Source organism: Hyperolius riggenbachi, chromosome 4 (genome assembly GCF_040937935.1).
Source record: "Hyperolius riggenbachi isolate aHypRig1 chromosome 4, aHypRig1.pri, whole genome shotgun sequence".
NCBI classification, from domain to species: Eukaryota; Metazoa; Chordata; class Amphibia; order Anura; family Hyperoliidae; genus Hyperolius; species Hyperolius riggenbachi.
Window position 1 is genome coordinate 64,751,337 of NC_090649.1, and position 278,887 is coordinate 65,030,223.

Consider the following 278,887-nt stretch of genomic DNA (forward strand, 5'->3'; position numbering starts at 1 on the left):
TATTTGAATCTACAATATATGAAAGTCTAATGTTTATCAGTACATTACAGAAAATAATGAACTTTGTCACAATATGCTAATTTTTTGAGAAGATCTTGTATAACCAAAATGTTATATAACTGTAAAATAATACTGGTGCACCGTAATTATACAGGCGGCACCTACGACTACTTTGTTTTCCATTCTTTTCTTGTGTGACTTTCCACTTTGCCTTACTAACACTATTGATACCTTCAATGAGTATCAATGGTAATCTTACTACAAATAGAGTTGCAAAAAAGTACAAATTTTATTATTCCATAAAACACAAATATACATTTAAAGTAAGTTAAAAGTTCCCCAAATACTGATTATAATCAGAAATCCTGACTAAGTTTCCCTTCGTACATACAAATATCAAATCCAATATGGTTAACAGTACAATCGCGGGTTTGTCATCAGTGCAAAAAAAGGGGGAGAAAAAAAGGGGTGTATTGATGAAGTTGAGGTTTGCTTACACATGAAAAAAAGTGCTAATTACTATTTGCCTGGATAGGATCGAACAATGTTTTCCCTAAAAAATAAACACAAACATATGATCATCCTTAACAATAGGGACAAAACTACCCATTCTGTCGAAAAAGTGCTCAGAAAATGTACTGCTAGTAACTTCTATGTGAAAATACCCTCCAGGCTTTTACAGTCAATGATTATTGTGACAAGACAATTCATGAAATACCGTTATATATGCCAAAAAATCCCAATAGGCTTTATAGTGCAACGATCAATACCTGCAAAACAAGAAAATGGTGCTTCAAACGTGTCAGAGCTTACCAGTGAATGGAGGGAATCAGGAACGGGGAGCTGCGCCCCTATTTTCCACTTTGCCTGTTGCCATGGTTTTAGGATACTGGGAGTGCATGAGTATGTAATTAGTCAGATATTAGCTGAATACAGGAAGCTGAACATTTGTTTGCCAGGGTCATTTTTTTTTAATTGCTCAAAACATTTAAGTACAATTATGCTTTGGTCATGCTTTACACATTTTTGTAACACCTGGAAACTCCCCGTCCTTCTGCATGAGTAATTAACCCACACAGAGCAGTACTCATTGTTCACACCTGGACTAATCCGGTGACTGGCAGAAAGCCTGGACACACCCATATCGCTTTCTCTGGTAAGAGGCTTGATGAGGAATTATTGTTTCACAGGCGTATATTTTGCTTGCTTAAATGTAAACAGCTGAAATAAGGTTCCCCATTAATCCTTGCAGTGGCGTAGCTAGGGTGTTTGACACCCGGTGCAGATAATTTACCAACACCCCCCCTCCCCAAAAAAGGGAAGCGCACAGCGGCAAAAAAATGGGTGTGGACATGACATCACATGGGTGGCGGTAACTGTAATAGTAAGGCAGTGGGCTAATATAGGTAGCCAGAATCGTTGCCCCCAGCATAGGTTAGATAGGTAGGTGCCCCCAGTATAGGTTAGTTAGGTAGGCGCCTCCAATATAGGTAGCCAGTATAGCTTCCACCAGTATAGGCTAGCTAGGTAGGTGCCCCCAATACAGGTTAGATAGGTAGGTGCCCCAGTATAGATTACATAGGTAGCTGCCCCCAGTATAGGTTAGATTGGTAGGTGCCTCCAGTGTAGGTTAGATAGGTAGCTGCCCCCCAGTATAGGTTAGATAGGTAGGTGCCCCCCAGCAAAGGTTAGATAGGTAGCTGCCCCCCAGTATAGGTTAGATAGGTAGCTGCCCCCCAGTATAGGTTAGATAGGTAGCTGCGTAGCTGCTGCCCAGTATAGGTTAGATTAGGTAGGTGCCTCCAGTATAGGTTAGATTAGGTAGGTGCCCCCCATTATTGGTTAGATTAGGTAGGTTTCCCCAGTATAGGTTAGATTAGGTAGGTGCCCCCCAGTATAGGTTAGATTAGGTAGGTGCCCCCCATTATAGGTTAGATTAGGTAGGTTCCCCCAGTATAGGTTAGATAGGTAGCTGCCCCCCAGTATAGGTTAGATAGGTAGCTGCCCTCCAGTATAGGTTAGATAGGTAGCTGCCCCCCAGTATAGGTTAGATAGGTAGCTGCCCCCCAAAATAGGTTAGATTAGGTAGGTTCCCCCAGTATAGGTTAGATAGGTAGCTGCCCCCCAGTATTAGGTAGGTGCCCCCCCCCTAATGGAGGGGAGAGCCGCAGCCGCGAGGAGGGCAGCCCGACCTCTCCCTCCCTTCCTCTCTTAGGGCTGCCCTCCGTGCTTCCCCCTCCAGACTGCAGACAGCAATGTGCAGGGAAGCCTGTACTAAGCTACTCACCTACCTGGTTCCAATCGCCGCTCACTAGCCGCCGGTCTCCTCTCTGCATACGCTGATATACATGCTGCTTCCTGTTTAGCGGGAAGCTTCCGGCTAAACAGGAAGCAGCGTGTATATCAGCGTATGCAGAGAGGAGAAGACCAGTGGCTAGTGAGCGGCGATTGTAACCAGGTAGGTGAGTAGTTTAGTACAGGCTTCCCTGCACATTGCTGTCTGCAGTCTATTATCACTCCTGCATTTACAGTCATGTGAAAAAAATGGGAACCTCTGGCCCTTATTCAAAACTTTTTCTCCTAAGTTTTCTCCTAGGAGAGGATTTTTCATCTTCTGTTTAAAATAACTTTTCAGCATTTCTGCCAGCAAAAGGTACTAAAAAGTAGTTAAAACAGTATGACGAAAATTATTCAGAGTATTTTCTTGCTTGCTGGTGGCTTAAAAGGCATTTTATTGATAAGGGCTTGATTCACTAAACCGTGATAACTCATAGCACGGCCGCTCTAGCGTTTTTGCACGCAATCGCGAGTGAAAATTCCAGAATGCACGCAAAAACGTGTACAAAAACACTAGCGCGGCCGTGCTATGAGTTATCACGGTTTAGTGAATCAAGCCCAATGTGTGAAGATTACACCTTAGAGAAAACAGAACAGAAAAAGAGAATTGAATGAGTCCATAGTGTTCTTGAAACTTTCTTGAATATGAATATTTAATCAAAAATCATAATAATAATAATAATGATACTACTACTACTACTACTTATTATTATTATTATTATTATTCATATATAAAAATAATTAAAAAAGAAAAGGAGATTATTTATACTCCCCCAATCAATGAATCAACCAATTTACATAATAACTTTATTGTGAATTTGTCCTCACATATTTAAGAACAAGTAAAAACCATTTAAAACAGTGGTGGAGGGGGGGGAGGGGTTCTCAATGATTTACAGGGGGGGGGGGGGCAGCTTGCCCCAGTGTAGCACCGCCTCTGGTGCAGAGAAGCAGACCCTGCAGCAGAGCTTACAAAGTGAAAAAAGCAAGTAGATGAGCAGAAGGAGAATGACTGAACCCCCTAGCTGGCCTCACACCTAAAATGCTTGGAGTCTTATCAGCCTGGTGTCATTTGATAAGTGTGGCCACAAAAAGGACTAATCTGGAAAATGGACATTTGTATCAATAGGAGGGAGGAGAAGAAGTTTAGTCCCCACAGGCCCGGGCATCCTGCAGTTGCAGTTTGCTCTCCCTATTGTTACACCTCTACTTACTCTTATTTATGAGAAGTAACCTAAATACACTTTGATATGCATTTGAAAATACCATTATCAATTCACCAAACCATTATTATCTCCTCCATTCACACTACAATGTAAAACTGACATTTTTGGGCCATTTTGCCACTCTGGGGCCAATACAGAAACTCAACAGAGCCTGTTAAATATAAGATTGTTCTCCGATTAACCATTCAATTGTACAGTATTGGGTCAGGGATGCGCAGCCTTTTACCTATATTTTGTATCCACAGTTCTGTAACTACCAGGCTAGCAGCACCCATTTGCTATCCTGTTTTGCATGGTAAGTATTTAGTTTAGTTTTGCATATGTTTTGCATCTGTCTGATTGCTGAGTGTGTATTTGAGCTATTTAAGCGGTGCATATGAGGTGGTGAGTCATTCAGATGCGGCCCATATTGGTGAGCGCTTGCTTTGTTTCCTGCTGTCTGTATTGAATGTAAGTTACACATTTTAGCATAGCAGCTGCCAGGGTAAAGACATTTGCTTTTAACTTAGGTCAGTTTAGTGTTAGGACATCTGCTCTGGAGATTTACCTCAACGTTGGTGCAGATGTCCAGTATATCTATATTTTTGCATGCAAAACTATGATGAAAGCTAAAATTTCTCCATAGACCAGTATTGCATTGTTTGGATGCGGGCGTACATTTTAGTCCAGGGGGGGCGGTGTGCGCCACAGCGATTAACCATTCAATTGTACAGTATTGGGTCAGGGATGCGCAGCCTTTTACCTATATTTTGTATCCATTGTTCTCCAATTACTGTTTTTTTCCAACAAAAAGGGAGTTTATTGAAGCACAATAAAGGCATAATAAACATATCCATGTACGATTTAAAATCAGTTTTAAACATACATGTATAACTTGGAGAGCAATATTAATTCAGTACATACACTCACCTAAAGGAATATTAGGAACACCTGTTCCTTTGATCGTGCGCCTGTTGCCGGGCACTCTCTGCGCATGAGCATGACGTCACTCATGACGCCACGCACATGTGCAGAAAGTGCCCGGCAACAGGCGCGCGATCAAGGACACGCACCGCCGGCCCAGCGCAGCCGTACTACTATGAGTCATAGCGACCTAGAAGAAGTACAGGGTGAGGGGTTCGCCGGCAAACGGTTTGCAAACCATTCAACGACAACTCTAAGGCTACTTACACACCAAGACGTTGCATTTAGGGGACGTTATGGTCGCATAACGTGCCCCTAACGCAACGCATGGTGGTGTTGAAGGTGGACATCAGATTGAGCTGCATTATGCAGCTCTCAAAGCAGCCGCTCCAGGTTAGTGATAGGAAGTCCGGATCTTTTTAAGGATTCGGATCATTTGAATCGGATCATTGAAAGGATCCGGATCTTTGAACCGAATAATTTTGAATCATTTTACTAGGGAAGCAGACTGGGTGAAATGACTAGCAGGACAGGACTTTCCCTGCACTGTACATTCTGTATGTTCCTGCTTCTTCCAGACAGACATCCACTGTGAACCGAATCTTTCAATGTGATAATCCGGATGATTCGACTCACAAAAAAGATCCGGATCAAATGAACGATTCATTCATGATCCGGACAACACTACAGTACCACCATGAGTCACCACAGTGCAGTGAATATTAATTAGCCATGTGGCTGGCCGCGGAGGAGGCATGTGCAAACAGTCTAACGTGGCTTAGCCCAGTATAATGCACAGCATGCTGCACTTTCCCAGAACGTGCAGCGTTACTATGTAACGCAACGTGGGCACTGTGAACAGCACAATTGCTTTTACAGTGCTGTGAGTTAGGCTGCGTTACTGGCTGCTGTAACGTGGGACTTTAACGTCTTACTGTGAAACCAGCCTAAATACAAAATTACAAGCAATGGTAGTCAGACACAGTAAGAGCAACATCATATCTGGTACTTGCGAAACCAGGAGGTAGTACACTGCAAGACCTATTAGCATCACGTAGATAGTGGGTGCGGATTCTCAGTTTTGTATTACAGAGAGATACTCAAATATCTAGCAGCAATCCAACAGCTACACTTGATCATCTTCAATCCACACACCTCAGGCAGACTAACAATATTTAACGCCTGGGCCATTTATCCCAGATTTTATGGACCTTAGAAGACATATTTCTATGTGCACATATTAGCTTTTTATAGGGTAGGAGGGATTTATCAATTATTTTTAACCATTCGGCCCTCGTAGGTGGGTTTATGCCATTTTAGTACAACTTCCTGTCTTGCTGCGAATAAGGCTTTGGGCATAAACTTTTTGGTGCCTGCCTGGATGCTGTCATTCAAGAACACGCCCAAGACATACGGGCCCATATGCAATTAACTTTTTCTCCTTATTTTTATCCTAGGTGATATTTTTAAACTTGTCAATTAAATGCCTTTTAAGCCACCAGAAAGCAAGAAAATACTTAAAATAATTTTGTTAGTACTTTTTCAACTACTTTTTGGTACTTTTTTAGTTGAAAAGTGCTGAAAAGTTATTTAAAATTGAAGATTAAAAATTATCTCCTAGGTGAAAACTCAGGTGAAAAAGAGAATTGCATATGGCCCACTGAATCAAGTCCTTAGATACAGGATAGCCTACTTTGTCATAGAGAAATTTGACCACATGTCACCAGAATTCATCAATCGGTGGACACTCCCATAGTAGGTGGATGAAAGGAGGGGCAGATGCTTGACACTTAGGACACACGTCAGGGACTGCTCTATTGATTTTATGTAGCCTAGAGGGGATCAGGTATGTTTGATGTAGAATATATAACTGTGCAAGCCTTTCATGCAAATTGAGCATGGCACGCTTAGCCACTGAGGGAGCCACATCCCAATCTTTTTCATCAAGATCATCAATCAAAGGGAACCATGGTGATTTGAATTGATTTGTGCTGTCTCCAATAAGGTGCTTAGTGGGGCCATCTTTAATAAAATCTAGAGCTATAAAGTGTGACAGGGAGGCTGCCAAATTGGGCATACATAGCAAAGCGAAGCTGCAGGCACCAACATTTTTGTAAATTCGGGATTTTAAAATTGTCGAATGTCATAATCAGTTTCCCTTGCTGTACAATGTGCCCAAGGAATACAATCCCTCTATTGAACCAGAAGTGTGCATTGGGAAGTGCTAGCACCTTAGGCCCCTCAGCCAGACCCCCTGCCCAGTGCAAGTTACAATAGCACTGGCTGGAGGGTCCCCAAAATTCCCCTTAGAGCACAGCTGTTGAACTCCAGTCCTGGAGGGCCAGATCCAGGCCAGTGTTTAGGAAGGACTGAGAAAGAGAGTAATGTGTTCTACCTGATGGACCACACCTTAGAGTATACTCAATTTTAGACCAGGGCAGAAGGGAGCGCCCTCCTGTCCCCTCCCCCACCCCTTTCTCACTGAGAGCAGCCAAACCGCTAAGGAGAGCGAAAAAAAAAAAGAACTACAGACCACTGCACCAGGCTGAGGCTCAGTCATGCCAACGTTGCCAGTAGTGTCTATCCAGGACCAGGAGGAAGCAGGGAGACACAACAAGTGCATGCCATGGCCAGCAAGCCAACTCCTCCTAGGGTGCACTTATGGCTGCTGTAGTACCACTCTAAAGAATAGGAGGTCAGTGTCACCAAGCAGTGGTCACGTGGTAATTACTTTTTGTCAGTAGCCAAGGCAATGGGACATCCAGGAGGAATCAGACAGTTGTGATTGTGATGCTGAACGTCTTTCTTCTCTGCAGTGACCATACAACACTGTCTCTCTGTCACTCGGTTCCATCCTTCTGCCTGTGCCCCCCTACCCCCCTTTTCCTCAGTGACGCACAGCGCCTTGGGTGGTCACCCGCACTGCCCGCTGCAAAAAATGGCTCTGTACCAACAGCTCCACTGTGCCCCCAAGCAAGGTTATCGTGGGGCCCCCTGCAACTTCCCCACCAATGTGCAATGGCCTTTCAAACATCTACTAGCCTTAGTGGCTAGGCAAATTTCAACTTCTTCTAATCTCTTTATGCTGCATAGCCAACTTCCGATCATAAGACATGCATCAGGAGTCAGAACATGGAGCGTGTGGCTCCCTGCTCTGCATTAATTTGCTTTTCATCAACCGCTGCTATGTTCTGATGTAAAGCAAATCTGCAAATCTGCAATCTTTTGCCAATGAAACAGATTTTCACATAAATACATCTCTGGTCTGTAGAATCATTTATATTTTTTGGTGATTCGTTCCAGGGGAATCTTTAAATCAGGGTGGTATATTATGAATAATTATGAATCCTTTTTGCTTCGAGACAAAACTCACAAAACTGGATCCAAAGGCAATCATGGTTCACTATAAAGAATTTAAAATGGTCAAGACCTCAAAACCAATCTAGTGAAGTATGCTTGAGAATTGAAATCTATTGCTTTAAAAGTGGGGTTCATACAAATGAGTGTACACACATAGGCAACCAACTTTACAGAGAATCTGTAAAGTTAAAATGTCCCCCGGGGGGTACTTACCTCGGGAGGGGGAAGCCTTTGGATCCTATTGAGGCACCCGCTGTCCTTGTCCAGCCCATGGTGGCAGCGCTAGATGTAAATATTTACTGTGAGAAAACGCAGGAAAAGCCGCTGTGGGTGCTCAGAGCAAGGCGGCTGATTCCGCGTCCAACACGGCAGGTTGCGTGCGGGGGCCTGCATCTGCTAGCATGATTGAACGTGGAGAAACCGCCGCATGTCCTGAGAACAAGGCGGCGGATTCCGCGTCTGACGCGGGGGTTTGCAAGCATGGGCCTACATCTGGCAGTATGGCTGAACACGGAGGAACCGCCGCATGCTCTGATAGCAGGGCGGCTGGTTCCGCGCTCAGCACAGTGGATGGTTTGCAGCACAGGTCTGGTGTGGCTGGGACTGATAGTCCACACAGGTTCAGAAGGACGCGCGCGCACGCTGAGAGGCAGAGCTTTTATGACAGCCAGAAAGGAGTCAGCTGACCAAGCTGGTCAGCTGACAATTCCACCACTTCCCATTGGTCCAGCACTTAGGGGAGGCGCTGGAGAGCACCTTGCTATATATACTGGGTGCGGGTCATTCTCTAGTTGTCTGCTGTTGCGATCACTACGTGGAAGCACTCAGACCTTTTTGTCAGATTCTGTGTTATTCTTTAGACCAGTTCCTGGGTGTTGATGACCAAGGACCTCACACCTCAGATTAGAAATACTGTATATTATCTGTGTTATTCTTCAGACTAGTTCCAGGGTGTTGATGACTATGGAGCTCACACCCAAGACTAGGAATTAGCTTTACCATCCTGTTATATCTTCAGACTAGTTCCAGGGTGTTGATGATCAAGGAGCTCACACCTTTAGACTAGACAATTGTTGATTATTTGTTATGACCTTCTGCTTTTCCTGACCTCTCTTCTGATCTCTGATTTGCTACTTCGCTATATCTGATACTCCGTTGCCAAACCTTGCTTGCCTTAGGATTCCGTATCAGTCTCTTTCCTCTGTATCTGATCTGTCTGTCTGTTGCCGACCTGGCTTGTCCGACCTCGAGAACTATCTCCTCTGTTTAGAGATAGTTCACAGATCTGTCAGTGACACTTCACCATTGGTGTCACTCACACTCTGGTCCTTCCCACTCTCAGCCTGACTCCTCCCCTTGGGGAACCTCAGGCCTTGGAAGGAACCTGTTCTTTGGGCAGTACCTCTTACTGCCTTGCACCCTCTATACGGATGCTCTCCTCAAAGTATTACTGTTGCACCAAACACTCATATTACTCAGTTGTCCAGAGGTTAGAGATATATCTGATTATCGGTGATACTGCAGATCATCAATAATCGGGTATAAATCTGTATTCTCGGTGATACTGCAGATCACCGGTAATCAGATCCTCTCTGTGTTACACCGATCGTTACATTTACCTTCCTGGTTCCAGCGCAGATGCAGTAGCGGCTCTTTGCTCTTGCTCTTAACGTCTCATAAATCACATCACCTAATTGATAAAAATAACCCTTCAGCACATTTATAAGCAAAATAATCAATAGAGGTGGGAAGATGAATCCATGAAATCCACAAATCCCACAAATAGTTGTAAAAGATTTGAGATTCGTGGATTTGAATCCCAACGCCATTTACTGCTTTAGAAATCCACCGAATCCCAACGCTGCATCTGCCGCTCCCCCCACCCTGCTCCGCTCGCCCTCGTCCTCCTCCGCTCGCCCCTGCATTGATTAAAGCATCGGCTCACCTGTCCAGCATGGAGCACAGAGCTGCAGACCCCTTTCTTACTCCTCTGTTCCCCCTAGTGACCGGCCTTTGGAAATTGCATCATCACCAAAAACTGGTCACTAAGGGGAACAGAGAAGAGGTCTGCGGCTCTGTGCTCCATGCTGGATTTGCTGGATAGGTGAGCCAATGATTTTATCTATGCAGGGGCGATCGGAGGAGGCGTGCAGAGGGAGGGGGCTATCTATACTAAAGGCACCTTTACCTAGCAACTTATACAGTGGGCACCTATGCCTGGCTACCTATACTGCAGGCAGCTCTACCATGGATCACACAATTCTTACAGTATGTGCAGGATTTGAGAAATTCAAGATTTGAATGGTTCAAGGTATTCAAGAACCATTTTAGATTCGGGTTCAAAGAAATTGTGGATTTGTCCCATCTTTAAAGTTTAGGGTCAATTAAACACATTTTTCGATACAAAAATAAATATATTTACATAGATCTATACATGAGCCCTGGAAGAGGGACAAATGAGGGGCAAAGAGGACAGAGGGACAGGGTTCCCGAAGAGGGACTGTCCCTCCAAAAGAGGGAAAGTTGGGATCTGTGCTTTCCTCAGTCCATCCTAGTTCACCGGATTTTTCAGTTGGAGGGAGGGTGAAGGTGTTACAGATTATGGTAAAATATAGGGCAAGGGGAGAGATCTGCTGCTGATACTTATTTTTACAGAGCAGCAATAGACCTAGCCTAACAAATTAATCACAACACAATAAAAACAAAATTCACTAATCATTTTGCGAGGCATCTGCTTCCGTGAGTACAATCATGCACAAGCAGCTTCAGTGTACTCGCTCATGCACGAGCAGCTTCATGCCACTGCATAGGTGTGTTCATGCTACTGCATAGGTGTGGACTGTACTCGCTCATGCACAAGCAGCTTCATGCCACTGCATAGGTGCGGACTGTACTCGCTCATGCACGAGCAGCTTCATGCTACTGCATAGGTGTGTTCATGCCACTGTATAGATGCGGACTGTACTCGCTCATGCACGAGCAGCTTCATGCTGCTGCATAGGTGCGGATTGTACTCGCTCATGCACGAGCAGCTTCATGCTACTGGATACAAGTGTTTGTGAAATTGGTTACATTGCGCCACATGTGTTATTTGTGGGAAAACTCATAAAATGAGAAACATCCCTCCTTCATTTGGATCCATTGGATGCTGTGTCATTTGGATGCTGTGCTCCTTCCCTGCTGGAAATGGGCTAGAAAGAAGAAAAGACAAGTGACCTGCAGCAAAACAGTAAAATCTTCCCCTTTACTTTTTTTTTCTTTAAATTAATTGTACACCAATCACCAGCCAGGACACTGGCTTGGGGGATCTCTAAATACATTTTATCTCATGCTTGGAACTCAAGTGGCATGTACCTGGTTGGCTTGTAGGTCTAAGAACTGCATAGCATGATGAATGTATTTAAAGGACAGGTGTGAGGTGGGAAAAAAAACAAGATGTACTTACCTGGGGCTCTCTCCAGCCCCTGGCAACCTATCTGTCCCTCGCTGCAGCTTTGTCCCGGGATCCCCTACGCTGCAAATCTTCTGCGCCTGTGCCAGTGCGTGGCCTGTAGCCTTCTGGGCAGGCGCAGTACTTCTGCGACTGCGCAGAATGCTCAAGGCCACGTAAACGTGAGCGTGTTCATGAGCGGCGTGGCTGCACACTCCTGCAGGCGAAGAAGATGCCGACCTGGCTAGGTCAGCATCTGCAATGGAGGGGATACTGGGATACCGGATCTGTGGCATGGGACAGATAGGTTGCCAGGCACTGGAGGAAACCCCAGGTAAGTAGTGTCACGGAACAGCCGTGAGAAACACTGGCAAAGCGGGGACCAATGACTCCATCACGGTACCATGTGCTGGAGTCATCGGGGAAGCACTGCAGGCATCGAGCTCTCCGTTTTGAGTTACAGTGTCCAGCAATCCGGATAGCATATTGCAAACAGCCGCTCACGCTGATAATAGAGCAGCTTCCTGGTTGCAGGCCACCTGATCATGACCAGTGACATGTGCGCTCCACAATAATGTGTTCCGCTGGCAACCTCTTCCGGCATGAGCACACATGTCACCAGTGGAGCGCACACGTCACCGGTCAGGTGACCCCCGAACCAGGAAGCTGCTCTATTATCAGCGTGAGCGGCTGTTCGCAATATGCTATCTGGATGGTTGGACACTTTCACTCAAAACAGAGAGCTCGATGCCTGCAGCGATTCCCCGATGACTCCAGCACGCGGTACAGCGATGGAGTCATCGGTCAGGGACGGAGCAAGACCAAGTTGCGCCTGGGGCAAGGTCAGGTTTTGGCGCCTAAAGGTCAGGTTTTGGCGCCTAAACTGCCATTCATTTTGCTGCCTTTTTAAGAATTCAACAAACTGCACCTGGGGCAAGATACCCGCTCGCCCCCCCCTAGATCCGTCCCTGTCATCGGTTCCCACTTTGCCAGCACAGCGCGATCTCTGTTCCCTCACGGTACAGCAATTTAAAGGTCAGCCAGACACCCGGCGGCCTGACACCCGGCGTATAAGACGAGACGACCCCCAACTTTTCAGAAGATTTTCAGGGGTTAAAAGGTCATTTTATACGCCAGAATGTACAGGATCTTCTCAAAAAATTAACATATTGTAATAAAGTTCATTATTTTCAGTAATGTACTGATAAACATTAGATTTTTATATATTTTAGATTCAAATACACACAACTGAAGTAGTTCAAGCCTTTTAATGTTTGAATATTTATGATTTTGGCATACAGCTCATGAGAACCCAAATTTGCTATCTCAAAAAATTAGCATATTTTATCCGACCAATAAAAGAAAAGTGTTTTTAAAACAAAAAAAAGTCAACCTTCAAATAATTATGTTCAGTTATGCACTCAATACTTGGTCGGGAATCCTTTTGCAGAAATGACTGCTTCAATGCGGCGTGGGATGGAGGCAATCAGCCTTTGGCACTGCTCAGGTGTTATGGAGGCCCAGGATGCTTCAAAAGCGGCCTTAAGCTCATCCAGAGTGTTGGGTCTTGCGTATCTCAACTTTCTCTTCACAATATCCCACAGATTCTCTATGGGGTTCAGGTCAGGAGAGTTGGCAGGCCAATTGAGCACAGTAATACCATGGTCAGTAAACCATTTACCAGTGGTTTTGGCACTGTGAGCAGGTGCCAGGTTGTGCTGAAAAATGAAATCTTCATCTCCATAAAGCTTTTCAGCAGATGGAAGCATGAACCAACTTTTTAACCAGAAAGAGCGACAGAAGCGCCTGACCTGGGCTACAGAGAAGCAGCACTTAACTGTTGCTCAGTGGTCCAAAGTACTTTTTTCGGATGAAAGCAACTTTTGCATGTCATTCGGAAATCAAGGTGCTAGAGTCTGGAGGAAGACTGGGTAGAGGGAAATGCCAAAATGCCTGAAGTCCAGTGTCAAGTACCCACAGTCAGTGATGGTCTGTGGTGCCTTGTCAGCTGCTGGTGTTGGTCCACTGTGTTTTATCAAGGGCAGGGTCAATGCAGCTAGCTATCAGGAGATTTTGGAGCACTTCATGCTTCCATCTGCTGAAAAGCTTTATGGAGATGAAGATTTCATTTTTCAGCACGACCTGGCACCTGCTCACAGTGCCAAAACCCCTGGTGAATGGTTTATTGACCATGGTATTACTGTGCTCAATTGGCCTGCCAACTCTCCTGACCTGAACCCCATAGAGAATCTGTGGGATATTGTGAAGAGAAAGTTGAGAGATGCAAGACCCAACACTCTGGATGAGCTTAAAACTGCTATCGAAGCATCCTGGGCCTCCATAACACCTGAGCAGTGCCACAGGCTGATTGCCTCCATGCCACGCCGCATTAAAGCAGTCATTTCTGCAAAAGGATTCCTGACCAAGTATTGAGTGCATAACTGAACATAATTATTTGAAGGTTGACTTTTTTTGTTTTAAAAACACTTTTCTTTTATTGGTCGGATGAAATATACTAATTTTTTGAGATAGGAAATTTGGGTTTTCATGAGCTGTATGCCAAAATCATCAATATTAAAACAATAAAAGGCTTGAACTACTTCAGTTGTGTGTATTTGAATCTAAAATATATGAAAGTCTAATGTTTATCAGTACATTACAGAAAATAATAAACTTTATCACAATATGCTAATTTTTTGAGAAGATCCTGTACTGTATGGTATATCTGAAGATTATAGATATGCTAAATGGTGGAGGTTTTGTTTTTTTTTTTCCTTTTTTTCTCCCATGTAATCTTCTATGCACAATACAGAGTACAGGTTCTGTTATCCTGACTGAGCACATACCAGGGAGATTATGCAACTCCAGTAGGGAGAAGGTGAGACTGTTACTATCACTAGAGGAAAGGTGGACAATGAATGTCATTAGTGGAGGGGTGGAGTTGAATGTTATCAGATACAGTAACCTCATGCTTGTAGAATAAAGGTAAGAAGCAGGATTTGTTTACATGGTAATACAGAGAGTTCACTCTGTGTTTGTTTTCAATTACAGTGAAACCTTATATTGAGAGTAAAGGCTCCTACACACGTAGAACAAAGTGCATGGGGGGCATGGCTTGTGATGGCCGAGTGAGGAAGCAAAGTTTCGGAGCTTCGGCCATGGATCCATCTGAAAATGGCGCCTGCAAATAATGGAGCACGGTGTTGCCGCTAATCTGTTTGTTGCTTATTGCTATTTAATGTTAAAGCCTTATCGTTATTTAACTCTGTACCTAACCCCTAGACACCCCCCCCCCCCAGTGGTGCCTAACCCTAACGACTTCCCTGGTGGTGCCTAACCCTAACCAACCCCCTGGTGGTGCCTAACCCTACCAACCCCCTGGTGGTGCCTAACCCTAAATCTCCCCTGGTAGTGCCTAACCCTAACCTTGACAGTGTTACATTAAATCCATTCACCGTTTTGCAGTTAAATAACATCTGCAGTTTGGCTTATGTAGGTTAGCTATTGTTAAATAACGTTACTGTGTGCAATAATGTCTGCTGTTTGGCATATGAATGGCGCTGTTGATAAATAATGTTACTGTGTGCCGTTTTTCCTCTTTTTTTCCTGTGCGCCATTATTATGCAGTACTATTGATAAATAGCGATAAGCGTATCTTTTTAATGCGGCACCATTTTTATGCATAGGCGCTGTGCGCCATTATTCACTGATCCGTTGGCCATTCCCTAGAGACCTCGCTGTTTTGCAGGTGGCCAGCTGAGACCCGGGACGCATATGACCCACAAGAAGAAGCTCTCACCCTCAGGGCACCCTCCGATGGAGAAGCAGGGCAGGATCCAGGCGTACTTTGATACCGCTCCGAGAGCAGGCCAGTCCAGTTTTCCAAGATGGTGGTGTGTACCAGAGCGCGCAACAAGGAGCAGCTTCCGACCCTGAGCAAGGCTTCCCACCATGAAACTGACCTCTCCGATCATGGGGGCAGACACAATAAAGGTAGCTCCCGAACATCAGAAAGCTTTACTTCAAGAGCCCCTTTAAGCACTCCCATGGCCTCCAAAGCCATGACAGAGGTGAAGGGCCTCACAGTAAATGTAGCTCCTCTGGCCTACCGACTCCAGCTAGGTCCGCGGACCCCCGCCAACCAGATGCGGATAGGCGACAAGACTCCACCAGGGCTCGCTAGACAGGGGCTCTGATACCTATACAGGGAACATCCCTAAAGCCCTTCACCGCTTTCATCCTCATGGCTCCTCCAGCTCTTCCCCAGCCCGATCTCCCAGCACTCAGAGGCAGCTTTCAGTCCTCCAAATCTCGTCGCCACCATAGTGAACTGTGGCAGTCCAGCTCTATCACCTATCTGGGGGTGCAGATCCCTGCTGCCTCTCCTTTTTGTACTCCCTCAATTTCTTGCCAATTATAGATAAAACAAGGAAGAATATGCGGGAATGGTCGACACTCCCCCTGTCCTGGTTTGGCAAAATTAACATTCTGAAAATGGATATTCTCCCCAAATTTTTATATATTTTCCAGATCACACCAGTCCAGTTACCTACCTCTTACTAGAAATCTCTCAGAACTTTGAATATCCACTTAATTTGGAGCTCTAAACACCCTAGACTGAGTCAGTGGCGTACCTACTGGGGATGCAACCCCATCGGCTGCAGGGGGGCCCGGGGCCGCTCTGGGGCCCACCAGTCGTGTGTGGGGGAAGCGCTGTCCCTCGATTGTGGGACCCCCCAGCTAGGTGTGGAACTGGCTGCGGCGTCTAATAGACGCCGGGCCAGTTCATTGCCCGCAGCCCCGCAGTCTCCCAGGAGGCAGAGCAGGGCTACGGCAAGATGGCTGCCGAAGCCCTGCACTGGAGACTATTTATGTAGGGCTGCACTCTGCCTGTCAGCATGGGAGATGTGCTGCAGCATAGAGATGGTAAGTTCGGATCTTTTCAATGATCCGGATGATTCGAATCGGATCATTGAAAAGATCCGGATCTTTGATCCGAATCTCGGAACATTTTACTACCGAAGCATTCGGGGATGAAATGAATAGCAGGACAGGTCTTTCCCTGCTGTGGACAGGAGAAGGGGAGGGGGGGGGGGGGGTGGACACACAGAGAAAGGGAGAAGATGGACAGAGGGCAGGGAGTGGACAGAGAAGGGAGGAGGGACGAGCAGAGAGCAGAAATGTTTGCTTGCACACAATACCCACATGCTGCAATCATATGATTTACATATATTTTACCTATATGCTCATCTGTGTACTTTGAATGCAAACGTCGCACAGTGAAAGAAAGCATTCCCCAAAGCATTCCCAGAAGTGAAGTGCAGCTGTTTAGAGCAGTGCAGGAGGATCATATTGCCCTGCAATCACAGTGCCTGCAAAGTTACTGAGCTGTGCTGAGCTGAGCCAAAAGCTTTCAATGTGTTCACTGTGCACAACTACGGAACAGACAGCCTATAATGAGCAGCACATTGCAGCCAGTATGTGTGCTCTACACATACCTGGCAGTGGCACCCATGTACCCTCTCTCTCATCTACCTGTCTCCCTGCAAGGCTGGCTCCCATCCAACAGAGCGATCCATCTCAGCTCTGCTTCCAGGACCCCGCTGCCCGCTGAGAGAGGGCGTGTCGCTCCTGGCCCCGCCCCTTTTGCGATATGAATCACTCATTTTGATGATTCGCATGATTCGACTCACAAAATAGATTCGGATCAAAGATCCGAATCGTTCATGATCTGGACAACACTACTGCAGTAGGATCGTCGGGGAGCTGTGAGCCAGATGCCGGGAGAGGAGACTTCTGTCAGGTGAGTGAATTGTTTTTTTTTCACAGGTGAAATTGTTTTTTGTTTTTTTTTGGTAACTGCTGCCCACATTTCTATTTTCTGGTGCCTGCTGCCCACATTACAATTTTCTGGTAACTGCTGCCCACATTGTGATTTTCTGGTGCCTGCTGCCCATATTTCTATTTTCTGGTGTCTGCTGCCCACATTGCGATTTTCTGGTGCCTGCTGCCCACATTGCTATTTTCTGGTGTCTGCTGCCCACATTACGATTTTCTGGTGACTGCTGCCCACATTGTGATTTTCTGGTGCCTGCTGCCCATCTTTCTATTTTCTGGTGTCTACTGCCCACATTGCGATTTTCTGGTGCCTGCTGCCCACATTGCTATTTTCTGGTGTCTGCTGCCCACATTGCTATTTTCTGGTGCCTGCTGCCCACATTGCTATTTTCTGGTGTCTGCTGCCCACATTACGATTTTCTGGTGACTGCTGCCCACATTGCAATTTTCTGGTGACTGCTGCCCACATTGCGATTTTCTGGTGACTGCTGCCCACTTTACGATTATTTTCTGGTGACTGCTGCCCACATTGCGATTTTCTGGTGACTGCTGCCCACTTTACGATTATTTTCTGGTGACTGCTGCCCACATTGCGATTTTCTGGTGACTGCTGCCCACTTTACGATTATTTTCTGGTGACTGCTGCCCACATTATGATTATTTTCTGATGACTGCTGCCCACATTATGATTATTTTATGGTGACTGCTTCCCATTTTACGATTATTTTATGGTAAAATGCTGCCCACTTTACGATTATTTTATGGGGAAATGCTGCTCACTTTACGATTATTTTATAGGGAAATGCTGCCAAATTTGCAATTAATTTCTGGTGAAATGCTACCCAATTTACGATTAATTTCTGATGAAATGCTGCCCAATTTATGATTAATTTCTGGTGAAATGCTGCCCAATTTATGATTAATTTTTGGTGAAATGCTGCCCACTTTACGATTATTTTATGGTGAAATGCTGCCCATTTTACGATTAATTTCTTGTAAAACATTGCTGCATTAGGATCATTTCATAGTGAAACGCTGCCCCATTACGATTTTTTGGCGCCTATGGGGGGGCCCCATCCTCATTTTCGCAGGGGGGCCCAGTGATTTCTAGTTACGCCCCTGGACTGAGTCATTCTATACTGACCCGCAGAGCTGGGCTGAGGTCCTCCTACACCCAAGGCTGAGACATCAAAGTGCGCCCCTTTATCCCTCCCATCCCAGCCATCACACACTGATTGTTATTAGACTAAGAGCCCCCCCCCCCCCCCCCCCCCCCAACACCTTAATCTCTAGTTATCTGGCTTGCAGTTACTGCCCTGAAGTTTTAAATCAGGATGATACCATTTATTGGCTAACTAAAAATGAATAAAAATAAGCAAGCTTTCGGCCTTGCAGCCTTCGTCGGGCTTATATCCTGTTATACTGCCCTGTATCCCCTTTTATTATTTCTATTTGCATTCAAACACAATATGGGAATGATAGCTGAGTGAGTTGTGCGCCCCATCCTACACTGCGCCCTGAAGCTGCAGCCTCTCTCGCCTCTGCCTCAGCCCTCTTTCCCTGCATGGCACTCCCATTTCTCCATGTTATGCTTTTGTTGTTAATGACTTCCGTGCTCGTTTTCTGGTGTTATATCCGTTAAACTGTGATGCCTTTAGTTTATCAGTGTCAGCTGTTTCTTTACTTGAGGATCCATTTCTTCTCTCTTTTTGGTTCTGTCCCGTTCTATTTTCCTTTCCTACCTCCCTCTTTCTGGGATTTTTTTGTGGGTGGTTCTTTCTCTCCTTCTCGTTTCTTTTTCTTTTTACTTTCTCTGCTCTCCTTTCTCCTTTTCTTCTACATTGAAGGTAGACTCAAGGTCTATGGTTTGGTGTTTTTGACATGGCGGCATATCGTTGTGCTATTTAAAACCTACTGCTCTTAACTATAGACTTTTTCTGACTATGTTTACCTTGTATTTGTTGTTAATTTCTTTAACAAACTCAAATTTAACAAGAACAAAGTGCATGACGAATTGCTGCTGATCCCAGAGGAATACACATTGCTGCATGTGAGTGTCCAGAGGAACCTGACTCCCACTTCCTCTACAAGAATTTCTAAAAAGCAGCATACAGATTGTTGCCTCCGAGTAGGGACGGATCTAGACAAAGTTGCACCTGGGGCAAGGTCAAGTTTTGGCGCCTAAAGGTCAGGTTTTGGCACCTAAATTGCAATTCCCCATCCAAATGTTGCCGCCTTTTTAAGAATTCAACAAACTGCGCCTGGGGCAAGAGACCTGCCTGCCCCCCCCCCCCCCCCCGACTAGATCCGTCCCTGCCTCCGAGCAAACATTGCCTTGATAAAGGGGCCCTACATTAGTGATGATCGTAATCTCCTAACTACGATTATGTGAAATTACGTGTACATGTTTGCAATTACACCTGTATGTAATTACAAATTCATAATGCAATTGACTTTGCAGAATCACTCGTAATTACTCATGAATTTGCACGTAATTTACATGTATTTTTGTGCCGACCTTGGCGGTGAATTGAAAGGCCCCATACATGCTATTGCTACCAAAATTGCGACATATGTTAAAGTGGGTACAAGTAAAAAAAATTTTTTTTCCAAAAGACCTTATTTATAGTTTTTGCCAGCTTCTTTTGGGACTGACTTGAAGCCTGCATGTAAACCCCTAAAGTGACCAGGGGGTAGGGAGTGGGACTGGAAATGGCACGTTAAGTGTCATCTAGGGCCTAGGTTCTCAATGTGTGGTACGCGTACCCCAGGGGGTACTTCTCATGGTTCCAGGGGGTACTCAGGCTTGATATAATGAACCTTAGAATAACAAATTTGTAGTTTTATAATATAATAAATCTTATTTAAACAGTACCAAATTAGTGTTTTAGCTAATTGAAAGCAATAGCAAATGCTTGGAAATTTAGATTAGAACCAATTATCATGTACTAGGATTAAATATATACAGTATTTGTCAAGGGGTATAAAAAGAACCTGCCTGTTGCTAGTGATAGTTCCGCTGAGACCCGGGCAGAATCCGTCGATTCTGAGTCTCGGCGCTTGTTCCCCGCTGATGACGCTGCTGCTCAGACACAAGCCACACATTCTGATAGGTGGAGGGCATGTTCCCAGTATGCCCTCCGCAGATGTAAACACTAGTCAGCTGACTCTGGTCAGCTGACAGCGTGGTGTCAGCTGACGTTACAGCTGACACCTAGGTAGGTGTACTGCTGTATGATTGGATGTGCGGTGAGTGGCCAGCCACTGATTGGATGAAAGCTGTAGTTAAACCTGCAGAGTGCTCCCAGTCATCGCCCATAATAAGCATAGCTGTGGCTAGTTGCTGGGTGCGCACTCACTAGTTAGATTACTGGATCTTGACTCTTGGCTTGTATTTGACTATCCTTGTTTGCTGTTATTATTAACCCTTGCTTTGCTTCCTGGAAACTCTTGCCTGCTGCCTGGACTGACCTCTGCCGGTTTACTGGATACCCTTGCCTGCCGTCTGGACCGACCTTTGCCTGTTTCTGGATACTCTTGTCTGCTGCCTGGAACGACCTCTGCCTGTGACTGGATACTCTTGTCTGCCGCCTGGACCGACCATTGCCTGTTTACTGGATATTCTTGCATGCTACCTGGTCTGGACGTTAAGTATACCTGAACTAATCCTTGCCAGGAATGAATAACCTTGCATGCATATTTCATATGAACTCCCTCATATATTACCTGGTTCATCCATTACCTGTTGAATAACCTTGCATGTGGATCTTGCATGAACTCTCTCAAAACCTGGATCATATATTACCTATGAAATAACCTTGCATGTGGACTTTGCATGAACTCTCTCTTAATATCTGGAACCTTCACTGCTTGTTCCTGATACATCTGTCATTACTGACAATCGACGCTGAGAGCCTCATCCTCCAGAACCAAGGTAATAACCCTGTGTAATGCTAATGAACTATTGAACTGTTACTAACCTCATTGGGGTTCTGGTGGGTTATTATCCTCTCTACTTCAGTCTGTATGCCTTGCACGTTAAGACCTGGATGTAACCGTAGTCAGGAGACAAATAACGTGTCCTGTTCATGCGGGGGCTTGTCTATAGGTGAAGACGTGGGCCGGGCTCAAAGCCACAGTAATAGATTGGGGCATACAGACTGATTGGAGACATAACCTGTCAAGCCTTACAGGGTACTTGTGATAATGTTTACTATGTTAGGGGGTACTTGGTGAGTACAGGGTTTTAAAAGGGGTACATACCAATAAAATGTTGAGAAACACTGATCTAGGGGACCCCTTTTTTTTTTTTTTTTTTTTTTTTTGCCCCAGGGCTCCATTTCACCTAGAACCAGACCTGACTGTTTATATCTGAAAATTATAGATATAGTATATATGGATGGTGAATATTTTTTTTTTTCTTTCCTTCTTAGATTTTTCCCATGTTATCTTCTACGCTGCACAGTACAGGCTGTGTTATCCTGACTCAGCGCATACCAGGGAGATTATGCAACTCCTGTAGGGAGAAGGTGACACGTTAAACCACTAGAGGAAAGGTGGACAGTAACTGTCATTAGTGGAGAGGTGGAGTAATATGTTATCAGATACAGTAACCTCATGCTTGTAGAATAAAGGTAAGAAGCAGGATTTGTTTACATGGTAATACAGCGAGTTCACTCTGCGTTTTTCACATGTAAAACAGATTTAGCCTATGTTGTTGTTTGTTTTCTAAAGATCTGTAATGCATTTTTCAATTACAGTAAAACCTTGTATTGAGAGTAAAGGCTCATATACACTTCAAACAAAGTGCGCGACCAACTCCATGACATGACCGACCGCATGATCAAGCGATTGCACTATTTTCCACGCACCAACCAACTGAACAACCAACTCATTTGCATACTGTGCTTGCAAGAAGGATGACTGACTGCATGATATGGACCAATCAGAGAATGTGGAGGAAAATAGGAATAGCACAAAAATGTTAGACCAATCACAGAGCTCGGATGTTACAGAGTTTTACCAAGTTTACCAATGTATGCAGTATTCAAATTTCCCAGGAAAAATTCTACAGCCTGTGATTTGTGATTGCCCCAATGCTTCTGATTAGGAAGTTTTTTGGCTAATCAGAGAAATCGGTAGTGTATCAAGGAAGTTCGCACAATAGTGGACATAAAAAAAAAAAATAGCGTATTGCACAAATCCAATTTTTTTAAAAAATGACATAACTTTATTAACAAAAATTAGAATAGAAAACCCTTTCCACAGAAATCGGTATCAGAAATTCCAAACACTGCAGAATTGGTAATTTTTTGTGGCAATTGGAATTTCTCTAGAATTGGAAATCAACATTTCCGTCCATCCCTACGTATAAGTACTGTCAGGTGTTCAGTATTTTCTTGCTTGTTGTTGCCTTAAAAGGCATTTCGTTTATTATGTAAAAATATCACCTAGAAGAAAACTTAAAGGAAACCTAAAGTGGAAGAAATATGGAGGCTGCCATCTTTGTTTTCTTTTAAAGAGAACCAGAGATGAAGCACCCTCATGTACCTAATCTGCTCTTTGTTTCATTGTTCTCTGTTTAATCTGACTGTTATCGCCTCTGATAAGAATCCCTGACTGAGCACTCAGTCTAGCTTTGCTACAGAAAGATTATAGCTGAGTCTGTCTTCTCTGGTGTCTTTTCAAGCCCAAGCCTGCCCCCTTGTGGCTCTGCTATAATGACTCAGCTATAATTATTCCCTGCAAAGCCAGACTGAATGCTCAGTCCGGGATTCTTATCACAGCTGATAACAGACACTTTTAGCAGCCAGGATGAAACAGAGAGCATGGTAAGTGTTTTCTCTAATTTTCTTACTGATATATATGGTAAGCTACACAAGGGTGCTTCGTCTCTGGTTCCCTTTAAACAATGCCGTGCCTGGCAGCCCGGCTGATCTATTTGGCTGCTGTAGCGTCTAAATCAGATCCAGAAACAAGCATGCGGCTAATCTTGTCAGATCTGACAATAATGTCAGAAACACCAGATCTGCTGCATGCTTGTTCAGGGTCTACGGCTAAAAGTATTAGAGGCAGAGGATCATCAGGAGGATAGCCAGGCAACTGGTATTGCTTAAAGTGAACCTGAACTCTTGCACAATGCAGAAGGAAACATAGAGAAATGCACTCTGTATGCATTTAGAGAGTTTAACCTGTCTAATTCCCCCTTATTTGTGTCTAATCACAAGTTGTAATTTGATATCCCCACTGTATCACCTGACTGCCATGGAAGAGATGGCAGATACACTTAGATGACAAAGGATGTTAGCAATATGTCTGCTTCAATGATAGCAGGAAGTAGAAACACTGGGGATTTTTGTTTTAGGATTTGTATCAGCTGTAATAAATAATTATTTTTTTTTTAGGTTATTATGCTGTTGAGTATCGTTTAGAGCAGAGAGGATGTTCTGAGTTTAGGCATCTGCCATATAACTCTCACTCCAGGTTTCCTTTAAAGGACGTGTCCAAGCAAATTAAAAAAAGAGATGTACTTACCTTGGGGCTTCCTCCAGCCTCTGGCAGCCTACCTGTCCCTTGCTGCAGCTCCGGTGTCCCTAGATCACCTCCGTAGCAGATGCCAACCTCACCAGGTCGGCATCTACTGTGCCTGCGTGAACACGTGGCCGCGTTGCTCGTGATTGCACTCGTAGCCTGGAGCGTTCTGCGCAGGCACACAAGTACTGCACCTGCGCAGAATGCCCTCGACTACGGGAGAGCGGTCACGAGCGGCACAGCCGTGTGTTCTGTTTGCGGAGGCCCAGTAGATGCCGACCTACGAGGTTGGCATCTGCTACAGAGGGGATCCAGGGACTCCGGAGCTGCGGTCAGGGACAGGTAGGCTGCCGGGGGCTGGAGGAATCCCCATGTAAATAGATCTTATTTTTTATATTTGCTCGGATGTGTCCTTTAAGAGAAGACGTGAATTGGATCAGGCACAATGCCTCTTCGGATTGACCAATTTCCAGGCTACATATGTTTTGGATTACATTTATAGCCAGACACAATAGTATATTTTGGTGAAAGGCAGTGGAGTTCTGCTTTATAATAGTCCCAAGCCAGTTCTGAATACAATTAACTATGTTTTTGATTAGCAAGATTTTAAAAGCACATCCTCAATTTGTTGTTAAGCGCTATGCCCATTGCTGGCAGACATGACCGTCCTTAGTTTGGTGTGGTGCTGCTGGTAATAAAAGAGCAAGGCATTATATATATATATATATATATATATATATATATATATATATATATATATATATATATATATATATAGGCATTATTTTCTGTTGTACACAAAACAACACAAAATAGGGTTTCCAAAACGCGTGACATAGGGACGTTACTCCTCCTGGACCAGCAGCAATGGTTGGGGGTCATAGATAGTAAATAGATTCACAAAAACAAGCACAAAAGAAAAGAAAATGAGATGAAAAAAGGCATTTAAAGTACAGGCCCAATGAGTGGACGTGCCCTAAAAGTATACATTTGGTTGAGCCACCCATTTGCCTACATATTATACTTAATCAGAAGCAGGATTCAAAAACTTGAAAGTTGAGTTGTCATTGTAAAGCAGTCTGTATTATTTTCTCATGTATTACTGGGCGGTGCAATGGTTATACATTGAAAAGTTTCAAGGCCATTATTTGTGCAAGCAGATAAAAGCAATTGATGTATAGCAGAAGCACAGAAGAGATAAGCCTCTGGTTTGCTTTCAGTTCAGCCCTAGCAGTGTGACACAGTAAGTACCTTCTTCATCTCACTTTGCTGTAAGTACAGTATGTAGGAATGTCTTTGCTATGCAGGTATGTGTGGGAAGCAGGAAATTTGGACGCAGGAGGCAAGTGGAAAATTTGGGTGCCGCCATTGACTTTCATGCTAAATACCATTTGACGGGCGCCCGGTGAATAGTAACGTTTACAAACATTCTTAAGTTACCATCGTTATTGTGTTTATCTACGTAAAGTTTAAAAAGAAATTTAAAAAATATCAAGATAAACGATATGGGAGTCTTAGGGTTAACCTCCACCAGGGGAATCTCGTTAGGCACCACCAGGTCTTAGGGTTAGGCAGCACCAGGTGGGTCCTAGGGTTAGGCACCATCGGGGAGTCTTAGGGTTAGGCACCACCAGGGGAGTCTTAGGGTTAAGCACCACCAGGGGGGTCCTAGTGTTAGGCACCACCAGGGGAGTCTTAGGGTTATGCACCACCAGGGGCAGTAGCATAGCTAAGAAGCTGTGGGCCCCAGTGCAAGGTTTACACTGGGGCCCTTCAAGCACTCTATACATAACAGTTCATATAACACACCAAAACCAGCCAAGTACAACCACAGTGTCAGAGGTGCAAGAAGGGGATGGATAACAGTGTGCTAATCATCACTACTATTCAAAGCATCTATAGAAGTGATTATTATCAGCACAGGACCAATGAAGAGCTAACACTATGGTTGAGGGTGGGCCCCTCTAGCCCAAGGGCCCCGATGTGGTTGCAACCTATGTACCCCCTATTGCTATGCCACTGACCAGGAGGGTATTAGGGTTAGGCACCACAAGGGGGGTATTAAGGTTAGGCGTCACCAGGGCCGGACCGAGGCAGAGGCTGGAGAGGCTCCAGCCTCGGGGCGCAGTGTAGGAGGGGGGCGCACAATTCATTCAGCTGTCATTCCCAATTGTGTTTGAAGCAGAAAGAAATAAGAAAAGGGGACACATAGCAGTGACTGCAAGCCAGATAACTAGATATTAAGGTGTTGGGGATGTTGGGGGCCCTGTGGCACCTATTAGTCTAATAGCAATCAGTGTGTGAAGGCTGGGGTGGGAGGGATGGAGGGGCGCATTTTAGTGTCTCAGCCTTGGGTGCTGAAGGACCTTGTCCCGCCTCTGGGCGTCACCAGGGGTTTCTTATGGTTAGGGTTAGGTAGAGGGAGGATTCTGTGTTAGAGTAGGGTTAGGCTTAGCTGTAGTAAAATATTGTTACTATTTACCAATGTTTTACTATAGTTACTACGAATGTACATATATTTTCATTTTCAATGTTATAAATGATATTTTCAGATTGTATTACATGAAGAAAATAAAAAATATGATTTTAGACAATATTATAAAATGATTACGATTGTACATATATTTTTGTTTTCATTGTTATAAACAATATTCTCTGATTATATTACATGAAGAAAAAAGATAAAATACGGTTATAGACAATAATATGACATTTCTAAAACAATACTAGTTGCCTGCAGCCCTGACAGTAATGTCAGAAACACCTGATCTGCTGCATGCTTGTTCTGGGTCTATGGCAAAAAGTATTAGAGGCAGAGGATCAGCAGGACAGCCAGGCAACTGGTATTGCTTAAAAGGAAATACAGTAAATATGGCAGCCTCCACATACCTCTCAGTACAGTTGTCCTTTAAGCACCTCTGTACTTACCTCAGGTAGCTTTGCTCGGGTCAGGTGGCCTATAATCATAGTTTTACTTTTTACTTGACTTCAACCATCTAATTTTATTTATAATATTTTTTTCTGTAGATACTACAGAAGATATGTTGGCCATTGATCCGGTGACTATTCTTCTATCTGTTATTGTCATCCTTTTCTTGGCCAATGTATACAGCAGTCAGAAGAAAGACAAGTACAAGAATTTCCCACCTGGACCCCGACCATTGCCCATAATCGGAAACATACATCAGATCGACATGAATAAACCTCACAAAACATTCATTGAGGTAACATATCACTTTTCCAAAAGCATCTGGCCTTAAAACCATTACTGTATTTTTACAAAATCAATTAATTAAAGTATAAGGGTCGGTTCACACTAGACCTAGTTGCAGAACATGGTCTGTGGTCCGGGCTCCGTTTTTCAGAAACCAGAACGCAAACAGATCCGCGCTGCCCTTTTTCAGCATACGTTTCTGATCCGTTTGCGTTTTTTGCCCCCCCCCCCCAAAAAAAAAAAAAATAAAATGGATGCCTGAGGGGGTAGCTGCCAGCGAGCAGCAGCGAGCGATAGGGAAGTAATTACCTTTCTTCCTTGGCTCACTGTGTCTTCCTGCAGTGCCGCCCTCTAGAAGGCGGAATTGCCAGAAGTCATGCGAGGAGCAAAGGAAGAAAGGTAATTATACTTCCCTCTTGCTCGCTCTTTAATTTTGCCGCACATAGCTGAAGGGGGAGCAGGGCGACCCCACCACTGGGCCCGTTACTTCCCGTCCTGGCCGCTACTCCCTCAGGCTACCTGGGGGACATCTATTTATGTGATGTGAAGGGCAGTAGGCAATGCGGATTTCCCTCCGTTTCTGTGTGCAAGAATAGCCTGTGTAGAGGGTGATCCGTTTTTTCATTGCCCTTCACTAACCCCCCGTGTATCCGGGAGCGATCAGGGTCCGTGGAAACCCTGCAAATCCGAATCCTGCATTCAGTTTTTCAGCACGGATCCCCCAGATTGCCCTCAGATCCGTTTTTTAACCCCTTATCACACAGTAACTTTCTACTGATTACTTATTCAGCGGCCCTACGGACGGGGTCCACCTCCCCTCCTCTTAGACTGTAAGCCCTTGGCAGGGTCCTCCCTTCCCTAGTGTATTCTACATGATCGTGTGCCCCAATCATTGTGCTCCTTTCCTATGACCGCTTCATACTTGTATTACTGGGCCTACCTAACCAGCCCAAAATCGCATGATCATGTACATTGTACCATCTTCCTTGTACAGCTTTGTCCTATGTTGTTACGTCCGTCATCTTTTGTACCATTGTATGTATTTATTGTCTATTAACAATCGTCCCCATCTGTTTTTCCCCGAACTAGGTCCAATTGTCCTTCTTTCGCGTCCATGCAAAAAGGGCGTCTGGAAAAAAGGGTGCGGGATATAGCCGAAATTTATGTAAAACAATATTTTTTGTTTCTATGTTATAATTGAAAATCTAGTGCTAAATATGTTGAATTAACGCTAATAAAATGGCAAAATACCGTCTATATGAAAAAACAATATTTACACTTGTAATAAGCATACTAATAAGATTGTAGATATTACAGGTATTTTATTGCAATTATACCTAACTGTACTCTCACACAGAACGCTCCCTATAACTATTCCTAACCCCTAGACCCCCCTTGGTGTTAATAAGCATAGTTTAATAAAGTTTTAAAAATCACTCATGCGCCTATATATACCATCACATATACAGTTTTATTCAATTCATAAATTCAAATTCATATATTACATTAATATGCAAGCAAACACTAGCCAACTTTCTCAGTCCCACCTCCCTATGGTAAACAGTCTGGCACACGCCACAACATATACCTATAGATTGATTCGCTGAGTAAACTTCGTTTTCTAGCATAAAATTACACCAATCCCTATAGCACCTTTCCAATGTTAAAAAGTGTTTTTGCACCTTAAAAATGGCAATAATAGCCTTTCTTGTTCAAAAATCAATAAAATAAAAATAAACATAACGTCCTGTGAGCTCACAAAGGTATAATTCATAAATCCAACAGGAAAAAGTTCATGTTAAATAGCTTGGATCTCGTCTTGCAAAGCTTTAGGCATACAATTTCATATACATCCACCAGGAGTAAAGTGGCTAATTCCGCATTCCTTGGTATGCAAATTAGATCTTGCAGGATTTTGTATAAGCAGATTGCATTTGCACAGACCTCTAGAAACAAATAGCGTCCTGCAGAACTTTACAAAAGCAGAACTTTTCAAAAACAGATAATGTCCTGGCTAATTCCGCATTCCTTGGTATGCAAATTAGATCTTGCAGGATTTTATATAGGCAGATTGCATTTGCACAGACCTCTAGAAACAAATAGCGTCCTGCAGAACTTTACAAAAGCAGAACTTTTCAAAACTTTTCAAAAACAGATAACGTCCTGCAGACTTTTCAATCCATTTCTTTGCATAACATTCAAGCAAAATAGCGTGCTGCGGGTCCAAAGGACAGTTCAAATAACTCACGCAGCTTAAGGGGTAGATAACTGATTCCTTTATGCTTACGGTTCCGCTATGTCTTCTGGCAGCATGAGCCCCGGCCGGTGGCTCCCGTGTTAACCTGACGTCTGCCGCGGATGTTAAGCACTTTGCTGAAAAATCGTTCCTCAGATTCAATCTGGAACTGTAGAGGTGACGTCACCACTCTGACAACCCAATGCCGACTAGTTTCGGTAGGATACGCCTACCTTCCTCAGGGCGTGTTCTCGTTTGCTTCTCAGCTCTTTTTATATCATAGCTCCACCCCTGTCTCTATGCTATTGCTACAAATGCCTGCAGTGTGTTTTTCTCCATAGATCTGCATGAAAACATATAAGAACATTCCTTATGTAAAAGCGAACAGTTCCACATCTAAATTCAATCCCAGCGGAGCCAAACTGTTCAATATATAAATCCAATTGGTTTCTTTTCTTGACATGTTTTGAATAAAGTCTCCTCCCCTCCAATCTTTCTCGACAGTTTGAATTGCATAGAATCTAAAAGTCTGCAGGCTTCCCCCATGACATTCCCAGAAATGTTTGCTTAGTGGCAATTTTTTATTTCTTTTTTTAATACTGTTCACATGCTCTCCAATTCTAGATGAGAGTTTCCTTTTTGTTCTTCCCACGTATTGCTTATTGCAACCGCATTCTATGATATATATTACACCTTTGCTGTTACAGTTTAAATTACCATAAATATCAAATTCTTCCTGGGTCACTGCTGATCTAAATTGTTTTATTGGTGCATTGTACTTGGTGCTTTTGCATGGAACACAAAAACCACACCTCCTAAAAGACCCTTTCTGTTTCTTTACTCTCTTGGTTTCAACAACAGTTGGTGCAATCATATTTTTCAGATTATTTGCTTTACAAAATGTAAACCTTGGTTTTTCGGTTAAAATCCCATTTAGGGTCCTATCCTGTTGGAGAATACCCCAATATTTATCCACCACCCTCTTGATATCTCTAGACTGTTGGTTATATTGCATTTTAATGCTTAATGGTGGAGTGAAATCTTCTTTCCTTCTGCTTTCTAGTACCCTTTCTCTAGGACAATTTCTTACTTCCTTTAAGGCATGTGCAACTAGTTCTTCCTCATACTTTTTTTCTAAAAACCTATCCTTTAAGATGTCTGCCTGCAAATCGAAGTCCTCTAGGTCAGTACAATTCCGCCTAATACGAGTGAATTGATTCTTTGGAATGTTCGTTAGCCATTTCAACATGTGACAGCTGTCCATAAAAATATAACTATTAGTATCCACCTTCTTAAAAAATGTCTTTGTTTTGATTCCCCCTTCTTGAATAAAAATAGTTAAATCTAAAAAATTAACCTGGTTGGTACTAAATTCACTCGTAAAGACCAAATTGTACTCACTCTTTACGTTTAACCAATCTAAAAATATACGCAACTTGTCCTCACCTCCCCTCCAAATAAAAAACATATCGTCTATGAACCTCCGCCACAGGACGAGGTCCGCACCGGGGCCCCCCGGGCCCCTCAGGACAAACTCCTCCCAATAGGCCATATACAGATTGGCGAACCCCGGTGCGAACCTCGTCCCCATAGCTGTCCCGACCCTCTGTAGATAATAATCAGACCCATAAATAAAATAATTGTGAGTCAAAATGTATAAAATTGATTCCTTAATAAAATCCACCTGGTCCTCAGGGACATTCCCATATCTTTCCAAAAAATAGGAAACCGCCTCAACCCCTTTCTCATGATCTATTATCGTGTATAATGAACTAATGTCCGCTACACACAATATGTCTCCTTCTTGCCACTCTATTTCCTTTAGTATTTGCAGGATGTGTCCCGTATCCTTGACATAGGACTGTGTTTGAACCACAACTTTTTGCAAAAATGTATCAATATATTCAGATAAATTTGCAGTCAAGGATCCAATCCCGGAGATAATCGGTCTCCCGGGTGGATCCCTGACATTTTTGTGTATTTTTGGAAGGTGATAATACACCGGTAGTCTGGGATTCTTTTGTAGAATATAAAGAGATTCTTTTTTGTTAACAATCCCTCTCTCTTCTCCTTTTCTTACCAATATCTCTAACTCTTTTTGAAATTGTATACAGGGATCTTTTTTCAGCCTCAAATAGGTTCTTTCATCTTTCAGTTGACGTTCTGCTTCCTTATTATAATCATTGATATTCTGGATAACCACCCCCCCTCCTTTGTCAGCTGGTCGGACAATAATATTGGGATCTTCTCGTAGACTTTTTATGGCTCTGCGTTCTTGTGCGGACAAGTTAGAATGTTTTTTTATTTTTATCTTTCTAATATCATTTAATACCATTGTTTCAAATGTGGTCATTGAGTCGCTCATCTCATGGACTGGATTAAATTTTGATTTGTTTTGTAGTTTAGTATGAAGAAAGGGGTCATCTCTTTCTACTATTTGGGCTGGGGGTTTTTTAATAAAGTATTTTTTCAAACATAATTGTCTCATATATTTTTTTATACCAATAAAGGCATCAAATTTATTAAATTTATTCGTTGGAGCAAATTTTAAACCTTTTTTAAGAACTGACACTTCTGCACAGGTAAGCTTCTTCTCACTTATATTAAATATCCCCTCGTTTATTTCTCCTGGATTCATACCAGTTTCTAAACTTTTTTCTTTCTTACGGGAATGACCTTTTCCCCTACTTCCCCTATACTTCTTCTTCCCTCTTTGACTAAAAAATGATTGGTGATTTTATTATTATTACTTATATTCTTTTGATTCCTATCTTTCTTCTGATGTGATCGTAATCTCATCCTATCCCTCTCTCTTTCGTCCTCAATTCTCTCATTTCTCTTTTGGTCCAACACAGTCCTATAATCAATAAATTTCTTAGGACGTCGTGGCGCATCAGACAACCTCGTTAATGGATCAAATCGATTATGTGTTGGGATTTGAATAACAACTTCTGCCTCTATTGGTATTGGCACCTTTTTTAGTGTCTTTTTTGGTGTCTCAAAATCTGGTGCGGAAGTGATTTCATTCTCTCTTTCCTCCTCCAAAATGAATTCATCTTTCCCCTCTATCTTCTCCCCTTCCTGTTCCTTCCCACCTTTCCCTAACTTCAAATCACATCCCCCTCCCTCCTCCCTCTCCTCTATCACCTCCCACCCCTCTCCTCCATCTTTCTTACCCTCTGATACACATTCTTGTGGTACCACATACTCATCCAGGGTAGCAAGACTAATCACATCTAAGTCACTTTCTTCTACCCCAACCCCTTCCTCCACTACATCATTACTAACCATATCCCCTAAAACTTTTAAATCATCACAATTGACCTCATCTCTATTAAATTTCTTTAATTTTCTATACATAATATCCTCCTCCATCTTCACCAGACGTGCTTGTATACTTTTTTCCAATTCTTTAAACATTTCATTTTCAGCAAAAGGTTCAAGTTTACTGTATAAATTTCTCACTTCCTCACTCTGATTAATAATTTGCATTTTTCTTACTTCTGTTATAAACTCCATAACCTGCATTGAAAAAGATCTAAACATTCTCTCCCAGTTTGCTTGAACCTCCTCTGACTGAAGATCAAATGCCAATATTTTTGAAACCACCAATCCAGGGGGACATTTCCCTTGTTCCTTATACTTTTCTAATGCAAAAATCTCCCACATATTTTTCGTTTCTTGAGTCAATAATTTCTCTAATCTACGGCTGTTAAATTTAATAAAATCATGATCTCTAAAAGCAGTTTTCTGTTTTGTCTCATGCTGTTGAAAAAATGTCTCGATTCTATTTAATCGATCTTCTCGATATTTCCACAAATCAGTACTTATTTCAAATCTGTTCATAATATTATCCATTGCTTTATTTTTAGTAGGCAGCAAATCCACTCCTGAGTAAATGTAAATAAAACTAAAAAATGTAAACAGGTAGATTTGCGCCCACTCAATATAAAATGAATTCAATTGGCTGCAGTCAGTGATAAATGGGGTTACTCACACCCCCACCATTCAAGCATTCATAAAGTTTTAAAAATCACTCATGCGCCTATATATACCATCACATATACAGTTTTATTCAATTCATAAATTCAAATTCATATATATTACATTAATATGCAAGCAAACACTAGCCAACTTTCTCAGTCCCACCTCCCTATGGTAAACAGTCTGGCACACGCCACAACATATACCTATAGATTGATTCGCTGAGTAAACTTCGTTTTCTAGCATAAAATTGCACCAATCCCTATAGCACCTTTCCAATGTTAAAAAGTGTTTTTGCACCTTAAAAATGGCAATAATAGCCTTTCTTGTTCAAAAATCAATAAAATAAAAATAAAAATAACGTCCTGTGAGCTCACAAAGGTATAATTCATTAATCCAACAGGAAAAAGTTCATGTTAAATAGCTTGGATCTCGTCTTGCAAAGCTTTAGGCATACAATTTCATATACATCCACCAGGAGTAAAGTGGCTAATTCCGCATTCCTTGGTATGCAAATTAGATCTTGCAGGATTTTGTATAAGCAGATTGCATTTGCACAGACCTCTAGAAACAAATAGCGTCCTGCAGAACTTTACAAAAGCAGAACTTTTCAAAAACAGATAATGTCCTGGCTAATTCCGCATTCCTTGGTATGCAAATTAGATCTTGCAGGATTTTATATAGGCAGATTGCATTTGCACAGACCTCTAGAAACAAATAGCGTCCTGCAGAACTTTACAAAAGCAGAACTTTTCAAAACTTTTCAAAAACAGATAACGTCCTGCAGACTTTTCAAACTTCCATTTCTTTGCATAACATTCAAGCAAAATAGCGTGCTGCGGGTCCAAAGGACAGTTCAAATAACTCACGCAGCTTAAGGGGTAGATAACTGATTCCTTTATGCTTACGGTTCCGCTATGTCTTCTGGCAGCATGAGCCCCGGCCGGTGGCTCCCGTGTTAACCTGACGTCTGCCGCGGATGTTAAGCACTTTGCTGAAAAATCGTTCCTCAGATTCAATCTGGAACTGTAGAGGTGACGTCACCACTCTGACAACCCAATGCCGACTAGTTTCGGTAGGATACGCCTACCTTCCTCAGGGCGTGTTCTCGTTTGCTTCTCAGCTCTTTTTATATCATAGCTCCACCCCTGTCTCTATGCTATTGCTACAAATGCCTGCAGTGTGTTTTTCTCCATAGATCTGCATGAAAACATATAAGAACATTCCTTATGTAAAAGCGAACAGTTCCACATCTAAATTCAATCCCAGCGGAGCCAAACTGTTCAATATATAAATCCAATTGGTTTCTTTTCTTGACATGTTTTGAATAAAGTCTCCTCCCCTCCAATCTTTCTCGACAGTTTGAATTGCATAGAATCTAAAAGTCTGCAGGCTTCCCCCATGACATTCCCAGAAATGTTTGCTTAGTGGCAATTTTTTATTTCTTTTTTTAATACTGTTCACATGCTCTCCAATTCTAGATGAGAGTTTCCTTTTTGTTCTTCCCACATATTGCTTATTGCAACCGCATTCTATGATATATATTACACCTTTGCTGTTACAGTTTAAATTACCATAAATATCAAATTCTTCCTGGGTCACTGCTGATCTAAATTGTTTTATTGGTGCATTGTACTTGGTGCTTTTGCATGGAACACAAAAACCACACCTCCTAAAAGACCCTTTCTGTTTCTTTACTCTCTTGGTTTCAACAACAGTTGGTGCAATCATATTTTTCAGATTATTTGCTTTACAAAATGTAAACCTTGGTTTTTCGGTTAAAATCCCATTAAGGGCCCTTTTCCACTAGCAGTCGCTAGCGTTCGCGCTGAACGCTAGCGATTGCTGAATCGCAATTCCGCCGTTTTCCCGACGTTTGCGGGGGCGATTTTGCTATGCTATGCAATGCATAGCAAAATCGCGGCAAAAGTCGCTCCGCGGCGCGATCGCGATCAAGTAAAAAACGAATCGCGGTAGTGGAAATGACCTACCGCGATTCCTATGTTAAAAAGCAAACCGTAGCGATTGTAAAATCGCTAGCGGTTTGCGGTTTTGCGATTCAGCTAGCGCAAACGCGCTAGTGGAAAAGGGCCCTTAGGGTCCTATCCTGTTGGAGAATACCCCAATATTTATCCACCACCCTCTTGATATCTCTAGACTGTTGTCTCTAGACTGTTGTCTAGAGATATCAAGAGGGTGGTGGATAAATATTGGGGTATTCTCCAACAGGATAGGACCCTAAATGGGATTTTAACCGAAAAACCAAGGTTTACATTTTGTAAAGCAAATAATCTGAAAAATATGATTGCACCAACTGTTGTTGAAACCAAGAGAGTAAAGAAACAGAAAGGGTCTTTTAGGAGGTGTGGTTTTTGTGTTCCATGCAAAAGCACCAAGTACAATGCACCAATAAAACAATTTAGATCAGCAGTGACCCAGGAAGAATTTGATATTTATGGTAATTTAAACTGTAACAGCAAAGGTGTAATATATATCATAGAATGCGGTTGCAATAAGCAATATGTGGGAAGAACAAAAAGGAAACTCTCATCTAGAATTGGAGAGCATGTGAACAGTATTAAAAAAAGAAATAAAAAATTGCCACTAAGCAAACATTTCTGGGAATGTCATGGGGGAAGCCTGCAGACTTTTAGATTCTATGCAATTCAAACTGTCGAGAAAGATTGGAGGGGAGGAGACTTTATTCAAAACATGTCAAGAAAAGAAACCAATTGGATTTATATATTGAACAGTTTGGCTCCGCTGGGATTGAATTTAGATGTGGAACTGTTCGCTTTTACATAAGGAATGTTCTTATATGTTTTCATGCAGATCTATGGAGAAAAACAAACTGCAGGCATTTGTAGCAATAGCATAGAGACAGGGGTGGAGGTATGATATAAAAAGAGCTGAGAAGCAAACGAGAACACGCCCTGAGGAAGGTAGGCGTATCCTACCGAAACTAGTCGGCATTGGGTTGTCAGAGTGGTGACGTCACCTCTACAGTTCCAGATTGAATCTGAGGAACGATTTTTCAGCAAAGTGCTTAACATCCGCGGCAGACGTCAGGTTAACACGGGAGCCACCGGCCGGGGCTCATGCTGCCAGAAGACATAGCGGAACCGTAAGCATAAAGGAATCAGTTATCTACCCCTTAAGCTGCGTGAGTTATTTGAACTGTCCTTTGGACCCGCAGCACGCTATTTTGCTTGAATGTTATGCAAAGAAATGGAAGTTTGAAAAGTCTGCAGGACGTTATCTGTTTTTGAAAAGTTTTGAAAAGTTCTGCTTTTGTAAAGTTCTGCAGGACGCTATTTGTTTCTAGAGGTCTGTGCAAATGCAATCTGCCTATATAAAATCCTGCAAGATCTAATTTGCATACCAAGGAATGCGGAATTAGCCAGGACATTATCTGTTTTTGAAAAGTTCTGCTTTTGTAAAGTTCTGCAGGACGCTATTTGTTTCTAGAGGTCTGTGCAAATGCAATCTGCTTATACAAAATCCTGCAAGATCTAATTTGCATACCAAGGAATGCGGAATTAGCCACTTTACTCCTGGTGGATGTATATGAAATTGTATGCCTAAAGCTTTGCAAGACGAGATCCAAGCTATTTAACATGAACTTTTTCCTGTTGGATTTATGAATTATACCTTTGTGAGCTCACAGGACGTTATTTTTATTTTTATTTTATTGATTTTTGAACAAGAAAGGCTATTATTGCCATTTTTAAGGTGCAAAAACACTTTTTAACATTGGAAAGGTGCTATAGGGATTGGTGTAATTTTATGCTAGAAAACGAAGTTTACTCAGCGAATCAATCTATAGGTATATGTTGTGGCGTGTGCCAGACTGTTTACCATAGGGAGGTGGGACTGAGAAAGTTGGCTAGTGTTTGCTTGCATATTAATGTAATATATATGAATTTGAATTTATGAATTGAATAAAACTGTATATGTGATGGTATATATAGGCGCATGAGTGATTTTTAAAACTTTATTAAACTATGCTTATTAACACCAAGGGGGGTCTAGGGGTTAGGAATAGTTATAGGGAGCGTTCTGTGTGAGAGTACAGTTAGGTATAATTGCAATAAAATACCTGTAATATCTACAATCTTATTAGTATGCTTATTACAAGTGTAAATATTGTTTTTTCATATAGACGGTATTTTGCCATTTTATTAGCGTTAATTCAACATATTTAGCACTAGATTTTCAATTATAACATAGAAACAAAAAATATTGTTTTACATAAATTTCGGCTATATCCCGCACCCTTTTTTCCAGACGCCCTTTTTGCATGGACGCGAAAGAAGGACAATTGGACCTAGTTCGGGGAAAAACAGATGGGGACGATTGTTAATAGACAATAAATACATACAATGGTACAAAAGATGACGGACGTAACAACATAGGACAAAGCTGTACAAGGAAGATGGTACAATGTACATGATCATGCGATTTTGGGCTGGTTAGGTAGGCCCAATAATACAAGTATGAAGCGGTCATAGGAAAGGAGCACAATGATTGGGGCACACGATCATGTAGAATACACTAGGGAAGGGAGGACCCTGCCAAGGGCTTACAGTCTAAGGGGAGGGGAGGTGGACCCCGTCCGTAGGGCCGCTGAATAAGTAATCAGTAGAAAGTTACTGTGTGATAAGGGGTTAAAAAACGGATCTGAGGGCAATCTGGGGGATCCGTGCTGAAAAACTGAATGCAGGATTCGGATTTGCAGGGTTTCCACGGACCTTGATCGCTCCCGGATACACGGGGGGTTAGTGAAGGGCAATGCTTGAATGGTGGGGGTGTGAGTAACCCCATTTATCACTGACTGCAGCCAATTGAATTCATTTTATATTGAGTGGGCGCAAATCTACCTGTTTACATTTTTTAGCATAGTTTAATACATTTTATATGTTACAAATATTGTACTGGAACTATATCTAAACCTACTCTCACACAGAACCCTTCCTGTACTTATCCCTAATTCCTAGACCTCCCCTGGTGGTGCCTAACCCTAAAACCCCCCTAGTGGTGCCTAACCCTAACCGTCCCCCCGGTAGTGCCTAACCCTAACTACCACTCTGGTGGTGCCTAAACCTAACCATCCCCCTGGAGGTGCCTAACCCTAACCACCACCCCTTGGTGGTGCCTAACCCTCACCATCCCCACTGCAGAAACACGCTTACACACATAGAAACAATAATATATTTGATACAGTAAAATACTTCACTACAAATAACATGAATAGTAAAACATAATAATGTAAATATTTTTAATACAGTAAATAGCCTAACAATCATGTAAACATGTAAAATATTATAAATAGAAAAAGTTATATATTTATAATAGAATAAATAGCTTTACAATCATGTACACATAAAACATCTTAAAATAACGGTAATGTTAAAAGCGATATATTAGATAAGATAATAAATCTGAAAGCTATAATTTACGTATTATAATTCTGGAAACAAAGTTAATACCAAAAATGATATATTTGTAATACAATAAGCTTGAAAACGATATTTAAGAATTATACCTATGAAAATGAAAGTGTACTTATTACACTTCTGAAAGCAAAATTTAAAAATGATAAAATAAGTTAAACTGAAAGTAAAAACTAATTTGTAAACGATATTTGTAATAAACCTTATTCTGTAAACAAAAACTTTTGTTAACACAAATCCCTGCAACCGCTATTTCTTGGGCGCCAAAATGTACTCTCTGGCGCTCAATAGCCGATATTTTGCATTGCAGTGTATGGGTGCGCCCTTTTTGTCCACCTGCCATATGCGCCCTTTTTTCCTGCTTCCCTTCCTTCTGTATCCCCTTCTACTAACCTATGATGAGCTAAAATGCCAATATTCTCTTTGCGCAGTGGCATATCTAAGGAGCTAAGGGCCCTGATGCAAGTTTTACAAAGGGGTCCCCCAAGCACTCTATACATAACAATTTATACAGCACACCAAAACCTGCCAATGGCAACTACAGTGTCAGAGGTGCAAGAAGGGGATGGGGAACAGTTTGTTAATGATTACCACTATTCAAAGTATCTATAGAAGTGATTATTATGAGCACAGGACCAATACAGAGCTTATACTGCAGTTGAGGGAGGACCCCGATGTGGTCGCAACCTCTGCAACCCCTATTGCTATGCTCCTGTCTTTGCGTTATTTTTGTGAAAATAAGTACTATTTTATTTTTGATACGTGAAAATACGCTTGCATAATTTACCATTTTTTCGCTTTAATTTTCGCTTAAAAAGACAAAATTTTGTTTAGCGTTTTTTTTTCTTTGATTTTTCAATTACTGTAAGGCCTAATATGGGGATAGAAGAAATTACTTCCTCTGAATGTTTTTATTTTTGCGCAAAGCACATTTCAAACACAGCAGATATTTTAGAAAAATTGCTATTTGGTCAAAAATATGGCATTTGGTTTTTTAATTTGCTATTTGGGCGAAAACACACAAAAAAATTGTGTATTTTGTGGAAAAAACGCAAAAACGAAAATGACTTTGGTGAAAATTTGCCAGCAACACTGCTGCTAACTACCCTCCTAGCTGTTATTTAGCTTGTTTCTGGCCTGACATACTATCATCCGAAGCTGAGGTTAGAAGGTGGTTCATCCTCTTATTTTTTTCCTTTTTCAGTTGTCTAAGACGTATGGTCCAGTGCTCGGCATACAACTAGCGATGGAGAAGATGGTGGTCCTGTGCGGATACGACACAGTGAAAGATGCCCTAATCAATCACGCGGAGGAGTTTTCAGACAGGCCAGTTTTCCCAATGTTTCCAAAAATTACAAGAGAAAATGGTAATTATTCATAAATTCTATGAAGCAATTAAAGTGGATACGAGATGAACTTTTACTCATTGCATAATTGTATTCCATTCCTATTGTTTATACGGCATTCCTCGAGCCAAATACTTTTTTTGTTTTTGTTTTAATGCTCTAATTTGCTATAAACTAAACAAGCCACGCACACAGGTTTTAAGAAAGCCAAGGCACTTTCAGACAGTAGCAAGGGCTCATGGGAGCTCAGTCTGGGCAGGAGGAGGGGGAGGTATTACTAGCCAGAGATTTCAGAGGCAGAGGGGAGGAGGGAGGAGAAGGGGGCTGAATGCTCAAGATGCAGATAAGCCTGCCTCTGTGGTATGTTTCCAAACAACATGGCTGCTGTCATTGTATTACAGGAAGAAATAAACATATTCTATTAAAGCTGTTTGCAGCTAGATTTGCTGTGTAAACTATCTAAACTTTAGATAAGATATAAAGACAAGTTACTTGTTATAGTTAGTGTTTCATCTCGGATCCACTTCAACCACTTAAGGACCGGGCTTGCTTCTTCACATCTGTGCTGCGTGGGCTCTCCAGCCCAAAGCACAGATCGTGTGGCAGCCGGGGTGACCAGACTTCCCCCTTTTTTTCCCACTAGGGGGATGTCCTGCTGGGGGGAGGGCTGTGGTTAGGGGGGGGGGGGGCTTCTCAAAGCCCCCCTCCACAGCGATTCCCAGCCTCGTTCCCTTTCCCTCCCTCCTCTCCTTCCCCTGGGCGGCACAGGACGGCGATGCGTCCTGCGCCGCTTCTGATAGGTTTCAGCCTATCAGATGCTGGCGATCCCCGGGCAAATCAGAGGCCGGGGATCGCCGATCTGCTTTACGGCGCTGCTGCGCTGCAGCACAATACAGTGTATACACTGGGGATTTCTTCCCCGCGTGTCTACATTTAGCCTGCGAGCCGCGATCGGAGGCTCGCAGGCAGTTCACGGAGCCACGGAGTTTGAGCGGCCGTTTCTATGGGAAACCACTTACGACCTATCGACGTTAGGTGGTCATTAAGTGGAGAAACCGTGACCAAGAATTGAAATGTATCCCAATCAGTAGCTGATGCCCCCTTTCCCATGAGAAATCTATTCCTTTGCTCAAACGGATCATCAGTGGGCTCTGTATGGCTGATATTGTGGTGAAACCCCTCCCACAGTGTGATGTCAGCGCCTCACAGCACTGAGGTCCTGACATCACACTGTGGGAGCCTTGTTGCATTGTGGGAAATAACAGCTGTTTCCAACTGCCACAAATGCAAGCAGCATCTCTTTACAGTGACATCACCTGCCAGCAGTAAAAATGTCACCATGTGATACATGTCAGAATGTAAATTAGGGAGAGGAAAGATTTTACAATGAGCAAACACTGACTAAACCATTTATACATAATTATTGTAAAAATTAAGCACTTTTTTATTACATTATTTGCACTGGAGTTCCTCTTTAAATAATTTTCTTAAATATGCAGTACTGGTGGGCAGAAATGATGCCTATGCGTAATTCCGCATTGTAATTTGCAATTACGCGTCGTGATCATAACCCAAAATGTGCAGATTACGGATAAACAATTTTGCATGTAAATGTAATCACTATCCATAATTATGCATAAAAGCATCATTTATGCGTACTTTTGTTTGCAAATGGTATTATGCATACAAACAGATTTTTCACATTATACTGGCTGATGATGGCAAATTTTTTTCCTTTGCATACAAACTCCTTTTTTTGCATAGAATTTTTTAACAAATAGTCGCTTGTGTGCAGTATACTGGCTGATGAACACAATTTTTTTTTCTTTGCATACATGTGCATTTTTCGCATTGAATATTTAACTTATTTATGTGCGGCTATGCACATGCGCAGAACACCTGCAAATAGATGCAAATATTTCTATGCACTGAATGCGAATTACACATAATTGCATAATTACTAATGTAATTACGATTCACAAACGTAGTATACTGTATGTAACGTTATCACAATTACACATTGTGTAAATTGCGTGAAATTTGGCATAATCATAATTGACCCATTATGAGCACCACTAATATGCTGATGATAAACAATTAAAAACAAAACAAAATAAAACATGACAATTAGAACTGGAAAGTTTTATTGAAGATGAAAGTGATAGAAAATCCAGTGTTTTGGGACCAGAACGGTCCCTTTGTCAAGGTAATATGTACAAATATATGGACAACCCCCACCCCGAATAAATAAATAAATGAATAACCAACATGTGGTCAAGAATCCCTAGAATATCCCAGATAGTTGTGCACGACCTGTATGTGCAAAAATAACCAAGACAAGATAAATAACATTTATATCATTCTTTTCTCCTGGCGGACTCAAAGTGCCAGAGCTGCAGCCACTAGGACACGCTCTATATACAGTAGCAGTGTTAGGGACTCTTGCCCAAGGTCTCCAACTGAATAGGTGCCGGCTTACCGAACAGGCAGAGCCGAGATTCAAACTCTAGTATCCTGTGTCAGAGGCAGAGCCCTTAAAGAGTAAAGGTGGGTACACACGTCAGATAAAAGTCTTTGGAAAATGAAAGATCACAGACCAATTTTACCCCCTTTCATGTAGTATGAGAGCCATACTCTACACAGTCTATTCTATGGAGCTGCACTCCCCATCACATAAAAATCTTTGCAAGATGCTGCACACAAAGATGCTGTACAGACACAAAAGATCAGTATCTGCAAAAGATCAATCCCTGCAAAAGATCCATTCCTGCAAAATGCATTCAGAGTCTATGACATCTGCAGATCATCATACACACCTTGTTTAATGGACATTCATCTGCAGATCAGACAATTATCTGCCGATCTGAAAATCCATCCTGGTGGATCTGATCTACAGATAATTGTCCGTTAAACAAGGTGTGTATGATGATCTGCAGATCTCATAGACTATGAATGCATTTTGCAGGAATGGATCTTTTGCAGGAACAGATCTTTTGCAGATACTGATCTGTTGCATGTGTACAGCATCTTTGTGTGCAGCGTCTTGCAAAGATTTCTATCTGATGGGGAGTTCAGCTCAATAGAATAGACTGTGTAGAGCATGGCTCTCATACTACATGGAAGGGGGTAACATTGGTATGTGATCTTTCATTTTCCAAAGAAATATAGTAAGAATGCTGTACATGCAATGGACAAAACTCTCTGCACTGCAAATTATGTTAAGCAGCTCGGGGTGACCCAAACCACTAGGAATGTATAGGGTGATAAAAGAGACCAAAAAGCCCTCCCACTAAAAAGCAATGCTTGGAGTGATTTGCCTTCTTAAAACAGAAGGAAATTAGCAATAATTCAGGTACAAGTGAACATTTGTGGTTACCCACAATGCACCACTACTGAATATGAAAATTATCTATTTTCGCCCCAGTAAGCTAAGCTCCCATCCAGAACCACTGTTGTACAGGATCTTCTCAAAAAATTAGCATATTGTGATAAAGTTCATTATCTTCTGTAATGTACTGATAAACATTAGACTTTCATATATTGTAGATTCATTACACACAACTGAAGTAGTTCAAGCCTTTTTATTGTTTTAATATTGATGATTTTGGCATACAGCTCATGAAAACCCAGAATTCCTATCTCAAAAAATTAGCATATTTCATCCGATCAATAAAAGAAAAGTGTTTTTAAAACAAAAAAAGGCAACCTTCAAATAATTATGTTCAGTTATGCACTCAATACTTGGTCGGGAATCCTTTTGCAGAAATGACTGCTTCAATGCAGCATGGCATGGAGGCAATCAGCCTGTGGCACTGCTCAGGTGTTATGGAGGCCCAGGATGCTTCGATAGCGGCCTTAAGCTCATCCAGAGTGTTGGGTCTTGCGTCTCAACTTTCTATTCACAATATCCCACAGATTCTCTATGGGGTTCAGGTCAGGAGAGTTGGCAGGCCAATTGAGCACAGTAATACCATGGCCAGTAAACCATTTACCAGTGGTTTTGGCACTGTGAGCAGGTGCCAGGTCGTGCTGAAAAATGAAATCTTCATCTCCATAAAGCTTTTCAGCAGATGGAAGCATGAAGTGCTCCAAAATCTCCTGATAGCTAGCTGCATTGACCCTGCCCTTGATAGAACACAGTGGACCAACACCAGCAGCTGACATGGCACCCCAGACCATCACTGACTGTGGGTACTTGACACTGGACTTCAGGCATTTTGGCATTTCCCTCTCCCCAGTCTTCCTCCACACTATGGCACCTTGATTTCAAAATGACATGCAAAAGTTGCTTTCATCTGAAAAAAGTACTTTGGACCACTGAGCAACAGTCCAGTGCTGCTTCTCTGTAGCCCAGGTCAAGCGCCTCTGCCGCTGTTTCTGGTTCAAAAGTGGGTTCATGCTTCCATCTGCTGAAAAGCTTTATGGAGATGAAGATTTCATTTTTCAGCACGACCTGGCACCTGCTCACAGTGCCAAAACCACTGGTAAATGGTTTACTGACCATGGTATTACTGTGCTCAATTGGCCTGCCAACTCTCCTGACCTGAACCCCATAGAGAATCTGTGGGATATTGTGAAGAGAAAGTTGAGAGATGCAAGAACCAACACTCTGAATGAGCTTAAGGCCGCTATCGAAGCATCCTGGGCCTCCATAACACCTGAGCAGTGCCACAGGCTGATTGCCTCCATGCCACGCCGCATTGAAGCAGTCATTTCTGCAAAAGGATTCCTGACCAAGTATTGAGTACATAACTGAACATAATTATTTGAAGGTTGACTTTTTTTGTTTTAAAAACACTTTTCTTTTATTGGTCGGATGCAATATGCTAATTTTTTGAGATAGTAATTTTGGGTTTTCATGAGCTGTATCCCAAAATCATCAATATTAAAACAATAAAAGGCTTGAACTACTTCAGTTGTGTGTAATGAATCTAAAATATATGAAAGTCTAATGTGTATCCGTACATTACAGAAAAGAATGAACATTATCACAATATGCTAATTTTTTTTTGAAGATCCTGTATAGCAAGCCTATAGCTAAATCCCATGAGTACCAAGAATGGAAAACCAGAATATTTTAGTCATAGCACTGACAAAATACAATATAAACTATTGAAGTATTGCTGGAAGCAGAAATACAGTATTTTACAATGACCGGTATATATGGCCATTATTTCCAGGTGTTATCTTTACTAACGGAGAGAACTGGAAGGTGATGAGAAGATTCTCCCTTTCCACACTACGAGATTATGGAGTTGGGAAAAGAACTATAGAAGAAAAGATCATTGAGGAAGCTGGCTGCTTAGTGAAAGAAATTCAGTCCCATGGAGGTGAGTACTGACCATCAGTGATATTGGAACATGCCAGTATTCTTTTCACATTCATTTTCACAAAAATAATTTTAAAGTGAACCTCTAGACTAAAAATCTACTCAGCAGCACTGAAAAGGTTTGGTGTTTCTTTAACAGTTTCACAGCATCAGAACATTTTCTTACATAAGCCTTATTTTTAGCTGCACAAAAGCTAAGCTCCGCCCCATCAAATAAAACGGCTCAGGCTTTTTTACTCTGATGCTGTGCAAAGCATGGTGAGATTTCCTATGTTGTTGTTCATGTTGCCTAGCAACTGGGAGGGGTGCTCAGGACACAGGACAGTTGGAACTGTGTCTCATGCTGTCACCTCCTTTCAACCAAAAAGATGGCTGCCCCCATGAAATCAAACATTTGCCTGTTCTTTTAAAACAGGGTGGGTAAGAGATTACATTACCTGTCTATTTTAATTAACAAACTGTAACTAATGTAACTTAATGACAGTATGTTTGTTTAGGCTGAAGTTCCTCTTGGGCGGTGGCAAAGTGGACGCCGAAAGGACCGCAATACGCCCATTGGCGTTGCGTCCTTTCGGCATGCCCGGGGAGCGATTGCGTCACTGGTGACGCGCGCTTCCCTGGCAACTGGCTCCGCCCACCCGCAACGACAACCCGCTGGCCGTTCGGAAGCGCCGGCGGTTTGTTAACCCCACGATTGCCGCATGCAAAGCGTATTATAATACATATTGTAATGTATACAAAGCGTATTATACAGGCTGCCTCCTGCCCTGGTGGTCCCAGTGTCCGAGGGACCACCAGGGCAGGCTGCAGCCACCCTAGTCTGCACCCAAACACACTGATCTGCCCCCCCCTGCCCCCTGATCGCCCACAGCACCCCTCAGACCCCCCTGCCCACCCCCCAGACCACTGTTTGCACCCAATCACCCCCCTAATCACCCATCACTCACTCCCTGTCACTATCTGTCAACGCCATTTTTTTATGCCCTAAACTGCCCCCTGGGGGCTCCTGATCACCCCCACCCCTCAGATTCTCCCCAGACCCCCCTGTGTACTGAATGCATCTATCCCCCCTGTAATAACCCACTGATCACCTGTCAATCACCTGTCAATCACCTATCAGTCACCCATCAATCACCCCCTGCCACTGCCACCCATCAATCAGCCCCTAACCTGCCACTTGCGGGCAATCTGATCACTCACTCACGCCATCAGATCGCCCGCAGACCCACCATCAGATCACCTCCCAAGTGCATTGTTTACATCTGTTCTCTCCTCTAAACACCCACTAATTACCCATCAATCACCCATCAATCACACCCTATCACCACCTGTCACTGTTACTCATCAGATTAGACCCTAATCTGCCCCTTGCGGGCACACATTCAACCGCCCACATGCTCAGATTGCCCTCAGACCCCCCCCCCCCCCTTATCAATTCGCCAGTGCATTATTTACATCTGTTCTTCCCTGTAATAACTCACTGATCACCTGTCAATCACCTGTCAATCACCCATCAATCGCCCTCCCTTTGTCACTGCCACCCATCAATCAGCCCCTAACCTGCCCCTTGCAGGCAATCTGATCACCCACACCATCAGATCGTCTGCAGACCCGCCGTCAGATCACCTCCCAAGTGCATTGTTTACATCTGTTCTCTCCTCTAAACACCCGCTAATTACCCATCAATCATCCATCAATCACACCCTATCACCACGTGTCACTGTTACCCATCAAATTAGACCCTAATCTGCCCCTTACGGGCACCCAATCAATCGCCCACACACTCAGATTGCCCTCAGACCCCCCCCCCCAATCAATTTGCCGATGCATTATTTACATCTGTTCTTCCCTGTAATAACACACTGATCACCTGTCAATCACCTGTCAATCACCTGTCAATCACCTGTCAATCACCCATTAATCACCCCCTGTCACTGCCACCCATCAATCAGCCCCTAACCTGCCCCTTGCGGGCAATCTGATCACCCACCCAAACCATCAGATCGCCCGCAGACCCGCCGTCAGATCACCTCCCAAGTGCATTGTTTACATCTGTTCTCTCCTCTAAACACCCACTAATTACCCATCAATCGCCCATCAATCACCCCCTGTCACCATCTGTCACTGCTACCCATCAGATCAGACCCTTATCTGCCCCTAGGGCACCCAATCACCCGCCCACACTGTCAGAACGCCCTCAGACCCCAGTCCTGATCACCTCGCCAGTGCATTGCTTGCATCTATTCCCCCCTCTAATCACACCTTGAGACACCCATCAATCACCTCCTGTCACCACTTGTCATCCCCTAGCACACCTACCCATCAGATCAGGCCCCAATTTGCCCCATGTGGTCTCCTGATCACTCGGCCAAACCCTCAGATCCCCTCAGACCCCCGTCCGATCACCTCCCCAGTGCATTGATTGCATCTATTTCCCCCTCTAATCACCCCCTGAGACACCCATCAATCACCTCCTGTCACCCCCCTAGCACTCCTATCCATCCGATCAGGCCCAATACAACCTGTCATCTAAGAGGCCACCCTGCTTATGACCGGTTCCACAAAATTCGCCCCCTCATAGACCACCTGTCATCAAAATTTGCAGATGCTTATACCCCTGAACAGTCATTTTGAGGCATTTGGTTTCCAGACTACTCCTCACAGTTTTGGGCCCCTAAAGTGCCAGGGCAGTATAGGAACCCCACAAGTGACCCCATTTTAGAAAAAAAGACACCCCAAGGTATTCCGTTAGGTGTATGATGAGTTCATAGAAGATTTTATTTTTTGTCAAAAGTTAGCGGGAATCGATTTTTATTGTTTTTTTCACAAAGTGTAATTTTCCACTAACTTGTGACAAAAAATAAAATCTTCTATGAACTCACCATACACCTAACGGAATACCTTGGGGTGTCTTCTTTCTAAAATGGGGTCACTTGTGGGGTTCCTATACTTCCCTGGCATTTTAGGGGCCCGAAACCGTGAGGAGTAATCTGGAAAGCAAATGCCTCAAAATGACCTGTGAATAGGACGTTGGGCCCCTTAGTGCACCTAGGCTGCAAAAAAGTGTCACACATGTGACACACATGTGACACTAGACTACTCCTCAGGGTTTAGGGCCCCTAAAATGCCAGGCTGTGTAGGAACCCCACAAGTAACCCCACTTTAGAAAGAAGACACCCCAAGGTATTTTGTTAGTAGTATGGTGAGTTCATAGAAGATTTTATTTTTTTGTCACAAAAAATGACACTTTGTGAAAAAAAAAAACAATTTCCGCTAACTTGTGACAAAAAATAAAATCTTCTATGAACTCATCATACTACTAACGGAATACCTTGGGGTGTCTTCTTTCTAAAATGGGGCCACTTGTGGGGTTCCTATACTGCCCTGGCATTTTGGGGGCCCTAAACCGTGAGGAGTAGTCTAGAAACCAAATGCCTCAAAATGACCTGTGAAATTCTAAAGGTACTCATAGGATGTTGGGCCCCTTAGCGCAGTTAGGGTGCAAAAAAGTGCCACACGTGGTATCGCCATACTCAGGAGAAGTAGTATAATGTGTTTTGTGGTGTATTTTTACACATACCCATGCTGGGTGGGAGAAATATCTCTGTAAATAGACAATTGTGTGTAAAAATAATCAAAACATGTCATTTACAGAGATATTTCTCCCACCCAGCATGGGTATATGTAAAAATACACCACAAAACACATTATACTACTTCTCCTGAGTACGGCGGTACCACATGTGTGGCACTTTTTTGCACCCTAACTGCGCTAAGGAGCCCAAAGGCCAATGAGTACCTTTAGGATTTCACAGGTCATTTTGAGAAATTTGGTTTCAAGACTCCTCCTCACAGTTTAGGGCCCCTAAAGTGCCAGGACAATATAGGAACCCCACAAGTGACCCCATTTTAGAAAGAAGACACCCCATGGTATTCCGTTAGGGGTATGGTGAGTTCATAGAAGATTTTATTTTTTGTCACAAGTCAGCGGAAATTGATTTTTATTGATTTTTTTTTTTACAAAGTGTCAATTTCCGCTAACTTGTGACAAAAAAAAAAAATCTTCTATGAACCCACCATACTCCTAACAGAATACCTTTTGGTGTTGTCTTTCTAAAATTGGGTCATTTGTGGGGTTCCTAAACTGCCCTGGCATTTTAGGGGCCCTAAACCGTGAGGCGTAGTCTTGAAACCAAATGTTTTAAAATGACCTGTGAAATCCTAAAGGTACTCATTGGACTTTGGGCCCCTTAGCGCAGTTAGGGTGCAAAAAAGTGCCACACATGTGGTATCGCTGTACTCAGGAGAAGTAGTATAATGTGTTTTGGGGTGTATTTTTACACATACCCATGCTGGGTGGGAGACATCTCTAATAAATGAACAATTGTGTGTAAAAAAAATCAAAACATTGTCATTTACAGAGATATTTCTCCCACCTAGCATGGGTATGTGTAAAAATACACCACAAAACACATTATACTACTTCTCCTGAGTACGGCAATACCACATGTGTGGCACTTTTTTGCAGCCTAACTGCGCTAAGGGGCCCAAAGTCCAATGAGCACCTTTAGGCTTTACAGGGGTGCTTACAATTTAGCACCCCCAAAATGCCAGGACAGTAAACACACCCCACAGATGACCCCATTTTGGAAAGTAGACACTTCAAGGCATTCAGAGAGGGGCATGGTGAGTCCATGGCAGATTTCATTTTTTTTTTTTTTGTCACAAGTTAGCAGAAATGGAAACTTTTTTTTTTTTTTTTTTTGTCTCAAAGTGTCATTTTCCGCTAACTTGTGACAAAAAAATAAAATCTTCTATGAACTCACCATGCCTCTCAGTGAATACTTTGGGATGTTTTCTTTCCAAAATGGGGTAATTTGGGGGGTATTTATAGTATCCTGGAATTTTAGCACCTCATGAAACATGACAGGTGCTCAGAAAAGTCGGAGATGCTTCAAAATAGGAAAATTCACTTTTTGCACCATAGTTTGTAAACGCTATAACTTTTACCCAAACCAATAAATATAGACTGAATGTTTTTTTTTTTTAATCAAAGACATGTAGCACAATAAATTTGGACAAAAATGTATACAGAAATTTTACTTTATTTGACAAATTTTATCACAGAAAGTGATAAAACAGAAATCATTTTTTTGACAAAATTCATGTCTTTTTTGATGAATATAATAAAAACTAAAAATCACAGCTGCAATCAAATAGCACCAAAAGAAAGCTGTATTAGTTTCAAGAAAAGGAGGAAAAATTCATTTAGATAGTAGGTTGTATAACCGAGCAATAAACCGTTAAATCTGCAGTGGTCTGAATGGAAAAAAAGGTTTTGGTCCTTAAGGAGTAGAAAGACTGTGGTCCTCAAGCGGTTAAAGAGACTCTGTAACAACAAAAACCTCCCCTGGGGGGTACTCACCTCGGGTGGGGGAAGCCTCCGGATCCTAATGAGGCTTACCACGCCGTCCTCTGTCCCACGGGGGTCTCGCCGCAGCCCTCCGAACAGCCGGCGACTGTGCCGACTGTCAGTTCAATATTTACCTTTGCTGGCTCCAGCGGGGGCGCTGTGGCGACTTTCGGCACGGAAATAGACGGAAATACCCGATTTCCGTCGGGTCCGCTCTACTGTGCAGGCGCCGGAAACTTGCGCCTGCGCAGTAGAGCAGACCCGACGGCGATCGGGTATTTCCGCCTACTTCGGCACCGAGAGGCATCAGAGCGCCTGCGCAGGAGCCAGGAAGGTAAATATTGCGTCACGGCTGTACGGAGGGCTACAGCGAGACCCCCGAGGGACGCAGGACGGCGTGGGAAGCCTCATTAGGATCCTGAGGCTTCCCCCACCCGAGGTGAGTACCCCCCAGGGGCCGTTTTGTCGTTACAGTTCCTCTTTAAGGTGACACTGAAGAAAAAAACAAACAAACAAAAAAAATACTTATGATATAATGAATTGTATGTGCAGTACGGATAATTAATCTCATCTCACTAATATTATAAATTTGAAAGTTTGGATGTTTGTTACTCAATCACGCAACAATGGCTGAACGGATTTGAAAGAAATTTAGCACACATGTAGTACATTACCTGGAATAACATATAGGATACTTTTTATCCCCATAACCAAAAAGTGGGCGGAGACAAATACAGATTTCATTAGGAAAATGTAAACAGCAGCCATTCTTACACTGTTAATGGCAGGGTTCTCAAACTTTGCACAATTGGTCACTGGGTGACTGGGATTAATATTCAGAAATGTGGGTAGAGCCTACAAAAGCCAATCAAAATTAACCTATTGATTTTCAAAGGGAATATTTAATTGCTACCATTCTTGCACTGTTATTGCCACAAGCCTCAAACCTGGTACAGTTGGTCATTGGGTGACTGGAGTTCAAATTCAGAAAAGGGGGTGGAGCCACAGCCAATCAGATTTGTTTCATTTCATTGCAAATTATTGATGCCAAAAATTGCAAAGCTTTCAAACTAGGTCATTGAGCAATTCTGTGTTAGTGTTAGGAAAAGTGGGCGGAGCCAACACCAGCCAAATACATAACAGGGCAATGCCGGGTCATCAACTAGTAGATGGATAATAAGTAGCAAATATTCTCTCCTATTTTTATTTTCAGTTATATAGCTTTTTTTTTTTTAATAACATTGCATCATTCTCTAATCGTTACAGTTTAAAAACTACACTCTGTCTTTTAAGATATAAAACAGGGCAGAGCTAATGACCCTTTGAACTTCCCTGCAGTAAAATTGTATCTGAAGTTGTCTTTCTCTGTTTCTTTGCTGTTCAGAAAATAGCACTGTAGCCAACTAAATTAGTTGAAGAGCTCAGAGAAGCTCTTTTGCATAGATTACAAGTTTCTTAAATAATAATAATAATCTGAACATTTGTATAGCGCTTTTCTCCTGTCGGACTCAAAGCGCTCAAGAGCTGCAGCCACTGGGACGCGCTCAAGAGGCCACCCTGCAGTGTTAGGGAGTCTTGCCTTGAACTCCTTACTGAATAGGTACTTGACCTAGCCAGGATTCGAACCCCGGTCTCCCATGTCAAAGGCAGAGCCCTTAACCAGTACACTCTTCCTGTACTGGAAATAATATGAGACTCATATCTTTGCTACTAATGTTCTATTTCTTAGCAGTACTACACAATCAATTCATTATATTATAGGTTTATTTTCACTTCAGATTCTCTTTGATTACTAGCCGACCTCTACACGCCGCTCAGAGAATGTTAGACGGCGAAACCGCCATCTAATTAGGCTATACAGCGCTGCGATCTAAGTCAGAGCTGTACTGGGGACAGCCGTGTGACAGGACTGTCCCCCTGGGACACAGGAGAGTAATCAGCTCTATTAGGCTGAAGCCTATAACAGCCGATCGCTGTCATTGGCTGACTAGGGGCAGGGAGGGAGTTAGGTAAAAATAAATAAATATATAGGTACATTTAAAAAAAAAATAACATAAATATTTATCAAGCAATAAATAAATAAACATTGGGAGAGCGATCAGACCCCACCAACAGAGAGTTCTGTTTGTGAGGAGAAAAGAGGGGGGATCACTTGTATGCTGAGTTGTGCCGCCCTGCAGCGAGGATTAAGGGCCCATTTCCACTACTGCGAATCCGCATGCGTTGTCCGCATGCAGATTCGCATAGCCAATACAAGTGGATGGGCCTGTTTCCACTTGTCAGAATTGCTGTGCGTTTTTCTGTGCGGAGAAAATCTGCACGGCGGAGCCGTCAGATTTCGCATCCCGCACACCGCTATGCGAAGCACACGCAATGCATTGAATAGGGAAATCGCATGCATTTTTGGCATGCATTTTTTTCCCGCGATTTTGCGTGCGATTTCACATAGAAACTAATGTAAATTAACTCAGGCAGTGACATGGTTAAAATCGCATATACCCTAACCTATGCGAAATCGCGGCAAAAAAACGCATGTAAAATCGCATCTGCATGCGATTTCGTCAGCGGTGATTTACAGGCGATTCTACACCGCAATAGTGGAAACGGGCCCTTAAAGATGCAGTGGCCTATTTACAGAAAAAGAGTCTGGTCTTTATGGGGGTTTAACACTGCGGTCCTCAAGAGGTTAAATTTGATTTTCAAGTGAAAATTCCATTGAAAATAAGTTTTGTTAAGTTTCAAGTTTTTTTTTGCATTTGGCGCAAATTTTGGAGGTAAAAATATAGATTTTTGCTGTTTTTTGAAAATAGTTGTGCTAAAAATATTGTTTTTCCGCATTTCTCTGCAAAAATATTAATTTGTGAAAAAACGCAAAAATGCAACCTAATTTGTCGTTGTTATACAAATGGCATGACTTTTTTTCCCTTGGTTTTAAACATTTTGCATTGGCGACACACATTTTTTCTTTCACACTGTATGTGGTTCAATTCCAGGTAAACCCTTCAATAATCACCCCATACTAAATGCAGCTGTCGCCAACATCATTGTAGCCATATTACTGAGCCGCAGATTTGAATACGACGACCCCCTTTTGCAGAAGCTGATGAATTTGACCAATGAAAGTATAAAACTTCTGGGGTCGCCTTTAGTGAGGGTAAGTAAATTGCATACTTGGATCTGACTATGCGCAAGCAAAAACTGGCCAAGTGCAGTGCCCATGGCCACTCCTGAGAGCTTATTGAACACTGGTTTAACCTTAGAAAAGGAAAGTGGACCTGAACTCTTGCACAGAACAGAAGGAAAACAGAGAGAAATCCAACCTGTATGTATTTAGATAGATTATTATTATTATTTATTGGATTTATATAGCGCCAACATACTATGCAGCGCTGTACAATAAATAGGATTACAGACAATGATAACAGGGGTGACAGCACAATACAGGTAATAGACAATAGATACAACAATACAGGTAATAGCAAAAAGATACACAACACAATGCAGATAGTAGTACAATGCCAGATCATAAACTGGAGTGGTAGTGGTAAAAATACTAAAACTTTCTAAATTCTGGGTAAAGTGCCCACGGGAAGAGGGCCCTGCCAAAGGCTTACAATCTAGAGGGAGGGGTTGGTGACACAAAAGAAGGGGTGCAACAAGAAGTTCTTGGTGGAAAGGATTAGGGCTGGTTTGAGTTAATGTAGGCCTCATGTGCGGTCAGTCAAAGGTGCAGTTACAGGTATGCATGGACTGGTATTACACAATACAATGTGCAGCTGTCACACACACAGGTGCAGTGAACAGTTATGCACGGACTGCTATTACACAATACAATGTGCAGCTGTCACACACACAGGTGCAGTGAACAGTTATGCAGTGACTGGTATTATATAACACTGTGTGCAGTGAACATGAACAGGTATGCACGGTTGGAGTTTTTAAATCCTCCTCATCTGTGACTAATCACCACTGTAATTTGATCTCATCTGAGTCAGCTCAGGAATGTCCTCTGCCATGGAGGAGCAGCTAATTGGTAAACACAGAATATTAACACTATGTCTGCTTCCATGAAAGCAGGAAGTAGATACACTGCAGATTTATTGCAGGATTTGTACCAGCTGTAACAATGTTTTTTTTCCTTAAAGGTTATGCTATTGCGTATCTTACAGAGCAGAAAAGAAGTTCTGAGTTCAAGTCCACTTTCATTAATGCTGATAATATGGTTTAGCACACATTGGGCTTGATTCACTAATCGGCGATAAGCCAGTTAGTGAGCCCAAATAGATAGTGGGCGCAAACCACAGCGTTAGGTGGTTTGTGCCCATAGGACCCCACACAGTGCGTGCAGCGCAGCAGCATATGTTTAGAGCGCGATGCGACGATAACGTCGCACCCGCTGCCAGGGTAGGACTGGGACCTTTTGGCCCGGGGGGAAACACAAACTAGAGGCCCATTATCATGGCAGCCCCAGCCCAAATGACGTCACACACGCACCCCATGTCGTATATGCCAGTAGTCACGTGGAGCACCAAGGCGAAAAATACAGAAAGAACACTCTAGGGACAGTGTGACAAGTAAAGTATAGGCACCGGGGGGGGGGGGGGGGGGGGGGATGCACATAATACATTTTGAGGGACAACGGCCGGGGTTTACGTCGTGTCTATCATTTGTGGTTATCGCATGCCGTGATTATCGTACCTGACAACCACATTGGCCCAATATTTCCCAACATCTCAGATTGCTACATTCAACCAATTTCCACCCAAAATTTTTATCCGATTTGATAATATCAAAACGGTTGGTTGATCGGCTGTCAGGTCAACAGATGTATGGCCACCTTAATTCCCCAAAGCTCATTCCTTCCCCCCCTCCACACTTATGTCTTCCCCTTCGCCACCATCTCTACTAACCCTGAACTATGCCCCTCTTCCACCTCGGATATCCCCTCCCCCTTTACCAGACACATCCTTACTGATATTCCTGCTGGCATCATGATCCCTGCCTCTTTAATGCTAATTTCCAAAGTTTCGGTATCCCTCCTTCCATAACAGTTCTCACTCTCTCACCCTCACCAGGATTGCACTTTTAGGCTGCTTTCACATTGGGACGCTGCGTTTGGGGCTACGTTAAGGTGGCACAATGTGCCCCTAACGCAACGCATGGTGGTGTTGAAGTTGGGCTTTATAAAGAGCCGCGTTATGCGTCTCTTGGTGCGCCGTTTTCGTTCCATACTGATAGAATGAAAACGGCGCATGTGTCAAATTTAAAAAAAGAAACAAACAAACAAACATTACTGAGTATGTGCAAACAGTCTAACGCGGCTAAAACCACTTATAACCACTTATAACGCACAACATGCTGCACTTTCATTCAACGTGCAGCGTTATACTCCAACGCAACGTGTGCACTGTGAACAACCCATTGATTTTTCATTGCTGTGAGTTGTTCTACATTACGGGCTGCTGTAATGTGGAAGTCTAACGTCCCACTGTGAAAGCATCCTTACTTAGCTTTCCTGTATGACAAGAAGCCACAGACACCCAGCACTGAGGGAAGGGGGGAAACAAAGGTGAATAAGGGAGAGCTGGTGCACACCAAGAGAGCGTCTGAGCGTTTTTCAAATCGACAGTGATTTGAAAAGTGATTGGCTAATGTTACCCTATGAGGGCCCTTTTCCAATAGCAATCGCTAGCGTTAGCGCTAAACTCTAGCGATTGTGATTCAGCAAAATACTTTTTTTTCCCGGCGATTGCGTTTGTGGTTTTGCTATGCACTGCAGGGCATAGCAAAATCGTGGCAATAATCGCTCCACCACGCGATCGCGTTTTTGTTAAAATCGAATCACGGTAGTGGAAATAACCTACCGAGATTCCTGTTATTTAGCAAACCCTAGCGATTTTAAAATCGCTAGCAGTTTGTGATTTTGCGATTCAGCAAACGCAATCGCTCTAGAGGAAAAGGGCCCGGAGGGTGTTCTCACAGCAGCATTGTGATTTTTTTCAAAATCGCAAACACACTGCATGAAGCATTTTTTGGAGCGATTCATTCAAAAATCACTCTGAAAATCGCTTCACAATATCACACTCATAAATTGCTAGTGATTGCTATTGTGATTTTGGCGTGCACTAGCCCAGAGAGAGGAGGAGTGGAGAGAGAGAATGAGAATAGCCTGAGAAGGAGCAGAGAGCTTATCCGTATTGCAGTCCCACATCAGACAGGCTACTTGCCTGTAATTTGACTCCTGTCCCTGCCAGTCTCTCACACAAGTCAGAAAGCAACCCTCACCAGGATTATTATTATTATTATTATTTATTGAATTTATAAAGTGCCAACATATTACGCAGCGCTGGAAAATAACTATATACAATGATACAAGGATGACAGACATAAGGTTATACAACATAGAACAAAGTTAAACATGCAAATTGTTCATAATACATGATCGTGTGATATGGGCTGGTTAGGTAGGCCCAGTAATACCAGTACAGGCTGTCATAGGACAGGAGCACACAATCCTGTAGATTACACTAGGTAGTGGAGGACCCTGCCAGAGGCTTACAATCTAAAGGGTGGGGTGGAAACACTAGGTGGGGCTGTTAAATACTCATTAGAGAGTTACTGTGCGGTAGGAGGTGGGTAGGCCATCCTAAAGAGGTAGGTTTTAAGGGCTTGCTTGAATGTGTTGAAAGAGGGAGCAAGTCTGATGGGTGGTGGAAGGGCATTCCAGAGGGTGGGGGCAGCCCTTGAGAAATCCTGCAGGCGGGCATGGGAGTGTGAAATGCGTGGGGTGGTGAGGCGAAGGTCGTTGGAGGATCGGAGGGGGTGACCTGGTGTATACCTGTGAACAAGCTCCGAGATGTAGGTAGGGCAGGTTTTGTGCACAGATTTATATGCCAGGCATAGACTCTTGAAAGTTATCCTGAAACGGATAGGGAGCCAGTGCAGGGATTCACAAAGGGGAGATGAGGATGCGGAGCGGTGCGAGGAATGGATGAGTCTTGCAGCCGCGTTCATCACTGATTGAAGGGGGGCAGTGCGTTTCAGGGGGAGGCCAGAAAGGAGGGAGTTACAGTAATCAAGGCGGGAGATGATTAGGGCATGGATGAGCAGTTTGGTCGTGTCTGGGGTTAAGAAGGGGCGGATCTTGGAGATATTACGGAGGTGGAAATTGCAGGCTCTGGTGATGTTTTGGATGTGTGGGATGAAGGAGAGGTCAGAGTCCAAGGTGACACCCAGACAGCGGGCCTGGGAGGTAGGGCGAATGATTGTGTTGTCGATTGTGAGGTGGAAATCTGGGAGGGGTGCAGCAGCATGCGGTGGAAAGATCAGGAGCTCAGTTTTGTCTAGGTTAAGCTTCAGGAACCTAGCTGACATCCAGGAGGAAATTGCTGAGAGACACAAGGAGACCTTGTTTATGGTGGTGGATGAGAGATCGGGGGTATGGAGATAAATCTGAGTGTCATCTGCATAAAGGTGGTAATTGAAGCCCAGGGAGGAGATAAGCTTGCCAATGGAGGAAGTGTATATGGAGAAAAGAAGGGGGCCTAGAACAGAGCCCTGGGGGATCCCAACTGCGAGGGGGGCAGGGGTTGAGGAGGAGCCATTGAAGGAAGTGGTGAAGGAGCGATTGGATAGGTAGGAGGAGATCCAGGCCAAGGCAAGGCCATGGATGCCCATGGACTGTAGTGATTGGAGGAGGAGGGGGTGGTCAACAGTGTCAAATGCTGCGGAGAGGTCAAGGAGGAGCAGGATGGAATAACTGCCTTTGGCCCTGGCAAGGATAAGGTCGTTGACCACCTTGGCAAGGGCTGTTTCAGTTGAGTGTGCAGGTCGGAATCCAGACTGTAGGGGGTCAAGTAGGGTATTGGTGTTGATGTATTGGGTAATGCGTTGGTGTACTAGGCGTTCAAGGAGTTTAGAAGCATAGGGAAGGAGGGAGATTGGGCGGTAGTTTGAGGGTAGGGATGGGTCGAGTGAGGGTTTTTTCAGCAGGGGAAGTACAGTGGCCTGTTTGAATGGTTTGGGGAAGGTGCCTGTGGAAAGGGAGAGATTGAACAAGGAGGTGAGGACTGGGGCCAGGTCAGTGAAGTGGGGACGAAGAGTATTGGCAGGTACCGGATCACAGGGAGAGGATGTGGGGGGGGAAGCCGCTAGCAGCAGGCTGACTTCATCAATGGTGGAAGGAGCAAAAGAGGTGAGGAGTGGATGAGACAGGGGAGCAGCTGGGAGGGAAGGCAAGGGGACAACCTGAGAGGTGTTGGGAAGGGAGGGATGGAGGAGGGAAATTTCATTGCGTATTGTTGCAATTTTAGTGGTGAAGTGGTTGGTAAAGTCGTTGGCTGAGAGGGAGGAGCTGGGAGGGGGAGGAGTGGGGTTGAGGAGGGAATTAAAGGTAGCAAAAAGCTGTCGAGGGTTGGAAGCTTGGGTTCCAATCAATGCTGCGAAGTACCTTTGTTTAGCCTCAGAGAGGGCAGTGTGGAAGAGTAACAGTTTGGCCTTGTAATCTAGGAAGTCAGAATTGAGATGTGATTTCCAACATTTCCGTTCAGCTGCTCGAGTTTCTTTCCTGAGGTTGCGTGTGTGGGTGTTGTGCCAAGGTTGGGGGTTGGGGGGTTGGGGGGCTTGTTTGGGCGGAAGATTGAGGATTGCACTTTTGAAGACACAGACACCCAGAACTAGGGGAGGGGGGGAAACAAAGGTGAATGAGGGAGAGCTGGTGTCCACCAACAGTGTGTCTGAGCGTTTTTCAAATCGACAGTGATTTGAAAAGCGATTGGCTATTGTTACCCTATGACAGTATTCTCACAGCAGCGTTGTGATTTTTTCAAAATTGCAAACATTGCATGAAGCATTTTTTGGAGCGATTCATTAAAAAATCGCTTTGAAAATAGCTTCACAAAATCGCACTCACAAATTGCTAGCGATTGCTATTGTGATTTTGGTGTGCCCTAGCCCAGAGAGAGGAGGAGTGGGGAGAGACTGAGAAGGAGCAGAGAGCTTATCAGAATTGCAGTCCCACATCACACAGAGACTACTTGCCTGTAATTTGACTCCTGTCCCTTCTAGACTCTCACACAAGTCAGAAAGCAGCCCTCCTGGAGTCTAGGGACTGTCAAAAACGTTTCAACTTGTTTAACACCTTATCCACACATGCAGTCATTATAACATAGGGGAGAGACCGGACAGATTTTTGCTCACAGACCCTCCAGGCAAGCTCTGCATCATGCTGTGTAAATTTAGCAACTTGCCTGCCCTCCAGTTGCACTTTTATCAGCTAGGCTAGTGTTTCACATTGCCTTACAACAAACCTGAATACACCAGACCTGCCCTAAATCACTGAGTGAAAGGCGGCCTGGGGGGAGATTTCCCCCCTTCTCCCCTGGCCAGTCCGCCCCTGCCCGCTGCCCTTTAATCGGCGCACCCAGTGCGACGAAAACGGCGCATCGGGTGGCACCAAAGCGGCGGCCACCCGATGCGCCGTTTTCATCGCACTGGGTGCGCCGATTAAAGGGCAGCTATTAGTGCCCGCAAAGCTACTTATGGGGCACAAAGTGGCTATTCACAGCGGGTGCTAACACTTAGTTAGTTTTCTGTATGCGGAAATGCACTTGCGGTAGACTGTCGACATAAATAGGACCATCTTGATATTCACAAAATTCACAAAATTTTTCACATGCGGAAAAATTGCAGCAAAAGTTTGCAAAAAATGTGGAAAATGTTCTACAAAAGTTGGTAATTTCTGCAAAAGTTCCAAATTCACAATGGAAAAGGGGCACATTATTTATTTATTTTAGTATTTATATAGCGCCGACATATTACGCAGCGCTGTACAGAGTATATTGTCTTGTCACTAACTGTCCCTCAGAGGGACTCACAATCTAGTCCCTGCCACAGTCATATGTCTATGAATGTATAGTGTCGTTCATGTATCATACTCTAGGGCCAATTTAGGAGGAAGCCAATTAACTTATCTGTATGTTTTTGGGATGTGGGAGGAAACCGGAGTGCCCGGAGGAAACCCACGCAGACACAGGGACAACATACAAACTCCTTGCAGATGTTGACCTGGCTGTGATTTGAACCAGGAATCCAGCGCTGCAAGGCCAAAGAGCGCTAACCACTACGCCACTGTTCTGCCCATTTGTGACATAACAACCGATTTTATGTCACCTACAGGTACCAGGTGATATATTTTGCTTCCCATTGACCTAAATGGAGTCTGGAGCCTTGAGCACTGTGTTTGCTGGACTTTAAAACTTTTTATTGCGACTTCTTTCCCGCATATTTATATGGTTTCTGCCGTTTTATGAGTGTTTTCGCACTTTTTTTTCGAAATATACCTCCATGTGGAAAACATGCGGGAAAATTCTAGTAAATATGGAAAAAAATTGGAAATTATCACTGACGGTCTGATGGTGAATAGAGCCCATTGCACTTCATGCTTTTTCTCTTTGCATCCACAGTGTACAAAGGAGATTCCCACAAAGTGTTATTGAAATTGGCAAGTGATAGGAATAACATTTTAAATTATTGTTATTATTATTATTATTAATTTAATATAGCGCCATCATCTTCCGTGGTGTTCTACAACAGAATACAAGGTATAACAATACAATATAAAAAATACAACAGCGAACAGTACAAGACAATGGTGGATTACAGTTTATGCAGTGAACAAATTAATTACAGATTATTGCACAATGGTGGAAGATAGGCACACACATTCACAGCATTAAAGTGGGAGTGTCACCATAAAAATCAATTTTCAACAGCAACTGGTCTGAGTGTATTAAGTGATAAAGATGCTAATCCTGCATTTAAAACTTTCAAAACTTTTTCTGCGGTTATGATTTGGAGTTATCACATACCTAAGGAGCACTGGCCCTTTAGCGGTCAGTGCCAAACCTGCAACTGGCTGGGGGTTCTTTTTATCTATAATATATTCCTCCTCTTCCATTTATTTCCCTGCCAAGCTGCTTTTCTGAAACATGATCTCCTGCTCACTTGTGTTTACAAGCAAGGCTGAGGTGACTCAGCGATTGGAGGAGAAAATAAAAAAAAAGTAGAGGGCCGAAATGACATCAGGATTTAGCCTAAACTGTGGGCAAAAGTCATGGTTCCCACCAGGAACAGAATTCTTTTAATTTACTATATAAAATTCACTGAAATCAAAATGTGGACAGTGCAATACATGTGTTATGTAAGTAGATCAAATATTTATCTACTTATATATGTGTTTTTTTCCCCTAGCATAGTATGGCTAATCCTACTGCTTTAAGAGACAAAAGGGAAAGAGTGTACTTGCCAATTGGCTTTATAGATTTAGGCTACTTTCACACCAAGATGTTGCGTTTTAGGGGACGTTATGGTCGCATAACGTGCCCCTAACGCAACGCCTGGTGCTCTTGGATGTGGACGTCAGAGTGAGCCGTGTTGTGCAGCTCACTCTGGCGTCCGTGATGCCGCGATGCGATGCATCACATGGTCCCGCCAGCCAATTGCCGCACAAAGCGGCGCTCCAGGAAGTAAACACTACACGTCACACCGTGCAGTGAATATTAATTAGCCATGTGCCTGGCCGAGGAGGAGGAGGGAAGACCTCCTCCTCCAACACTACAGAACATGTGCTCACAGCCTAACGCGGCTTAGCCGCGCATAAGGCATAGCATGCAGCACTTTGAACGTACGTGCTGCGTTACAATGTAACGCAACGTGGGCACTGTGAACAGCCCATTGATTAATCATTGCTGTGCGGTGGGCTGGGTTACAGGCTGCACTAACGTACGCCTGTAACGTCTTGCTGTGAAAGCAGCCTCAAGGGTAAAATTGATTGTGTAAGGGAAAAAAGTGCCCCTATGGGGTAGTTACCTTGGCAGGGCGAAGCCTCTGCATCCTAATGAGGCTTCCTTCATCCTCTTGAGCCTCGGGGATCCAGCTCTGGCTTCCCCCAATAAGTGCCGACAAGCTGTGCGCAGGCGTAGTAGCGTACGGCAATATTTACATTTTGCTTTCTGGCACAGGTGCATTATCGGCTTTGCACGCTGTGCGCCTGCGCAGTAGAGCGGACCTTATTTGGGCTCAGCTATTTCCGCATGAGCCCAATCAGAAAGCCACTACTGCACCAGCACAGGAGTGCAGATTGTAAATTATGCTGCACGTGGTGTTCAGGGTCTGCCAGCGCAGGATCCCGGAGGGTGAAGAGAACGTGGAAAGCCTCATTAAAACCAGAGGCTCCCCCCTCCTGAGGTAAGAATGCCCCAGGGGCACTTTCTATTCTTACAGATTCCCTTTAAGGGATAGTACAATAGGTGAAGGGAAGTTGTGTATCTGAGATGGTAAAACGGTGGCCAGTGAGAGAGTATGTTTGCCTGAAGAGGTGAGTTTTCAGGTTGCATCTAAAAAAGGTAAGTGTGGGTGAGTGGCGGATGTGTTGAGGGAGTGTTTTCCAGAGAAGGGGTGAGGATGGAGAGAAATCTTGTAGGCGGGAATTAGAGGAGGTGATCAGAGAGGAAGACAGGAAAATATTGTTGGCAGAGTGGAGATTGTTTGTAGGATGGTATCTGGAAATAAGTTTATGATATGCAAAACACTAGCTCCACTTCCTAATAATGTGTGAAAATTAATATACAAACAGCAGGGGCCTAGCAAAAAAAAATCACTGGGTCCTATTGCAAAAATATCAGTATTATGCAGCCTTCATGCCCCCGCTTCTTCCCCTGATAGCTCAGATAGTAGTATAAGGTACCCTTCCCCATAGTGGTATTATGTAGCCTTTGTGTCCCCTCATCACCTACCCCCAGATAGCATTGTTTGGGGGAAGTTTCAGCTTAGGTATTCCCCCGAGATAAGTTTGACCAAAGATGTCCAAAGAGGCCCTATCATGTTCTTAGACATCCTAATACACCAACCACTTAAGACCAGTACTTGTGTGAAACAAAAAACACGCGGACAGTGGGAGCCTGATCTGCTGAAGTATAGCCAGGTATTTGGTGAAGTTGTATCAGATAAATGAAATACTCACAAACGTGGGTTGCTTCAGGAGGCAACCACTCATAAGGGCCTGTAGGGAAGTACTGTCACCACTTGGTCTGTGGGAAAGATGGTCGCAGCTGCAGGAAAAGTGTTTACTCCACAAGAGCCCGTGTGGAGCAAATCCCTTAGCAAGGGTTAATGTAGTAAGATTATTAGTAAACTGGAGGTTACCAAATGGTATACCAATCAGTAAAAAACAGTGCTTCTGTTATAATAGACTTGAAAAGGTTTTATCTTAACCTTTCTTGAGGTAACCCAGAATCAAGCTCAGGGTGGAAAAAAAGAAGCCAGGAGCGGTAAAACTGATCCTGACTCGGGATAGCTGCCGGGAGGTCTATGCAGAGCCTGAAGCACAGTGGGTTATCAACTCACCTCCCTCAGGATCCAGATGCTGCCAGCCATTCTCCTTCCGATCCTCTGAGGCTCATAGGCTCCCAACCCCTCTGGTGAGATTGGCGTTTGTTGTCATGAGGACAGACTGCGATCTCACTCTAGGATTACAACGCCACCCAGAGGATGGAGGGAGGATTGCAGTGCTGGATCCCATGGAAGTAAGTGCACGGCTACTGCAGATCTCACTGCGGTGTGATTTTTCCCCTGGTTTTAAGGTTTAAAAGCGCACAAAAAAAAAATATTTCACCACTTTTAGACCCTAAAATCCAGAGATAATCATACCACTAGGGAGGTTAAAGAAGGAAGTTCACAGAGCAGGTATAAATGTATTCAGCACTTAGCACAATGCGTTTCGCAGTGTAAACTGCTTCATCAGGACAATAAACGTGCCAATACCTGGGATACAGAAAGCCTGGGCGCCAGGCCTCCAGCCTGCTAATAATCTTATGACCAGTTAAAGAGAAACTGTAACAAAAAAAAAGTCCCCTGGGGGTACTCGCCTTTGTAAGGGGAAGCCTCAGGGTCCCAATGAGGCTTCCCCCTCTGCTGTAGCTGCAGGCAGTCCAGCGCTGGCTCCCCCGAAGTGTCCCGGATACCCCGGAATCCTCCCTCTACAAGGCTGACAAGTGATGATAAACAATGATTTATTTACTTTTCCTGGCTCCAGCGGGGGGTGCTGTTGTGGCTCTTCCCACGGCGATAGGTGAAAATAGCCTATCTCCGTCGGGTCCGCTCTACTGCGCAGGTGAAGAACACTTGCGCCAGTGCAGTAGAGCGGCCCCAGGGGTGCCTCTAGCCATGTTGTCACTCCAGGCGAGAAAATCCGTGGCGCCCCCCACCCCCATGGTGCCCTTCCATGAAAATAATCGTAATGCGGCAACATTTCACCAGGAAATAATCATAATCCGGCAGCTTTTCATCAGAAAATTCCCAATGCGGGCAGTGTTTCACCAGAAAATACACGTAATATAAGGCTGCAGAAGTGAGCTTACGTGCTGTGGGCCAGTGAATTGACGCGGCGTCTATTTGACGCCGCAAGCCTGTTCACCACCTGGAGACACAAAGGGGACAGAAGGAGGCACATGGGGACAGAGGAAGGCGCAGGGGACAGAGGTGGCACATGGGGACTGAAGAGACACATGGAGACAGAAGGAGGCACAAAGGGATACAGAAGGAGGCACAGGAGGACAGGAGGAGGCAGAGAGGGACTGAAGGAGAAACAGGGGGGCAGAGGTAGCGCAAGGGGACAAATAAAGGCAAAGGGGACATAAGGAGGCACAGGGGGACAGAAGGAGGCACAAAGGGCACAGAAGGAGGCAGAGATGTCACACATGAGGAAAGAAGGATGCACAAGTCACAGAGGTGTCAGCTGCCTGCAACTTACGCTAAGTAGATTCAGCAGAAGCAAGTAATAGAGCAGCTACAGGGGTGTGGCTTAATCTTGAGTGGGGCTTAATTTGGGGGCGGGGCTTAATTATGCAACATGGCGCCCCCCAGGACCAATGGCACTCCAGGCAATGGCCTGTACTGCCTATGCCTAGAGGCGCCCCTGAGCGGCCCGACAGCGATCGGCAATTTCTGCCCATCTCCGAGGTGGAGAGCCTATACTGCGCCTGCGCTGGAGCCAGAAAGGTAAATATTTACATCCCCGCTGTTCGAGGAGCTTTTCACCGCTGCCGTGGGACCGAGGAGGACGGGGGAAGCCTCAATAGGATCCAGAGGCTTCCCCCACCCGAGGTGAGTACCCCAGGGGAACTTTTTCTCGATACAGGTTTTCTTTATGAGAAAATGTTGAATCAAAAAGTAGACAAATGCATTATTATTATTATTATTATTATTTTGTATTTATATAGTACCACCGACAAGCTTGAATGTTAGTTATTTAATTTTTAATAACCATAATCTTGTTTTCTTCTTAAGCTCTACAACAGCTTCCCATTTCTGCTAAACTTGTTGCCAGGATCTCACAAGAAGATCTCTGAGAACAGTATACAGACTGAGAGATTTATAGAGGAGACTTTTACTAAGCAGAGGCAAGAACTGGATGTAAATGACCAGAGGAATCTTGTTGATACATTTCTGGCAAAACAACAAGAGGTAAAGGGAAGACTATAGATACAAAACGGATGCAGTGGTGCTTACTTGATAAGGGGGAAGAGCTGTAACATATAATTTATACTATGACCACTTCAAAGAAAACCTGTAACTTCATAAACTCCCTTTAAAAAAGCACATTGCCCGTATCAGCAGTCCTTCCTGACGTCACCTTTAGTGTTGGTCAAATATCTCATTGTTCAATGGCGCTGATTTTTGCAGTTAAAGGGAACCAGAGAGGAACTAAAAAAAAAACAGAAAAAGCTTTTATACATACCTGGGGCTTCTTCCAGCCCCAAACGCACGGATCGCTCCCACGCCGCCGTCCACCGCTTCCTGTATCGGCGGTACCGGGTCCCGTCACTTCCGGCGGACGCGGCCAATTCTCCGCATGAGCAGGGCCTCCCTCCATACCCTTACGCGTGCGGCTGCTCAGTATGCAGCTGCATGCGTATGTGTATGCCGGGAGCCCCTGTGATGCGGACAATTGGCCGAAACTACGGGAGCCGGTACCGCTGGATACAGGAATTGGAGGACGGCGGCGTGGGAGCGATCCGTGCGTATGGGGCTGGAGGAAACCCCAGGTATGTATAAAACCTTTTTCCTGGGGCCTCTGGTTCCCTTTAATAGGAAAGCCCCTATTCAAGCTAGAATCACTACATTTTCTCGGTATGTTAAATAGAACAGTGGGAACAAGGGGATTTTTTTTTTCAAAAAGATCTTGTAGTTTTTTAGGAAATTGATTAAAAAATGTTTTTTAAAGGCGGGAAAATGACATTTGCAGTATATTTTAACCACTTAACATCTCAGTCGTTTTCAGCTTATGCATCCGAGCAATGTTCACCTCCCATTCATTAGCCTATAACTTTATCACTACTTATCACAATGAACTGATCTATAGCTTGTTTTTTCCGCCACCAATTAGGCTTTCTTTGGGGGGTACATTTTGCTAAGAGCCACTTTATTGTAAATGCATTTTAACAGGAAGAATAAGAAAAAAAATGAAAAAATTCATTATTTGTCAGTTTTCGGCCATTATAGTTTTAAAATAATACATGCCTCCATAATTAAAACCCACGTATTGTTATTGCCCATTTGTCATGGTTATTTCACCATTCAAATTATGTCCCTATCACAATGTATCGCAACAATATTTTATATGGAAATAAAAGAGCATTTTTTCCGTTTTGCATACATCACTATTTACAAGCTTATAAAAAAAAAAATAGAGAGAAATATTTCATCTTTACATAGATATTTAAAAAGTTTAGACCCTTAGGTAAATATTTATGTGTTTTTTTTTTATAGTAATGTTTTTTTTTTTTTTTATTAAACATTTTATGTGGGCATTTTTGGGAGGGTGGGATATAAAAGTGTTTTATTGGGGGAAATATTGGTGTAGTGTAATGTTTTTGGGTATTTACTTGTAGTTTTACTTTTTGGCCACAAGATGGCAATCTCGATTTTTTTTTTACATGACGTCACTCTAAGCGTACAATGTACGCTTAGAGGGACACAGCTTCAGAAAGAGCAAAGCTTCCGAGAGAAGCTGTCGCTTTTTTCAGCGGGGGAGAGGAATCAATGATCGGGCTCCATAGCCCGACACATTGATTCCGTGGCTACCGACTCCGCGGCCGGGAGTGCGCGTGCACGCGCGCGATCGGCCGCGGGAGCGCGCGGGAGCGCGCCTGTCCTCCTTGACGTTTTTATACGTCAAGGAGGACAAAGTGGTTAATGTATAATTTTTCAGAGCTCTGTATACACATTATATACTGTACATAAAAAAATGCACATCATGGGGTCTTCCCCCTCTTAAGCCTCTTTAACCCCTTGTCAACCATGCAGGCTGGTATAGCCAGAATGCAGAGCCTGGGCCTACATGCAAAACGGGTGCCTGAAAAAAAAGGGCCTGGGATATAGACAAAATGATACTTTTTTTATGTAAAACAATATTTGTTTCTATATTATAATCTAAGATCAAGTGCTAAATATGTTGAATTAACGATTATGAAGAGGCAAAATACATATGCAAAATACATATGTCTATAACAAAAAACGATAATTACATTTGTATTACGCATAGTAATAAAATTTTAGGTATTACAGATAGGGATGATCGGAAAGAGAAAATTCCGTTCTGCCAGCGCTGAATTCCGTTGCTATGAAAATTCCGCTGAATTTTTGCAAAATTCTGCGGAATTCCGGATTCCGGCGTAAAAATTAAAATAATCGCAAATGGAACCTTGTTTATGCTATATGGTAGCCCATAGACCTATTAACTGTTCCTTTAGTCCTTTTTCTCATCCCTCCTCCCAGAGGAGGGCCTCGTCTTCCAGAGAATTGTAGGATTTCAAAAGCCAACTTACATACCTTGGCCAGGAATTGAACCCAGGTCTAGTGCTTGGTAGGCAGCTCTCTTCACCACTATACCACCACCAACACTACATGCTGAAGCCAGCCTAGCATGTACCATTATGATATATTCAAGAGAAAAATGAGCTTGCTTAGAGAGTTGTAGGATGTTAAAAGCCAACTCCCATACATTGGCCATGAATTGAACCCAGGCCTATCGCCCTGTAGGCTGCTATCCTAACCATTATACCACCAACACAACACACTACAATGCTACATGCTGAAGCCAGCCTAGCATGTACCATTGTGATATAGCCAAGAGAAAAATTAGCCTTCTTAGGGAATTGTAGGATTTCAAAAGCCACTTGTGTTGCATACACAACCTTGCTAATTCATACTGTGTGTGTGCCACTGCCCAGCACATTCAGTGACTACATGTGTGTGTGACAGGGAGCTGCACATTGTACTACCCAGTACTGCATATACTTACTAGTACTTACTAGTACCTGTTGTGTTTAGTTAACCCACCTCATCACTGCATATACCTACCTTTGTGTTGAGTGAAGCCACCTCACTGCATTTAACTACCTTTTGTGTTGAGTGAACCCACCTCACTGCATCTAACTACCTTTAGTGTTCAGTGAACCCACCTCACTGCATATAGCTAGCTGTTGTGTTGAGTGAACCCACCTCACTGCATCTAACTACCTTTTGTGTTGAGTGAACCCATCTCACTGCATCTAACTACCTTTGTGTTCAGTAAACCCACCTCACTGCATATACCTAACTGTTGTGTTGAGTGAACCCACCTCACTGCATCTAACTACCTTTGTGTTCAGTGAACCCACCTCACTGCATATACCTAGTGTCAGAATCCGCTCTGCTGGCCTTGATTCTCTGGATAGGTTAGGCAACCGATCAGTTGGTTAGGCAACCGATCGGTTAGGCAACCGGTTAGCAAGCATTCCCGCTATCTATTTTTCTTTGTTTTCCGTGTTCATTTGTTAGTCAGAGTTGGTATGTTTGTCACTGCTGCGCTTAATGTGCGGTGACTGTGCTATTAACGCGCTTGTCACTGTTGCGCATAACGTGCGGTGACTAGCGTTTAGTTAGTTAATTTGTTATTTTCCTTGGCGTTTGGATTGTAGTTATTTGCTGTGTCTTCATTTACTCAATTCATGCTCTGTCTTTGCTCAGTCTTGTGTTTCTGATAGCAATCGCCTCTCTTGCGACTGGTTTTCTCACTCTCGTCTGTTCGGTTGTGATATGTCTACCGTCGCCGGGCGGCGACTAGATTGGTACACATTCATATAGTCTGTCTCTGTTCTTGCTCTCTTTTGAGTTGCTACCTTGTTTATATTGCCCAGTGCTGCTTCACATCGTGCAATTTCAATCTGGCATCTGGGGTTGTACAGAGGACTTGTTCCTCTGTACTCCACAGCTCCACCTGCTGGTTGGAATTCCCCTTTACAAACATATTTTCATATACTGGATACTCTGCTTCTGTGATTGTGGGGATTCCTATCTGCTTCAGCGCACTTGGTGTGCGCTGACGGTGGAAATCGACCCCAGATCATTACATTATGACAAGCCCAACCGAAATTCCCAGTGTAGAGGAAATCTCTGAATTGTACGATTTTGTTCATTATACTTCTTGTGTCTTTAAAAGATTTAAGACGCTGAACTCTGCAACCAGAGATGATTTTATATCAGAGAGTTTGAGATTTCTGGCGAATCCTGAATTTCAGGCAACTGAAATTTCCACTTGGGGTGCTCAGATTGCTTACAATCTTCTCCAAGGGGATCTGTTTGTGTGGGCTGATAAAAGGTCTAAACACTGGAATCTGATACATAACCCTTGCAGATTTCTTGCTTATTTATTTTCTTGTAAGCTTGAAATTCCTATGCCACGCTATTTCTATGAGTTTTTTCCTGCAGTGAAAATTGCTGATCAAGTTGGTTCATGCAGCACCGCTCAGTCATTACCATATTCCAATGAGTTGCTGGCTTTAGCTCAATCTGTTGATCCAGTAATTCCCTGCAAAACTATTCAGTTCATAAGAGAAGGTTCCAAAGGTTCTTTTTCATCTGATCAGCAGCAATCTAAAGCTGTAAAGATTAAAAAGAAAAAGTCTAAAAAACTTACTCACCTGAAAGAGACGCTTCCTGTAGCTGTTACAAGTGAAAAGTTTGCTCCAGTAAAATCTGGTGGAATTTTTCAGCCTGAGTTTACCAACACATCTGAATGTGATATAGGCAGTGTCATTTGCTATATTAAAGGTGTAAAAAATTCTCTTTATGTTCCTGACCCCAATCCGTATGAGTGTTTTTTTGGATATAAGTTTGTGGGAGCCTCCATTTGCTCCCTGGGAAATCGGGCCCTGATTGAAGAATTGATACTGATTGGAAGTCGTTTTGTGATTTTTATTTCGGAAAGGATGAGGTGTTTTTAAATGCCCGTATTGACTCTATGCGCACCTTGATTGAATCTGGTGAGTGTGAGGAGCATTTGGTGAATTCGGTGATTTGTGTGTGGCAAACAATGTTGTCTGAATTACATACACACCAATCAGTTAACTCCTGTAAAAACACATTGTCAGCGAGCGATTGTTCCAATTTACCTAAGGTGAAGCAAGTGAATTTTGAGTGTGTTCCATTCCCCAAAGCAACAGAATGTGTTAATTCTGAAATTCTGTTTCCCATGGCAACTGCTTGTGTGGAGTTTGAATCTGTGCAATCTGATGCCTTTATCTCAGGTGTTCCTGCAAATTATGATCAAAATGAATGTGTTATTTTTGCCAAAGATATATGGGTTCCCTCGTCAAATAAAAATAGATCTTTTTCCCCTAGTACTCTTTTAAGATCTTCCATTTATGAACTTGCTATGGGGAAAATTCCTAAACGATGCAACTTTAAGAACAATGTTAATGTGCCAAATAAATGTCCTCGTGTTTCTGTCTCAACTTCTTCTGCAAAGAAACCTATGCCTCACTCTGTTGGCACCTGTGAAAACACACTGCCAGATGAAAATTGTTCCAATTTTCCTGACCTTGACATTCTGCAATTTGGTCCACAGATTTCGGAATCTTGTTCTTTAGAAGCTTCAGCTCCACAACCGAAGGCAATGTGGGATCCGCAAATTTTACGTTCTGACTCCCCTGATTCGACATTGTTGGCCGAGTTTAAGGGTGATACAGAGCTTTGGTTGGGCGAATCTGATACTGAGGAATCTTTGCCTTGTCCAGAAGAAATTTCTGTGAGCTTGCCCTGTACCATGAGTGAAACAATGTTGTCCAATCAAACTGACATTCGTGAATCCCTTTCTTGCTCTAAAGAAAGTACTGACTTTCCATTCTCTACTCTGTATGAGTCAATAGAGCCTTGTATAAAATCTCCAGCAGAGAGCTCAGAGGCTCTTTTTGGTGTTGCAGCTATACTCACCTGTTTTTCTGCCATTCTGGAATTGCAGTCAAGTTTGACTGCTATGCAGGATTCTGTGTTCAATGAAACTAAAGTCAGGGAGTCAGGGTCTGTTCCAGCAGATATTCCTGTGCAGTTAACCTGTGTGCAGTCTGTTCATGTGAATAAAATTCAGTGTGTTGTAGAACCATTTCTAAAACATCAGCTCTGTCCTCTGAATGTATTTGACGTTTTGCCCTGTAACATGGATAGTTTAGAATCATTGATGAGTTTACCAGAAAACTTAGGAATTTATGCTCCTGAAGTTTTATTTGATGTTTTGGAGGCCTCTGAGTTCCTGCCTAAGGGTTCAGAGCTTTTAAGATATGCTTCCTGCCCTCTAAGACATGCTCTGTCTTTGCTCAGTCTTGTGTTTCTGATAGCAATCGCCTCTCTTGCGATTGGCTTTCTCACTCTGGTCTGTTCGGTTGTGCTATGTCTACTGTCACCGGGTGGCGACTAGATTGGTAGACATTCATATAGTCTGACTCTGTTCTTGCTCTCTTTTGAGCTGCTACCTTGTTTATATTGCCCAGTGCTGCTTCACGTCGTGCAATTTCAATCTGGCATCTGTGGTTGTACAGAGGACTTGTTCCTCTGTACTCCACCATCACTTCCCAAAATTGTCAGGATGTGGTTGACTATTTAACACAGACAGGGCCGGATTTGTACTTTTTACTACCCAAGGCCCACCTTCATCAACCGCCCCCCCCCCCCCCCCAAGTCTTAATAGAGCCTGTACATGTGAAATAGCCCTGCCCTCCATATGATTAGCTACAATAGAGGACAAATGCTGGTCACATGGTGAGTTGGGGTAATTATATTTTTTCACCATCACATGCCCAATAAGGAATTGTGTTCACATTTGTTTGTGTACCTGAGATGAGAAGTGTCTCAGGTTCTATACTTATCTGGGGCTTCCTTAAGCCCCCTTGAGGCCGCTCAGTCCCTTGCCGTCTCGCCGGGTGGCTCTGGTCCCCCGCAATTCAGTCTGAAAGCCTGGCTGAGTCTCGTAGGCGCACCTGGCCAGGTATGCGTAACATGGCGCGACTCGGCCAGGCTTTCTGACTGAATTGCAAGTGACAGGAGCCACCCGGGGAGACAGCAAGGGACTGAGCGGCCTCAAGGGGGCTTAAGGAAGCCCCAGGTAACTATAGAACCTGAGACACTTCTCATCTCAGGTTCCCTTTAAGGCAGACATACACTTTTTTAATTAAATGAGTCTGCAGGAACTATTAATGGACAAGTACAATTTTTACCATACCACCCAACCAGTAACACTCTTGCACAAAATGCATAGTTCAATCATTTCTTTCTGTCCTCATTCACACTGGGCAACACATGCACAAACACAGTTTAATGCATGCATTGCAACACATGGAAGTGCACATCGCAATGTTCTAAATCGCAAGCGTCTGCCATTCCATTCAAAAAATATAATAATTCCTTTTTTTGTATAGCGCTTTTCTCCTGTCGGGCTCAAAGCGCTTGCGAGGCAGCCACTAGAGCGCACTCAGTAGGCAGTAGCAGTGTTAGGGAGTCTTGCTCAAGGTCTCCTTACTGAATAGGTGCTGTGCTGCCATACTGAACAGGAAGAGCCAAGATTCGACCCCTGGTCACCTGTGTCAGAGGCAGAGCCCTTAACCATTACACTATCCAGCCAAATGTGTGCGTAATGTGCTAGGATATTTCTGACTGTGCTGTAATGGAACGCACGGGAATGCACCCCGCAGTGTGAATGGTAAGTCTATGGACTTTCATGCTACCTGCATTATCGACACTATGTGCAGTGCTGTCAGTCATGATACACATAGAGTGAATGAGCCCTAAAGCAATACAAACTGCCAACATAATAGAGTCTTCAGCAATGAGTGGCCAAACCAATGCAGTTGTGCTGGAACTTTTAACATCTAACCACCTTTATAACACAGCATAAAAAGCAAACATATCTCCATTGTTCAGATCACAAGACACTTTTTATTAAAAGGGTGGAATACTACATAACAGCACAGCCACAACCACTAACCAACTCTGCAAGTCTCTGCACACAGTCACAGCTCTAACTTCCCTTCCCCCGCGCTTTCAGCCTGTTCTCTCAAATTACACTGCAATGATAAGCAATGTTTCTGCTATCATTGCATACTAAAGAATTCCAAATATGCAGGAGGGAGAGTGGGAGACACTTTGCAAGGCAACGTTATACAGGACAAGATCACTACCGTGCAGACACTTCTGGAGGGGACTGAGACTAGCCCAGAGCGTGTGTAAAGGCACTCAGTGAGTACACTGACTAGCATAGAAGGTGGAAGCAGATCTGCTGTTACATTACCAGTGTATCAGTCAGCGCTGTGTTCCTCAGTCTCAAATTCCTGGGTCTCCTCTCCTCTGACCTGCTTAGCCCCTCCCCTTAGTGTCAGAGTGAAGGAAAGGGGCGGGAGTGCATTGCATGCATGAGAGAGGCGAGGAGAAAGAAATCCATTCTGCGCAGAGAAGCAAATATTAAACGGCTGATCTTGGAGAGCTGCAGCTCCGCCCCAGCCTTAGCCCCGCCCTAGTCCCCAGCCTGGGTGGCCTGCCCACAAATCCGGCCCTGAACACAGAACACCTCATCTCCCGCAGCCACCAGCGCTACTACAAGCATCACATCCGCTGCATTTGACACTTCGCATGAGTTATTTGGTGGGGAAATCACTGATTCACAGCCAATACTGCTACAACAAGATGAAGGCGCTAAGCCAGTTACACCACCTCATACGTCTGAGTTAGGTGGCGATAGTATGGACGTAACGTATGAGGAGGAGGATGATGAAGCACCTGATGTTGGTGCAGTTGTGGAGGTGTCTGAGGAAAGCGAAGCTGGGCAGGAGGATGATGATGACGATTGTACGGATGCCACGTATGTTCCCAATAGAGGAGATGACCAGGGGGACAGTTTAGAGGGGGAGCCAGAGAGGAGTAGGAGGAGGCGAGTCCATGAAAGAAGCAGAGGGAGCTCCTCCTCAGAAACAGCTGGGGGCAGTGTCCGGCACCATGTATCGCCAGCTATGGACAGCCAGCCAACATGCCCTTCAACGTCAGCTGCTGATGCTACCCTAGTGCCATCACCCCGCTCAGCAGTTTGGAAATTTTTTAACGTGTGTACCTCAGATCAGAGCAAATCCATCTGTTCTCTCTGCCTCTCTGCCTTCAAAAATTGAGCCGTGGAAAGGCCAACACTCACGTAGGGACAAGTGCCTTACGAAGGCACCTGGAGAAAAGGCACAAACAACAATGGGAAGAACACCTGAGGAAAAGCAGCACCCAAAAGACAAGCCACCCTCCTTCTCCTCTTCCTCCTTCAGGTGCATCATCTTCAGCCGCTTTCTCCCTTGCACCTTCCCTTGAACCTTCACAGCCACCCTCCTGCACACTGCCTCTGCCCTTGAGCGGTTCCTGCTCCTCTACCCACAGCAGTAGACAGGTGTCCGTGAAGGAAGTCTTTGAGTGGAAGATGCCAATTTCTGCCAGTCACCCTCTTGCCCGATGGCAAGCAAGGAGTACGTGGCTGCGCAGCGGACCAACTTGTGACACCTCCACGGCTTGCAGGCAGGCCTCCTGCCACCTCCTCTCCTCCTCCTGCTACATCATCTTCGCTGTCATCCTCCTCCTCCTCCTTGGCTGAGTGGCAGTTCAACTCTATTGGTGCTGCCATCTCCTCCTCTCCAGCTACACAGCCCCATCTCCCCAGAGCCTACACTGCATGCCAGGTACGATGGTGTCACGCCATTTTAGACATGTCTTGCCTCAAAGCTGAGAGTCACACTGGACCAGCTCTCCTGGCTGCTCTTAAAAAAGAGGTGGAGCAATGGCTGACCCCGCACCAGCTGGAGATTGGCATTGTGGTGTGACAATGGCAGCAATCTCCTTTCTGCTCTGAATTTGGGAAAGCTGACCCATGTACCCTGCATGGCACATGTGCTGAATCTGGTCGTGCAAAGATTTGTGTCAAAGTACCCGGGCTTAGAGGACATCCTGAAGCAGGCCAGGAAGTTGTGTGGGCATTTCAGGCAGTCTTACACGGCCATGGCACGCTTTGCAGACATTCAGTGGAGAAACAACTTGGCGGTGAGACGCCTGATTTTCAATAGCCCGACTCGCTGGAATTCCACCCTGCTCATGTTCTCTCGCCTGCTAGACCAGGAGAAAGCCGTCACCTAGTACCTGTACAATTATAGTGGAAGGACACAATCTGGGAAGATAGGGATGGTGTGGCCCAACAACTGGACACTGATGTGAAATGCATGCAGGATCATGCAGCCATTTGAGGAGGTGACCAACCTGGTGAGTCGCGCTGAAGGCACCATCAGCGACTTGATCCCCTACACTTACTTCCTGGAGCGTGCCATGTGTAGAGTGGTGGATAAAGCTGTGGAGGAGCATGAAGAAGAACAGTTACGGCAGGAGGAGTCGTGGGAGCAATTCTCATCCAAACCAGATGTTCCCTCAACACCTGCGGCAGCACAGAGGGGGGAGGAGGAGGAAGAAGAGGAGTCGTGTGGGGAAGGAGAGGAGTCAGACTCGGATGAGGAAGGTGTTTCTGTGGAGGAGGAAGAAGTGGAGGCAAAAGAACAGCTGCAGCAGCCGTCACAGGGGGCTTGTGCTGCTCCACGTTCGCGTGGTATTGTTCGTGGCTGGGGGGAGGAAGAGGACTTGCATGACGTCACTCAGGAAGAGCAAGAGAAGATGGAGAGTACGTCTGGATCCAACTTTGTGCAGAGGGTCTCTTTCATGTGGTCCAGCCTATTGAGGGACCTCCGTATCAAAAAAATCAAGGGGAATGACCTGTACTGGGTGGCCACGCTACTAGACCCTCGGTACATGCACAAAGTTGCAGACCTGTTACCAACTCAACAGAAGGTGGAAAGGATGCAGCACTTGCAGAACAAGCTGGCAATGATGCTTTACAGTGTGTTTAAGGGTGATGTGACAGCACAACACAATAAAGGTACCACTGGCAGTAATCCTCCTTCTCCAAAGTCCACACAGGCAAGGACAGGACGCTCCAGTGATCTCAGGGTGATGTCGGACATGCGGACATTCTTTAGTCCAACGCCTCACCGTAGCCCTTCCGGATCCACCCTCCACCAACGTCTTGACTGGCAGGTAGCCTAGTACCTGGCCGTAACTTTGGATGTAGACACTGCGAGCAGCGACGATGAACCCTTGAACTACTGGGTACGCAGGCTTGACCTGTGGCCAGAGCTGTCCCAATTTTCCATCCAACTTCTCTCTTGCCCTGCCGCAAGCATCCTGTTAGAAAGGACCTTCAGTGCAGCTAGAGGCATTGTCACTGAGAAGAGAAGTCGCTCAAGTCACAAAAGTGTTCAGTACCTCACCTTTATCAAAATGAATGAGGCATGGATCCCGGAGGGCTACTGCCCGACCAAAGACTAAGTCAGTCCCCACACACAGCATCTCTTCCTGCAGGCCGCTTGCCTTCTCCGCCACCACCAACAGGGTCCAGGACTCTAGGCGGATTCCTGAATTTTTAAGGCCGCTGCTAGCAGCAGCCGCTATACTAATTTTTCTAGTGTGTGTACATGCCTAATTTTTCTGGCAGCACTGTGGGCGGCTGCAACAAAAAAACAAAAGGCATGTACATGTGACCATCCCCCTTCGTGATCATTACCTTGCCGCGGTGAAGGGGCTTGCGTATCACAATGAAGCAATGACCGCCGGCTATATGAGTGTCTCGGGTGGGGGTGGCACACCAAAGATAATAAGGTCGTTGCTTCATTGTAGTCAGACCAAATTTGATCAGCTGTACAGTCACTGTTTTTCTATCATTGAGCTACCACAGCCCGGCGACCATATGGGCTAGAAAACCGCCACGGCCTGCACTCTGGCCATGTTGTGCACCAGTCCAGCTCGGCCGTCACTATGCAAACAGCTGTTTGCGGTGCGTTACACAGTGAGTTTGGTGTGTCAGTGTGAAGCAGTACTCTAATTACACTCCCTGATTGATGTATACACATGCAAGATGTTTGTAAGCACTTTAGGCGTGCAATTTAGCATTCAATGTGATTTCGGCCCTTAAAACGCTGCTTTGCGTTAAATCCAGATTTTTCCCCGGGACTTTTGGCATCCCGGTGTTAGACCCCTTGGAACATCTTTTCCATCACTTTTGTGGCTAGCATAATTTTCCCCAGTTTTCAAAGTTCGCCTCCGCATTGAAGTCTATTGCGGTTCGTGAAAGTTTGCGCGAACCGAACCTTCCGCGGAAGTTTGCGAACAGGGTTCGCAAACCGAAAATCGGAGGTTCACAACATCTCTAATGTAGTGTTGGTGGTGGTATAGTGGTGAAGAGAGCTGCCTACCAAGCACTAGACCTGGGTTCAATTCCCAGCCAAGGTATGTAAGCTTGCTTTTGAAATCCTACAATTCCCTGGAAGACGAGGGAGCCAAGGAAGACTAGGGGTGGATGGAGGGAAGGAAGGGAGTCTATCGAGTAGAAATTCTTCTTATTAGGCAGAAATCATTTCGGTTGGGAAAAAAAATTAAATTCCGCCATAGTGATATAGCAATTCCGTTCCGTCACAACTGAACGGAATCATCAAATTCCGGCCGGAATCACAGAATTTTTAATTCCGCGGAATCCAGCAACCATCCCTAATTACAGATATTTTACTGAAACTATACCTAACCATACTCTCACCTAGAACCCTCCCTGTACCTATGCCTAGCCCCTAGACCCCCTTGGTGGTGCCTAACCCTAAAAACTCCACGGTGTTGCCTCACCCTAAAACCCCCCTGGTGGTACTGAGCATAGTAATACAATTGTAGATATTACAGATTTTTTACTGCAGCTATACCTAACCGTACTCTCAAACACAACCCTGCTTGTACCTATCCCTAATCCCTACACCCCCCAGGTGGTGCCTAACCTTAAAACCCCCCTGGTGGTGCCTAACCCGAACCCCCCCTGGTGGTGCCTGTCAAGGTTTCAAAAACTGGGTGGAGTCAAAAACAGATTTCCCTGGAAAAAATGTAAAGTGCAGCCCTTCTTCACTGCTAATGGCAGGGTTCTCAAACTTTGCACAGTTGGTTAGTGGATGACTGGGATTAATATTCAGACAAGTGAGTAGAGCCTAAATAAGCCAATCAAAATTCACCTGTTGTTTTTCAAGGGAAATATTAAAATTGCTGCCATTCTTGCACTGTTAATGGCTCAAGCCTCAAACCTGGTGCAGTTGGTCATTGGGTCACTGGGGTTCAAATTCAGAAAAGGAGGCAGAGCCACAAACAGCCAATCAGATGTGTTTAATTTCACTAGGGAAATACAAATTTGTGATGCCAAGGACCACGAAAGCTCACAAACTTGATCATTGAATGACTATGTGTCCAGGTTACAAACAGTGGGCAGAGCCAAAAACAAATTTCACTGGGAAAATATAAACTGCAGGCCTTCTTACACTGTTAATGGCATGGTTCTCAAACTTTGCCCAGCTGGTCACTAGGTGACTGAGATTAATATTCAGGGAAGAGGGTGGAGCCTATAATAGCCAATTAAAATTCACCCGTTGATTTTCAAGGAGAATATTTAAATTGCTGCTATTTTTACACTGTTAATAGCAGATGCCTCAGACCTGCTACAGTTGGGTTCAAATGCTGGAGAGGGGCGGAGGCACAAACAGCCAATCTGATTTGTTTCATTTCTATGGGAATATACACATTATTGATGCCAAAGACCCCAAAGCTCACAAACTTGGTCATTGAGTGTTTGTGTGTTAGGGTTAGAAAAAGTGGGCGGAGCCAACACCAGCCAAATACATACTCAGGCAACGCTGGGTCATCAGCTAGTATAGTCAGACTTTTCCCCTGTATAGCCAGTGTATATGTGAGAGAACGTGGAAAAGCCACCGCGTGTGCTGACAGCAAGGCGGCTAATTCCGCGTCCAGCGTGGCGGTTTGCACGCAGAGGCATGCGTCTGGTACTGGGAGTGAACGCGGAAAGCCGCCGCATGTACTGATAGCGGAGTGGCTGGTTCCGCATCCAGTGCGGCGGTTTGCGTGCAGCAGCATGCGGCTGGTGTGGCTGAGTCTGTTAGTTCACACAGATTCAGGAATACGCGCGCGCGCGCTAAGAGGCAGAACTTTTATGACGGCCAAGGGGGGATCAGCTGACCAGCCTGGTCAGCTGACCTCAGAGCAAGTGGCTATTGGTCTATCACTTAGGGGTGGCGCCAGAGAGCGCTGCTCTATATATAGTTACGGCTGGACAGTCACAAGTTGTCTGCCGTTGCGAACACTACGTGGAAGCACTCAGACCTTAGTCAGATCCAACAGTGTGTTTGAACCAGGAGGACCTGGGAATTCACACTGAGCCAGATTACTATTGTATTATTATTGTGTTATACTTCAGACTAGTTCCAGGGTGTAGAGACCACGGACCTCACACCCAAGATTAGGGAACTTGTGTTATCATTCTGTTATACTTCAGACTAGTTCCAGGGTGTAGAGACCACGGACCTCACACCCAAGACTAGGCATTGTTTGATATCTGTTATGACTTATTGCTTTCCTGACTATCCCTCCGCTTGCTGATTCGGTACCACGCATATCTGATTATCTGTTGCCAACCCTGCCTGTCTTGGATACCGAATCAGCCTTCTGTCTTTGTACTTTATTTGTCCGTGTGTTGCCGACCCGGCTTGCCCGACCTCGAGAGCTATCTCTCCCCTTTAGGAGATCTCCAGATCAGTTAGTGACATCCACCTTCAGGTGTCACTCTCTGGCCCTTCCTACTTTCAGCCTGAGACTCTACCCCTTGGAAGATCTCAGGCTGCTGGAGGGTTCTTGTGCTTCTCTAAGGAGCAGTATTGTCCATACTGCCAAGGACCACCTGCTCATCAGGTGGATTACTCAAAGTAAATACTGTTGCACCAAACACTCACATTATATACAGGTGTCCAGAGGTTAGTACTATATCTGTATTATTAGTGATTCTGCAGATCATCAATAATCAGGTATATATCTGTATTCTTGGTGATACTGCAGATCACCAATAATCAGATTCTCTCTGTGTGCTGACACCGATCGTTACAGTATATAGACAGAACTACCATATAACCAGTGTATATAGTCAGACCCCCCTGTATAGCCAGTGTATATATAGTAAGAGGAAGTAAACAGAGGTCACTTCCTGTATAGGACAGCGCTGTTACTGGATACATTACCGTAGCTGCTTTCGCCGCAAGTCTCCGCTGATGTGTGTACTTCTATGCCAGCATAAACTGCAGGGGGATCCAGACTTTAAGGTGGAGGCCAGGAGCGGGAGCAAATTAGGTAAAGTCGGCAGCTGAGTGAGCGGGCGAGCATGGGGGGGGGACTCTGTCACTAGGTCTTATTTTCGGGGATGTCTTATATTTCAAGCATGCTTAATATATAAGATAGGCCTTATTTTAGGGGGATGTCCTATTTTAAGGGAAAGATGGTATATTTGGTAACGTAAAATACTTCTGTGAGAAAGCGCGGAGGAGCCGCCGCCATGAGCCAGCGGCGGGCGGCTCCTTCCGCACTCAGCAATTACTCGCACGGAGAGGCAGCCGCCTCCTCGCATCATGAGGCGGCTGCCTCCGTGCATCAGCCTGCAGAACGCGGCGAAAACGCCGCGTTGGATGCGGTGGGTAGCCGGCAGGTCCCCGCTGCGGAGACACCACAGAGCGGGGCTGCCGTGGCTGGGACTCGTAGTCCCCCAGGGTTCAGAGTGACGCGCGCGCGCGCACTCAGACAGGACTTAGTACACTCAAGAGGGAGTCAGCTGACCAGGCAGGTCAGCTGACTCTAGCTCCACTCCCCATTGGTCCAGCAATCAGGGAGGTGCTGGGGGACACCTTTTAGTATATATACTGCTGGCTGTTCATTCATTCCTCGTCTGGCGTTGCGTTCACATACGTGGGAGCACCCAGATCCGTTAGTCAGATCCGTTAGTGTGCCGGGACCAGCTGGAGCTGTAATCCTACACTAAGCTAGATTCTGTTGATAGCTTAAAGTACTAGTTTGATTGTGATTATCTGTTATGACCTTTGCCTGCCTCGACTATCCTCCTGAACTCTGACCTTGTACCTCGTTATATCTGATACTCCGTTGCTGAACCCAGCCTGTACTTTGACTCCGCCTCTGCCTCTTGATTTTGTACCCCGATATTTCTGATTCCTGTTGCCGAACCCTGCCTGTACCTAGACTCCGCCTCTGCCTACTGAATCTGTACCTTATCTGTCCGTGTGTTTACGACCTGGCTGGTCCGACCTCGAGAACCGACCTCACGATTGGAGGCGGTTCCTCGTCCTGTTAGTGACACTTGCGCCTGAGTGTCACTTTCGGACTTTCCTTCCCACTGTCAGTCTGACTCCTCCCGTCTTGGAGAGCTCAGACCTGTGGAAGGAATCTGTGCAGTTCTCCTTGCTGCACTGAGGCTTGTCCTCTATATTACTGTTGCACCAATCACACACTCTACTCAGGTGACCAGAGGTTAGTTAGTATATTGGATTATCGGTGATACTGCAGATCACATATAATCTGGTATACGTCTGTATTTCCCGTGATACTGCAGATCACCGGTAATCAGACCTCTCTGTGCTTCACCGAGCGTTACAGAACGCCAGACCACAAAACAGATGGAATCACGCGCTGATCCTCTGACTGTGCTTGCCACTTCGGTGGATAACATTCATTAAGCACTGGGCCAGCACAAAGCCTTAATCGATGCCTTATCAGGCTCTGTGAAAACCCTTCAGACGTCAGTTGATTCAGTACGTTCCCCTCCTAGTGATGACATACGCATGCCTGTGCCTGATAAGTTTTCCGGCCACAAGTCTGACTTCCGGAATTTCAGGAGTAGAGTGTTGTCGTATTTTGAATTGAGACCCCGATCCTCGGGGACTGAGACTCAACGGGTCATCTTTATTAAAACCTTGTTGACTGGGGACTCCCAGTCCTGGGCATATAACCTGCCTCCTACCGATACCGCTCTGACCTCGGTAGAAGAGTTCTTTAAGGCCATGGCCATAATCTACGACGACCCTAACCTTGCTGCGACCTCAGAGCGGAAGCTCAAACTTTTGCGGCAAGGCAGAGGTTTGGTCGAGGATTATGCGGCGGAGTTCCGTAGGTGGTCAGTCACCTCTAGATTTGATAACTTCGCCCTAATGGATTATTTTCTGTCTGGGTTGACGGAGGAGGTCTCTAATTTAATGTTGACGGTACCAGAGCCCAAGACAGTTGATGAGGCCATATCATCGGCCATTCGTGTAGATCGCAGGCTACGCCATCAGAGGCAGGCTAGGGGAAGTCACCGTGTCAGGGTGACTTCGTACGCGGCACCGGTTGCTGCATCCTCTGTAACAGCACCTCCGCCTGTCTCATCCTTTCCGGCCTTGCCTCCACCAGAGCCGATGCAAATTGGTCGATCAAAACTGACCCAGGTGGAGCGAAGGCGGAGGATGATGGAACAACTGTGCCTATACTGTGCAGAGGCAGGGCATAGGGTGCGAAACTGCCCCAACAGGGCGGGAAATGGGTCTGCCTAGGAGTAGTGGGGGGTGACACCCTAGGCACACAAACCTCACCCCTTAAAGAGAAAAAATTACTTCTCCCTTGTACGGTCACATGGGATGATAAATCTGTTGCCACTGAAGCCTTCATTGATTCCGGCTCAGCGGCTAACTTTATGAACTTTGAGTTTGCTCAGGAGTTGGGTCTACCACTCACTCCCGTGAGACCCCCCATTCAGGTCACGGCAGTCGACGATTCCCCTTTGCAGCGGAATTGTCCCCTGTCACAGACTCCGGTTGTGAGACTCACCATAGGGGTTTTGCACGGGGAGCAGTTACAGTTTTATGTTTTACACATGTCCACCTCCACTATTATCCTAGGCATGCCTTGGTTGCAGGTTCATTCCCCACAAATAGACTGGGCCACAGGACAGTTGACAGCATGGTCACCTCACTGTTTCCAGCAGTGTTTGGGGAGACTGACGTTGGGTTTAACTAAGGTACAGGTGGAAAGTGTACCAGAACAATACGCAGATTATGCCAATGTGTTTTGTCCCAAGGCCGCGGATAAGTTGCCCCCGCATCGTCCATTCGACTGTCCCATTGACCTTCGTTCCGGTTGTGTGCCTCCTCGAGGCCATTTATATAACTTGTCTGGCCCCGAGAAACTTGCCATGCAGGAATACATTCGCGAGAACTTGGCAAAGGGCTTCATTAGGCCGTCCCGGTCGCCCGCGGGGGCAGGCTTCTTTTTTGTTAAAAAGAAAGATGGGGGGTTACGGCCTTGCATCGATTATCGAGGCCTCAATAAAATCACTGTGAAGAATTGCTACCCGTTACCACTTATAGACGATTTGTTCACACAGGTCACTGAGGCTAGCATATTTTCAAAACTGGATTTACGGGGGGCTTACAACCTGGTGCGTATAAGGAAGGGCGATGAATGGAAGACGGCTTTCAATACCCCTGATGGGCACTACGAGTATAGGGTGATGCCCTTCGGGTTGTGTAATGCCCCGGCTGTCTTCCAGGAACTCATCAATGAGGTTTTTCGGGAGGTATTGGGAAAGTTCGTTTTAGTCTATCTAGACGACATTCTCATTTTTTCTAACAACCTCTCGGAACACAGAACCCATGTCAGGATGGTGTTAGACAAACTGAGGCAGAATCTCTTATACGCCAAACTCGAAAAATGTATTTTTGAGGTCACGTCGGTTGCCTTTCTGGGGTATATAATCTCCACCTCAGGGTTGTCTATGGACCCTGCCAAGGTCTCCGCGGTCCTGGAGTGGCCGCAGCCGGTGGGGTTAAAATCATTGCAACGGTTCTTGGGGTTTGCGAACTATTATAGAAGGTTTATAAAGGGGTATTCCACAGTAGTCGCCCCTCTCACTAGCCTTACTAAAAAAGGGGGAGACACCACTCATTGGCCTCCCGAGGCAGTACAGGCTTTTTCTAAGTTAAAGGGGTTGTTCTGTTCAGCACCCATACTCAGACACGTTGACACCTCTGTTCCATTTATTGTTGAGCTAGACGCCTCAGAGATCGGGGTGGGGGCTGTGCTGTCCCAGCGTTCTGGTCTCCAGGGTAGACTACACCCGTGTGCCTATTTTTCCCGAAGGTTCTCTCCGGCAGAGAGAAACTATGACATAGGCAACAGGGAACTCCTAGCCATCAAGTTGGCCTTCGAAGAGTGGCGTCATTGGCTAGAGGGAGCTGAGCACACTATCACAGTTTATCCCGACCACAAAAACCTAGAATACATCGAGGGGGCTAAAAGGTTAAGCCCAAGGCAGGCTCGATGGTCACTATTCTTCTCGAGATTTACATTTTTGATCACGTATACGCCAGGGAGTAAGAATACCAAGGCAGACGCACTTTCTAGGTGTTTTGAGCCAGAGACAGCACAGCCCCCTGTTCCGGAAACCATTGTCCCACGAAGTGTGGTGTTAGCCGCCACCGAGATTTGGGAGGACTGGAAAGAGACTTTGAGTCCTTTTCAGCAGGATATCCCAGAGGGGAAACCAGACGGGGTATTATTTGTTCCGTTACCATTCCGTCTCCAGATCTTGGAGATGGTTCACTCCCATAAGAACGCGGGACATGCAGGAGCATCTAGGACGCAGGATCTCGTGGCCAGATGTGCATGGTGGCCCTCGCTAGCCGCTGACTGTAAAGAGTTTGTCAGGGAATGTGCGGTGTGCGCAAAAAACAAGCCCTCCCGGCTGGCATCTGTAGGTACTTTGCAGCCTTTACCCACCCCGAGCGAACCATGGACCCATTTGTCCATGGATTTCGTGGGAGAGCTTCCCAGATCTGAAGGCATGTCAGTTATTTGGGTGGTGGTCGACCGTTTTAGTAAGATGGCCCACTTCGTGCCTCTGAAAGGACTCCCCTCGGCCCAGGAACTGGCCGATTTATTTATCATCCATGTCTTCAGGCTGCATGGCATTCCAGAGGACATAGTATCTGATCGGGGAGTTCAGTTTATTTCGAAATTTTGGAGGGCATTTTGTCACCAAATGGGCATGAAATTGTCATTTTCCTCAGGGTACCACCCACAGACAAATGGCCAGACGGAGAGGGTCAACCAGTCGTTAGAACAATTTTTGAGATGCTACGTTGCTGAGGCACAGAGTGATTGGGTTAAATATTTACCTTATGCAGAATTTGCCCACAATAACTTAAAGAGTTCGTCCTCAGGTTTCTGCCCATTTCAGATTGTGTCTGGTAAACTGCCTAAATTCTCCCCACTGCCAGTTGCGGCCACTCCGTTCCCAGCCTTGGAGACGTGGCTAAGATCATTTAAGGACATGTGGTGGATCATCAAGAATAATCTTGTAAAAGCATTTCAGAGTCAGAAAAGTCAGGCTGACAAGAGACGCTCGTTAGAGTGGAAATTCCAACCAGGAGATTTGGTTTGGGTGTCAACCCGTCACCTGACCCTGAAACAACCCTCTGACAAACTTGGTCCCAGGTTCGTGGGTCCATTCCCGGTTACTAGGAAGATCAACAATGTCACATATGCCATTGATCTTCCCACCAGCATGCGTGGAGTGAGGTCTTTCCACGTGTCGCTTCTCAAACCCGCAGTCCAGGTGGGTCCCACTCCTCCTCCTCCTGTCTTAGTCGATGCCCAGCCCGAGTATGAGGTGGAAAAGATCATAGATTCACGTACGGTGCAGAACTCGGTGCAGTATCTCGTACATTGGAAGGGGTACGGCATTGAGGAGAGGCAATGGGTGCCTGGGAACCGCATGCATGCGGACGAGTTGGTGAGAGAGTTTCATGCTGCACATCCAGAGAAACCTGGAAGGAGCTGTCCGGAGTCCACTCCTCGGGGGGGGGGGGTACTGTGAGAAAGCGCGGAGGAGCCGCCGCCATGAGCCAGCGGCGGGCGGCTCCTTCCGCACTCAGCAATTACTCGCATGGAGAGGCAGCCGCCTCCTCGCATCATGAGGCGGCTGCCTCCGTGCATCAGCCTGCAGAACGCGGCGAAACCGCCGCGTTGGATGCGGTGGGTAGCCGGCAGGTCCCCGCTGCGGAGACACCACAGAGCGGGGCTGCCGTGGCTGGGACTCGTAGTCCCCCAGGGTTCAGAGTGACGCGCGCGCGCGCACTCAGACAGGACTTAGTACACTCAAGAGGGAGTCAGCTGACCAGGCAGGTCAGCTGACTCTAGCTCCACTCCCCATTGGTCCAGCAATCAGGGAGGTGCTGGGGGACACCTTTTAGTATATATACTGCTGGCTGTTCATTCATTCCTCGTCTGGCGTTGCGTTCACATACGTGGGAGCACCCAGATCCGTTAGTCAGATCCGTTAGTGTGCCGGGACCAGCTGGAGCTGTAATCCTACACTAAGCTAGATTCTGTTGATAGCTTAAAGTACTAGTTTGATTGTGATTATCTGTTATGACCTTTGCCTGCCTCGACTATCCTCCTGAACTCTGACCTTGTACCTCGTTATATCTGATACTCCGTTGCTGAACCCAGCCTGTACTTTGACTCCGCCTCTGCCTCTTGATTTTGTACCCCGATATTTCTGATTCCTGTTGCCGAACCCTGCCTGTACCTAGACTCCGCCTCTGCCTACTGAATCTGTACCTTATCTGTCCGTGTGTTTACGACCTGGCTGGTCCGACCTCGAGAACCGACCTCACGATTGGAGGCGGTTCCTCGTCCTGTTAGTGACACTTGCGCCTGAGTGTCACTTTCGGACTTTCCTTCCCACTGTCAGTCTGACTCCTCCCGTCTTGGAGAGCTCAGACCTGTGGAAGGAATCTGTGCAGTTCTCCTTGCTGCACTGAGGCTTGTCCTCTATATTACTGTTGCACCAATCACACACTCTACTCAGGTGACCAGAGGTTAGTTAGTATATTGGATTATCGGTGATACTGCAGATCACATATAATCTGGTATACGTCTGTATTTCCCGTGATACTGCAGATCACTGGTAATCAGACCTCTCTGTGCTTCACCGAGCGTTACTCTCTCTCTCAGGCTATCAACCTCCCCACCCATACGAAAGGGCACACCCTGGATCTTATATTTCATTCCGGACTTTTAATATCACACATGGATATAAACCCAGTGGTATGGTCAGACCACCACACCATCCACTTCTCTCTGACAGCACCAGCGATAAAACACAGAGGGAAAGAACTCATAAAATACCGTTCACTGAAAGATGTCTCACCCCAGCACGTTCAGAATATCCTCAACTTCGACGCATTAACCAATCATTGCGCAGACCCAGACTCCATGGTCCTGATTTACAACCATGCAGTGTCATCTGCCTATGACGCCCTCGCTCCAGTTCGCATCAAACGATCTACACCACTTCACCATGCACGGTGGTTTGACAGCTCACTAAAGGACCTAAAGAAAGAAGTGCGCAGACTAGAAAGGAAGTGGCGAAAATCTCAGAATTCAAAAGATAAACACACCCTTGTCTCTCACCGGGAAAGCTACCAAAATGCGATCACCAAGAAAAAATCCTCCTACCTATCACAGGAGATCGCAAAGGCCGCCAACAGACCAGCCCAACTATTCCACACAGTTGATAGACTATGTAATCCATCCTGTCTAAAACCCACTATAACTCCCTCAAAGGAGCTATGTGAGAAATTTGCCTGCTACTTTGCTGACAAAGTATCTTCTATTCGGTCTCTCATTCAGTCCACAGCACCCAAGACTCATGCAACTAATGGAAATAGCTGCAAAAACAACCTAACACCCTGGACTGATTTCAAAAGTATTAGTGAGGAAGAGATCTCAGACACCCTCTGTCGTCTCCACCAGACAACCTGCGACCTGGACCCTGGACCAACTAAACATATGCTGAAATGCCCTGACCTGCTTGGTCCAGCATTTCACAAAATAGTAAATTGCTCTCTGCAAGCAGGGAGGTTTCCTACCTCTCTAAAAGAAGGAATCATCAAGCCCCTTCTCAAAAAACCTTCCATGGATCCAGATGCTATGAGCAGCTACAGACCTGTCTCCAACCTCCCCTTCTTAGGTAAAGTTATTGAAAAGGCTGTCTATCTGCAACTTGAAACCAGGCTGTCAGTAAACAACATCCTGGACCCTCTACAATCTGGCTTTAAGAAACACCACAGCTGTGAAACAGCCCTCATCCAAGTCTGCAACGATCTGCTCATGGCAAGGGACAGAGGGGAATGCTCCATCCTAATCCTGTTGGATCTCTCAGCTGCTTTTGATACAGTTGACCATGAAATCCTGCTTAACAGACTGCAGGAGTACTGTGGCATCAGTGGATCAGTCCTCCAGTGGTTCAGATCATTCCTGACTGACAGAACACAGAGAGTATCCCTAGGACCTATAATGTCCAAACCTGCACCTCTACAATTCGGAGTGCCACAAGGATCAATCCTATCCCCTCTGCTGTTTGCAATCTACATGTTGCCACTCGGTACACTTATCCAACGACATGGCCTGACGTACCACTGCTACGCCGATGACACACAGCTATACCTGTCCTTCAAACCTGGTGGAACAGACCCTACCCCAAAAATAAACTCTTGCTTAGCTGAGCTTCAGGCATGGATGAATGATAACTGGTTGAAACTGAATGCTGACAAAACTGAGGTCCTGTTTGTCCAAAGCCAGTGCTCGCCATCAAAACAGCTCTATCCTAAAGCAACACCAATCAGGATTGGGAATTCAGACATAAACAGCTCCAACCTTGTGCGCAGCCTTGGCGTACTAATCGATGGGGAATTGAGTTTCAGAAACCAAATTTCATCTGTAGTTAAATCTTCCTTCTTTCATCTGAAGAACATTGCAAAGATTAAACATCTGATTCCCCCAGAGGATCTTCAAACCCTAGTCCACGCCTTCATCACATCACGGCTGGACTACTGCAATGCCCTTTATGCTGGCCTCCCCAAAAAAGACTTGCGTCGCCTGCAATTAGTGCAGAATGCTGCTGCCAGATTGCTAACAAACCAGCCTCGCCACTGTCACATTACACCGATCCTTCGCTCACTGCACTGGCTACCAGTAGAATGGAGAATACTCTTCAAGATTGGACTGCTGACATTCAAATCCCTGCACAATCTGGGCCCTGGATACATGAAGGACTTGCTGAAGCTGCACCACACCTCTCACAACCTCAGATCAGCAAGTTCTATAAACTTGGTCACTCCCAGAGTGCACCTCAAAAAATCTGGAGACAGAGCCTTCTGTCATGCTGCCCCTACTCTTTGGAACTCCCTACCACACCCAGTAAAGACAGCACCATCCCTGGAGCTATTCAAATCCAGACTGAAAAGCCACCTGTTTAGCCTGGCATTTCCAGATTTATAAAATTCTTCCCCTGTACCACGATGGTCGGAGCCATGCTTATGCGCTTTGAGTCCCACGGGAGAAAAGCGCTTTACAAATGTTATTTGTTGTTGTTGTTGTTGTTGTTACAACTTCACTACAAATAACATGATGAATAGAAAAAGTGTGTGCATGAAAAAAGGGCCCAGCTTATTAACGAATTTGGCGCCAGGTATTAACGAAATTTGATAACGAGAACCATAGTTCTCAAGCTTTATTAATGATATTTACTGTTGCAAAAAAACAATAATGAATAAATATTAACATTAGGGGCTTGATTCACAAAGCGGTGCTAACCTACTTAGCACGTCTAAAGTCTTTAGACGCGCTAACCAGGGTGCTAAGTAGGTTAGCACCGGATTTCTCAATCAGATCGTGCGCTAACTTTGCGCGCGTAAAGTTTTACGCGCGCAAAGTTTTACGCGCGCTAAGTCCCATAGGCTTTAATGGGCACTTCGCACGGTGCGCCCTGTGCTCTGTGCAGTACGCGCGTAAAGTTTTACGCGCATAAAGTTTTGCGCGCGTAAAGTTTTATGCGCGAAAAGCTTGTTTAGACGTGCTAAGGGGGTTTTCACAGGCGTGCTAACAGTTAGCACCGCTTTGTGAATCAAGCCCTAAATGTCCTAGCGTTTTTCTTCAATACTGCTTAAAGGGACACTTAAGTCATTCCTAAAAAAATTAGATTTACTCACCTGGGGCTTCCAGCAGCCACCTGCAGCTGTCCGGTGCCCACGCAGTCTCCATCAGATCCTTCCGGCCCCGCCGGCAGCCACTTCCGGTTTTGGCGACAGGAGCTGACAGGCAGGGAACGCGAGTGATTCTTCGTGTTCCCGGCCACAATAGCGCCATCTATGCTGCTATATGATATATACTCTATGCTATAGCAGCATAGAAGGCGCTATTGTGGCCGTTCCTGTCGCCGAAACCGAAAGTGGCTGCCAGCGGGGACAGGAGGCTCAGAGGGAGTCTACGTGCGCACAATACAGCTGCAGGGGGCTGCTGGAAGCCCCAGATGAGTAAAACTCATTTTTTGGGATGACTTAAGTGTCCCTTTAAACCAACCTTACCCTCACACAGAACCCTCCCCTGGTGGTGCCTAAAACTAACCCCTCCCCTAGTGGTGCCTAACACTAACCACCCCCCCAGTGGTGCCTAACCCTAACTCCCCCCGTGGTGCCTAACCCTAACTCCCCCAGTGGTGCCTAACCCTAACCACCCTCCTGGTGGTGCCTAACCCTAACCACCACCCCTGGTGTTGCCTAAAACTAACTGCCGCCTAGGTGGTGCCTCACTCTAACCACTCCCCCTGGTGGTGTCTAACCCTAACCACTCCCTCTGCAGAAACACCATTTTACATATATTAATTATAATACCATTGAAAACATAAAATCTGTACTTATTAATGAAATAATATGACAAAAACAATAACGTTGTATACTTCTAAAATGATAACTAACTCAAAAACTATAATGTTCTAATGTTATTAACAAAATTTTTCGCTGCTCCCTTTTTTCTGTTTTTTGCCCCGTATTAACGATAATTGCATTAAAGTCTATGGCGGCGCCCTTTTCGTCCACCCTCAGCCGGCGCCCTTTTTTCTTGCTGCCGAAAAAGTTATATATCTGTAATAGAATAAATAGCCTTACAATCGCGTACGCATTAAAAATGTTATGAATAGAAAAAGTTATATATTTGTAATAGAATAAATAGCCTTACAATCACATATGCATTAAAAATCTTATAATAATGTTAATATTAAAAGCGATATATTAGTAAGATAATAAAATCTAAAGACTATAATTTACGCATTATAATTTTGAAAACGAGCTTAATACAAAAAGCGATATATTTGTAATACAATAAGCTTGAAAACTAAAATGTACGCATTATACTTCTGAACACAAATTGTAAAACGGTAAAATAAGTGAAAACGAAAATGTACTCATTAATCTTCTGAAAACAAATTTTAAAAATGATAAAATAAGTTAAACTGAAAGTCAAAACAAATTTGTAAATGATATTTGCCACAAACCTTATTCTGTAAACGAACAAAAAGTTTAGATTTCATTGTCCCGGTAGCCGCTATTTATTGGGCGCCCCAATTTCTTCTCTGGCGCCCAATAGCCAATATTTTGCATTGCAGCCTATGGTGCGCCCTTTTTGTCCATTAACCATATGTGCTCTTTTTTCCTGTTTCCGAGCCCGGAACGCGTGGGGGGGATCCACAATCTGAGCTATACAGACCGCATGGTCTAGGGGTCTCTGGAAGAGAGGGGTTGCAAAGCCTCCCCCTGTCCCCCCAGAGCCCTTGTCCAATCCTTTCCTTTGTCCAACCCATTTAAAATTTACCGCATCAAATGTCATATTTTTGCCTTTAAAAAACAAGTTTGCTTTACATTTTTAAAGACAATTTTCTCAAAAATTACCATTTCTTAAAAAACAAAATTCCATTCTCTCCACTGTTCTCCTTAACTTACTCAACACATATAGTGATTCTAGCATGTATAAGGGCTTTGCTGAATTTGTAAGATTGAATCATCTGTTTGTCGGGTTCACCCAAGCCAAACGCAAACAGTCATATTCAGGTCGAATATAGCAACACGAATCTGGACACCAACAATACTCATTTGTGCTGTTTTGCCGCTCCCTAAAATCGTTTTCCAATTTTTGGTTTGATTAAAAAAAAAAGGGCTTGCACACATGACGTCAAGTGCACATTCTTCAAGAGCTGTGCATAAGACAAGAGCACTGAGCAAGCCCAGTGTGTCCTGTGGGGAGTTTGGCAGGGGCAGGAGAGAGGGTGGACATGGGCGGCAAAGAGGAGGAGCCATCAGAGGAACTGTCTAGTGTTGAGATCCATGTGGGTTGGGTCTGGGGGTGGAGTCACGCAATGGTGACAGCCTGCATGGGGTACAAGTAGGGCCGGATTTGTGCTTTTTACCACCCAAGGCTACTGTCACCAGCCGCCCCACTTTAGTAATAGGTAGCAAGATGGGGTACAGTTAAAAATGTCACAGAGTGAATAATGGCGCATCGTTCCGCCGATCATAAAACGCTATTTACTGTTTTAATGTAGATACATTAAAATGGTAAATAACGTTTTCTAAAACATTTATTGGCAGAACGGTGCTCCATTTGCAGGGGGGCTAGTGAGGCAGCGGGGTCGGGGGAAGATGCAGCGGGCAGGACAGGCAGCGGGTGGAGGGTGTAGGATTAGGCGGACAATGTGTGCAGAGGGATACATTACCTAGTCCCAGCCGGCGATCGCTCCTTCACTTCTTCTGTTAGTTTGCTGGAGTCCTCATCCAGCCAATCACCATGCGGCTTCGGTTTCCGCATGCTGATTGGCTGGATGAGGACTCCTGCAAACTAACAGAAGAAGTGAAGGAGCGATCGCCGGCTGGGACTAGGTAATGTATCCCTCTGCACACATCCTCCGCCTAATCCTACTCCCTCCACCCCGCTGCCAGTCCTGCCCGCTGCATCTCCCCCCGACCCCCGCTCTCTAAATTAGTTCAAGATATAAAACGATAAATATCGTTTTATGTTCATTACTGCTGCGTCTTTTTTATACCCTTGGCGCTGTGCGCCATTTTTGCCTGTTCCAGGCGAGATGACCCCTCCCCCCTTCTCTGCAGAATAGCTAGCCAGATTACTCCTCCCCCACTTCCCTCTAGTATGGGTAGCTTGATGACCACCAGATGACTCCCTTAATCCCTCCTTTTCCCACCCCCTTTCAGTATAGGTAGCCAGCTCACCTTCACACCACAGCAGCCATCAGTGTCACTCATTTCTCCTCTCATCTCCAGTACAGAAGCTTCCTCTTCCTTTCTGTCTCCAATGCTGCCCAAGTCCATAGTCACCCACCACAATGCAAACCTGCACAGAGAGCAAGGTGGCTGCTGCACAGGCGGCTAGCAGCAGGGTACTGTGGTCAGGCGCTCGTCTGATCTCCCTGCATTGCTGCATTTGCAAGCTTGCAAATGCTGCACCAGTTTAGCCTGCTGCTTTGGTGCCCTTGCTCCTGTGGTGCGCTAGGCCATGGCCTGTCCAATTACTATTTATCTTTATTTTAATGAAAAGAAAAGTTCAATAAACATTGCCCAGAAAAAAAATAATGGTCGGGGGAAGAGGGGTTCTAAACAGTTTTCCCTGACAAAACTGCTTAAAATACATTTCTGCACCACGTTTGGATGCAGCAGCTTTACATTCCATTGAGCAGTTGATTGCTGTGACACTCCCAATGGCCAGGGCTCAGCTTGGTTAATTCCTATACAGCCAATGCTGGTGGAATGACAATTTCAAAGTATCACTGCGCTCCTATGGAGAAATAAAAGATTGCCAGGGGGTCGCAGTAATGGAAAGGTCACTTCACCTTCAAAACAGTCTATAGAAAAAGTCATCATACTCCACTGCAGACCAGATAGAAGTGTACCCTGTAAAATAATTAAATGTAATTATTTTACAGGGTACACTTCTGTCTGGTTTGCACTAGTGGAGTATGATGTGCAGGGATTTTTTCTATAGAATGCCAGTGTAATGACAGCTTGTGCTGCCTGAATGCTGCTCAGCACACACAAGCAAAACGTCATCACATGCTGGAGCCTTGGTCATCACATCCTCAGCTGTTGACAAATGACTGCGCATGCCTGATTTTCTGCTGCTGCACAGTATTTGTCAACCTCAGTGCCTGCCTCCGCCTCCCGCCAATGTCAATGGGACATCCGCCCACTGACGGCCCCGAAATCCTCTGCCCCGCTAGTTATTTAACCATGCAATTCTTGTCCCTTGAAAAGTCCAGTGAATGAGAACGCCATGGGGGCAGAGCCTAGTGGTGGCAAGTCTGTTTTTTTGTTCATCAGAATCAGAATTCATATTTTTCAAATATAAGAAGAATGTTAAAGAAATATATAATTTATTCTGCAAGCAGGAGGACGGCAGCGAGGGGCAGAGCCTAGTACCTGGGCTGTGGAGCAGCACAAAAATACACGCTGCTGTGCGTAAATATACGCTGCATCGTAAATATAGTCAATGGGAGATGATGTGCATGTGTGAGTCCTGTACTTGTTTCATGGCTTTCATGCACTTCAGTGAATCACCCTCCTCAAGAGAAAGCAAAGGAAGGAATGTGAGAGAAGCTAATTATTACAGTTGAGGTTAGCAAATGTTGTAGTTCATTTACTATCACTATATGCAGAGATGAGCAATATATTTGTCATTTACATGTATCAGACAAACTATGCCCCTATCATAAAATGGGCTTAAAATCAGACATAGAAGTATACTGCATTATTGATCAGAGACATTCTGAGACAGAAACTTGCCTTCACTTTGCATCCAGTCCTTGTTTTTTCTTATGGATCAGAGCAATTTTAGAAATTTTGGCTATGTCCCTATTTAATCATTAATAACTTTATCCCTGCTTATGGCACCTAAATGAAATATATATATATTTTTTTTATTTTATTTTTTTCAAGCCAAGGCTTTCATTGTATGGCCCTCAAACAATTTTGTTTTCTATGCATTTTAAATAACGGCTATTTCTACCGTTTATCACAAAACTTAGATTATGATACCGTCACAATTTATGGTGAGGATATTTTATTCTGAAATAATACAACAGTGTGTATTTTTCACTATGAAGTAAGAAAATAAAAACATTTTAATGGTAAAATTAAATCTTATTGGCTCAGAGAACATATATTCCCTTTCACCAATTAGTGTTGTAGCAGATAGTGCCGGATGTGTACACAGGAGTAATGCCCAATCGTGCACAGCTGTGTTTCAGCTACAAGACGTATATCTACGTCCGTGTGGCTTAGATAAAGTCACAGAGGATGTAGGTATACTGTAATGTTGGATAAAGTGATATACTGTAGTGGTGGTCAAAAGGTATCTGCAATTATTCAGGCCCCTCTGCTCATGGAGCGAGCTCTGAGGTGTCCCACATTGCATCACTGCTGAATATGCAAATCATCCCTTTCATTTCCATTAAAGCTAATTACGCCTCCAGAACAGCTAGAATGCAATGTGGGGTGCAGCGGCAGTCTTATCACTGCGGTTGTCTTTGCACACTATACTGTTTATCTGGGTAGCGGGCATTGTTTACTTTCGGCACTGGCACCTATCTCCTTTATTTCACAGCACTTCTATTCTCCTGGTGTATGGCACTTTTCCTATTGGTATTTTCTTTATTTCTTTTTTCTGGCATGGGCACTTTATTGTGTGTATTCAGACATATTTAGAGTTGGTGCAGATATTTATTGCACTGACACTTTGCCCTGCCCCTTACCAATCAAGTGTTCTATTGCATATGATAATTGGTCAGTAATTGAGCGGTTTATCAACTATATATCAGACCTAATTTCATAGCTCCCAACTCTCCCTTTTTTGGAGGGACAGTACCTCTTTGGGAGCCCTGTCTCTCTGTCCATCTTTCCTCCTCATTTGTCCCTCTTTCAGGACTTTGTCCCTCTTTCTATCTTTCTATGTAAATATATATATTTCTATACTAAAACATGTGTTTGATTGACTATAAACTTTATTCCCATGTTTTAAATTGATATATTATTAATTTTATAATGTTAATATGAAGGAAAGTGAACCAGATTCATACTAAAAAGATACGAGCAAGCATAACTAACATCAAAGTTATCTTAATCACCTTCATAGGTATTGATAATTAGGGGAGTAGGTCATCGACCTCAAAAATTGATACTCAAACAAAAAGCAAAGAACCACCTCCCTTATAATCTGATACCAAGCTAAAGGCAATCACTTAAATACAGCTCAGGACACCAGGATCCATGAAAAAATCTTTATTTATGACCAGCTTAAAAATAAAAACAATTAAAAACAAGCAGCCAGGCCTGGTACACAAGTCCCTAAATAACAAGGTAACAATAGAGTAGAGTGAAAAAGTTATATAAATATATTTCTTCTGGTTATTACTGTGACAATTGTATAGCAGTGTCCCAATCTTATAAAAAATATGTAATACTAAGGACTTCTGCTTCACAGATCAATATCCCAGAAGGAGTACATAATAACATATAAATACTATTGTCATACCACTACCTGCTAAAAATAAGGTCACCTTATTTTTAGCAGGTAGTGGTATGACAATAGTATTTATATGTTATTATGTACTCCTTCTGGGATATTGATCTGTGAAGCAGAAGTCCTTAGTATTACATATTTTTTATAAGATTGGGACACTGCTATACAATTGTCACAGTAATAACCAGAAGAAATATATTTATATAACTTTTTCACTCTACTCTATTGTTACCTTGTTATTTAGGGACTTGTGTACCAGGCCTGGCTGCTTGTTTTTAATTGTTTTTATTTTTAAGCTGGTCATAAATAAAGATTTTTATATGGATCCTGGTGTCCTGAGCTGTATTTAAGTGATTGCCTTTAGCTTGGTATCAGATTATAAGGGAGGGGGTTCTTTGCTTTTTGTTTGAGAAGGAAAGTGAACCAGGATAGAAAGGACCAGCGTGGTTTAAATGATAAAACAACATATTTTTCTTATGAAATCTTTATGGTGTGCGTGACTAGGGGTGTGACAGGGGCATGATCAGGGGTGTGGCTTAAGGGTCCCTCTTTCTCAGCTTAAAAAGTTGGGAGGTTCCCCTATAATATTGGTTTTAAATGGTTTTTGTAATGATCTGCTCTGCTGTCTGCCCAGGCAGACAGCTTTTTGACCATCTTTTAGGTCTGAGTGCTGCAGGTCTCTGGAAAAGAGACCTGTCTTCACTCTGCAAGTTTCAGAGTTGCTCTGCTGGTGAGGAATTTGCATCCACTTGTCATGCAAATTGCTTAGCTGCTTCCTTTGATGGCTTGCAGTATAAATACCATTTGCTCCCAGAATTCCCTGCTGGTCATGATGGTTTGTTCCTGCTAACTTGCCTGGAGTCTCAGCCCTCTTCTCATTGTTGGCTATTATTGCTAGCTTAGAGTAGTTCCCTTTGGGAGTGCTCCTTGCATTTCTGTTTAGTGCAGTCAGGTTATGTATATTTGTACTGCCTATTCTGTCTTATCTTGTCCTTGTGATTGCACTGTCGCCAGCGGTTGGCGGTAGTGAATTGTTCTGTCTTTCCGTTGCGATTGTTCTGTCGCCAGCGGTGGCTGACACAAAAACGCTCTGTCTGTTTGGATCGCACTCGCCCTAGCGTTAGAGGCGGTGGATCTCTCTGTATTCAGTCTTGGAGTTTAACCTCAGCTGCGGTTGCTGCTGGTTACTCCTTCTGTCTGTCTTGTTGTGCGGATCGCACTCGCTCTTGCGGAAGAGCAGTGGATTCTTTCAGTCCTGTTCCTGTGTACGGAATGCACTCGCTCTTGCGGAAGAACAGTAGATCCTATCTGACTTGTTACTGTTGTCTGTTTGTCCGGAGCAAAACACTTGCTGTTGCCTGAGGTAAGGCAACCGATTAGAAAGCGTTTCTGTTATTTGTTTGTTTGTGTTTCTCGGTTCATGTGTTAGTTAGGGTTGGCGTGTTTTGTCTCTGTTGTGCTTCTCGTGTGGAGACCGCGCCATTAACGTGTTTTGTTGCTGTTGTGCTTCTCGTGCGGCGACCGCGTTTAGATAGAGTGTTTGTTATTTCCTTTGGCGTTCTGATCATTATTGTTTGCTGTGTCTTGCTGTTGTGTGTTCACCGTCTCCAGGTGGCGACTAGATTGGTGGACATACATACATTCTGTCTCTTTGCTCACTCTCTCTCACTAGGGGTTATCCTGCCTTGTATTGCTTCCCCTCGTACAATTCCTACCTGGCATCTGTGGCAGTGCAGAGGGTTTATTCCTCTGCACTCTACAGCTCCATCTGCCAGTGGGAATTCCCCTCTACAGGTGCATTGCACCAAAGCTGGGTTCTATTATTCAGACGCTTGTGGAGGATTCCGCAGTGTCGGCGCACCTCTGGTGCACTGACCACGGAGATAATTCCACATTCGTTACAGTATGACCAGCCAAACCGAAATTCCCAGTGTAGAGGGAATTTCCAATTTGTACGATTTTGTCGATTATGGTGCTTATACCTTTAAGAGGTTTACAAAACTAGACTCTGAAACCAAGGAGGAGTTCCTGTCTGAATGTGTAAGATTCTTTCTGAATCCTACCTTTCAAATTACTGATCCGTGCACATGGGCTCTCCAATCGGCGTGTGTTCTATTGCAGGAGGATCTGTTTTCGTGGGCTTATGAAGTTTTGAAAAATCATTCCTGGAATGATAATCCTTATCAGTTTCTTACATTGATTTTTCCCCATTGGTTTAAACTGCCTTGTTTGCCATCTGTTCTTGATGAGTGTGTACCTGCTAATCAGTCAGCTGTTCTATCCCTTCCATGCAAAACCATTCAGTGTAACAATCAGTTTAATGTCCCTGTATCTAAAGCAACTGAATGTGAAATCTCTGAGTGTGTGAACGTTGACCTTGTGCAATCTGAGATTCCCTTGTCTAAGGATATTAGATTTTCTTTTCCCAGCAATTGTTTGAGGAGATCCATTTTTGATCGGGCTATGGGAAAAGTTCCTAGACAATGCAATCTGCATAAGGTCTTTAATTGTCCACTGCCTTATGAACCTATACATGTTCCTGTTACTGCTTTGGTTACTAAGCATATGCAGGAGGAATGCCTTGACAGCTCCTTTTCATTTAAACAGCAGTTATTCAAAGCTGCTAAAAAGGGAAAGTCTAAAAGACGCAAATATCTGAGTGAAACACTTCCTATGGATGTTGACAATGGAATTGTTCAGCCTGTGTCTAGAAAAGCTTCCCAGCTGAAAAATCCGTTGCCCATAGCAACTACAAATAAGGAAATTATTTCTGTAAAGTCTGAAATGTGGAACACACTTGAATGTGATAAATCCAGAGAGACTTCTCAGTCTCAGGTTTTTCTGCCCCAAGCCAAAGCATATGTGGATCCGGTGATAGGCAGAATTATTCAGTATATTAAAGGAGTAGGAAAATCTATGCATGTTCCTGATCCCAACCTGTATGAGTGTTACCTAGATACAGGGTTGTTTGAGCCTCCATTTGCTCCGTGGTAGATTGGGGCTTTGATTGAGGAGTTCGAGATTGATTGGAAGGCATTTTGCGATTTTTGCATCGCAGAAAGCGAAGAGATTATTAATGCTTGTGTTAATTCTGTATACACTTTGATTGATTCTGATGAGTGTGACAAGTGTTTTGAGGATCCAGTGATTTGTGTGTGGCAGACAATTTTGGATGAATTGCACACACACCAACCAATTGACTCCAATAAAGAGACATCATCATTGAACGATTGTTCCTGCCTTTCTGGGGTAAAGCAAGTGAGTTCAGACACTGTGCAATCTGACATGAATGAGGGTGCTACTGTTGTTGACACCAGTGTGAATTCTAAAAGAGTCTTTCCCATGGCAACTGCTTGTGTGGAGTTTGAATCTGTGCGATTTAATGCCTGTTTCTCAAGTGTTCCTGCAGATTGTGATCGGCATGAATGTGTCAGTTTTGTCAACGATAAGTGGGATTCCTTGTCATTTAAAAACAGATCTTTTTCTCCCAGTAATTCTTTATGATCTTCCATCTATGATCCTGCTATGGGGAGACTTCCTAAACTATGCAACCTCAAGAGTAATGTTAATGTGACTAATAAAGTTCCTCATGTTGTTGTCGCAACTTCTTCTGCAAATAAATTTATGTCTTGCTCTGTTCACACCTGTAAAGGCACGTTGCCAGATGACAGTTGTTCCAGTGTCTCTGTCCTGAACACTTTGCAGTATGGTCCACAGATTGCGGAGGCTGACGCTTTGGAAGCGTCAGTTTCACAACCTAAAGTGATTTTGGATTCACAAATTTTGCGTTTTGACTCCTTGGATTCGATATTGTTAGCCGAGTCTAAGGGTGAGACAGCGCTTTGGTTTTGCGAATCTGATACTGAGGGATCTTTGCTCTGTCCAGAGAATGTTTCTGTGAGCCTACCCTGTACCATGAATTAAACTATGATGTCCACTCGCACTGACATTTGTGAGTCCCTTTCTTGCTCTGAAGAAAGTACTGACTTTCTACCCTGTACTCTGGATGAGTCAATGTTTCCTTGCATAAAATCTCCTGCAGGGAGCCCAGAGGCTCATCTAGGTATTACAACTAGTCACATCTGTTTTTCTGCCATTTCAGAATTGCAGTCTGGTTTGACTGCTATGAAGAATTCTGCCTGCAGTGAAACTAGACTCAGGGAGTCAGTGTTGGTTTCACTAGATATTCCTGTGCATCCTGTTCTTGAGGGTGAAATTCAGTCCCAGCGTATGGTAAAACCATCCCTGGGACATCTGCCCTGTCCGCAGAAGGTATTTGATGTTCGGCCCTGTAACATGGATAGTTCAGAATCCTTGATTGCTTTGTCAGAAAACTTGGGAAATGATGCTCCTGGAGTTTTGTTTGATGTTCTGGAGGTCTCCAAGTTCCTCCCAAAGGGTGCAGAACTTTTAGGAGATGCCTCCTGCCCCGCAGGACCATCTGAGGTATTGCCCACTACAGTAGGCATTGCTGCTATACTGACTACTTTTCAGCTCTTGTGGAGCTTCAGTCATGCGTAGTCAATGATGAGTTCTGGTTGGATTCAATTACAGTCACAGAGACTTCTAAGTCTTAGTCCAAGTTTTCTTTTGAAAGACCAGTACTTGTGACCACTACTTGTGATGATTCTCTGCCCGGTCCTGGGTTTGGTCTTGTCATGACGGACTCTGAGGTTGGCAGTTCCTCGACGTGTCCTGAGGTTTCTCTTGTGCTAGTGTACCCCGATGCGCTCTGTGAGCCAGAATGCCCAAGTGAGTCTCGGTTACCAGCATGCTCAGATGCTTCCTCGGTGGAGATGGAGACATGTTCTGATATTGCCTGCCTGCCTGCATGCCCAGAAGTGGTCCCTGAAAGCCCTGATCTTGATGGTTGTCCTGGGAATCCTGAATCCGGAATTGTCATAGGTTCCATAGGGGTTCTTGATAGTTCTCCATGTGAGTCTGGTGAGCGTTCTGGCCTCTTGGGATCTCTGCGGAGCTTCAAAGTGTTCTGGGAGATTCTGGGAGAAATATTTCTTGGTACCCTGGATGGGATCAACAGTGGCTTCTCTGTGGAAAGGGGCACTTCGAATAGGTATTGTGGCAGGTTTGGTATTTTTGGACGGTCCCTGGAAGGTGGTGGGTATTGCTCGGAGAGTGTCGATGGGTTATTCTCTGGCATTCACAGTTCTGATGGGTGTTACGCTGAGGCTTGTAGTACTGATGGGCATGTTTCGGTGGCTTCTGCTTCCGACGAGTTCGGTTTCGGGAGGATTGACTCTGGAATTGGGCCTTGTCGGGCTGCCCCGACCTTCATGAATGTTCAGTCAGACTGTTTTGCTGGAAATATCAGTTTTGAGGGACGTCTGGAAGCCGTCCCTAGGGGGGGGGGGTACTGTAATGATCTGCTCTGCTGCACAGGCAGACAGCTTTTTGACCATTTTTTAGGTCTGAGTGCTGCAGGTCTCTGGAAAAGAGACCTGTCTTCACTCTGCAAGTTTCAGAGCTGCTGTTCTGGTGAGGAATTTGCATCCACTTGTCATGCAAATTGCTTAGCTGCTTCATTTGATGGCTTGCAGTATAAATACCATTTGCTCCCAGAATTCCCTGCTGGTCATGATGGTTTGTTCCTGACCACAGAGATAATTCCACATTTGTTACAGTTTTAATTGTTACCTCAAATTTGTCATTAAATAAAGTTCCTTTTTGATACTGTGATATGGGTGTGGTGGTGCGATGTTATGGGATCTTCTGTTATTTTGTTCTATACTATTACCCAATAATGTGGTCTTCATATAGCCACTTATGTATTAACCTTTCAAAAAAAACTGTAATTAAAAAAAAATTGAAGATAAAATATTAGCTCCTAGGAGAAAACTCAGGAGAATAAGTGAATTGCATGTGGCCCATAGTCTTTGACCACCTGACAGACAATTTTTAATATATCCTGTCAAGGTTTGCTGAATGAGTTGCAACCTCCCCGGCCCGCTGGGAAGCCTCAGGAATCACTGGAGTTGACTTGCTAGATACTATTTTGCTTTCCTAAAGCAGGCCTTTAGTGTCTAAATGTCTAATTCTTCTATAAAACAGCGCACTCCAGAGGCCATTCAGTATTTCTATGATGACAATTTGACTGCCCTGGTGGGCAACTTGTTCGGTGCTGGAATGGAGACAACATCCACCACTCTACGATGGGCCCTTCTGCTCATGGCGAAATATCCGGATATACAAAGTAAGAGATGTTCCTCAACAACAACTGACTTCATATAATGACCTAGTGATAATAATCGTAATAATAATAATAATAACTTGTGATGAGCAAATTAACTCTACTCAGGAGGCAAAATTTGGATTACCAAAATCAAACATTCTACCAGCTAAAGACAGCCATTATAAAAAAAAAATAGTGAAACTGAAGATACTGTAAATGCATATAAGATGTACATTTCTACAGAGTAAAATGCACCATAAATGTCTTATGTAGCTGTCACAGTAGGTAGTAATAAACTGGCAGATCTGTCAGATTTTGGGCAACTCCATCTCCTCATGGGGGAATTTCTGTATTACCCTTTATTCTTTGCAAAAGCACCCTCTTAAAAGGATCTCTATAAAGTTGTCAGCCAGCTACCCTATTCACTTGCACACTAGTTTGGCAGTTGGATTGAGCAACTACAGTTCGGAAAGTGTTTTTTTTATTAATGAAGAAATACCTTAGAATCCATGATGAGGAGATGGATTAGTCCAAAAGCTGTTGGATCTGTCAGATTGTCACTACTTACTATAAGTGACAGCAACATAGAAAGGCTTCAAGGCTTTGGAAATCTTTTTGTAGCCTAAGCCTGCTTTAAATTTCTCAATAACTTTATCCCTGACCTGTCTGGTGTGTTGTTTGGACTTCATGGTGTTATTGCTCCCAATATTCTTTTAGACAACCTCTGAGGTCGTCACAGAGCAGCTGTATTTGTACTGACATTAGATTACACACAGGTGCTCTCTATTTAGTCATTAGCACTCATCAGGTAATGTCTACGGGCAACTGACTGCACTCAGACCTAAGGCGGCAGATTTCCAAAAAATAGCACCCCAGATCATCACAGAACCCTGCCATGTTTTACGGTTGGGAGAAGGCAGTCTGGATGAAATGCTACTTTCGGCTGTCTCCAAACGTACACTCAGCCGGAGATCGGAAATAAGGTAAACAATGATTTGTCAGAGAAAATCACATTTTTCCCCTGCTCGAGGGACCAATTCTGGTGGTTTCTATGCCACTCTAAACGATTTGAAACATTTGTCTTTGAGAGGAGAGGTTTACTAATTGCTGTTCTTCGGTAGAATCCAGATTTTTGCAGCTTCCAAAGAACAGTTTTTGTGGTAACTGAGTTCTGTAGGTGTTAATTCAGCTCTGCAGTGATTTTAGCAGCCGTGGTCTTGCGAGATTTTCTAACAGTTCAATTTAGAGTCCGACGGTCTCTATCAGACAACTTCTTCTTTTGACCACAACTGTGCTTTGCTGAGGACGTTTTTCCTTCTCTTTACTTTTGAGAAAGTACCTCTTGAAATCCCAAGGATTCGGGCAGTTTATGTTACAGTAGCGCCTGCCATACAAGCACCAACAATTTGACCTCTTTGAAAGTCTGAGAGATCTGCCATTATTATAAATTATGACCAACTTTTGTTTAAATATCTGTAAAAAAACAATTATTTTAATTAAACATATCAAATAACAAAAATAATAAACAAAAAAATTAACATATGTTACGTTTTGATTGCTTAAAATAAATCAAAGATTATGATGCCAAAATTTTAGGTGTTTCCATTATTCTGTCCAACCCCTGTAAATGGTTTGTCATGGTGTCATGTTGGTCTTGCACTTTGTTGGACATGTGCCTTACCAAAGATCAACTGACCCCTTACCAAACCCCAAGTGATCAAGTGATGTTTAGTCATGCAGGATATTAAAATAACCTCTATTTCTAAACAGAGAAAGTACAAGATGAAATTGAGAGAGTCATTGGAACAGCTGAACCAAGACTGGAGCACAGGAAACAAATGCCGTACACTGACGCTGTCATCCATGAGATCATGAGGTTTGGTGACACCACTCCTACAACTCTTCCGCATGCAACTTCTAAAGATGTCACCTTCAGGGGATATTTTATTCCAAAAGTGAGTGACCAATGTTAATGTATAGGAATACCAGCATCAGTGGCGGCTCCAGGAATTTTTTTTTAGGGTGTGCTATGCAGGTGCTGGACCAATTTCCGGGGCAGCTGATGACTGCAAAAAATGGGTGTGGTTCAAACCGGCGGAAAATGGGCGTGGTCATGCCCGGATGAGGGCGGGGCTAGCTGTAATTTAAAGTGAACCCGGGGTGAGAGTGATATGGAGGCTACCCTATTTATTTCCTTTTAAACAATTTTAGTTGCCTGGCAGCCCTGCTGATCCATTTGGCTGTAGTAGTGAACTGAATTACACCAGAAACAAGCATGCAGATAATCTTGTCAGTTCTGACAATATTATCAGAAAACCCTGACCTGCTGCATGCTTGTTCAGGGTCTATGGTTGAAAGAATTAGAGGCAGAGGACCAACACGGCAGCCAGGCAGCTGGTATTACTTAAAAGGAGATAAATATGGCAGCCTCAATATTATTCTCACCTCGGATTCCCTTTAAAAGTCAAAGACAGAGGGCCCAAGTTTTGGTGACCCTTTCCCCAGAAAATTCACATAATTGTGCAGGCTTTCTCAAAAAAAGACATGTAATGTGAGCAGATTTGAACAAAAAACACGTTCAATAACCCCAATTAGCAGATATGGCCCCAATATGCACAATCATTAGCAGATATGGCCCCAATATGCACAATCGGTAGCAGATATGGCCCCAATATGCACAATCGGTAGCAGATATGACCCCAATATGCACAATCGGTAGCAGAAATGACCCCAATATGCACAATCGGTAGCAGATATAACCCCAATATGCACAATCGGTAGCAGAAATGACCCCAATATGCACAATCAATAGCAGATATGACCCCAATATGCACAATCGTTAGCAGATATGACCCCAATATGCACAATCGTTAGCAGATATGACCACAATATGCACAATCCTTCCTCAGCAGTTCTGACCACAATCAGCAGTACCACCTGAAAAAGAAAAGAAAAACTCATTTACTCACCTACAGCCAGAAGACCTTCTTTCCTGACCTCCTGTCCCGACCTCCCTGCCTGCTGCTCCGAGCTGCCAATGTGAACTGACTCGACGTCTCTCAGACGCCTGAAGTCAGTTCACGCCAGGGGGTGCATTGGGGGTGCTTGGACAATTCTAGGGGGTGCTTGAGCACCCCCTTGCACCCCGCTGGCGCCGACCCTGACCAGCATTAATTTACCAACATAAATGTCTTTCTTAAAGTGTACAAGAGGTGGTCCGGCGGGGGGGGGGGGGGGGGGGGAGGGGGGGGGGGTCAGAAGCAGAGAGAAAATGAATACTGTATATGATTTTTTGCCTATTTATGGAATACCGTATCTGGGATACTTATGAGAATTGTATCATTGGGCTTGTAGTGTCTGAACCTTTTGATACCAGTCTTAAGGGGCAAGGGGTACGCTACAACCAAGTTATTAAACTTCTCAGGAACTGGACCCTTTACCCTAATCAAGTCTGATGTCATAGGAATTGTCATAATCTAAGGAATATGAATCTGTTATCCACCTAAATATGACATTTATCATTTATGAGTTACAATGCTGTACAATTTAAACTCAAAATTCCCCTAGGAGGAGGTGGGCTGTCATTGGTGGGTAGTTCAGAGTGGGCAGGTGTTGCCACACCCCCAATCCAGCTTCATCAAAAGCACATTGCCAGCAGGCAGACTTCAGTCCTCCAAATCCCATCCTCATGAGAGCATGCTGCTGCTAGCCAGAGGACCATGTCGTTAGCTGCTATCTTGTCTGAACTTTGCTCCTGAACTAAAACAAAGGAACTTTACGAGTTTTCCCAGAAAGGACATATTTCCACGAACTTAAGTATTTTCTTCCTTTTCATTTTTTTTACTACGCTACTAATGTCTTTATAATTGTTGATTTTAATGATTTTCTAATCATTAATTATTATATATTAATTAATACATTATATATTTAATTAATTAATTAATAATTAAATATTAATTATTAATATTGCATTTTTAATAAACGATGCTAACATCATTTATTTGTTTCGGCTACACCTATTATTCAGCAACACAAAACTGAACCCTGGCTTCTGAAGAGTCACTACTATTGTTGATAGCTAGATAAAATAGAGTGTGTTTAACCGTTTTCTATTTGCTGGTTTAGAGTCAGACAGTCAGTGGGTTCCTCTGTCCCATGGTAACAGAGGTGGTGGTGGCAGTTATACCCTGAAATAGTGTGTAAGTTGTATTACCATAACTCACAAGCTCCCTTCTAGTCCGTCTGCTGCCAAGATCCCAGCGGTTTCTGTGCACCCATTGTGACCACAGATTGCATGGTCTGTGTGCTGAAACCAATTGGAAGGCATTGTGTGGTCCGGCCACTAGGGGGCTTGTGACAGTCCCCTGAGGATAAAACTTGCAGCCAGGTATTTAACTTTTTTTCCCCATTCTCGCCTCGGAAGTCTTTTAAAGAGAGCCTGACGTGGGCTCAAAAAAGGGGAAAAAAGTAGGCTACCTGGTTCGCAGGGCTGAGCGGATCAGGTAGGCACAAAAACCGCTGCTCCCCGCCGCACCCGTGACCCACTTTCACTTTCGTGACCTCTGGGTCACAACGCTGCACTGAGAGACTGTGTGTCTTTCATAGCATGCAGGGAGGCGGGGGAGCAGCAGGAGGCACGGCCAGGGAGTGAGAGCTGCCCAATGGCAGCTCAGGAATCCCTGCAGGAATGCCCATGGCAGGAACGCCCATGGCAGTCATTTTGAACAGGGTGTGTTTACCTCTGAGTTAGCGACAAATCTTGTTGCTAAACTTAGGGGGCTATAGCGCAGTGGGGGGGGGGGGGGGTCAGAGAGCAGCTGTTGGGGGACACAGAGCCATGTCATTAGGCAGAGAACTTGCCTCTGTGTCCCATCTGCCCCCCAAAGATCCACCTTGGGTTCTCTTTATTACAGAGTCACAAGATACAAACATCTCATCATTTGGCTTAGTGTCTGGCATCTCCTACCGCATGTAGCGTGATTATAAGTGACATGAGGAGAGTGAGCTGCCAGCACTAGAGAGAGCAGGAGACAGACTGGATGGTCACATGAGCACAGAGCTGATCTCTGGTGGGGAGGTGAGAGCACAGCTTCTGCTTTGCTATACTCTGCGTTTACACACTGGGCTGGAGGAGTGCAGGACGGGGACAGATAGTGGCACAAGGGGACATAAAGTGGCATAAAGAGACAGAAGGATTTTCTCTCCCAACAGTACCTTGAGTGTTTAGAGAGTGCAGAAAAAAAAATTATTTTTGTTTAATTTACATTTTCACCGGAAAAGTTGGGAGTTGTCTTATATGCCCAGTAGTCTTATACGCTGAATTTTTTTTTTTTTAAATGATATACAGTGTATATATACATATACATATATATCCTCTATAACAAAACCCCTGTGTCCCTGCGTGTGCTGTCTCTGTGTAGCTGGTCCGTGCTTTTTGCTACTGCGCACCCAGCCTCTCACAGAGACAGGAGGATGGGGACGGGGCCAGGGAGCTGAGCGGGCAGCAAGTGTGCAGCGGGTGTGCGCGCATCGGGTGCTCTCGCACGTGTGCGGTGGTGCGGGTGTGCGCGCGCCGGTTGCACGCGTGTGCAGTAACATGCAGTGGGCGGCGGCGAGAAACAGACCCTAGAGCCCGTATTTAAACGGGCTTGGGTCTACTAATATATATATATATATATATATATATATATATATATATATATATATACAGTATATGCCTGTTGCACCCATCAATGTAACTGAAAAATGTTAAATGACCACACCAACAAAGTAGCTACACCCACTGCAAGCCTAACAGTGCACTGCTGGCTCTGCTCCCGCCAACCACCACCCATACAAAATGTTGGGTGTCCAGATTTTTTGGGGCATGTTATGTAACCTCAAAAGAGTAATTTACTAATAATGTTGAGAACAGGGGTGTAACAATAGACCCTGCAAGAGATGCAGCCGTAGGGTGGCCCAGAAGCTGCAGAGGGCCATGTGGGCGGAGACGCTTCTTTTCCCTGTCCTGAGAGTTTGACAAAGGGCAGAGAGAAAAAAAAACTTGCTGCTCTCTACACAATTGTTCTCATGACTGCATCTGCTCAGCCACTAATAATGAACAATATAACGTTTTGCTGGCAAAGATTTGTAGACAATCCCTATTCAGTGTGCAGCAGGCTCTTGTGTACAGTGCCCAGCCCGCAACCTCTCTAACCCTCCTCAAGTGCTCTGTACTGTAGTAATTCTGGAGAAGGCTGCAGAGCAAATTATGCTCCATCAGAGATGGACAGAGTGAGTGTAATAAGCTGAGGCTGGGAGCACACTCGTCTGTCGGATTTCTGTATGAGTTTTCTGCACACCATTTATGTCTGTATGTGAGAAAACATGAATGTTTTAGCGAGGAAGCTAATGTAGCTGTTAGCTGACTGTTTTTATCTGCACGGGGAAAACATTCAAATATGCACTAGCCAATTGAGTAACATTGTCTCTCAGCTTACCTATGCAGAAAGAGGGGGTGCTATCCAAAGTTTTGCAGAGGTGCTATCCAAAGTTTTGCAGGGTGGGCCCAGTGATTTCTAGATACACCACTGGTCGGGAGTGGATCCATGCACCTTTCTGAGAAGTGCGGACACCAGCACTGGCTGATGTCATCCCAGAAGTGAGTAGAAATGCCAGTTGGAGCACCTAGTTCCTCTTGTGATGCAGTTGAAAAGATAAGAGGGGCAATGCCTTGCTGTCCTTTACTTGCTAGACACTTTCTATAGGTAAGAGTTGCAACTAGGTTTTTACTCTGGAGGAGTGAAGGACAAGCGATCTCATAAATGTGAGTCCACTTATCCATTCAAACAATATATAAAGCAATGCAGTGATTTATGTATCTGTTCTCCCGCAGGGCACCACGGTCCTAGGCAATCTCAGCTCTTCCCTGAGAGATGAAGCCTATTGGCAGAAACCCTACGAGTTTTACCCTGAACACTTTTTGGATGCTAAAGGCAATTTCAAGAAGAATGAGGCCCTCATCCCCTTTTCTATTGGTAATTCTTGACAGATTTTCTAACTATTTATTCCCCTTTGAAAGAAACTGGCAGGACTCCGTGATCGGGATGAGCAGGCAAATGTTTCAAGTTGGAGCTCGCTGTGAATTGGGTCGCTTTCACTCACCAAAATGTTTTTGCTGACTTGCCCCACATTTGACTTTAAAATTTGCCTTTTACATTTTCACTAATTTGCAGAAAGATTTCGGGGCAAATTACATTAAAGTAAATGCTCCCACTTTAGTGGTTAAAAGCAAAGCCATCATACATGTTATTATTATTATTATTATTATTATTATTATTATTATTACCTTACCCTCACCCCATTATTATCATCACCAAATTTTCTAGGTATGTTGGGAAAACCGTGCATTTCTTTTTCAAAAAGACCTTGACCGATATGCAATTACATTTTTCTCCTGAGTTTTCTCCTGGGTGATATTTTAAAATTTGTCAATAAAATGCATTTTAAGCCATCAGAAAGCAAGAAAAGGTTTAAAATAATTTTGATAGTCCTTTTTCATTTATTTTTGGGTACTTTTTTAGTTGAAAAGTGCTGGAAAGTTATTCTAATTTGAAGATGAAAAATTATCTCCTGGGAGAAAACTCAGGTGAAAAAGTGAATTGCATATGGCCCGATGGCCATATGCACATATGCACATACACATATTCTAAATTGAAGATGAAAAACGATTTGCTAGGAGAAAATTCAGGTGAAAAACTGAATTGCATATGGGCCGTTGTCTATTAAATGCCTTTTATACCACCAGCAAATGACAAAAAAATAATTTTACATAGTTACATAGTTATTTTGGTTGGAAAAAGACATACGTCCATCGAGTTCAACCAGTACAATTTTGACAGTACTTGTTGACTTTCTTTGTGCTCTGTTTTTAATTTCAAAATGCTTAAAAATGTATTTTAAAAAGAAGTTGAAAAATTATCTCCTAGGAGAAATCTCATGAGAAAAAAAGTGAATTACATATGGAACTTTGTAGTTTTTGTGAAAATGTATTTTAAGTTGCGATAGGGGAATTTTTTAAAGCCTGTTAAATGACAGATAATGTATCAGTCCTTTGATATTGAAGATGTATATATATATATATATATCCACAGGAACCGCTGTGAATCAGTGTTGCTTGCAAATTTTCACCAAAGTCATTTTCAACATTGAAAATACCATTTTTTGATTTTGAACATTTTCACCTAAAAAGCTTGTCTTTTTGACATTTATGTGAAAAATAATTAATTTACTAGGAAAAGCGGGTAACAAAGAAAAAAACAATATTTTAGTACACTTTTTTTACTGTAAAAATGCAATATTTTTACCGGCAAATTTTGTGAAAACGCAAAAAATTAAAAATTAGTGTAAAAAGTATATTGGCATTTTCGCTCAACATTGCTCTGAATTTCCTACTGGGGTTTCCGGGAAAACCTGCAACACTTTTTACGGGGATTGCAGTAAAAAAAAAAAAAAAAACAGTGATGTGGGGGCAGCAAAGCCTCCCGGTCTCCCACTACACCATGGACAAAGGTTGTATCTCCACCTTTGTACCTAGAGGAGGGTGGATTTAGGCCCTGGTAGGCATCTAGAGGGTGCCCCCATGAACCTCACTAGATGCCGCTCCACACCAGGTGAAATGAGTATAGGGTTCTGCTTATCCATTTCCACAAAGTGTTGAAAAAGAAATAAACCTTTAATGTGCTTAATTAACTAAAAATACTTCCCTTAACCCTCCTGGCGGTTAATTTTTTTTGCCACTTAGGCAAAAATCCTTTTTTTTAAAAAAAAAATTTTGTTTCATGTAAAGCTACCAGAGTGGTAGCTACATGAAACACCACTAGAGGTCGCATGTGTCCCTCTAGTGCGATCGTCGCCGGCATCAAAAGCAAACAGGGGAACGCGTATATAACGCGCTCCCCTGTTTGGCTTCTCCTGTCGCCATGGCGACGATCGGAATGACGTCATGGACGTCAGCCGACGTCCTGACGTCAGACGTCTCCGATCCAGCCCATAGCGCTGCCCGGAACTCATTGGTCCGGGCAGCGCAGGGCTCTGGCGGGGGGGGGGGCCTCTTGCGCCGCTGCGTGCGGGCGATCGCCGCAGAGCGGCGGCGATCGAGCTGTACGCGCGGCTAGCAAAGTGCTAGCTGCGCGTACAGCAGTTTGAAGTGCGCAAATCGCCCCACCAGGGGCTGAGATATCTTCCTGCGCGGCATAGCCCGAGCTCAGCTCGGGCTTACCGCCAGGAAGGTTAAATTATCCTATACAAACATCCTCAGAAATGTCCCACACTACTATCATCTGGACGCCGCACATATCCACACTTGCTATACAAAAGTATAGCAAAGCCGGAAAAGCATCTTTAAATATGCTGCTGGGGCTCCTCATTGGTTCTCTAACACACCAATGGGAATTCTTCCCAAGGAGAGTGACCAATGGGAATGCTTGCTGAGGAGGATTCCCACTGGTCTGTTAAAGCGGTATAAAACCCTGACATCATATTCAATAAAAACATGTTTTCCTATTTGGTTTTGTGCATACACTAATTTTACTCTGAGAGCTGACTTTGCATTTTATTTATAACTGCTTTATTTATCCTCTTACTTAATCAGAAAGCATCAGAAAGTATTTATGCGTGTCTCACTGTCTTTGTGAGACCCCGTGGTGTGAGAGAAGGCTTTGTTTACATTCCTGACTTGATACAATTAAACACTAGATAACATTATGTAAAGTTTCGGAAGCTTCTAAAGCCCGTGTTAACCCTTTGAATGCAATTCTAGTAAAAAAAATAAATGCTGGTTGTATATATAATATGCTGTAAATAATCTATTAGAGCAAAGTAGAAATGCTGGGTTTCATTCCGCTTTAAGGAACTAATGGGAAGCCCCAGTGACACATTTAAAGATGCTGTTCAGGCATTGCTATACTTTAGCAAGGAGAACGCCAGCGCATACCACTAAGGCTGCATCCGAAATGACCACCAGCTCAGTGTGCAGCACCTAAATAGATTTTCTGCCCACTTTGCATTCAATTCAGATGCAAATCATATGCAAATCTGCTACTACTTATTATGCAAACAGGAAACTCAGGAGGAGGGGCTGGGAGCAGCTAACCTGACAGTTACATAGTTACAAAGTTAAGAAAAGGTTGGGGGAAAGGCTGCACGTCCCTAAACACATGCTGCAATTGAATGGTTAATCGCACAGGCATACACCGCCTCTGCTAGACTGAAAAGTGCATGCCCTGCATCCAAGACAAATGCTAACTTTTATTAAACTAGGAGGAACTTTAGCTTCCAATATTTGGTATATATATAACTTTAGTATAGCGAGTGAGGGCAGTGTAAAAGGGAACCCCAGATGCCACCATGACACCACCCCCTCCCCCTTTCCCCAGACATACAACCACAGGCATGAGGATCGCAGCACAGTCTATGCATAAGTGGGGAAGGAGCCTTAAGAAGCAAAGAAGAAGAACATTTTATAAAAATATAATTATTATATAGTATTAATACTTTTTCTTTATATAAGTCAAATCATGAACTGCCCTTTAGTATGGTTGACATTTGTTATGTTCTTTGGGTATGCTCTTGACTCTGGAACTGACCAAAATCAAAAAGTCCAAATGGCTATCGGTCTTCACCAGAGCAACCCCACAAAGGATGATAGTCCACTACCTCTGGTGGCTCCAGAGATTGGCCCACCAAGCCTAGAGAAAAGAGTACCAGAATACTGATCTCAGTTAGAAGTTTTAGACTCTTGTCTGTTGTCAGACTAGCCTATTGGGGACTATGGAAAACCAAGCAAAGTCAGGAATCAAGTGTTGGGGCAGGCGGCTTTTAAGGCCTGTTTAACATTTGTTTTTTGCATTTCAGTGGGATGCTCCTGCAACATCGCAACCCAACAAAACTCTTCTATATGATCCAGTGGCAGAATGCGCCAACAGTGTCATAGGCATAGCGCCACCTCCCTTATTATTATTATTGAATTATTTTATTTATTTATTGTATTTATAAAGTGCCAACATATTACGCAGTGTTGCACATTAGTTAAAATTACGGACAATATTTGGGGGTTACTTACAGCAATACGACAATACAGGAATACAAGAAAAAACAGATCATGCAGCACAGTATGAGTACAAGGTAATGCTTAGTCACTGGATGGGAGCATGGAGATTAGGCCAGTCGGGTGCTCTCAGATCCAAAGGATGGGTGTACAGTAATGGAGGTGTGTGAACAGGTAGGAGACTCAAGGAGGAGGACTTGCCCGAAGGCTTACAATCTAGAGGGACAGGTGGGGCACATAAAATAGGGGATTAGAGCACTAACATATTCTGTGGCACTGTACAAAGTAAGAAACAAACAGGGGGTACATAATGCAGATGTAATGATCTGCTCTGCTGTCTGCACAGGCAGGCAGCTTTTTGACCATTTTTCAGGTCTGTATGGTGCAGGTCCCTGGAAAGGAGACCTGTCTTCACTCTGAAAGTTTCAGACTTGCTGTTCTGGTGAGGGATTTGCATTCACTTATCTGGCTATTGATAGCTCTGCCTCTCTTGAAGGCTTGCAGTATAAATACCATTTCCTCCCAGAATTCCCTGCTGGTCATAAAGGTTTGGTTCTGCTGGACTTACCTTGAGTTACAGCCCCTCTGCTAATTGTTTGCTAAATATTGTCTTAGAGTAGTTATCCTTGGGAGTGCACTAGCATTCCTTCTAGTGCAGTCAGGTTGTTTATTATCTGTATTGCCTAGTTCTGTCTTATCTGTTGCAATTGCACTTTCTCCAATGGTGGCTGACAGTGAATCGCTCTGTCTGGTTGGATCGCATTCGCCCTAGCGGTAGAGGTGGTGGATCTTTCTGTATTCTGTCTTGGAGTGCAAGCCAGAGCAGCGGTTGCTACTGGTTGCTCCATCTGTCTGTCTGTTGGGATCGCATTCACCCTAGCGTTAGAGGCGGTGGCTCTCTCTTGTCTGAACCTTGGAGTTTAACCTTAGCTGCGGTTGCTACTGGTTACTCCTTCTGTCTGTCTTGTCCGGAACGAACGCTTGCTGTTGTCTGGGTGAGGCAACCGATTAGCAAGCGTTCACGTTCTTTGTTTGTTTTCTTTTTTTTGTGTTTCATTTGTTAGTCAGGGTTGGTACGCTTTGTCGCTGTTGCGCTTAATGTGCGGTGACCGTGCCTTGCACGCGCTTTGTTGATATTGCACTTAACGTGTGGTGACCGCGTGTAGCTAGTCCTGTCTGTTCTTTCATGTTGGATTATAGTTTGTTAATTGGTTCTATCTTTATTCATCCTATGATCTGTCTTTACTCAGTCTTGTGTCTCTATTAGCAATCGCTATTCTTGCGATTGCTTTCTCACTTCGCTGTTGTATGTCTACCGTCGCCGGGTGGCGACTAGATTGGTGGACATACATACATTCTGTCTCTGTGCTCACTCTCTCGTTCGAGAGGCTATCTTGCCCTGTATTGCTTCATTTCGTACAATTTCTATCTGGCATCTGTGGCTGTGCAGAGGGTTTATTCCTCTGCACTCCATAGCTCCATCTGCCGGTTGGAATTCCTCTCTACAGGTGCATTTGCACCAAAAGCTGGGTTCCCTTATCTAAACGCTTGTGGAGTGTTTCCGCAGTGTCGGCGCACAGGTTGTGCCCTGACCACGGAGATAATTCCACAATCATTACAGCAGACAAATGGTATAGACCAATACAGAATTGGTGATAAAATACAGAATTGATACAAAATACAGAACTGGTAATTACAGTGATACAAATAAAAAAAGTAAAAAACAAAACAAAAAACAACAACACGATGAATAAAATGTATAACAAATTCCAAGACAAAAAAGGGAAAGAGAGCCCTGCCCTTGTAAGCTTACAATCTAAAGGAATGGAGGGCGGGGGGGGGACAAAAGGTGGGGTAATATACAATAAACATACCTAAAGGTAGTGTGGTTTAGGATATCTACTAGGAGTGCAACTTGGCTTTAGGACAAAGGGGGAATGGCCTAACGGAACAGTGTATGCTTGTCAGAAAAAGTGAGTTTTTGAGTGATTCACTCCACTGATGTGCTCCCTGCTGGACAGAAAGTAAGTTGCTGGGATCCCCTGGGATTCCCTGGGATTTATGTTGGTCAGCACATGCGCTCTGCAAGGGAGCACAACCAAGGAATGACTAGACTGAACCTGTGCCAACTCGAGTCGACTGGCGGATTTACCAGGCCACCTAGCAGAGGATTGAGGTGGCCTGGGAAGGTGGAGAGGGAGTGATCAGCCTGAAGGGGGTTGGCGGAAGCTCCAGGTATGTATACATTTTTTATTCTGTTTGTCTCAGGTAAACTCTAAATAGAGTGAAGTATACAGGCCAGAGTTCTGTCATGGTCCAGAAAACAAGCCTCAGGGCAGGCAGAGTCAACACAGGGTCACAATGGGAATGCAATCAATGAAGTAGAAGAAGCAGTTGCAGTAACAGAGGATAGGTCACACTTTCAGCTGCAGGAGTCACAGCAAGGTGTGAATGTGCAACCAGGGCGTTTATAGCCTTGAATTTTGTGCTAAAACTTTGCACATGCATGTAAAGGGTCATGCTCATGTGTACCTGTGATGTGCTGACCATATAAAAGGCCACAAACCTACTTGTGGTTGCCCATAAAGCAGCTTGCTATATGGCTCCTGACCTGAGAGGTAAGCTTCCAGGGCCAGACAACAATACAATGATACCCAGTTTTCCAAAAATGTCATTACCCACCCACCCTAAAACCAGGTCTAAGAGAGTAACTGAAGGATAAAGCTCTCAATATGTATTGTAACTACTACAAAACATCTCTTTCTTCTTTTTTTAGGCAAAAGAAGCTGTGCAGGAGAAACACTGGCTAAAATGGAGCTGTTCCTCTTCTTTACCGTACTGCTGCAGAACCTCACCTTCAAGGCTCCTCCCGGTGCTGTACTGGACCTCACCTCCGATGTAGGTGCCACCAATGCTCCACTCCCCCATGAAATGTGTGTAATATCACGAGACTAGATTGCAGCTATCTTGATATATTCAATAATAAATGAATATATGCTGCTAAACTACCATAGTTGACAATCTAGAATATCAGCTTTTTTTCTTGGAGTTATTCTTTTTTTTGTGTTGCTCATATCTGAGTTTTAAACTAAATATGCCCCTTTGATAAGTAATTATCATAACTGCAGTTAAAAGGAAAAAAAAAAAACTGGAAATGGATCTCGGCATCAAAACAACAATATTGTAAAATATCAAAAACTGTACAAAAACTGATAAAAAAGATGTTAAATAGTGTTGCAAATATATTGTTTGTAAGCAGTGGAGTACACAATTAGTAAATATGCATTAGGAAGTAAGACCTGATTAAAGGGAACCAGAGAGGAACGTAATAAAAAAAAAGAAAAAGCTTTTATACATACCTGGGGCTTCTTCCAGCCCCATAAGCCTGGATCGCTCCCACCCGCCATCCTCCGCTTCCTGGATCGGCGTTACCGGGTCCCGTCACTTCCGGCGGACGCGGTCAATTGTCCGCATCACAGGGGCTCCCTCCATACCCGTACGCATGAGGCTGCGCAGTAGGCAGCCTCATGCGTACGTATATGGAGGGAGCCCCGTGTGATGCGGACAATTGGCCGCGTCTGCCGGCCGACTGGCCGACTGGCGGCCATGACGGGACCCGGTACCGGCGGATCCAGGCAGCAAAGGACGGCGGGGTGGGAGCGATCCGTGCGTATGGGGCTGGAGAAAGCACCAGGTATGTATATAATGTTTTTCCTGGGGCCTCTGGTTCCCGTTAAATAATATGCTGGCCATACACTTGTAGATACGGTACTTTCAAAAGATTAGATATTGGATTTGATACAATGGGCCATATGCATATCACTTTTTCACCTGATATTTCTCCTAGGAAATATTTTCAATTTTGTCAATAAAATGCCCTATAAGCCACCAGCAAGCAAGAAAATACTCAAAATAATTTTGATAGTACTTTTTCACTTACATCTCAGGTCTTTTTCAGATGAAAAGTACTGGAAAATTATTTTAAACAGAAGATGACAAATGATCTCCTAGGAGAAAATGTAGGAGAAAAGTGGAATTGCATGTGGGCCAATGAGTCCCTTAACCACAAGGGGGCCTCTGTCCCCTGGCAGGGATCAGCCTCCAGGCTACCAAACGCATCTGTTGCTATGGAGGATGGCAGAGGGAGAACAATGTGATCGGGTGGTGATCAGGTGTCGGGGTTCGCTGAAGATCCTACATGCTAGATCTTTATCAGACACCGGCCCATATGGAATTAACCCTTTGTCCCGAGTTTTCTCCTAGGAGATGATTTATATTCTTCTATTTAAAATAACTTTTCAGCACCTTTCAGTTAAAAGTACCAAAAAGCAGGTGAAAAGTACTATCAAAATGTTACTGAGTATTTTCTTGTTTGCCGGTGGTTTCAAAGGCTTTTCATTGACAAGGCGTAAAAATGTCACATAGGAGAAAACTCGGGAGAAAAAGATAATGGCATTTGGGCTACCATGTGGCTGCTGTACACACGCTGGTCATGATTCTCATCGAAAGCAGTCTTTATTGTCCACCATTGTCGAGTTCAAATCAGTATGTGTATATAGCTTAAGATCAAGACCACCTTTCCAATGTCCAGAGGAAAGAAAGGTCTTTAGACATAGGCCTCAATTCACTAAGCTTTATCAAACACTTTACCGAACATTTGATAATTTACCTCATGGTTAAAATCTAATTTTGAATTCACTAAAGTGTTATATATTTATTGAATGTTTTATCGATAAAACATTCAATAAATCTGTAACACCTTAGTGAATTCAAAATGAGATTTTAGCCATGAAGTAAAATATCAAATGTTCGGTAAAGTGTTTGATAAAGCTTAGTGAATTGAGGCCATAGTCCCTTAAAGGTTTCCTCCTCAGAGGGTTATGCCTCTCCTGCGTGCTGATGGACATCATCTGGTTACAACATCCTCATCAGCAAGTCATATTGTGATGCCATCTGTTTCTTCTGTTACCGTCATGTCATCTATTTATCATTCTAATAAAAATAAAAAAAATAAAAATAAACAACTTAAAACGCAATGCTTGTATTTTTGGCACCCATGCTGATGACTAGGGATGGTCGGAATGCCAATTTCCAATTCCGCGGTAAATCCGCATTCCGTCATGTACCAATTACCGATTTCGCTTTTCGCTACCAATTTCCGCATTCCGATGCGGAATTTCCGCCGGAAATCGCGGAAATTCCGCCCGATTTTAACATCGATTTTCTCAAAAACTATAAGGTCTTTTTGAAAACTTTTTTTTGCATCTTGTTCAGAAGATTATGCTTAATAAACCCTTTGGTGTTTCTAGGACTTACGGGGGTTTTGCTATTAACCACTAAAGTCAGTGGATTTTTACTGTAATATACATGCAGAAAATAGGCAGATGCAGATTTTCTGCATTTTACATTACAGTAAAAATCCGCCGACTTTAGCGGTTAATAGCAAAGCCCTCTTAAGTCCTAGAAACACCAAAATTTCAGGGTTTATTAAACTGAATCTTTTGAACAAGATGCAAAAAAAGTTTTCAAAAAGACCTTATAGTTTTTGAGAAAATCGATGTTAAAGTCGGGCAGTATTTCCGCAATTTCCAGCGGAAATTTCCACGATTTCCAGCGGAAATCTGCCTACCAGAGGCGTAGCTAGGATTTTCAGCGCCCGGGGACAAAGACTATTAATGCGCCCCCCCAAAGTCAAGATTGTGCCGCGCCAAAAAGGGGCGTGGTCACATAATAAATGCGGGCGTGGTTATGGGTGGAGCCAAATGTATATGGAGGTTAGCAGGCTCACGCTCACCCACCCTCCCTCAGTATGTACCTTCCAGCATGTTCCAAGACAAATTCAGCAATCATGAGCCCCCCCCATCAAGACAAATTCAGCAATCATGAGGCCCCCAACATAACCAACTCAGCAATCATGAGGCCCCCAACAAGACAAATTTAGCAATCATGAGGCCCCCAACAAGACAAATTCAGCAATCATGAGGCCCCCAACAAGACAAATTCAGCGATCTTGAGGCCCCCAACAAATCATGAAGCCCCCAACAAGATAAATTCAGTAACCATGAGGCCCCCAAAAAGACAAATTCAGCAGTCATGAGTCACATAAATAGACAGCATTTCACATAAATAGGTAGAATGCCCCCTTAATATGGTAGACACCTCTCACCTGGCAGCAGTTCTCCAAAATACACTCAATCTGACGTGGTTCCCCAAAAATAGGTAGCCCCAGGTCTATAGTTGTCCCCAGAATAGGTGGCCAGCGGTATAGATGTCCCCAGAACAGGTAGCCAGGGGTAGAGATGTCCACAGAACAGGTAGCCAGGGGTATATGTGCCCAGTATATGTAGGCAGGGGTATGTGTGCCCAGTATATGTAGCCAGAGGTATATGTGCCCAGTATATGTAGCCAGTGGTATATATGCCCAGTATATGTAGCCAGGAGAATAATAGGTGCCCAGTATATATAGTCAGGCGTATATGTGCCCAGTATATGTAGCCAGGGGTATATATGCCCAGTATATGTAGCCAGGGGTATATATGCCCAGTATATGTAGCCAGGGGGTATATATGCCCAGTCCACGTAGCCAGGGGGTATATATGCCCAGTATATGTAGCCAGGGGTATATATGCCCAATATATGTAGGCAGGGGTATATATGCCCAGTATATATAGGCAGGGGTATATATGCCCAGTATATGTAGCCAGGGGTATATATGCCAAGTATATGTAGCCAGGGGGTATATATGCCCAGTATATGTAGCCAGAGGTATATATGCCCAGTATATGTAGTCAGGGGGTATATATGCCCAGTATATGTAGCCAGGGGTATATATGCCCAGTATATGTAGCCAGGGGTATATATGCCCAGTATATGTAGCCAGGGGGTATATATGCCCAGTCCACGTAGCCAGGGGGTATATATGCCCAGTATATGTAGCCAGGGGTATATATGCCCAGTATATGTAGCCAGGGGTATATATGCCCAGTATAAGTAGCCAGGGGGTATATATGCCCAGTCCATGTAGCCAGGGGGTATATATGCCCAGTATATGTAGCCAGGGGTATATATGCCCAGTATATGTAGCCAGGGGGTATATATGCCCAGTCCACGTAGCCAGGGGGTATATATGCCCAGTATATGTAGCCAGGGGTATATATGCCCAGTATATGTAGGCAGGGGTATATGTGCCCAGAGTAGGTAGCCAGGGGTATATGTGCCCAGAGTAGGTAGCCAGGGGTATATGTGCCCAGAGTAGGTAGCCAGGGGTATAGGTGCCCAGAGTAGGTAGCCAGGGGTATAGGTGCCCAGAGTAGGTAGCCAGGGGTATAGGTGCCCAGGGTAGGTAGCCAGGGGTATATGCCCAGTATATGTAGTTAGGGGTATATGTGCCCAATATATGTAGGCAGGGGTATATGTGCCCAGAGTAGGTAGCCAGGGGTATATGTGCCCAGAGTAGGTAGCCAGGGGTATATGCCCAGAATATGTAGTTAGGGGTATATGTGCCCATTATATGTAGGCAGGGGTATATGTGCCCAGAGTAGGTAGCCAGGGTTATATGTGGCCAGAGTAGGTAGCCAGGGGTATATGCCCAGTATATGTAGTTAGGGGTATATGTGCCCAATATATGTAGGCAGGGGTATATGTGCCCAGAGTAGGTAGCCAGGGGTATATGTGCCCAGAGTAGGTAGCCAGGGGTATATGTGCCCAGAGTAGGTAGCCAGGGGTATATGTGCCCAGAGTAGGTAGCCAGTAGCCAGGGGTATATGTGCCCAGAGTAGGTAGCCAGAGGTATAGGTGCCCAGAGTAGGTAGCCAGGTGTCCCCCTCCCCAGCAGGAGGGGAGCAGCGCAGAGAAGAGGAAGAGCTGCTCTCTCTCCCTCGCTGTCCCCTCCAATGTCTGTCCGGTGGCTGGCAGCGGCGGGCGGAACTTACCTCCGTCTCGTCGCAGCGCCGGATGGATCTGCCGCTACTCTGGTCTGGTCCAGACCAGAGCAGCGGCTGCGCACCCGAACTTCCGGCCGGCGCTGTAACGAGACGGAGGTGAGTTCCGCCCGCCGCTGCCAGCCACCGGACAGACATTGGAGGGGACAGCGAGGGAGAGAGAGAGCACCTAAGGTGAGGGAAGGAGGGGGGAGATGGCCCCCCTTCCCCACCGTCCGCACAGCTCTCTCTCTTCTCTGCGCTGCTCCCCTCAGCCACGCAAAAAAAAACCCCCGAAGCTCAGCTGGGCGCCCTTGGGAACCCGGCGCCCCGGAGCACTTGTCCTACCCCGACCCCCCCAGCTCCGCCCCTGCCGCCTACGGCACTTGCATTACCAATTTCCGCATTCCTATGCGGAAATGCAATTTCCGATCGGAATTTCGGAAATTGCATTTCCGCGGAATCCGAATGAGCATCCCTACTGATGACAGTACATTCTTAAAGAGTAATTGTCAGGCAAAAACATTTAAAATCAATACTTTATTTGTATCTGGTAAACAAGTAATCAAGACGCTAACCAGGCAATCCAGAAGTTAATAATGACTCTTATTTTTCTTCTCCATAAAACATTAGTCACCAGTTTCCCTGACTCTTATTTGGTACATCTGCCGCACAAAGGAAGTTGCAGGGCATGCTGGGTTTTCTTTTTTTTTCTTCTTTACTTTCCCCTCAGACTTACTGTAACTAATGCATCCCAATTGGCTGAAGCCTCTTTCCCTCCTGTTTTCCCCTCCCACATCTCTGTTCCTCTCTGATTGGCCAATATTTCTCAATGCATTTTCTACTGCAGACCTGAGTGGGAGTGTCTGAAGACTGGGAAGGGGGTGGGCAATGATACACAGACAGAGTAAGGGAGGTAATTATGTCAGTATTGGCTTCATGATAGACACAGACAAAATGGAAAATCCTACAAAGGATTTTTTCCTTTTTTTTCCTATAGAAAAATCAAAATGTGGACAGTGCAATACATGTGTTATGTAAGTAGAGCAAGTATTTATCTACTTACAAATGTGTTTTTTTTTCTGAGATAGTATGGCTGACAGCTCCACCTTAAAGCTCTTATATTGACCTGAGGAAGCGGGCAAAGACCTGTGAAACGAGTTGCCCTTTTAATGGTGTTTAAAGAGAGTCTGAAGCCAAAAAAAAAACCCCAGTCCTCTTTAGCAATAAGATCATAGATGATATGCCACATTGCCATGGCAGAACAATGTATTTATACCCCCGAAATCCTCGGGCCAAAATTCTCTTGTTTACTTCCTGGAGGAGGCAGAGCTTTACGCAGTAGCTTTGCCTCTGCTTCAGTCAATCTCTGCCGATCTCCGCCTTACCCCACCCCTCTCAGTCTTCTTTCACTGAGCAGGATGAGGAGAGGTGGAGATCGGCGGAGATTGACTGGACTGGAGGCAGAGCAACAGCACAAAGCTCTGCCCCCCCCCTCCCGGGCAGCAAAATTCACGACCTGGTAAGTCATGGGATTTTGGGGTATAAATACCTCGTTCTACCATGGGAATGCAGGGTATCAGCTATGATCTTGTTGCTGAAGAGGACTGGCCAGTAAAAAGGTTTTTTTTTTTTTGCTTCAGACTCTCCTTAAATAAACCTTATTTTTATATCTACCCTGTTGATCAGGTTTTGCATCTGAAGAGGTAAGGTACCGCTTCTTATTTTTTTATTTTTAACTTTTATTGATTCTACCAATACATCTTGGGCTCCTCCATACCCCTGTATATTTAAAACTCACGGCTATTTGTCTTGTTTGTTTTTCAAGGAAGTAGGAATCCTCTCAAATAGCCACAACGTAGTTATGCCCCTCCTCCTGCTATTTATGTTTGACACTTCCTACTCCCTGCCCATGCCCAACACTAATCCACCCCCTATGACAGTGTTTCTCAAACCTGTCTTTGCAACTTCCCAATATTGCATGTTTTGCAGGCAACCTCACCTATGCACAGGCGGGGTAATTAGTGACTCAGCTACATGAAATCCACCTAGTTGAGACAGTTATTACCCCATAAGGTTGCCTGCAAAACATGCACCATTGGGGAGTCACGAGGACAGGTTTGAGAAACACTTCCCTATGGTATATGTAACCATTAAACTTTTGTGATTGCAAGTATTGTTGGTACTGTATATACAACCAAAATATTATATAACTGTTAAATTATACTGGTGCACCGTAATTAGACAGGCAGCAACTATGACTATTTAAAAAAAAAATTCCATTCTTTTTTTGCGCGACTTTCCACTTTGCCTGTCGCCATGGCTTTAGAATACTGGGAGTGCATGAATATGTAATCAGTCAGATATTAGCTGCATGCAGGAAGCTGACCATTTGTTTGCCAGGGTCAATTTTTTTTAATCGCTCAAAACATTTAAGTACAATTATGCTTTGGTCATGCTTGAGGGTCCGTTCTCACCTGAGCGGGAATCGCGCGATTCCCGCTCATGGCAAACAGCTAGCGGTTTTGCAAAAACCGCTACACGATGTAGCAAGTGGCAGTGTTCTCACTGCCGTGGTTGCGGTTAGCGATAACCGCAACCGCGCTGCATGCAGCGGTTTGCCAGTGACGAGCATTCCGCGATTAGCGATCGTGATTAGTGTCCAGTGATTTTTCCACGTTAATCACGGGAAAATCACTCCCGCAAAACGCCGGCGGTGATTGCCAGCGTTTTGCGATTATAAGTGTGAATGGGCCCTTACACATTTTTGTAACACCTAGAAACTCCCCAGCCTTCTGCATGAGTAATTAGCACCACAAAGCAGTACTTGTTACTCATTGTTCACACCTGAACTAATCCGGTGACTGGCAGAACACCAGGACATGCCCATATCGCTCTCTTTGGTAGGAGGCTTGATGAGGAATTATTGTTTTACAGGCGTATATTTTGCTTGCTTAAATGTAAACAGCTGAAATAAGGTTCCCCATTAATCCTTGTAATGTACAGAGATTAATTAAAAGTATTACCTGTCTCTAAGGAAGAGCACAGTTTCATTTTAATAATCTGATCCAAACTATGCAACCCAGTCCACTGAGGTGTATGTACACTGCCAGAAAGTCAAAGGTGGTGGGGGCAAAACCTCCAATACTATAGCTAAACAAATGGCACTGTTGCCTGGAGCCCCGCCAGCAAACTTCCTGTTAACCATTACAGATAGGGTTGATGTCAGTCTACTTGGCAGCGCACAACTGTAAAGACAAAGCCCCATTCTTATTAATAACCAGTTTAGAGCCAAGCTTGTTAATATTCCTTCCCTGTAGTGCTAAACCATTTCCAGGCTTTGGAGATGTAGTGTTATATAATAAGTTTGGGTTTGTACCAGCTTTACTACCTTCTGTATTGCTATTAGGAGCACAGCTATGTACTCACTCATGCACGAGCAGCTTCATGCTACTACATAGGTACGGACTGTACTCGCTCATGCACGAGCGGCGTCATGCCACTACATAGGTACGGACTGTACTCGCTCATGCACGAGCGGCGTCATGCCACTACATAGGTGCGGACTGTACTTGCTCATGCACAAGCGGCGGCATGCTACTGCATAAGTGAGGACTGTACTTGCTCATGCACAAGCGGCAGCATGCTACTGCACAGCTTCATGCCACTGCACCAGGACATAGCGCCGAGACATAGTGCATAGTGCTGTTCGCCAGGACATAGTGCCGACTGCCAAGACATAATGCATAGTGCTGGGCAATGTGACATAGTGCAGCTCCATGCCTGGGGGGCAAAGGAGGACTCCACAGAGGATCAGAGGGGGACACAGGAGGAAAGAGGAGGAACGCGTATGTATGATATATACAGTGCTGTACTTGTGGAGGGATGCTTCACACTGGTCTGAATTGTATTATTTGAACCATAAGGCACACTGACTTACCCCCCCCCCCCCCCCCCAATTTTTAGGGGGGAAAGTGCATCTTATTGTCCAAAAAATACTGTATATGATGTGCTGCCAGTTGAATTGGGCACCGTTTTCATGCCAATATTAATAATATAGTATTACCGACATTTCACTATCGATTTACTCGATCACCTATTCTCATATTAAAGGGACTCTGAACAGGCCTCTCAAAAATAGAATGTTGAACTTACCTGAGGCTTTCTCCAGCCCCCGGTAGCCCGTGAGGTCCCTCTGTGTCCTCTCTGTTCCATCCATTCTCCCGTTGGCAGCTCCGTTAGCTATGCAACTTGGTCGGGAGTCATGTGCAACTGCGCATGTGCAGCCCGCCAACACTCTTGATCTTGCATCTGTCGCGAGAGCACACTGTGCGTGTGTGGGTCATTGTTTCGAGAACTGCACATGTGCAGAATTCTCACAGCGATGGGTGCCTGATTAATTGGACAGGCTGCTCATGACCAGTTGCACATGACTCCTGTCCAAGTCATGCAGCTAGTGTAGCCACCAGCAGGAGAATGGAGGGGACCCAGAGGTTGCCGAGTAGTGTTGATCAAACATCCAGATATTTGGGTTCGGTTTGGTTCGGCCGAACATGGTCCAGATATTCGGCATATTCGTGCCGAATCCCGAACATAATGGAAGTCAATAGAGACCCGAATATTCCTGCTTTGCAGGCCAGAAAAAACACAAAAAATGAGGGAAACTTCTGCAAAATGGCTTGGAAATAGTGGGTGGGGGGGGGCAAATGAGATCCTGAAAAGCTGTCGTAGTACCAATGGGACCGGCAACGCCAACCCAGCACACAGGATAGAAGAGGAGGTACAGGGGAGCAAGGCCACGCTTTGAGACACAACCCAGGCCTGGCATGAGGACAAAATGCATGCGTAAAGCGATGCATTTTGTCGCCATTCATCGATATATATATATAATAAATATATATATATATATATATATATATATATATATATATAATAGAAATGAGATATTCCTGAAAAGCAGTCCTACCAATGGGACCAGCAACACTAACCCAGCACACAGGATGGAAGAGGAGGTACAGGAGAAGAAGGTCACGCTTTCTGACACATCCCAGGCCTGGCATGAGGACAAAATGCATGCTTAAGTGAACCCGAGGTGAGAGTGACATGGAGGCTGCCATATTTATTTCCTTTTAAGCAACACCAGTTGCCTGGTTGTCCTGCAGATCATCTGCCTGTAATACGTTCAGGCATAGACCCTGAACAAGCATGCAGCAGATCAGGTGTTTCTGACAATAATGTCCGACCTGGCAAGATTACCTGCATACTTTTTTTCTGGTTTAATTCACACACCACTGCATCCAAATAGATCATTATGGCTGCCAGGTAACTGGTATAGTTTAAAAGGAAATAAATACGGCAACCTCCATCTCATTCTCCTCAGGTTAAACCAATGCATTTTGCCACCATGCATTGATAAACATTATACAAAGGAGATATTCCTGAAAAGCAGTCCTATTCCTATTTGGGACCGGCAACGCTAACCCAGCACAGATGTTCATGGTGCTTGGTCGGAGGGTGTTGCGAAGTCAGTTCCAATCCACAATTTATTCATTTGTACTTGTGTCAGACGGTCTGCATTTGCTGTGGAGAGGCGGATACGCCGATCTGTAACGATGCCTCCGGCAGCACTGAAACAACGTTCGGACATAATGCTGGCGGCAGGGCAAGCCAGCACCTCTATTGCATACATTGCCAGTTTGTGCCAGGTGTCTAGCTTAGAGACCCAATAATTAAAGGGGACTGATGGATCGTTCAACACGGCTACGCCATCTGACATGTAGTCCTTGACCATCCTCAGCAGGCGAGCGGTGTTGGAGGTGGAACTGTGCAAACGCTGTTCTGTGGGCTGCTGCCTGGGTGTCAGAAAACTTTGCCACTCCTTGGACACTGCCAATACCTTTCCCTTGTGGGCACTAGCTGCAGCTTGTGTTGTTCTTCCCCTCCTAGTCCTGGGTTAGTGGAAGTCAGTCTGACCGAGGCTCCATCAGGTACTGGACTACTGCACTCTTCTGCTGGCAAAGGCGTGCTAACATGTGCAGCGTCGAATTCCAGCGCATGGGGACATCACACACCAAGCGATGGTTGGGTAGACTGAATCGCTGCTGCAACTTGGTGAGTGCGGCCGAAACGGTACTGGATTTGCGAAAATGCTTTGCTACTTGTCACACCTTCTGCAGAAGATCCGCCACGTCTGGGTATGTCCTCAGGAACCGCTGAACCACTAGGTTCAGAACGTGGGCCAGGCAAGGGATGTGTCTCAGCTTTGCCAACTGTAACGCACTAATGAGATTGCTCCCATTATCACACACAACCAGGCCTGGTTCCAGCCAGGTCCAGCGGTGCCAGCCACAACTGGGTCTGTTCCTGTATTCCCTTCCAAATTTCAGCACCTTTGTGTTGCTTATCTCCAAGGCAGATCAGCTTCAATAAGGCCTGCTGACACATGGCAACAGCTGTGCTGCACCGCTTCCACGCACCTATTGCTGAGTTAGCGCTGCCATATGAGGTAGAGTCTGGAGAGGCGGTGGAGGAGAAGGAGCCAGAGAGGTAGGTGCTTTATAGTGCTGCCCCAAAAATTATATGCATCCGTGGACCCGGGCAGTGGGAACGCAGATTTTAGTACCTAAACACACGATGCAACATGTTTTCTGGGGGCTGAGGCACATGCAGATGGTCCCGATCATCATCATCATCATAGAACTCTTCTCTTGACCCCCCACCACCTCTGCCACCCCAACATCCCCAGACACAGACCCCTCATTGTCCTCAACATTAACTTGGGATGCTGGCCTGAGCCCAACCTCCTCCACCATATCAGGCCCAATCATCTCCTCAATGGCAGCCCTCAATAATCGCCCTGGCGCCGGATCGAGGGACACAACGCTCTCGTCCGGGGAGGGCTGCTGCTGACTACTGGCTGCTGGGGTGGATGTTATAACTTACGTGGGGTGTTGGCTGTTGCTGCTGTTAGTGCTGCTCACAGTGGAGGTCTGTGAGAAACTCATGATGGGCTCACGAAACGTGGTGAACGAACTGCAGTGGCAGTCTGACTGTAAGTAGTAGCTGAAATGTATGACTGGCTAGCTGAATACAAGTGAGTACTCCGAACCAGCCTGCCTGCACTAAACACACTAATCACGTAGTGCTTTTTTATACAACATTAAACAAGAGTAAAATGCAATAAAGTGTGTTTTTTTATGGGCACAACTGATCCCAGCTGACACTGAAAGTACTTTAACCACTTCAGCCTACAGGGTTGAAATTTTTTTGCATCTGAGCAACTTTCACCTCCCATTCATTTGCTAATAACTTTATCACTACTTGGCACAATGAACGGATCTATATCTTGTTTTTTCCGCCACCAATTAGGCTTTCTGTGGGTGATACATTTTGCTGAGAATTAATTTATTGTAAATCCATTTTAACAGGAATATTAAGAAAGAAATGGAAAAAAAATCATTATTCCTTTTTTTTATTATTATTGTAATTTTTTTTTTTTTATTAAAACTTGTATGTGGGTATTTTTTGGTGTGGGAGGTAAACAGGGGATTTTTCATGTTTAAAAATGTATTTCTTTAATACAAAGTGTGTTTTTGGTGTAGTTTGCTATTTGGCCACAAGATGGCCACAGTCAAAAAGTCCTGGGAGCGATCAATCTCACTCCCAGGAAGAAGAAGGAAGAACAGAGCTCAGAAAAGCCGCAGCTTTTGAAGAGACGCCGTCGGCTTTTCTCCGGGGGGGGTTTCGATCAGTGAAAGGGATTTATAATCCCTTTCATTGATCACAGGGCTAACGGCCAGCAGCGGGGGCGCGCACGAGGGGGCCAGCGGGAGCGCGCGCGACCTGCGGGAGTGCGCGCAACCTAACTGGATGAACATTTTTGTCCAGTTAGGCTAAAGTGGTTAAAGAAAAACAAACAAAAAAACAGTAAAATGCAATACACTGTGTTTTTATGGGCACAACTGATCCCAGCTGCCACTGACAGTACTGTCTTTTAGGGCAACACTAAGACAAAATTATTTGCAATACAGTGTTTTTTTGGAGACAACTGATCCCACCTGCCACTGACAGTACTGTCTTCTGGTGTAACACTGCTGCTGGCAGTGCCCCTGCTTACATCTACTTAGTGAATGAATGTCAACATGGTTCTGTATGTTGTGCTGCATAGGTTACTGGATACGAGTGTTTGTGAAATTGGTTACATGGTGCCGCATGTGTTATTTGTGGGAAAACCCATGAAATGAGAAACATCCCTCCTTCATTTGTATCCATGGGACGCTGTGTCATTTGGCTGCTGTGCTCCTTCCCTGCTGGAAATGGGCTAGAGAGAAGAGAGAGAAGAGAGAGAAGACAAGTGACCTGCAGCAAAACAGTAAAATCTTCCCCTTTACTTTTTTTTCTTTAAATTAATTGTACACCAATCACCAGCCAGGACACTGGCTTGAGGGATCACTAAATACATTTTATCTCATGCTTGGAACTCAAGTGGAATGTACCTGGTTAACTTGTAGATCTAAGAACTGCATAGCATGATGAATGTATTTAAAGGACAGGTGTGAGGTGGGAAAAAAACAAGATGTACTTACCTGGGGCTCTCTCCAGACCCTGCAATCTATCTGTCCCTCGCTGCAGCTTTGTCCCGGGATCCCCTACGCTGCAGATCTTCTGCGCCTGTGCCAGTGCGTGGCCTGGGGCATTCTGGGCAGGCACTGTACTTCTGCGCAGAATGCTCAAGGCCACGTGAACGTGAGCGTGTTCACGAGCGGCGTGGCTGCACACCTGCGCAGGCGCAGAAGATGCCGACCTGCAACGGAGGGGATACTGGGATACCAGAGCTGTGGTGTGGGACAGATAGGCTGCCAGGCACTGGAGGAAGCCCCAGGTAAGTAGCGTCACGGAACAGCCATGAGAAACGCTGGCAAAGCGGGGACCGATGACTCCATCGCTGTACCGTGTGCTGGAGTCATCGGGGAAGCACTGCAGGCATCGAGCTCTCTGTTTTGAGTAGTGTTGGGCGAACAGTGTTCGCCACTGTTCGGGTTCTGCAGAACATCACCCTGTTCGGGTGATGTTCGAGTTCGGCCGAACACCTGACGGTGCTCGGCCAAACCGTTCGGCCATATGGCCGAACTAAGAGCGCATGGCCGAACGTTCCACGAACGTTCGGCTAGCGCTGTGATTGGCCGAACGGGTCACGTGGTTCGGACCCGAACGCGCTCTGATTGGCCGAACTGTCACGTGGTTCGGGTAAATAAATACCCGAACCACGTCATATCTCCGCCATTTGTCTGTGGGTTTAGCTTTGGGTAGGCAGGCAGGGTAGTTCGCGCTCCAGCCACGCTAGCCAGGGTCCCCCCCAGTCATTGTGTGTCACTGCTGGGAACAGTAGTACACCGCTCGTTCAGCCACACTATATAGCATTCTGTTTACTGCCACTCTGTGTACCTCGCTCAGCCACACTATATAGCATTCTGTTTACTGCCACTCTGTGTCTGCTGGGAATAGTAGTACACCGCTTGCTCAGCCACACTATATAGCATTCTGTTTACTGCCACTCTGTGTACCTCGCTCAGCCACACTATATAGCATTCTGTTTACTGCCACTCTGTGTCTGCTGGGAATAGTGGTACACCGCTCGCTCAGCCACACTATATAGCATTCTGTTCACTGTTCTGTGTCTGCTTGGAATAGTGGTACACCGCTCGCTCAGCCACACTATATAGCATTCTGTTTACTGTTCTGTGTCTGCTGGGAATAGTGGTACACCGCTCGCTCAGCCACACTATATAGCATTCTGTTTACTGTTCTGTGTCTGCTGGGAATAGTGGTACACCGCTCGCTCAGCCACACTATATAGCATTCTGTTCACTGTTCTGTGTCTGCTGGGAATAGTGGTACACCGCTCGCTCAGCCACACTATATAGCATTCTGTTCACTGTTCTGTGTCTGCTGGGAATAGTGGTACACCGCTCGCTCAGCCACACTATATAGCATTCTGTTTACTGTTCTGTGTCTGCTGGGAATAGTGGTACACCGCTCGCTCAGCCACACTATATAGCATTCTGTTTACTGTTCTGTGTCTGCTGGGAACAGTAGTACACCGCTCGCTCAGCCAGAGTATATAGCATTGTGTTTACTGCCACTCTGTGTACACCGCTCAGCCAGACTATATACCATTGTTTACTGACACTCTGTGTACACCGCTCAGCCAGACTATATACCATTGTTTACTGACACTCTGTGTACACCGCTCAGCCAGACTATATACCATTGTTTACTGCCACTCTGATTCTGCTGGGAACAGTAGTACACCGCTCGCTCAGCCAGACTATATACCATTGTTTACTGACACTCTGTGTACACCGCTCAGCCAGACTATATACCATTGTTTACTGCCACTCTGATTCTGCTGGGAACAGTAGTACACCGCTCGCTCAGCCAGACTATATACCATTGTTTACTGACACTATATAGCAGACTATATAGCATTGTGTGTACACCGCTCAGCCAGACTATATACCATTGTTTACTGACACTCTGTGTACACCGCTCAGCCAGACTATATACCATTGTTTACTGCCACTCTGATTCTGCTGGGAACAGTAGTACACCGCTCGCTCAGCCAGAGTATATAGCATTGTGTTTACTGCCACTCTGTGTACACCGCTCAGCCAGACTATATACCATTGTTTACTGACACTCTGTGTACACCGCTCAGCCAGACTATATACCATTGTTTACTGACACTCTGTGTACACCGCTCAGCCAGACTATATACCATTGTTTACTGCCACTCTGATTCTGCTGGGAACAGTAGTACACCGCTCGCTCAGCCAGACTATATACCATTGTTTACTGACACTATATAGCAGACTATATAGCATTGTGTGTACACCGCTCAGCCAGACTATATACCATTGTTTACTGACACTCTGTGTACACCGCTCAGCCAGACTATATACCATTGTTTACTGCCACTCTGATTCTGCTGGGAACAGTAGTACACCGCTCGCTCAGCCAGACTATATACCATTGTTTACTGACACTCTGTGTACACCGCTCAGCCAGACTATATACCATTGTTTACTGCCACTCTGATTCTGCTGGGAACAGTAGTACACCGCTCGCTCAGCCAGACTATATAGCATTGTGTTTACTGCCACTCTGTGTACACCGCTCAGCCACACTATATAGCATTGCGTACTCTGCCAGTCAGTGTGTATATTGCTGGGATCAGTAATACTCCACTCACCGTCAACCACTATATGAGCTCAACATGAGTTCCCCAGAGACCTCCGCTGTGAGCAGCACTCCCAACAACAGCAACAGCCAACGCCCCACGCAAGCTATAACATCCACCCCAGCAGCCAGTGGTCAGCAGCAGCCCTCCCCGGAGGAGAACGTTGTGTCCATCAGTCCGTCGCCAGAGCGATTAATGAGGGCTGCCATTGAGGAGATGATGGGGCCTGATGTGGAGGAGGAGGTCTGGCTCAGGCCAGCATCCCAAGTTAATGTTGAGGACGATGAGGGGTCTGTGTCTGGGGATGTTGGGGTGGCAGAGGTGGTGGGTGGGTCAGACTCAGGAGAAGAGTTGTATGATGAGGATGATGATCGGGACCATCTGTATGTGCCTCAGAGTCCGACCCCGGAAAACATGTTGTATCGTGTGTTTAGGTACTAAAATCTGCGTTCCCTCCCAGTAGTGTTGGGCGAACAGTGTTTGCCACTGTTCGGGTTCTGCAGAACATCACCCTGTTCGGGGTGACTATATAGCAGACTATATAGCATTGTGTTTAATGCCACTCTGTGTACACGGCTCAGCCACACTATATAGCATTGTGTTTACTTCCACTCTGTGTCTGCTGGGAACAGTAGTACACCGCTCACCCGCCACTGTATAGCATTGTGCTCTGTGTCACTGCTGACAATAGTGGTACACCGCTCACCCACCACTGTATAGCATTTCTGTACTGCCACTGTACTGCTGCCAGTCAGCGTGTACTTTAAGGATAAGTGAAATGAGGAAGAAATCCGGTGAAAGAGGGAGGGGCAAGGGAAGAGGTGTTTCCCCTGACGGTTCACGTACAGGCCACAGGGGAGCACCCAAGAAAACCCACTCAATACTGCCCATGTTGTCCAGGACAACAACCCTCACAGATCCAAAAGAACAGGACCAGATAATTACTTGGATGACCTCTCAAGCGTCCAGCAGTGGGTTAAGCAGCACCAGCACATCACGCACGAGGTCCGAGTCCTCTGCCAGTTAAAGTCTGGGCTTTCTTTGAAGACTGCACTGAGGATGTTACCATGGCGATTTGCAAGGTGTGCAAGACCCGCCTGAGCAGGGGGAAAAGTATTAACAACCTCTCCACCACCAGCATGAGCCGCCACATTCTATCCAAACATCCCACTCTGTGGGCAAACGCGGCAGGACAGGGTACCACCAGCAACACTGCCTCCCTTGGGTTCACCAGACTCACCACCAGACCCGCCTCAGCAGCAGCAGTAGCCCAGCCATTGCGTGGTTCACAACATTCACAAACATCAGACGATGCTGACACTGTCACTTTCCGGACTAGTGCTCTTGAGGTCTCCCAGTGTTCATCAAACACAACAACCAACAGCCCTTCGGTGTGCAGCGCTACGGTTGAGTTGTCTGTCTCTGAGATGTTTGAGCACAAGAGGAAATTGCCAGCAAATGACCCCCGGGCCGTGGCAGTAACAGCCAGCCAGCATAGCCAAGCTTCTGGCCTGCGAAATGCTGCCATATCGAGTGGTGGAGACAAACAGCTTCAAGGGCATGATGTCAGTGGCCATCCCACGTTACGTGGTTCCCAGCCGCTACCACTTTGCGCGCTCTGCAGTGCCTGAGTTGCATGAGCACGTGGTCAGCTAAATAACCCGAAGCTTGAAGAATGCCGTTGCCTGCAAGGTTCACCTCACCACTGACACCTGGACGAGTGCGTTCGGCTAGGGTCGATACATCTCCCTTACCGCGCACTGGGTGAACCTTGTGGAGCCTGGCAGCGATTCCTCACCTGCTACGGCGCGGGTGTTGCCCACGCCGCAAACAGCTGGATAACAACAGCAGCACCTACCTCTCTGACTCCTTCTCCTCCAACGCATCTCAAAGCTGTACCTCATCCGGAAATGCTAACCCAGCACCAGCAGCAGTAGGATCGTGGAAGCAGTGCAGCACAGCTGTTGGCATGCGTCAGCAAGCGTTGCTGAAGCTGATCTGCCTTGGGGATAAGCAGCACACAGGGGAGGAAATTTGGAGGGGAATAAAGGAACAGACGGATTTGTGGCTGGCACCGCTGGACCTGAAACCGGGCATGAAGCTAGACACCTGGCACGAACTGGCAATGTACACAATAGAGGTGCTGGCTTGCCCGGCAGCCAGCGTTATGTCGGAACGCTGTTTCAGTGCTGCCGGAGGCATCATCACAGATCGGCGTATCCGCCTCTCCACAGAAAATGCAGACCGTCTGACTCAAATTAAAATGAATCAATCCTGGATTGGAAACGACTACGCAACACTCCTGGACCCCAACCAAGTAACATGACCGATGAACATCTGGGATGGTTTAGCGTTTCCGGTCCCTGTTTATTGAACCTCTCATCTGTATTACATTTATGACTGCATGGCGGCAAAAAGCATTGCTGCTATATCCGCACGCTTTTTGTCCTCATGCAAGGCCTGGGTTGTTGTGTCTCACAAAGCGTGGCCTTCTCCTCCTGCGCCTCCTCCTGTTCCATCACGTGTGCTGCTGCTGCTGCTGCTGCTGCTGGGTTACTGTTGCCGGTCCCTGTTTATGGAACCTCTTATCTTTATTACATTTATGACTACATGGCGGTACAAAGCATGCTATCCGCACGCTTTTTGTCCTCATGCAAGGCCTGGGTTGTTGTGTCTCACAAAGCGTGGCCTTCTCCTCCTGCGCCTCCTCCTGTTCCATCACGTGTGCTGCTGCTGCTGCTGCTGCTGCTGGGTTACCGTTGCCGGTCCCTGTTTATGGAACCTCTTATCTTTATTACATTTATGACTACATGGCGGTACAAAGCATGCTATCCGCACGCTTTTTGTCCTCATGCAAGGCCTGGGTTGTTGTGTCTCACAAAGCGTGGCCTTCTCCTCCTGCGCCTCCTCCTGTTCCATCACGTGTGCTGCTGCTGGGTTAGCGTTGCCGCGTGGTCCCTGTTTATTGAACCACTTATCTTTATTAAATTTATGACTGCATGGTGGTACAAAGCATGCTATCCGCACGCTTCTTGTCCTCATGCAAGGCCTGGGTTGTTGTGTCTCAAAGCGTGGCCTTCTCCTCCTGCGCCACCCTCCTCCTATTCCATCACGTGTGCTGCTGCTGGGTTAGCATTACCGGTCCCTTTTCCTGGAACCTCTTATATGTATTACATTTATGACTGCATGCCGACAAAAAGCATGTTACCTGTGCAAAGAAAACAGACATTTCCCGCATTTAAAAGACAGTTTTCCCTTTGAAACTTTAAAATCGATTTTCTCAAAAACTATAAGCTCTTTTTGCTAAATTTTTTTTTCCTCTTGTACCCACTCCCAAGGTGCACATACCCTGTAAATTTGGGGTATGTAGCATGTAAGGAGGCTTTACAAACCACAAAAGTTCGGGTCCCCATTGACTTCCATTATGTTCGGAGTTCGGGTCGAACACCCGAACATCGCGGCCATGTTCGGCCTGTTCGGCCCGAACCCAAACATCTAGATGTTCGCCCAACACTAGTTTTGAGTTAAAGTGTCCAGCAATCCGGATAGCATATTGCGAACAGCCGCTCACACTGATAATAGAGCAGCTTCCTGGTTGCAGGCCACCTGACCAGTGACATGTGCACTCCACAATAATGTGTTCCGCTGGCAATCTCCTCCGGCATGAGCATACATGTCTCCAGTGGAGCGCACACGTCACCAGTCAGGTGACCCCCGAACCAGGAAGCTGCTCTATTATCAGTGTGAGCGGCTGTTCACAATATGCTATCTGGATGGATGGACACTTTCACTCAAAACGGAGAGCTTGATGCCTGCATCGATTCCCCGATGACTCCAGCACACGGTACAGCGATGGAGTCATTGGTCCCCGCTTTGCCAGCACAGCGCGATCTCTGTTCACTCACGGTACAGCAATTTAAAGGTCAGCCAGACACCCGGCGGCCTGACACCCGGCGTATAAGATGACCAATAACTTTTCAGAAGATTTTCAGGGGTTAAAAAGTCATCTTATACCCCGGAATATATGGTATATCTGAAGATTATACATATGCAGGGCCGGCGCTACCATAGAGGCAAAGGAGGCAATTGCCCCAGGGCCCCAGAGCCTGTAGCGGCCTCCAGTGACTACAAGAGGAAAAAAAATCAAAAAGACCTTATAGTTTTTGAGAAAATCGATTTTAAAGTTTCAAAGGAAAAAAAATACACATTTAAAAACCGCCGACTTTAATGATTAATAGCAAATCCACCTTAAATGCTAGAAACCCTAAATTTGCAGGATATGTTAAGGAGATCATTGGGAATAAGAGGAAAAACAATTTTTCAAAAAGACCTTATAGTTTTTGAGAAAATCGATTTCAAAGTTTCAAAGGAAAAAAGTATACTTTTAAATGAGGTAAATGTCACTTTTATTATCAAACCTAACGGTAGTGTAATTTTACATGTATCAAAAGAAAGAGCAATAAATTTCCTGCCGGGGTTTCCAGGGGGTCCATACGCAGCCGCAGCGTTTTGGCCAGGGACCGCTATACAGCCGCAATATGGCTGCATGAAGAGCCCTGGCATTTTTTCCTGTTTTCCCCCCAAAAAAATTTCTTTATAGTGTAGGAATTTTTTTTTTTTAATTATGTGGGGTCCCCTCTCCTGAAACGTTTGAACCCTTTGTCCCCCATGCAGGCTGGGATAGCCAGAATGTGGAGCTCCGACCGATTGGGGCTTCACACCCTGACTATACCAGCTGCAAAAAAGGTCCCTTAATGCAGATTTTTGTTCCGGGGTATCTTTTGGGGGCCCCCCAGGTTTATTTTGCCCTGGGGCCCCATTGTTGCTTAAACCGGCCTTGTACAAATGGTATATGGTGGAGGTTGTGTTTTTTTCCTTTTTTCTCCCATGTAATATTCTATGCACAATGCACAGTACAGGTTCTGTTATCCTGACTGAGCGCATACCAGGGAGATTATGCAACTCCGGTAGGGAGAAGGTGAGACTGCCACTATCACTAGAGGAAAGGTGGACAGTCACTGTCATTAGTGGAGGGGTGGAGTTGGATGATATCAGATACAGTAACTTCAATATAGGTAAGAAGCAGGATTTGTTTACATGGTACTACAGAGAGTTCACTCTGTGTTTGCTTTCTAAAGTTCTGTGATGCATTTTCAATTACAGTGAAACCTTGTATTGAGAGTAAAGGCTCCTACACACGTAGAACAAAGTGCATGGGGGCATGGCTTGTGATGGCCGAGTGAGGTAGCAAGTTTCAGAGCTTCGGCCAAGGATCCATCTGAAAATGGCACCTGCAAATAATGGCGCACGGTGTTGCTGCTAATCAGTTTGTCACTTATTGCTATTTAATGTTAAAGCCTTATCGTTATCTAGCTCTGTTTATTTGTTTGAAAATTAGCGTTAACACACAGAACCCTCTCTGTACCTATCCCTAACCCCTAGACCCCCCCCCCCCCCCCCCTGGTGGTGCCTAACCCTAACCACTTCCCTGGTGGTGCCTAACCCTAAGACCCCCCCCCCCCCCTGGTGGTGCCTAACCCTAAATCTCCCCTGGTAGTGCCTAACCCTAACCTTGACAGTGTTACATTAAATCCATTCACCGTTTTGCAGTTAAATCTGCAGTTGCAGTTGCAGTTAACATCTGCAGTTTGGCTCATGTGGGGCGCTATTGATAAATAACGTTACTGTGCGCAATAATGTCTGCTGTTTGGCATATGAACGGCGCTGTTGATAAATAATGTTACTGTGTGCCGTTTTTCTTATTTTTTCCCTGTGCGCCATTATTATGCAGTACTAATGATAAATAGCTATAAGCGTATCTTTTTAACGCGGCACCATTTTTATGCATAGGCGCTGTGCGCCATTATTCACTGATCCATCGGCCATTCCCTAGAGACTTTGCTGTTTTGTAGAAGGCCAGCCGAGACCTGGGACGCATATGACCCACAAAAAGAAGCTCTCACCCTCAGGGCACCCTCCGATGGAGAAGCAGGGAGGATCCAGGCGTACTTTGCTAACGCCCTGAGAGCAGGCCAGTCCAGTTTTCCAAGATGGTGGTGTGTATCAGAGCGCGCAACATGGAGAAGCTTCGGACCCTGAGCAAGGCTTCCCGCCATGAAACAGACCTTTCCGATCATGGGGGCAGACACAATAAAGGTACCTGCCGAAGATCAGAAAGCTTTACTTCTGGAGCCACTTTCAGCACTCCAATGGCCTCCAAAGCCATGACGAAGGTGAAGGGCCTCACAGTGAATGTAGCTCCTCTGGCCTACCGACTCCAGCTAGGTCTGCGGACCCCCGCCACCCAGATACGGATAGGCGACAAGACTCCACCAGGGCTCACTAGACAGGGGCTCTGATACCTATACAGGGAACATCCCTAAAGCCCTTCACCGCTTTCACCCTCATGGCTCCTCCAGCTCTTCCCCAGCCCAATCTCCCAGCACTCAGAGGCAGCTCTCAATCCTCCAAATCTCTTCGCCACCATAGTGAGCTGTGCTCAGACCCCTCTCGTTACTCCACTGAGGTACGTGACATTAAGAACTATCTGAGGTCCATCCCTACTAACAAAGATATGGAGAAATACATATCCAGACTCGAGAACACTTACAGATCAGAAATGCATTCACTGAAAACTGATATAACACAGATTGGTTCCAGAATACAGGACTTAGAGGGCACTGTTGAGAATATGAGTGGCTGGATAGTGTCCTGCTTAAGGGCTCCGCCTCTGACACAGGAGACTTGGGTTCAAACCTCGGCTCTTCCTGTTCAGTAAGCTAGACAGCACCTATTCAGTCTGGAGTTCTTTGGCGAGACTCCCTACCAATGCTGCTGCCTACTGAGTGCGCTCTTGTGGCTGTCTCAGAAGCGCTTTGAAGTCTGACAGGAGGAAAGCGCTATACAAAAAAAAGAAAAAGAATTATATGCAGGCTCAGATTGAGGAACATCAAGCTGCTATTGCATCACAGGTTTTGCAATCACAAGAACATCCGTATCAGGGTTCCTGAGTCCGTGAACCCCAAAAGCAATGATGCAGTCGCACAAAAATCTTCTTTTACTTAATCACTACATTCTGATACCCTGATTGATATTAGACCACAGGGCCTTGGGCCTTAAGAGTTTGGATCCTACTAGTCCACGGGACATTATTTGCAGTATGCATTTTTATAAGGATAAACAAGAGATTATGGTAGAATCAGGATGTTCATAGGAGTGAATGGTAGCTTGTCAGCCCCCTTTAAAATCTATAATGGGAACCAGTAGGGGTGCCCCCTCTCATGCGGTAGTTATGGAGCACCTAACCGCTATCCACAGAATTGTAGCAAACAGCATGCAGCACAAGCTTGCTTTATATGCTGACGATTTGCTCTTATATGTTACTAAACCTCAGATCTCCTTGCCAAATATTCTGGCTGAATGTACATTATGCGGGTAAGTTAGTCATTTAAAAGTTAACATACTGTAACTGAACTGAATCTGAGGTCCTCAATATTACCGTTCCCAACCGACTTATGTCAGTTGGATTACTGCAACAAAGGCACTCCTTCAAGGAGCTTTGCCTTGGGGGGTGGGATTTCCCTATCCCTAACCTTTGATCTCACAAAGAATTGTGTCTCCATTCCTTGGTAAAAGACATAGCCTTTTTGAAATCTTTTTTCCTTCCATTTGCCTATTTCCTAAATCCGAACAGTTTTAGGATGAGTAAAGGATATACCTACGCCCTCTTTCCCCGCATGGCACTCCCATTTCTCCATGTTATGCTTTTGTTGTTAATGACTTCAGTGCTCGTTTTTTGGTGTTATATTCGTTAAACTGTGATGCCTTTAGTTTATCAGTGTCAGCTGTTTCTTTACTCGAGGATCCATTTCTTCTCTCTTTTTGGTTCTGTCCTGTTCTATTTTCCTTTCCTACCTCCCTCTTTCTGGGATTTTTTTTGTGGGTGGTTCTTTCTCTCCTTCTCGTTTCTTTTTCTTTATACTTTCTCTGCTCTCCTTTCTCCTTTTCTTCTACATTGAAGGTAGACTCAAGGTCTATGGTTGGGTGTTTTTGACATGGCAGCATATCGTTGTGTTATTTAAAACCTACTGCTCTTAACTACAGACTTTTTCTGATGAGGTATGCCTTGTATTTGTTCTTAATTTCTTTAACCACCCTGGCGTTCTATTAAGATCACCAGGAAGGCTGCGGGAGGGTTTTTTTTAAATAAAAAAAAAACTATTTCATGCAGCCAACTGAAAGTTGGCTGCATAAAAGCCCACTAGAGGGCGCTCCGGAGGCGTTCTTCTGATCGCCTCCGGCGGCCAAAAGTGACACGAAAGGCCGCAATGAGCGTTCCGTGTTTTGTTTACTTCGTCGCCATGGCGACGAGCGGAGTGACGTCATGGACGTCAGCCGACGTCCTGACGTCAGCCGCCTCCGATCCAGCCCTTAGCGCTGGCCGGAACTATTTGTTCCGGCTGCGCAGGGCTCAGGTGGCTGGGGGGACCCTCTTTCGCCGCTGCTCGTGGCGGATCGCCGCAAAGCGGCGGCGATCAGGCAGCACACGCGGCTGGCAAAGTGCCGGCTGCGTGTGCTGCTTTTTATTTGATGAAAATCGGCCCAGCAGGGCCTGAGCGGCAGCCTCCGGCGGTGATGGACGAGCTGAGCTCGTCCATACCGCCCGGCTGGTTAATAACCTCAGATTTAACAAGAATAAAGTGCATGACGAATTGCTGCTGATCCTAGAGGAATACACATTGCTGCATGTGAGTGTCCAGAGGAGCCTGACTCCCACTTTCTCTACAGGAATTTCTACACAGCAACATACAGATTTCTGCCTCCGAGCAAACATTGCCTTGATAAAGGGGTCCTACGTTAGTGATCGTAATCTGCTAACTACGATTATGTGAAATTACACGTACGTTTTTGCAATTACGCCTGTATGTAATAACAAATTCGTAATGCAATTCACTTTGTATAATCACTCGTAATGATGCATGAATTTACGCATAATTTACATGTAATTTTGTGCCGATTTTGGCTTTGAATTGCAAAGCCTCCATACATGCTATCACTGCCATGCTATCGCTAAATTGTGACATATGTTAAGGAGGAAAGTGGGTACAAGTCAAAAAAATAATTTTTCCAAAAGATCTTATAGTTTTTGAGAAAATCAATTTTTAAATACAAAGAAAAATTATTTTTAAACCCAGAAAAATGAGTTTAAAAAACATTATTTTTGCATTTTTAAAATCGATTTTCTCTACAAGGTATTTTTTAACAATTCTTTTTGTAACGTGTACCTACTATTCTTCTTAATATATGTAGCAATTTTGGTGACAATAGCATGTATGAGGGCTTTGCTATTCAACGCCAAAGTTGGCACAAAATTATGTGTAAATTACGCGTAAATTCATGCGTAATCACTGGTGATAACAAGAAACTACGAAATTAATTATGCTATTCCATCACAATTTTGCATTACAATTATGATGCGTAATAATGCATGAGTGTAATTTCTGCTCATCACTACCTTACGAGGCTCCGAAACATTGGCCCTATGCTTTTACATGGAACCAATAAAGATTTACTTTGACTGTACAAGCTCTTTCTTCTATTGAATACTTCATAGAGGGTGTGCTGCCTCTTTTCCATCTGTTGCACTCACCTTAAAGAGAACCAGAGATGAAGCACCCTCTTGTATTTTACCTTATAAATCAGTGGGAACACGACAGTAAACACCTAATCTGCTCTTTGATTCATTGTTCTCTGTTTAATCTGACTGTTATCACCTCTGATAAGAATCCCCGACTCAGCACTCAGTCTAGCTTTGCTACAGAAAGATTATAGCTGAGTCTGTCTTCTCTGGCGTCTTTTCAAGCCAAAGCCTGCCCCCTTGTGGCTCTGCTATAATGACTCAGCTATAATTATTCCCTGCAAAGCCAGACTGAATGCTCAGTCAGGGATTCTTATCACAGCTGATAACAGACACTTTTAGCAGTGAGGATGAAACAGAGAGCATGGTAAGTGTTTTCTCTAACGTTCTTACTGATATATATATGGTAAAATACACAAGGGTGCTTCGTCTCTGGTTCCCTTTAAAGACAAATGGTTTGATCCTTTAGTGTGTGCGAGACAATACTACAAATATGGTGCCTGCCTGCCTGTTCTGGTGAGTCAGGCTCAATTGGTCACTCCTCGCTCTGGTGGGGGGTGGGTAGGAGGGTTATGGAAGCCTGGCCTGGCTGCCATATAAACTGTAAATGTGACGGGTATGGAGGGTTGGGACTGCAAGACTGCTAAGGCTATAAAAGTAACTGGGACATCAGGTGCAGGGGCAGGGGATTTTCAGGGGGGGGGGGGGGTTCCAGAAAGATCTCTCTCAGTCATGCACAATATACTGTATGGTAGGAAATATATTAGAGTATGGCTATGGTAGGGACTAGATTGTGAACTCCTCTGTGGTCAGACTGTGACATGACTATGTACTCTGTAAAGTGCTGCAGAAGATGTCAGTGCTATATAAATACATCATAGTCTTTAGAATGGAACAATGTTGATTTTTTTTATTTATTTTTTTTAGGGGAAGAAGGGTAGGAGAGAGATGGTGAGACATAGACAGGAGAATAGGAGAATGAGATAGATGATAGTGGGGGAAAGATAGAGAGAGGAAAGTGAAAGACTGTGAAGGGGAAGAGACATGAGGTGGTGTCAGTGTGTCTGTGAGGAAGAAGAGAGCGGAGAAGAGAGAGAGGAGAGGGGAAGAGTGAGAGACAGGTCATCATACACACCTACTCGATTAATAGTCGATGAGGCATTTGACATACATACAGGAATGTGGATATTTACAAAACATGGTTGATGTTTAATGTTCTAGTGGCGGTACATGCCCAGGTCAGGGAGACCTGCGGCCTTGTCCATAGAACAGCTTCTTGGTATGTTCTAGTTCTGCTGACAGAACTGCAGATTTTCTCTCTAAGAGAAAATCCCCTTAAAGGGCAGGTCTGCTCCGCAAGCCTTTTTGACTAACTCAGTCCAAATAACTGAGGCCTACTTAAATTATAACAATCCCCCCTAAAAAGGCTTGACCCGCAGATCCCAGCTTCTGAACCTAACCGTACCTGGTTTCTTTCCTTTATGTTTCACTTTTCGATGTTCGTGCTCACACAACTTCTCTGCTCTCGGCGGTTATCCCTGGAAGAGAGAGAGCAAGACCTCTTGGTCTTCCTGTAACCAGGCTCTCTGGGGAGGCCCTACTTCTAAGACCCTCTATACCACATGCTCAGCATTTGCGTCACTTGCGTATCACTCACAAACTTGCATGACCACAGAAAAGTGAAACTCGTTTGTTTGTTACTCAATGGAGCAGTGCCAGGTGCCTTCTAAAAGAGCGCCTTTATACAATCTACTCCATCACCGGTACTACTAAACCTATACCCGTAACCCTGTATATCCCTTAATTTAAAAATATTGGTTCATGAGATTGTTTATGAGGCACCAATCTCTGGACCAGGTTAATTTGTTTTACGTAATTTTAACACGCAACCTCACCTGGATAATGATGCCTAAAGTTGTCATCCCCATCCAGACGACCAGTGGGTGTAGAAAGAACTTTTGAACTGCAGAGGCCCAGTCCGAGTGTCCCTGGAACATCACCGGAAACCTTTTCCACCAGGTCAGACTGGAACTCACCTGCTTATTTTTGTGTTCTTCCTCGTTAAGATCACCGGGATCATGGTGAAATCTTACCTCTAACTTAGTGTACTGTTTGTTTAACCGTTGTATCAAAGTGTGGTCGCCTTGGATCAAACCCTGTTCCCCTTTGTCCCATGTCGTGTTCTCTTTTAGGACGGGAACTACCCGTGAAACTTTGACCTTAAAGGGACTCCGAGCAGTGCAGAAACTATGGAAAGATGCATATCATTTTAAAGCTCTCTTTCTCCTCTTTCCAATGATATATAAATCACCGCCCTACGCCTTTTAGTTTTCGCTATTTTTGCGATTGAAATTGCCGCGGCCACGATTTCAATCGCGAAAATAAAGAAAACTAAAAGGCGTACGGCAACGATTTAGGTGTCGCCAGAAAGAGGAGAAAGAGAGCTTTAAAATGATATCCATCTTGCCATAGTTACATTGTATTACACAGGCCGACTTTTTCTGCTGAATGGAGCTGCTGACACTGGGGAAAGTGTCGTCCTGTGTAATACAATATAACTATGGCTTGATGGATATCATTTTAAAGCTCTCTTTCTCCTCTTTCTGGCGACACCTAAATCGTCGCTCTACGCCTTTTAGTTTTCTTTATTTTCGCGATTGAAATCGTGGCCGCGGCAATTTCAATCGCGAAAATAGCGAAAACTAAAAGGCGTAGGGCGGTGATTTATATATCATTGGAAAGAGGAGAAAGAGAGCTTTAAAATGATATGCATCTTTCCATAGTTTCTGCACTGCTCGGAGTCCCTTTAAGAGTTCTCTTAACAATTTGAGAAATAACGTCATCAAACCTGGATGACTAGATCCATATGGGATCTCCGCTCCCCCAATATGTTCCCCTTGACAGATCCCCCTTATCGGAACAATTATGAAAATGTACCTTGAATGTGTAATTAAACATACATATATCCAGGCACATCGCCTCTAGTTAGGACATTAAATAAATTATTAGGGAAAGGGAGGTGCTGAAGGGGGTGTGGATAGAAAACAGCAAAAATCTATTAACCCTTCGCACACTCACATGCAAATGTTCAAACAATTGCATTCACAGATTCACTCATCCAGGCACAACTGTTATCCCTACAGCTAAATTAAAAGCCAGGGTTTTAGTTCACAGAAGAATGCATTCTTATGCTTAATCACCTATACTGCGCAGAAGTACCCAGGTAAACATAGGTGTCCTAACTCTGGCCCTGTAACATGCATAGTGCAGACATGCAATGTGTTTGCATGTCTGCACTATGCATGTTACAGGGCCAGAGTTAGGACACCTATGTTTACCTGGGTACTTCTGCGCAGTATAGGTGATTAAGCATAAGAATGCATTCTTCTGTGAACTAAAACCCTGGCTTTTAATTTAGCTGTAGGGATAACAGTTGTGCCTGGATGAGTGAATCTGTGAATGCAATTGTTTGAACATTTGCATGTGAGTGTGCGAAGGGTTAATAGATTTTTGAATGTGTCATTAGACATGATGTTAAAAAAACAAACCTTTCCTTCAGCCACCGGAACTATCGGTTGGGCTTCAGGGTGGATCTTTTGAATGGTAGCCTCGCATTCTGCGTTATGGAGCCTGCAGGCTTCTTCACTAAATTTGACTTGCCCCGGCAAACACAGGTACCTCTGTGAGAATTGCCCGCATGAGGACAACTCTACTCGTTTCACCTCCCCGTCTAGCACCAAAAAAGTTTGACCTCTCAGGTCATGGTGTAAGACATGTGTTGAGGTGGGAACTAAGGAAGTGGCGGTGCCTAAAGGAATGTTGCACCGTTTCCATTTGTTCACCCAAACATCTTGAAGCTTCCATGCAAAAGATCCTTCTCCAGAAAAATCGATATACCTCCCCTTGTCCAATCTCAGTTGGACAGGATCTTTAAGCATCTCCCTGACAAAATATGTCCCCAACTGTCCTGATTGGACCTTTTCCCCCCTTATGTCCTGAGGCACACTATGTACCAGAGGTTGGGAAGACTGTACTCTCTGCAATCTTTCAATCAAGAGTACCTCTTCACTTACCCAACTAGCCTGAGGATAAGCGGCTGCATATGGACTGTGTACTATAGTCCCCTGTGGTGACCCGTGTAGTGTGAATGGGGTTCCCTGTGTTGGCTTTCCCTCCCCCTGGACCGCTCTCCCCACCCTCTTTGTCACCTGGAAATGTGGCTTGATCTCGATTTTTACTTCTTGTTTCGAGAACCACCAACCCTTGGCTTTCCAGCCTTTACGTGTGTATAGTTGTTTCAGAGGCACTCTCTGTTGGTAGTTCCAGAGTGTGATGTTGTCCCCTGCGTCTCTCTGGTAGGAGAATTGACGCCTCCTGCTCGTTCCTCTCCAATCTGGAACCATCTCACTCTGCATAACCAAGACAAGGTACCCCTGAATCACACACTCCACCTTTTGCATGTACCCATTGTACTGCAATGTACCTTTTAACCAAACTTTGGATCGGTGCATCGATTCTGGGAGTGTGGCATTCAATAGCAGATTTACACTGCCATTCAATTCCCACTGCCCGCACACCTGACCCTTCAGACCTTTCACCCACATTGTGCCATGAAATTTGTTTTCTCCTGGCACAAGTGCTCTTTTCCTCCATCCCTGCTTGGTCCATCTGTGCCAAGCGGAGGGAGGTGTGAAAGGATTAGTACCTTGGTCACCAAACATTAACATGCTTGGGCCTTGCATTCTCATTAACCCCTTATTATACATGAGAATGTCCTCTCTTCGTTCTCCTAGGACGAAATGGCAACCTAGGATCACCATCAGCATGGTACTCTTCATTATAAAAGCACCACCTTGGGAAAGAAAAACATTAGCAATTTGCACTATGCTTTGCTCAGTCAGTTTTTTTAGACGTTTTCCGATCTCAGGAATCTCGTGTTTTAGTCTCTTTCCCATTTCAGGAATTTCGTGTTTTAGTCTCTTTCCAATTTCAGGAATCTCGTGTTTTAGTCTCTTTCCAATTTCAGGAATCTCGTGTTTTAGTCTCTTTCCAATTTCAGGAATCTCGTGTTTCTCCAAACTTAGATTGGCATCTGGAACCTTTCGCTTATCCGACTGACATCTCCATCTTTGCTGCCAGCACTGCAGCTGTCTCGAGTCCATATTGCCAAACTCCTGAAATCGAAATACAAACAAATCAATTCTTATTAATGATTTGGGATTCGCCCTACGGCTTGTACTCTGTACACTTTAACTTGATCAATATATGCCGTAATTGATCTTGTTGCTTTATGGTTCTCATCTCATGAACTCTGTTTACTTTGGAGTTAAACTTCACCCCCCTACCTCAGTACTATCCTCAGTACTTACCTGTTTAAAATATGCTCCTGCGGACTTCCCCTTTGTAAGCTCTCACCTCATTGCAGCTCCCTCCACATCCCCCCCTATCTGTCCATGCGCGGCCGTCGCATGCACAGATTACGGATGCCACACCTGTTGCTGCTTTGCAGGTGAGCCTGCAATGCTCTTACTCATTATCGCATTTACTTATCTAGAACGTCATTATGATACCAGCTCTGCTAGAAGTTCTGTGTGTTGTACCCTCTGACCAATGTTTGCCGTGCCACTACCCTCAGACTACAAAAAACATGGCTGCCTCCCTGTAGGAAGGAGCACTTTGCACTTAAACTACACAGGGTGCAGGGCTAAGCATTCCAGCGTCAAATGCCTGTATGCAGATCCCTAAATGCCCACTTGGTAGGTAGCCGCATGGCAGACACCGTACTGATACACTGTCACTCTGTAAATGGCAATTCTATCATCTGTATAATTGCCCCATGAACTGCTACCAGTTCTGTTCTGTGCTAAACTGAATCAGAGCTGGAGAAAAGAAGAGAAAGAAAAAAAAAAAAAATATATATATTTTTGACCAACCGGTGGACGAGGAAAAACACGCTAACAGCCCAGCAATGACTTCTTTGTCAATCTCTGGTCCTGTCCCTGACACACAAAAAAACTCCCGAAAAAAACACTCTGCAGTCGCAGCGAGTACACCTGGATTGGTCAACTCCTATCTTTCTCTCTTTTCCCTTCCCCCTCTCCAACTCTGCACTGTCCTCCCTATGTCTATTGGGAACACATGCCGCACCGCACTTTAAGGTGCCCCACTTAAAGGAATAATCCCATAAGCAACACAGTACAGACACTTTCCTGATCTGCGCTGCGCCGTGTCTCCCTGCACCTAGCTGGGAAACACTTCCTATCCGTGACCCTGCAACTTGCTTGGCTCACGTATGCGGACACTCCCTGTGCCCAGACTTCTTCTGAGGAAATCACCTGGAAGCCGAGAAACTCAGTAGAATCTCTCTTCTGTCCCCACTCTGGACCCCCCCCTCCCACCAGCTGCTTCCGTGCACGGCGCCTTGTGCACAGCTGTGACGTGGGACGTGGGATCCCCCCAGCACATCCTCCCCCCTGCCATCGGGGCGTGCCTATCAGTGGGCGCTTCCCGCCCCCTCCCCTCCTGATACATCATGCAGATGGGAGTGGCTTTCTCAGAAACCCGACGCCATGTTGAATCATGGCATGCCAGCCAAGATGGCTGCTATGTCAGTCCCCCATAGCAACCACTTAATCCTATGCACCTTCAGAAAAAAAACAGTTAGAACATACAAGGCATATTATGCACACTAAACATTTCAGCATATATATTTCTCGGATACCTGCAAAAACAGATACAGCAGTGTGTGAAATTTCCTATCTCCTTCCCAGAAAAAAAACGCAAATCATCTTGGACATGTAGATGGAAGAAAAAAAAACATGCACCCAACCCCGTGCACTCAAACGCTTCCCACAGAACTCCGATCTTATGACGGCTGCAAAAAAAACATCCTGAACAGAAGAAATTCTCCACAACTACACCGAAACTTTACTCATATCATAAACCTTTGCCTGGAATGCGGAGTGACAGAACCTGAACAAATCTTCCAGCTGTTAGCAGATATCCGCGGACACAAACCTTAACCGTGCTTCCCCCCAATCTGTAGAGAGGGGTGGGGGTGGGAGGATGCACTGTATTGGCCCCCCTTCTCACTAAACCTACGCTCTGCGATCCGCAAGAAAAAACCAATAAAACCCATGACACGGAATTATGCTGAGATTACAGAAACATCACATAGCACTAACTAACTAATAGCACTGACCTGGAACCAGTTTTCCCACTATTCTGGGCTCTCGTTATACCAACTTTTTCTCTTCATTTCACCCTCCACCTGCTCTCCTCACCATCCACCATCTGCGTGACAGAGCACGAGAGAAAAACAAACACCGCTGGCCTCCCTCCCAGCCCATAACTGCCCAGAGAGAAAACAAAACTATATATGCTGCCCACACTTTAGCATAACACAGAAAGATAACACACAGCTGTAGAAAAAAAACACTGTTAACATATAACAGACCCCAAACACTGCTACAAAATCAAATAAACAAATGAAACGCTATACTTGCCTGGCTCTACAGACTTGCACCGACTTCCAATCCGATCAGTTGATGGCAAGTTCTTTCCACGAGTCGATGAACCTCGGTGAGCATTTACTGAGCGTTCTCTCAGCGGATTCTCCGGTCCCGAAGGTAACTTGCTCAAAACCTCTGCCTGGGATACCTCACCACGGAATCCTTTGTTCGGCTAGATTGCGTGTACATCACAACCCAAATAAAACAGGTCCATGACTCGCCGCTGATCATCATTCGGATTGCAGTCCGTGTGTTGGCCTCTCTAGCGGCCTCCCACACACCACTTATCCTCTTGATAAACTTTCCAGTCCGCGTCAACCAGGGCCGGATTTGTACTTTTTACCGCCCTAGGCCCATTGTCACCAGCCGCCCCACCCACCCATATCAATACACAAATGCAAAACACAACAACCCCCCTTATATCCCACCATTTAGCAGTGGGTCCCTCTCTGGTCGAAAAGGTTTCTTTATTGTGCAAGCGTGGCTGAGGACAAGTATGTCCGCACTGGGTATGCGTAAGCGAGTTCGGTGCATGCCCAGTAGAACTAAGGCACGTAGCCGTTTTCCTCCATGCATTTCATTTTACTGGGCATGTGCGGACCTTATTTGCACATGCCCAGTACAGATACGGTCACGCCTGCGTACTGAAGATACCTATTCGTCCAGAGAGGGATCCAGCACTAGAATAGTGGGGTATAGGGAGATATGTCTCTAGAGAATGTCCAGAGGCTCCCCACTACTAAGGGGAGTTTACAGGGAAGATGTCCGCCAGGGTAGGGTAAGAATAAATGGACTAGCCAGGGTCAGTCTCTCCATAGGGGCAAACAGCCTCTCAGCATGCCCCCCTCTATAGAGACACTTTAGCTTCCAGCATGTCCCCTCCTCTATAGAGGTACCACAACTCCCAGCATGCCCCTACCCCTCCATAAAGGCATTACAGTTCTCATCATATGCCTCCCCTCCACATAGGCACCACAGCTCCCAGCATGCTCCTCCCCTTCAAGAGGCACCACAGTTCCTAGCATGCCCCTCCGTCTCCTTATAGTATCGGGTTGTCCCCCAGGGCCCCAGAGCTGGCCGCCAGGCCTCCTCCAATGTGAATTGAGATCAGGGGGTTACGCCAGTCAGCCCTAGGGGACAACCCAATACTACATGGAGGAGGAGCATGCTTCGAACTGCAGTACCTCTATTGGGGAGGAAGCACCGTGGTGCCTCTGGAGTGGAGGGTGAAGCATGATGGGAGCAGTGGTACCTCTTTGTAGAGGAGGAGCATGCTGGGAGCAAGGGTACCTCTACAGTGGGGGGGAGGAGACATGCTGGGAGTAGTGGTGCCTCCATGGAGTGGGGGGTATGCTGGGAGTAGTGGTGCCTCTATGGAGTGGGGAGCATGCTGGTAGCAGTGGTGCCGCTATGGAGTGGGGGGCATGCTGGGAGCAGTGGTGCCTCTGTGAAGTGGGGAGGGGGGGCATGCTGGGAGCAGAGGTGCCTCTGGAGTGGGGGGACATGCTGGGAGCAGTGGTGCCTCTGTGAAGTTGGGAGGGGAAGCCTGCTGGGAGCAGTGGTGCCTCTGTGGAGTGGGGGACATGCTGGGAGCAGTGGTGCCTCTGTGGAGTGGGGGACATGCTGGGAGCAGTGGTGCCTCTGTGAAGTGGGGGGGACATGCTGGAGCAGTGGTGCCTCTGTGGAGTGGGGAGGGCATGCTGGGAGCAGTGGTGCCTCTGTGGAGTGGGGGGGGCATGCTGGGAGCAGTGGTGCCTCTGTGAAGTGGGGAGGGGGGGCATGCTGGAACCACTGGTGCCTCTGTGGAGTGGGGGGACATGCTGGGAGCAGTGGTGCCTCTGACGTTGGGAGGGGAAGCCTGCTGGGAGCAGTGGTGCCTCTGTGGAGTAGGGGACATGCTGGGAGCAGTGGTGCCTCTGTGGAGTGGGGGGCCATGCTGGGAACAGTGGTGTCTCTGTGGAGTGGGGGGGGGCATGATGGGAGCATGGAGTGGTGCTGGGAGCAGTGGTGCTTCTTTAGACTAGAGGGGTATGGGACAAGCATGCAGTCACAGCAGCTACTTACTAGCAGAAACTCACAAGCTGGCAGCTGCTGCAGTCACAGGATGCAGAAGTATTCCCAGCCAGTAATCCGATCCTGCAGCTTCCTGCACTGAGGTGCCTCTTCTCTGTGTATGGGAAAGCTGCACCCAGCGCCATGCTGCTCTGCCTGGGCTCTTCCCACCATGTGAGCTCCAGTCCCACTCACACAACTTCCGAGCACCTGATCACTGTCTTCCTCCCCACTGCTTTCCTGTCGCCTCGGAAGGAAGGAAGGGAGGTGAGAAGGGACAAACAGCTGCTGTGGCTGGTCCTGCTGATTTCTGCACGGTGATCTCTCTGCCTGAGCCCTGGGGGGTTTTCTGACTTGCTAACAGTGTAGCCCCAGCGGGGTGGGAGACCTCCGTGCAGCCAGGCACAGCTGCTGTCCCTCCATGTGGTCTGGCCGCGGTAATACCGCTGCCACTCCTCCCCAGACTCCTCTCTGTAGCCGCCCGCTGGCTGCAAACACACAAGGACAGGCAGCAGCAGTGTGCAAAGCGGGCGGCTGTGGATGAAACTGAACAGTCTGTCGCAAGTGGGGATAGGAAATGGCAGCAGCGGCTCCCCACCCGCCCCAAACAATCTGGCGCCCTAGGAACCAGCCTTGGGGGCCTTTCCCTAAATCCGGCCCTGGCGTCAATTCCGCTTGTGTCACTGTGGAATATCTTGAAAACTTCGGCCCCTGGCCCCTGTCTGCCTGTTTTGCAAGGCAGTGAAGGGGGGTTTCAGCACCACTGTTATAAACTGTTCTAAATCACCTTGCTTTGACACTATCAACTTCTTATAGTTGCGTCTCACAGACTGTGAGATTACTCGACTCTCAACACAGCAAGCAGGAGATAGACTTTTCTCAGGCTTCTTCAATGCTCACGGAGTTTATTCAGGAAACAGAAATACAGATAGATACAGTTTATCATATCCTAGCCACGCCAATCTTCATGTTGCGTTACAAGCTTCTTGATTCGACTTCCTGCTGAAGTCAATCAGGTACCTTCTTCCTAACTACGTTACACTAGACTACCTATGTACAGCATACATTATATCAGATTACATATAGAATGGAAATACTTAGAGGTTCCACTCAGCCTTTAGATCTAGTGGGAAAGTCAGAAGCAGAGTGAGCTCTGATTGCCCACATCGGTTTTAATACCGACTAGGAAAGAGTTAAATGTGACATCATATTCGCCATCCCCTAGACCAGACTATTGGTGGACCCACTCGTGGTGTCATCATACACACCTACTCGATTAATATTCGATGAGGCATTTGGCATACATACAGGAATGTGGATATTTACAAAACATGGTTGATGTTTAATGTTCTAGTGGCGGTACATGCCCAGGTCAGGGAGACCTGCAGCCTTGTCCATAGAACAGCTTCTTGGTATGTTCTAGTTCTGCTGACAGAACTGCAGATTTTCTCTCTAAGAGAAAATCCCCTTAAAGGGCAGGTCTGCTCCGCAAGCCTTTTTGACTAACTCAGTCCAAATAACTGAGGCCTACTTAAATTATAACAACAGGAATGGGGGAGACATGAGACACACACAGAGGACAGATTGAGGGGGATACTGGGCACCAGTAATCCCTCCTTAAACTTGCCTATGCGGTGGGGGTTTGGTTTTGGAACTTCAGGCCTGCTGTGTAAACCGGGGGGGGGGGGGGGGGGGAGGGGGCGGCACTCAGTTGGGACTGACTTGGACTTTGCATGAACAAATAAATACCTGGAACCTTCACTGCCTGTTCCTGATACATCTATCATTACTGACAATCGACGCTGAGAGCCTCATCCTCCTGAACCAAGGTAATAACCCTGTGTAATGCTAATGAACTATTGAACTGTGTTACTAGCCTCATTAGGGTTCTGGTGGGTTATTATCCTCTCTACTTCAGTCTGTATGCTTTGCACATTAAGACCTGGATGTAACCATAGTCAGGAGACAAATAACGTTTCCTGTTCACGCGGGGGCTTGTCTATAGGTGAAGACGTGGGCCGGGCTCAGAGCCACGGTAATAGACTGGGGCATAGAGACTGATTGGAGACATAACCTGTCAAGCCTTACAGGGTACTTGTGATAATGTTTACTATGCTAGGGGGTACTTGGTGAGTACAGGGTTTTAAAAGGGGTACATACCAATACAATGTTGAGAAACACTGATCTAGGGGACCCCTTGTTTTTTGTTTGCCCCATGGCTCCATTTCACCTAGAACCAGACCTGACTGTTTATATCTGAAAATTATAGCTATAGTATATATGGATGGTGAACGTTTTTTTTCTTTCCTTCTTAGATTTTTCCCATGTTATCTTTAACGCTGCACAGTACAGGCTGTGTTATCCTGACTCAGCGCATACCAGGGAGATTATGCAACTCCGGTAGGGAGAAGGTGAGACCGTCACAATCACTAGAGGAAAGGTGGACAGTAACTGTCATTAGTGGAGAGGTGGAGTAATATGTTATCAGATACAGTAACCTCATGCTTGTAGAATAAAGGTAAGAAGCAGGATTTGTTTACATGGTAATACAGCGAGTTCACTCTGCGTTTTTCACATGTAAAACAGATTTAGCCTATGTTGTTGTTTGTTTTCTAAAGATCTGTAATGCATTTTTCAATTACAGTAAGACCTTGTATTGACAGTAAAGGCTCATATACACTTCAAACAAAGTGCGCGATCCAACTCCATGACATGACCGACCGCACGACCAAGCGATTGCATTATTTTCCACGCACCACTGTGCATGCAAGAAGGATGACGGACTGCATGATATGGACCAATCAGAGAAGGTGGAGGAAAATAGGAATAGCACAAACATTTTAGACCAATCACAGAGCTCGAATGTTACCGAGTTTCACCAAGTCTTGTGATTGGTCTAAAATGTACACAGTATTCAAATTTCCCAGGAAAAATTCTACAGCCTGTGATTTGTGATTGCCCCAATGCTCCTGATTTGGAAGTTCTTTGGCTAATCAAAGAAATCGGTAGTGTATCAAGGAAGTCCGCACAATAGTGAACGTCTAAAAAAATTAGCGTAGTGCACAAAACCAACTTTTTAAAAAATGACATAACAAAAATTAGAACAAAGTTAACTCTTTCAGGCAGAGAAAGAAAAAAAAAGGAACACAGCATAGTTATTTGTGTGCTAGGCACTGTACATACACATGTCTATCTCATTATGTCACATGTCAGTTCAGGTGTCCTTTAAGAGAAAACGTGAATTGGATCAGGCACAGTGCCTCTTTGGATTGACCAATTTCCAGGCTGCATATGTTTTGGATTACATTTATATCCAGACAAATTAGTATATTTTGGTGAAGGGCAGTGGAGTTCTGTTTTATAATAATCACAAGTCAGTTCTGAATACAATTAAACTGCGTTTTTGATTAGCAAGATTTTAAAAGCACATCCTCAATTTGTTGTTAAGTGCTATGCCCATTGCTGGCAGACATGACAATGGTGTTGCAATACTGGTAATGAAAGAGCAAGGCATTATATACAGGCATTTTTTCTGTTGTACACAAAACAACATAAAATTGGGATCCTGGAATGCGTGAGATAGGGACATTAGTCCTGGCCTATTGGTGGGTGTAGTGTCCTGCTGAGGGAAGCGTGCAGCTTGTCCGGAGTTCTGGTTATGTAGAGTTGCTGGTCATGGCTTATCATCTGCATGGTCTGGCATTGGCGCACACCGCTACAGTACTGGGAGTTAAAGAAAACCTGAACTGAAAATTAAAAGTCAAAATAAGCATACACAAGTCATACTTACTTTCCATGTAGTCTACTCCTCAGTGTCTTTCTCCTGTCCCGCGTCCTGTTTGTTCACTGTGATCAAGGGAATTTTCCATCCTCCATTTTAAAAATTACCCATAACAGCTTTCTGGTCAGCACACAGTTAAACTAACATCGCACACTTGAGCCATAAGGAAACATGGACATTGCCTGGTACATCAGTTTTCCTCTCAGCTATAACTGACAGCAACTGATATTTTACTGACAGCAACAACTGTTCTATTTCAGTTGGCAAAATATTGTCAGAACTGGAAGGGATTATTGTCAGAAGAAAATGGTGAGCTTCTGAGAGGAACTGATGGCAAGGTAACTATGCAATGTTAATTTGAAGTTACCTCATGTCTTTATTTTAAATATTTTTACTCAGTACAGGTTCTCTTTAAGTATATATTTTATGTGTACAGGGAGATTTTTAATAAACATATTACGCTATTTAGGCATGTTTCTTTCTGTTTGTTTTCTATTCTAACGCTTGAAGACCCTCTTCTCCTCTTGCTGGTAGTGTCTTCTGTGTTGCCTGAAATATCGCTTGGATAGACACAATGACACACATTCATCCACTTGATGTATTTCATCTGGCATACACATAAAAAGGGCTCCAGGAAATTTGGGTGTATCCTGCTGTGGCAAATTTCCCGGTGCCGTTAATTGCTACTCCCCCACCAAGGTGCCTGGGAAGTGGGGTTAGGATGCAATTTGACTTCCCGCTATTGCCAGCGGACGAATCGTGCTGTTTTTATCATAGTTTGGGCTCTGTCTTTTGCCAGCACCCAAATTACTCACTGAGTGCCAAAATGGTGGTGCCCCAAATGTCTTCAACAGTGCGGTGCTCTTTCTACCTGGCTTGTTTCATCTGACCTTTCCTCTTTCTCCCCACCCATTCGGTTGGTACAACAGGTGAGGTATGCATAAGGTCTCCACCAGTGGCCACAGGAAATAAATGTAAGCCTTTGTCTAACATATTTGACTTTCCTATCCCCAATGAAGTTTGGCCGCAGCATTCCCCTCCGTGATTTTGCTACGTTTATAAATAAAGGCAGAGCCAGTGTGTTTATGCAAGCAACACCAATCAAAACATAAAATGTCTCTACTAACAACCAGAGAAAGAGTGAAAGAAGGCTTCCATGACACAGAGCAGCACGGAAGAACACCTACTAGGAGCATAAAGAAAAAATACTGTACTAAGTCCTGTGTGATTTATCAAAACACTTTTTTTTACATTTATGGCAAATGTGTAAGCGGCCTTAGGAAGGACTTTGTGCAGATAAGCTGAGTGGGGATGCTTGTCTGTAGGGAGGCTCATTTGGATTCTGCGGAAATGCAATCTCCGCATTTCTGCATCGGAATGCGGAAATCGGTAATACAAGTGCGGTAGGCGGAGTTTTGCGGATTTCCGCCGGAAACCGTGAAAATTTCCGCCTTCTTTAACATCGATTTTCTCAAAAACTATAAGGTATTTTTGAAAACTTTTTTTTCATCTTGATCACAGTCATCTGTTTAATATACCCTGAAAATTTGGTGTGTCTAGGACCTTAAACCAATCAAAGAATGGGGAAATTTCCGCATTTTCTGATTGGCTTATTCATTCTGAGTCTTCTGATTGGCTTAAAATTACTGGATATCGGATAATGCGGATTTTCTGCATTTTATAATACAGTCAAAAGGCGTAGATCTCTATCACCGGCGCTGCCGCTCCCCGCCGCGATCGTGCGCACCGAACCGGCTGCACTTAGCTGTCTTATGACAGCTAAGGCTTCCGGGTATCGGCAGGAGCCGTCACTGATTGGCTCCCTGCCGTGTGATCGCTGTGAGCCAATCACAGCGATCACCCTCCAAAAGGCAACATAGTTGCCGTTCCGCCTCCCTCTCCGCCTCCCTCTCCCTGTCACTGTGGATCTTGTGTGACAGGGAGAGACGCACAGCCTGCAGCCGTGACAGGCTGTGCGATTTTAGTGTAAAAAAACACTTTTTTATCCAGATCTCCCCCCCATGTATCCCTTGATCCCCTCCCAACCACCTATATATAGATATATATATCTATATATAGATATATATCTATATATAGATCTATATATATAGATCTATATATATATATATTATATATATAGATAGATATATCTATATATCTATATAGATATATCTATATAGATATATCTATATATCTATATCTATATATATATATCTATATATATATATATCTATATATCTATATATATATCTATATCTATATCTATAAATATATCTATATATATATATATATATATATATATATATATATATCTATAAATATATCTATCTATATATATATATATATATATATATATAAATATATATATATCTATATCTATATATATATTATATATATATATATATATATATATATATATATATATATATATATATATATATATATATATATATAGTTATAGATATATATAGATATATACATATAGATAGATAGATATCTATATATATATCTATATCTATATATCTATATATTTTACTGGATTGTGATTTTAACCACTTGCCGGCGGCAAAGTGGAGCCCGCAACGACCACAATACGCCGATCGGCGGCGGCTCGTTGCGGACTAGCTGGTCTGGGATCGCACGCTGGATGTGCCCACCCGCGACGTCAACCCGCCAGCCAATTAGCAGCGGCGGCGGGTTGTTAACCCCCGATCTGCCGCATGTAAAGCGGATAATACGCTTTGTAATGTATACAAAGCGTATTATACAGGCTGCCTCCTGCCCTGGTGGTCCCAGTGATCGAGGGACCACCAGGGCAGGTTGCAGCCCTCCTAGTAAGTACCCAAGCACACTGATCCTGCCCCCTGATCGCCCACTGCACCCATCAGACCCCCCCTGCCCACCCCTCAGACACCTGTTTGCACCCAATCACCCCCCTAATCACCCATTAATCACTCCCTGTCACTATCTCAATGCTATTTTTTAGATTAAGTCCTAAAATGCCCCCTGGGGGCTCCTGAACACCCCCACACACCCTTAGATCCTCCCTAGACCCTCCCCCCTGTGTACTGTATACATCTATTCATCCCTATAATCACCCACTGAACACCTGTCAATCACCCATCAATCACCCCCTGTCACCACCTGTCACTGCCACCCATCAGATCAGACCCTAACCTGCCTTTTGTGGGCACCTGATCACCCACCCACACCCTCAGATTGCGTGCAGACCCACCCTCAGATCACCTCCGAAAGTGCATTGTTTACATCTGTTCTCCCCTCTAATCATCCACTGATCACCCATCAATCACCCATCAATCACCCCGTCACCACCTGTCACTGCTACCCATCAGATCAGACACTAATCTGCCCCTTGCGGGCACCCAATCACCCGCCCACACCCTCAATTAGCCCCCCAGACCCCCTCTGATCAACTCGCCAGTGCATTGCTTGCATATATTCTGCTCTGTAATCACCCACTGATCACCTATCAACCACCCCGTCACCACCTGTCACTGCTACCCATCAGATCAGGCCCTAATATGCCCCCTGCGGGCTTCTGATCACCCGGCCAAACCCTCACCCGCCCCACCGCAGTGACAGAAATTTTTTTTCTGATCACTGCTGGTACGACTTAATTGCCATGTCCAGGTCACGATTTGAGAACATTCCTGCACTTCAGTGCCAATACAACCTGTCATCTAAGAAGCCACCTTGCTTATGACCGGTTCCACAAAATTCGGCCCCTCATAGACCACCTGTCATCAAAATTTGCAGATGCTTATACCCCTGAACAGTCATTTTGAGGCATTTGGTTTCCAGACTACTCCTCGTGGTTTTGGGCCCCTAAAATGCCAGGGCAGTATAGGAACCCCACAAGTGACCCCATTTTAGATAGAAGACACCCCAAGGTATTCCGTTAGGTGTATGACAAGTTTATAGAAGATTTTATTTTTTGTCAAAAGTTAGCGGAAATTGATTTGTATTGTTTTTTTTCACAAAGTGTCATTTTCCACTAACTTGTGACAAAAAATAAAATCTTCTATGAACTCACCATACACCTAACGGAATACCTTGGGGTGTCTTCTTTCTAAAATGGGGTCACTTGTGGGGTTCCTATACTGTCCTGGCATTTTAGGGGCCCTAAACCGCGAGGAGTAGTCTAGAAAATAAATGCCTCAAAATGACCTGTGAAATCCTAAACGTACTCATAGGACTTTGGGAACCTTAGCGCAGTTAGGGTGCAAAAAAGTGTCACACATGTGGTATCGCCGTACTCAGGAGAAGTAGTATAATGTGTTTTGGGGTGTATTTTTACACATACCCATGCTGGGTGGGAGAAATATCTCTGTAAATGGACAATTGTGTGTAAAAAAATCAAAAGAAATCTCATTTATGGTGGTCATACATGGTACAATTTTTTCATACAATCTTACCATTTCTATGTAGTATAAGGGTAAATTAAGTGAATATACTGAAAGGATAATTTAGGCAGTTCCCTTATATTACATAGAAATTGTAAGATTGTATGAAAAAATTGTACCATGTATGGTCACCATTACAGAGATATTTCTCCCACCCATCATGGGTATGTGTAAAAATACACCCCAAAACACATTATACTATTTCTCCTGAGTAAGGCGATACCACATGTGTGACATTTCTTTTGCAGCCTAGGTGCGCTAAGGGGCCCAAAGTCCTATGAGCACCTTTAGGCTTTACAGGGGTGCTTACAATTTAGCACCCCCCAAAATGCCAGGACAGTAAACACACCCCACAAATGACCCCATTTTGGAAACTAGACACTGCAAGGTATTCAGAGAGGGGCATGGTGAGTCCGTGGCAGATTTCCTTTTTTTTTAGTCACCAGTTAGCAGAAATGGAAACTTTTTTTTATTTTTTATTTTTTTTGTCACAAAGTGTCATTTTCCGCTAACTTGTGACAAAAGATAAAATCTTCTATGAACTCACCATGCCTCTTAGTGAATACTTTGGGGTGTCTTCTTTCCAAAATGGGGTCATTTGGGGGGTATTTATACTATCCTGGAATTCTAGTACCTCATGAAACCTGACAGGTGCTCAGAAATGAGAGAGATGCTTCAAAATGGGAAAATTCAATGTTTGCACCATCGTTTGTAAACGCTATAACTTTTACCCAAACCAATAAATATACACCGAATGGGTTTTTTTTAATCAAAAACATGTTTGTCTGCATTTTTCGCGCTGCATGTATACAGAAATTTTACTTTATTTGAAAAATGTCAGCACAGAAAGTTAAAAAAAATCATTTTTTTGCCAAAATTCATGTCTTTTTTGATGAATATAATAAAAAGTAAAAATCAGCAATCAAATAGCACCAAAAGAAAGCTGTATTAGCGACAAGAAAAGGAGGTAAAATTCATTTAGATGGTAGCTGGTATGGTTGAGCAATAAACCATTAAACCTGCAGTGGTCTGAATGGAAAAAAGGCTCTGGTCCTTAAGGGGTGAAAAGACTGCGGTCCTTAAGTGGTTAAACAGAAGACTGGGAACAAGATGGAAAAAAAAAGTTTTCAAAAAGACCTTATAGTTTTTGAGAAAATCGATGTTAAAGTCATCGGAAATTTCTGAGATTTCTGGCAGAAATCCGCATCGGAATGTGGAAATCGGTAGTGTAATCGGTAGTGCTATCGGTAATCGGCAATGGCGGAATGCAGATTTTTCGCGGAATCGGAAATTGGCATTTCCGACCATCCCTACTTGTCTGATCACTCTATTATCAGAATGGCATCCATAATAAAAGGGCACCTGGAAGTATAGGTACACAAAACCGATATTCTGTTATTAAAGTGTAAAGAAGGATCATAAAATATCGGTATTAACCCCCTTGGCATTATGATTCTTTCCGGATTTTAGGGTCTAAAAGCGGTGCAATTTTTTTTTGCACCCTTTCAGACCCTAAAACCTGGAAAAGAATCATGCTGCCATGGAGATCTGCAGCAGTTCCACAATCACTCACCTCTCTGGCTCCAGCGCTGCAGTTTTCTCTCCATCCTCTGGGTGGTGCTGCAACGCTAAAGAGAGATTGCCGGCTGTCGCCATGATGACAGCCGGCAATCTCACCAGAAGGAAGCAGAGCCTCGGAGGAGTGGAAGAAGAATGGCGGCCGATGTCGGGAGGTATGTAGAAACATCCGCTGTGTGCATTGCTCTGCACACAGCCTCCGGTGGCTACCCCGAGCACAGGTCGGGATTACCACTGTGAGCTGCGGTTTTCCGCCCCAACCCCAGCTCGGGATTACCACCAAGGAGGTTAAATACCCATATTTTACTATACATAAACCTAGCCCTACTCTCACACAGAACCCTACCCTGTGCTGCCTAACTCTAACTGCCTCCCAGCACACAAACTGACGCCTAACCCCAACCACCCCTCCGCACACCTTACCTTAACCTATTGCCCATTGAAATTGTGGCGTTGAGCGATCATTTGGGTTCCCGCTAAGCATCAGCATCACGGGCGCCCAAATTTCACCTCAATACCGCTATTTTAATGGGCGCCTATAGCGGTGCTCAATCTTCCACCTATAGCGGGAGCACTAATTTCCTGCTCCCATCAGAATGACCAGATAACACTGCAAACTCCACTGCATAAGGAGGGTGTTCTAAGAGCTCCAAGCACGATGTTTTGCTTTTCTTGCAAAGCACCCCCTCACTGCTGACAGCACCACAAGGCTGGAAAACAGAGTTAAAGGGGACTTCCTTATTCACCGGGGTTCTCACTCTGTGGTCAATGCCAGCAGCAATGGTTGGGGGTCATAGATAGTAAATAGGTTCACAAAAACAAGCACAAAAAGAAAAGAAAATGAGATGAAAAAGGAATAAAAAAAAGTACAGGCTACAGGCCCTAAACATGCCCTAAAAGTTTACATTTGGTTGAGCCACCCATTTGCCTACATATTATACTTAATCAGAAGCAGGATTCAAAAACTTGAAAGTTGAGTTGTCATTGTAAAGCAGTCTGTATTATTTTCTCATGTATTACTGGGCGGTGCAATGGTTATACATTGAAAAGTTTCAAGGCCATTATCTGTGCAAGCAGATAAAAGCAATAGATGTATAGCAGAAGCACAGAAGAGAGAAACCTCTAGTTTGCTTTCAGTTCAGCCCTAGCAGTGTGACACAGTAAGTACCTTCTTCATCTCACTTTGCTGTAAGTACAGTATGTATGAATGTCTTTGCAATGCGCAGGGATGGTCGTAGTCAGCCAAGTTCGGAACTTCACTTAGTTTTACGCAATTACGCTTCACCAAACTACAGCTTCGAAATCAAATATTCGCTTCGTATGCATTTCGTAGAATACGCGTTAAAATATGCAATTACGCGTAGTGCGAAGCGTAGTGTATGCAGATGCTTATGCCCGTATGTAGAAAATTGTACGCATGAATTCCTCTTTAAATGCTTGTCGGGAACTCTTCTATGCGTACATTGCCCTTTCCAATGCGTAAATTTGTAAGCATACAATCGCACGCGGAAAATTAGACGCGAGTAACGCATTCATAGTTCACTACACAATACACATGTTAACTACGCATAGTGGGCGTAAGCTACGCGTAGCGGTACTTCGCTTTGTGTAAATTCGTAAGCGTAGTCTTGAAACTTCACCTACAAACTACGATGCGTAGATGCGAACTGCGATGCGTAAATTCGCACTGGCGTAGTTTCTGCTCATCCCTGTGCGTGGGTAGCAGGGAATGTGTGGAAAGCAGGAAATTTGGGCGCAGGAGGCAAGTGGAAAATTTGGGCGCCGCCATTAACTCTCATGTTAAATATCATTTGACGGGTGCCCGGTGAATAATAACGTTTACAAACATACTTACCATAGTTATTGTGTCTATCTACGTAAACTTTAATAACAAAATTTCAAAAATATCAAGATAAACAATATGGGAGTCTCAGGGTTAGCCTCCACTAGGGGGGTCTCGTTAGGCACCACCAGGGCAATCTAGGGTTAGGCATCATCAGGGGGGTCTTAGGGTTAGGCACCACCAGGGGGTCTTAGGGTTAGGCACCACCAGGTGGGTCCTAGGGTTAGGCACCACCCGGGGAGATTAGGGTTAGGCACCCCCAGTGGCAGTGGCGTAGCTAAGAAGCTGTGGGCCCCAGTGCAAGGTTTACATTGGGGCCCTTCAAGCACTCTAGAAGTGAATACTATCAGCACAGGACAAATGAAGAGCTAATACTGTAGTTGAGATTGGGCCCCTTGGGGCCCCTCTAGCCCACGGGCCCCATTGCAACCTCTGCACCCCCTATTGCTACGCCACTGACCAGGGGGTCTTAGGGTTAGGCACCACAAGGGTAGTGTTGGGCAAACACCTGGATGTTCGGGTTCGCGAACGTTCGCCGAATATGGCCGCGATGTTCGGGTGTTCGCGCCAAACTCTGAACATAATGGAAGTCAATGGGGACCTGAACTTTCGTGCTTTGTAAAGCCTTCTTACATGCTACATACCCCAAATTTACAGGGTATGTGCACCTTGGGAGTGGGTACAAGAGGAAAAAAAATTAGCAAAAAGAGCTTATAGTTTTTGAGAAAATCGATTTTAAAGTTTCAAAGGGAAAACTGTCTATTAAATGCGGGAAATGTCTGTTTTCTTTGCATAGGTAGCATGCATTTTGCCGCCATGCAGTCATAAATGTAATAAAGATAAGAGGTTCCATAAACAGGGACCGAAAACGCTAACCCAGCAGCAAGCAGCACACGTGATGGAACAGGAGGAGGCGCAGGAGGAGAAGGCCACGCTTTGAGACACAACAACCCAGGCCTTGCATGAGGACAAGAAGCGTGCGGATAGCATGCTTTTTACCGCCATGCAGTCATAAACGTAATACAGATAAGAGGTTTAATAAACAGGGACCGGAAACGCTAACCCATCACAGATGGTCATTGTTTATGTTACTTGGTTGGGGTCCAGGAGTGTTGCATAGTCGTTTCCAATCCAGGATTGATTCATTTTAATTTGAGTCAGACGGTCTGCATTTTCTGTGGAGAGGCGGATACGCCGATCTGTGACGATGCCTCCGGCAGCACTGAAACAGCGTTCCGACATAACGCTGGCTGCCGGGCAAGCCAGCACCTCTATTGCGTACATTGCCAGTTCGTGCCAGGTGTCTAGCTTCGATACCCAATAGTTGAAGGGGACACAGAGCACAATGCTATACAGTGGCGGGTGAGCGGTGTACTACTGTTCCCAGCAGAGACACAGAGTGGCAGTAAACACAATGCTATATAGTGTGGGTGAGCGGTGTACTACTGTTCCCAGCAGCGACACAGAGCACAATGCTATACAGTGGTGGGTGAGCGGTGTACTACTGTTCCCAGCAGAGACACAGAGTGGCAGTAAACACAATGCTATATAGTGTGGGTGAGCGGTGTACTACTGTTCCCAGCAGCGACACAGAGCACAATGCTATACAGTGGTGGGTGAGCGGTGTACTACTATTCCCAGCAGCGACACAGAGCACAATGCTATACAGTGGCGGGTGAGCGGTGTACTACTGTTCCCAGCAGAGACACAGAGTGGCAGTAAACACAATGCTATATAGTGTGGGGTAGCGGTGTACTACTGTTCCCAGCAGCGACACAGAGCACAATGCTATATGGTGGTGGGTGAGCGGTGTACTACTGTTCCCAGCAGCGACACAGAGCACAATGCTATACACTGGTGGGTGAGCGGTGTACTACTATTCCCAGCAGCGACACAGAGCACAATGCTATACAGTGGTGGGTGAGCGGTGTACTACTGTTCCCAGCAGAGAAACAGAGTGGCAGTAAACACAATGCTATATAGTGTGGGTGAGCGGTGTACTACTGTTCCCAGCAGCGACACAGAGCACAATGCTATACAGTGGTGGGTGAGCGGTGTACTACTGTTCCCAGCAGCGACACAGAGCACAATGCTATACAGTGGTGGGTGAGCGGTGTACTACTGTTCCCAGCAGCGACACAGAGCACAATGCTATACAGTGGTGGGTGAGTGGTGTACTACTGTTCCCAGCAGAGACACAGAGTGGCAGTAAACACAATGCTATATAGTGTGGGTGAGCGGTGTACTACTGTTCCCAGCAGCGACACAGAGCACAATGCTATACAGTGGTGGGTGAGCGGTGTACTACTGTTCCCAGCAGAGACACAGAGTGGCAGTAAACACAATGCTATATAGTGTGGGTGAGCGGTGTACTACTGTTCCCAGCAGCGACACAGAGCACAATGCTATACAGTGGTGGGTGAGCGGTGTACTACTATTCCCAGCAGCGACACAGAGCACAATGCTATACAGTGGCGGGTGAGCGGTGTACTACTGTTCCCAGCAGAGACACAGAGTGGCAGTAAACACAATGCTATATAGTGTGGGGTAGCGGTGTACTACTGTTCCCAGCAGCGACACAGAGCACAATGCTATATGGTGGTGGGTGAGCGGTGTACTACTGTTCCCAGCAGCGACACAGAGCACAATGCTATACACTGGTGGGTGAGCGGTGTACTACTATTCCCAGCAGCGACACAGAGCACAATGCTATACAGTGGTGGGTGAGCGGTGTACTACTGTTCCCAGCAGAGAAACAGAGTGGCAGTAAACACAATGCTATATAGTGTGGGTGAGCGGTGTACTACTGTTCCCAGCAGCGACACAGAGCACAATGCTATACAGTGGTGGGTGAGCGGTGTACTACTGTTCCCAGCAGCGACACAGAGCACAATGCTATACAGTGGTGGGTGAGCGGTGTACTACTGTTCCCAGCAGCGACACAGAGCACAATGCTATACAGTGGTGGGTGAGTGGTGTACTACTGTTCCCAGCAGAGACACAGAGTGGCAGTAAACACAATGCTATATAGTGTGGGTGAGCGGTGTACTACTGTTCCCAGCAGCGACACAGAGCACAATGCTATACAGTGGTGGGTGAGCGGTGTACTACTGTTCCCAGCAGAGACACAGAGTGGCAGTAAACACAATGCTATATAGTGTGGGTGAGCGGTGTACTACTGTTCCCAGCAGCGACACAGAGCACAATGCTATACAGTGGTGGGTGAGCGGTGTACTACTATTCCCAGCAGCGACACAGAGCACAATGCTATACAGTGGCGGGTGAGCGGTGTACTACTGTTCCCAGCAGAGACACAGAGTGGCAGTAAACACAATGCTATATAGTGTGGGGTAGCGGTGTACTACTGTTCCCAGCAGCGACACAGAGCACAATGCTATATGGTGGTGGGTGAGCGGTGTACTACTGTTCCCAGCAGCGACACAGAGCACAATGCTATACACTGGTGGGTGAGCGGTGTACTACTATTCCCAGCAGCGACACAGAGCACAATGCTATACAGTGGTGGGTGAGCGGTGTACTACTGTTCCCAGCAGAGAAACAGAGTGGCAGTAAACACAATGCTATATAGTGTGGGTGAGCGGTGTACTACTGATCCCAGCAGCGACACAGAGCACAATGCTATACAGTGGTGGGTGAGCGGTGTACTACTGTTCCCAGCAGCGACACAGAGCACAATGCTATACAGTGGTGGGTGAGCGGTGTACTACTGTTCCCAGCAGCGACACAGAGCACAATGCTATACAGTGGTGGGTGAGTGGTGTACTACTGTTCCCAGCAGAGACACAGAGTGGCAGTAAACACAATGCTATATAGTGTGGGTGAGCGGTGTACTACTGTTCCCAGCAGCGACACAGAGCACAATGCTATACAGTGGTGGGTGAGCGGTGTACTACTGTTCCCAGCAGAGACACAGAGTGGCAGTAAACACAATGCTATATAGTGTGGGTGAGCGGTGTACTACTGTTCCCAGCAGCGACACAGAGCACAATGCTATACAGTGGTGGGTGAGCGGTGTACTACTATTCCCAGCAGCGACACAGAGCACAATGCTATACAGTGGCGGTGTGAGCGGTGTACTACTGTTCCCAGCAGAGACACAGAGTGGCAGTAAACACAATGCTATATAGTGTGGGGTAGCGGTGTACTACTGTTCCCAGCAGCGACACAGAGCACAATGCTATATGGTGGTGGGTGAGCGGTGTACTACTGTTCCCAGCAGCGACACAGAGCACAATGCTATACACTGGTGGGTGAGCGGTGTACTACTATTCCCAGCAGCGACACAGAGCACAATGCTATACAGTGGTGGGTGAGCGGTGTACTACTGTTCCCAGCAGAGAAACAGAGTGGCAGTAAACACAATGCTATATAGTGTGGGTGAGCGGTGTACTACTGTTCCCAGCAGCGACACAGAGCACAATGCTATACAGTGGTGGGTGAGCGGTGTACTACTGTTCCCAGCAGCGACACAGAGCACAATGCTATACAGTGGTGGGTGAGCGGTGTACTACTGTTCCCAGCAGCGACACAGAGCACAATGCTATACAGTGGTGGGTGAGTGGTGTACTACTGTTCCCAGCAGAGACACAGAGTGGCAGTAAACACAATGCTATATAGTGTGGGTGAGCGGTGTACTACTGTTCCCAGCAGCGACACAGAGCACAATGCTATACAGTGGTGGGTGAGCGGTGTACTACTGTTCCCAGCAGAGACACAGAGTGGCAGTAAACACAATGCTATATAGTGTGGGTGAGCGGTGTACTACTGTTCCCAGCAGCGACACAGAGCACAATGCTATACAGTGGTGGGTGAGCGGTGTACTACTATTCCCAGCAGCGACACAGAGCACAATGCTATACAGTGGCGGGTGAGCGGTGTACTACTGTTCCCAGCAGAGACACAGAGTGGCAGTAAACACAATGCTATATAGTGTGGGGTAGCGGTGTACTACTGTTCCCAGCAGCGACACAGAGCACAATGCTATATGGTGGTGGGTGAGCGGTGTACTACTGTTCCCAGCAGCGACACAGAGCACAATGCTATACACTGGTGGGTGAGCGGTGTACTACTATTCCCAGCAGCGACACAGAGCACAATGCTATACAGTGGTGGGTGAGCGGTGTACTACTGTTCCCAGCAGAGAAACAGAGTGGCAGTAAACACAATGCTATATAGTGTGGGTGAGCGGTGTACTACTGATCCCAGCAGCGACACAGAGCACAATGCTATACAGTGGTGGGTGAGCGGTGTACTACTGTTCCCAGCAGCGACACAGAGCACAATGCTATACAGTGGTGGGTGAGCGGTGTACTACTGTTCCCAGCAGCGACACAGAGCACAATGCTATACAGTGGTGGGTGAGTGGTGTACTACTGTTCCCAGCAGAGACACAGAGTGGCAGTAAACACAATGCTATATAGTGTGGGTGAGCGGTGTACTACTGTTCCCAGCAGCGACACAGAGCACAATGCTATACAGTGGTGGGTGAGCGGTTTACTACTGTTCCCAGCAGAGACACAGAGTGGCAGTAAACACAATGCTATATAGTGTGGGGTGAGCGGTGTACTACTGTTCCCAGCAGCGACACAGAGCACAATGCTATACAGTGGTGGGTGAGCGGTGTACTACTGTTCCCAGCAGCGACACAGAGCACAATGCTATACAGTGGTGGGTGAGCGGTGTACTACTGTTCCCAGCAGCGACACAGAGCACAATGCTATACAGTGGTGGGTGAGTGGTGTACTACTGTTCCCAGCAGAGACACAGAGTGGCAGTAAACACAATGCTATATAGTGTGGGTGAGCGGTGTACTACTGTTCCCAGCAGCGACACAGAGCACAATGCTATACAGTGGTGGGTGAGCGGTTTACTACTGTTCCCAGCAGAGACACAGAGTGGCAGTAAACACAATGCTATATAGTGTGGGTGAGCGGTGTACTACTGTTCCCAGCAGCGACACAGAGCACAATGCTATACAGTGGTGGGTGAGTGGTGTACTACTATTCCCAGCAGCGACACAGAGCACAATGCTATACAGTGGCGGGTGAGCGGTGTACTACTGTTCCCAGCAGAGACACAGAGTGGCAGTAAACACAATGCTATATAGTGTGGGGGAGCGGTTTACTACTGTTCCCAGCAGCGACACAGAGCACAATGCTATATGGTGGTGGGTGAGCGGTGTACTACTGTTCCCAGCAGCGACACAGAGCACAATGCTATACACTGGTGGGTGAGCGGTGTACTACTATTCCCAGCAGCGACACAGAGCACAATGCTATACAGTGGTGGGAGAGCGGTGTACTACTGTTCCCAGCAGAGACACAGAGTGGCAGTAAACAGAATGCTATATAGTGTGGGTGAGCGGTGTACTACTGTTCCCAGCAGCGACACAGAGCACAATGCTATACAGTGGTGGGTGAGCGGTGTACTACTGTTCCCAGCAGCGACACAGAGCACAATGCTATACAGTGGTGGGTGAGCGGTGTACTACTGTTCCCAGCAGCGACACAGAGCACAATGCTATACAGTGGTGGGTGAGTGGTGTACTACTGTTCCCAGCAGCGATACAGAGCACAATGCTATACAGTGGTGGGTGAGCGGTGTACTACTGTTCCCAGCAGAGACACAGAGTGGCAGTAAACACAATGCTATATAGTGTGGGTGAGCGGTGTACTACTGTTCCCAGCAGCGACACAGAGCACAATGCTATACAGTGGTGGGTGAGCGGTGTACTACTGTTCCCAGCAGAGACACAGAGTGGCAGTAAACACAATGCTATACAGTGGTGGCTGAGAGGTGTACTACTGTTCCCAGCAGCGACACAGAGCACAATGCTATACAGTGGTGGGTGGGTGAGCGGTGTACTACTGTTCCCAGCAGCGACACAGAGCACAATGCTATACAGTGGTGGGTGAGCGGTGTACTACTGTTCCCAGCAGAGACACAGAGTGGCAGTAAACACAATGCTATATAGTGTGGGTGAGCGGTGTACTACTATTCCCAGCAGCGACACAGAGCACAATGCTATACAGGGTGAGCGGTGTACTACTGTTCCCAGCAGACACACAGAGTGGCAGTAAACACAATGCTATATAGTGTGGGTGAGCGGTGTACTACTGTTCCCAGCAGACACACAGAGTGGCAGTAAACACAATGCTATATAGTGTGGGTGAGCGGTGTACTACTATTCCCAGCAGCGACACAGAGCACAATGCTATACAGGGTGAGCGGTGTACTACTGTTCCCAGCAGAGAGACACAGAGTGGCAGTAAACACAATGCTATATAGTGTGGGTGAGCGGTGTACTACTATTCCCAGCAGCGACACAATGACCGGGGGACCCTGGCTAGCCTGGCTGGAGAGAGAACTACCCTGCCTGCCTACCCAAAGCTAAACCCACAGACAAATGGCGGAGAAATGACGTGGATCGGGTATTTATTCACCCGAACCACGTGACCCGTTCGGCCAATCAGAGCGCGTTCGGGTCCGAACCACGTGACCCGTTCAGCCAATCACAGCGCTACCCGAACATTCGGGTAACGTTCGGCCATGCGCTCTTAGTTCGGCCATATGGCCGAACAGTTTGGCCGAACACCTTTAGGTGTTCGTCCGAACTCGAACATCACCCGAACAGGGTGATGTTCTGCAGAACCCGAACAGTGGCGAACACTGTTCGCCCAACACTACACAAGGGAGGTATTAGGGTTAGGCACCACCAGGGGAGTCTTAGGGTTAGGGTTAGGTAGAGGGAGGATTCTGTGTTAGGGTAGGGTTAGGCTTAGTTGTAGTAAAATATTGTTAATATTTACCAATGTTTTACTATAGTTACTACGATTGTACATATATTTTCCTTTTCATTGTTATAAATGATATTTTCAGATTTTATTACATGACGAAACAATAAAATATGGTTATAAACAATATTATAAAATGATTACGATTGTACATATGTTTTTGTTTTCATTGTTGTAAACAGTATTTTCAGATTTTATTACATAAAGAAAAGATAAAATATGGTTATAGACAACATTATGAAATTTCGAAAAACAATACTAGTTGATTGGCAGCCCTGACAGTAGTGTTAGAAATACCCGATCTGCTGCTTGCTTGTTCTGGGTCTATGGCTAAAAGTATTAGAGGCAGAGGTTCAGCAGAATAGTCAGGCAACTGGTATTGCTTAAAAGGAAATAAATATGGCAGCCTCCACATACCTCTCACTGCAGTTGTCCTTTAAGCACCTCTGTACTTACCTTAGGTAGCTTTGCTCGGGTCAGATAGCCTATAATAATAGTTATACTTTTTACTTGACATCAACCATCTAATTTTATTTACAACATTTTTTTCTGTAGATACTACAGAAGACATGTTGGCCATTGATCCGGTCACTATTCTTCTATCTGTCATTGTCATCCTTTTCTTGGCCACTGTATACAACAGTCAGAAGAAAGACAAGAACAAGAATTTCCCACCTGGGCCCCGACCATTGCCCATCATCGGAAACATACACCAGCTCGACATGAAGAAACCTCACAAAACATTCATCGAGGTAACATATTGTGTTTCCAAAAGCATCTGGCATTAAAACCATTACTGTATTTCCACATTCCATGGAAGTGCCCTCCAACACAAATTCTTTGGAGAAAAATAGCAAAACTAATAGGGCAAATTCTAGGTCATAACTTTTCAATTCCTCCTGAGCTGGCACTACTTCATATTGATATTAGTACATTCCCTCCAACAACTCGTACTTCTATCTCTCATATACTCTGTGCTACAAGACAGTCCCATTTACAACATTGGGGCTCTCCCTCAACCCCAATTTTACCACAGTTACTGTTACTTTCCCTTCGCAACTTAAAGCTTAAATATCTCTCCAAAAAGAGCCGGGATGTAAGCAATTCTCTCCAAACTTTATCATCTTTAGACCTATCAGTCATCTAAGACCTTAACCTCCTTGCCGGTTATCCCGAGCTCAGCTCGGGGTAACCTGCGCAGGAGGATATCTCAGGCCCCGCTGGGCCGATTTGCATAATTTTTGTCCCTACACGCAGCTAGCACTTTGCTAGCTGCGTGTAGGTCGCGATCGCCGCCGCTCGCCGCCGATTCGCCGCTACCCGCCGCGCCGAGCCGCCCCCCACCCGCCCCAGACCCCTGCGCAGCCTGGCCAATCAGTGCCAGGCAGCGCTAAGGGGCGGATCGGAGTTCCCTCTGACGTCACGACGTCTATGACGTCGGTGACGTCATCCCGCCCGGTCGCCATGGCGACCGGGGAAGCCCTGCAGGAAATCCCGTTCTCAACGGGATTCCCTGCATACTCTGATCGCCGAAAGCGATCGGAGTGGGTGGGGGGATGGGGCGCTGGGCTCGCTACATGATTTAAAAAAAAAATTAAAAAAAAGTGCGGCGCTGCCTCCTTGCCGGATTTTTTAGACCGGCAAGGAGGTTAAACAAGGTTAATTCTATACCACACCACTATTTTCTTGATTTGCCTGTGTAGAAGGATGTTCTTCTTGATATATTAAAGTGATTATCTATATCTTCATTTTTCTTCTTTTTTTTGTTTTCTTTCTTTTCTTCATCTACATTACCTCGAGTTACTGTTACTCTTTTATAGTGGTATAAATGCTTATATTCTTAAAGTTGTATACTTGGTTCTACTTCCCTTGTATACTAATATTGTCCTCTAGTGGGCGGCATTGCCGGAAGTCACACGGCGAGAAGAGGAAGAAAGGTGATTACCTACCCTCTCACTCGCACTTTACTTTTGCCACACATAGCTGGAGGGGAAGCGGGGGGACCCAGGCGAGGGGGGGTGATCTTATCACTGTGCCCACTACCCCCATCCTGGCTGCTACTCCCTCAGGCTACCTGGGGGACAACTATTGGGGTGACGTGAAGGATGGAGCAGGCAGTAGGCAATGTGGATCTCCCTCCGTTTCTGTGTGCAAGAATAGCCTGTGTAGAGGGAGATCCGTTTTTGCATTGCCCTTCATCACCCCTCCATGTAACCGGGAGCGATCAGGGTCCGTGAAAACCCTGCAAATACGGACCCTGCATTCAGTTTTGCAGCACAGATCGCCCGCAGAGCCGTTTTTGAACAGGGTGAAGACGGACGCTATTTTTAACATTGTTATCCGTGGCTCTTGTTTTTGATCCGGGCCCCAAAACAAAGTCACGGATATGTTTTTAAAACAAGTGTGAACCGGCCCTCTGCCCAAACATTTTATTTAAGTTTGGAGAGAGGAAGGGTTAAAACCTCAGGATCAGGTAAATTGGATGCCAGCTTTGGCAGGTGTACAATAGAGCACAATGTTAAACTTGGGTCTTACATTTCTGAGCTGATGAGTTGGGCAACCGTTATGAACTATTCTCTGTCAGTAGTAGTTAGGCAGTCTAACTCCAATCTTAGTAGTGTAACTGCAATCTCTCCTCTCTCCTATGCCCAGCACTAACATTCACCACCAGACATGCACACCAACATCCTTGACGTTGACCTTGTCCAGGCTTTTGGTGTGCATGTCTGGTGGTAGTGGTGGTGAAGCCCTGATAAAATCCCGACTGAGCATTCAGTCTGGCTTTGCTCAGGAATCTTTATAGCTGAGTCATTATAGCAGAGCCACAAGGGGGCAGGCTTGGGCTTGAAAAGACATCAAATTAGACAGACTCAGCTATAAAGATTCCTGAGCAAAGCCAGACTGAATGCTCAGTCAGGATTTTATCAGGGCTGATTAGAAGCAAGCTGAACAGTTAAAAATGAAACAGAGATCAAGGTAGGTGTTTTCTCTGATATATATGGTAAAATGCATGAGGGTGCTTCGTCTCTGGTTCACTTTAAGAAGACCTACCCACCCCCTACCTCACAGTAACTTTCTACTGATTACTTATTCTACAGCCCTACTGAGTGTGTTCACCTCCCCTCCCCTTAGACTGTAAGCCTTTGGCAGGGTCCTTCCTTCCCTAGTGTATTCTACACATGATCGTGTGCCCCAATCATTGTGCTCCTTTCCTATGACCGCTTCATACTTGTATTACTGGGCCTACCTATCTAGCCCAAAATCGCATGATCATGTACTTTGTACCATTTGCCTTGTACAGCTTTGTCCTACGTTGTTATGTCTGTCATCCTTTGTATCATTGTATGTCTTTATTGTCCAGCGCTGCATAATATGTTGGAGCTTCATAAATACAATAAATAATAACTTTCTCAGTAACGATTGTCCCCATTTATTTTTTCCCGAACTAGGTCCAATTGTCTTTCCTTCGCGTACATGCAAAAAAGGAGTCTGTTTTTTTTTGTTTCTATGTTATAAATGAAAATCTAGTGCTAAATATGGTGAATTAACGTTAATGAAATGGTAAAATACCGTCTATATGAAAAAAAAAGATATACAGTACACTTTTAATAAACATAGAAATATTGTAGATATTACAGGTATTTTACTGCAATTATACCTAACTGTACTCTCACACAGAACTCTCCCTATAACTATCCCTAACCCCTAGACCCCCCTTTGTGTTAATAAGCATAGTTTAATAAATTGTATATGCTACAAATATTGTACTAGAACTATATCTAAACCTAGTCTCACACAGAACCCTTACTGCACCTATCCCTAACCCCTAGACCCCCCCTGGTGGTGCCTAACCCTAAGACCACCCCCCTGGTGGTGCCTAACCCTAAAACACTCCTGGTGGTGCCTAACCCTGAACCCCCTGGTGGTGCCTGACCCTAACCACCCCCTTCCCCCAGGAGTGCCTAACCCTAACCACCCCCTGATGGTGCCTAACCCTAACTATCCCCCTGGTGGTGCCTAACTCTAACCACTCCCCTGGTGGTGCCTAAACCTAACCATCCCCACTGCACAAACACCCTTACACACATAGAAACAATAATATATTTGATACCGTAAAAATAACATGAATAGAATAATTTATATATTTTTAATACAGTAAATAGACTTACAATCACTTAAACATTTAAAATATTATGAATAGTAAAAGTTATATATTTGTAATAGCATAAATAGCCTTACAATCATGTACACATAAAAAAAATCTTAAAATAATGGTAATATTAAAAGCAATATATTAGTAAGATAATAAATCTGAAAACTATAATTTACGCATTATAATTCTGAAAACAAGGTTAATACTAAAAACGATATATTTGTAATAAAATAAGCTTGAAAACGATATTTAACTATTATACTTATGAAAGCGAAAGTGTACTTATTACACTCCTGAAAGCAAAATTTAAATATGATCAAACAATTTAAACTGAAAGTAAAAACGAATTTGTAAACGATATTTGTAATAAACCTTCTGTAAACAAAAACTTTTGTTAACACGATCCCTTCAACTGCTATTTCTGGGGCACCGAAATTTACTCTCTGGTGCCCAATAGCCGATATTTTGCATTGCAGTGTATGGGTGCGCCCTTTTTGTCCACTAGCCATATACGCCCTTTTTTCCTGCTCCCCATCCTTCTGCATCCCCTTCTACTAATCAATGATGAGCTAAAATGCCAATATTCTCTTTGCGTTATTTTTGTGAAAATAAGAACTATTTTATTTTCGACAAGCGAAAATAAGCTTGCATAATTTAGCATTTTTTTCGCTTTTATTTTCGCTTAAAGGGATCCCGAACAGTGCCTGAAATTAAAAGATGACACTTACCTGGGGCTTCTTCCAGCTCACCGTAGGCGGCGAGGTCCCCCAGCGTCCTCCTGGTGCCTCCGCTACTATCGACACCTGGGACTCTTCCTGGTTAATGACGCATGGCGTCATCACGCCCGACCACTTTGCGTCATCATGCTGGCCGGCGTGACAGGTCTGCACATGCCGGGGTGATGACGCCATGCATTATTCACCAGGAAGAGCCGGCCCGACACCCGGCCCGGGTGTCGCCAGTAACGGGGGATGGTGGAGGCACAAGGAGAGGAGCCAGGAGGACGTCGGGGGACCTCGCCGCCTACGGTGAGCTGGAAGAAGCCCCAGGTAAGTGTAATCTTTTAATTTCAGGCACTGCTAGGGGTCCCTTTAAAAAGCCAAAACTTTGTTTAGCGTTTTTTTTCCTTTGATTTTTCAATTTTTGTAATGCCTAATATGGGGAGAGACGAAATTACTTCCTCTAAATGTTTGCATTTTTACGCAAAGCACATTTCAAACACAGCAGTTATTTTCGAAAATTGCTATTTGGTCAAAAATATGTCACTTGTTTTTTTATTTGTTATTTGGGCAAAAACATACAAAAATTGTGTATTTTGTGGGAAACACGTAAAAACAAAAATGTCATTTTCATTGCGAAAATGACTTTGGTGAAAATTTGCAAGCAACAATGCTACTAACTACCCTCCTGGCTGTTAAGCAGCTTGTTTCTGGCCTGACATATAGAGTTGGGCCGAACGGTTCGCCTGCGAACGGTTCCATGCGAACTTCAGTGGTTCGCGTTCGCGTCCCGCAGGCGAACCTTTGCGGAAGTTCGGTTCGCCCCATAATGCACATGGAGGGTCAACTTTGACCCTCTACATCACAGTCAGCAGGCCCAGTGTAGCCAATTAGGCTACACTAGCCCCTGGAGCCCCACCCCCCCTTATATAAGGCAGGCAGCGGCGGCCATTACGGCCACTCGTGTGCCTGCATTAGTCAGAGTAGGGCGAGCTGCTGCAGACTGTCTCTCAGGGAAAGATTAGTTAGGCTTAGCTTGTTCCTGTCTGGCTGCATACCTGTTCTGTGAACCCACCACTGCATACCTGTGCTGTGAACCCACCACTGCATACCTGTGCTGTGAACCCACCCCTGCATACCTGTTCTGTTCAGTGGACCCGCCACTGTATACCTGTTCATTGAACCCACCACTGCATACCTGTGCTGTGAACCCACCACTGCATACCTGTGCTGTGAACCCACCACTGCATACCTGTGCTGTGAACCCACCACTGCATACCTGTTCTGTTCAGTGGACCCGCCACTGTATACCTGTTCATTGAACCCACCACTGCATACCTGTGCTGTGAACCCACCACTGCATACCTGTGCTGTGAACCCACCACTGCATACCTGTGCTGTGAACCCACCACTGCATACCTGTTCTGTTCAGTGGACCCGCCACTGCATACCTGTTCTGTTTAGTGAACCGCCACTGTATACCTGTTCTGTTTAGTGAACCCGCCACTGCATACCTGTTCTGTTCAGTGAACCCACCGCATCAGTGCGCATACCTGTGCAGTTAAGTGAACCCGCCACTGCATACCTGTTCTGTTCAGTGAACCGCCACTGTATACCTGTTCTGTTTAGTGAACCCGCCACTGCATACCTGTTCTGTTCAGTGGACCCGCCACTGCATACCTGTTCTGTTCAGTGAACCCACCGCATCAGTGCGCATACCTGTGCAGTTAAGTGAACCCGCCACTGCATACCTGTTCTGTTCAGTGGACCCGCCACTGCATACCTGTTCTGTTTAGTGAACCGCCACTGTATACCTGTTCTGTTTAGTGAACCCGCCACTGCATACCTGTTCTGTTCAGTGAACCCACCGCATCAGTGCGCATACCTGTGCAGTTAAGTGAACCCGCCACTGCATACCTGTTCTGTTCAGTGGACCCGCCACTGCATACCTGTTCTGTTTAGTGAACCGCCACTGTATACCTGTTCTGTTTAGTGAACCCGCCACTGCATACCTGTTCTGTTCAGTGGACCCGCCACTGCATACCTGTTCTGTTTAGTGAACCCGCCACTGCATACCTGTTCTGTTCAGTGGACCCGCCACTGTATACCTGTTCTGTTTAGTGAACCCGCCACTGCATACCTGTTCTGTTCAGTGAACCCACCGCATCAGTGCGCATACCTGTGCAGTTAAGTGAACCCGCCACTGCATACCTGTTCTGTTCAGTGGACCCGCCACTGCATACCTGTTCTGTTTAGTGAACCGCCACTGTATACCTGTTCTGTTTAGTGAACCCGCCACTGCATACCTGTTCTGTTCAGTGAACCCACCGCATCAGTGCGCATACCTGTGCAGTTAAGTGAACCCGCCACTGCATACCTGTTCTGTTCAGTGAACCCACCGCATCAGTGCGCATACCTGTGCAGTTAAGTGAACCCGCCACTGCATACCTGTTCTGTTCAGTGAACCCACCGCATCAGTGCGCATACCTGTGCAGTTAAGTGAACCCGCCACTGCATACCTGTTCTGTTCAGTGGACCCGCCACTGCATACCTGTTCTGTTTAGTGAACCGCCACTGTATACCTGTTCTGTTTAGTGAACCCGCCACTGCATACCTGTTCTGTTCAGTGAACCCACCGCATCAGTGCGCATACCTGTGCAGTTAAGTGAACCCGCCACTGCATACCTGTTCTGTTCAGTGGACCCGCCACTGCATACCTGTTCTGTTTAGTGAACCGCCACTGTATACCTGTTCTGTTTAGTGAACCCGCCACTGCATACCTGTTCTGTTCAGTGGACCCGCCACTGCATACCTGTTCTGTTTAGTGAACCCGCCACTGCATACCTGTTCTGTTCAGTGGACCCGCCACTGTATACCTGTTCTGTTCAGTGAACCCACCGCATCAGTGCGCATACCTGTGCAGTTAAGTGAACCCGCCACTGCATACCTGTTCTGTTCAGTGAACCCACCGCATCAGTGCGCATACCTGTGCAGTTAAGTGAACCCGCCACTGCATACCTGTTCTGTTCAGTGGACCCGCCACTGCATACCTGTTCTGTTTAGTGAACCGCCACTGTATACCTGTTCTGTTTAGTGAACCCGCCACTGCATACCTGTTCTGTTCAGTGGACCCGCTACTGCATACCTGTTCTGTGAACCCGCCACTGTATACCTGTTCTGTTCAGTGAACCCACAGCATCAGTGCGCATACCTGTGCAGTTAAGTGAACCCACCTACCTACGTGAGTGCACGCAGTGTGATATACCACTCCGTGCATACCCGATATGGACAAAACAGGTAGAGGAAGAGGTAGTGGCAGAGCCAGAGGAAGGCCACCCGGCAGGTCTGCGCGAGGTCGTGTAAATGTAATTTCGTGTGGACCTGGCCCACAGTACAGTGCTCGGAAGAAGGCACGTCTCATCACCTCCCAAGATTGTCAGGACGTGGTTGAGTATTTAGCGACACAGAACACCTCATCTTGCTCAGCCACCAGTGCTACTACTAGCACCACTTCCGCTGCATTTGACACTTCGCAAGAATTATTTAGTGGTGAAATCACTGATGCACAGCCATTGTTGTTACAGCCAGATGAATTTTCACCAGCTCATATGTCTGAGTTACGCGGCAACATTATGGATGTAACGTGTAAGGAGGATGAAGGACCTACTGATGTTGGTGCATGTTTGGATTTGTCTGAGGCAAGCAAAGCTGGGCAGGATGATTACGATGATGACGATGATAGGGATCCTCTGTATGTACCCAATAGAGGAGATGAAGAGGGGGACAGTTCAGAGGGGGAGTCAGAGAGTAGGAGGAGGAGAGAAGTTGCTGAAAGAAGCTGGGGCAGCTCTTCGTCAGAAACAGCTGGTGGCAGTGTCCGGCACCATGTATTGCCACCTATGTACAGCCAGCCAACTTGCCCTTCAGCATCAGCTGCTGAGGTCCCCATAGTGCCCACATCCCAGGGTGGCTCAGCGGTGTGGAAATTTTTTAATGTGTGTGCCTCAGATCGGACCAAAGCCATCTGCTCGCTCTGCCAACAAAAATTGAGCCGTGGAAAGGCCAACACTCACGTAGGGACAAGTGCCTTACGAAGGCACCTGGAGAAAAGGCACAAACAGCAATGGGATGGCCACCTGAGCAAAAGCAGCAGCAGCACACAAAAGCAAAGCCACCCTCCTTCTCCTCTTCCTCCTCCATCAGGTGCATTATCTGCTTCTGCCGCTTTCTCCCTTCCACCTTCACAGGCACCCTCCTCCACTCCGCCTCTGCCCTTGAGCGCTTCCTGCTCCTCTGCCCACAGCAGCAGTCAGGTGTCCGTGAAGGAAATGTTTGAGCGGAAGAAGCCAATTTCGGCCAGTCACCCCCTTGCCCGCCGTCTGACAGCTGGCGTGGCGGAACTGTTAGCTCGGCAGCTGTTACCATACCGGCTGGTGGACTCTGAGGCCTTCCGTAAATTTGTGGCCATTGGGACACCGCAGTGGAAGATGCCAGGCCGCACTTATTTTTCGAGAAAGGCCATACCCCAACTGCACCGTGAAGTTGAGAGGCAAGTGGTGTCATCTCTTGCGAAGAGCGTTGGGTCAAGGGTACACCTGACCACGGATGCCTGGTCTGCCAAGCACGGGCAGGGCCGCTACATTACCTACACAGCCCATTGGGTGAACCTGGTGGTGAACGATGGCAAGCAGGGCGCAGCGGACCAAATTGTGACACCTCCACGGCTTGCAGGCAGGCCTCCTGCCACCTCCTCTCCTCCTGCTACATGCTCTTCGCTGTCCTCCTCCTCCTTGGCTGAGTGGCAGTTCTCCTCTCCAGCTACACAGCCCCAGCTCCGCAGGGCCTATGCTGCATGCCAGGTACGACGGTGTCACGCCATCTTAGACATGGCTTGTCTCAAAGCGGAGAGTCACACTGGAGCAGCTCTCCTGGCTGCTCTTAAGAAACAGGTGGATGAGTGGCTGACCCCGCACCACCTGGAGATAGGCAACGTGGTGTGCGACAACGGCAGCAATCTGCTTGCCGCTTTGCATATGGGGAAGCTGACACACATACCCTGCATGGCACATGTCATGAATCTAGTGGTTCAAAGATTTGTGGCAAAGTACCCTGGCTTAGCGAATGTCCTGAAGCAGGCCAGGAAGTTCTGTGGGCATTTGAGGCGGTCTTACACAGCCATGGCACGCTTTGCGGAAATTCAGCGCAAAAACAACATGCCGGTGAGACGCCTCATTTGCGATAGCCCGACTCGCTGGAACTCGACCCTGCTCATGTTCTCCCGCCTGCTAGAACAGAAGAAAGCCGTGACCCACTACCTCTACAACTGGAGTAGAATGAAACAGTCTGGGAAGATGGGGATGTTCTGGCCCGACAACTGGACACTGATGGAGAATGCATGCAGGCTCATGCGGCCGTTTGAGGAGGTGACCAACCTGGTAAGCCGCAGTGAGGGCACCATCAGCGACTTAATTCCCTACGCTTACTTCTTGGAGCGTGCTGTGCGTAGAGTGGCGGATGAAGCTGCGAATGAGCGTGACCAGGAACCGTTACGGCAGGAACAGGCATGGGACCAATTTTCATCAGACCCAGCTGTTTCCTCAACACCTGCGGCAGCACAGAGGGGGGAGGAGGAGGAAGAAGAGAAGTCGTGTGCAGAAGACGAATCAGACTCAGAGGATGATGAGCAAGGTGTTTCTTTGGGGGAGGAGGAGGAGGAGGAGGAGGGGACAGCGGCAGGAGAACAACCTCAGCAGGCATCGCAAGGGGCTTGTGCTGCTCAACCTTCCCGTGGTATTGTTCGCGGCTGGGGGGAGGAGGTTGACTTACCTGACGTCACTGAGGAAGAGCAAGAGGAGATGGAGGGTACTGGATCCGACTTTGTGCAGATGTCGTCTTTTATGCTGTCCTGCCTGTTGAGGGACCCCCGTATAAAAAACCTCAAGGGGAATGAGCTGTACTGGGTGGCCACACTACTAGACCCTCGGTACAGGCACAAAGTGGCGGACCTGTTACCAACTCACCGGAAGGTGGAAAGGATGCAGCACATGCAGAACCAGCTGTCAACTATGCTTTACAATGCCTTTAAGGGTGATGTGACGGCACAACGCCAGCAAGGTACCACTGCCACTAATCCTCCTCCCGTGTCCACGCAGTCAAAGACAGGACGCTCCAGCGATCTCATGGTGATGTCGGACATGCGGACGTTCTTTAGTCCAACGCCTCGCCGTAGCCCTTCCGGATCCACCCTCCACCAACGCCTGGAACGGCAGGTAGCCGACTACCTGGCCTTAAGTGTGGATGTAGACACTGCTGTGAACAGCGATGAGGAACCCTTGAACTACTGGGTGCGCAGGCTTGACCTGTGGCCAGAGCTGTCCCAATTTGCCATCCAACTTCTCTCCTGCCCTGCCGCAAGCGTCCTCTCAGAAAGGACCTTCAGCGCAGCTGGAGGCATTGTCACAGAGAAGAGAAGTCGCCTAAGTCACAAAAGTGTTAAGTACCTCACCTTTATCAAAATGAATGAGGCATGGATCCCGGAGGGCTGCTGCCCGCCCCAAGACTAAGTCAGTCCCCGCACATACAGCATCTCTGCCTGCACGCCGTGTGACTGGCTGCCTGGCCTGCCCCAAGAAGACTAAGTCGCTCCCAGTCCCTCCACACAGCATGTCTGCCTGCAGGCCGCTGACTACCTTCTCCGCCACCACCAACAGGGTCCGGGACTCCAGGCGGATTGCTGAATTTTTTAGGCCGCTGCTAGCAGCGGCCGCTGTAATAATTTTTCGGGTGCGTGTACATGACTGCCTAATTTTTCTGGCTGCACTGTGGGCAGCTGCAACAACAAAAGAAAAGGCATGTACATGCGCCCATTCCCCTTCGTGATCATTACCTTGCCGTGGTGAAGGGGCTTGCGTATCACAATGGAGCAATGACCGGCGCCTAGATGAGTGTCTCGGGGGGCACACCCACGATAATAAGGTCGTTGCCTCATTGTGGTCAGACCAAATTTGATCAGCTGGACAGTCACTGTTCTGTCATTCAGCTACATCAGCCAGGTGACCATATGGGCTGTAAAGCCACCAAAACCTGCACTCTCGCCATGGTGCGCACCAGTAAAGCACGGCCGTCACTACACAAACAGCTGTTTGCGGTGCGTTACACGATTAGTTTGGTGTGTCAGTGTGAAGCAGTACCTTAATTACACTACCTGATTGATGTAAACACATGCAAGATGTTTGAAAGCACTTTAGGCCTGTCATTTAGCATTCAATGTGATTTCTGCCCTTAAAACGCTGCTTTGCGTCAAATCCAGATTTTTCCCGGGGACTTTTGGCATGTATCCCACTCCGCCATCCCCCCCTCCAGGTGTTAGACCCCTTGAAACATCTTTTCCATCACTTTTGTGGCCAGCATAATTATTTTTTTTTTTCAAAGTTCGCATCCCCATTGAAGTCTATTGCGGTTCGCGAACTTTAACGCGAACCGAACCTTTCGCGAAAGTTCGCGAACCCGGTTCGCGAACCGAAAATCGGAGGTTCGGCCCAACTCTACTGACATACCATAATCTGAAGCTGAAGTTAGAAGGTGGTTCATTGTTGTAACGATCGGTGTCAGCACGCAGATAGAGATGTCGCGAACCTCCGATTTTCAGTTCGCGAACCCCGTTAGCAAGGTAATGATCACGAAAGGAGATGGGCACATGTACATGCCTTTTGTTTTTTTGTTGCAGCCGCCCGCAGTGCAGCCAGAAAAATTAGGCAGGCATGTACACGCACCAGAAAAATTAGTGTAGCGGCCGCTGCTAGCAGCGGCCTTAAAAATTCAGGAATCCGCCTAGAGTCCTGGACCCTGTTGGTGGTGGCGGAGAAGGCAAGTGGCCTGCAGGCAGAGATGCTGTGTGTGGGGACTGACTTAGTCTTCGGTCGTGCAGTAGCCCTCCGTGATCCATTCCTCATTCATTTTGATAAAGGTCAGGTACTGAACACTGTCGTGACTTAGGCGACTTCTCTTCTCAGTAACTATGCCTCCAGCTGCACTGAAGGTCCTTTCTGACAGGACGCTTGCGGCAGGGCAAGAGAGAAGTTGTATGGCAAATTGGGACAGCTCTGGCCACAGGTCAAGCCTGCGCAACCAGTAGTCCAAGGGTTCATCGTCGCTTTTCGCAGTGTCTACATCCACACTCAAGGCCAGGTAGTCGGCTACCTGCCGGTAGTGTTGGGCGAACATCTAGATGTTCGGGTTCGGGCCGAACAGGCCGAACATGGCCGCGATGTTCGGGTGTTCGACCCGAACTCCGAACATAATGGAAGTCAATGGGGACCCGAACTTTTGTGCTTTGTAAAGCCTCCTTATATGCTACATACCCCAAATTTACAGGGTATGTGCACCTTGGGAGTGGGTACAAGAGGAAAAAAAAATTTAGCAAAAAGAGCTTATAGTTTTTGAGAAAATCGATTTTAAAGTTTCAAAGGGAAAACTGTCTTTTAAATGCGGGAAATGTCTGTTTTCTTTGCACAGGTAACATGCTTTTTGTCGGCATGCAGTCATAAATGTAATACATATAAGAGGTTCCAGGAAAAGGGACCGGTAATGCTAACCCAGCAGCAGCACACGTGATGGAACAGGAGGAGGGTGGCGCAGGAGGAGAAGGCCACGCTTTGAGACACAACAACCCAGGCCTTGCATGAGGACAAGAAGCGTGCGGATAGCATGCTTTGTACCACCATGCAGTCATAAATGTAATAAAGATAAGTGGTTCAATAAACAGGGACCACGCGGCAACGCTAACCCAGCAGCAGCACACGTGATGGAACAGGAGGAGGCGCAGGAGGAGAAGGCCACGCTTTGTGAGACACAACAACCCAGGCCTTGCATGAGGACAAAAAGCGTGCGGATAGCATGCTTTGTACCGCCATGTAGTCATAAATGTAATAAAGATAAGAGGTTCAATAAACAGGGACCACGCGGCAACGCTAACCCAGCAGCAGCAGCAGCAGCAGCACACGTGATGGAACAGGAGGAGGCGCAGGAGGAGAAGGCCACGCTTTGTGAGACACAACAACCCAGGCCTTGCATGAGGACAAAAAGCGTGCGGATAGCATGCTTTGTACCGCCATGTAGTCATAAATGTAATAAAGATAAGAGGTTCAATAAACAGGGACCACGCGGCAACGGTAACCCAGCAGCAGCAGCAGCACACGTGATGGAACAGGAGGAGGCGCAGGAGGAGAAGGCCACGCTTTGTGAGACACAACAACCCAGGCCTTGCATGAGGACAAAAAGCGTGCGGATATAGCAGCAATGCTTTTTGCCGCCATGCAGTCATAAATGTAATACAGATGAGAGGTTCAATAAACAGGGACCGGAAACGCTAAACCATCCCAGATGTTCATCGGTCATGTTACTTGGTTGGGGTCCAGGAGTGTTGCGTAGTCGTTTCCAATCCAGGATTGATTCATTTTAATTTGAGTCAGACGGTCTGCATTTTCTGTGGAGAGGCGGATACGCCGATCTGTGATGATGCCTCCGGCAGCACTGAAACAGCGTTCCGACATAACGCTGGCTGCCGGGCAAGCCAGCACCTCTATTGCGTACATTGCCAGTTCGTGCCAGGTGTCTAGCTTCATGCCCGGTTTCAGGTCCAGCGGTGCCAGCCACAAATCCGTCTGTTCCTTTATTCCCCTCCAAATTTCCTCCCCTGTGTGCTGCTTATCCCCAAGGCAGATCAGCTTCAGCAACGCTTGCTGACGCATGCCAACAGCTGTGCTGCACTGCTTCCACGATCCTACTGCTGCTGGTGCTGGGTTAGCATTTCCGGATGAGGTACAGCTTTGAGATGCGTTGGAGGAGAAGGAGTCAGAGAGGTAGGTGCTGCTGTTGTTATCCAGCTGTTTGCGGCGTGGGCAACACCCGCGCCGTAGCAGGTGAGGAATCGCTGCCAGGCTCCACAAGGTTCACCCAGTGCGCGGTAAGGGAGATGTATCGACCCTGGCCGAACGCACTCGTCCAGGTGTCAGTGGTGAGGTGAACCTTGCAGGCAACGGCATTCTTCAAGCTTCGGGTTATTTAGCTGACCACGTGCTCATGCAACTCAGGCACTGCAGAGCGCGCAAAGTGGTAGCGGCTGGGAACCACGTAACGTGGGATGGCCACTGACATCATGCCCTTGAAGCTGTTTGTCTCCACCACTCGATATGGCAGCATTTCGCAGGCCAGAAGCTTGGCTATGCTGGCTGGCTGTTACTGCCACGGCCCGGGGGTCATTTGCTGGCAATTTCCTCTTGTGCTCAAACATCTCAGAAACAGACAACTCAACCGTAGCGCTGCACACCGAAGGGCTGTTGGTTGTTGTGTTTGATGAACACTGGGAGACCTCAAGAGCACTAGTCCGGAAAGTGACAGTGTCAGCATCGTCTGATGTTTGTGAATGTTGTGAACCACGCAATGGCTGGGCTACTGCTGCTGCTGAGGCGGGTCTGGTGGTGAGTCTGGTGAACCCAAGGGAGGCAGTGTTGCTGGTGGTACCCTGTCCTGCCGCGTTTGCCCACAGAGTGGGATGTTTGGATAGAATGTGGCGGCTCATGCTGGTGGTGGAGAGGTTGTTAATACTTTTCCCCCTGCTCAGGCGGGTCTTGCACACCTTGCAAATCGCCATGGTAACATCCTCAGTGCAGTCTTCAAAGAAAGCCCAGACTTTAACTGGCTGAGGACTCGGACCTCGTGCGTGATGTGCTGGTGCTGCTTAACCCACTGCTGGACGCTTGAGAGGTCATCCAAGTAATTATCTGGTCCTGTTCTTTTGGATCTGTGAGGGTTGTTGTCCTGGACAACATGGGCAGTATTGAGTGGGTTTTCTTGGGTGCTCCCCTGTGGCCTGTACGTGAACCGTCAGGGGAAACACCTCTTCCCTTGCCCCTCCCTCTTTCACCGGATTTCTTCCTCATTTCACTTATCCTTAAAGTACACGCTGACTGGCAGCAGTACAGTGGCAGTACAGAAATGCTATACAGTGGTGGGTGAGCGGTGTACCACTATTGTCAGCAGTGACACAGAGCACAATGCTATACAGTGGCGGGTGAGCGGTGTACTACTGTTCCCAGCAGACACAGAGTGGAAGTAAACACAATGCTATATAGTGTGGCTGAGCCGTGTACACAGAGTGGCATTAAACACAATGCTATATAGTCTGCTATATAGTCACCCCGAACAGGGTGATGTTCTGCAGAACCCGAACAGTGGCAAACACTGTTCGCCCAACACTACTGGGAGGGAACGCAGATTTTAGTACCTAAACACACGATACAACATGTTTTCCGGGGTCGGACTCTGAGGCACATACAGATGGTCCCGATCATCATCCTCATCATACAACTCTTCTCCTGAGTCTGACCCACCCACCACCTCTGCCACCCCAACATCCCCAGACACAGACCCCTCATCGTCCTCAACATTAACTTGGGATGCTGGCCTGAGCCAGACCTCCTCCTCCACATCAGGCCCCATCATCTCCTCAATGGCAGCCCTCATTAATCGCTCTGGCGACGGACTGATGGACACAACGTTCTCCTCCGGGGAGGGCTGCTGCTGACCACTGGCTGCTGGGGTGGATGTTATAGCTTGCGTGGGGCGTTGGCTGTTGCTGTTGTTGGGAGTGCTGCTCACAGCGGAGGTCTCTGGGGAACTCATGTTGAGCTCATATAGTGGTTGACGGTGAGTGGAGTATTACTGATCCCAGCAATATACACACTGACTGGCAGAGTACACAATGCTATATAGTGTGGCTGAGCGGTGTACACAGAGTGGCAGTAAACACAATGCTATATAGTCTGGCTGAGCGAGCGGTGTACTACTGTTCCCAGCAGAATCAGAGTGGCAGTAAACAATGGTATATAGTCTGGCTGAGCGGTGTACATAGAGTGTCAGTAAACAATGGTATATAGTCTGGCTGAGCGAGCGGTGTACTACTGTTCCCAGCAGAATCAGAGTGGCAGTAAACAATGGTATATAGTCTGGCTGAGCGGTGTACACAGAGTGTCAGTAAACAATGGTATATAGTGTGGCTGAGTGGTGTACACAGAGTGTCAGTAAACAATGGTATATAGTCTGGCTGAGCGGTGTACACAGAGTGGCAGTAAACACAATGCTATATACTCTGGCTGAGCGAGCGGTGTACTACTGTTCCCAGCAGACACAGAACAGTAAACAGAATGCTATATAGTGTGGCTGAGCGAGCGGTGTACCACTATTCCCAGCAGACACAGAACAGTGAACAGAATGCTATATAGTGTGGCTGAGCGAGCGGTGTACCACTATTCCCAGCAGACACAGAACAGTAAACAGAATGCTATATAGTGTGGCTGAGCGAGCGGTGTACCACTATTCCAAGCAGACACAGAACAGTGAACAGAATGCTATATAGTGTGGCTGAGCGAGCGGTGTACCACTATTCCCAGCAGACACAGAGTGGCAGTAAACAGAATGCTATATAGTGTGGCTGAGCGAGGTACACAGAGTGGCAGTAAACAGAATGCTATATAGTGTGGCTGAGCGAGCGGTGTACCACTATTCCCAGCAGACACAGAACAGTGAACAGAATGCTATATAGTGTGGCTGAGCGAGCGGTGTACCACTATTCCCAGCAGACACAGAACAGTGAACAGAATGCTATATAGTGTGGATGAGCGAGCGGTGTACCACTATTCCCAGCAGACACAGAACAGTAAACAGAATGCTATATAGTGTGGCTGAGCGAGCGGTGTACCACTATTCCCAGCAGACACAGAACAGTGAACAGAATGCTATATAGTGTGGCTGAGCGAGCGGTGTACCACTATTCCCAGCAGACACAGAACAGTGAACAGAATGCTATATAGTGTGGCTGAGCGAGCGGTGTACTACTGTTCCCAGCAGACACAGAACAGTACACAGAATGCTATATAGTGTGGCTGAACGAGCGGTGTACTACTGTTCCCAGCAGACACAGAACAGTACACAGAATGCTATATAGTGTGGCTGAACGAGCGGTGTACCACTATTCCAAGCAGACACAGAACAGTGAACAGAATGCTATATAGTGTGGCTGAGCGAGCGGTGTACCACTATTCCCAGCAGACACAGAGTGGCAGTAAACAGAATGCTATATAGTGTGGCTGAGCGAGGTACACAGAGTGGCAGTAAACAGAATGCTATATAGTGTGGCTGTGCAAGCGGTGTACTACTATTCCCAGCAGACACAGAGTGGCAGTAAACAGAATGCTATATAGTGTGGCTGAGCGAGGTACACAGAGTGGCAGTAAACAGAATGCTGAGCGAGCGGTGTACTACTATTCCCAGCAGCGACACACAATGACTGGGGGGGACCCTGGCTAGCGTGGCTGGAGCGCGAACTACCCTGCCTGCCTACCCAAAGCTAAACCCACAGACAAATGGCGGAGATATGACGTGGTTCGGGTATTTATTTACCCGAACCACGTGACAGTTCGGCCAATCAGAGCGCGTTCGGGTCCGAACCACGTGACCCGTTCGGCCAATCACAGCGCTAGCCGAACGTTCGGGGAACGTTCGGCCATGCGCTCTTAGTTCGGCCATATGGCCGAACGGTTTGGCCGAGCACCGTCAGGTGTTCGGCCGAACTCGAACATCACCCGAACAGGGTGATGTTCTGCAGAACCCGAACAGTGGCGAACACTGTTCGCCCAACACTACCTGCCGGTCCAGGCGTTGGTGGAGGGTGGATCCGGAAGGACTATGGCGAGGAGTTGGACTAAAGAACGTCCGCATGTCCGACATCACCCTGAGATCGCTGGAGCATCCTGTCCTTGCCTGCGTGGACTTGGGAGGAGGAGGGTTACTGCCAGTGGTACCTTGATTGTGTTGTGCAGCCACATCACCCATAAACGCATTGTAAAGCATCATCGACAGCTTGTTTTGCAAGTGCTGCATCCTTTCCGCCTTCTGTTGAGTTGTTAACAGGTCCGCCACTTTGTGCCTGTACCGAGGGTCTAGTAGCGTGGCCACCCAGTACAGGTCATTCGACTTGAGTTTTTTGATACGGGGGTCCCTCAACAGGCTGGACAACATGAAAGAGGACATCTGCACAAAGCTGGATGCAGACGTACTCTCCATCTCCTCTTGCTCTTCCTCAGTGACGGGACGCAACTCCTCTTCCTCCTCCCAGCCACGAACAATACCACGGGAACGTGGAGCAGCAGAAGCCCCCTGTGACGGATGCCGCGGTTGTTCTTCTTCCGCCGCCTCTTCCTCCTCCACAGAAACACCTTCCTCATCATCACCATCATCAGAGTCTGACTCCTCTCCTTCCCCACACAACTCCTCTTCTTCCTCCTCCCCCCTCTGTGCTGCCACAGGTGTTGTGGGAACATCAGGTTCGGGTGTAAATGGCTCCCACGACTCCTGCTGCCGTAACTCTACTCGTTCACGCTCCTCCACAGCTGTATCCACCACTCTATGCACGGCACGCTCCAGGAAGTAGGCATAGGGGATCAAGTCGCTGATGGTGCCCTCATCGCGACTCACCAGTTTGGTCACCTCCTCAAAGGGCTCCATGACCCTGCATGCATTTTGAATCAGTGTCCAGTTGTTGGGCCACAACCTCCCCATCCTCCCAGATTGTGTCCTTGTACTGTAATGATGCAGGTACTGGGTGACAGCTTTCTCCTGGTCTAGCAGGCGAGAGAACATCAGCAGGGTGGAATTCCAGCGAGTCGGGCTATCGCAAATCAGGTGTCTCACCGGCAAGTTGTTTCTATGCTGAATTTCCGCAAAGTGTGCCATGGCCTTGTAAGAGCGCCTGAAATGGCCACACAACTTCCTGGCCTGCTTCAGGACGTCCTCTAAGCCTGGGTACTTGGACACATATCTTTGCACGACCAGATTCAGCACATGTGCCATGCAGGGTATGTGTGTCAGCTTTCCCAAATTCAACGCAGCAATGAGATTGCTGCCGTTGTCACACACCACGTTGCCGATCTCAAGCTTGTGCGGGGTCAGCCATTGCTCCACCTGTTTGTTAAGACCAGCCAGGAGAGCTGCTCCAGTGTGACTCTCCGCTTTCAGGCAAGACATGTCTAACACTGCGAGACAACGTCGTACCTGGCATGCAGCATAGGCCCTGGGGTGCTGGGGCTGTGTAGCTGGAGAGGAGATCGCGGCACCAGCCAAGGAGGAGGAGGAGGATGACGACAGCAAAGCGGTGGAGAGGAGGTGGCTGGAGGCCTGCCTGCAAGCCGTGGAGGTGTGACAAGTTGGTCCGCTGCGCAGCCACGTACTCCCTGCTTGCTGCCATCGGTCACCAGGTTGATCCAATGGGCTGTGTATGTAATGTAGTGGCCCTGCCCGTGCTTGGCAGACCAGGCATCCGTGGTCAGGTGGACCTTTGACCCAACGCTGTGTGCCAGAGATGACACCACTTGCCTCTCAACTGCACGGTACAGTTTGGGTATGGCCTTTTGCGAAAAATAATTGCGGCCTGGTATCTTCCACTGCGGTGTACCAATGGCCACAAACTTACGGAAAGCCTCCGACACCACCAGCTTGTATGGTAATAGCTGGCGAGATAATAGTTCCGCCACGCTAGCTGTCAGATGCTGGGCAAGAGGGTGACTGGCAGACGTTTGCTTCTTACGCTCAAATACTTCCTTCACGGACACCTGGCTACTGCTGTGGGCAGAGGAGAAGGAACCGCTGAAGGGAAGAGGCGGTGTGGAGGAGGGTGGCTGTGAAGGTGCAAGGGAGAAAGTGGATAAGGATGCGGCACCTGAAGAAGGAAGAGGAGAAGGAGGGTGGCTTGTCTTTTGAGGGGTGCTGCTTTTCCTCAGCTGTTCTTGCCATAGCTTTTTGTGCCTTCTCGCCAGGTGCCTTCGTAAGGCAGTTGTCCCTACGTGAGAGTTGGCCTTTCCACGGCTCAATTTTTGCTGGCAGAGACAACAGATGGCTTTGCTCCGATCTGAGACAAAAAATTTCCAAAATGCTGAGCCCCCCTGGGGTGATGGCACTACGGTGGCATCAGCAGCTGACGTTGAAGGGCATGGTGGCTGGCTGGCCATAGCTGGCGATACATGGCGCCGGACACTGCCCCCAGCTGTTTCTGAGAACGAGCTCCCTCTGCTTCTATCATGGAGTCGTCTCCTACTACTCCTCTCTGACTCCTGCTCTGAACTGTCCCCTTGGTCATCTCCTCTACCAGGAACATACGTGGTATCCATATAATCGTCATCATAATCCTCCTGGCCAGCTGCACTTTCCTCAGACACTTCCTCAACTGCACCAACTTCAGGTGGTCCATCACCCCCATCCACACACGTTACGTCCATTCTATCGCCACCTAACTCAGACGTATGAGGTGGTGTACCTGCGCCTTCTTGTTGTTGTTGCAGTAGTGGCTGGGAATCAGTGATTTCACCACCACCAAATAACTCCTGCGAAGTGTCAAATGCAGCGGATGTGGTGCTTGTTGTAGCGCTGGTCGCTGCGGGAGATGAGGTGTTCTGTGTTAAATACTCAAGCACCTCCTCACGATTTTGGGAAGTGATGGCACGTGCCTTCTTCTGAGCACTGTACTTTGGGCCAGGTCCGCACGAAATCACAGCAACACCACCTCGCACAGCCACAGACCTGCCGGTGCCTGGTGGCCTTCCTCTGGGTCTGCCTCTACCTCTTCCTCTACCTGGTTTGTCCATTTTGTCCATCTCGGGGGGATGCTAGGTATATGCAGTGAGGTGGGTTCTCACTCAACACAACAGGTAGTAAGATGCAGTGAGCTGGGTTCACTGAACAGTAAAGGTACTTAAGATGCAGTGAGGTGGGTTCTCACTCAACACAACAGGTAGTAAGATGCAGTGAGCTGGGTTCACTGAACAGTAAAGGTACTTAAGATGCAGTGAGGTGGGTTCTCACTCAACACAACAGGTAGTAAGATGCAGTGAGCTGGATTCACTGAACAGTAAAGGTACTTAAGATGCAGTGAGGTGGGTTCTCACTCAACACAACAGGTACTAAGATGCAGTGAGCTGGGTTCACTGGACAGTACTGAACAGTAAAGGTACTTAAGATGCAGTGAGGTGGGTTCTCACTCAACGCAACAGGTAGTAAGATGCAGTGAGCTGGGTTCACTGAACAGTAAAGGTACTTAAGATGCAGTGAGGTGGGTTCTCACTCAACACAACAGGTAGTAAGATGCAGTGAGGTGGCCAGGTGGGTTCAATCAACACAACAGGTAGTTAGATGCAGTGAGCTGGGTTCACTCAACACAAAGCTAGGTATATGCAGTGATGAGGTGGGTTAAGTAAACACAACAGGTACTGGGGTATATGCAGTACTGGGTAGTACAATGTGCAGCTCCCTGTCACACACACAGGTAGTCACTGAATGTGCTGGGCTGCTGGCAGTGGCACACACACTATCAATTAGCAAGGCTGTGCATGCAACAAAAGTGTCAGTTTGACACACAGAAAAAAAATATGTACAGGATGAGCTCTGAAAAGAGCTGTTGCTGTTGATGGGTGCTTTAAAAGCAATAACAATCAGCCAGGAGCAAGATAAGCAGCCAAGAGCCTAACTAATCTGTCCCTAGAAGAACAAGTCTGCAGCAGCTGTCCCTAGTATGACTCAATAGCAGGCACACGAGTGAGTGTAATGGCCGGCGAGCCTGCCTTATATAAGGGGGGGTGGGGCTCCAGGGCTTAGTGTAGCCTGAATGGCTACAATGTGCCTGCTGACTGTGATGCAGAGGGTCAAAGTTTACCCTCATAGTGCATTATGGGGCGAATCGAACTTCCGCAAAAGCGAACCCCCTCAGTTCGCCTGGAACCGTTCGCCGGCGAACCGTTCGCTACATCTCTACACGCAGAGAGAATCTGATTATTGGTGATCTGCAGTATCACCAAGAATACAGATATATACCAGATTATTGATGATCTGCAGAATCACCAATAATACAAGTATAACTAACCTCTGGACACCTATATAGTTTGAGTGGTTGGTGCAACAGTAATGACTTTGAGTGGGACCACCCGAGGAGCAGGTGGTCCTTGGCAGTATGAGAAATACCTCCCACTGGGAAGTGCGAAGACCTTCTAACAGCCTGAGACTTCCAAAGGGGAGGAGCCCCAGGCTGAATAGCAGGAAGGCTCTGTGGTAAAGTGACACCTAGAAGGTGGGTGTCACAAGCAGGACTGGAGACTAATCTCTCAATGGAGAGGGATAGCTCGCAAGGTCGGGCAGGCTAGGTCGGCAACACACGGCAGATAAGGTACAGAGACAGAAGGCTGATTCGGTAACACAGTATCCCTAGTCTTGGGTGTGAGGTCCGTGGTCTCAACACCCTGGAACTAGTCTGAAGTATAGCACAAAAGTAACACAGTATCCCTAGTCTTGGGTGTGAGGTCCGTGGTCTCAACACCCTGGAACTAGTCTGAAGTATAACACAATAGTAACACAGTAGTAATCTGGCTCAGTGTGAATTCCCAAGTCCTCCTGGTTCAAACACACTGTGGGATCTGACTATGGTCTGAGTGCTTTTGCGTAAGTGTTCGCAACGGCAGACAACTAGAGACTGACCAGCAATAACTATATATAGAGCGGCGCTCCCTGGTGCCACCCAACGCTGATCAACCAATAGCCGCTCGCTCTGAGATCAGCTGACCAACCTGGTCAGCTGATCCCTCTCCGTTTGTCATAAAGGTTCCACCTCTCAGCGCACGCGCGCATATTCCTCAATCTGTGTGCACTAGAAGGCCCAGCCACATCAGATGCATGCCACCGCGTGTAAACCTCAGAGCTGGGCGCGGAACCAGCCGCCTCGCTGCCAGTCCGCGCGGCGGCTTTTCCGCAATCTCTTACAATTGTTTTACTTTTTTCCTTTTCCAGTTGTCTAAGACATATGGCCCAGTGCTCGGCATACAACTAGCATTGGAGAAGATGGTGGTCTTGTGCGGATACGACGCTGTGAAAGATGCCCTAATCAATCACGCCGAGGAGTTTTCAGAGAGGCCATTTTTCCCAATGTTTTCAAAAACTGCAAGAGAAAATGGTAATTATTCATGGATTCTATGAAGCAATTAAAACCGTGACCAAGAATTAAACACCATCCCAATCAGTAGCTGATACCCCCTTTCCCATGATAAATCTATTCCTTTGCTCAAACTGCTCATCAGGGGACTCTGTATGGCTGATATTGTGGTAAGACCCCTCCCACAGTGTGATGTCAGCGCCTCACAGCTCTGAGGTCCTGACATCACACTGTGGGAGTCTTGTTGCATTGTGGGAAATAACAGCTGTTTCCAACTGCCAAAAATGCAAGCAGCATCTCCTTCCAGTGACATCACCTGCCAGCAGTAAAAATGTCACCATGTGATAAATGTCAGAATGTAAATTAGGGAGAGGAAAGATTTTACAATGAGCAATCAATGACTAAGACACACAGGCCTCAATTCACGGAGCTTTATCAAACACTTTATCAAACGTTTGATAAACGTTTGATAATTTACCTCATGGCTAAAATCTAATTTTGAATTCACTAAGGTGTTATATATTTATTGCACGTTTTATCTGTAAAACATTCGATAAATATATAACACCTTAGTGAATTAAAAATTAGATTTTAGCCATGAGGTAAATTATTAAACGTTTATCAAACGTTTGATAAAGTGTTTGATAAATCTCTGTGAATTGAGAGGCCTAATTTGCAATTACGCATCGTGATTATAATGCAAAATTTGCAGATTACGCGTAAACAATTTTGCATGTAAATGTAATCACTATCCGTAATTACGCATAAAAGCGGCATTTATGTGTAATTTTGTTCGCAAACAGTTTTACGCATATGAACAGATTTTTCACATTATACTGGCTGATGAATGCCATTTTTTCCCTTAGCATATAAACTCCTTTTTCGCATTGAATTTTTTAACAAATAGCCGCATGGGTGCAGTATAGTGGCTGATGAGTGCAATTTATTCCTTTGCATACATGTGCATTATTCGCATTGAATATGTAACTGATAGCCGCACATGCGCAGAACACCTGCAAATAGATGCAAATATTTCTATGCACTGAACGTGAATTACATGTAATTGCGTAATTACTGATGTAATTACCATTCACAAACGTAGTATACTGTATGTAACGTTATCACAATTACACATTGTGTAAATTGCGTGAAATTTGGCATAATCATAATTGACCCATTATGAGCACCACTAATATGCAGATGATAAACAATTAAAAACAAAACAAAAAAAAACATGACAATTAGAACTGGAAAGTTGTATTGAAGATGAAAGTGATAGAAAATCCAGTGTTTTGGGACCAGAACAGTCCCTTTGTCAAGGTAATATGTACAAATATATGGACAACCCCCCCCCCCCCCCCCCCCCCCGAATAAATAAAGAAATAACCAACATGTGATCAAGAATCCCTAGAATATCCCAGATAGTTGTGCACAACCTGTATGTGCAAAAATAACCAAGACAAGATAAATAACATTTATATGTATCATGCTTTTCTCCTGGCACACTCAAAGTGCCAGAGCTGCAGCCACTAGGACACGCTCTGTAGGCAGTAGCAGTGTTAGGGGGTCTTGCCCAAGGTCTCCAACTGAATAGGTGCTGGCTTACTGAACAGGCAGAGCCGAGATTCAAACTCTGGTCTCCTGTGTCAGAGGCAGAGCCCTTAAAGAGTAACTGTCGGGCATAAAATCAAAAATCAATTCTTTATTTGTATCTGGTAAACAATTACAGCAATCCAAAAGTTAAAAATCACCCTTATTTTTCTTCTCGATAAAACATCATTCCCCAGTTTCCCTAGCTCTTATTTGATACATCTGCTGCACAAAGAAAGTTGCAGGGCATGCTGGGTTTTATTTTTTTCTCCTTCACTTTCTCCTATTTGGCTGAAGCCTCTTTCCCTCCTGTTTTCTCTTCCCACCACTCTGTTCCTCTCTGATTGGCCAATATTTCTCAATGCACCCTCTACCTACTGCAGAGCTGGGTGGGAGTGTCTGCAGACTGGGAGGGGAGAGTGCAATGATACATAGAAAAAGTAAGGGAGGAAATGATGTCAGAGTTGGCTTCAAGACAGACTCAGACAAAATGGAGAATCCTAAGAAGGATTTTTTCTTTTTTTACTATAGAAAAATCTGTAAAATCAAAATGTGGACAGTACAATACATGTGTTATGTAAGTAGAGCAAGTATTTATCTACTTATATACGTGGGCTTTTTTTCTGAAATTCTGAAATAGTATGGCTGACAGCTCCACTTTAAAGCAAACTGGAACCCAAGATCGGTTTTGCAATTAAATACATTACCTTTAAAAGAGGGAAGCCTCAGGATCCTATTGAAGCTTTCCTCGGTAGGCAGCAGCCAGGGATGGTCGTAGTCAGCCAACTTCGCTACGCTGGAACAACGCGTAGTTTTACGCAATTATGCTTCGCCAAACTATGGCTTCGAAATGAAATATTCGTTTCGTATGCATTTCGTAGACTACGTGTTAAAATACACATAGTGCGCGAAGCGTATTGTATGCGGATGCTTATGCCTGTATGCAGAAAATGTTACGCATTAATTACTCTTTAAGTGCTTATACTGGGAACTCTTCTATGCGTACATTCCCCTTTCCAATGCGTAAATTTGTAAGCATACAATCGCACGAAAATTAGACGCGAGTAACGCATTTGCAGTTCACTACGCAATACACATGTTAACTATGCATAGTGGGCATAAGCTACGCGTAGCAGTACTTCGCTACGTGTAAATTTGTAAGCGTAGTTTTGAAACTTCACCTATGAACTACGATGCGTAGATGCGAACTACTATGCGTAAATTCGCACTGGTGTAGCTTCTGCTCATGCTGAGCACAGCCCCCCGTTGCTGAGCGCGGCCCCTCTCCACATCAGGGCTGCGCAGTCATGACCGGGCAAGAGGCAGGTGAGCACGACCGCAGTAGACCGCAGTGCTACTGCGCATGCATGGGTGGGCTCAAGTTTCATTGGAGTGGTGATTAGTGGCAATAACTGGAATTTTGGGCGTCTGGAATTTGCACCTTTAAATAGCGGGAGCAAAGCCACTAAGCATGGCTGCGACAATAAATGGAGTTTTGAGCGTTCGGAAATTGTGACTATAAATATTGGGAGAGAAGCTCTCACTGAATATAGATTATATTATAGCTTATATAGCTTCAATTTTCAGACACACAAAATTCCATCTATTTCCTTTATCACGGTCTTATGGCAGGGGGGATGTTGAGGATTAGGCAACACCGGAGAGGGGGGGAGGGGGCGCTACTAGAGGAGTATTAGGGTTAGGCAGTAGGCACCACCAGGATGATATTAGGATTGGGCACCACCAGGATGGTATTAGGGTTAGGCACCACCAGGGTGGTATGATGCAATATTTAGCCAGCCAGTATAAGTAGCCAAATTTTGGTGCCCCAGTGTAGGTTAGTCAGCCATAGGTGCCTCCTGTATAGGTCAGGCAACCATAGGTGCCTCCTGTATAGGTTATCCAGCCATAGGTGCCCTCAGTATAGGTTAGTTAGCTATAGGCGCCCCAGTATAGGTTAGCCAGCCTTAAGTGCCTCCGGTGCAGGTTAGTCAATCATAGTTGCCCCCAGTATATGTTATTCACCCATAGGTGCCCCTAGTGTAGGTTAGTCAGCCATAGGTGACCCTAGTATAGGTTAGTCATTCATAGGTGCCTCCTGTATAGATTAGTCAGCCATAGGTACCTCCAGTATAGGTTAGTCAGCCATAAGTGCCCCAGTATAGGTTAGTCAGCCATAAGTGCCCCAGTATAGGTTAGGTCAGCCATAGGTCTCCCCCCCTCCCCAGTCTATGGCAATATAGAGGAGGGGGAGCAGTGGCACACTCCTCCCTCTCCTCAGGTCCCCCCCCCATGCTCCCCCCTCCATTGCAAAGATGTGTGGTGGTGAGGAGTTTGCAATTACTCACCTTCCAGGCTCCAAGAGATGCTCACGAGCCGTCCGGCTGCTCTCTACATCACCACAAACAGGAAATAGTGTAACTACTATTTCTTGCCAGCGGCATGTAGAGAGCAGCCGGGCTGCGCATGTCGAACGCCTGGAGCCTGGAAGGTGTATATGCAAACTCCTCGCCTTCACACATCTCTTCAATGGAGGGAGAGCATGGAGGGGGAGCCGAGGAAAGGGAGGGAGGAGTCGATTCCTCTCACAGCGGCTAAGTCCCATTGTACCGCTGCTCCCCCATCCTTTATTCCGCCCCTCTCCCTGACAGCGCTCAGGGAGATTGTGCGCCCCCCCCCCCCGCACGTAGAAACGCCCTGTGGCCACCACCCGTATGTTTCTGGGCTTCACCCCCAGCTCAGCAACTGTAGACTGATAGGTGGATGTCAAGCTGGGGGCAGGACAGGTGACCAAAAACCTCTGGTCTTCAACGGAGAGGCTTAGGGTTTGCAACGGTAGCAAGGTATAACAGTAGTCGCTCTGACTTAATCCGGACTATAATGCATAGGTGCAGTAGTTCTGCACCTGCGTAGTACAGTCTGGATGGTGTCAGCGCAACCAGTGAGCCGCATGCTGGAGCGCAGGAGAAGCCGACCTGGCGAGGATGGCATCTGCACCGGAGGGAATGTGAGCCACCGGAGCTGCGCCGAGGGACAGATAGGCTGCCAGAGGCTGGAGGAAGCCCCAGGTAAGTGGATTTTTTATTTTTAATATGCTCAGACCTTCGCTTTAAGGTACTTTTCCTTTGTACCCCTCACCACAATTCAAGCATAACAAGTGGTAATTGTTATCCTCTGAGGACTTCAATCAATCTTGCTTTTCTTATCGAGCAGCATCTGACATTCCCACAGGAAGACAGCAGTGCAAATCCTGCGATGTGATAAAAAAAATAGTAAGAATGCTGTACATGCAATGGACAAAACTCTCTGCACTGCAAATTACAGTATGTTAAGCAGCCTAGGGTGACCCAAACCACTAGGAATGTATAGGGTGATGAAAAAGACCGAAAAGCCCTCCCACTAAAAAGTAATGCTTGGAGTGATTTGCCTTCTTAAAACAAAAGAAAATTAGCAATAATTCAGCTATAAGTGAACATTTGTGGTTACCCACAATGCACCACTACTGAATATGAAAATTATCTATTTTTGCCCCTGTAAGCTAAGCTCACATCCAGAATCGCTGTTGTATAGCAAGCCTATAGCTAAATCCCATGAGTACCAAGATGAAAAACTAGAATATTTTAGTCATAGCACTGACAAAATACTACATAAACTATTGAAGTGTTCCTGGAAGCAGAAATACAGTATTTTACAATGACCGGTATATATGGCCATTATTTCCAGGTGTTATCTTTACTAACGGAGAGAACTGGAAGGTGATGAGAAGATTCTCCCTTTCCACACTACGAGATTATGGGGTTGGGAAAAGAACTATAGAAGAAAAGATCATTGAGGAAGCTGGCTGCTTAGTGAAAAATATTCAGTCCCATGGAGGTGAGTACTGACCATCAGTGATAATGGAACATGCCAGTATTCTTTTCACATTCATTTTCACAAAAATAATTTTAAAGTGAACCTCTAGACTAAAAATCTACTCAGCAGCACTGAAAAGGCTTAGGGCTTGATTCAGAAAAGAGTACTAACTGATAGCACAGCCGTTTTCGCATGAAAATTTACGTTTGCGCGTGAAAACGTTATCGTTTTGCGTGAAAATTTGCGATCGCGCGAAAACGCAAACATTTGTGCGAAAACGGCCGTGCTATCAGTTAGCACTCTTTTCTGAATCAAGCCCTTAGTGTTTCTTTAACAGTTTCACAGCATCAGAACTTTGTTTTTCTTACATAAGCCTTATTTTTAGCTGCACAAAAGCTAAGCTCCACCCCATCAAAGAAAACTGCCCGGGCATTTTTACCCTGATGCTGTGCAAAGCATGGTCGGATTTCCTATGTTGTTGTTCATGTTGCCTAGCAACTGGGAGGGGTGATCAGCACACAGGACAGTTGGAACTGTGTCTCATGCTCCCTGTCACCTCCTTTCAACCAAAAAGATGGCTGCCCCCATGAAATCAAACATTTGCCTATTCTTTTAAAACAGGGTAGGTAAGAGATTATATTACCTATCTATTTTAATTAACATAACTTATGTAACTTAATGACAGTATGTTTGTTTAGGCTGAAGTTCCTCTTTAAGGTGCCACTGAAGAAAAAAAACAAACAAACAAAAAAAACTTACGATATAATGAATTGTATGTGCAGTACGGATAATTAATCTCATCTCACTAATATTATAAATTTGAAAGTTTGGATGCATGGATGTTTGTTACTTGATCACGCAACAATGGCAGATTTGAATGAAATTTGGCACACATGTAGTACATTACCTGGAATAATATATAGGATACTTTTTATCCCCATAACCAAAAAGTGGGCGGAGACAAATACAGATTTTACTAGGAAAATGTAAACAGCAGCCATTCTTAAGGCCCATACAGACGTCGGATTTTTCCGAACGACGGGTCTTTTGAACGTCCCGTCGTTCAGTCGTCCGCACGCCAAATCAGGCGTGTGTACAGACTGTCGTTCGTGTGATAAGACTGAGTTTGAGCGATCCGCCGGGTTTGAGAACCTTTAATGGCAGGGTTCTCAAACTTTGCACAGTTGGTCACTGGGTGACTGGGATTACTATTCAAAAAATAGCACTGTGGCCAACTAGACAAATACAAGACAAGACAAATAACATTTATATTGCGCTTTTCTCCTTGCGGACTCAAAGCGCCAGAGCAGAGCAGCAGCCACTAGGGCGCGCTCTATAGGCAGTAGCAGTGTAAGGGAGACTTGCCAAAGATCTCCTACTGAATAGGTGCTGGCTTACTGAACAGGCAGAGCCGAGATTCGAACCCTGGTCTCCTGTGTAGTTGGAGAGCTCAAAGAAGCTCTTTTGCATAGATAACAAGTTTCTTAACACTTCCTGTACTGGAAATAATATGAGAGTCATATCTTTGCTACTAATGTTCTATTTCTTAGCTAATCTGAAGTGAAAATAAACTTATAATGAATTGATTGTGTAGTACAGCCTGTACTACACAATCAATTCATTATAAGTTTATTTTCACTTCAGATTCTCTTAAATTACTAGCCGACCTCTACATGCCAATTGGCGTGAGCGCAGCGGCAGCCCCAGGACCACCCCATGCGCATATCCGCTTGGAAAGCTCCGCCTTTAATCTCCCAGCAGCGATTGCCACTCAGAGAATGTTAGACAGCGAAACCGCCATCTAATTAGGCTATACAGCGCTGCGATCTAAGGCAGAGCCGTACTGAGGACAGACGTGTGACACAACTGTCCCCCTGGGACACAGGAGAGCGATCGGCTCTCATAGGCTGAAGCCTATGACAGCCGATAGCTGTCATTGGCTGACTGGGGGCAGGGAGGGAGTTAGGTAAAAATAAATAAATAAATAGGTACATTTAAAAAAAAAAAAACAAATATTTATAAAATAAATAAATTAATAAACACTGGGAGAGCGATGAGACCCCACCAACAGAGAAAAGAGGGGGTGGGGGGGGGGGAAATCACTTGTGTGCTGAGTTGTGCAGCCCTGCAGCAAGGACTTAAAGATGCAGTGGCCTATTTACAGAAAAATGGCCTGGTCTTCACGGGGGTTTAACACTGCCTCGAGAGGTTAAATTTGATTTTCAAGTGAAAATTCCATTGAAAATAAGTTTTGTTAAGTTTCAAGTTTTTTTGCATTTAGCGCAAATTTTGGCGGAAAAAAATATTGATTTTTCATGTTTTTGAAAATAGCTGTGCTAAAAATATTGTTTTTCCACATTTCGTGCTTTCGCTGCAAAAATATTAATTTGTGAAAAAAGCAAAAATACAACCTAATTTGTGGATACTATACAAATGGAATGACTTTTATTTCCATTGGTTTTAAACATGTTGCATTGGCGACACACATTTTTTTTCTTTCACACTGTATGTGGTTCAATTCCAGGGAAACCGTTCAATAATCACACCATACTAAATGCAGCTGTCGCCAACATCATTGTAGCCATATTACTGAGCCGCAGATTTGAGTACGACGACCCCATTTTGCAGAAGCTGATGACTTTGGCCAATGAAAATGTAAAACTTCTGGGGTCCCCTTTAGTGAGGGTAAGTAAATTGCATACTTGGATCTAACTAAGCGCAAGCAAAAACTGGCCAAGTGCAGTGCCCATGGCCACTCCTGAGAGCTTATTGAGCGCTGGTTTAAACTTATAAAAGGAAAGTGGACCTGAACTCTTGCACAGAACAGAAGGAAAACAGAGAGAAATCCAACCTGTATGTATTTAGATAAACAGAATATTAACAATATGTCTGCTTCCATGAAAGCAGGAAGTAGATACACTGCAGATTTATTGCAGGATTTTTATCAGCTGTAACAATGTTTTTTTCTTTAAAGGTTATGCTATTGCGTATCTTACAGAGCAGAAAAGAAGTTCTGAGTTCAAGTCCACTTTCATTAATGCTGATAATATGGATTAGCACTCATTGAGCTTGATTCACTTACCGGCACCAAGCCGGGTTAGTGAGCCCAAATAGATAGTGGGCGCAAACCACAGCGTTAGGTGGTTTGCACCCATAGGACCCCCACACAGTGCGCGCAGCGCGGCAGCATATGTTTAGTGCGCGATGCGATGAGTACGTTGCACCCGCTGCCCTTTAATCGGCGCACCGGGTGGCACTAATGCGGCGGCCACCCGATGCGCTGTTTTCGTCGCACTGGGTGCGCCGGTTAAAGGGTTAATCGTCGCATCGCGCACTAAATATAGGCTGCCACGCTGCGCGCCCTGTGTGGGGTCCTGTGCGCAAAGAAGCTTTGTGGGCTATTAGTGTCCGCAAAGCTACTTATGGGGCACAAAGTGGCTATTCACAGCTTTGTGAATCAAGCCCTTTGGGTTCTATTCACAATAGTTTTCTGCATGCGGAAATGCACTTGCGGTAGACTTTCGACAAAAATAAGACCATCCTTACATTCACAAAATTTTCTGCATGCAGAAAAATTGCAGTAAAAGTTCGCAAAAAGATCCAAATTCACAATGGAAAAGGGGCACATCATTTATTTATTTTAGTATTTATATAGCGCCGACATATTATGCAGTGCTGTACAGAGTATATTGTCTTGTCACTAACTTTCCCTCAGAGGGACTCACAATCTAGTCTCTACCATAGTCATATGTCAGTGTAGTGTATGTATCATAGTCTAGGGTTAATTTAGGTGGAAGCCAATTAACTTATCTGTATGCTTTTGGGATGTGGGAGGAAACCGGAGTGCCCAGAGGAAACCCACACAGATACGGTTAGAACATACAAACTCCTTGCAGATGTTGACCTGGCTGGGATTTGAACAGGGAATCCAGCGCTGCAAGGGCAAAGAGAGCGCTAACCACTACGTCACTGTTCTGCCCATTTCTGACATAACAACCGATTTTATATCACCTACAGGTACCAGGTGATATATTTTGCTTCCCATTGACCTAAATGGAGTCTGGAGCCTTGAGCACTGTGTTTGCTGGACTTTAAAACTTTTTTTTTGGTCAATTTTTTATTGCGACTTCTTTCCTGCATGTTTACCGCATGGTTTCCGCCATTTTACGTGTGTTTCCGCACTTTTTTTTCGAAATATACCTGCATGTGGAAAACATGCGGGAAAGTTCTAGTAAATACTGTATGGAAAAAATGTGGAAATTACCGCTGCCAATCTGATTGTGAATAGAGCCCATTGTACTTGATGCTTTTACTCTTTGCATCCACAGTATACCAAGGAGATTCTCACAAAGGCTTCAATTCATAAAGCATGCTGAAAACAGCAGACTTTCCCGACCACTTAGCAATGTGTCAATTCATAAAGGCTGTTAACGCATGAAAAGCTGACATTACCGGCCAGGGAGATAAATTACCGACTTGGCTGTAGTTACATCCAACACATGTCAGTAAATTGTCAACAAATGTCAATTCATAAAGCCTTCAACAAGTGGTAAGCCTGACGATAGTTACCGACACCTCTGGTGAGGTGTTAACAATGCAAAGTGCAGGAAGCCAAAGTCTGTGACAGTCATCTGTGGGAGTCATCTGTGCAGGCGGCGAATGTCTTAGTGAGTCATCTGTGTGAGTCATCTGTGCAGGCAGGGAATGTCCGTGTGAGTCATCTGTGTGAGTCATCTGTGCAGGCAGGGAAAGTCTGTGTGAGTCATCTGTGTGAGTCATCTGTGCAGGCAGGGAAAGTCTGAGTGAATCATCTGTGTGAGTCATCTGTGCAGGCAGGGAATGTCAGTGTGAGTAATCTGTGTGAGTCATCTGTGCAGGCAGGGAAAGTCTGTGTGAGTCATCTGTGTGAGTCATCTGTGCAGGCAGGAAAAGTCTGAGTGAGTCATCTGTGTGAGTCATCTGTGCAGGCAGGGAAAGTCTGAGTGAGTCATCTGTGTGAGTCATCTGTGCAGGCAGGGAATGTCCGTGTGAGTCATCTGTGTGAGTCATCTGTGCAGGCAGGGAAAGTCTGTGTGAGTCATCTGTGTGAGTCATCTGTGCATGCAGGGAAAGTCTGAGTGAGTCATCTGTGTGAGTCATCTGTGCAGGCAGGGAATGTCAGTGTGAGTAATCTGTGTGAGTCATCTGTGCAGGCAGGGAAAGTCTGTGTGAGTCATCTGTGTGAGTCATCTGTGCAGGCAGGAAAAGTCTGAGTGAGTCATCTGTGTGAGTCATCTGTGCAGGCAGGGAAAGTCTGAGTGAGTCATCTGTGTGAGTCATCTGTGCAGGCAGGGAATGTCTGTGTGAGTCATCTGTGTGAGTCATCTGTGCAGGCAGGGAAAGTCTGTGTGAGTCATCTGTGCAGGGCAAAAGAGCAATATCGCCACACTACTGACCTTCAACGGCAGCTGGGGAAATCTTTATGAATTAGCACACAGACCAGGAAAATACGGAGTGCGGTATTTTCCCGACAAGATGTTTTTTTATCGCACTGCTTTTTATGAATTGAGGCCAAAGTGTTATTGAAATTGGCAAAAGATAGGAATAACATTTTAAATTGTTATTATTATAATTATAATTATTATTAATGTATATAGCGCCAGCATCTTCCGTGGTGCTGTAAAAACAGAATACAAGGTATAACAGTACAATATAAACAATACAACAAAGAACAGTACAAGACAGTGGTGGATTACAGTTTATGCAGTGAACAAATCAATTACAGATTATTGCATAATGGTGGAAGATAGGCGCACACATTCACAGCATTAAAGTGGGAGTGTCACCATAAAAATCCAGTTTCAACAGCAACTGGTCTGAGTGTATTAAGTGATAAAGATGCTAATCCTGCATTCAAAACTTTTTCTGTGGTTATGATTTGGAGTTATCACATACCTAAGTAGCACTGGCCCTTTAGTGGTCAGTGCCAAACATGCAACTGGCTGGGGGTTCTTTTTATCTATGATATATTCATCCTCTTCCATTTATTTCCCTGCCTAGATGCTTTTCTGAAACATGATCCTCTGCTCACTTGTGTTTACAAGCAAGGTTGAGGTGACTCAGCGATTGGAGGAGAAAAGAAAAAAAAGTAAAGGGCCGAAATGACATCAGAATTTAGCCTAAACTCTGGGCAAAAGTCATGGTTCCCACCAGGAACAGAAATTCTCTTCATTTACTATATACAATTCACTGAAATCAAAATGTGGACAGTACAATGCATGTGTTATGTAAGTAGATCAAGTATTTATCTACTTATATATGTGTTTTTTTCCCCCTGGCATAGTATGGCTAATCCTACTGCTTTAAGAGACAAAAGGGAAAGAGAGCCCTGGCCAATCGGCTTTATAGTTTTAAGCAGGGGTGCTCGGATACCCCTTTTTAAAATCAGAATTGATTCGGATCCGGATACCCAGATATCCGGATCTGAATCGGATATCCGAATCCGAACATTTTGGTATCTGAGCAAACTCGGATATCCGAACCCAATATCCGTCCGGATTCGGATATGCGGATAGAAAACCGGAAGTGACCTGAAAATGGCTTAAAATGCTTCCAAAAGTCTTTTCAAATGGCAAAAAACCCTTTCGGAGGTCTCTCTCTCTCTCTCTCTCTCTCTCTCTCTCTCTCTCTCTCTCTGCCTGGATGCCTTTGAAAGGAGTTTTTGCCATTGAAGGTGATTTTAGCTTCTGCTCGGATATCTAAATTAACTATCCACCCAGATTTGGGATTTCAGATGGGAAATAAGAGTTTGCTCGGATAGTCTATTTGGATTTTAAAAAATATCCGAATTGCTATTCAAAGTTCGGATAGTGGAAAAAGTTTGGATATCTGGGTAGTTCGGATGTCCGAAAAAAAAAGAGCACCACTGGTTTTAAGAGTTAAATTGAATGTGTAAGGGGAAAAAAGTGCCCCTATGGGGTACTTACCTTATCAGGGGGAAGCCTCTGCATCCTAATGAGGCTTCCTTCATCCTCTTGAGCCTCGGGGATCCAGCTTCCCCCAAAATCCCCCGATAAGCTGTGTGTAGGCGCAGTAGAGTGGACCTGTTTGGGCTCGGCTATTTCCGCATGAGCCCAATCAAAAAGCCGCAACTGCACCGGCACAGCAGTGCAGATTGTAAATATTGCTGCACGTGGTGTTCGGGGTCATGCGGGATCCCGGAGCGCGGGATCCCGGAGGGTGAAGAGAATGTGGAAAGCCTAATTAAAACCAGAGGCTTCACCCTCCTGAGGTAAGTATGCCCCAGGGACACTTTCTATTCTTACACATTTCTTTTAAGGGATAGTACAATAGGTGAAGGGAAAGCTGTGTATCTGAGATGGTAAAACGGTGGCCAGTAAGAGAGTATGTTTGCCTGAAGAGGTGAGTTTATAGGTTGAATCTAAAAAGGGTAAGTGCGGGTGAGTGGCGAATGTGTTGAGGGAGCGTTTTCCAGAGAAGGGGAGAGGATGGAGAGAAATCTTGTAGGCAGGAATGAGAGGCGGTGACCAGAGAGGAAGACAGGAGAAAATTGTTAGCAGAGTGGAGATTGTTTGTAGGATGGTATCTGGAAATACATTTATGATATGCAAAACACTAGCTCCACTTCCTAATAATGTGTGAAAATGAGTATAAAAACAGCAGGGGCCTAGCAAAAAAAGATCACTGAGTCCTACTGCAAAAATATCAGTATTATGCAGCCTTCATGCCCAGAGATGGCCCGAACCTCCGATTTTAGGTTCGCGAACTTCCGCAAAAGGTTTGGTTTGCGCGAACTTTCGCGAACCGCAATAGACTTCAATGTACAGGAGGCGAACTTTGAAAACTAGAAACATTTATGCTGGCCACAAAAGTGATAGAAAATATGTTTCAACAGGTCTAACACCTGGAGGGGGGCATGGATGAGTGGGATAGATGCCAAAAGTCCCGGGGAAAAATCTGGATTTGATGCAAAGCAGCGTTTTAAGGGCACAAATCACATTGAATGCTAAATTGCAGGACTAAAGTGCTTTCAAACATCTTGAATGTGTATACATCAATCAGGGAGTGTAATTAGAGTACTGCTTCACACTGACACACGAAACTCACTGTGTAACGCACCGCAAACAGCTGTTTGCGTAGTGACGGCCGTGCTGGACTGGTGTGCACCATGGCCAGAGTGCAGGCCGTGGCGGTGTTCAAGCCCATATGGTCGCCGGGCTGTGGTAGCTCAATGATAGAACAACAGTGACTGTCCAGCTGATCAAATTTGGTCTGTCCACAATGAAGCAATGACCTTATTATCTTCTTGTATGTAGATAGGCATAGGTAGGTGCCCCAGTATAGGTAGGTAGGCATAGGTAGGTGTCCCAGTATAGGAAGATAGGCATAGGTAGGTGCCCCAGTAGTTAGCTAGGCATAGGTAGGAGTCCCAGTATAGGTAGGTAGGCATAGGTAGATGTCCCAGTATAGGTAGGTAGGCATAGGTAGGTGTCCCAGTATAGGTAGATAGGCATAGGTAGGTGCCCCAGTAGTTAGCTAGGCATAGGTAGGAGTCCCTGTATAGGTAGGTAGGCATAGGTAGGTGTGTCAATATAGGTAGATAGGCATAGATAGGTGTCCCAGTATAGGTAGATAGGCATAGGTAGGTGCCCCAGTAGTTAGCTAGGCATAGGTAGGAGTCCCAGTATAGGTAGGTAGGCATAGGTAGGAATCCCAGTATAGGTAGGTAGGCATAGGAAGGAGTCCCAGTATAGGTAGGTAGGCATAGGAAGGAGTCCCAGTATAGGTAGGTAGGCATAGGTAGGTGCCCTAGTAAAGGTAGATAGGCATAGGTAAGTGCCCCATCAGTTAGCTAGGCATAGGTAGGAGTCCCAGTATAGGTAGGTAGGCATAGGTAGGTGTCCCAGTATAGGTAGATAGGCATAGGTAGATGCCCCAGTAGTTAGCTAGGCATAGGTAGGAGTCCCAGTATAGGTAGGTAGGCATAAGTAGGTGCCCCAGTAGTTAGTTAGGCATAGGTAGGAGTCCTAGTATAGGTAGGCATAGGTAGGTGCCCTAGTATAGGTAGGTGTCCCCGTATAGGTAAGTAGGTGCCCCAGTAGTTAGGTAGGCATAGGTAGGTGTCCCAGTATAGATAGTTAGGCAGGGCCTGGCTGGCACAGTAATAGCAATTACCACGGTCCAGCTGCAACTGATAGGGCTGTATAATGCAGTGTCAGTGGGCAGCACACACAAAAAAACCACATCAGGAGAACATTAGCTCTCAAAAGAGCTGTTGAGGGGTGCTATTTTAGCAATAACAATCAGCCAGGAGCAAGCTAACAAGCCTACAAGAGCCTAACTAATCTTTCCCTATGAGAGTCTGCCAGCAGCTGTCCCTTTACTAATTACTGCAGGTGCACGAGTGAGTGTAATAGCCAGCGCTGCCTGCCTTTTATAAGAGGGGGGAATGTGGCTACAGGAGAGAGTGTAGCCTAATTGGCTATGATGTGCCTGCTGACTGTGATGTAGAGGGTCAAAGTTCTTCTTCCCCTTCCGCTTCTTCCCCTGATAGCCCAGATTGTAGCATAAGGTACCCTTGCCCATAGTGGTATTACGTAGCCTTTGTGTCCCCTTATCACCTACCCCCAGATAGCATTGTTTGGGGGAAGTTTCAGCTTAGGTATTCCCCTGAGATAAGTTTGACCCCTGAGATACGCGGACACTGGGAGGCTGATCAACTCACCTCCCTCAGGATCCAGATGCTGCCAGCCATTCTACTTCCGATCCTCTGAGGTTTAAAGGCTCACAACACCTCTGGTGAGATTGCCGTTTGTTGTCATGAGGACAGCATGCGATCTCACTCTAGGATTACAGCGCCACCCAGAGGATGGAGGGAGGATTGCAGTGCTGGATCCGATGGAGGTAAGTGCACGGCTACTGCAGATCTCACTGAGGTACGATTTTTTCCCTGGTTTTAGGGTTTAAAAGCACGCAAAAAAAAATTTCACTACTTTTAGACCCTAAAATCCAGAAATAATCATACCGATAGGGAGGTTAAAGAAGAAGGATCACAGAGCAGGTATAAATGTATTCAGCACTTAGGACAATGTGTTTCGCAGTGTAAACTGCTTCATCAGGACAATAAACGTGTCAATACCTGGGATACAGAAAGCCTGGGCGCCAGGCCTCCAGCCTACTAATAATCTTATGACCAGTTAAGAGAAACTGTAAAAAAAAAAGTCCCCTAGGGGGTACTCACCTCAGTAGGGGGAAGCCTTGGGGTCCCAATGAGGCTTCCCCCTCTGCTGTAGCTGCAGGCAGTCCAGCGCTGGCTCCCCAGTGTCCCGGAATACTCCCTCTACAAGGCTGACAAGCGCTGATAAGTGCTGATTTATTTACCTTTCCTGGCTCCAGCGGGGGCGCTGTTGTGACTCTTCCCACAGAGATAGGCGAAAATAGCCGACTCCGTCGGGTCTACTGTACTGCGCAGGCGCAGGAGACTTGCACCTGCGCAGTAGAGCGGACCAACAGCAAACGGTTATTTCTGCCTATCTCCAAGGCGGAGAACCGATACTGCGCCTGTGCTGGAGCCCAGGAGGTAAATATTTACATCCCCGCTGTTCGAGGAGCTTGTTCGCCGCTGCTGTGGGACTGAGGAGGACGGGGGAAGCCTCAATAGGATCCGGAGGCTTCCCTCACCCGAGGTGAGTACCCCACATGGGAACTTTTTCTCGATACAGGTTTTCTTTAAGAGAAAATGTTGACTCAAAAAATGCATTATTATTATTATTATTATTTCGTATTTATACAGTACCACCGACAAGCTTGAATGTTAGTTATTTAATTTTTAATAACCATAATCTTGTTTTCTTCTTAAGCTCTACAACAGCTTCCCATTTCTGCTAAACTTGCTGCCAGGATCTCACAAGAAGATCTCCAAGAACAATTTACGGACTGAGAGCTTTATACAGGAGAATTTTACTAAGCAGAGGCAAGAACTGGATGTAAATGACCAGAGGAATCTTGTTGATACATTTCTGGCAAAACAACAAGAGGTAAAGGGAAGACTATAGATACAAAACTGATGCAGTGGTGCTTACTTGATAATGGGGAAGAGCTGTAACATAGAATTTACATAGCTCCCAACTGCCCCTCTTTCGGAGGGACAGTCCCTCTTTGGGAGCCCTGTCCCTCTTTCACCCTCATTTGTCCCTCTTTCAGGACTTTGTCCCTCTTTCTATGTAAATATATATATATTTCTCTACTAAAAAATGTGTTTGATTGACTCTAATCTTTATTCCCATCCTTTACATTGATATATTACTAATTTTAAAATGTTAATATGAAGGAAAATGAGCCAGGATAGAAAGGACCAGTGTGGTTTGAAGTATAAAACAACATTTTTTTAATGAAATCTTTATGGTATGCGTGACTAGGGGTGTGCTGGGGCGTGATCAGGGGTGTGAGAAGGGCGTGGCTTAAGTGTCCCTCTTTCTCATCTCAAAAAGTTGGGGGGTATGAATTTATACTATGACCACTTCAAACAAAACCTGTAACTTCATAAACTCCCTTTAAAAAAGCACATTGCCCGTATCAGCATTCCTTCCTGACGTCACCTTTAGTGTTGGTCAAATATCTCATTGTTCAATGGTGCAGATATTTGCAATTAATAGGAAAGCCCCTATTCAAGCTAGAATCACTACATTTTCTCGGTATGTTAAATAGAACATTGGGAACAAGGTTTTTGGTTTTTTTTCCATAAAGATCTTGTAGTTTTTTAGGATATTGATAAAAATAAAAAAAAAAACGTTTTTAAAAGGCGGGAAAATGACATTTGCGGTATATTTTAATATATACTTTTTCAGAGCTCTTTATACACATTATATACATAAAAAGAATGCACACCATGGGGTCTTCCCCCTCCTAAGCCTCTTTAACCCCTTGTCAACCATGCAGGCTGGTATAGCCAGAATGCAGAGCCCGGGCATACATGTAAAACGGGCGCCTGAAAAAAAAAAAAGGCCCGGGATAAAGACAAAATGATAAGTTTTTATGTAAAACAATATTTTTTGTTTCTATATTATAATCTAAGATTAAGAGCTAAATATGTTGAATTAACGGTTATAAAGAGGCAAAATACAGTCTATAACAAAAAAAAGATAATTACTTAAGCATAGTAATAAAATTGTAGGTATTACAGATATTTTACTGCAACTATACCTAACCATACTCTCACACTGAACCCTCCCTGTACCTATTCCTAACCCCTAGACCCCCTTGGTGGTGCCTAACCCTAAAAACTCCACGGTGTTGCCTAACAATAAACCCCCCCTAGTGTTACTAAGCATAATAATACAATTGTAGATATTACAGATATTTTACTGCAACAATACCTAACCGTACTCTCACACAGAACCCTGCTTGTACCTATCCCTAACCCCTAGACCCTTCAGGTGGTGCCTAACCCTAACCCCCCCCAGTGGTGCCTAACCTTAAACCCCCCCGGTGGTGCCTAACCCTAACCTATCCCCCCTGGTGGTGTCTAACCCTAACCCCCCTGGTGGTGCCTAACCCTAACCACTCCCCCTGGTTGTGACTAACACTAACCACCCCACCTGGTGGTGCCTAACCCTAAACAACCCCCACTGGTGGTGCCTAACCCTAACAACCCTCCCTGGAGGTGTCTAACCCATAATCACCCACCTGGTAGTGCCTAACCCTAACCACCCCCCTGGCAGTGCCTAACCCTAACCATGCCCACTGCATAAACACCCTTATACGGCCACTGCATTAACACCCTCTAGTTTGCTTAGCAGACAGGCAATTAGCTAGGGGGAGGGATTCGCTGTAACACAGGTGATAAATTAAACAGGAAGTGTAGGCCGAAGCCCTTGTTCTGGTGGAGGGCCTGGTAAAATAGGGCTGATTTCACTTCACTGCTGGGAACTGTGAGCACTGATTATAATACATTGCTGTTGTTTGTAAATTGTGTTTTGCTGTTGTGATATCTGGTGGATTGTGGATTGCGGTTCATCTGATATCTAGGGCAGCAAGTGTCACTTTTTAAACGTATGTATTTTTTTCTTTTTCCTCCATTTTGCTTAGCAGACAGGCAATTAGCTAGGGGGAGGGATTAGCTGTATCAGGAGGTATTTGGACAGCTTCAGGACTCAGTACCTGAGCTTGCTCAGTCTGTGGCTTGCTCACTAAGTGACTTCGACAAAAATGGCATAGGCGTTAAAAACAGGCGTTAGAACACAGGCACAAAAGGGGAGGAAATACTTTACGCAGCAGGTAAGGACTATAAAAAAAAAATGCCCTTCAACCAATATTGCGGGGTTTTTTGCATTGGTTAGGATGTGCTAGGCAAGTTGTGGTGTAGTCTTTAAGTTTTTGAGGACTCCACTCCAGCTTCACTCCCTCTCCCTCTCCTCCAGCCCAACTTCACTCACTCCCTAGCCTCACTCCCTCTCCCTCTCCTCCACCCCAGCTTCACTCACTCCCCAGCCTCACTCTCTCTCCTCCACCCCAGCTTCACTCGCTCCCCAGCTTCACTCCCTTTCCTCCACCCCAGCTTCACTCACTCCCTCTCCCTCTCCTCCATCCCAGCTTCACTCACTCCCCAGCTTCACTCCCTCTCCGTCTCCTCCCCCCCAACTTCAGTCACTCCCCGGCTTCGCTCCCTCTCCCTCTCCTCCACCCCAGCTTCACTCACTCTCCCATTTCATCTTTTACCACCACAGTTTACTTTAAGTAATTGTTCCCCACACAATAGTCATCATGTTGGAGAATGCAGTACAGTGTACATCCTGCAACATGTATGCATGCCCTGATCAGCAGATTGAGGGTGTTTACTGTTGCCCTGGGTGTGTGCGTGTTGCTCAATTAGAGGCTGAAGTCAGAGAGCTAAATGAGCATCTCGCAACACTGAGACGCATACACAACATGGAGAAGAGCTTGGATCTCACAATCCAGACACTGGAGGGAACCAGTAAAGAAGAGGTGGGTGGAGTACAGCCGGAGCAAGAAGCAGAGGTAGCCGCTAGTTGGCTCACAGTTAGAAGGGGTAGGGGAAAAAGTGGCAGGGAGGCTAGCCCAGAGTTGTCCCTCCCTAATAAGTATGCTTGTTTGCATAATATTGGGGAGGATGATTCTGGAGTAGCAATGCTGCAGCAGGATGTGCTCCTTAGCAACCAAGGGGCAGACTGCTGTAACGAGAAAGGGAATAGGAGTGCAGCTAAGGCTAGACAGGTACTGGTGGTAGGGGATTCAATTATTAGGCGCACAGGTAGGGTAATCTGTCGAAGAAACCGTGAATGCCGTACAGTCTGTTGCCTCCCGGGTGCTCGGGTTCAGCATGTAGCGGAAAGAATTTACAGATTATTGGGTCGGGCTTGGGAAGACCCGGCTGTCATGGTACACATTGGCACCAATGACAAAGTTAGTGGGAGATGGAAGGTCCTCAAAAATGATTTTCAGGTACTTGGAGATAAACTTAAAGCAGGGACCTCCAAGGTGGTGTTTTCTGAAATACTGCCAGTGCCACGTGCTACATCTGAGAGACAAAGGGAACTTAGGGAGTTAAATAAGTGGGTTAAGGAATTGGTGTAAGAAGATGGGGGTTGGGTTCCTGGAGAACTGGGAAAACTTTGCAGTGGGCTACAGGTTCTACAGCAGGGATGGGCTGCACCTTAATGGGGAGGGTGCAACTGCATTGGGGGAGAAGATGGCTAAACGGTTGGAGGAGATTTTATAATAGGATCTGGGGGGAGGCGGGAGGGTAAAGTCTCAATATGTAGACAAGATAAGGTAAAAAGACAGTGGGAGCCTAACATTATGGGGGGTGGAGAGGGGGGTGGGGACAGTGTAAAGAGTAAGGAGGTTGATAAAACTTCAAGTAGCCCATTTCATGTAACCAAAATTGGAAAACGTGGAGGTAAAAATATAAAGTGCATGGTAACCAATGCTAGGAGCCTTGCAAATAAAATGGACGAACTAGAGTTCATTCTGATTGACAAAGGCTATGACATTGTGGCAATAACCAAGACATGGATGGATGAAAGCCATGACTGGATAGCTAATTTAGAGGGATACAATGTGTCTAGGAAGGATAAAACAGGGAAAAAAGGTGGAGGGGTTTGTCTCTTTGTTAAGAATTCATTTACAGATGTCCTGAACGATGAGATAGAGGAAGATTGTGAAGATGTGGAGTCCATTTGGGTAACTATTCATGGTGGAAATAGAGGTTGCCAATTGCTTATTGGGGTATGCTACAGGCCACCACATATTTATGAAGCCGCAGAACTGCAATTACTACAGCAGATTGAAAAAGCTGCAAGTAAAAATGAGGTCATAGTTATGGGTGACTTCAACTTTCCAGACATTGACTGGAGTATTGAGGCTACCCATTCTGGTAAAAGCAGCAGATTTCTGGCATCACTACAGGACAATTACTTAACTCAAATGGTAACAGAACCAACTAGGGGGAATGCGTTACTGGATTTGATCATTTCAAATAGACCAGATAATGTATCAAATGTGCAGGTTCAAGAACATTTGGGAAATAGTAATCACAACAAGATAACGTTTGATCTGGTGACTGATAGGCCGCGGGGCAGTGGGACCACTAAAACTATGAATTTTAGAGAAGCAAACTTCAATCAACTCAGGCAGGCACTAAGTTTGGTGAACGGGGAAAATGTACTACAAGGGGAGGACACTGAAGGGAAATGGCAAGCGTTTAAGCTTATTCTCAATCAATATTGAAGTATGTATATCCCATATGGAAACAAAATGTCTAGGAATAAAAAAAGGCCTCTATGGATGAATTGAAAAGTTAGAGATAAAATGAAGGGGAAAAATAATGCCTATAGGATCCTAAAACAGGAGGGGACCGAGGCTGCATTAAGCAATTATAAGGAGTGCAATAAAAGTTGTAAAAAATAAATTAGACTGGCAAAGATTGAAGCTGAAAATCAAATCGCTAGGGATATCAAATCTAACCCAAAGAAATTTTAGAAGTACATCAACTCTAAAAAAAGAAAGGTTGACTGTATTGGACTCCTAAAGGATGAGGGTGGGAACTCAATGGTGGATGACCAAGGTAAGGCAGAGTTATTAAATGCTTTCTTTGCTTCTGTCTTCACAAAGGAAACAGCACTGTTGCAAATTACAGAAGTGGAAGAGTCTAATCTTCCAACAGTAATATTTAATGCAGGAAGAAGTGAAGGAAAGACTAAATAAATTAAAAATAGACAAGGCACCTGGCCTGGATGGCATGCATCCTCGGGTCCTAAGGGAATTAAATTCAGTTATAGATAAACCCCTTTATCTTAACTTTTGTGACTCGCTTTCAACTGGCAGAGTCCCAGTGGATTGGCATACAGCTCACGTTTTCCCATTATTTAAGAAGGGCAAAAAAACAGATCCAGGAAATTATGGACCTGTAAGCTTAACATCAGTTGTATGCAAACTATTTGAGGGGTTACTAAGAGATACTATACATGACTTCATAGTAGAAAATAGTCTTTTTTCTGAGCATTAACATGGGTTTACTAAAAACAGGTCCTGTTTGACTAACATGCTCAGCTTTTATGAGGTAGTGAACGCTAATGTGGATATTGGGAATGCTGTAGATGTGATATACTTGGACTTTGCAAAGGCCTTTGACACTGTTCCACACAAAAGTCTGGTGCAAAAGTTGAGGCTGCAAGGACTGGGGAAGAGTCTGTGTGCATGGATAGGGAACTGGCTAATGGACAGAAAACAAAGAGTTGTGGTCAATGGATCATACTCAAAATGGGAGACTGTTAGCAGTGGGGTCCCACAGGGGTCTGTACTGGGTCCAGTGCTCTTCAATTTATTTATTAATGACCTAGTAGATGCAGTAGTAAGCAATGTTGCTATTTTTGCAGATGATACAAATTGTGCAGAATCACCAACTCACAGGAAGATAGGGAAATACTGCAACAGGATCTGGATAGGATGGCTATATGGGCACATAAACGGCAGATGAAATTCAATGTTGAAAAATGGAAAGTCATGCATTTTGGTCGTACCAATGGTCTAGCACCATACAAAATAAATGGGATACAGTTGGGGACATCAAACTTGGAGAAGGACTTACGAGTACTCATCGACAACAAGTTAAATAACTGTACTCAATGCCAAGCCGCTGCAGCTAAAGCTAACAAAATTTTGGGATGCATTAAAAGGGAAATAAAAACTAGAGATGCTAGCATAATATTGTCCCTGTTTAACTCTCTAGTAAGGCCACATCTGGAATATGGAATTCAGTTCTGGGCACCACATTACAGGAAAGATATTGCAGTTTTAGAGCAGGTGCAGAGACGAGCAAGAAAATTGATACGTGGGATGGAAGGTCTCAATTACCAAGAAAGGTTAGATAAACTGGGTTTATTTAGTCTAGAGAAAAGATACCTTAGAGGGTAGCTTCACTCGCTCCCCAGCTTCACTCCCTCTCCTCCACCCCAGCTTCACTCACTCCCTTTCCCTCTCCTCCATCCCAGCTTCACTCACTCCCCAGCTTCACTCCCTCTCCGTCTCCTCCCCCCCCAACTTCAGTCACTCCCCGGCTTCGCTCCCTCTCCCTCTCCTCCACCCCAGCTTCACTCACTCTCCCATTTCATCTTTTACCACCACAGTTTACTTTAAGTAATTGTTCCCCACACAATAGTCATCATGTTGGAGAATGCAGTACAGTGTACATCCTGCAACATGTATGCATGCCCTGATCAGCAGATTGAGGGTGTTTACTGTTGCCCTGGGTGTGTGCGTGTTGCTCAATTAGAGGCTGAAGTCAGAGAGCTAAATGAGCATCTCGCAACACTGAGACGCATACACAACATGGAGAAGAGCTTGGATCTCACAATCCAGACACTGGAGGGAACCAGTAAAGAAGAGGTGGGTGGAGTACAGCCGGAGCAAGAAGCAGAGGTAGCCGCTAGTTGGCTCACAGTTAGAAGGGGTAGGGGAAAAAGTGGCAGGGAGGCTAGCCCAGAGTTGTCCCTCCCTAATAAGTATGCTTGTTTGCATAATATTGGGGAGGATGATTCTGGAGTAGCAATGCTGCAGCAGGATGTGTCCCTTAGCAACCAGGGGGCAGACTGCTGTAATGAGAAAGGGAATAGGAGTGCAGCTAAGGCTAGACAGGTACTGGTGGTAGGGGATTCAATTATTAGGCGCACAGGTAGGGTAATCTGTCGAAGAAACCGTGAATGCCGTACAGTCTGTTGCCTCCCGGGTGCTCGGGTTCAGCATGTAGCGGAAAGAATTTACAGATTATTGGGTGGGGCTTGGGAAGACCCGGCTGTCATGGTACACATTGGCACCAATGACAAAGTTAGTGGGAGATGGAAGGTCCTCAAAAATGATTTTCAGGTACTTGGAGATAAACTTAAAGCAGGGACCTCCAAGGTGGTGTTTTCTGAAATACTGCCAGTGCCACGTGCTACATCTGAGAGACAAAGGGAACTTAGGGAGTTAAATAAGTGGGTTAAGGAATTGGTGTAAGAAGATGGGGGTTGGGTTCCTGGAGAACTGGGAAAACTTTGCAGTGGGCTACAGGTTCTACAGCAGGGATGGGCTGCACCTTAATGGGGAGGGTGCAGCTGCATTGGGGGAGAAGATGGCTAAACGGTTGGAGGAGATTTTATAATAGGATCTGGGGGGAGGCGGGAGGGTAAAGTCTCAATATGTAGACAAGATAAGGTAAAAAGACAGTGGGAGCCTAACATTATGGGGGGTGGAGAGGGGGGTGGGGACAGTGTAAAGAGTAAGGAGGTTGATAAAACTTCAAGTAGCCCATTTCATGTAACCAAAATTGGAAAACGTGGAGGTAAAAATATAAAGTGCATGGTAACCAATGCTAGGAGCCTTGCAAATAAAATGGACGAACTAGAGTTCATTCTGATTGACAAAGGCTATGACATTGTGGAAATAACCAAGACATGGATGGATGAAAGCCATGACTGGATAGCTAATTTAGAGGGATACAATGTGTCTAGGAAGGATAAAACAGGGAAAAAAGGTGGAGGGGTTTGTCTCTTTGTTAAGAATTCATTTACAGATGTCCTGAACGATGAGATAGAGGAAGATTGTGAAGATGTGGAGTCCATTTGGGTAAATATTCATGGTGGAAATAGAGGTTGCTAATTGCTTATTGGGGTATGCTACAGGCCACCACATATTTATGAAGCCGCAGAACTGCAATTACTACAGCAGATTGAAAAAGCTGCAAGTAAAAATGAGGTCATAGTTATGGGTGACTTTAACTTTCCAGACATTGACTGGAGTATTGAGGCTACCCATTCTGGTAAAAGCAGCAGATTTCTGGCATCACTACAGGACAATTACTTAACTCAAATGGTAACGGAACCAACTAGGGGGAATGCGTTACTGGATTTGATCATTTCAAATAGACCAGATAATGTATCAAATGTGCAGGTTCAAGAACATTTGGGAAATAGTAATCACAACAAGATAACGTTTGATCTGGTGACTGATAGGCCGCGGGGCAGTGGGACCACTAAAACTATGAATTTTAGAGAAGCAAACTTCAATCAACTCAGGCAGGCACTAAGTTTGGTGAACGGGGAAAATGTACTACGAGGGGAGGACACTGAAGGGAAATGGCAAGCTTTTAAGCTTATTCTCAATCAATATTGAAGTATGTATATCCCATATGGAAACAAAATGTCTAGGAATAAAAAAAGGCCTCTATGGATGAATTGAAAAGTTAGAGATAAAATGAAGGGGAAAAATAATGCCTATAGGATCCTAAAACAGGAGGGGACCGAGGCTGCATTAAGCAATTATAAGGAGTGCAATAAAAGTTGTAAAAAATAAATTAGACTGGCAAAGATTGAAGCTGAAAATCAAATCGCTAGGGATATCAAATCTAACCCAAAGAAATTTTAGAAGTACATCAACTCTAAAAAAAGAAAGGTTGACTGTATTGGACTCCTAAAGGATGAGGGTGGGAACTCAATGGTGGATGACCAAGGTAAGGCAGAGTTATTAAATGCTTTCTTTGCTTCTGTCTTCACAAAGGAAACAGCACTGTTGCAAATTACAGAAGTGGAAGAGTCTAATCTTCCAACAGTAATATTTAATGCAGGAAGAAGTGAAGGAAAGACTAAATAAATTAAAAATAGACAAGGCACCTGGCCCGGATGGCATGCATCCTCGGGTCCTAAGGGAATTAAATTCAGTTATAGATAAACCCCTTTATCTTAACTTTTGTGACTCGCTTTCAACTGGCAGAGTCCCAGTGGATTGGCATACAGCTCACGTTTTCCCATTATTTAAGAAGGGCAAAAAAACAGATCCAGGAAATTATGGACCTGTAAGCTTAACATCAGTTGTATGCAAACTATTTGAGGGGTTACTAAGAGATACTATACATGACTTCATAGTAGAAAATAGTCTTTTTTCTGAGCATTAACATGGGTTTACTAAAAACAGGTCCTGTTTGACTAACATGCTCAGCTTTTATGAGGTAGTGAACGCTAATGTGGATATTGGGAATGCTGTAGATGTGATATACTTGGACTTTGCAAAGGCCTTCGACACTGTTCCACACAAAAGTCTGGTGCAAAAGTTGAGGCTGCAAGGACTGGGGAAGAGTCTGTGTGCATGGATAGGGAACTGGCTAATGGACAGAAAACAAAGAGTTGTGGTCAATGGATCATACTCAAAATGGGAGACTGTTAGCAGTGGGGTCCCACAGGGGTCTGTACTGGGTCCAGTGCTCTTCAATTTATTTATTAATGACCTAGTAGATGCAGTAGTAAGCAATGTTGCTATTTTTGCAGATGATACAAATTGTGCAGAATCACCAACTCACAGGAAGATAGGGAAATACTGCAACAGGATCTGGATAGGATGGCTATATGGGCACATAAACGGCAGATGAAATTCAATGTTGAAAAATGGAAAGTCATGCATTTTGGTCGTACCAATGGTCTAGCACCATACAAAATAAATGGGATACAGTTGGGGACATCAAACTTGGAGAAGGACTTACGAGTACTCATCGACAGCAAGTTAAATAACTGTACTCAATGCCAAGCCGCTGCAGCTAAAGCTAACAAAATTTTGGGATGCATTAAAAGGGAAATAAAAACTAGAGATGCTAGCATAATATTGTCCCTGTTTAACTCTCTAGTAAGGCCACATCTGGAATATGGAATTCAGTTCTGGGCACCACATTACAGGAAAGATATTGCAGTTTTAGAGCAGGTGCAGAGACGAGCAAGAAAATTGATACGTGGGATGGAAGGTCTCAATTACCAAGAAAGGTTAGATAAACTGGGTTTATTTAGTCTAGAGAAAAGATACCTTAGAGGGTAGCTTCACTCGCTCCCCAGCTTCACTCCCTCTCCTCCACCCCAGCTTCACTCACTCCCTCTCCCTCTCCTCCATCCCAGCTTCACTCACTCCCCAGCTTCACTCCCTCTCCGTCTCCTCCCCCCCCAACTTCAGTCACTCCCCGGCTTCGCTCCCTCTCCCTCTCCTCCACCCCAGCTTCACTCACTCTCCCATTTCATCTTTTACCACCACAGTTTACTTTAAGTAATTGTTCCCCACACAATAGTCATCATGTTGGAGAATGCAGTACAGTGTACATCCTGCAACATGTATGCATGCCCTGATCAGCAGATTGAGGGTGTTTACTGTTGCCCTGGGTGTGTGCGTGTTGCTCAATTAGAGGCTGAAGTCAGAGAGCTAAATGAGCATCTCGCAACACTGAGACACATACACAACATGGAGAAGAGCTTGGATCTCACAATCCAGACACTGGAGGGAACCAGTAAAGAAGAGGTGGGTGGAGTACAGCCGGAGCAAGAAGCAGAGGTAGCCGCTAGTTGGCTCACAGTTAGAAGGGGTAGGGGAAAAAGTGGCAGGGAGGCTAGCCCAGAGTTGTCCCTCCCTAATAAGTATGCTTGTTTGCATAATATTGGGGAGGATGATTCTGGAGTAGCAATGCTGCAGCAGGATGTGTCCCTTAGCAACCAGGGGGCAGACTGCTGTAACGAGAAAGGGAATAGGAGTGCAGCTAAGGCTAGACAGGTACTGGTGGTAGGGGATTCAATTATTAGGCGCACAGGTAGGGTAATCTGTCGAAGAAACCGTGAATGCCGTACAGTCTGTTGCCTCCCGGGTGCTCGGGTTCAGCATGTAGCGGAAAGAATTTACAGATTATTGGGTGGGGCTTGGGAAGACCCGGCTGTCATGGTACACATTGGCACCAATGACAAAGTTAGTGGGAGATGGAAGGTCCTCAAAAATGATTTTCAGGTACTTGGAGATAAACTTAAAGCAGGGACCTCCAAGGTGGAGTTTTCTGAAATACTGCCAGTGCCACGTGCTACATCTGAGAGACAAAGGGAACTTAGGGAGTTAAATAAGTGGGTTAAGGAATTGGTGTAAGAAGATGGGGGTTGGGTTCCTGGAGAACTGGGAAAACTTTGCAGTGGGCTACAGGTTCTACAGCAGGGATGGGCTGCACCTTAATGGGGAGGGTGCAGCTGCATTGGGGGAGAAGATGGCTAAACGGTTGGAGGAGATTTTATAATAGGATCTGGGGGGAGGCGGGAGGGTAAAGTCTCAATATGTAGACAAGATAAGGTAAAAAGACAGTGGGAGCCTAACATTATGGGGGGTGGAGAGGGGGGTGGGGACAGTGTAAAGAGTAAGGAGGTTGATAAAACTTCAAGTAGCCCATTTCATGTAACCAAAATTGGAAAACGTGGAGGTAAAAATATAAAGTGCATGGTAACCAATGCTAGGAGCCTTGCAAATAAAATGGACGAACTAGAGTTCATTCTGATTGACAAAGGCTATGACATTGTGGAAATAACCAAGACATGGATGGATGAAAGCCATGACTGGATAGCTAATTTAGAGGGATACAATGTGTCTAGGAAGGATAAAACAGGGAAAAAAGGTGGAGGGGTTTGTCTCTTTGTTAAGAATTCATTTACAGATGTCCTGAACGATGAGATAGAGGAAGATTGTGAAGATGTGGAGTCCATTTGGGTAAATATTCATGGTGGAAATAGAGGTTGCTAATTGCTTATTGGGGTATGCTACAGGCCACCACATATTTATGAAGCCGCAGAACTGCAATTACTACAGCAGATTGAAAAAGCTGCAAGTAAAAATGAAGTCATAGTTATGGGTGACTTCAACTTTCCAGACATTGACTGGAGTATTGAGGCTACCCATTCTGGTAAAAGCAGCAGATTTCTGGCATCACTACAGGACAATTACTTAACTCAAATGGTAACGGAACCAACTAGGGGGAATGCGTTACTGCATTTGATCATTTCAAATAGACCAGATAATGTATCAAATGTGCAGGTTCAAGAACATTTGGGAAATAGTAATCACAACAAGATAACGTTTGATCTGGTGACTGATAGGCCGCGGGGCAGTGGGACCACTAAAACTATGAATTTTAGAGAAGCAAACTTCAATCAACTCAGGCAGGCACTAAGTTTGGTGAACGGGGAAAATGTACTACGAGGGGAGGACACTGAAGGGAAATGGCAAGCTTTTAAGCTTATTCTCAATCAATATTGAAGTATGTATATCCCATATGGAAACAAAATGTCTAGGAATAAAAAAAGGCCTCTATGGATGAATTGAAAAGTTAGAGATAAAATGAAGGGGAAAAATAATGCCTATAGGATCCTAAAACAGGAGGGGACCGAGGCTGCATTAAGCAATTATAAGGAGTGCAATAAAAGTTGTAAAAAATAAATTAGACTGGCAAAGATTGAAGCTGAAAATCAAATCGCTAGGGATATCAAATCTAACCCAAAGAAATTTTAGAAGTACATCAACTCTAAAAAAAGAAAGGTTGACTGTATTGGACTCCTAAAGGATGAGGGTGGGAACTCAATGGTGGATGACCAAGGTAAGGCAGAGTTATTAAATGCTTTCTTTGCTTCTGTCTTCACAAAGGAAACAGCACTGTTGCAAATTACAGAAGTGGAAGAGTCTAATCTTCCAACAGTAATATTTAATGCAGGAAGAAGTGAAGGAAAGACTAAATAAATTAAAAATAGACAAGGCACCTGGCCCGGATGGCATGCATCCTCGGGTCCTAAGGGAATTAAATTCAGTTATAGATAAACCCCTTTATCTTAACTTTTGTGACTCGCTTTCAACTGGCAGAGTCCCAGTGGATTGGCATACAGCTCACGTTTTCCCATTATTTAAGAAGGGCAAAAAAACAGATCCAGGAAATTATGGACCTGTAAGCTTAACATCAGTTGTATGCAAACTATTTGAGGGGTTACTAAGAGATACTATACATGACTTCATAGTAGAAAATAGTCTTTTTTCTGAGCATTAACATGGGATTACTAAAAACAGGTCCTGTTTGACTAACATGCTCAGCTTTTATGAGGTAGTGAACGCTAATGTGGATATTGGGAATGCTGTAGATGTGATATACTTGGACTTTGCAAAGGCCTTCGACACTGTTCCACACAAAAGTCTGGTGCAAAAGTTGAGGCTGCAAGGACTGGGGAAGAGTCTGTGTGCATGGATAGGGAACTGGCTAATGGACAGAAAACAAAGAGTTGTGGTCAATGGATCATACTCAAAATGGGAGACTGTTAGCAGTGGGGTCCCACAGGGGTCTGTACTGGGTCCAGTGCTCTTCAATTTATTTATTAATGACCTAGTAGATGCAGTAGTAAGCAATGTTGCTATTTTTGCAGATGATACAAATTGTGCAGAATCACCAACTCACAGGAAGATAGGGAAATACTGCAACAGGATCTGGATAGGATGGCTATATGGGCACATAAACGGCAGATGAAATTCAATGTTGAAAAATGGAAAGTCATGCATTTTGGTCGTACCAATGGTCTAGCACCATACAAAATAAATGGGATACAGTTGGGGACATCAAACTTGGAGAAGGACTTACGAGTACTCATCGACAACAAGTTAAATAACTGTACTCAATGCCAAGCCGCTGCAGCTAAAGCTAACAAAATTTTGGGATGCATTAAAAGGGAAATAAAAACTAGAGATGCTAGCATAATATTGTCCCTGTTTAACTCTCTAGTAAGGCCACATCTGGAATATGGAATTCAGTTCTGGGCACCACATTACAGGAAAGATATTGCAGTTTTAGAGCAGGTGCAGAGACGAGCAAGAAAATTGATACGTGGGATGGAAGGTCTCAATTACCAAGAAAGGTTAGATAAACTGGGTTTATTTAGTCTAGAGAAAAGATACCTTAGAGGGTAGCTTCACTCGCTCCCCAGCTTCACTCCCTCTCCTCCACCCCAGCTTCACTCACTCCCTTTCCCTCTCCTCCATCCCAGCTTCACTCACTCCCCAGCTTCACTCCCTCTCCGTCTCCTCCCCCCCCAACTTCAGTCACTCCCCGGCTTCGCTCCCTCTCCCTCTCCTCCACCCCAGCTTCACTCACTCTCCCATTTCATCTTTTACCACCACAGTTTACTTTAAGTAATTGTTCCCCACACAATAGTCATCATGTTGGAGAATGCAGTACAGTGTACATCCTGCAACATGTATGCATGCCCTGATCAGCAGATTGAGGGTGTTTACTGTTGCCCTGGGTGTGTGCGTGTTGCTCAATTAGAGGCTGAAGTCAGAGAGCTAAATGAGCATCTCGCAACACTGAGACACATACACAACATGGAGAAGAGCTTGGATCTCACAATCCAGACACTGGAGGGAACCAGTAAAGAAGAGGTGGGTGGAGTACAGCCGGAGCAAGAAGCAGAGGTAGCCGCTAGTTGGCTCACAGTTAGAAGGGGTAGGGGAAAAAGTGGCAGGGAGGCTAGCCCAGAGTTGTCCCTCCCTAATAAGTATGCTTGTTTGCATAATATTGGGGAGGATGATTCTGGAGTAGCAATGCTGCAGCAGGATGTGTCCCTTAGCAACCAGGGGGCAGACTGCTGTAACGAGAAAGGGAATAGGAGTGCAGCTAAGGCTAGACAGGTACTGGTGGTAGGGGATTCAATTATTAGGCGCACAGGTAGGGTAATCTGTCGAAGAAACCGTGAATGCCGTACAGTCTGTTGCCTCCCGGGTGCTCGGGTTCAGCATGTAGCGGAAAGAATTTACAGATTATTGGGTGGGGCTTGGGAAGACCCGGCTGTCATGGTACACATTGGCACCAATGACAAAGTTAGTGGGAGATGGAAGGTCCTCAAAAATGATTTTCAGGTACTTGGAGATAAACTTAAAGCAGGGACCTCCAAGGTGGAGTTTTCTGAAATACTGCCAGTGCCACGTGCTACATCTGAGAGACAAAGGGAACTTAGGGAGTTAAATAAGTGGGTTAAGGAATTGGTGTAAGAAGATGGGGGTTGGGTTCCTGGAGAACTGGGAAAACTTTGCAGTGGGCTACAGGTTCTACAGCAGGGATGGGCTGCACCTTAATGGGGAGGGTGCAGCTGCATTGGGGGAGAAGATGGCTAAACGGTTGGAGGAGATTTTATAATAGGATCTGGGGGGAGGCGGGAGGGTAAAGTCTCAATATGTAGACAAGATAAGGTAAAAAGACAGTGGGAGCCTAACATTATGGGGGGTGGAGAGGGGGGTGGGGACAGTGTAAAGAGTAAGGAGGTTGATAAAACTTCAAGTAGCCCATTTCATGTAACCAAAATTGGAAAACGTGGAGGTAAAAATATAAAGTGCATGGTAACCAATGCTAGGAGCCTTGCAAATAAAATGGACGAACTAGAGTTCATTCTGATTGACAAAGGCTATGACATTGTGGAAATAACCAAGACATGGATGGATGAAAGCCATGACTGGATAGCTAATTTAGAGGGATACAATGTGTCTAGGAAGGATAAAACAGGGAAAAAAGGTGGAGGGGTTTGTCTCTTTGTTAAGAATTCATTTACAGATGTCCTGAACGATGAGATAGAGGAAGATTGTGAAGATGTGGAGTCCATTTGGGTAAATATTCATGGTGGAAATAGAGGTTGCTAATTGCTTATTGGGGTATGCTACAGGCCACCACATATTTATGAAGCCGCAGAACTGCAATTACTACAGCAGATTGAAAAAGCTGCAAGTAAAAATGAGGTCATAGTTATGGGTGACTTCAACTTTCCAGACATTGACTGGAGTATTGAGGCTACCCATTCTGGTAAAAGCAGCAGATTTCTGGCATCACTACAGGACAATTACTTAACTCAAATGGTAACGGAACCAACTATGGGGAATGCGTTACTGGATTTGATCATTTCAAATAGACCAGATAATGTATCAAATGTGCAGGTTCAAGAACATTTGGGAAATAGTAATCACAACAAGATAACGTTTGATCTGGTGACTGATAGGCCGCGGGGCAGTGGGACCACTAAAACTATGAATTTTAGAGAAGCAAACTTCAATCAACTCAGGCAGGCACTAAGTTTGGTGAACGGGGAAAATGTACTACGAGGGGAGGACACTGAAGGGAAATGGCAAGCTTTTAAGCTTATTCTCAATCAATATTGAAGTATGTATATCCCATATGGAAACAAAATGTCTAGGAATAAAAAAAGGCCTCTATGGATGAATTGAAAAGTTAGAGATAAAATGAAGGGGAAAAATAATGCCTATAGGATCCTAAAACAGGAGGGGACCGAGGCTGCATTAAGCAATTATAAGGAGTGCAATAAAAGTTGTAAAAAATAAATTAGACTGGCAAAGATTGAAGCTGAAAATCAAATCGCTAGGGATATCAAATCTAACCCAAAGAAATTTTAGAAGTACATCAACTCTAAAAAAAGAAAGGTTGACTGTATTGGACTCCTAAAGGATGAGGGTGGGAACTCAATGGTGGATGACCAAGGTAAGGCAGAGTTATTAAATGCTTTCTTTGCTTCTGTCTTCACAAAGGAAACAGCACTGTTGCAAATTACAGAAGTGGAAGAGTCTAATCTTCCAACAGTAATATTTAATGCAGGAAGAAGTGAAGGAAAGACTAAATAAATTAAAAATAGACAAGGCACCTGGCCCGGATGGCATGCATCCTCGGGTCCTAAGGGAATTAAATTCAGTTATAGATAAACCCCTTTATCTTAACTTTTGTGACTCGCTTTCAACTGGCAGAGTCCCAGTGGATTGGCATACAGCTCACGTTTTCCCATTATTTAAGAAGGGCAAAAAAACAGATCCAGGAAATTATGGACCTGTAAGCTTAACATCAGTTGTATGCAAACTATTTGAGGGGTTACTAAGAGATACTATACATGACTTCATAGTAGAAAATAGTCTTTTTTCTGAGCATTAACATGGGATTACTAAAAACAGGTCCTGTTTGACTAACATGCTCAGCTTTTATGAGGTAGTGAACGCTAATGTGGATATTGGGAATGCTGTAGATGTGATATACTTGGACTTTGCAAAGGCCTTCGACACTGTTCCACACAAAAGTCTGGTGCAAAAGTTGAGGCTGCAAGGACTGGGGAAGAGTCTGTGTGCATGGATAGGGAACTGGCTAATGGACAGAAAACAAAGAGTTGTGGTCAATGGATCATACTCAAAATGGGAGACTGTTAGCAGTGGGGTCCCACAGGGGTCTGTACTGGGTCCAGTGCTCTTCAATTTATTTATTAATGACCTAGTAGATGCAGTAGTAAGCAATGTTGCTATTTTTGCAGATGATACAAATTGTGCAGAATCACCAACTCACAGGAAGATAGGGAAATACTGCAACAGGATCTGGATAGGATGGCTATATGGGCACATAAACGGCAGATGAAATTCAATGTTGAAAAATGGAAAGTCATGCATTTTGGTCGTACCAATGGTCTAGCACCATACAAAATAAATGGGATACAGTTGGGGACATCAAACTTGGAGAAGGACTTACGAGTACTCATCGACAACAAGTTAAATAACTGTACTCAATGCCAAGCCGCTGCAGCTAAAGCTAACAAAATTTTGGGATGCATTAAAAGGGAAATAAAAACTAGAGATGCTAGCATAATATTGTCCCTGTTTAACTCTCTAGTAAGGCCACATCTGGAATATGGAATTCAGTTCTGGGCACCACATTACAGGAAAGATATTGCAGTTTTAGAGCAGGTGCAGAGACGAGCAAGAAAATTGATACGTGGGATGGAAGGTCTCAATTACCAAGAAAGGTTAGATAAACTGGGTTTATTTAGTCTAGAGAAAAGATACCTTAGAGGGTAGCTTCACTCGCTCCCCAGCTTCACTCCCTCTCCTCCACCCCAGCTTCACTCACTCCCTTTCCCTCTCCTCCATCCCAGCTTCACTCACTCCCCAGCTTCACTCCCTCTCCGTCTCCTCCCCCCCCAACTTCAGTCACTCCCCGGCTTCGCTCCCTCTCCCTCTCCTCCACCCCAGCTTCACTCACTCTCCCATTTCATCTTTTACCACCACAGTTTACTTTAAGTAATTGTTCCCCACACAATAGTCATCATGTTGGAGAATGCAGTACAGTGTACATCCTGCAACATGTATGCATGCCCTGATCAGCAGATTGAGGGTGTTTACTGTTGCCCTGGGTGTGTGCGTGTTGCTCAATTAGAGGCTGAAGTCAGAGAGCTAAATGAGCATCTCGCAACACTGAGACGCATACACAACATGGAGAAGAGCTTGGATCTCACAATCCAGACACTGGAGGGAACCAGTAAAGAAGAGGTGGGTGGAGTACAGCCGGAGCAAGAAGCAGAGGTAGCCGCTAGTTGGCTCACAGTTAGAAGGGGTAGGGGAAAAAGTGGCAGGGAGGCTAGCCCAGAGTTGTCCCTCCCTAATAAGTATGCTTGTTTGCATAATATTGGGGAGGATGATTCTGGAGTAGCAATGCTGCAGCAGGATGTGTCCCTTAGCAACCAGGGGGCAGACTGCTGTAACGAGAAAGGGAATAGGAGTGCAGCTAAGGCTAGACAGGTACTGGTGGTAGGGGATTCAATTATTAGGCGCACAGGTAGGGTAATCTGTCGAAGAAACCGTGAATGCCGTACAGTCTGTTGCCTCCCGGGTGCTCGGGTTCAGCATGTAGCGGAAAGAATTTACAGATTATTGGGTGGGGCTTGGGAAGACCCGGCTGTCATGGTACACATTGGCACCAATGACAAAGTTAGTGGGAGATGGAAGGTCCTCAAAAATGATTTTCAGGTACTTGGAGATAAACTTAAAGCAGGGACCTCCAAGGTGGAGTTTTCTGAAATACTGCCAGTGCCACGTGCTACATCTGAGAGACAAAGGGAACTTAGGGAGTTAAATAAGTGGGTTAAGGAATTGGTGTAAGAAGATGGGGGTTGGGTTCCTGGAGAACTGGGAAAACTTTGCAGTGGGCTACAGGTTCTACAGCAGGGATGGGCTGCACCTTAATGGGGAGGGTGCAGCTGCATTGGGGGAGAAGATGGCTAAACGGTTGGAGGAGATTTTATAATAGGATCTGGGGGGAGGCGGGAGGGTAAAGTCTCAATATGTAGACAAGATAAGGTAAAAAGACAGTGGGAGCCTAACATTATGGGGGGTGGAGAGGGGGGTGGGGACAGTGTAAAGAGTAAGGAGGTTGATAAAACTTCAAGTAGCCCATTTCATGTAACCAAAATTGGAAAACGTGGAGGTAAAAATATAAAGTGCATGGTAACCAATGCTAGGAGCCTTGCAAATAAAATGGACGAACTAGAGTTCATTCTGATTGACAAAGGCTATGACATTGTGGAAATAACCAAGACATGGATGGATGAAAGCCATGACTGGATAGCTAATTTAGAGGGATACAATGTGTCTAGGAAGGATAAAACAGGGAAAAAAGGTGGAGGGGTTTGTCTCTTTGTTAAGAATTCATTTACAGATGTCCTGAACGATGAGATAGAGGAAGATTGTGAAGATGTGGAGTCCATTTGGGTAAATATTCATGGTGGAAATAGAGGTTGCTAATTGCTTATTGGGGTATGCTACAGGCCACCACATATTTATGAAGCCGCAGAACTGCAATTACTACAGCAGATTGAAAAAGCTGCAAGTAAAAATGAGGTCATAGTTATGGGTGACTTCAACTTTCCAGACATTGACTGGAGTATTGAGGCTACCCATTCTGGTAAAAGCAGAAGATTTCTGGCATCACTACAGGACAATTACTTAACTCAAATGGTAACGGAACCAACTAGGGGGAATGCGTTACTGGATTTGATCATTTCAAATAGACCAGATAATGTATCAAATGTGCAGGTTCAAGAACATTTGGGAAATAGTAATCACAACAAGATAACGTTTGATCTGGTGACTGATAGGCCGCGGGGCAGTGGGACCACTAAAACTATGAATTTTAGAGAAGCAAACTTCAATCAACTCAGGCAGGCACTAAGTTTGGTGAACGGGGAAAATGTACTACGAGGGGAGGACACTGAAGGGAAATGGCAAGCTTTTAAGCTTATTCTCAATCAATATTGAAGTATGTATATCCCATATGGAAACAAAATGTCTAGGAATAAAAAAAGGCCTCTATGGATGAATTGAAAAGTTAGAGATAAAATGAAGGGGAAAAATAATGCCTATAGGATCCTAAAACAGGAGGGGACCGAGGCTGCATTAAGCAATTATAAGGAGTGCAATAAAAGTTGTAAAAAATAAATTAGACTGGCAAAGATTGAAGCTGAAAATCAAATCGCTAGGGATATCAAATCTAACCCAAAGAAATTTTAGAAGTACATCAACTCTAAAAAAAGAAAGGTTGACTGTATTGGACTCCTAAAGGATGAGGGTGGGAACTCAATGGTGGATGACCAAGGTAAGGCAGAGTTATTAAATGCTTTCTTTGCTTCTGTCTTCACAAAGGAAACAGCACTGTTGCAAATTACAGAAGTGGAAGAGTCTAATCTTCCAACAGTAATATTTAATGCAGGAAGAAGTGAAGGAAAGACTAAATAAATTAAAAATAGACAAGGCACCTGGCCCGGATGGCATGCATCCTCGGGTCCTAAGGGAATTAAATTCAGTTATAGATAAACCCCTTTATCTTAACTTTTGTGACTCGCTTTCAACTGGCAGAGTCCCAGTGGATTGGCATACAGCTCACGTTTTCCCATTATTTAAGAAGGGCAAAAAAACAGATCCAGGAAATTATGGACCTGTAAGCTTAACATCAGTTGTATGCAAACTATTTGAGGGGTTACTAAGAGATACTATACATGACTTCATAGTAGAAAATAGTCTTTTTTCTGAGCATTAACATGGGTTTACTAAAAACAGGTCCTGTTTGACTAACATGCTCAGCTTTTATGAGGTAGTGAACGCTAATGTGGATATTGGGAATGCTGTAGATGTGATATACTTGGACTTTGCAAAGGCCTTCGACACTGTTCCACACAAAAGTCTGGTGCAAAAGTTGAGGCTGCAAGGACTGGGGAAGAGTCTGTGTGCATGGATAGGGAACTGGCTAATGGACAGAAAACAAAGAGTTGTGGTCAATGGATCATACTCAAAATGGGAGACTGTTAGCAGTGGGGTCCCACAGGGGTCTGTACTGGGTCCAGTGCTCTTCAATTTATTTATTAATGACCTAGTAGATGCAGTAGTAAGCAATGTTGCTATTTTTGCAGATGATACAAATTGTGCAGAATCACCAACTCACAGGAAGATAGGGAAATACTGCAACAGGATCTGGATAGGATGGCTATATGGGCACATAAACGGCAGATGAAATTCAATGTTGAAAAATGGAAAGTCATGCATTTTGGTCGTACCAATGGTCTAGCACCATACAAAATAAATGGGATACAGTTGGGGACATCAAACTTGGAGAAGGACTTACGAGTACTCATCGACAACAAGTTAAATAACTGTACTCAATGCCAAGCCGCTGCAGCTAAAGCTAACAAAATTTTGGGATGCATTAAAAGGGAAATAAAAACTAGAGATGCTAGCATAATATTGTCCCTGTTTAACTCTCTAGTAAGGCCACATCTGGAATATGGAATTCAGTTCTGGGCACCACATTACAGGAAAGATATTGCAGTTTTAGAGCAGGTGCAGAGACGAGCAAGAAAATTGATACGTGGGATGGAAGGTCTCAATTACCAAGAAAGGTTAGATAAACTGGGTTTATTTAGTCTAGAGAAAAGATACCTTAGAGGGTAGCTTCACTCGCTCCCCAGCTTCACTCCCTCTCCTCCACCCCAGCTTCACTCACTCCCTCTCCCTCTCCTCCATCCCAGCTTCACTCACTCCCCAGCTTCACTCCCTCTCCGTCTCCTCCCCCCCCAACTTCAGTCACTCCCCGGCTTCGCTCCCTCTCCCTCTCCTCCACCCCAGCTTCACTCACTCTCCCATTTCATCTTTTACCACCACAGTTTACTTTAAGTAATTGTTCCCCACACAATAGTCATCATGTTGGAGAATGCAGTACAGTGTACATCCTGCAACATGTATGCATGCCCTGATCAGCAGATTGAGGGTGTTTACTGTTGCCCTGGGTGTGTGCGTGTTGCTCAATTAGAGGCTGAAGTCAGAGAGCTAAATGAGCATCTCGCAACACTGAGACGCATACACAACATGGAGAAGAGCTTGGATCTCACAATCCAGACACTGGAGGGAACCAGTAAAGAAGAGGTGGGTGGAGTACAGCCGGAGCAAGAAGCAGAGGTAGCCGCTAGTTGGCTCACAGTTAGAAGGGGTAGGGGAAAAAGTGGCAGGGAGGCTAGCCCAGAGTTGTCCCTCCCTAATAAGTATGCTTGTTTGCATAATATTGGGGAGGATGATTCTGGAGTAGCAATGCTGCAGCAGGATGTGCTCCTTAGCAACCAAGGGGCAGACTGCTGTAACGAGAAAGGGAATAGGAGTGCAGCTAAGGCTAGACAGGTACTGGTGGTAGGGGATTCAATTATTAGGCGCACAGGTAGGGTAATCTGTCGAAGAAACCGTGAATGCCGTACAGTCTGTTGCCTCCCGGGTGCTCGGGTTCAGCATGTAGCGGAAAGAATTTACAGATTATTGGGTGGGGCTTGGGAAGACCCGGCTGTCATGGTACACATTGGCACCAATGACAAAGTTAGTGGGAGATGGAAGGTCCTCAAAAATGATTTTCAGGTACTTGGAGATAAACTTAAAGCAGGGACCTCCAAGGTGGTGTTTTCTGAAATACTGCCAGTGCCACGTGCTACATCTGAGAGACAAAGGGAACTTAGGGAGTTAAATAAGTGGGTTAAGGAATTGGTGTAAGAAGATGGGGGTTGGGTTCCTGGAGAACTGGGAAAACTTTGCAGTGGGCTACAGGTTCTACAGCAGGGATGGGCTGCACCTTAATGGGGAGGGTGCAGCTGCATTGGGGGAGAAGATGGCTAAACGGTTGGAGGAGATTTTATAATAGGATCTGGGGGGAGGCGGGAGGATAAAGTCTCAATATGTAGACAAGATAAGGTAAAAAGACAGTGGGAGCCTAACATTATGGGGGGTGGAGAGGGGGGTGGGGACAGTGTAAAGAGTAAGGAGGTTGATAAAACTTCAAGTAGCCCATTTCATGTAACCAAAATTGGAAAACGTGAAGGTAAAAATATAAAGTGCATGGTAACCAATGCTAGGAGCCTTGCAAATAAAATGGACGAACTAGAGTTCATTCTGATTGACAAAGGCTATGACATTGTGGCAATAACCAAGACATGGATGGATGAAAGCCATGACTGGATAGCTAATTTAGAGGGATACAATGTGTCTAGGAAGGATAAAACAGGGAAAAAAGGTGGAGGGGTTTGTCTCTTTGTTAAGAATTCATTTACAGATGTCCTGAACGATGAGATAGAGGAAGATTGTGAAGATGTGGAGTCCATTTGGGTAACTATTCATGGTGGAAATAGAGGTTGCCAATTGCTTATTGGGGTATGCTACAGGCCAGCACATATTTATGAAGCCGCAGAACTGCAATTACTACAGCAGATTGAAAAAGCTGCAAGTAAAAATGAGGTCATAGTTATGGGTGACTTCAACTTTCCAGACATTGACTGGAGTATTGAGGCTACCCATTCTGGTAAAAGCAGCAGATTTCTGGCATCACTACAGGACAATTACTTAACTCAAATGGTAACGAAACCAACTAGGGGGAATGCGTTACTGGATTTGATCATTTCAAATAGACCAGATAATGTATCAAATGTGCAGGTTCAAGAACATTTGGGAAATAGTAATCACAACAAGATAACGTTTGATCTGGTGACTGATAGGCCGCGGGGCAGTGGGACCACTAAAACTATGAATTTTAGAGAAGCAAACTTCAATCAACTCAGGCAGGCACTAAGTTTGGTGAACGGGGAAAATGTACTACAAGGGGAGGACACTGAAGGGAAATGGCAAGCTTTTAAGCTTATTCTCAATCAATATTGAAGTATGTATATCCCATATGGAAACAAAATGTCTAGGAATAAAAAAAAGGCCTCTATGGATGAATTGAAAAGTTAGAGATAAAATGAAGGGGAAAAATAATGCCTATAGGATCCTAAAACAGGAGGGGACCGAGGCTGCATTAAGCAATTATAAGGAGTGCAATAAAAGTTGTAAAAAATAAATTAGACTGGCAAAGATTGAAGCTGAAAATCAAATCGCTAGGGATATCAAATCTAACCCAAAGAAATTTTAGAAGTACATCAACTCTAAAAAAAGAAAGGTTGACTGTATTGGACTCCTAAAGGATGAGGGTGGGAACTCAATGGTGGATGACCAAGGTAAGGCAGAGTTATTAAATGCTTTCTTTGCTTCTGTCTTCACAAAGGAAACAGCACTGTTGCAAATTACAGAAGTGGAAGAGTCTAATCTTCCAACAGTAATATTTAATGCAGGAAGAAGTGAAGGAAAGACTAAATAAATTAAAAATAGACAAGGCACCTGGCCCGGATGGCATGCATCCTCGGGTCCTAAGGGAATTAAATTCAGTTATAGATAAACCCCTTTATCTTAACTTTTGTGACTCGCTTTCAACTGGCAGAGTCCCAGTGGATTGGCATACAGCTCACGTTTTCCCATTATTTAAGAAGGGCAAAAAAACAGATCCAGGAAATTATGGACCTGTAAGCTTAACATCAGTTGTATGCAAACTATTTGAGGGGTTACTAAGAGATACTATACATGACTTCATAGTAGAAAATAGTCTTTTTTCTGAGCATTAACATGGGTTTACTAAAAACAGGTCCTGTTTGACTAACATGCTCAGCTTTTATGAGGTAGTGAACGCTGATGTGGATATTGGGAATGCTGTAGATGTGATATACTTGGACTTTGCAAAGGCCTTCGACACTGTTCCACACAAAAGTCTGGTGCAAAAGTTGAGGCTGCAAGGACTGGGGAAGAGTCTGTGTGCATGGATAGGGAACTGGCTAATGGACAGAAAACAAAGAGTTGTGGTCAATGGATCATACTCAAAATGGGAGACTGTTAGCAGTGGGGTCCCACAGGGGTCTGTACTGGGTCCAGTGCTCTTCAATTTATTTATTAATGACCTAGTAGATGCAGTAGTAAGCAATGTTGCTATTTTTGCAGATGATACAAATTGTGCAGAATCACCAACTCACAGGAAGATAGGGAAATACTGCAACAGGATCTGGATAGGATGGCTATATGGGCACATAAACGGCAGATGAAATTCAATGTTGAAAAATGGAAAGTCATGCATTTTGGTCGTACCAATGGTCTAGCACCATACAAAATAAATGGGATACAGTTGGGGACATCAAACTTGGAGAAGGACTTACGAGTACTCATCGACAACAAGTTAAATAACTGTACTCAATGCCAAGCCGCTGCAGCTAAAGCTAACAAAATTTTGGGATGCATTAAAAGGGAAATAAAAACTAGAGATGCTAGCATAATATTGTCCCTGTTTAACTCTCTAGTAAGGCCACATCTGGAATATGGAATTCAGTTCTGGGCACCACATTACAGGAAAGATATTGCAGTTTTAGAGCAGGTGCAGAGACGAGAAAGAAAATTGATACGTGGGATGGAAGGTCTCAATTACCAAGAAAGGTTAGATAAACTGGGTTTATTTAGTCTAGAGAAAAGATACCTTAGAGGGGATTTAATTAACATGTATAAATACGTCAGAGGGCAATATAAAAGCTTGGCGGATGAGCTTTTTGTCCCTAGGCCTTCTCAAAGGACTAGAGGACATGATCTGCGAATGGAGGAAAAACGTTTTGGCCATTTATTTAGGAAAGGGTTCTTTACAGTAAGAGTGATTAAGATGTGGAATGCATTGTCACAGGAAGTAGTTGTGGCAAATTCTATACCTGCATTTAAAGGGGGCTTAGATGCTTTCCTTGCATTGAAAGACATCCACGGCTACAATTACTAGGAATGCCCAATGATGTTGATCCAGGGATTTTATCTGATTGCCATCTGGAGTCGGGAAGGATTTTTTTCCCTTTTGGAGCTAATTGGACCATGCCTTGTAAGGGGTTTTCGCCTTCCTCTGGATCAACAGGGATATGTGAGGGAGCAGGCTGGTGTTGTACTTTGTTCTCTGGTTGAACTCGATGGATGTATGTCTTTTTTTCAACCCAAGTAACTATGTAACATAGGAACAATAATACAGTGTTTCCTCAAAAATATGACGCTGTCATATTAATTTTACTTTCAAAATATGTGCTAGGGCTTATTTTCGGGGTGGTCACTTTTGTGGGGGTAGCCAGATCCCCTTTAGTATATATAGTCAGTTTTCCCCCCTATATAGCCAGTGTATATAGTCAGAACCCCCATATAGCCAGTGTATATAGTCAGACCCCCCTGTATAGCCAGTGTATGTATAGTAAGACCCCTCTGTATATCCAGTGTATATATAGTAAGACCCCCCTGTATATCCAGTGTATATATAGTCAGACCCCCCCTGTATAGCCAGTATATATAGTCAGCGCTCCCCCATGTTCGCCTGCTCGCTCAGCCGCTCACCTTACCTAATCTGCTCCCGCTCCTGGCCCCCACCTGAAAGTCTGGATTCGCCTGCAGTTTATGCTGGCATAGCAGTGCGCACATCAGCAGAGACTTGTGGGCGAAAGCAGCTACGGTAATGTATCCAGTAACAGCGCCAACAGGAAGTAAACAGAGGTCACTTCCTGTATAGGGCAGCGCTGTTACTGGATACATTACCATAGCTGCTTTCATTTCAAGTCTCTGCTGATGTGCGTACCGCTATGTCAGCATAAACTGCAAGAGGATACAGACTTTAAGGTGGGGGCCTGGAGTGGGAGCAGATTAGGTAAAGCGGGCGGCTGAGCAAGCGGGCGAGCATGGGGTGTAACTCTGTCACTAGGTCTTATTTTCGGGGATGTCTTATATTTCAAGCATGCTTGAAATATAAGATAGGACTTATTTTCGGGGGATGTCTTATTTTAGGGGAAAGTCAGTATATGATAACGTAAAATGCTTCACTACAAATAACATGATGAATAGAGATGGCTCGAACCTCCGATTTTGGGTTCGTGAACTTCAAAAGCGAACTTCCGCAAAAGTTTGGTTCGCGCGAACCATGCGAACCGCAATAAACTTCAATGGGCAGGCGAACTTTGAAAAATACAAATACTGTTTTTGGCCACAAAAGTGATGGAAAAGATGTTTCAAGGAGTCTAACACCTGGAGGGGGTCAGTGACTACAAGAGGAAAACATTTTTTTTTTCAAAAAGACCTTATAGTTTTTGAGAAAATCGATTTTAAAATTCTCCTTTTGACCGTGTGAAAAATAAACACCCACCGACTTTAGCGGTTAATAGCAAAGTCTCCTTTCATAGTAGAAACACCAAATTTGCAGGGTATGTAGAGGGGTAGAGTGATTACAGTGAAATTTTTATTTTCTAAAAGACCTTATAGTTTTTGAGAAAATTGATTTTAAATTTCTCCTTCTGACCATGGGAAAATTAAACGCCCGCCAGAGCAGCTGGGGCTCCGCATTTTGGCTATCCCAGCCTGCATGGGGGACAAGGGGTTACAGAGAGCTTGGGAGGGGGGACCCCACGTCATTTTTTGGGAAATTTCCCACACTCTAAACATAAAAAAAAATTAAATAAAAAAAAATAACATTTTTACAGTTTTTTTATATTGTTTCCCACTATCTTTTTAACATATCCTGCAAATTTGGTGTTGCTAAGATGTAAGAGGCCTTGGCTATTACCGTATTTTTCGGACTTTAAGATTCACTTTTTCTCCCTCAAAAGTGAGGGGGGAGAAAAGTCTTATAGTGCGAATGTTACACTCTGGTCCATGAAAGTATTGCCCACCCCCATCCAGGCCGGTGTTCTCTGCCGCTGCTAGCAATCCATGACTCCCGCACTAGCAACCCGATGTCCCCCATCTACGCTGGTGGTCCCCGACACTCGTAACCCATGTTTCCTCTGCACCAGTAGAAACCCATTCTTTCTCCCTATCCATACTGGTGGTCCTGCAGTTGCTCGTAACCCATACTTCTGCCCCATTAGCAACTCATGCTCCCATCTATGCTGGTGGAGGTAACGGCAAAGGTAAATGTGGAGTGGAAGCCCTCACCCGTTCATCCTGAGCACCCCCGTGTCCTCTATCTTCTTACTTCTTCCGGCTTATATCTCCGTGTGCATGCGCACAGCTTGCCGACTCGCGCAGCTGTGAAGCGGCATGGACACACTGTTTCCAGGATCTTGTAGCAGCTCTGGAAGGAAGACAATACATCAGCTTCGGAGGACATCGCTGGATCAGGTGGAGCTGTCCATGTGACTCTGGTCTTGCAGCAGCTCCGACAGGCTTCTGGTACCAGCGTTGTCCCTGCTTATCTGAAGCCACCCGAACGACAGAGGACATCGGCGGCAGAAGACATCGCTGGCTCTGAGTCACGTGGGCCATCAGCTGGAGCTACCCACGTGACTCTGGTTATTGCAGCAGCTCCGGTGCATCTGGTACCAGCGATGTCCCTACTTCTCTAACGTCACCCAAAGGACATCAGCGGCGAAGGAGGACATCGCTGGCTCTGAGTCACATGGGCCATCAGCTGGAGCTACCCATGTGACTCAGAGCCAGCGATGTCCTCCTTTGCCGCTGATGTCCTTTGGGTGACGTTAGAGAAGTAGGGACATCGCTGGTACCAGATGCACTGGAGCTGCTGCAATAACCAGAGTCACGTGGGTAGCTCCAGCTGATGGCCCACGTGACTCTGGTTATTGCAGCAGCTCCGGTGCATCTGGTACCAGCAATGTCCCTACTTCTCTAACGTCACCCAAAGGACATCGGTGGTGAAGGAGGACATGCTGGCTCTGAGTTACGTGGGCCATCAGCTGAAACTGCCCACGTGACTCCAGTTCTTGCAGCGGTTCCTGCTCCAGCAGACATGCTTGCCACAGATGCCAGGATAGCACTAACGGGACTCTGACACTCTCTGGACCTAACTGCAGGAGACCCAAGACAACATCCCTAGTAGCCCAGGATCAACATCCCCAGTAGCCCAGCCTCTCCTCTAATATATGTAAGTATGAAACATGTATTTGTAGATTAGTGTATGTAGTAGGGGTGTTGAAGCTTAGTGTAGGTAGTGGGGTCATTTTAGGTAGTGGGGGCATTGTAGCTTAGTGTAGATAGTGTGGGCATTGTAGCTTAGTGTAGGTTGTGGGGGCATTGTAGCTTAGTGTAGGTTAGCGTAATGTAGTTAGTGGGGCAGCAGATGTAAGTGTAGAGTAGTTAGAGTAGCTGGTGGGGCAACAAGGGTTAATGTTGGGTAGTTACTGGAGCAGCAGATGTTAGTGTAGCTGGGCAGTCAGTTTAGCTTAGTTAGAAACAATTTGGGTGGAAAATGGTCCATAAGATGCCCCTGCACCAAAGACGCACCAGGTTTAGTATAATATTTTTTCCCTGATTTTTGCCCTCTAAACCTAGGTGCGTCTTATAGTCTGGAGCATCTTATAGTCCGAAAAATACGGTAACTGCTAAAGTCGGCAGGAATTGTTTCCCTAAGAACTGTCATTTACACATTTAAATGGATACGGTTTTTCTTTGAAATTTTAAAATCGATTTTCTCAAAAAGTATACGGTCGTTTTCCATTTTTTTTTCTCTTGTAGTCACTATCCCTATTTACATACCCTGCAAATTTGGTGTTTATAGCATGTAATGGGGCTTAGCTATTAACCGTTAAAGTTGGCACCATTAAAGTCTATGGGAAAAATGCGAACACAAAGTTTTATGAAAAAAACTTGCGCCATGAAAAAAGGGCCCAGCTTATTAACGAATTTGGTGCCAGGTATTAATTAAATTTGATAACGAGAACCATCGTTGTCAAGCTTTATTAACAATATTTACTATTGCAAAAAATAAATGAGAAATAATAACGAATAAATATTAACGTTAAATGTCGTTGTGTTTTTCGTCAATACTGCTTAAACCAACCCTACCCTCACACAGAACCCTCCCCTGGTGGTGATTAAAACTAACCACTCCCCCAGTGCCGCCTAACACTAACCACACCCTGGTGGTGCCTAACCCTAACCCTCCCCGTGGTGTCTAACTCTAACCACCCTCCTGGTGGTGCCTAACCCTAACCACAATTCCTGGTATTGCCTAAAACTAACCGCCACCTAGGTAGTGCCTAACCTTAACCACTCCCCTGGTGGTGTCTAACTCTAACCACTCCTTCTGCAGAAACACCATTTTACATATATTAACGATAATACCTTTGAAAACGTAAAATCTGTACTTATTAATGAAATAATATGACAAAAAACAATAACGTTGCAAACTTCTAAAACGATAACTACCTCAAAAACTATAATGTTCTAATGTTATTAACGAAATTTTTCGCTGCGCCCTTTTTTCAGCCTTTTTCGCCGTATTAACGATAAATGCATTTAAGTCTATGGCGGCGCCCTTTTCGTCCACCCTCAGCCGGCGCCCTTTTTTCCTGCTGCCTAAAAAGTTATATATCTGTAATAGAATAAATAGCCTTACAATCACGTACGCATTAAAAATCTTAAATTAACGTTAATATTAAAAGCGATATATTAGTAAGATAATAAAATATAAAGACTATAATTTACGCATTATAATTTTGAAAAAAAGGTTAATACAAAAAGCGATATATTTGTAATACAATAAGCTTGAAAACGAAAATGTACGCATTATACTTCTGAAAACGAATTGTAAAACGATAAAATAAGTGACAACGAAAAATTTACTCATTAATCTTCTGAAAACAAATTTTAAAAATGATAAAATAAGTTAAACTGAAAGTCAAAACAAATTTGTAAATGATATTTGCCACAAACCTTATTCTGTAAACTAACAAAAAGTTTTCATGGTCCCGGTAACCGCTATTTATCAGGCGCCCTAATTTCTTCTCTGGTGCCCAATAGCCGATATTTTGCATTGCAGTGTATGGGTGCGCCCTTTTTGTCCATTAGCCATATGCGCACTTTTTTCCTGTTTCCGAGCCCGGAACGCGTGGAGGGGATCCACAATCTGAGCTATACAGACCGCATGGTCTAGGGGTCTCTGGAAGAGAGGGGTTGCAAAGCCTCCCCCTGTCCCCCCAGAGCCCTTGTCCAATCCTTTCCTTTGTCCAACCCATTAAAAATGTCATATTTTTGCCTTTAAAAAACATTTTTGCTTTAAATTTTTAAAGTCAATTTTCTCAAAAATGACCACGTCTTAAAAAAACAAAACAAAATTCCATTGTCCCCACTGTTCTCCTTAACATACTCAGCACATATAGTGATATATAAGTATAAGGGCTTTGCTGAATTTGTAAAATTGAATCATCTGCTTGTCGGGTTTACCCAAGCCAAATGCAAACAGTCATATTCAGGTCGAATATAGCAACATGAATCTGAACACCAACACTACTCATCTGTGCTGTTTTTGCCGCTCCCTAAATCTGTTTTCCATCTTTTGGTTTACACACACACACAAAAAAAAAACAACAACTCCTGGGGCATTACGGCCTGCACACATGACGTCACGTGCACATTCTTCAAGAGCTGTACATGAGACAAGAGGACTGAGCAAGTGCAGCAGCTTTACATGCCATTGAGCAATTGATTTCTGTGACACTCCCAATGGCCAGGGCTCAGCTTAGTTAATTCCTATACAGCCAATGCCAGTGGAATGACAATTTCAAAGTATCACTGCGCTCCTATGGAGAAAAAAGATTGCCAGGGGGTCGCAGTAATGGAAAGGTCACTTCACCCTCAAAACAGTCTATAGAAAAAAATGACTGTGCATCTTACTCCATTGCAGACCAGATAGAAGTGTACCCTGTAAAATAATTAAATTTAAAGGGGCACTATGGTGAAAAATGTTAAATATGTGCAAACATAAACAAATAAGAACTATGTTTTTTTCCAGAGTAAAATGAGCCATAACTTACTTTTCTCAATACAATACAATACAATACAATACAATAACATTTCTATAGCGCTTTTCTCCCATAGGACTCAAAGCGCTTAGGCTCTCTCAGATTCAGTAATTGGTAGTAGGATGAAGTATTCACACAACAAAAGTTATATTTCTGCAAATGCCAAACTGAACAGGTGGGTTTTCAGTCTGGATTTAAACACGTCTAGGGATGGAGCTGTCCTGATCTGTTGAGGTAAGGAGTTCCAAAACGTAGGGGCAGCATGACAGAAGGCTCTGGGACCAAAAGATTCCAAGTGGACTCTGGGTATGACTAGATTATTAGAACCTTTGCATCTGAGAATGCGGGGATTGCTACGTAGCTGCAACATATCTTTCATGTATCCAGGGCCTAGATTATTCAGGAATTTAAATGTCAGTAGGCCGATCTTGAATAGGACCCTCCATTCTAGGTAGCCAGTGGAGGGAGTGCAGGACTGGCGTTATGTGGCAGTGACGGGGTTGGTTGGTCAGTAGTCTGGCAGCAGTATTCTGTATCAGCTGTAGGCGGTGCAAGACCTTTTTTGGAAGGCCAGTGTAGAGAGCATTACAGTAGTCTAGTCAGGATGTGATGAAGGCATGGACTAAGGTTGGCTGATCTTCTGGGGGGATGAGGTGCTTGATTTTTGCAATGTTCTTCAGGTGAAAATAGGATGATTTCACCACAGCAGAGATTTGATTTCTGAAGTTTAACTCTCCATCAATTAGAACTCCCAGGCTACGCACATGATCAGAGCTGCGTAGATCTGTGCCTCCTATTCCCAGTGGTGAAGACTGCAAGTTAAGTTGTTTTGTTATCATGCTCTGCCCTCCAATCAGAAGGACTTCAGTTTTGTCTGCATATTTAGTTTCAGCCAGTTGTCATTCATCCATTGCTGTAGTTCACGTAAGCAGGCGTTTATAGTTAGAGTTGGGTCTGTCACACCAGGCATGAAGGAAAGATATAGTTGGGTGTCGTCTGCATAGCAGTGGTATGTCAGGCCATGTTTTTGGATTAGTTTTCAACGTGGTAACATGTAAATCGTGAAAAGCAGAGGAGAGAGGATTGAGTCCTGGGACACCCCATACTTAAGTGATACAGGGGTGGCTAGGAAGGGCCCCATAGACACTTTGTGGGTTCTGCCACTCAAGAAGTATTGGAACCACTGAAGAACTATGCCATCAATGCTGCAGTATTCCTGTAGCCTGTTTATCAAGATGTCATGGTCAACTGTATCAAAGGCTGCAGAAAGGTCTAGCAGTACGAGGATCGAGCACTCTCCTCTGTCTCTTGCCATGAGCAGGTGTTTGCATATTTGGATGAGGGCAGTTTCAGTGCTGTGGTGTTTCCTGAAGCCAGACTGGAATGGGTCATAACTGTTGTTTTGTAGGATTTTGGCTTCTAGCTGGAGGTAAACAGCGTTTTCAATTAGCTTGCCCAGAAAGGGGAGGTTAGAGACAGGTCTGTAGCTGGTCATTGCATCTGGGTCCAGGGAGGGTTTTTTTGAGGAGAGGCCTGATGATTGCTTCTTTCAGTAAAGCAGGAAATATCCCTGATTGCAAGAAACAGTTAACAATTTTGAGGAATACCGGTACGAACAGGTCGGGGCAGTTCAACATGAACTGTGTTGGGACAGGATCCAGGTCACAGGTAGTTAGGCGGAGGTGAAGGAGGATGCTTGATGTGACTTCTTCATCAATTTCTTTGAAGTTTGACCAAGGTGTTACGTTGTCTCTGCTGTCTCCTATGTTGCTGTCACTTACAGTAGGTAGTAGAAATCTGACAGAAGTGACAGGTTTTGGACTAGTCCATCTCTTCAGAGGGGATTCTCAGCAAGCCTTGTATGCTTTATAAAAATATTCCCTAAAAAAGGATTTAAACAATGATGCTGGCCAGCTTCCCTGCTCGCTACACAGTTTTTTGGCAGTTGGACAGACATGCCATTCACTAAGTGCTTTTGAAAACAAAGAAATCCCTGAGAATCCCCTATGAAGATAAGGACTAGTCCAAAACCTGTCGCTTCTGTCAAAGTTCTACTACCTACTGTAAGTGACAGCAACATAGGAGAAAAGTAATTTATGGCTCATTTTACTCTGGGAAAAACTTACTTCTTATTTGTATATGTTTGCATATATTTTAAATGTTACATTTTTTCACCATAGTGCCCCTTTAATTATTTTACAGGGTACACTTCTGTCTGGTCTGCAGTGGTGTACGATGCACATTGATATTTTCTATAGAATGCCAGTGTAATGACCGCTTGTGCTGCCTGAATGCTGCTCAGCACACACAGGCAAAACGTCATCACATGCTGGAGCCTTGGTCATCACATCTTCAGCTGTTGTCAAATTACCGCGCATGCCTAATTTTCCGCTGCTGCACAGTATTTGGCAACATCTGCGCCTGCCTCCACCTCCCGCCAGTGTCATTGGGACATCCGCCCACTGCCATCCCCGATATCCTCTCCCCCCTCCCCCGCGAGTTAATTAACCATGCAATTGTTGTCCCTTAAAAAGCCCAGTGAATGAGAACGGCATAGGGGGCGGATGCCTAGCGGTGGCAAGTCTGGTTTTTTTTGTTCATCAGCATCAGAATTTATATTTTTCAAATGTAAAAATAATGCAAAAAAATATATAATTTATTCTGCAGAGCAGGAGGACGGCAGCGAGGGGCAGAGCCTAGTGCCTGGGCTGTGGAGCAGCACAAAAATACATGCTGCTATGTGTAAATATACGCTGCATTGTAAATATAGTCAATGGGAGATGATGTGGATGTGTGAGTTCTGTACTTGTTTCATGGCTTTCATGCACTTCAGTGAATCACCCTCCTCAAGACAAGAGAAAGCAAAGGAAGGAATGTGAGATAAGCTAATTATTACAGTTGAGGTTAGCACATTTTTAGTTCATTTATTATCACTATATGCACAGATGAACAATGTATTTGTCTTTTTCAGATGTACCATACAAACTATGCCCCTATCATAAAATGGGCTTAAAATCAGACATAGAAGTATACTGCATTATTGATCAGAGACATTCTGAAACAGAAACTTGCCTTCACTTTGCATTCAGTCCTTGTTTCTTCTTATGGATCAGAGCAATTTTGAAATTTTGGCTATGTCCCTATTTAATCACCAATAACTTTATCCCTACTTATGGCACCTAAATGAAATATATATTGTTGTTGTTTTTTTCAAGACAAGGCTTTCATTGTATGGCATTTTTTTCCCTCAAACAATTTTGTTTTCTATGCATTTTAAATAGATTAAGAAAAAAAAAATCTACGATCTTTGGGGGGCTATTTCTACCGTTTATCACAAAACTTAGATTATGATACCGTCACAATTTATGGTGAGGATATTTGATTCGGAAATAATACAACAGTGTGTATTTTTCACTATGAAGTGAGAAAATAAAAACATTTTAATGGTAAAAAAAAATCTTATTGGCTCAGGGAACATATATTCCCTTTCTTCAATTAGTGTTGTAGCAGATAGTGCCGGAGGTGTGCACAGGAGTAATGCCCAATCGTGCACAGCTGTGCTTCAGCTACAAGACATATATCTATATCCATGTGGCTTAGATGAAGTCACAGAGGATGTAGGTATACTGTAATGTTGGATAAAGTGATATACTGTAGTGGTATACTTTAATATCACACTGATTAGATACATGTATGCTTGTATATGAAATTGATCTATATACTAATATATATATATACATATATATACATATATAGCTACATATTCTTTCAGTCAAAAGGTATCTGCAATTATTCAGGCCCTTCTGCTCATGGAGTGAGCTCTGAGGTGTCCCACAATGCATCACTGCTGAATATGCAAATCATCCCTTTCATTTCCTTGAAAGCTAATCACGCCTCCAGAACAGCTAGAATGCAATGTGGGGTGCAGCGGCAGTCTTATCACTGTGGTTGTCTTTAAACACTATACTGTTTGTCTGGGTAGTGGGCATTGTTCACTTTCAGCACTGGCACCTATCTCCTTTATTTCACAGCACTTCTGTTCTCTTGGTGTATGGCACTTTTCCTATTGGTATTTTCTTTATTTCTTTTTTAATCTGGCACAGGCACTTTATTGAGTGTATTCAGACACATGTAGAGTTGGTGCAGATATTTATTGCACTGACACTTTTCCCTTCCCCTTACCAATCTAGTGTTCTATTGCATATGGATATTGGTCAGTGATTGAGCAGTTTATCAAATATATACAGTGGTGTGAAAAACTATTTGCCCCCTTCCTGATTTCTTATACTTTTGCATGGTTGTCACACTTAAATGTTTCTGCTCATCAAAAACCGTTAACTATTAGTCAAAGAAAACATAATTGAACACAAAATGCAGTTTTAAATGATGGTTTTTTATTTCGTGAGACAAAAAACTCCAAATCTACATGGCCCTGTGTGAAAAAGTGATTGCCCCCCCCCCCCTTGTTAAAAAATAACTTAACTGTGGTTCATCACACCTGAGTTCAATTTCTGTAGTCACCCCCAGGCCTGATTACTGCCACACCTGTTTCAATCAAGAAATCACTTAAATAGGAGCTATCTGACACAGAGAAGTAGACCAAAAGCACCTCAAAAGCTAGACATCATGCCAAGATCCAAAGCAATTCAGGAACAAATGAGAACAAAAGTACTGTAATTGAGATCTATCAGTCTGGTAAAGGTTATAAAGCCATTTCTAAAGCTTTGGGACTCCAGTAAACCACAGTGAGAGCCATTATCCACAAATGGCAAAAACATGGAACAGTGATGAACCTTCTCAGGAGTGGCCGGCCGACCAATATTACCCCAAGAGCGCAGAGAAAACTCATCCGAGAGGCCACAAAAGACCCCAGGACAACATCTAAAGAACTGCAGGCCTCACTTGCCTCAATTAAGGTCAGTGTTCACGACTCCACCATAAGAAAGAGAATGGGCAAAAACGGCCTGCATGGCAGATATCCAAGACGCAAACCACTTTTAAGCAAAAAGAACATTCAGGCTCATCTCAATTTTGCTAAAAAACATCTCAATTATTGCCAAGACTTTTGGGAAAATACCTTATGGACCGACGAGACAAAAGTTGAACTTTTTGGAAGGTACGTGTCCCGTTACATCTGGCGTAGAAGTAACACAGCATTTCAGCAAAAGAACATCATACTAACAGTAAAATATGGTGGTGGTAGTGTGATAGTCTGGGGTTGTTTTGCTGCTTCAGGACCTGGAAGGCTTGCTGTGATAGATGGAACCATGAATTCTACTGTCTACCAAAAAATCCTGAAGGAGAATGTCCGGCCATCTGTTTGTCAACTCAAGCTGAAGCAATCTTGGGTGCTGCAGCAGGACAATGACCCAAAACACACCAGCAAATCCACCTCTGAATGGCTGAAGAAAAACAAAATGAAGACTTTGGAGTGGCCTAGTCAAAGTCCTGACCTGAATCCTATTGAGATGTTGTGGCATGACCTTAAAAAGGCGGTTCATGCTAGAAAACCCTAAAAAAAAGCTGAATTACAACAATTCTGCAAAGATGAGTGGGCCAAAATTCCTCCAGAGCGCTGTAAAAAACTCGTTGCAAGTTATCACAAACACTTGATTGCAGTTATTGCTGCTAAGGGTGGCCCAACCAGTTATTAGGTTCAGGGGGCAATTTCTTTTTCACACAGCTCCATGTAGGTTTTGAGTTTTTTTTCTCACTAAATAATAAAAATCATCATTTAAAACTGCATTTTGTGTTCAATTATGTTATATATGACTAATAGTTAACGGTTTTTGATGAGCAGAAACATTTAAGTGTGACAAACATGCAAAAGAATAAGAAATCAGGAAGGTGGCAAATAGTTTTTCACACCACTGTATCAGACCTAATTTCATAGCTCCCAACTGTCCCTCTTTTGGAGAGACAGCCCCTCTTTGGGACCCCTGTCCCTCTGTCCACGTTTCCTCCTCATTTGTCCCTCTTTCAGGACTTTGTCCCTCTTTCTATCTTTCTATGTAAATATAGATATTTATCTAGTAAAACATGTGTTTGATTGACTCTAAACTTTATTCCCAGCCGTTAAATTGATATATTACTAATTTTATAATGTTAATATGAAGGAAAGCGAACCAGGAGAGAAAGGACCAATGTGGTTTGAATTATAAAACAACATATTTTTCTTATGAAATCTTTATGGCATGCGTTACTAGGGTTGTGACAGGGGCATGATCAGGGGTGTGTCAGGGGCATGGCTTAAATGTCCCTCTTTCTCATCTCAAAAAGTTGGGAGGTATGCCTAATTTGTCCCCCCTATGATATTGGTTTTAAATGGTTTTAATTGTTACCTCAAATTTGTCATTGAATAAAGCTCCTTTTTGATACTGTGATATGGGTGTGGTGGTGCGGTGTGATGGGATATTCTGTTCTTTTGTTGTATACTATTACCCGATGATCTGGCCTTCATATAGCCACTTATGTATTAACCTTTCAAAAAAAACCTGTAATGAAAAAAAAAACTGAAGATGAAATATTAACTCCTAGGAGAAAACTCAGGAGAAAAGTGCATGTGGCCCATAGGCCCATATGCAATTCATTTTTTCTCCTGGGTTTTCTCCTAGATGATATTTTTAAATTTGTAATTAAAATGCCTTTTAAACCCCCAGCAAGCAAGAAAATACTCAAAATAGGTTTGATAGTACTATTTTACCTAATTTGTGGTACTTTTTCAATTGCAGAGTGCTAGAAAGTTAATGTAATAGAAAATGAAAATTTATCTCCTAGGAGAAAACTCAGGTGAGGGCCCCTATGCAATTAACTTTTTCACCTGAGTTTTCTCCTACGAGAAACATTTGCAACTTTGATTTAACCTTCCTGGCAGTAACGTTCGGGGTAAGCCGCGCAGGAGGTTTTCTCAGGCCCTGCTCGGCGGATTTTCAATTTTTTTTTTTTGCTGGACGCAGCTAGCACTTTGCTAGCTGCGCCAGCACACCGATCGCCGCTGCCCCGCGCCCGATCGCCGCTATACGGGGCGGCGCGCCCCCCCCCAGACCCCGTGCGCTGCCTGGCCAATCAGTGGCAGGCAGCGCCGAGGGGTGGATCGGAACTCCCAATGACGTCACGACGCCGCTGACGTCGGTGACGTCATCCCGCCCCGTCGCCATGGCGACGGGGGAAGACCTCCAGGAAATCCCGTTCTTTGAACGGGATTTCTTGATCGCCTATCGCCGGAGGCGATCAAAGCGGGCGGGGGGATCGCTACATGATATAAGAAAAAAAAAACTGCTGCGCTGCCTCCTGACGGATTTTTTCCTACCGCCAGGAGGGTTAAAATAAAATTTTTGCACTTTGCAATGGAAAAAAGTATCAAAAAGTAGGTAAAAGGTACTATCAAAATTTGAGCATTTTTTTGTTTGCTGATGGTTTAAAATTCATTTTTTGACAAGTTTAAAAATATCACCTAGGAGAAAACTCAGGTGAAAAAGTGAATTGCATGTAGCCCACAGTCTTTTACCACCTAATAGACAATTTTTAATATATCCTGTCAAGGTTTGCTGAATGAGTTGCAACCTCCCCGGCCCGCTGGGAAGCCTCAGGAATCACTGGAGTTGACTTGCTAGATACAATTTTGCTTTTTAGTGTCTAAATTTATAATTCTTCTATTAAACAGCGCACTCCAGAGGCCATTCAGTATTTCCATGATGACAATTTGACCGCCCTGGTGGGCAACTTGTTCGGTGCTGGAATGGAGACAACATCCACCACTCTACGATGGGCCCTTTTGCTCATGATGAAATATCCTGATATACAAAGTAAGAAATGTTCCTCTACAGCAACTGACTTCATATAATGACCTAGTGATAATAATAATAATAATAGTAATAATAATAATACCTTGTGATGAGCAAATTAACTCTACTCAGGAGTCAAAATGTGGATTACCAAAATCAAACATTCTAGCAGCTAAAGACAGCCATTATAAAAAAAAAAAAAACAGTGAAACTGAAGATAAATGCATATAAGATGTAAATATTTTACAGAGTAAAATGCACCATAAATGTCCTATGTAGCTGTCACAGTAGGTAGTAATAAACTGGCAGATCTGACAGATTTTGGGCTACTCCATATCCTCATGGGGGAATTTCTGTATTACCCTTTATTCTTTGCAAAAGCACCCCCTTAAAGGACTTACGAGGCGAAAAAGACCTAAAAAGTTAAATACCTGCATGTAATAGCAATGCACGGAGGGCGTCGTCCGCGCCCTCTGTGCCGTTCCGCCGGGTCCCCGCAGCTCAATGTGCCCCCCGGCCGGTCCCGACCCCGCAGCCCGGGTCGGGCTCTTCCTCCTCCACAAAGATGGCCGCCGGAGCTGGCCACCGCTGCGCAGTCCACATATGCGCGTGTGCGGCTGAGCAGCTCTAGGGCCTCCCCCCCCTGATCCACGCAACAGTAGCGTGGATCGGGGGGAGACCCTAGAGCTGCGCAGCCGCATATGCGGACTGCGTAGCGGCGGCCAGCTCTGGCGGCCATCTTTGTGGAGGAGGAAGAGCCCGACCCGGGCTGGGGGGTCGGGACCGGCCGGGGGGCACATTGAGCTGCGGGGACCCGGCGGAACGGCACGGAGGGCGTGGACGGCGCCCTCCGTGCATTGCTGTTACATGCAGGTATTTAACTTTTTAGGTCTTTTTCGCCTCGTAAGTCCTTTAAAAGGATCTCTATAAAGTTGTCAGCCAGCTACCCTATTCACTTGCACACTAGTTTGGTAGTTGGACTGAGCAACTACAGTTCAGAAAGTGTTTTTTTTATAAATACCTGAGAATCCATCACGAGGAGATGGATTAGTCCAAAAGCTGTTGGATCTGTCAGATATTCAAGTGACAGCAACATAGAAAAAGGTAACTAGTAGTGCATTTTAGTTATGAAGAAATGGGTACATTTATTTTTATATATTTTAACCACTTCAGTACTACAGTTTTTTGTCCCTTAAAAAAATGAAACAATTTTCACATTTCAGCGCTCCTCCTATTCATTCACTGAGAACTTTACTGTTACTTATCCCACTGAAATCATCTATATTCTGTATATTGTTTTTTTCGCTACAAATTAGGCTTTCTTTTGGTGGTACTTTTTGCTAAGAATTATTTTATTTTATATACATCTTAAAGCGAATATTAGGAAAATAACCACATTATTTCACAGTTTTTAGCCATTATAGTTTAACCTCCTGAGCGTTACACCACTCAGGAGGTTTTGTTACTTTGTGCCCGATTCTTTTATAAAAGTGCTAAATGTGTGTAAATCCTCTAGCTAGCTAGCACTAGGCTAGCTATAAGAAGTCCCCGGCACCCCCGATCTCCGCCGCTCCCCCATTTATACATTACCCAGCCTGGATCCAGAGATCGGCGCAGCCTCCCTGGACAGCTCTGGTCCTCACTATGGGGAGGATCGCAGATGACGTCATGACGCATTAAACCCACACATTTTATTTGCCAATTTGTCCCGGTTATTACAACATTTAAATTGTGCCCCTAGTACAATTTATGGTGATAATATTTTATCTGGAAATAAAGGTGTAGTTTTTCCACTTAGTGATTTTTTTTTTGAATACTATATCGCTAATTACAAGACTTTATTTGCAAAATTAACAGTAATATACCCTTGTGACACACACATTAAAAAGTCTCTAAGGTAACTAATTTTTTTTTTTTGGCAAGTGTTTTATTTGGTAACTATGGGGTTGGGTGGAAGGGGTTAAAAAATAATAAAAAAATATTTAATAGTGTATTTGGGTTTATTTATACTTTACTTCCCTCTACACTTAGTTCCCGATAAGATGGGAATGAGGGAATGTATCTGTTTACTTTTGTTTTTGTGAATAAAAGCCGATGTCTTGCTGACATCAGCTTTTATTCATCACAGGCATGGTCATCGGGGTTGGGAACAGCTGTTTCCCATACCCTGATCACAGAAGGAGGGGATTGCGGTGGCGAGGCGAAAGGAAACAATGTGGTATGGTAAACAGTGGCAGTAAGTAAACAGTCCGCTCATCTATGCACCTGATCCGATTGCTGTGTCTCATATCTATGACGCCATCTAGTGGCTTCTTGAGACACAGCTGTATGATCCTGGGGCCCATCTGGCTATGGGAAGGGGGACTGACTTGTACTGGCAAAACATTTGGCTACTGTGGTGGAGGCTATATTGGGGAGGGGGCTTATACACAAGTCAATCACTTTTTCCTGGTTTCTGAGGGAAATGTGGGTACCTCGACTTATACATGGTTCGGCTTATATGCGAGTGTATATCTATATGTATATCTATATGTATGTATATGTATGTATGTATGTATGTGTATATATATATATATATATATATCTATATATATATATATATATATATATATATATATGTATGTATGTATGTATGTATGTATGTATGTATGTATGTGTATATGTATATATATATATATATATATATATATATATATATATATACATACATACATACATACATACATACATACATATACATACACACACATATATATGTCATTTGGTTAGCTGCACTGAAAACACAAGTCATGTACAGGGATTGGACAAAATAATGGAAACACCTTGAAAATCATCAAAATATATTTTAATATGGTGTAGGGCCAACTTTTGCAGCAATAACAGCCTCAACTCTCATACAAATTATTGAATTGCTTCCAAAGGAATTTTAGCCCATTCTTCAGTTAAAACACCCTCCAGTTCTTTGAGATGATAGTGACTGAAATTGACTTCTTACTTGAATCTCTAATAAAGACCATAAATGCTCAATAAATAATGTTGAGGTCTGGGGATTGTGGTGGCCAGATGAGATGCTCAACTTTATTAGAATGTTCCTCGTGCCATTCTTTAACAATTATGGCTGTATGGATTGGGGCATTATCATCTTAAAAGATGGCATTCCCCTACGGAAACAGTTTTTGAACCATAGGATGAACTTGGTCGCCCAAAATTCCTAAATGATTTTTGCTGTTAATTCTTTAATGAAGGAAAATCATTGGCCCGGCGGAGTTCCAAAAAATAGCAACCCAGATCATCACAGAACCCTGCCATGTTTTACGGTTGGGAGAAGGCAGTCTGGATGAAATGCTTCTTTCGGCTGTCTCCAAACGTACACTCAGCCAGAGGTCGTAAATAAGGTAAACAATGATTCGTCAAAGAAAATAACATTTTTCCACTGCTCGAGGGACCAATTCTGGTGGTTTCTACATCACTCTAAACGCTTTGAAACATTTGTCTTTGAGAGGAGAGGTTTTCTAATTGCAGTTCTTCCGTGGAATCCAGATTTTTGCAGCTCCCGACGAACAGATTTTGTGGAAACTGGGTTCTGTAGGTATTAATTCAACTCTGCAGTGATTTTAGGAGCCGTGGTCTTGCGCACTTTTCTAAAAATTCGATTTAGAGTCCGACAGTCTCTCTCAGACGATTTCGTCTTTTGGCCACAACTGTGCTTTGCTGAGGACATTTTTCCTTCTCTTTTAAAGGCAGTCAGTCATTACTTTTGAGACAGCACCTCTTGAAATGCCAAGCATTCGGGCAGTTTCTGTTACAGTAGCACCTGCCATACATTTTAATTAAACATATTAAATAACAAAAATAATTAAAAAAAAATTAACATATGTTACGTTTTGATTGCTTAAAACAAATCAAAGATTATGATGCCCAAAATGTAGGTGTTTCCATTATTTTGTCCAACCCCTGTAAATGGTTTGTCATGGTGTCATGTTGGTCTTGCACTTTGTTGGACGTGTGCCTTACCAAAGATCAACTGACCCCCTACCAAACCCCAAGTGATCAAGTGATGTTTAGTCATGCAGGATATTAATTTACCTCTATTTCTAAACAGAGAAAGTACAAGATGAAATTGAGAAAGTCATTGGAACAGCTCAACCAAGACTGGAGCACAGGAAACAAATGCCGTACACTGATGCTGTTATCCACGAGATCATGAGGTTTGGTGACACCACTCCTACAACTCTTCCGCATGCAACTTCTAAAGATGTCACCTTCAGGGGATATTTTATTCCAAAAGTGAGTGACCAATGCTAATGTACAGGAATACCAGCATTAATTTACCAACATGAATGTCTTTGTTAAAGTGTACACGAGGTGGTCTGGCGGGGGGCAGACTGGACACAGAGGCATGTTCCCTGCTCCGTGCGGAGGTGAGTGCAAATCTACACCCTGGCAGGAATAACAGCTCCCAAACATGGCATACATTTAAATTCACCACCACCAAAAATGGCTAAACTGGCATATAAATAGCTTTTCTAAGTTTTCCTAAATACTGCAATCTTTCCAAATTGCTATAAATTACCCGGGTCGGGTTCTGACTAGGAATGGTCGCTGGATTCCGCGGAATTAAAAATTTCGTTATTCCGGCCGGAATTTGATGATTCCGTTCCGTTGTGACGGAACGGAATTGCTCTATCACTATGGCTAAATTTGAGCTGAAAATTATGAAATTCCTCGGAATTTTACGGAATTCAATTTTTTTTCCCACCAAACTAATTTCTACCTACTAAGAAGAATTTCTCCTTAACAGACTCCCCTCCTCCCGGGTCTCGTCTTCCAGGGAATTGTAGGATTTCAAAAGCCAGCTTACATACCTTGGCCGGGAATCGAACCCAGGTCTAGTGCTTGGTAGACAGCTCTCTTCACCACTATACCACCACCAACACTACATGCTGAAGCCAGCCTAGCATGTACCATTATAATATATCCAAGAGAAAATTTAGCTTGCTTAGGGATTTGTAGGATTTCAAAAGCCAACTCACATACATTGGCCAGGAATCGAACCAAGGCCTACCGCTCTGTAGGCTGCTATCCTAACCATTATACCACCAACACAACACACTACAATGCTACATGCTGAAGCCAGCCTAGCATGTACCATTGTGATATATCCTAGAGAAAAATGAGCTTGCTTAGAGAATTGTAGGAATTCGCAAAAATCTGGCGGATTTTTCATAGCGATGGAATTAGCGCTGGCAGAATCCGCAAATACTGGCAGAACGGAATTTGCTCTTTCCGATCATCCCTAGTCCTGACCTCATGCTGAAAATAAGAAAAAAAAAACACTGCACTGCGGAATGCAACAAGGGTGCGGATGGCGTCCTTGTCACAGAAGAGCCGTGAGACCAAAAATCGCAATCGGTTTACTGCACCAATTGCCGTTGACGTGACAGATTAGAATCATATGTCTGTGGATACTAGGCAGTCAAGCCTGGGGGTCTCTGTTGTCTTCATAGGCATTAGCATAGTTCTTTTCATGAGAGCCAAGTATGCACTCTGATAAGGCCTAAGTGGTTAATTAACTGGGTCAAAAGAGTCCCTTTCCTGGCCAGTGACACATAGGTGTGAAAGCTCTCCAGCAGTAAGCAAATGGCAAGTGTTACTGCCTTTTAAAGAGACAGGATAAGCTCAGCATGAGACCAGACTGCCTGACTCTGTCAGAAGCAGAGAGAAAATGAATACTGTATATGATTTTTTTGCCTATTTATGGAATACCGTATCTAGGATAGTTATGAGAGTTGTATCATTGGGTTTGTAGTGTCTTGCTGAACCTTTTAAAACTAGTCTTAAGGGGCAAGGGGTATGCTACAACCAAGTTATTAAACTTCTCAGGAACTGGACCCTCTACCCTAATCAAGTCTGATGTCATAGGAATTGTCATATACTGAGGAATATTAATCTGTTATCCACCTAAATATGACATTTATCATTCATGAGTTACAGTGTTGTACAATTTAAGCTCAAAATTCCCCTAGGAGGAGGTGGGCTGTCATTGGTGGGTAATTCAGAGGGGGCAGGCATTGCCACACCCCCAATCCAGCTTCATCAAAAGCACATTGCTAGCAGGCGGACGTCAGTCCTCCAAATCCCATCTTCACGAGAGCATGCTGCTGCTAGCCAGAGGACCATGTGGTTAGCGGCCATCTTGTCTGAACTTTGCTCCTGAACTAAAACAAAGGAACTTTACGAGTTTTCCAAGAAAGTACATATTTCCACGAACTTAAGTATTTTCTCCTTTTTCATTTTTTTACTGCACTACTAATGTCTCTATAATTGTGGATTTTAATGATTTTCTGTATATATTAATTATTTATATTGCATTTTTAATAAACGGCGCTAACATCATTTATTTGTTCGGCTACACCTATTATTCAGCAACACAAAACTGAACCCTGGCTTCTGAAGAGTCGCTACTATTGTTGATAACTAGATAAAATAGAGTGTGTTTAACCATTTTCTATTTGCAGGTCTAGAGTCAGCCAGTCAGTGGTTTCCTCTGTCCCATGGTAACAGAGGTGGCGGCAGTTATACCCTGAAATAGTGTGTAAGTTGTATTACCGTAACTCACAAGCTCCCTTCTAGTCCGTCTGCTGCCAAAATCACAGCGGTTTCTGCGCACCGATTGTGACCACAGATTGCATGTTCTGTGTGCTGAAACCGATTGGAAGGCATTGTGCAGTCCGGCCACTAGGGGGCTTGTGACAGTCCTCTGAGGATAAAACTTGCAGCCAGGTATTTAACTTTTTTTTACCATTCTCGCCTCGGAAGTCTTTTAAAGAAAGCCTGACGTGGGCTCAAAAAAGGGGGAAAAAAGTAGGCTACCTGATCCGCAGGGCTGGGCGGATCAGGTAGGCACAAAAAACGCTGCTCTCCGCCACTCCCGTGGGCTGCAATATCCCACTTTGACTTTGGTGACCTGTGGGTCACGTAGCTGCACTGAGAGACTGTGTGTCTCTCTCATAGCATGCAGGGAGGCAGGGGGGCAGCAGGAGGCGCGGCCAGGGAGAGAGAGCTGCCCAATGGCAGCTCAGGAATCCCTGCAGGAACGCCCCTGGTGGGCATTTTGAACAGGTTATTCCTCTCCCCTGTGTTTACCTCCAAGTTAGCGACAAATCTTGTCACTAAACTCAGGGGGCTATAGCGCAGTGGTGGGGGCAGAGAGCAGCTGTTGGGGGACACAGAGCCATGCCATTAGGCAGAGAACATGCCTCTGTGTCCCATCTCTTTAATACAGAGTCACAAGATACAAACATCTCATCATTTGGCCTAGTGTCTGGCATCTCCTACCGCATGTAGCATGATTATACGTGACACGAGGAGAGTGAGCTGACAGCACTAGAGAGAGCAGGAGACAGACAGAATGGTCACATGAGCACAGAGCTGATCTCTGGCGGGGAGGTGAGAGCACAGCTTCCGCTTTGCTATACACACTGGGCTGGAGGAGTGCAGGACGGGGACAGATAGTGGCACAAGGGGACATAAAGTGGCATAAAGAGACAGAAGGATTTTTTTCTCCCAACAGTATCTTGGGTGTTTAGAGAGTGCAGTAAAAAAAAACGTTTTATTTTTGTTTAATTTATATTTTAACTGGAAAAGTTGGGGGTTGTCTTATATGCCTAGTAGTCTTATACGCTGAAAAAAAAAATACAGTATATTAATGTGAGTCCACTTATCCATTCAAAGAATATATAAAGCAATGCAATGATTTATGTATCTGTTCTACCGTAGGGCACCACGGTCCTAGGCAATCTCAGCTCTTCCCTGAGAGATGAAGCCTATTGGCAGAAACCCTACGAGTTTTACCCTGAACACTTTCTGGATGCTAAAGGCAATTTCAAGAAGAATGAGGCCCTCATCCCTTTTTCTATTGGTAATTCTTGACAGATTTTCAAACTATCTATTCCCCTTTGAAAGAAACTGGCAGGACTCCGTGATCGGGATGAGCAGGCAAATGTTTCAAGTTGGAGCTCGCTGTGAATTGGGTCGCTTTCACTAACCAAAATGTTTTTGTTGACTTGCCCCACATTTGACTTTCAAATTTGCCTTTTACATTTTCACTAATATGCAGAACGATTTCAGGGGAAATTACATTAAAGTAAATGCTCGCACTTTAGTGGTTAAAAGCAAAGCCATCATACATGTTATTATTATTATTATTATTATTACCTTACCACCACCCTCACCCCATTATTATCATCACCAACATTTCTAGGTATGTTGAGGAGAGTATTGGGAAAACTATGCTTTCTTTTTTTTTCAAAAAGACCTTGACCGATATGCAATTAACTTTTTCTCCCGAGTTTTCTCCTGGGTGATAATTTCACAACTTGCAAGAAAATGCCCTTTAAGTTACCAGTAATCAAAAAAACACACAAAATGATTTTGATGGTACTGTATTGTCAACTTTTTTGTACTTTTTCAATTGCAAAGTGCTGAAAAATTATTTTAAATACAATATGAAAAATTATCTCCTGGGAGAAAACTCAGGAGAAAAAGTTAATTGCATATGGGCCGTTGTTTATTAAATGCCTTTTAAACCACCAGCAAATGACAAAAAATAATTTTGACAGTACTTTTTTACTTTCTTTGTGCTACATTTTTAATTTCAAAATGCTTAAAAATTTATTTTAAAAAGAAGTTGAAAAATTATCTCCTAGGAGAAATCTCATGAGAAAAAGTGAATTAGGCCTAGTGCACACCAAAACCGCTAGCAGATCCACAAAATGCTAGCGGTTTTAGCGTTTTTTGGTGCGGATTGCAGAGATTTGGCCCAGCGCACACCGAGCGGATTTGGATGTGATCCACCTGTAAATCTGCTTGGCTATTGTATTTAAATGGGCTGGTGCACACTGGCGGTTTGAGATTTTAAGCAAACCGCAAACGTGCAGCAGGAGGCACGTTTGCGGTTTGCTACAAACCTCAAACTGCCAGTGTGCACCAGCCCATTGAAATACAATATCCAAGCGGATTTACAGGTGGATCGCATCCAAATCCGCTCGGTGTGCACTGGGCCATACATATGGACCCTTGTAGTTTTTGTGAAAATGTATTTTCAGTTGCGATAGGGACATTTTTTAAAGTCTGTTAAATGACAGATAATGTATCAATCCTTTGATATTGAAGATGTATATATATATATATATATATATATATATATCCACAGGAACCGCTGTGAATCAGTGTTGCTTGCAAATTTTCACCAAAGTCATTTTCAACATTGAAAATACCATTTTTCGATTTTGAGAACATTTTAACCTAAAAAGCTTGTATTTTTGACAAAATAATTAATTTACTAGGAAAAGCGCGTACACAAGAAATAACAATAGTTTTACTACACTTTTTTTTACTGCAAAAATGCAATATTTTTACCGGCAAATTTTTGGAAAACGCAAAAAATAAAACATATTTTTCTATGGCATTGTTGCTTAAAAATAAGATATAACATTATTTTCTTGAAAATTCGTGTAAAACGTATATTGGCATTTTCGCTCAACATTGCTCTGAATTTCCTGATGGGGTTTCCGGGAAAACCTGCAACACTTTTTACGGGGATTGCAGTAAAAAAAAAGAAAGAAAAAAAAAGTGACGTGGGGGGCAGCAAAGCCACCCTGTCTCCAACTGTACCATGGACAAAGGTCGTATCCCCACCTTTGTACCTAGAGGAAGGTGGATTTAGGCCCTGGTAGGCATGTGGAGGGTGCCCCCATGAACCTCACTAGATGCCGCTCCACACCAGGTGAAATGGGTATAGGGTTCTCCTTATCCATTTCCACAAAGGTTTGAAAAAGAAATAAACCTTTAATGTGCTTAATTAACTAAAAAAATGGCTCCTGACCTGAGAGGTAAGCTTCCAGGGCCAGACAACAATACAGTGATACCCAGTTTTCCAAAAATGTCATTACCCTCCCACCATAAATCCAGGTCTAAGAGAGTCCCTGAAGGATAAAGCTCTCAACATGTATTGTAACTACTACAAAACATTTCTTTCTTCTTTTTTTTAGGCAAAAGAAGCTGTGCAGGAGAAACACTGGCTAAAATGGAGCTGTTCCTCTTCTTTACCGTACTGCTGCAGAACCTCACCTTCAAGGCTCCTCCTGGTGTTGTACTGGACCTCACCCCCGATTTGGGTGCTACCAATGCCCCCCTCGCCCATGAAATGTGTGCAATATCACGAGACTAGATTGCAGCTATCTTGACATATTCAATGATAAATGAATATATGCTGCTAAACTACCATAGTTGACAATCTACAATATCAGCTTGTTTTCTTGGAGTTATTCTGTTTTTGTATTGCTCATATCTGAGTTTTAAACTAAATACGCTCCTTTGATAAGTAATTATCATAACTGCAGTTAAAAGGAAAAAACAAACAAACTGGAAGTGGATCTCGGCATCAAAACAACAATATTATTAAATATCAAAAACTGTATAAAACTGATAAAAAAAGATTTGATACAATGGGCCATATGCGTTTCACTTTTTCACCTGATATTTCTCCTAGGAAATATTTTCAAATGTGTCAATAAAATGCTCTATAAGCCACCAGCAAGCAAGAAAATACTCAAAATAATTTTGATAGTACTTTTTTACTTACATCTCAGGACTTTTTCAGATGAAAAGTGCTGGAAAATTATTTTAAACAAAAGATGACAAATGATCTCCTAGGAGAAAATGTAGGAGAAAAGTGGAATTGCATATGGGCCAATGAGTCCCTTAACCACAAGGGGGCCTCTGTCCCCTGGCAGGGATCAGCCTCCAGGCTACCAAACGCATCTGTTGCTATGGAGGATGGCAGAGGGAGAACAATGTGATCGGGTGGTGATCAGGTGTCGGGGTTCGCTGAAGATCCTACATGCTAGATCTTTAGCAGACACCGGCCCATATGGAATTAACCCTTTCTCCCAAGTTTTCTCCAAGAGATGATTTATATTCTTATATTTAAAATAACTTTTCAGCACCTTTCAATTAAAAAAGTACCAAAAAGTAGGTGAAAAGTACTATCAAATCAGTATGTGTATATAGCTTAAGATCAAGACCACCTTTCCAATGTCCAGAGGAAAGAAAGGTCTTTAGACATAGTCCCTTATAGGTTCCCTCCTCAGAGGGTTATGCCTCTCCTGCGTGCTGATGGACATCATCTGGTTACAACATCCTCATCAGCATGTCATATTGTGATGCCATCTGCGTCTTCTGTTACCGTCATGTCATCTATTTATCATTCTAATAAAAATTTAAAAAAATTAAAAAACAACTTCAAACGCAATGCTTGTATTTTTGGCACCCATGCTGATGACAGTAAGTTCTTAAAGAGTAATTGTCGGGCATAAAATTAAAAATCAATACTTTATTTTTATCTGGTAAAAAAGTAATAAAGATGCTAACCAGGCTATCCAGAAGTTAATAATGACTCTTATTTTTCTTCTCCATAAAACATTAGTCACCAGTTTCCCTGACTCTTATTTGGTACATCTGCCGCACAAAGGAAGTTGCAGGGCATGCTGGGTTTTCCTATTTTTTCTTCTTTACTTTCCCCTCAGACTTACTGTAACTAATGCATCCCAATTGGCTGAAGCCTCTTTCCCTCCTGTTTTCCCCTCCCACACCTTTGTTCCTCTCTGATCGGCCAATATTTCTCAGTGCATTTTCTACTGCAGACCTGAGTGGGAGTGTCTGAAGGCTGGGAAGGGGGTGGGCAATGATACACAGACAGAGTAAGGGAGGTAATTATGTCAGTATTGGCTTTAAGATAGACACAGACAAAATGGAAAACCCTACGAAGGATTTTTTCCTTTTTTTTTTTACTATAGAAAAATCAAAAGGTGGACAGTGCAATACATATGTTATGTAAGTAGAGCAAGTATTAATTTACTTACATATGTGTTTGTTTTTTCTGAGATAGTATGGCTGACAGCTTCACCTTAACCTCCCTGGCGGTAAGCCCGAGCTGAGCTCGGGCTATGCCGCGCAGGGGGAGATCTCAGCCCCTGGTGGGGTGATTTGTGTGCTGTAAATTGCTGTGCGCGCAGCCAGCACTTTGCTAGCCGCGCGCACAGCTTGATCGCCGCCGCTCTGCGGCGATCGGCCGCACGCAGCGGCTGAAGAGGGCCCCCCCCGCCAGAGCCCTGCGCTGCCCGGATCAATGAGTTCCGGGCAGCGCTATGGGCTGGATCGGGTGTGCCTGACGTCAGGACGTCGGCTGACGTCCATGACGTCATCCCGATCGTCGCCATGGCGACAGGAGAAGCCAAACAGGGGAACGCGTTATATACGCGTTCCCCTGTTTGCTATAGATGCCGGCGACGATCGGACTAGAGGGCCACATGCGCCCTCTAGTGGTGTTTCATGTAGCTACCACTCTGGTAGCTTTACATGAAACAAAAAAAAAATTTAAAAAAAGGATTTTTTCAATTAGGAAAAAAAAAATTAACCGCCAGGGAGATTAAGGCTTTTATATCGACCTGAGGAAGCGGGCAAAGACCTTTGAAATGAGTTGCCCTTTTAATAGTGTTTAAAGAGAGTCTGAAGCCAAAAACAACCCTCTTTATACTGGCGAGTCTTCTTCAGCAATAAGATCATAGATTATATGCCGCATTGCCATGGCAGAACGATGTATTTATACCCCCGAACTCCACGGGGCAAAATTCTCTTGCTTACTTCCTGGAAGAGGCAGAGCTTTACCTCTCCTCCAGTCAATCACTGCCGATCTCCGCCTCTCCCCGCCCCTCTCAGTCTTCTTTCACTAAGCAGGACGAGGAGAGGCGGAGATGGGCGGAGATTGACTGGACTGGAGGCAGAGCTACGGTACAAAGCTCTGCCCCCCCCCCCCACCCCACCCAGGGCAGCAAAATCCACGACCTGGTAAGTCATGGAATTTTGCCCTGGGATTTTGGGGTATAAATACCTCGTTCTACCATGGGAATGCAGTGTATCAGCTATGATCTTATTGCTGAAGAGGACTGGCCAGTAAAAAGAGGGTTTTTTTTGCTTCAGACTCTCTTTAACCACTTAAGGACTGCAGTCTTTTCACCCCTTAAGGACCAGAGCTTTTTTTTTCTATTCAGACCACTGCAGCTTTAACGGTTTATTGCTCGGTTATACAACGTACTATCTAAATGAATTTTGCCTCCTTTTTTTGTCACTAATACAGCTTTCTTTTGGTGCTATTTGATTGTTGCTGCGATTTTTAGTTTTTATTATATTCATCAAAAAAGAATGAATTTTGACAAAAAAAATGTGTTTTTTTTTACTTTCTGTGCTGACATTTTTCAAATAAAGAAACATTTCTGTATACATTTTTGTCCAAATTTATTGTGCTACATGTCTTTGATAAAAAAAAACATTCAGTGTATATTTATTGGTTTGGGTAAAAGTTATAGCATTTACAAACTATGGTGCCAAAAGTGAGTTTTCCCATTTTGAGCATCTCTGACTTTTCTGAGCACCTGTCATGTTTCATGAGGTGCTAAAATTCCAGGATAGTATAAATACCCCCCAAATGACCCCATTTTGGAAAGAAGACATCCCAAAGTATTTACTAAGATGCATGGTGAGTTCATAGAAGATTTTATTTTTTGTCACAAGTTAGCGGAAAATGACACTTTGTGACAAAAGAAAAAGTTTGCATTTCTGCTAACTTGTGACAAAAAAAATAAATAAATCTGCCACGGACTCACCATGCCCCTCTCTGAATACTTTGGGGTGTCTACTTTCCAAAATGGGGTCATTTGTGGGGTGTGTTTACTGTCCTGGCATTTTGGGGGGTGCTAAATTGTAAGCACCCCTGTAAAGCCTAAAGGTGCTCATAGGAATTTGGGCCCGTTAGCGCACCTAGGCTGCAAAAAGGGGTCACACATGTGGTATCGCCATACTCAGGAGAAATAGTATAATGTGTTTTGGGGTGCATTTTTACACATACCCATGCTGGGTGGGAGACATATCTCTGTAAATGAGATTTTTTTTTTATTTTTTTCACATACAATTGTCCATTTACAGAGAGATTTCTCCCACCCAGCATGGTTATGTGTAAAAATACATCCTGAAACACATTATACTACTTCTCCTGAGTATGGCAATACCACATGTGTGACACTTTTTTGCAGCCTAGGTGCGCTAAGGGGCCCAACGTCCTATGAGAACCTTTAGGATTTCACAGGTCATTTTCAGGCATTTGGATTCTAGACTACTCCTCACGGTTTAGGGCCCCTAAAATGCCAGGGCAGTATAGGAACCCCACGAGTGACCCCATTTTAGAAAGAAGACACCCCAAGGTATTCCGTTAGGAGTATGGTGTGGTCATAGAAGATTTTATTTTTTGTCACAAGTTAGCGGAAATTGATTTTTATTGTTTTTTTCACAAAGCGTCATTTTCCACTAACTTGTGACAAAAATTAAAATCTTCTATGAACTCACCATACACCTAACGGAATACCTTGGGGTGTCTTCTTTCTAAAATGGGGCCACTTGTGGGGTTCCTATACTGCCCTGGCATTTTAGGGGCCCTAAACTGTGAGGAATAGTCTACAAACCAAATGCCTGAAAATGCCCTGTGAAATCCTAAAGGTACTCATAGGACAGGTGGGAGAAATATCTCTGTAAATGGACAATTGTGTGTAAAAAAATATTTCTCCCACCCAGCATGGGTATGTGTAAAAATACAACCCAAAACACATTATACTACTTCTCCTAAGTACGGCGATACCACATGTGTGACACGTTTTTGCAGCCTAGGTGCGCTAAGGGGCCCAACGTCCTATGAGTACCTTTAGGATTTCACAGGTTATTTTCAGGCATTTGGTTTCTAGACTACTCCTCACGCTTTAGGGCCCCTAAAATGCCAGGGCAGTATAGGAACCCCACAAGTGACCCCATTTTAGAAAGAAGACACCCCAAGGTATTCTGTTAGTAGTATGGTGAGTTCATAGAAGATTTTATTTTTTGTCACAAGTTAGTGGAAAATGACACTTTGTGAAAAAAACAATAAAGATCAATTTCCGCTAACTTGTGACAAAAAATAAAATCTTCTATGAACTCACCGTACTACTAACAGAATACCTTGGGGTGTCTTCTTTCTAAAATGGGGTCACTTGTAGGGTTCCTATACTGCCCTGGCATTTTAGGGGCCCTAAGTTGTGAGGAGTAGTCTAGAAACCAAATGCCTCAAAATGACCTGTGAATAGGACGTTGGGCCCCTTAGCGCACCTAGGCTGCAAAAAAGTGTCACACATGTGATAAAGCCGTACTCAGAAGAAAAATTATAATGTGTTTTGGGGTGTATTTTTACACATACCCATGCTGGGTGGGAGAAATATCTCTGTAAATTGACAATTGTGTGTAAAAAAAATCAAAAAATTGTCATTTACAGAGATATTTCTCCCACCCAGCATGGGTATGTGTAAAAATACACCCCAAAACACATTATACCGCTTCTCCTGAGTACGGCGATACCACATGTGTGACACTTTTTTTCAGCTTAGGTGTGCTAAGGGGCCCAACGTCCTATTCACAGGTCATTTTGAGGCATTTTGTTTCAAGACTACTCCTCACAGTTTAGGGCCCCTAAAATGCCAGGGCAGTATAGGAACCCCACACGTGACCCCATTTTAGAAAGAAGACACCCCAAGGTATTCCGTTAGGAGTATGGTGAGTTCATAGAAGATTTTATTTTTGTCACAAGTTAGCGGAAATTGATTTTTATTGTTTTTTTTTTTCACAAAATGTCATTTTCCACTAACTTGTGACAAAAAATAAAATCTTCTATGAAAAAGCTTTGTCCCCACAGGCCTGGGCATCCTGCATCCTCCCCTTATTGTTACACCTCTACTTAGTGATATGAAAACTAACCTAAATACACTTTAATATACATTTGAAAATACCATTAACAATGCACCAAACCAGTATTATCTCCTCCATTCACACTACAGCGTAAAAATGACATTTTTGGTTAATGTTGCTACTCTGGAGCCAACACAGAAATGAAGAAAGCAACAGAGCCTTTTAAATATAAGTTTGCTCTCACTTGACTGTTTTTTTCCCAACAAAAAAGGAGTTTATTAAAGCACAATAAAGGCATAATAAACATATCCATGTACATTTCAAATCAGTTTTAAACATACCAAATGTATGATTTGGAGAACTAAATTAAGGTACATATAAATTGCATCAATGCAAAATTACAGGCAATCAATGGTAGTCAGACGCAGTAAGATCAACATCAGATCTGGTTCTTGCGAAACCAGGAAGAAGTACACTGCAAGACCAATTAGCATCATGTGGATAGTGTGGGTGTGGATTCTTAGTTCATATTACAGAGAGATACTCAAATATCTAGCAGCGCTCCAACAGCTACACTTCATGATCTTCAATGCACACACCTCAGGCAGACTAACAATATTTGTCCCAGATTTTATGGAACTTAGAGGACATAATCTTATGTGCATATATTGGCATTTTCTACAGTAGAAGTGCTTTATCAAATCTTTTTACCCATTTGGCCCTCATAGGTGGGTTTCCGACTCATTTTAATACAACTCCCTGTCTTGCTGCGAATAAGGCTTCGGGCATAAACTTTTTGGTGTCTGACTGGATGCTCTCGTTCAAGAACACACCAAAGACATATTGAATCAAGTCCTTAGACACAGGACAGCCCATTTTGACCTAGAGAAATGTGACCACCTTTCTCTGGAATTCCTCATTCGGCGGACAGGTGTATAAAAGGAGGGTGGCGATTGCCTGACCCTTGGGACACACGTCAGGGACTGCTCTATTGATTTTATGTAGCCTAGAGGGGGTCAGGTATGTTTGGTGTAGAATATATAACTGTGCAAGCCTTTCACGCAAATTGGACATGGCACGTGGCCACACAGAGAGCCACATCCCAATCTGCATTATCAAGATCATCAAAAGGTATCCATTGTGATTTGGATTGATTTGTGTTGTGTTGTCTAAGGCAGTGTGTTCAATCATAACTTTATAAACATCTCCAATAAGGTGCTTAGTGGGGCCATCTTTAACCACTTTACCACCAGCGGTGCGGATATCTCCGTCCCTTTTTCCACCCTGTCAACACCAGGGACGGAGATATCCGCACCTCCCGCCGCTCCCACTCGCTCGTGTGTGCGCCCCCGCGCTCATGCACGCTGCCGCTCGCTCCCCCGGAGATCAATGAATGGGAAAAAAACGTTTGTTGATCTAAGCCCCCGCAATGATCGGCTGCTTCTATGAGAAGCAGCGCGATTATTTTGAAAAAAAAAAGTTTCCCAGCCTCATAACACTTCCTGCAAGCGTACTCCCTACGCTTGCAGGTCGCATAAACAAAAAGTTACTGTGGCCATCTTGTGGCCAAATAGTAAAACTACACCCTAAAGCATTTTTTCATATACAAATACATTAGTTTTACACTAAAAATTAACTCATTACCTCCCACACTCCCCAATTTTTATTTTTTTTTGTAATTAAAAAAAAAATACAATTAAAAAAAAATACATAAATAGTTACTTTAGGGACTGAACTTTTTAAATATTTATGTCAAGAGGGTATAACACTGTTACTTTATAAACTATGGGCTTGTAATTAGGGATGGACGCAAAACTGAAAAAAAAATGCACCTTTATTTCCAAATAAAATATTGTAATAGGGACAAAATTTAAACGGTTTTATAACTGGGACAAATGGGCAAATAAATGTTATGGGTTTTAATTACAGTAGCATGCATTATTTAAAAACTATAATGGCCGAAAACTGAAAAATAATGCATTTTTCCCACATTTTTTCCTATTTTCCCATTAAAACACATTTAGAATAAAATAAGTCTTGGCATAATGTCCCACCTAAAGAAAGCCTAATTGGTGGCGAAAAAAACAAGATATAGTTCATTTCATTGTGATAAGTAATGATAAAGTTATAGACGAATGAATGTAAGGAGCGCTGAAAGGAGAAAATTGCTCTGGTGCTCAAGGGGTAAAACCCCTCAGTGGTGAAGTGGTTAAAGAGGATCTGTTATGAAAAAAACAAAAACCCTCTGGGGGTATTTATGAAAGGATGGGAGGGTTTGACCTTTACCATCAGATCTATTGATCCGTAGGCCACACAGGATACACAGGATACAATAAAATGATCCGATTTTACACCAATTTGATAAAAACTATTGTTTGTATAGAAATATCTAAACCTTTTTTTTTTAATTTGAGAAAAAATTCCAATCAGTTTTCCAGTTTTTTTGCTTTTTCTTGTTCTGGAGTGCCGCACATTTCTCGTCAGTTTTGTGCAAGATTGTATAGTGTCTGGTAGATTGACAAGCTTGTAGTGTAGAGACACAACCAATTTTTTTCAGGGTTTTCTCTCTCTCTCTCTCTCTCTCTCTCTCTCTCTCTCTCTCTCTCTATATATATATATATATATATATATCTATCTGTATATATATATATGTATATATATTATATATATATATATATAATATATGTATATATATATATATATATATATATATATATATATATATATATATATATATATATATATATATATATATATATATATATATATAAATAAATATATATATTTGAGCAAAAATTTAACACACAGGTGGTACATTGATCAGATTTTTGAAATGTTACAATCAATTAGAAAAATTACCTTAACACTGATCGCACAAATACAGATTTAAATGCAATCTTGTTGAATCACTGGTTTTAAAAAACAAACAAAAATAATCTATAGTGAGCAGATCAATGTTTTTTTATGATACATTTAAAGCATTGTGATTTCAAGTGAACGTGAGGTGAAAGTGATATGGAGGCTGCCATATTTATTTCCTTTTTACAAAACCAGTTGCCTGGCAACTCTGCTGATCTTTCTGGATGCAATAGTATCTGGATCACACACCTGAAACATACATGCTGCTAATCTTGTCAGATTTTTGTCAAAAACATCAGATCTTTATAATACCTTTTTGAGATCAGAAAGAGGGACACTTAAACCACGCCCCTGCTATGCCTCTAACCACGCCCCTGACACACCCTTAATCACGCATACTATAAAATTTCATGAGAAAAAATATGTTGTTTTATAACTTAAACCTCTGGTCAGGGGCGTTCCTAGGGTCCTTGGAGATCGGTGGCACCTGGGGGCACTAGGTGGGGGCTATGTGCGGCGCGCATAGCACGCCGCGGTAAAAATTGGGCGTGGTCATGCAGTGCGTGGGTGGGGCCATGGGTGGGGTCAATCGTACATTAGATTAGGACAGTGGTGGCGAACTTTTTGGAGGCCCAAACTGCAACCCACCAGTCACTTATCTATCGCAAAGTGGCAACAGCAATTTAAACTAAATACTATACAAACGTTTTAACACATACATGTACATTATGGAAAATCCAAGTTGAAAACCTTAAAGATAAACAATTTCATCCATCCTACTCCTGAAAAAATATATTCATTTTTTTTAGAACCTTCCAGTTTTATTTTCTGTTTTAAAAAGCTAAAAAAGTAGGTTTAATGCTATTGTCTCATATGATGATGATTCAGCTTTTTCCAGTTAGTCTCGCAGTTAGCAATCATGTGACCCCCAACAAGACAAATTCAGCAATCATGAGGCCCCTATCAAGACAAATTCAGAAATCATGAGGCCCCCAACAAGACAAATTCAGCAATCATGAGGCCCTAAACATGACAAATTTAGCAAGCGTGAGGCCCCCAACAAGACAAATTCAGCAATCATGAGGCCCCCAACAAATCATGAGGCATCCAACAAGACAAATTCAGCAATCTTGAGGTCCTCAACAAGACAAATTCAGCAATCATGAGGCCCCCAACAAGACATATTCAGCAGTCATGAGGCACATAAATAGACAGCATTTCACATAAATAGGCAGAATGCCCCCTTAATATGGTAGACACCTCTCACCTGGCTTCTGAATTCTCCTCTACTGGCTGCTGTACCTGGCAATACTGTTTTTGGCTGGATTGGGGATGATGTGTGAGCTGAAAGGCCTGGCAGTGATGCTGTGGCCGATGTTGAGGCTGGGTTGGCTGGGTTGGCTGGCAGTGATGCTGGGCTGTGCTTGGCTGGTTGAAGTAAATGCTGGCCTGACTGGTGGTGATGCTGTGGCCTTTTTGATAGTGATTCTGGGCTGGTTGGCTGGTGGTGATGCTGGGCTGGCTGGCCTGGATAGTTTAGGTAGCGACAGGTGCCCCCTAGTTAAGGTAGCGCCAGGAGTACCCCAGTTTAGGTAGTGACAGGAGCCCCCCCAGTGTAGGCAGTGACAGGAGCCCCCAGTTTAGGTAGTGACAGGCACCCCCCAGTTAGGTAGTTAGTGACAGGGACCCCCAGTTGGGTAGTGAGTGACAGCAGGGACCCCCAGTTGGGTAGTGAGTGAAAGCAGGGACCCCCAGTTGGGTAGTGAGTGACAGCAGGGACCCCAGTTAGATAGTGAGTGACAGCAGGGACCCCCAGTTAGATAGTGAGTGACAGCAGGGACCCCCAGTAAGATAGTGAGTGACAGCACCCCCCAGTTAAATAGTGAGTGACAGCAGGGACCCCCGTTTAGATAGTGAGTGACAGCAGGGATCCCCGTTTAGATAGTGAGTGACAGCAGGGACCCCCGTTAGGTAGTGAGTGACAGCAGGGACCCCCGTTAGGTAGTGAGTGACAGCAGGGACCCCCGTTAGGTAGTGAGTAAAAGCAGGGACCCCTGTTAGGTAGTGAGTGACAGCAGGGACCCCTGTTAAGTAGTGAGTGACAGCAGGGACCCCCGTCAGGTAGTGAGTGACAGCAGGGACCCCTGTTAAGTAGTGAGTGACAGCAGGGACCCCCGTTAGGTAGTGAGTGACAGCAGGGACCCCCGTTAAGTGATGAGTGACAGCAGGGACCCCCGTTAGGTAGTGAGTGACAGCAGGGACCCCGTTTAGGTAGTGAGTTACAGCAGGGACCCCCGTTATGTAGTGAGTGACAGCAGGGACCCCCGTTGGGTAGTGAGTGACAGCAGGGACCCCTGTTAGGTAGTGAGTGACAGCAGGGACCCCCGTTAGGTAGTGAGTGACAGCAGGGACCCCCGTTAAGTAGTGAGTGACCACAGGGACCCCCGTTAGGTAGTGAGTGACAGCAGGGACCCCCCAGTTAAATAGTGAGTGACAGCAGGGACCCCCGTTGGGTAGTGAGTGACAGCAGGGACCCCCGTTGGGTAGTGAGTGACAGCAGGGACTCCCGTTAGGTAGTGAGTGACAGCAGGTACCCCCGTTAGGTAGTGAGTGACAGCAGGGACCCCCGTTAGGTAGTGAGCGACAGGCGCGCTCCCCACCCCACCTACCTTGCCGCGTCAGACCTCAGGATCAGCGGGCGACCCGACCAGATAGAGCGGGCGCCGGGCACAAATATGCGGAAGTGATTTCACTTCCGCATATCAGCAGTGTCCGCTAGGTCCTAGCGCCCGCTCTATCTGGTCGCCCGGCGCTGATCGAGGTCTGAATGGCAGCGGGGACAGCGGAGCGGAGCAGGGCAGAGCGGGGCAGCGGCGGCCGGGAGATCCGTGGCACCCCAGGACAGATTGGGGGCACGGGGCCCCCCCCAAAATAGGGCTAGCAACGCCCCTGCCTCTGGTCCTTTCTATCTTGAATAATTTTCCTTCATATCAACATTTTAAAATAAGAAATATATCAATTAAAAGGATGGACATAAAGTTTAGAGTCAAACTTATTTTTCAGTAGAAAAATACATAGATCTGTACATCAGACCTGAAAGAGGGACACATGAGAGACAAAGATATTGTGTTGTCTTTCCTGTAACAACAGGATCACAATGAACCACAGTGCGCGTTATGGGTGGGGTGCGGCGCATACAGTACATAAAAGGTATGCTTCACTGCAACAGTGGTAGCACATTCCATGCATCGCACTGTGCATCAGATTCCATTGCACTGTACTGATAACACGTGAATGGGAGGATATTACACACTGCTTTAATATCAATACGATTATATTGTCTGACACAACACCCCACAGTGTGTCACTTGAAAAAATAGCCTTAAGAGAGACAAGTCATGAGATAAATAACATACAGTCAGCCTCTTGCATACAAACAGGTTCCTTTCCCAAAGATCTATTGTAAGACCAGCATCTATTGTGCAGATTGGTAAGTGTAGATAAATATTTTATTTTCAGATAACTCTTAATTTGAACATACCATATAAACGGTAGCAGGAAATAGGGCGCCGGCTGAGGGTGGACAAAAAGGTGCGCCACCATAGGCTCTAATGTAATTATTGTTAATATGACGAAAAAAAAGCAGAAAAAAAGGGCGTCCGATAAATATTGCTAACAACATTAGAACATTATAGTTTTTGAAGTATGTTATGGTTTTAGAAGCTTGCAATGTTATAGTTTTTGTCATATTATTTTGTTTGTATGTACAGATTTTAATTTATCAGAGATATTATCGTTTCTATGTGTAAAAGGGTGTTTCTGCAGAGGGGGTGGTTAGGGTTAGGCACCACCCGGACGGCAGTTAGTTTTAAGCAACACGGGGGGGGGGATGGGTAAGGGTCAGGCAACAACAGGGGGGTGGTTAGGGATAGGCACCACCGGGGGGTTAGGGTTAGGCACTACTGGGGGTTAGGCACCATGGGGGGGGGTTAGGGTTAGGTACCACCAAGGGAGTGGTTAGTTTTAGGCACCACCAGGGGAGGGTTCTGTGTGAGAGTAAGGTTGGGTTAAGCTGTATTGTTGAATTACGTAACGATTTTTAATGTTAATATATTTAATATTATTATTTCCCGTCTGTTTAAAATGGTATTTATCATTAACCAAGTTTGACAACTATGTTTATCGTTATAAGCTTTCGTTGTACCCCGGTGCCATTTCAGTATCCAGCTGGGCCCTTTTTTCCGTGCGACCTTTTTTCATGCAGGCATATAAACAATGTTTTTCATTTTTTTCAATGTACTTTAAAGGCGCGCACGATATAGCGGCACAAGGAAACATGGGCGCCGCGTGAAGCCGATATAACTCTTAACGATAAATGTGAATTGGGCGCCAGATGAAAATGAAAAATATTGGCAGTGGTAATAACGATAGTAAAACATTGGTACATTTTGGGTTTTTTACTACAACTAACCCTAGCCCTACTCTCACACAGAACCCTGCCCCTTTTGCTTGATTTACCGAATGCTTTAATCTTTGGGAATTGCAGTTTCTTGGCAGTTCTTGAGGTATTTACTGCGCAAGTTGGTAATTTACCTCACTAGTCAAGAATGTTGATCTTCTGATCTACTGATCCTCTATAGCCATAGACCCTGAACAAGCATGCAGATCAGAGGCTCTGATAAAAAGTCTGACTGGATTAGCTGCATGCTTGTTCTAGGTGTGATTCAGACACTTCTGCAGCCAAATAGGCCAGCAGGGCTGCCAGGCAACTGGTTATGTTTAAAAGGAAATAATATGGTAACCACCATATCCCTCTCACTTCAGGTGTACTTTAAAGGGGAACTGAAGTAAGAGGTATACGGAAGCTGCCATATTTATTTCCTTTTAAGCAATACCGGTTGCCTAGTAGCCCTGCTGATCATCTGCCTCTAATACTATTAGCCATAGCCCCTGAACAAGCATGCAGCAGAACAGGTGTTTCAGACTTTAAAGTCAGAACTGACAAGACTAGCTGCATGCTTGTTTCTGGTGTTATTCAGATACTACTGCAGAGAAATAGACCAGCAGGACTGCCAGGTAACTGGTATTGCTTAAAAGGAAATAAATATGGCAGCCTCTTAGTTCAGTTCCCCTTTAAAGAGATTCATTGCTCTCCACAATGTACCTGGCTGGGAAACAAGGATTTTGTTAAAAACATTTTAAGTCTTACGTAAAGCATCCTTATGCTCTAGTGCAGATTAAATAAAACTTGATATGCCTTATAATCCCAGATACACCAAATAATAGTCACAGTGAGCTGAGGTCACCCCGGGAGTTTCTGGAAGAAGAAGTATGTCTTTCGCACTGCAATAAGGTAAGAAAATTACAGTGATAATAGTGTTTAAATGCAGCTTTTCTTTTTTCATAAATTTTTATATTTGCTAATGAGAAAGCACAGGTAACAAAAATATAACAATACAACACAGTAACATACTGCAAACTGTATGTTGACCCAGCCAGGTCAACATCTGCAAGGAGTTTGCATGTTCTTCCCGTGTCTGTGTGGGTTTCCTCCGGGCACTCCTGTTTCTTCCCACATCCCAAAAACATACAGATAAGTTAATTGGCTTCCCTCTTAATTGGCCCTAGACTACAATACATACACTACACGATACATACATAGACATAGGACTCTGGTAGGGATGAGATTGTGAGCTCCCCTGAAGGACAGTTAAAGAGACTCTGAAGCGACTTTTAAAACAGCGTTTACCTTATATTCTACATGGGCATGTTTGCCCTGCTAAAACGCCGCTCTCCAGCAGCAGAATAAGGGGTCTTTACCCCCCAAATCCCCTTCGTAGTGCCCGGGGATTGCTTCCTGCTTGAGGCAGGGCTAACGGCCGCAGCCCTGCCTCTCAGCGCGTCTATCAGTGCTGATCGCCGCCTCTCCCCACCCCTTTCAGTCTTCCTTCGCTGAGAGGGGCGGGGGAGAGGCGGAGATCCGCCACTGATAGACGCGTATGGAGGCAGAGCTACAGACGAAAGCTCTGCCTCCAGGAGCAGCAAAATCTATGACCAAGTTGGTTGTGGATTTTGCAAGGGGGGATTGGGGGGGTAAAGACCCCTCGTTCTGCCACGGGAGGGCGGCGTTTTAGCAGGGGCAAACATGCCCATGTAGAATATAAGGTATAAAGCTGTTTTAAAAGTCGCTTCAGAGTCTCTTTAAGAGACAAGACAATATACTCTGTACGGTGCTGCGGAAGATGTTGGCGCTATATAAATACTAAATAATAATAATCTTCTCATGTAGAAATATATAAACAATTTTTCACTTCCTCTTTCATGGACTCAGTGGTGTAGCAATAGGAAGTGCAGAGGTTGCGGCCGCACCGGGACCTTGGTCCAGATGAGCCCACTGGGGCCTTCCCTCAACCACAGTATTAGCTCTTTGTTGGTCCTGTGCACTTCTATAGATGCTTTGAATAGTGGTAATCATTAACAAGCTGTTCCCCACCTCTTCTTGCACCTCTGACACTGTGGTTGTCCTTGGCAGGTTTTGGTGCACTGTATCAATTGTTATGTATAGAGTGCTTGGGGGTGCCCGATGTAAAACTTGAACCTGGGCCCATAGCCCCTTAGCTACGCCACTGCCTGGACCATTTAAATCAACTTTAGCTGGAAGCTTGCCTTGTTGCCCATAATAGCCCTAAAACATTGAAACATTGTTATAGCAATGTTATCTTTCTTTACAGGAAACCTGAGATGAACTACAAAGAGTGGAGGAATGTTGGATACATTTTAAAGATACAAGAATAGATGTGATTAGCAAATGGATGTACATTTCAAATGAGAAAGCTGAGTCAAAAATTACCACTAAACAGCAGTTTGGGAGGGCTGAAGTTATGGGAATATCATTGACATTCATCTTCAATTTCTGGGGAAGAGATGGGTTGAGAGGGTGGAAAGATGATCTGCATGTTACGTTTTAGGATGTGAGAGGACATGAATGAAAATATTGCAGAAAGGCAGGAGGATACATGAAACAGTGTAGCAGACAGTGAAGTCTGAAGTTTAGCAATTGATTTGTGTGACATCTGAACATAAGTAGTACTGAAGCCCAAATTGCATTTTTAGTTCCCCAAAACTTTGGGTATGCATTAATAAAAAGAAGGAGTCCAAGGAAAGAGACTTGAGGTACTCTAACAGACAGAGGGTGTGATGAGAAGATGCAGTTTAAGTAAGAGGTAGTGTAAGACCTCTTAAGAGAGAAGTCCAAGGAGGAGCAAGACTGGGCAGCATGGTGGCGAGTTTGTATGTTCTCCTTGTGTTTGCGTGGGTTTCCTCCA

General features: G+C 44.8%; 2 protein-coding genes across 2 annotated transcripts; both read left to right on the top strand.

Moving 5' to 3' along the window:
• The first annotated feature begins 26,658 nt into the window (after nt 1–26,658).
• Nucleotides 26,659–117,597, top strand: LOC137571254 (cytochrome P450 2K6-like). The gene is made up of 9 exons (XM_068280130.1): nt 26,659–26,849; nt 39,717–39,879; nt 45,039–45,188; nt 53,593–53,753; nt 65,945–66,121; nt 103,436–103,577; nt 105,327–105,511; nt 110,431–110,572; nt 117,419–117,597. Exons 1-9 carry the CDS (start codon nt 26,667–26,669, stop codon nt 117,595–117,597), a joined length of 1,482 nt encoding a protein of 493 aa, XP_068136231.1. The 5' UTR covers nt 26,659–26,666.
• A 55,412-nt stretch (nt 117,598–173,009) lies between these two features.
• On the top strand, nt 173,010–263,112 carry LOC137571255 (cytochrome P450 2K4-like). The gene is made up of 9 exons (XM_068280131.1): nt 173,010–173,192; nt 196,195–196,357; nt 201,650–201,799; nt 204,303–204,463; nt 212,638–212,814; nt 252,761–252,902; nt 256,984–257,168; nt 260,661–260,802; nt 262,934–263,112. Exons 1-9 carry the CDS (start codon nt 173,010–173,012, stop codon nt 263,110–263,112), a joined length of 1,482 nt encoding a protein of 493 aa, XP_068136232.1.
• Nucleotides 263,113–278,887: the final 15,775 nt, after the last annotated feature.

Excerpts from the sequence above, each read along its gene's own strand:
- LOC137571254 (XM_068280130.1), top strand. The coding sequence starts at position 26,667 with ATGTTGGCCATTGATCCGGTGACTATTCTTCTATCTGTTATTGTCATC. Across the intron at positions 39,880-45,038 it reads AAAAATTACAAGAGAAAATG|GTGTTATCTTTACTAACGGA; the intron begins GTAATTATTCAT and ends CATTATTTCCAG. Across the intron at positions 110,573-117,418 it reads CCTCATCCCCTTTTCTATTG|GCAAAAGAAGCTGTGCAGGA; the intron begins GTAATTCTTGAC and ends TTCTTTTTTTAG.
- LOC137571255 (XM_068280131.1), top strand. The coding sequence starts at position 173,010 with ATGTTGGCCATTGATCCGGTCACTATTCTTCTATCTGTCATTGTCATC. Across the intron at positions 196,358-201,649 it reads AAAAACTGCAAGAGAAAATG|GTGTTATCTTTACTAACGGA; the intron begins GTAATTATTCAT and ends CATTATTTCCAG. Across the intron at positions 252,903-256,983 it reads GAAATATCCTGATATACAAA|AGAAAGTACAAGATGAAATT; the intron begins GTAAGAAATGTT and ends ATTTCTAAACAG.